We start from the raw sequence: 246,467 nt of genomic DNA, 5'->3' as shown, positions 1-246,467 counted from the left end.
AATTAGACAAAACACATTAATATGCGAATTTCTTTTGTAAGGGACATGTAACAGCTTATAGAACTTGAAAAAATAAATTCGGTTTAAATTGGAAAATATTTTCTGGTTTCACAAGGCAATTAAAAATTTTACTTAAGAAAAGTATACTAAAACATTCTTTTTATAACAAAATAGCCTAACTTATCCGTCTCCCTGACGTCACCCAAGTTTTTTAATACTAAAACAAATATAAAGCAAAGTACAAAATTAGGTAGGTATATAAATATTACAAAAAAATATGGTAAAAGCATTCTATTCGAAGATGTCTTCCGATTTAGCATTAAAGTGAGGCATAGTTTTTCTGAAATCAATTCGAGTTTTTATAAATCCATCCCTCGAATACGCTCCATAAACTGCTAGAGAAGCTTGTGTCACAAGCTTGACACATCGTTCTACACATTGTTTGTTGCAGTGATATTTCTCAATCTCAATGATAAAAGGGTCTAAGTTAGGATTCTTAATAAAATCTCGCAGATTGACACTCGAAAATCTAGAGAATATAGGTGGTTCTGTAAGGTGATATTCTCGTTAGTTAATTAACTCAACGAAGTCGTTTGAATCAAAATTTATATGGGAGAAAGTTTGAAGACCCTCACGTTTTTTGATATGGTCACTGGCAAACTTCTTTTGATGTCCAAGGGGTAGATCATTTGAATGTCGCAGACATACAAACCACTGAAGCGGTTTTTTAAGATGTTCTAACAGCCGTATTACATCACCCTTAACGCGAGTATTTACGACTGTTTCGTCACATGCAATAGCTGGAAGTGATACTTTCTGATATACCAGACAGCGGATACCCATAGCCGAAATATTTGCACCCTGGCTCATGCACAAGTGTTATGTGTTTTCCACGATCGATTGACCATAAAACTTAGTATTGTTTTTTACTTGAGCTAAAGTTTTGTCTTTGCGTCGGTAACTTTCTTCTTTTACCGTTCTTCTCTCTGATTATATTTGTTTTTATTTTCCCTATCAATCGAGCTTATCACCATTTTTCGGGGACCTCTTTGATTTAATAGAAATTCGCTCTCATCCAGAGGCACTTTTTGAGATTTGCTACAACGACAATTAATCAGAGTGTCACATTTGCATGCCGCAAGATCGAAACGTGTAGTTTTACACTATTGTTCTTAAAGCATTGAATTTTTTTTGTAAAATTCACTGTTTTGCCTGTTCTTAAAAACTGGTTTCATAAGTTTCATATATTTGTCATGATGTGTTTTTAAAAGCTGAATAATTCTTGTATGTTAAATTATTGGAATTACAACCTTTTTCCATATTTCCTACAATTTAATTGCAACCTGTTCGGGAATACCAGAAAATTCTGGCTCTTTCTTGCTGAGTTTTTATCCTCTTGCAACCACAAAACTTCATCGCTTGTTTGTATTTACCCAGCAAACAGACCGACGTGTTAATTACGTGAATTTCTGGTACATTTGTCACCAATATACGTAAATTGCTTACGTGAATTTCACGTGAAAATTTGGTTGGAATGTCACATTGAAAATACGTCTTTAAATTACGTGAATAACTCGTCTTCAATAGACGTGTTATTCACCTTAAATACCAATAAAATGTTTCGGGAAATTCACGTTGCAAATACGTGTTGATCAACATATCTTTCGGTTCACGTAAATAATTCGACCTTAATTAACTTACTAATCATGTAATTATTATCCTCATATGACATAAATAAAACAAGCCTATAAAGTATTAACAATGTATTTATTTAGTAGAATTTAGAGACTTTAAAACATTTGTCTTGTATAATTATTATACAAGATAATGAACCAAAAATGCTACCGACCTAAAGACGCATTAAAAAATTTGCCAACACAAAACACAACACAGGTCACTTTTTATTTTGACGACACTTCAACCCTCGAGCAGTGAGGTAAACGTTAATACGAAAGGCATTATTATAAATAAACCCGCCTAAAATAAAACGAGGGAAATAAAGCTCTTCACGTTTCACTTTCACTTTTTGTTGTGAGGAGAAATGTGAGAAGCTGATATTAGAGAATTAGAGGTTATGCTCATCGATTATAAAAATCGATTATTTTTAAATTACAGTTAAACTATTCTACTTACTTTAAATTAGTATTACATATTTTCTTTTTGTTTTTAAATTTCTTCTGCTATTACCTAATTGGTCTTACTAAAAATCTATTTCAATACCAGAATAATATAAAAAAATAATCCTATCGAAACGTATCTATTATTCGATAAATCGATTAATTTAGTTTTCGAACCAACTATGTTAATCACGTATCGTGGTCACGTGATAGTATTTAAAGGAGGAGAAAGGCTTGGTAGTACGTCATCACCGCGCGCGATTTGAAAATTAGACTCGACATCATTTTAGCTGTGATATTTTTAAAGAAAAAAAAATAGCAAAAATAGCTTCAAATCAAGGTTGGATTGAAATAGTTATGCTAAATGATTTTAAAAGCGAAATCATAAACTTTTTGTTTAAATATTGTATTATTTACATTACTTTACGTGGAATACATCTAATTTTTCGACGTCCATAAAATACAGGGAGTAAAATTCAAGCGATACGTATTTAACCAACACCGTTGTAAAATTTTGTTTTCAAAAATATTTCTCAAAATTTAACCAAAGGAAGTTATTTCTGTTTCGTGATTATTACGTGAAATAAACGTACCTTTGCGATGTAACCGACATTCACACCTATGATAAAAAACATGTACAATATTCGTCATTATGATTTTATATTATTCTAATGTCAAACATGTATAAAGGAATCAAAAATATATTGGTGAATGATTTGGCACTGAAATACGTTTTTTTCCCGTCATAAATCTCCGAGTTACGTATTCGTTGAAATTTGCCGTAAATTTAACGTAATTATCACGTAACTGGGCTCAAACCTGTTTGCTGGGTAGGTAAAACATTTTTAAGGCATATTTTGTGGTTGTCCAAAAATGGGGCGGTCCACAGCACATCTTCATTTTATTCCCCACGGTCCTGGTTTATCTATTTTAAAAATCTCTAATTTACAAACAACAATAATAACAAAGTATGGCATCGCACCAAACATAAGTGAAAATTACACGCACGAACTCACGAAGCGGGACATTTCAAAGATGTTGGGGAGACTGAAAAAACAAATAAAACTTTAAATATTGTTTAAATTTGTAATTGACAACATTTTAAGTATTCTTTAATTGATTTTAGATCGAGTTAGCACATATCTTATTCCAAATAATATAAATTGAAATTTCCTTAAAAATCAGATATTTAATAAAATTCAAGGTCGTTGAGGGGACAGAAAATTCGCTTAGAAAAAAATTAAAAATACTAATATGCTGAAAAAGAACACTAGCAACTTTTTCACGATATTACATATATAACATTTCCAACTTTTATTTTCTCGATGCACCCTAGTGTGGAGGCCTGGACGCTGACAGAGACGCTCACGAAAAAACTAGAAGCATTCGGAATATGGGTGTACCGACGTATTCTTCGTATATCCTGGACCGAACATGTCACCAACATAGAGGTAATCCACAGAATAGGAAAAGAGAAAGAAATCGTGAGCACAATTAAACAAAAAAAAAAAACAAATATCTAGGCCACGTATTGAGATACGATAAGTACCGTCTACTGCAATTGATTCTCCAGGAGAAAATAGACAGTAAGCGGGGACCAGGTATAAGAAGACACTCGTGGCTCTAAAATCTGCCGAAGTGGTTTGGGCTCACATCAGTCGAACTATTCAGAAGTGCTATAAGCAAGATCAGAATTGCCATGTTAATATCAAATATTCGCAACGGACAGGTCAGTTGAAGAAGAAGAAACAACTAAAAACAATAGCATCAACGCTAAATTGCACATTGTATTCGTGGATCTTAAAAGGCTTATGGTAGTATCCCACTCAACAACCTGTAGGAAGCAATGGAATATCACGAAATAGATAACACATTCATAAATGCCGTAAAATCATTTTTAGATAATGAATATAGAATAAAAGTCTGACAAAACTACTCAGAATCGTTTAAAGTCGATAAAGGACTTCGACAAGGATGTTGCCTATCACCAGCCTTATTTAAACTTCATTTATATAAAACACTAAAAACTGAAACAAGAAATGTGGACAGTTGTGGACAATTAATTACATCCATTGCATTATATTTACCGATGATCAAACGATTTTAGCAGAAGGCAAAGACCAAAGAAGAATTTGGAAGCTGGAGTTTAAACCTAAAGCTGAACCTAAACCCAAAGCTAAACCTGAAGCTGGGGCTGAACCTCGTCGAACCATGCATCGAGCACATTGTGATGGAATGTTCCCTGACGGAATATCCTGGTAGCATGATCGACTTCTTCCATACCACAAATGCTGCACTAGATTGGATTAGTGGTCTCCACATAAAACTATTATATACAGGGTGTTTGGTAAAGAATGGGCCATAGCTTAACCTCAGGTTCCTGAGCTTAAAGTAGGTCGATTTAAACTAACTTATCTTAGTACGAAAGCTGATAATAACCGTAATACAGGGTATCAAATTTAAACTGTTATTTTATTTATTCTTGAATATTTCCTGACAGGCACGGGTTGACAACACAAAATTTGCTAAGCGGGTGTTTTTTGGGATGAGAAATCTAAATTCGCCACCAAAAATGATGTATTACCCAGAGGGCAGCACATACGTCTTTCAGCGCTCATTTAATACGTTAATTTTTTTTTATCCCCCACACTTTACATGCTTTTTGAATCAAAATTTTTATTCTCTTAATATTTTTACTTACAAAATGTATAGGTACTACATTCATCTTGCTAAACTCAACTGTTTTCGAGATAAACGCATTTTAAATCTACAATATAATTTTTTGCATAATATCATGCACCCCAAAAATAAACTTGAAACCATAATAATTGTGCCAGTTCTGATACATGTTTATGTCATTGCATGATTTTTATGATTTTAAGTTATTTTTCGGGTGTAACTACAATGATATTATGCAAAAAATGTATGTTACCTCGCAGATTTAAAATGTGTTTATCTCGAAATCGGTTGAGTTTAGCGAGATGAATGTAGTATACCTTTATTAAGTAAAAATATTAAGAGAATAAAAGTTTTGATTGAGAGTAGAGTGGGTAATAAAAAAAATTGAACCTATTAAATGAGCGCTAAAAGGCGTATGTGGCGCCTTCTGGAGAATACATAATTTTTGGTGGCGAATTTAGATTTCTCGTCCCAAAAAAACCCCGATTACCAAATTTTGTGTTATTATCCCATGCCAGTTACGAAATATTCAAGAATAAATAAAATAAAAGTTTAATTTAATACCCTGTATTTCGGTTATTATCAACTTTCGTACCAAGGTAAGTTAGCTTAAATCGACCTATTTTAACCTCAGAAATCTAAGGTTAAGCTGTGGCCCATTCTTTACCAAACACCCTGTATAATTATGTTTTTATTAACGTTTATTAACAAAATACAAAAAATATTGACAATGGCATCCGATTTGGACGTCGAAACGTTAATAAAATCATTTTTTTAGTCAAATTGTGGCGTATTTCCCATCAAAACTAGTTAATTACAAAAATGCCACAAGAAAATAGCTTCAGAACAATATAATAATTATGAGTACCTACACTCGTTTTTGTCTCTGCGGCATAATTTTACATATTCAACATATTATATATGTTTTTTTATACATTTATCTTTGTAATACGTTATAATAATGTATAATTACAGGGTGTAACAAAAATACAGGTCATAAATTAAATCACATATTCTGGGACCAAAAATAGTTCGAATGAACCTAACTTACCTTAGTACAAATATGCACATAAAAAAAGTTATAGCCCTTTGAAGTTACAAAATGAAAATCGATTTTTTCGAATATATCGAAAACTATTAGAGATTTTTTATTGAAAATGAATATGTGGCATTCTTATGGCAGGAGCATCTTAAAGAAAAATTATAGTGAAATTTGTGCTCCCCATAAAAATTTTATGGGGGTTTTGTTCCCTTAAACCCCCCCAAACTTTTCTGTACGTTCCAATTAAATTATTATTGTGATACCATTAGTTAAATTCAACATTTTTAAAACTTTTTTGACTCTTAGTATTTTTTCGATAAGGCAGTTTTTATCGAGTTGCGGCTTCTTTGTTAATATGTTTACATAAAAATTTTATGGGGGTTTTGTTCCTTTAAACCCCCCAAATGTTTGTGTACGCTCCAATTTAAACTATTACTGCGATACCATTAGTTAAACAAAATGTTTTTAAAACTTTTTGGCTCTTTGTATTTCTTCGAGAAGGCAAGTTTTATCGAGATATGGCTTCTTTTTTAATACGGTTCAAAATATACCTAAAAATGTAAATCATACATAAATTTTCATATTATTACCAAGTCTTCATAATCGTACTTAACCATAATATATACAAATATGTGGTGGATTTGAAAAATATTCAAAATATCTCGATAAAAACTAACTTTTCGAAAAAGTACTAGGAGCCAAAAAAGTTTTAAAAATATTGTGTTTAAGTAATGGTACTACAATAATAATTTAATTGGAACATACACAAAAGTTTGGGAGAAATTTTTATAGGGTGTCCAAATTTCACTATAATTTTTTTTAAGATGCTACTGTCATAAGAATGCCATATGTCCATTTTCAATAAAAAATCTTTAATAGTTTTCGCTATATTGGAAAAAAACGATTTTCATTTTGTAACTTCAAAGGGTTGTAACTTTTTTTATATGCACATTTGTACTAAGGTAAGGTAGGTTCAATCAAACTATTTTTGGTCCCAGAATATGTGATTAAATTTATGACCTGTATTTTCGTTACACCCTGTATATTACTCACGTACGCCATATGCTAAATAAATAAATAAATTTACAACATTTTACATTTTAAAAAGTGCCGTAATTACCGTACTATTGGCCGGATGGCTGTTAACGACCAAACGTACAAGTCCCTTCCAAGCCAAACAAGAAGACCAGAATGAGAGGCAAGAAGCCGGTCGTTAAACTTCAAAAACTATTTTTAAAAGTTTAAAAAGAAAAAAGTTTGAAGCAAAGGTCACTAGATTTAAATCAACTTAACAGTGAATCACAATTCACAATGGTCGTTACGATTGTTTGGATGCATAATTGTGAGTAAAGAAGTCTATTATTAGATCGACGTGTTTTTATTATTGGCTTTTTTAGGGATAAGCTTGATACTGGCAGTTGTTAGTCTTTTTATAGTCATACTTTTTCTTTTTTTCTGCACTTGGTAAGTATTTACGCATGTGAACATTTGTCAACAATGTCTAGAATATTATCTTTATAATATACACCTAGTTTTTGGCAATATGTAGGATGTACGTATCTATAATGGTAATTTCTAGTACATTTATCCATTTAAATGAATAAAAATATACCGTAATACACTATAAATACTTATTCGAAGTTAATTTGTAATTTAAATAAAACACTGATATAAATATCAATCTGGCATAAAATTTACTGACATAGGCGTAACGTGAAGAAGGGAAGAAATAAAATCTGATAATAATGGTCTCATGGCAGATAAGAGGGTATATAGTCCAAGAAATGAAGCATTTTGGCTTGCAATTTTGTCGTCCAGCATGGATTTACTTGAAATTTTCACAGAATGTAGGAAATAGTCCAAGGATCATTTTCTATATCATGCTGCTGTACGCTAAAACCTTGGGGGTAGTTTCCACCCCATCTCGGGGGTGGGAATTTTTTATTACATTTTAACCATGTAAATCGATGTAAAAAGTAATTTTAAAAAAAAAATGTTTTTTACATTTTCTTCGTAAAACTAATATTTTTCGAGTTATTTGTGGTTGAAAGTAACAGTTTTTCGACGGAAAAATCGACTTTTTTAGAGGGTTTTTTGAGAATAACTCAAAAAATGTGCATTTAATCAAAAAAACTGTAGACATCAAAATTGTATTTTTTAGTAACACAAACGAAACTGTTTTTCCATAATATTTTTACGACCAACAAAAATCGAGATACGGCAAGTTAAAGGTTAGCTTTTTTCGTCAAATGCATAATTTGAAATAATAAAAGCCAAATAACGGGAAAACTTTGCATTTTTCTAAGAAAACTTACATGATGTTTTTTCAAGCATACAATAAGATCTTCCAAAAAAAGATAATAAAAAGTTTCTAGCATAAAAATTGAGCAACTTATGATCAAAAAAAGTCGGTACCTGTTTTTCTCTACGAAAAAAACAGTGAAAACAACCCCCTAACTACCCTTGTAACTAAAAATTGGTCTTCGCGTTTCTGTAATTCCTTTAATATTTATATTATCAATACACCCAAGAAGTTTGACCTATTTAAAAGGCCTAATTTTAGAAAAATTGGAGTTTAAAGAAAAATTGATTTTCTGCAATTTTGCATTTATTATCAGTTTCTTCAAAATATCTCCGAAAATACTGGAGATACGAAAAAAATGATAAACTACTAAATTGTAGCTTTTTTAATATCTAAAATTTCCTTAAGCATAGATTTTCATTACAGTAAACAGTTAGCGAGATAGAGCTGTTTAAAACATCTATTTACGAGCAAACATCCCCTTATTCGAGCCCTTTAAACCCACCTCAATTAAAAATTCAGGGATCTTACGGAATTTAGTTTACACAGTCTTATTACTCTTCAAAAATCCTACAAAACTATTATTGAAAAAACTTTTTATCGTCACAAGTAAAGGAGCTATGTTTATAAAACTAATTTTTTTTTTCGAAAAATTCGAATAGTCCCCTTATAGGGCATTTTTCATGTACCTATATAATACCACAGAGCCGGTTCGTATACTGCATGACTAAAAAACTATTTGTATGTGTATTTTTATATATTTGTAAATTCGTATTTTTGTGTAAATAAATGTTTTTTTGTAATTCTTTAATTCTACTTTTTTCTGTATAGATCTATTAAATTGTCTACTTATAAAAATTGCAATGTTATTAAGGGTGGTTTTTAAGGGTTGATATATTATGATATTATATCCTAAAGCACAAAACAATCATTATTTAACCAGTCAAAATCAAATTTTACCTATATTAAATTTTACAATGTTTTTATATAATTTTTGACAATAAGGGTAGTTTACACCCCTAAAAATAATCAACGCCTTTGAGCGTGATATAGAATATGAAGTACAGGGTAATATGATCCTAACCCCAAATTTTTATGTAAATTGATGCAAGCCAAAATTATTCTTTTAGGATAAGTAAACTTTTCATATATAGCTCCAACAAGGGTGGTTTTAAGGGTTGAAATATTGTGATATTATATCTTAAAACACAAAACAATGATTATGTAACTAATAAGAAGCAAATTTTGACCATATTAAAGTTTAAAATGTTATTTTATAATTTTTTACAATTAGGGGTGGTTTTCACCCTTAAAAAATCAAAAGCGTACAACGGCTCAATATAGAAAATGAACTAGAGGGTGAAATGAGTCTAATTCCAAATTTTTGTACAAATCGATGCTGGACGAAAAAATTGCGAGGTTTTGCCATTTTTCCAGCTTCATTTCCTCGACTAATAGGTACTTAAATGGTAAAAATATAGTCCGGAAATAAGGTTTTTCTCGTGACACTGACCTGGCTAGACAAACCACAGTTGTTTTGAGTAGTATGAACCGATGGACCCATATGGACCTTTATAACAACAACATACAGTGTGACAAAGCCAAAAGGAATACATTCATTGTTTTGTGAATGAGCAATTTTGGAAAAAAACCCGAAATAGGTCGATTTTTATTTTCAAATTACGATTTTTTTGGCATATGATACTAATGACGTCATCCATCTGGTCGTGATGACGTAATCCATGATGGATTACGTCAGGGTTATGACGTAATCCATGATGGATTACGTCAGGGTTAATTTGTAAGGTTATGAAATTAACATTAACATAATTATGTATACAGGCTGTCCAAATTTTTTTTAATTAAATTAATTGACACAAAAAGAAGAATGACGTAATTTATTTAATTTAAAATACATTTTGCTGTTGTCAATAAACAGCAAAATTGTTTATTTGACGAATAAACATTACTTTTCGCTTAAATTCAATGTTCAGTCTGCCACCAAATGCCTCTTGGTAGTGTGAACATTTAATTTAACCGAAAAGCTGTGTTTATTTATCAAATAAACATTTTTTCTGTTTTCTCACAGAAGTAAAATGCATTTTGAATAAAATAAATTACATATATTCTTCTTTTTGTGTCAGTTAATTTAATTCGAAAAAGATTTTTTGGACACTCTGTATAAATAATTATCTTAATGTTGATATTACTGAATAGGGCATTGAATAACCTTTCAAATGAACTAGCACACGACCCCTATTCTCACTTAAAAAAATCGTCGATTACGTCATCACGTCCAGATGGATGACGTCATTAGTATGATATATATGCCAAAAAATCGTATTTATTTCTAAAATCGCTCTTTCACAAAATAATAAATTTATTCGATTTGGGTTTGCTACACTGTATAATATGTTTCTTGCAGTCGATTTTTTGGACTTAATTAGTTATTAACAAATTAAGGCCAACGGTAAATTTTTGCTTTTTTGTTATCATCAAAAAGTGAAACATTTAAAACAAATTTGATAGTATTATATAAGCAACTAGAGAGTGCGCTAAAAGCAACATTTGTTGCTTAGAAAAGTGCAAAATACACTTTTCTAAGAAATTAACGCACCCCCTTAAAAATAGGTCATTTTTGATGTCTAGAATTTCCTAAACCTGTTTTCCGATTTAAGTGATTTTTGAAGTTATACCTCTTTAACGATCGAGAGTGAAATTTTATAATGCCGGGCGCATGCGCACACAGACAGTATGTAGTTCGTTGCTAATCTTTCAAGATATATGTATGTATCAGCGCTGTCAGCGCAAATAAGTGATTTTATATCATATAAAAGGATATTATAGTGTTCTTAGTAAATGTATTATTTATTATACTTTTTGTGTCTTTGGATTTGTCTTCCTCGGGAATAAGATATTTTATAATAATAGTAAGTATATTTAAAGTATTTTTGTATACTTCACTTGGTATATTAAATTTGTCAGTATATATGAGAAATCTTGTAACCTGTCAAAGCAAAAGGGATATAGCTCAGTGGTAGAGCGTGTGACCGGAGATCGAAAGAGGTCCCGGGTTCAAATCCCGGACGATTCATATTCTTTTTTTTTTATATATTTGGTATCGTTTTAATAAAACAAGAATGTGTGTGTACTTTGTACGCACGTAAGAAGTTATACTTCTATTATATGATTATATGATTATAAACGAAATTAATATACTTTTTATTTATATTTTATTTAAATATTAAACTAATTTATACTTACTACTTCTCAAACATTTTTATTAAAACAGTGCCAAAAATTAAAATAATAAAAGAATAAAACACACAAAAACACATTAAAAATGCCACAAATGATTTCTGATCATTAATTGTCGGAAAAATGTTTAACTAAATACGTATTTTCTGAAAATAAAATTATATAATAAATATACTTACAATCATAAAATGTATAAAAAAATAAAAGTTTCTATTGGGATTCGAACCAACTTACCACGCGGCTGGTATTTGCGTCGTATTGGGGTTCACTCGCATTAAAAGCTTCGCCACAGAGACAGTTTGTCATTATGTGCGAAGATCGACTAACTAAACGGATTAAACTTTTGACATTTTTAACTTATGTAAATCAAATTATTTTGATTTTGAATTGAAATGATTTAGAATTGAAAAAATACAACAAAACATAGAGTAAGAACACAATATATTAGGTGAATATTGATAGAAATTTTGATGGTAATCAAATTATGTAAATAAAAGTATTACATACTACTTATGTATTTTGGTAGGTTCAAATAGTAGGTATCGGAGCCCGTATAACGACTAATAAATTTCGCAATCACTTGCATCGTGCAAAGTGGCTATGTTCAAATATCATAACAAAATTTGATCAACTATTTATAAAACACTTACCAGTGTAAGATTCTTTAGCTTTGAATAAGCGAGATCTGCGGCACTCATACTAGTCACAGTTTGATGGGCTTTCACATTGGCATGCAACAATCATCTCTTCTATGTAAATAAGTCCAAAAATATAATATGAAAACTATTTAAAAAGGCAGTATAACCATTAACTAACTGTTTGTTTGTTGTTTCTCTTCCTACAAATTTTAAAACGCAACAACCATACATTATAACCAAACCACAGTCCCACAGCTGTGCCACAGCTGCCATATTGGATAATTTTTGTCATGTCATTTGAACATCCAATCAGAACAAAGTTATAATGCGCATGCGCCCGGTCGCTAGGTTTTACCATATAAAAATTCACCGTCATTACGCCCGTAAAGAAGTATAACTTCAAAAATTTTAAAAGTGGTAGGTAAAGAAAGTTAGTTTAATATTTAAATAAAATACAAATAACCTGTTAAGTATAAGTATAACTTCTTACGTGCGTAGAAAGTACACACATATTCTTTTTTTAAACATGAATGACTTATTCTTTAACAATATCGCTAATAATATTGTTGCTAGACAGGTAAATTGTCATTGTATACCGGGTGTACCAAACAAACTGATTTTTTCTCGAAGTTCGCGCGACCCTGTGTTTTCTAACATTCTGTTTTTTAATTTATTCGCTTATATGGGGTAATAAAAAGGTTAGGTACTTTAACAACTAGCCTTGTTTTTGGTCAATACAGGGGTGTTTTTAAACAAGAATAGGAAACTTTAAGGGGTAATTCTGCATGGAAAAGTAATGACAGTTTGCTTTATAAACGTATGTCCGCAAATGCTTCGTATCCAAAGTAGGGGGTGTTGAAATTTTTCTTACAAACTGACGATTTATTTATTGCTCTAAAACCGGTTAAGCAAGAATTTGGTGGGTTTTAAGAGGTAGCTATTGCTCATTTTTTGATATACAATAAGGAATTTAACATTCACCATTGGCGCGCATACGGGTAATATGAACCTTACGTGCGCCAATGGTGAACAAGAAATTCTTAATTCTATGTCAAAAAATGCACAATACACAATGCACAACTTCCTAAAACCCACCAAATTTCATTCGCATATCACAACCGGTTTTAGAGCAATAAATAAATCGTCAGTTTTATTTGCGGACATATGTTTATAAAGCAAACTGTCATTATTTTTTCATGCAGAATTGCCCCTTAAAGTTTGCTATACTTATTTAAAACACTCTGTATTGATGAAAAACAAGGCTAGTTGTTAAAGTACCTAACTTTTTTATTATCCAACATACGCGAATGAATCAAAAAACAGAATTTTAAGAAAACATGAGGCTAAAGTTAGGTTTTATTTTCAGTATTTTCAAATGCTACAATATTTCACAGGGTGACGCGAACTTTGAGAAAAAATCAGAGTTTGATTGGTATACCCGGTATACAATGACATATTAAAAAATCTCTTGAATTGGACAACAGGTTTAGGAATTTCGAGACATCAAAAATGACCCATTTTTAAGGTGGTGCGTAATTGTTTTGGAGAAGTGTAATTAAGAAATTTCGGGTTTCGGTAAAAATAAACTTCATATTACATGGAATGCTAGGTCTTATGGTGCTTATTAAAGTATTCTCAAAATTTTAAAGCAATCGGTAATATACTATTAAACGTTCTTTTTTTTATTTATTCTAGCGATTTTTTTGCAACAATATAAGTCATAAAATAATGAAGTTGCAGTAATTCTACGGGTAGCTTACGAACGAAAGAAGAAGGTTTATTCTATCAATATTATTAAAAAGGATAATAAGAACAATTTTAAAAATAGGGAAAATCATTTTGCAAAAACATGTCGATTTTTTGCTTACAATCTTTTAGAATAACATTTTTAACCATTGCCTGCAGGAAATTTTTTTCATATTAATTTGGAATGCTTGAAAAATTGTCTAGAACAATAATTTTGGACGAAGTTTGTCCTAGTTCTTATATTCTTTTTACATTCCATTAATCTATTTTTCTTTCTATACAGGGTGATTCATTAAGAATGTCCAATCTCTGAGTTGTAGATTCTATACGTCAAAATATTAAGATTTAACCCAAAACACTTTAATAGAATAGAATAGAATAGAATAGAAATATGCTTTATTGTCATGAAAAATTGTACAATTTTATCGACAAAGCTTATAAAAAGTCAAGACAACAAAACAATAACAATCCAATTTACTAAAATTACATAAATCGTCAATATATTTACAATAATAACAATAATAATGAAGTTAAACAGAAGTAGTCAATTGCAAAATTTAAGTAAATTGCAAATGCATAGTCTACCTAGTAATTAATAAGTTTAAAAGTTAAGCTGCTGCATATGACACCCAAATATAGACAAAAACATGATAATAAAAATACTACTTGTGCAAAGGGTACTGTAATTTCTTAGTTATTGATTAAGAAAATCTTCTACTGAATAATATGGTCTTTCAGATAGGTAGGCTTTTGTCAGTTTACTGAATTTGGGGAAAGATGCTGCAGATTTAAGTTGTAGAGGGAGATGGTTGTAAAGTTTTTTTGCGGAATATAATATAGATTTCTTTACTAACTCAGAGGACGGGGTCGGCATATAGACGTCAAACGTAGAATTTCTCGTGAAGTAGTCATGATTAGGTCTTGGTGGAAAGACATGTAGATGTTTACGAATTAACCAGTTTCTAAAATATACAAAGATGGAAGGGTTAAAATTCTGTGATCTTTGAAGTAACTTCTGCAATGTGTTGTTCTTCTGAGGCCAAACAGATATCTAATTGCTCTTTTTTGTAATTTGAAAATAACATCGAATTGGGCAGCTGTACCAGAACCCCAAAAAGGAAGACCATAACGAAGATGTGACTCGAACAAAGAAAAATATGTTATTTTAGAAGATGCTAAATTGAGTTCATTCGAAACAGATCTTATAGCATAGCAAGCTGAGGATAGTTTCTTCCTTAACAAATCGATATGGTGGGACCATTTAAGGTTGCTGTCTAAAAAAATACCAAGAAATTTCACAGAATCAACGGTACTGATCTGGCTGTTATTAAGAGGTAAGGGTTGAAGGACTCCTTTCTAAGACAATGCTACTGTTTTATCTACGTTAAACGAGAGTAAATTAGAGTCAGACCAGGTTTTTATTGTAAGTAGATCAGAAGTTATAGTAGCATGAAGAGTTGCAATATTTGAGTTGCTCCAAGTGATACTGGTATCATCAGCAAAAAGAAAGATTTTTCCATCGATTTTTAAACTAGTGATGTCATTAATAAAGATAAGGAAAAGTAGAGGACCCAATACTGAACCTTGAGGTACCCCACATACAATGTTTTTGAGACTAGAGTCTGTATCACTTGCTCTAACCAGTTGTTTCCTATCATCCAAGTAAGGTTGGAACCAATCTAAAGAAATACCTCGAATTCCGTAGAAATGTAGTTTTCTTATCAAAATGTTATGATTTACACAATCAAAAGCTTTGGCGTAGTCACAAAAAACGGTGGCAGTGTGAAGATTATTGTTCAGTGCTTGATAAACCTCATGTAGTACAGAAAAGATGGCATCTGTGGTGCATTTATTATTTAAAAAGCCGAACTGATTTTGTGATAAAATGTTGTTTTCAACTAGAAAGGACATAAGTCGGGCTTTTATGAGTCTCTCAATAATTTTGGAGAGTACCGGTAGTAGTGCAATAGGTCTATAATTGCAGGTATTAGATATTTCACCACCCTTATGAAGAGGAATAATGATGGCTGTCTTCAGGCACTCTGGAAATTTACCTTTCTCAAAGGAATCATTAATTAGTGAGATGAGGACTTCTAACACATTTTCTGGGAGATTAGAAAAAAATTTTATCGATAGACCATAAGTACTACAGGAGGATTTGCTTTTGATACTATTGATTGTTTGGATCAGTTCAGATTTATCGACTGGTTTTATAAAGAATGAATTAGAGACCTTTCTTGAATTAGGGAGATAAGCAATGGGATCTTGTTGTGGTAAAATAGTTAATGTAATATTTTTACTCACATTAACAAAGTATTCATTTAGATTTTCAGGGTCTGGAAGGGAAATTGTTTTAGCAGTGTGGGTTTTATTTCGAAGATCGTTTATTATGGACCAAGTTTCTTTTGCAACACTTTTTGAGCTTCCCAAACGGTTATGGTAGTAGTCTTTTTTAGCTGATTTTATAAGTTTAAGATAGGTTGCCCTGTACTTGGTGATATATTCAGTGATAGAAACGTTGGTAGTAAATTTCCTGATATAGAGAAGAGAATAAAATGTGCTTCGTTACTGAGTTACAGGGTGTTTTATTTTAAAATAATTTAATGACTATTTTTACCCAGTGCTTTAAAACTATTTGACGTATCGTTATAAATTATGATAAACAAACGTTTCTGGCTACTATCAGAGACGTAGGACAGGGGAGAGTGAATGGTTTACCCTTCCCAAATTCTACGCCACTGGCGTAATTGCTATTTTAGCACAATCTTTCGATTTTACAATACTTTATAGGTAAATAATATACTCTTTATTCGTAACGATAAACCCATTAGTTTTCAAGATATTTCAAGTTGAAAATGAAACGGCACAGCATTTTGATTAATGTATTGCCCTCTTTCATTTTTAACTTCAAATATCTCGATAACTAATGATTTTATCGTTACGAATAAAGAGTATGTTTTTTACATAGAAAGTATTGGAGAATCTACAAATTATGCTAAAATAGCAATTCCATCAGTGGCGTAGAGTTTGGGAAGGGTCAACCATTCAGCTTCCCCTGTACGCCTCTGATAGTAGGCAGAAACGTTTATTTAACATAAATTAGTAAGGCGTATATAGTACCTACACTTTTTGACAAGTATGATAAGGATATTTCAAATGCTTTTAAAGTACTTAGTACACTTTTTTTAAAATTTTTAAATCTAACATCCCTATTACATAAATATTAAGTATTTGTATCCATAGACAAGGCGGAAACGGCGGGTTCGTTGGGAAAAATATTCCCATGAGATATTTTTGCATAATCACATTCGTGAGACATCCCAGAATAAGGTTCAAGAAGTCGCCCACGAGAAAAGTGGGCCAATTTTTTTTTAACAATTTTTTTTTAATCAAATTGCAAAAATCAATATTTTGGCCCGCACTAATTTTTTTTTAGGTTTTTTGGACCATTCTGGACAAAAAAGGTCTCTTATAATTTTTCCCTAAAGTTGATCTTTTTTGAGTTAGAAGCAAGTTAAAATTTGAAAAACGCGAAAATGGCCATTTTTAAGACTTAATAACTCGGTCAAAAATTATTATCTTGAAAGTCAGAAAGTGACTAAGTCAAAGTTTAAAGTCGCCGTTACATGATCCTGAAGAAATCTGTGTCATTAATTTACTACTTAAGCTGTTATTTTTAATTAATAAAAATGAGTGTTTGTATCGTATTGACGCTGCTGTAAATGTGAGTGCGAGTAAGATGCACAATTGGACTGCTGGAATAGCTTCTCTCTCGCACTCAGCATTTAAAGCCCCGCACAGGTGCATGGCGCTTATTATTATTACTTAAAAATAACAGCTTAGTAATAAAATAATGACAAAAATTTCTTCAGGATCTTGTAGGGGGGGCTTCAAACTTTGATTTAGTCATATATTGACTTTCATAATAATAACTTTTAACCGAGTTATTAAGCCTTGAAAATCGCCATTTTTCGTTTTTTTCAATTTTAAATTGCTTATAAGTCGAAAACGATCAACTTAAGAGAAAAATTATAAGAGACCTTTTTTGTCCAGAATGATCCAAAAAATTAAAGAAAAAATTGTTTGGACCAAAAATATTGATTCTTGCAATTTGATTAAAAAAAATTGTTAAAAAAAAATTGGCCCACTTTTCACTTGGGCGACTTCTTGAACCTTATTCTGGGATGTCTCACGAATGTGATTATGCAAAAAAATCTCATGGGGAATATTTTTCCCTTCGAACCCGCCGTTTTCGCCTTGTCTACCAGTACTTTAAAAGCATTTGAGATGTCCGTATCATACTTGGCAGAAAGTTTAGGTATTGTACACCCTACTAAAGTATGATAAACCTTTCCGGCTACTACCAGAGGCGTACAACAGGGGAAAGTGAATGGTTGACCCTTCCCAAATTCTACGCCGCTGGCGGAATCACTATGTTAGTGCAATTTTTCGATTCTGTAATACTTTCTATGTAAATAATATACTCTTCATTCGTACCGATAAAATTATTATATTATATGTACAAATATTATTATATTATATGTACCGATATACAAAAAACTAAATATTATATTTCCGAAATATTCAGAATCATCTAAAATAAATAACACTTTATTGAAATCCATATTGAGTGAATACACTAATAAAACCAGAATCTACACAGACGGCTCTAAACTTAACGATGGAAAGGTAGGGTCTGCAGTGTACATTCCTTCCAAAAACAAGTCATTTAAAATAAAACTTCATTCGCATTGCTCTATTTACACCGCAGAAGCAGTAGCTATTGGGAAAGCTCTGGATTGGCTGGAGCACGAGGGTATACAAGATGGAGTGATTATTTCGGACTCTAAGTCAGTTCTTAGCGGACTTAATAATATTGAATTAAATCGTAAGACCTGTGAGCTGATATGTGAAATTAAACATAAAATTAGAAACAAAAAAGAATGTGTGTGTACTTTGTACGCACGTAAGAAGTTATACTTCTATTATATGATTTAAACGAAATTAATATACTTTTAATTTATATTTTGTTTAAATATTAAACTAATTTATACTTACTACTTCTCAAACATTTTTATTAGAACAGTGCCAAAAATTAAAATAATAAAAGAATAAAACACACACAAACACATTAAACAAGCCACAAATGATGTCTGAACATTAATTGTCGAAATTTTTTTTAACTAAATACGTATTTTCTGAAAATACAATTATATAATAAATATACTTACAATCATAAAATGTATTAAAAAACACAAAAAAGAAAGTTTCTATTGGGACTCGAACCAGCGCTGATAAGCGCGGTTGGTATTGGAATTCATTCGCCTTCAACGCTTAGCCACGGACACTATGTGTCATTATTTACGAAGATCGACTAACTAAACGGATTAAACTTGTGATATTTTGATATTTTGAAAATTGATCAAATTATTTTAATTTTGAATTGAAATGATTTAGAATTGAAAAAATACAACAAAACATAGAGTAAGAAAACAATATATTAGGTGAATATTGATAGAAATTTTGATGGTAATCAAATTATATAAATAAAAGTATTACATACTATGTATTTTGGCAGATCAAATAGGTAGGTTTATACCCATGATACATTAACAATTATTACGTACCTGTTGCTTTTAAAAACTATTTAAAAGTCACTACAATATTATAAACTTTTTTGTTTCTGTCCTCACAACAATAAAACTAATATATTATACATTTGTTTACCTTTACCTTTAGCTTTACCTCCAAACCACAGCTGTCCTACAGCTGCCATATCGGATAATTTTTGACATGTCATTTGAACATCCAATCAGAACAAAGTTATAATGCGCATGCGCCGGGCTGATAGGTTTTAACATATATAAAAATTCACCCTCTATCGCCGGTAAAGAAGTATAACTTCAAAAATGTAACATTTATTTGGGCAAAAAGTCACAGAGGGATAAAAGGTAATGAAATAGTAGACGAGCTTGCTAAGAATTCCACGCATTCTGGTATACAAGAATATATTTTCACTGTTACGGATCTAACCAAATTTCATAATGAAAAAATAAACTATAACTGGAAAGACAGATGGAAAGTATTGGCGAATACTTCAAATAATCATTATTATAAGATTCATCCTGTGTTACCATCCTTAACAGAATTACCACATATATTTCAATATAACATAACTAAACGATCAGCTGCAACTATCGTTAGACTAAAAACTAGTCACGGTGCTGTTCCAGCTCACCTGGCTAGATTCAACATTATCGAATCAGGAAAGTGCTCATGCGATAATATTTCCCAGTGTGATATTAATCACATCCTCTTTGGATGTTTTAAGAATAAAACGCTTTCAGATATATTTTCTGAAAACCTTGTAAAAAGTAAGGTGCAACTTCCAGCAAACATAACCCATCTGCTGTCACTCAATCAGAAATCAATATTTGAACTCGTATGCAATCCAATCATTTATACGCTTCCGGATATATAATTTAGATTTGTAACAGTCAAGTTTCAGTTCGTAATATACCATAATTAATAACTTATAATAAGATTATATTAATATGCAAAAATCTGTGGCAAATGGACTAGTTTCCATGCCAAACATCACCATCATCATCATCATCATCATCGATAAAATTATTAGTTTTCGAGATATTTGAAGTTAAAAATGAAGGGGCACAATACAAAATAGCTGTGCAATTTCATTTTTAACTTCAAATATCTCGAAAACTAATGACTTTAACGTTACGAATGAAGAGTATATTATTTACATAGAAAGTATTGGAGAATAGAAATATTGCACTAAAATAGCAATTCCGCTAGTGGCGTAGAATTTGGGAAGGGTAAACCATTCACTATTCTCTGTCGTACGCCTCTCGTAGTAGCCAAAAACGTTTGTTTATCATTATTTAGTAGGATGTATAGTACTTATATTTTCTGCCAAGTATAACAAGGATACGTCACATAGTTTTAAAGCACTGGGTAAAAATAGTTATTAAATTTTTAAATAAAACACCCTGTAACTCGGTAAGGAGCCACATTTTATTTAAGTGATTTGGGTTAAATATTAGTATTTTGAGATGTAGAATCCACAACTCAGAGATTGGACATTATTAATAAATCACCCTCACCCTGTATAAAATATTATGAATGTGTAAAATATAATTTTGATTTAACTTTAAGCCTCGAAAAAAAGAAGGAGCCCACCCACTTCTACATAATAGACGAAAAGGGCATTAGAAGGGACAATGTTAAAAATGAACTCGTTGGTGCTTCCCCGTGTAATCTAAATTTATTCCGAAGGTTTTCGCTGACTTCTGAACCAGAACATATATTCACTTCTAAGAATTTACCCTTTTACTCGATAAATAATGAAACGGGACACAGCTCAAAAGATTTGGTTGATTCCATGGAAACTACTAAAAGGTACCGTTGTATGTTTATAGTTATATTTTTTTAATACATCGCACATCCCGTTCAAAAGTGTATTGACTCAAAAAAATTCATTTTTGTGTTTATGTCACCAACAAAATACGTGATATTACCTCATCTTTTTGCGCAGAAAATTGTAATATCGCAACCTTAAAAACATTTAAGTAAATGGAGCGAAACGATTTAAAGTTGAGTCCGCGAGTCTTTACCCGTGCGTCATGATCTAAAGCATATAGTCTGGGCTGATTATCGGAGAATAGGCCGTTTTTGGGAAAAGTTATTTACCAGCAATTTTATTGCTGGAATCGAATCTTATTATTGTATGTATTAATAATATAGGTATGCAAAGTCCGCAGATAGTGTGCTACTTTTTTTATAAACAAAATGGCGCTTGAAAATCGTGTTTTTTTCAATTCTTGCTCTATAACTCCAAAGATTTTAACTTTACACCAAAAACACTCAAATAAAAATTCACCGCAATTAAATTCTGCATAGAGACGTTTTTTCTGATTTACTTCGACGAAAGCTTTCCCCGGAAAAAGCGGGTTTTTCCAACAAAATCTTTAATTTTCAACTAAACTTTTAGATAAGTAATTGTTAATCAATAATTAAATAACTTGGTAGTGTAAAAGCCCTTTTCGTATACATTATAATTCCAGAATCCGATGGAAATTGAATAAACAGTTTAGCAACAATTGAATAGAAATTTACGGTCACTATAATAACGACAATAATTATGGTGCATAAGAATAACTATGATTTTTTCATAAAAAGACACTATACCTATCTAATGTACTTTACAGAATTGAAATTGGACTATTTAAGCGGCCTCAGGAATATTTTAGAATTATAAAGAATTTTTTGGCTTATAAACAAATAGAATATCTCGGGAAATATTAAACTAAATTAAATTGTAAAAACGGTATTCGAAAAACAGCGGCAGGATGCTTCTTTTAAAAGAAAAAACGTTTAATTATGATGAGTATTTCCTGAGATACAACCGGTCAAAGTTGACCGGAGTTTACGGCAAAGATATAAACAATAGGATTATAATTTTTAAACCGTTACCTTTTTATTTTTGTCCTCTTTCTCCACACCAATTTTCATATCCTTAAAATACTCATAACATATATTATTATAATAAAAACTATCGATAATACGTGTGAAAATTGCCAAAAATAGCAAAATTCCAATCAAAAATTAGGTTGGAGAAAATGTAACCCTCAAAGTTCAAAATCGGTATACGTTAAAAAAAATGCATTTTCTCGGCTTCCCATGGAGCAATTTCCTTCATTCTTTTTTTGTTCCCAAGTAACTCGAGTAGTGCCATCGAACTAACGCATTATTAAATGTCAAACTTGCTTTTGTTTTGTTATAATAAATTAATTTATTTATTATAACACAAAATTTTAATTTGTTTAAATAAAAATTGTTTAAATAATTATACAGCTTTCAAATGAGAATATTTATGTTTTAACTTTAAAAGGTACACTTGTAGTAAATTTATCTAAAAAAAAGTGTACAACTGGAAAAAATATGTAGTTTTCTGTTCTTTTAAATAAATTAATCTATTATAACAAAACAAAAGCATTGACATTTAATAATAAGTTAGTTCGATGGCTCTACTCGAGTTATTAGGGAACAAAAAAAAGAATGAAGGAAATTGCTTCATGGGAAGCCGAGAAAATGCATTTTTTTAACGTATACCGATTTTGATCTTTGAGGGTTACATTTTCTCCAACCTAATTTTTGATTGGAATTTTGCTATTTTTGGCAATTTTCACACGTATTATCGATAGTTTTTATTATAATAATATATGTTATGAGTATTTTAACGATATGAAAATTGGTGTGGCGAAAGAGGACAAAAATAAAAATGTGATGCTTTGAAAATTATGATCCTATTGTTTATATCAGAACCATATTTGCTTATTTGTTTATTGAACATTACTATAACGCAGTTAGTCATTTCAAATTTAAGAATTCAATTCAAATGAATAAAAGTAAATTTTATTAAATTTAGTATGAGAAAATAATAATTTATTTAAATAATTTTTTTGGCAAAACAAAGAGATATCAGAATTAAAGTTTGATTTATTAAGTAAGAAATTGTTGCAACAAAGTTAAAATTTAGTAATTTTTTAAATCATATGTACACGGCTTATTTGGTAAATGAATAATATATTCCATTTATGATATTGCATGTTTTTAATTTCCCTGCTCCAACCTGGAAGAAGTAAGCAACTAGAAATACTAGAAGCCACAAATCATAGGTATTGTATCAAATACAAAATTGGCCCTGAGAATAAACTTTATTGGAATAGTTAATTTGAATTTAGTTTTGTTTTACATAGGCAGTGATTAAAGTAATTGATTAATTAATTAAATTAAGAATTTGCTAATCAATCTAAATAAAGAGATAAAGTAGAGCATAACAGTATATTAACTAAAATAAAAAATATATTAGAAAAAAATCAAAGGAAATATTTTGTTTTCGTTCTCCAATAAAATTTTTATACATATTTTGAGTTGCTAAGGTTTAGAACGAGATGTGCGACATATGCCTAGGATTTATGTTACTTTTTACATCATGTTTCTATTAAAAAATGTTGATCATTAACTTTTTTTAGTTTCGATAATTTGGTACTACAGTTTGATGGTAGCGATTTACCCCTTACGTATAGAGATGAACTAAGGTCCTGTGTAAGTGTAGAGTCATTGAACAGTTTTTATTCTGTAAGTACTATTATATTGAATTAAATTTAATCACATTATCACTTAATTTTTTTTCATCTGCTTTGGACTTGTCTAGTACCTACACAAAATCAGTAGTAGTTCACTACAAGACTTTGTGTCTTCTTCAACCAACGTTTATTGACTGTCTTCTACAACGACCATTTGTCGATTGTGTTTATCTTGTGTTTTTACGTGACTGGAGAAAAAGAAAATGGGCTGTTGTCTGACGTAAGAAGATGTTGGATTTTCTCGTGTATTGTACCGCTATCGTACCGTAGAAACTACTAAGCTATTCTAAATAAATGGGGCGGTGTACTTCTCTGAAATGGGCGGCTGGGTATATACTGTGTTAAACCTCTTCTTCTTCTTAAGGTTCCGAGACCGCTTGTCGTTCTTTGGCTCTCATGTTGCCCAGCATATTAACAATCATTGTCTTATTTACAGCCGCACGAAATAGTTCAGTGCTAGTTTTCCCAAACCATTGGCGCAGGTTTTTAAGTCAAGAAGTTGTACGGCGGCCCACACTTCTTTTCCCCCTTATTTTTTGCATGACAAGGTGAAGTGACAAGTCATATTTTTCTGGGCGACGCATTATATGACCAAATTATTCCAATTTACGCCTTTTAACCGTATTCACTACTTCTCAACCTTTATTCAAACGTTGCAAAACCTTTTCGTTTCGTTTTTAAAAGCGATTCTGTCAGGGTCCATGCTTCAACTCCGTAAAGTAGTACTGGGAATTTATAACATCGAACCATTCTTATGCGAAGATCCAAATTGAGATCATGACTGCACAAGATTTTCTTAAATTTCATAAAAGTAATTTTTATGAATTTTTTAAAAATAATTATTTCAAAATTGGGTTAAACTGTAAGGATAAAAATAATCTTTTGAATAAATAAATATGTAATGACTGTTTTTGTGAGAATTTCGAACATTCGTTAATGATCAAAACTAATATCCTATAATAATTTTTAGGCACATCCATCTACAATTACAAGGGGTACGTCAAGGGAAAGTTTTTGTAGCTTAATATCAGAATAAAGTGTTCAATGGCAGCTTCTGAATCATTACAAAGACTGATTATATTAGAAATGTAAGATGAAATATTATATTTTGTACTATTTATGAATTTTTATTGTATCTACAAGTATTTGTTTATATTGATTAAAATAAAGTATATTATTTATAAACAATATAAAAATTTATATTAGTTAAAATAAAGTATCTTTTATTTAATGCTAATGTTAAAATCAAACTAATTTGATTAAATTCATATAAATAATAAACAACTGTCAAAAGTTTATGGTGTAAACGTTCAGTTGGTGTATATTCCCACATGACAGATACGCGATGCTGGTGAAATGGGAAAGCACTTTGATTTTCGATCGGCGGGATCGACGGGTAGCGGGTTCGAATCCCAATGCAAGTTACTATTTTTTTATACATTTTATGATTGTAAGTATATTATTATATATATTTTTTCAGAAAATACGTATTTAGTTAAAATTTTTGGCAACAATTATTGTTCAGAAATCATTTCTTTGTGGCATTTTTCAATGTGTTTCATTCTTTTATTTTCTTTTCTTTTTTGTATTGTTTTAATAAAATTTTTTGGAAAGTAGTAAGTATTAAAATTAGTTTAATATTTAAATAAAATATAAATAAACTGTTTAAAGTATATTGATTTCGTTGAAATCATATAATAGAAGTATAACTTCTTACGTGCTACAAAGTACACACACATTCTTTTTTTTTTCTTCTTTAATTGGACCCTGTGGGATGGGAATTCCCCTTATCTCCCGCAAGTACCGCCACTGCACGAAACTATCAATAATTAAAAGTTGCAGTCACATTTTAGGGTTAAGATACAAACAAAAGAGGAAAATATAAAAGCTTTATTCAAATAAAATATTTATAGTATACAAATAAAAATAATCACAAAAGTTTAGACTGCATTTGTATCGCAGTCAGGTCCAATATTCTCTTTGTTGACCTTTAGGCGACTGTGTCATTTCTGTCATTTTCTCTTTAGAAATCAAATTATATTTCCTCATATATTCCAAACTAGCCAAAGAAAACTCAGGTCTTGGTTCTAAGATTCCACCACACGGTTCATTTCTTAGTCGATCTGATGGTAAGTACTTATTTAAAAGTTGTTTCCCGGTAAGACTCATATCAGAAGGACTTCGGTTACTCATACTTTCTAAATCACATTCATCGTCAATCGTTACTCCTAAACTCTTTAAATGTTTCAGAGTTGCTTCTTTCACTTTGTTCAAGGTCTTGTTTCGAATCTTTTCCCCTTCTGGTGCTTTTTGCCTACAATCGTTCTTTTGTATACAGGGTGAGTCATGAGCAACTGTACATACTCCTACCTCGTATAGAGGCTCCTATGAGGAATAACAAATGACCATTAAAAGTGTCTGCTCCCATTGTTTAATAATATACAGGGCGAGTTTCGCATTTTGACAGAAATTGGTATTCGTCATAATTTTTGAACGGTCAGATCGATGTGTCTCTTATTTTGGCCAATCGTTACACTATTACCACCTAATCAACTAATTTATTCAAACTAGAAAAAAATCAGGTCCAGCTTTAAAAAAATTAGTTCGTTTGGGTCTTAGAAAAAATTTCACCCTGTATATGCTTTTTGAAAAGTCTAATATGAATTTTACAAATTAGACAAATAGGCAATTAAAATGGCATATTTATTTTTTTCCGCACACGATTACTTAATTTTTTATAAAAAAATCAAATTTCACTATGAATTAAAAGTTTGGTAAAGTGAACCATAGATTAAAAAAAAAATAACTTTTATTACAAAAATTAATTTTTTTTGCAAAAATAAGTAATTTATGTTACCATCCGCCAATCAACTGATTTATTCAAACTAGAGAAAAATCAGGTCCGGATTTAAAAAATTAGTTCGTTTTGGTCTTAGAAAAAATTTCACCCTGTATACGCTTTTTGAAAACTCTAATATGAATTTTACAAATGAGACAAATAGGTAATTAAAATGGCATATTTATTTTTTTCCCCACACGATTACTTAATTTTTTTATTAAAAAATCAAATTTGTCAAAATCGGAATTTTAACCTAAAAATGAAAAAAAAAAATGAACTCACGGTTTAACTCGCTACAACTCTGTTCCATTTTAATATTTTTTTTCTGAAATTTTTACAGCACATACCTCTTACCATTGTGAAGACTATGGAAATTGTTGTAGACTTTCAGTCTTCTTCTTGTAAAAGTTGCAAACTTGTAAATCGCAAAAATTAGGTGGAAAAATTAAAAATTTATCAATTTGATCACGTCTATGTTAAACTATAGAGTCGAAAAGAAGTGTTATGCGAAGTTTTAGACCTAGACGTGTTATAGAAAAAAAAAAAAAAAAAAAAAAATTGTAAAACTTTTAATTTTAAGAAAAACGTTGGTTTTGTAAATTAATTTTTGTAAAAAAAGTTAATTTTTAAATCTATGCAAAAACTTTGCCAAACTTTTTATGCATAGTCAAATTTGATTTTTTAATAAAAAAATAAGTAATCGTGTGGGGAAAAAATAAATATGCTATTTTAATTGCCTATTTGTCTTATTTGTACAATTCATATTAGAGTTTTCAAAAAACGTATACAAGGTGAAATTTTTTCTAAGACCCAAACAAACTAATTTTTTAAATCCGGGCCAGATTTTTTTCTAGTTTGAATAACTCAGTTGATTGGATGATAACATAAATTAAATATTTGTTCAAAAAAAATTAATTTTTGTAATAAAAGTTATTTTTTTTTAAATCTATGGTTCACTTTACCAAACTTTTAATTATTCATAGTCAAATTTGATTTTTTTTTATAAAAAATTAAGTAATCGTGTGGGGAAAAAATAAATATGCCATTTTAATTGCCTATTTGTCTAATTTGTAAAAATCATATTAGAGTTTTCAAAAAGCGTATACAGGGTGAAATTTTTTCTAAGACTAAAACGAAATAATTTTTTAAATCCGGGCCTGATTTTTTTCTTGTTTGAATAAATCAGTTGATTGGTGGTAACATAAATTAAATATTTGTTAAAAAAAATGAATTTTGGTAATAAAAGTTAATTTTGTTAAATCTATGGTTCACTTTACCAAACTTTTAATTCATAATCAAATTTGATTTTTTTATAAAAAATTAAGCAATCGTGTGCGGAAAAAAATAAATATGTTATTTTAATTGCCTATTTGTCTAATTTGTAAAATTCATATTAGAGTTTTCAAAAAGCTTATACAGGGTGAAATTTTTTCTAAGACCCAAACGAACTAATTTTTTTAAAGCCGGACCTGATTTTTTTCTAGTTTGAATAAATCAGTTGATTAGGTGGCAATAGTGTAACGATTGACCAAAATAAGAGACACATCGATCTGACCGTTCAAAAATTATGACGAATACAAATTTCTGTCAAAATGCGAAACTCGCCCTGTATATTATTAAACAATGGGAGCAGACACTTTTTAATGGTCATTTGTTATTCCCCATAGGGGCCTCTATACGAGGTAGGAGTATGTACAGTTCCTCATGACTCACCCTGTATGAGCTCTTTTTAAAATATTGTTTACTTGTCCAATTAGATTATTATAAAGCGTTGTACCCATTTCTGTGGACGATGATTCATCATCAGAGCTTTCGTAATCGTCCATGTTGATGTTGATGCTCGGCAATGGACTCGATTCAACAGAGGTTAACAGAGAACTTGAATAGAGTCAACATTCATTTCACTTATTCCCCGTTAGAGGGCGTTCTAACCATACTACGGTATAGTTTTATTTTGTACCGAGAACTACCGGACGTTTTGGTGTAAATTTGTCTTCTTGCATAGCCTCCTTGACAACAGGTAGACCTAGAAATAACTCTATCGGGGGATGACAGGAGACAGATTTAAATCAAAACGAAACCGTATATTTTCTATTTTTACTAATGCCATACTCTGTATTAGAATACAAAGACTCGTTTCATACAGGTTCTCTGAATCGCATATTGGAATATTTTCCTAGGGGTGGCTTTTGATATTGTCATATCTGGGTTAACAGAGAACTTGAATCGAGTCGACATTCATTTCATTTCTATTGTTCTATTCTTTGTGTTTGAATAAAGTTATTTTAAAACAGAGTAATAATACCTACTATTATCTAATGTATTTTTTTGTATCGAAAAACAATTATTTTGAATAGTTTCTTGACAGTAACATGACAGGGATTAGTCCATAAGCATAGCAATTAGGTACCTATTCATGTGTCTAGTACGGTGGCTCTTACTGTATAAGTCAGTTATGGAAAAGATAAAGGCAGTTTTTGTTTATATTCGATTCAGAGTTGGACCACCATCTCCATATAGCTATTTCAGCATCCTCATGCCTCCTCAGTGAAGCTATGAAGTCAGTTATGATTTACACGGCCGAAACAAGACCAGATACATACAAAACACAAAGACATCTGGAAACCAACGAAATGAAGATCTTAAGAAGGATTGCTGGAAAAGGACTACAGGATAGGGTAAGAAGTGAGGAAAACAGACGCATATGTGGGGTAGACAATATAAATACGTGGGTAAAGAACAGAAAAGAAGAGTAGAATCAACAAATAAGCAGAATGTCTGAATCAAGGATAGTAAGAATAGCCAGAGACAAGTCACCGTTAGGCAGAAGTATAGGACGCCCAAGGAAAATATGGAATGACAATTAGGGACAGAATGAAAAGGACCGTTGAAGAAAAACAGGCAGTACTGCCTATATAAAAGAAAAAGGACATTTGTTTTCTCTAATTTTGGACCCTGTTGGATGGGAAATTCCCTCAATCTCCCCGTAGTTTAGTCACTGCACGAAACTATCAATAATTAAAAGTCTCCATCACCTTTTAGAGTTAAGATACAAATAATAGAGGAAAATATAAAAGCTTTATTCAAATAAAATATTTATAGTGTACAAATAAAAATAATCACAAAAGTTTAGACTGCATTTGTATCGCAGTCAGGTCCAATATTCTCTTTGTTGACCTTTAGGCGACTGTGTCATTTCTGGCATTTTCTCTTTAGAAATCAAATTATATTTCCTCATATATTCCAAACTAGCCAAAGAAAACTCAGGTCTTGGTTCTAGGATTGCACCACACGGTTCATTTCTCACTCGATCTGATGGTAAGTACTTATTTAAAAGTTGTTTTCCAGTAAGACTCATATCAGAAGGACTTCGGTTACTCATACTTTCTAAATCACATTCATCGTCAATCGTTACTCCTAAACTCTTTAAATGTTTCAGAGTTGCTTCTTTCACTTTGTTCAAGGTCTTGTTTCGAATCTTTTCCCCTTCTGGTGCTTTTTGCCTAAAATCGTTCGTTTGTATATGAGCTCTTTTTAAGATATTGTTTACTTGTCCCATTAGATTATTATAAAGCGTTGTACCCATTTCTGTGGACGATGATTCGTCATCAGAACTTTCGTAATCGTCCATGTTGATGTTGATGCTCGGCAGTGGACTGGGGCATTCTTCTCTCACCATTAGCGGTTCCTGGAAATGTATTGATTGGAGTAGATCGTTGTCGTTTTTCGTAGATAAGTCTGATTCTGTTAACTCCTAAAAATAATTTAATCAATCAATAAAAACTTGCCTAAACATGTCCAATACCAGTATTATGTCTGTCAGTAATTCCCAGGCCCAATAGACGGAGAGGCAGCGCTGAAAAATCTCTTTGAATTTACTAAAGCTTGATTTTTCACAGTTGTTTACTGTGAGTGTGTAGAGAAACATACTGCGGTCGGTCAAGCGAAACGTAGAACAGGGGTTACTGAGAGGGTATCAAAGTTGCTTTCCTACGAAGGTAATTAAATCCATTTAGTAAGGCTGAAAATCAGTACACACATTCTAAATTAAATATAAATAAAAGTTATTATAGTCGGTCCGCTGTATGAAGGGACAGAGCCGGTCGGTCGGCCCCAATAATCGATTGAGGAAATGAAGCATTTTGACTCACAATTTTTTCGTCCAGCATGGATTTACTTGAAATTTTCACAGAAGGTAGGGAATAGTCCAAGGATCATTTTCTATATCATGCCGCTATCATACGCTAAAACCTTGGGGGTGGTTGCCACCCCATCTCGGGGGTGGGAATTTTTTATTACATTTTAATCATGTAATTAGATGGAAAAAGTGATTCTAAGAAAAAATGTTTTTTACATTTTCTTCGTAAGTAAAAGTAATATTTTTCGAGTTATTCGCGCTTGAAAATAACAGTTTTTCGACGAAAAAATCGACTTTTTAAAGGGTTTTTTGAGAATACCTCGAAAAAAATGCATTTAATCAAAAAAACTGATATCAAAAATAAAACTGAAAAATATATGATAAAACTGAAAGATATCAAAATTTTATCTTTTAGTAACACAAACCAAATTATTTTCCAATAATATCTCCCAAGACCAATACAAACCGAGATGCGGCATGTTGAAGGTTAGTTTTTTTCGTCAAATGCATAACTTAAAATATTCAAAGCCAAATAATGGGAAAAATTTGCATTTTTCGAGGAAAACTTAAATAATCTTTTTTCAAATATACAATTCGACTTTCAAAAAAAAATAATAAAAAGTTTCTAGCATGAAAATTAAGCGACTTATAATCAAAAAAATGTCGGTACCTGCTTTTCTCTACGAAAAAATCAGTGAAAACAACCCCTAACGACCTTTCTAATTCAAAACTGGTCTTCACCTTTCTGTAGTTCCTTTTATATTTATATTATCAATACACTCAAGGAGTTTGACCTATTTAAAATGCCTAATTTTGGAAAAATTGGAGTTTAAAGAAAAATTGATTTTTTGCAATTTGGTATTTTTCACCTTTTACTTCAAAATATCTCCGAAAATACTGAAGATACGAAAAAAATTATAAACTACTAAATTGTAGCTTTTTTAATGACTAAAATTACCTTGTGCATAGATTTTCATTACAGTGAATAGTTAGCCATATATAGCTGTTTAAAACCTCTATTTACCAGCAAACACCCCCTTATTCGAGCCCTTTAAACCCGCCCCAATTAAAAACTAAGGGATCTTACGGAATTTAATTTACACAGTCTTATAGCTCTTTAAAAATCCTACAAAATCATTTTTGAAGAAACTTTTTATCGCCAAAAATATATAGAATATTTTCGAGGTATTCTCAAAAAACCCTCTAGAAAAGTCGATTTTTTCGTCGAAAAACTGTTATTTTCAAGCGCGAATAACTGGAAAAATATTAGTTTTACGAAGAAAATGTAAATAACATTTTTTTCTTAGAATCACTTTTTCCATCGAATTACATGGTTAAAATGTAATAAAAAATTCCCACCCCCGAGATGGGGTGGCAACCACACCCAAGGTTTTATATGATAGCGGCATGATATAGAAAATGATCTTTGGAGTATTCCCTACCTTCTGTGAAAATTTCAAGTAAATCCATGCTGGACAAAAAAATTGCGAGCCAAAATGCTTCATTTCCTCAATCAACTATTGGGGCCGACCGACCGGCTCTGTCCCGTCATACAGCTGACCGACTATAATAACTTTTAGTTATATTTAATTTAGAATGTGTGTACTGATTTTCAGCCTTAGTAAATGGATTTAATTACCTTCGTAGGAAAGCAACTTTGATACCCTCTCAGTAACCCCTGTTCTACGTTTCGCTTGACCGACCGCAGTATGTTTCTCTACACACTCACAGTAAACAACTGTGAAAAATCAAGCTTTAGTAAATTCAAAGAGATTTTTCAGCGCTGCCTCTTGGACTATAACTGTAAAACAAGATTTTTCGCAAAAGATATTCTTTATTAAAAAAAAAAATAATCTCCTCAGCAGCGATATAATCATTCTCCATAAAACGATTCATCTTGGCTTTCAAAATCGGCTTCAGTTTCGGCGATTACTTCTTCATGGAAGCGATATCCCTTGCTGCAGAGCATTTTTTATATAGGAAAAAAGGGGTAATCACTGGGAGCCAGATCTGGACTATATGGTGTGTGCAGTAGCAATTTAAAGACCAAATTGTGCATTTTTGCCATCGTTTCATCGACTTATGACACGGTGCATTGTCTTGGTGAACAAACAATTTTGTTTTCACCAAATAAGGTCTTCTCTTTGCGATTTCGGTTTTCAAACGCTCCAATAAACCAATACAGTAGTCGCTGTTGATTGTTTCTCCATGTTTAAAATAGTCAATGAAAATAATTCTTTAAGGCCCGGTACTTTATGTCTCGATTAACAGCCGGTTAGCTAACCGGGGTTTAATCGGGACCTCTTTAGGGTCTCTTGCGTTGTAATAAATGCAATTACAAGTATTATAATTATAAATAAGTATAATAATAATTATAATTGCATTTATTACAACGCAAGAGACCCTAAAGAGGTCCCGATTAAACCCCGGTTAACTAACCGGCTGTTAATGGAGACATAAAGTACCGGGCCTAAGTGTCCCAAAACAGAGATGTCATTCAGGTGCTGTCCACTCAGATGACTGCCGATTTTATTTCGAAATGAAGTGTTGGTTTCAAATTTTGTCCATTGTGACATGCCAACGCAGAAACTCTGACTTAATCCGATTAAACATGTCCAAAAAGTGCCGAGATTCATCAATTCGTTGTTGTTTTTGCTCTGGTGTGAGAACATGCAGCACTCATTTGGAAAACAGCTTTCTCATAGCGAAATGTTCATGTATAATAGTAAAAACACTACCCCTTGATCTAAGACTCAATTATACAACGCGTATGTTTCGTAAGCTGAGCTTAAGGCACATCTTAAGCTTAAGATCTGTTGGTGCAACCAGGCATAATATGACCTTTTTTATTTGCTTCAGAAATACAGAAATTTAAAAATAAAACATTAATAAAACATAACCTTAAAAATAAAAAACTGGAGAAAAAAAAGCACGAAGCAGATCAGAATGGAGAAGAATCCTGGAACAAGCCAAGACCCAGAAAGGGTTGTCGAGCCAGTGATGACGATGATGAATAAAACATAAGAACTAGAGAAAGTATGGAATGAAAAGAAACAGTAAAAGGCCAAATTATTAATTATAGTTATAAGCGAAAAAGAAATGGAAAAGTCTACAGAAAGGAGGGAATTAATAGATCCATTATAAAAATAGAAGAGGAAAGTGGCTTGATACTTATATTTATTCATTTATGTAACCAAAAGAACTCTAAAAAGCTAATAAGTAGTACAATTTCTCATCTAGATTGAAATCTAGATGAAATAAAAAGAATTCCTACCTGAATTTTTGGCTCATTATTAATAAAGTTCTGCTTTGGTTGACCCCGTATAGGCATGTCAAAACTTGTAGTCAAATTAATAGAGAATTTTGAAGTTCCCCATTTCCTCTGGTTATCTTGATACATGCTAGCCTGTTGTGTTATTGTATTTTCTTGTCTGAAGTGATTCTTCTGGGGTGTCGATATATGACCATATTTCTGAGAATCAGCAATTTTTTTATCTTGATCGGAAGACGCCTCTATGGGTTTTGAATAGTTCCTGTCTCTTGCTAATAGCATGGCTACCTGTAATTCGAATTGACTTTAATTAGTGTAGGTACTAAAAATTCATCAAATTTAATAAATTGGGAGTCAAATTTTTTGAAATGGAAGATATATAGAACAGAATAAGGAACAATAGCAGAAGGAACAAACTATTAACAACATCGGATATGCAGATGACACAGAGATCATGGCTGAAAGTATCGAAGATCTTCAATTCTTTATGGATTGAGTCACTAGAGAATGCTCCAATAACAGACTTAGCATAAATGCATCAAAGATTTGACATGTTGGCTCTATGCTACTAATTATCAATAATGAGCTGATTACAAAAATTAACCATTTTAAATATCTAGGATGTTGGATAAACAAGACACTAAATCCTGATGAAGAAATTAAAACTCATATAGAAATTGCAAGAGGAGCATTTATAAAACTTAGATCTGTACTGAGAATCAAGTTCCTAAACTGATATGTGTATACCCTATTCCACGAACATACGCCTGTTTTGGATTACTTCGACAACGAATATTATACTGTGCAAAATAAGAAGAATGAAAGTAAATTGCAAATTACATTGTTGTTTATTGGAATAATTATTAGCACCATTTACTTTCGTACTTCTTATGTTGCACAGTAAAATATTCATTGTCGAAATAATCCAACACAGGCGTATGTTCGTGGAATGGCCCATATCCTGTATTTGGATGTGAAACCTGGATCATGAAGGTTAATAAGATAAACAAATTAGAAGACTTCCAGATGTGGTCATATAGCAGGGGCTTAGGGTCACACAAACGTTTTTAAAACATTTTTAATATTTTCCGTATTTTTGTGAACAAACATATCAAACTTCAACGGATTTAAGATTAACATGAACGTATACAGGGTGCGCCAAACCTCTGGTCTTCTTTGATTACGGCTAAACTATGAGATATACAAAAAAATGTTTATAACAAAACTAATGTGTATCAAAGAGGTCTATAATTTAAAATTATTTTCAATTATACAGGGTGAGTCAGAACGGCGGTATGAACCAAAGTTGTATTTTTTTAAATGGAACACCCTGTATATTAAATCATTTTTGAATATATTATTTAAAAATATGAAAAATTTGTATAAGGTCTTATTGGCCTAAAGTTAATAATTTTCGAAATATTTACATTTTTATTGAGAAAAATGGTAATATTTATAGGGTTGTGGATTATGTTTCCAAGGAAATAAAAATTTAGGTCATAGGTCAAAGTTTTTAAAATATAGTGTTATTTTTAAATAAATTAATATTTTTTACTTTTAGCCATAAAATATACAGTGTGATCACTATTTGCAAATACAAAATTTTCTCATTTTTTTTAAATGGGAGACCCTGTATATTAGTTTTGCGTTTTGTAGTAAATATTACAACAATTCTTTTAGTATAAGGTTGTATGTACCTAGCATCTTTCGTTTTGTAGATATTTTAAAAAAACTATAGATTTTACGTGTTTGCGGATTTTTTATTAAAAAATTTTTTTGCAAAAAAAATAATTATAATCTGGTTTTAGAAACATACACTAAAATATAAAATATGAAAATAAAAACGTAATTAAAGATTAAAATAAATCGTATGCTAGTACAATTCAATTGAATTTGATAACTTTAAATTATTTTACAAAAAATATTTTACCATATTAACGAATGCATAAATTGGTTACTAAATTAAATAAACAACCAAATTTTAAATCAACCGTAGTAATTTTTCTACTACAGCAACTTTCCTGTACCAAATTAATTGTTAGTTAAATTGTATTTAGTTAAAATTTTTAATTTACCTTTTAAATTTACTTACATACATCTTGAGAATATAAAAATTATTATAAAGTATGCTTTGAAACAAATGAATGTTAAATGTATCATCCAAATTATTATTTATTAATATAGATAGTATTTACTGGTGTCACAAAAACTGGTAATACTTTTGTAGTTGAAATGTTTGTAACAATTTTTTATATTTTAAATTTTAATTTTTTAACCGAAAAATTTTTGGATATGACATTTGTTTTGGGCGAAACCATTAGAAATTATTACCAGCTTTTGTGACACGAGTAGGTACATAGATACTATTTACTTCTTAATATACTTCCATAACGTTCATTTGTTTCAAAGCATACTTTATACGTTCTTAAGATGTAGGTAAATTAAAAAGTTATTAACTGATCTTACTCGTAAATACAATATAACTAACAATTAATTTGGTACAGGAAAGTTGCTGCGGTAGAAGAATTACTACGATTGATTTAAAATTTGGTTGTTTATTTAATTTAGTAACTAATTTATGTATTCATTAATAAGGTAAAATATTTTTTGTAAAATAATTTAAAGTTATTAAATTCAATTGAATTGTACTAGCATACGATTTATTTTAATCTTTAATTACGTTTTTATTTTCATATTTTATATTTTAGTGTATGTTTCTAAAACCAGATTATAATTATTTTTTTGCAAAAAAATTTTTAAATAAAAAATCCGCAAAAACGTAACATCTATAGTTTTTTTAAAATATCTACAAAACGAAACATGCTAGATACATACAACCTTATACCAAAAGAAAGGTTGTAATATTTACTACCAAACGCAAAACTAATATACAGGGTGTCCCATTTAAAAAAAATAAGAAAATTTTGTATTTGCAAATAGTGATCACACTGTACCTATATTTTATGGCTAAAAGTAAAAAATATTAAATTATTTAAAAATAACACTATATTTTAAAAACTTTGACCTATCACCTAAATTTTTGTTTCCTTGGAAACATAATCCACAACCCTATAAATATTACCATTTTTCTCAATAAAAATGTAAATATTTTGAAAATGATTAACTTTAGGCCTATAAGACCTTATACAAATTTTTCATATTTTTAAATAATATATTCAAAAATGATTTAATATACAGGGTGTTCCATTTAAAAAAATACAACTTTGGTTCATACCGTCGTTCTGACTCACCCTGTATAATTAAAAATAATTTTAAATTATAGACCTCTTTGATACACATTAGTTTTGTTATAAACATTTTTTTGTATATCTCATAGTTTAGCCGTAATCAAAGAACACCAGAGGTTTGGCGCACCCTGTATACACCTACTTTAGTTCTGATTTGCACATGCATATCAATATATAACGTTCAACCCCCAATATGTCTATACACAAAAATAAAGAAAATAAAACAAAATGTAGTTATGTTTGTGTGATCCTAAACCCCCGATAGTAGAATGCTCAAAATACACTCCTGGCCAAAAAAATGGGACACCTTAAAAATAAGTCATTTTTGATTTCAAGAATCTCCTAAACCTGTTGTCCGATTTTAGTGATTTTTTAATATGTTATAGGCTTATTCTCTGAGAATATCGATGTAGTAATAGTGTTGCTGAACAGGTAAATGTCATTATATACCGGGTGTAACCCGGTAAACCACAGTATAAACATACTGTGTTTTTTCCTGAATGTTCGTAACACTCTGTGGAATATTCTAGCATTTAAAAAATATTGAAATTAAAGCTTAACTATAGCCTTAGCCTTTCTTAACATTCTTCTTTTTGACTCATTCACTTATGTTGGATAATGAAAAAGTTAGGTACTTTGACAACTAGCCATGTTCTTCATCAATACAGGGTGTTTCTAAATAAGTGCAACAAACTTTAAGGGTCAATTCTGCAGGAAAAAATAATGACAGTTTGCTTTATAAACATATGTCTGCAAATGCTTCGTTTCCGAGATACGGGATGTTGACTTTTTTCTTACAAACTGACGATTTATTTATTGCTCTAAAACCGGTTAAGATATGCAAATGAAATTTGGAAGGTTTTAAGAGGTAGGTATTTCACATTTCTTGACATACTAATAAAAATTTTATATTCACCATTGGCGTGCATACAGGTAATATGACCGGGTAATATGACCCGTATGCACGGCAATGGTAAATATAAAATACATAATTGTTTGTCAAAAAATGTGAAATAACTACCTCTTAAAACCTTCCAAATTTCATTTGCATATCTTAACCGGTTTTAGAGCAATAAATAAATCGTAAGTGTGTAAGAAAAAATTCAACATCTTGTATTTCGGAAACGAAGCATTTGCAGACATATGTTTATAAATCAAACGGTCATTATTTTTTCATACAGAAGTACCCCTTAACGTTTGTCGCACTTATTTAGAAACACCCTGTATTGATGAAGAACCTGGTTGGAAGAAAGGCTAAGGCTACAATTTAGTTTTAATTTCAATATTTTTTAAATGCTAGAATATTCCACAGGGTGTTACGAACTTTCAGGAAAAAACACAGTATTATTGTTACACCCGGTATACAATGACATTTACCTGTTCAGTAACACTATTACTACATCGATATTCTCAGAGAATAAGGCTATAACATATTAAAAAATCACTAAATCACTAAATCGGACAACAGGTTTAGGAGATTCGAGAAATTAAAATGACCCATTTTTTTGACCAGGAGTGTATCATGGGTTCAATGCATTTTAAACCTAGAAGTTTTAAACAGAGTAGGTCAAGTTGAAGATGACGAAAAAGAGAAAACTTGAATACCTGGGGTATACAGGGTGTCCCGAAAAGATTGGTAATAAATTATACCACACATTCTGGGGTCAAAAATAGTTCCCTTGAAGTTGAACCTAACTTACCTTAGTAAAAATGTGCTCATAAAAAAAGTTACAGCCCTTTGAAGTTACAAAATGAAAATCGATTAACAAAATCTTAAACAATACATCTTAAAACAAAATTATAGTAAAATTTGACCACCCCACAAAATTTTATGGGGTTTTGTTCCCTTAAACCCCCCCAAACTGTTGTGTACCTTCCAATTAATTCATTATTGTGGTACCATTAGTTAAACACAATGTTTTTATAACTTTTTTGCCTCTTAGTATTTTTTCGATAAGCCAGTTTTTATCGAGATGCGGCTTCTTTTTTAATATATTTACATAAAATTTTTATGGAGGTTTTGTTCCTTTAAACCCCCCAAATGTTTGTGTACGTTCCAATTAAACTATTACTGCGGTACCATTAGTTAAACACAGTGTTTTTAAAACTTTTTTGCCTCTTATGTCCGTATTTATAGTCGAGTCTCAAGACCTCGTCAGGTCTCGAGACTGACCTTGAATAAAATTTGGGTTTAGTTTACACACAATTCAAGGTCGGCCTTGAGACTCGACGAGGTCTTGAGACTCGACTATAAATACAGGTATTAGTCTTTTTTGATAAGTCACCTTTTATCGAGATGTGGCTTCTTTTTCAAAATATACCTAAAAATTTAATTTATAAATAAATTTTCAGATTATTAATAGGTGTCTATAATCATACTTATACTTAACCATATACAAAAATGTGGTGGATTCGACAAATATTCAAAATATCTTGATAAACACTGGCTTATCAAAAAACTACTAGTGGGCAAAAAAGTTTTAAAAACACTGTGTTTAACTAATGGTGCCACAATAATAATGTAATTGGAGCATACACAAAAGTTCGGTTTAAGGGAACAAAACTCCCATAAAATTTTTTCACACAAATTTCACTTTAATTTTTTTTTTAAGATGTTGCTGCCATGAAAATTCCACATGTTCATTTTCAATTAAAAATCTCTAAGAGTTTTCGATAAATGAAAAAAAAATCGATTTTCATTTTGTAACTTCAAAGGGCTGTAACTTTTTTTGTGTGCACTATTGTATATAGGTAAGTGAAGTTCAATCAACCTATTTTTGACCCCAGAATCTGTGGTATAATTTATGACGAATCTTTTCTGGACACCCTGGATAATGAGAGGTAGAGGATACTGGATACAGTAGTTAATATTAAATGAAAAGATCAAGGGAAAGAGAGGAATTGGCAGGAAGAAATATTCATGGCTCTGAAACCTTCATCAGTGGATTAATTGTTATAGTGCATTCATATAGCAAATTCCCAACTATAAACAAACGCATGTGTTATTGTTCACCCTTTCATTCGTCAAGAGGCTATTAAATGTAATTTATTGCCCTAAACGAGGCAGATTCTCATTTGCAGGTCCAAACTTGTCAGTCCACAAATTCAAATTGTATGTAAGGTGTTGGTTTATAAGATAATATTATTTTGTGTTATATGTATTTTACAGTAGTTATTGATGAGTTATTATAATAGTGGTCGTGTTTTATAGTTTTTTTATAAGTTTTATAGTGTGTAGTCTGTTTAATGAACTTTTAATATACATAAACAAAGTATTTATTGTTCAAAAGTGCAAATAGCTTGTGGTAATACATTTATAAAGGGAAGAAAACCCAAAATTTTAATTGATTGATGTTTCAAAAAAGAATGTGTGTGTATTTTGTACGCACGTAAGAAGATATTCTTCTATTATATAGGTAATTTCAACGAAGTAAATATACTTAACAGGTTATTTGTATTTTATTTAACCTTTAACTACCCGCGCATCAAGTTATAACATAACTACACGTGTGGCATACTTTGTACGCCACAAGAAAATACACTTAAAAACAGCGGATTTGTTTAATTTTTTTTGAAAAAATACACTTAGTTGTTTGTTATAAACCTTATTCGGCATCAGTGAATACTTGGGAGTTCCTTTTCAGTAAACCAATTGGGATTTATAACTGGAATCATGGAATAACTGGATTCGATGATAAATAAAATTACTAATAAAAAATTTTTTTAAATGTGATTTTTTACAGGAGAAAAAGTATTGTTTACAAAGAAAAATATATTTTTTGCCATAATGACTAAAAAACAATTATTAAAATATGTACTTATATTACGACTTATAGTAATGTAATATAATCCTGGGGTATATTTTCCACCACCGGAAACAACAAATAATAAAATGTAAATTACGATCTTTCCAGAACGCCGATTATAACGAAACTAAAACCAAATTGTAAAGCACATTCCAGTGATAGGTTAGAAAAATAAGCAAGGTCAAAAATTAAATTTTTAAATATATTTCCAGTAGAATTCTTATATCTGGCGTACAAAGTACGCCAGCGCATGTAGTTAAAGGTTAAAAATTAAACTAACTTTCTTATCTACCACTTTCAAAAAATTTTTATTAAAACAACCAAAAATAAAAAAAAAATGAATCCCCAGGATTCGAACCTGCGTCATTCCAATCTCGGAGCTAACACCCTAGCAACTACACCAGCGAGGTCCTTCTAATTGACATGTAAGTTTCGCATATAATTACACAACACCGCGACAAATAGTGTAAATGTTTTATTATTTTACTACAGAGAAACACAAATCCAAAAACACAAGAATTATAATAAATGATACATTTACTAAAAACACTAATATATTCTTTTAATGACTTATTTGCACAGATACAGAAACACCTATCTTGAAAGATTAGCAAGGAACTACATACTGTCTGTGTGTGCAGGCGCACAGATTTATGTACAACTTTACCCTCAATCGAATTGCGCCTAAAGAAGAATATCTTCAAAAAGTTTTATTTCCTTTTCTGGACATGAAAAAGTATACAGAATGCAGTTTCATAATAGCCCATTCACTCACATACACCTCAGTTCAGTACGACCCTATTTAGCTTCCATGTGCGTTTGTTTACAGTTGGGAATCTGTAAAATGAATACAGTTTACATGCAGCACAAGATCAAGAACAGTATCAGCAAATTGTTATGCCTAACATTTGGGCACAGTACTCAAAAAAGAAGAAAAACAAAATATTTTCATAAACTATGACTACACCCGTCAATTAAAACTTTGGGGCACAAATTTACCTGTTTTTGCAATATAAGCAGCTGTTCATTTTGCTGTGCAATAATTTTTAAAAGATCCGAGTTATTAAGTTCTCCATTTCGCCGATTCTCCAAAGCTTTGGAATCTGACACATCTTCACAATTTGTTTGGGTCTCCATATCACACTTTTGGCTCAAAGGGGGTACATGAGAAGGTTGATATGGTAGTAATGTTTGAACCAGTGTATTATAACCACTTGTGTACTGTTTAGTTTGGGGTTGAACACTTGGTTGATACGTTTGGCACTTCTGTTGAAAACCTGTATCAAAAACTTTGTCGTATTTCTCTTGAAGTCTACTATCACTATTATTATTTGAAATCTGTCCAACATTCTGCTGATATGAAGGGGGGCTATTTTGCTTTTGGGTAGCGATATTTTTTTTGTAATTAAAAATATCAGTTACAGAATCATTGTGTATTTTTCTTTTAGAGGCAATTTTATTCTGTAGCTCCAAATATTGTTGGTATGATTTTGGTATTACATTTTCTTTATTTTCTGAAGTCTTATCTTGTGTGTTGGTATCACTATTCTGTTTAACTGTCTCTGTGCCTTGTACATTTGTACGTTGTACATTTTCAGACTGCTTCTCTTTGAGATCCTTATTGGAAGGGACTGTATCACCAATATTAATGTCGTTAATATTATTAGCTACTTGTGGAATGTCAATAATACTTAATAAATCTAATTTTCTATCAGGAATGTTTGCCATGTACATTTGTTCAAAATTATTTGGATTCGTACCGACCTCCCTATTTTGTTTCCTTATTGCACTAAAATTTTGATAGCTGCAACCAGCCTCTACACTACAAAAGTCCACATTTTTCGATAAGTATTTTTGGGATTCACCATGTGTTTGCTGAGATACAGGGCTTTCAAATCGTACTTGCTTTTTGGCAAATTCTGCCTGCAAATGTTTGTAACCAAAAGGAATAAGACTCTGTTGATACCGTATAGGCATATTAACTGGATTCTCCATTCCTCTTTGTTTCATTTTCCAAATGTTTTCTTGAGAAGAAAAATTGTCTACAGTCGTTCTGGTGTTGCTAATCATGGAAACTTCAGGAACAGTGGGTGAATAAATATATTTGCCAACTGGATTCTGGAACTGGGTTGGTTCTGGAACTGTTACTACAGGTTCAAGGATGGACTCCATTGTTTTAACAACATAAATTATAAACGACAAAAATAAAAAAGAATTGTAAACAAAATTCAAATTTTTAACAGAAGTCAAATAACAGCAATAAATCATCTTTGCTTTTTAACTCAAGTGTCTTATAAATACGGTTTCCAGCCACTAGTTGAACTTCTGTCTAAATCTTGATCCACTACTTTGTGACGTGTAACTTGGGTTGCCTATATGAATTTGAATCGGCGAAATCACATAGAATAATTTTTGTCAATAAATTAACTGTAATTGGAAGGTTTCTCTCCTATTAAAAATGTATTTTTGGCAAATTACGGTCATAAACAAGAAGATATATTTAAGACATTCTTGCAAGAAGATCATGTCGATTTGAAAAGCTGCAGGGGAGAGTCCTACGACAATGCGTCAGTTATGAGTGGAAAACACAATGGTGTTCAGCTAAAATTTAGATAACACAATATCTTGGCGTTGTAGATCCCCTTTTTGTAATTATGTATTCCAAACTTTGGACTTTAGAGTAAGTATTTAAATACAAATACCTACCCTATAATTATAAATAAGTACTTGGTATTTAAATGCTCTAAAGCAGGGGTTCTTAATCTGTGGTACATGTACCACTGGTGGTACGTTTCTTTACTTCGGGTGGTACACAAAGTACAAAAACAAAAGCACAGCCAAAATCCAGCATATTAAAAATTATAAAAATTACCCAAAAGCTTGGGTACATTTTTAGCATAGGCGTAACCTGGGGTGGTTTTGGGGGTTATAACCCCCCCTTTTGGATGTACTTTGAGCTCTATACGCTTAACACTATTATTATTCCATACCCCCCAGAGACCTTCAAGTATATGTAACCCCCCTTAGGATCATCCTGGTTACACCTCTGATTTTTAGTATTTAAATAGGTACTTGGTATTTTAATACGTTTCAACATCAGTATTTGTATTTATGATACTTTCCAAAACTTACTAAAATTTGTGATTTTTATATCTAATTGTTTTAAGTCAAGCATAGCCACAGTCATAGCTACCTACGGTACCTACAGGTCACTCTTTATGGTAATAAATTTTCAGTTTAATTTTTAAATACATCTACAAAAAAAGTACTACATATTTGATTCATTCATGCCTTACAACTTACAATGTGAATTTTTAAAGTGGTTAAAGTCAATGGGTTAAATCAGCAAAACTTTATTATTTATGCCCATTTCGCCGATTCAAGTTCATATAGGCAACCCATATTACACACCACAAAATAGTGGGTCAAGATTTAGAAAGTACTATTTGAGTTGTAAAAAAGAAGAATTCACAATACATAACCTAAATTTATAGAATTTAGAATTAAATTAAATCATTAATCACAAAAAATGAATATTTTTAAAAGGGGCACTATCGAACTTATACAACATGTCAAGATTTACAATTTATTTCAGTCGACTCAAGTGTATAGACCAGTAACTTCGTACAAAAGTGCGCTCTCACTGGAACATTTATATCCAAACAGTACCTTGAAAATAACAACCCCTCAAGTGAGTACATAAATATACAAATAATTAGTCAAATTCATTGGCTCTAAAAAAAACCCATAGTGAGTCTTGGCCTGATCTAGAATCAGCTGCCATTCCTTCCTAGCCTTTGCCTTGGTTTTCCAATTTCGTACTCTTAACACTCAAGTCGTCTTCCACCTGATACTTACCTTGCTCTGAGCTTGCCTCTTCTCACTCCATCCAGTCTTTGGTTGTAAATGTGTTTAGATGGCTCCATCTCATTCATTCTCTCTCTAAGTGGCCAAGACACCGCAGCCTGTTTATTTTGATGGACCTACAAATATTAGGCTCACTATAAAGGCGGTAAAGCTCAAACTTATAGCATCTAAGCCATTTTCTTAGGATTTCACCTTTGAAACAGCCTAAACGTTCTTCATCACTTTTTGTAATTGTCCACATTTCTGATGTGTCAGTGAGTATGGGCTTGATTAGAGTTCTGTATATCAATATTTTTATTCTTTTTGTGACTGTGTTTGATGTCAAAAGTTTCTTTAATCCAAAGTATGCTCTATAGGGCTTTTCATTCACAGTCATTTGTTTGCGAGCCTCTGTCATGTGTCACATAATATTAATATATCTACGTCATACGTTATTGGCATATACCAATGATACAAACCAAAGACGTATGGTGTAGATATATTAATATTATGTGACACATGACTGAAGCTCGAAACAAATGACAATCGATGAAAAGCCCTATTGGCTAGATATATTATGTGAAAAGCTTAGTGTGAAAACCTAGTATCTCATTTTTTTTTCGAAAATGACATTTTGGTGGTTTTAGTTTGAAAACCACCAGGAATCGAGAATAGGTTTTTGAGAACTTGTCGGTTGAGATTACATATGCATCAATTTTCTTATCAGAGAATAAATAATCATTTAAAGTTGTTGTCTATTGAAAAAACTTTAATTATTAATGATCTTTTATTTCTTCATAAAATCTTGGAGGGTAATATAACTTGCCCGGATTTGTTGGAGCTAATCAACTTTAAACTAAACACTATAAATATTAGAGATAAACCATTATTCTCAATTAGTTTTCATTATACCAACTACGGATATAATAGTCCTATACCTAGATTTCATAGACTGGGTAATGAAATTAATAAAACTACAGATCTGCTGGGAGTTAGTCAAACCAGGTTTAAGAACCAACTGAGGGAGTATTTAATGTAATATGTTATTGTGATATATTTATTTGTTAGGAACCAACTGAGGGAGTATTTATGTAATTTTTGTATTTTATATATTTTATGTAGGTAATATGTTATTGTGATATATTTACTTGTTAGTAGGTTAGTGTTAAAAATGTCTATATATCTTTATATTGTAAAAAGGAGATTTTCCGTTAAATAAATAAAATAAAATAAAAAAGAATGTGTGTGTACTTTGTACGCACGTAAGAAGTTATACTTCTATTATATGATTATAAACGAAATTAATATACTTTTTATTTATGTTTTATTTAAATATTAAATTAATTTATACTTACTACTTCTCAAACATTTTTATTAAAACAGTGCCAAAAATTAAAATAATAAAAAAATAAAACACACACAAACACACTAAAAATGCCACAAATGATTTCTGAACATTAATTGTCGGAAAATTTTTTAACTAAATACGTATTTTCTGAAAATAAAATTATATAATAAATATACTTACAATCATAAAATGTATAAAAAAAAAAATAAAAAAATAAAAGTTTCTATTGGGATTCGAACCAACTTACCACGCCGCTGGTATTTGCGTTGTATTGGGATTCTCTCGCATTAAAACTGCGCCACAGAGACAGCTTGTCATTATGTGCGAAGATCATCTAACTAAACAGATTAACCTTTTGACATTTTTAACTTATGTAAATTAAATTATTTTGATTTTGAATTGAAATGATTTAGAATTGAAAAAATACAACAAAACATAGAGTAAGAAGACAATATATTATGTAAATATAAATATAAATTATGTAAATAAAAGTATTACATACTACTTATGTATTTTGGTAGGTTCAAGGTAGGTATCGGAGCCCGTATAACGACTAATAAATTTCGCAATCACTTGCGTCGTGCAAAGTGGCTATGTTCAAATATCATAACAAAATTTGATCAACTATTTATAAAACACTTACCAGTGAAAGATTATTTAGCTTTGAATAAGCGAGATCTGCGGCACTCATACTAGGCACAGTTTGATGAGCTTTCACATTGGCATGAAACAATCATCTCTTCTATGTAAATAAGTCCAAAAATATAATATGAAAACTATTTAAAAAGGCAGTATAACCATTAACTAACTTTTTGTTTGTTGTTTCTCTTCCTACAAATTTTAAAACGCAACAAGCATACATTATAACCAAACGCAGTCCCACAGCTGTGCCACAGCTGCCATATTGGATAATTTTTGTCATGTCATTTGAACATCCAATCAGAACAAAGTTATAATGCGCATGCGCCCGGTCGCTAGGTTTTCCCATATAAAATTTCACCGTCATTACGCCCGTAAAGAAGTATAACTTCAAAAAAATAAAACCTTGTATCTCACGACTTACAACTGTTAGAAAAAATCCAAATACACCAGACTATTTTCTACAGCCGAAAAAAGAAACCACGTATATCAATTGCTCTCTTGATTTAGTGTAAATACCACGTATATTATAACCAAGAATTTGGTACTTAATTTGGAGTGTTTTTTTGAGATTAATTATTTATATGGGAAATAAGCCACAATTAAAATGAAAAAAATAATTTTATTAACGTTTCGACGCCCAAATCGGGTGCCGTTGTCAAAATACAAAATATTACTAAAATAAACTAAAGTGTTGTTGCTAAGCAAAAAAATTCTTCTAATAATTTATTTAATCTCACTCATTTATATTGGCAATTCAGACATATATTATACATTTTAAAGTAGAAGACTTTAAAATGATATTGCCAATATTTATGAGTTGCGTTCCTGGGACGACTTACTGAAAGATAGTTCATTCGATTACATGAAATTAACCCCAACTCAAGAATATCCGTCATAAAAAATTATAGCATGTGATATGTCTTTAAAAAGACAACCAAATGCAACGACAGTAAAATTCTCGCGTTAGAGACTTCATAGTAAATCACAAGGGAAAACCAGGAAAAACCCTGTGATACTATCCCGACATCGTAAGTATTTGGTCTTACATTAATTTACTCTCAAAAAATAATACCAAATTCTGACTTGTAACATGTTTAAATTATAAATAATATTAATAATACTAGATATATAAGTAATACTAAATATAAAATATGTACTAGCTCGATATTATTGACTTACTAATCTTGGTATTTTCTTTCTATTGACTTCCTCTTTCAGTATGGGTAACCACATCCTACTGCATTCTACCGAGGAATTTGGAACGCAATATAATATAAAAAAATACCAGGAACGCAACTCATAAATATTGGCAATATCATTTTAAAGTCTTCTACTTTAAAATGTATAATATATGTCTGAATTGCCAATATAAATGAGTGAGATTAAATAAATTATTAGAAGAATTTTTTTGCTTAGCAACAACACTTTAGTTTATTTTAGTAATATTTTGTATTTTGACAACGGCACCCGATTTGGGCGTCGAAACGTTAATAAAATTATTTTTTTCATTTTAATTGTGGCTTATTTCCCATATAAATAATTAATCATAAAAATGCCACAAGGAAATAGCTTCAGTTTTTTTGAGAGATTTGACTTAGAGAAATGTTTTTTGTGAACAACAAATCCGGCATATAGAAACATTTTATGAACCTTAAATCAAAAGATTTGTACCGTATCAACCTTGTATTTGGAGGTGTGCAATAAGCTATGAAAAATGAAAACCTCGTAAATAATCATAAACACAACCTCATTTCAGATGAAAAACACGTACATATATAAAGATATACGAGGTTATCATAGTTACTTGGGCAAAGGTTCTATATACTGCAAGGATATTTACGTGTTTTTTAACATTTAACACTTTCAGCTCTGGGCCAATATCGGATATTAGACTCAATGTGCTCAAATTAAAAATATGTAACGGTAGTTTTTGTTTTTAGGTTATATTATGTAGAATATCAGTTTTTGCCTCTCCTGTAAAATTGTAATTTAATGAGATAAGAGGTTTTCACACTAAGCCATCGTTATGTCTGTTAATTTGTGTAGTTACTGTATTACTTTGGTTGTTTTATGATCCTAGATATATGTTCCAACCATTAGATCTTCAGGTTTCGCTACTCGATTATTGACACCTTCATGTACTTAGTTCTGTTAATATTAGCGTGTAGCCCCATTCTTTTTCCTGTTGCTTCCAATGCTGTAAACAATTGGACCAGGTCCATCTTTCTTCTTGCTATGACTATGCTTGACAAATAATTGATACTCTCAGATATTTTATTCCAAAGTGTTTTTTAGCCTCCAAGCAGTACAAATGAATTTACTGGATATATTCCTATGGAAGAATTAGATATTACTTATAGTAGAAGCAGTGGTCCCGGGGGACAAAATGTAAACAAAGTAAATACTAAAGTGGACATACGATTTCATTTGCAGTCCGCTAAATGGTTGAATGAGAAAACTAAACAAAAAATTGCTGAAAAGGTAAAGTAAGGCTGTTTTCTTGTGTAATACCAACTAATATAGACGCATATAGAAGCCTCTTTCTAATGAGAAAAATTGTCACATCAGCTATCTATGTGACATTGATGTAAACTATTGTTAGGCTTGGTGGAAAGTGGGAAAGGAATATGAATGGAGCGATTTAACTCCAGGCCTAATAACATTTCAATGCCATTGATTTGCAGTTTTTTTCCAATAATATCTTTATTTTTAATATATTAAATCGTTAAATTTATAGATTTAAATCTGAAAAAGGTATGAAACCTTCAATTTGTGGATGAGGGATGTTGTGGTCGAGGTGGAGATGGAGAACGCTAAATAGAAGTTGTGTATCACAGTGATACACTCAAATGCTTTGCTGAAAAGTTACTGTAAAGAATCCTTCTATATGAGTTTATATTCGTTGGTAATACTAAAGGTAAAATATTTCAATTATATCGTGTGAAACAAAAAGGCAAAGTAATTTTTGTTTTAAAATTACAAGAGATAACCAATATGTATTCATTTCAGTTTAGTACCCAATTAACCAAAGAAGGATACCTAATCTTCAGATCAGATATTACAAGATCTCAACAGTTAAATTTAGCTGATTGTTTGGAAAAAATTAGGAAGGCTGTTAGAGGGGCATTGATGGTTCCAGCAGAGCCTAGTGTAGAGAGTCAAGAGAGGGCTAGACGAAGATTAGAACGAGCAGCCAAAGAAAGGCTAATGGTTAAGAGAGAAAAGTCCCAAGTGAAACATTATAGAAATGATTCTAATATTGTAGTTTAGTGAATAAAGTATTTTACAGATACTTCTTCTTTTTCTTTCAGTATCCTGTCCAATTATTGAATGTTGGCGATCATATTACCAATAATAACTTTGTTAGGGCAGGTCAAAACGGATTAGAAGATATATCTTGATATTTCAGAGCCAAGATGTTCTTTTCAAACTAGGCCTCTTCTTCTGAAAATCTTGCCCTGTATTATAAGGTGTAGAAGGTAATACCTCTCTGGGTGGCCCATTACAAGGCCGAATTATTGTAACTTTAATTTCTTATTCAATAAATCCAACTTATCGACAATATTAGTCAGTAGATCCACATCTCAAAGGCCCCCAAATTTTTAATTAGTATCTCTATAAGGGTTCAGTTCGTGATACCATACATACAGCAATGTGGAAAATATGTAGCAGCATATTAATCTGATTTTAAAAATTAATATAATTAATGAAAATTTTTAAATCCTATTAAAATTTCATTTTGGTTTTCTTCTTTTCCATATACATATATACACCGTTTTTAGGCGTCAACGCCCTTCCGGTGGGGATCTATTGATGAGTATCACCGAGTTGCAAGCCCTTGCCGTAGGTAGCGTTCTTCCATAGGCCAATCAGACAGCAGCTTTCTCCAGACCAACCCTAGATTCTTTAAAATATTAGACTATGACGTTGGTCTTTATTTTTCTATTCACCTGCCAGGGCTCGAACCTTGATCGCATATATATTCTAGATTTGTCGGTCGAGCGCCTCAGACCGCTAGGCTATCTGACATTCTTCTTTTCTGATTTTGGATTAAAATCACCCATTAATATTACATACCTTGCTTTGTTTGCCATCATTGCTTCATTACTTTCTTCATACAATTTCCAGATCTTTGTCACCTGATGATGGGGCATAGGTCTGAATAATTTTACACGTTTAAAATTGGTTAATTTGGATGTCTATCGATTCTTTTTGACATAGCTGTGTGATCCTGGATATCACTTCTTATTAATAAATAAGCCTACGTCACCTACTGCTTGATTTTCATTTCGTTTGTAGATAAGTTGGTGGCCGCTTTTTACGTGACATATTGCTCTCCGTTTAGTAGTACACTACTTGCAAAATTGTTCTTTTAAAATCAGGTTCAAATCAATTTAGCTTCAGCTCATTGTTAACACTTTTACAAAAATCGTAGTAAAATAAATACAGCCTTTTCACTACTTCCCGCGAGAGGACCCTGCAGAAACCTTATGGGAAATGGCTCTGCCAAATGCTCTGAAACTTTGGGTTCTGGTAGTCCTTGATGTGTAGAACAAAAGACTCGATGGGCGCGTAGCTCCAAAAAATCATGGTTTTAAGATATAAGCCGCTGAAGTTATAGGTATATTGAGGACGTTTGAGTTGAAATAAATTCATTTCTCGAGAATGGACGACTCTGGAGATAAATGACGAATCAGGTCGATTTTTATTTCTAAATTATAATTTTTTGTCATATATATCATACTAGTGACGTCATCCATCTGGGCGTGATGACGTAATCGATGATTTTTTTAAACAAGAGTAGGGGTCGTGTGATAACTCATTTGAAAGGTTATACAATTTTCTATTCACTAATATAAACATTAACATAATTATTTATACAGGGTGCCCAAAAATTTTTTTTAATTAAATTGATTGAGACAAAAAGAAGAATGTATATAATTTATTTAATTCGAAATACATTTTACTGCTGTCAGAAAACAGAAAAAATGTTAATTTGAAAACTAAACATTGATTTTCGCTTAAATTAAATGTTCAAACTGCTAAGAGGCAGGTGGGCGGTAGCTTTAATATTGAATTTAAGCGAAAACAATCATTATTTGTCGAATAAACATTTTTTCCTGTTTTCAGACAACAGTAAAATGTATTTCAAATTAAATAAATTATTTACATTCTTCTTTTTGTCTTAATTAATTTAATTCAAAAAATTTTTTTGGGCACCCTGTATAAATAATTGTTAATGTTTATATTAGTGAATAGAGAATTGAATAACCTTTCAAATGAGCTATCACACGACCCCTGTTCTTATTTAAAAAAAAACATCGATTGCGTCATCACGCCCAGATGGATGACGTCACTAGTATGATATATATGTCAAAAAATTATAATTTAAAAATAAAAACCGACCTGATTCGTAATTTATCTCCAGAATCGCCCATTCTCGAGAAAATGAATTTATTCCAACTCAAATGTCCTCACTGTACCTGTAACTTCAGAGGCATATATCAGAGTCTTTTGTTCTGCACATCAAGGACTACCAGAACCCAAAGTTTCATAGCATTTGACAGAGAGCCATTTCCCATAAGGTTTCTGTGGGGTCCTTTGTCCTTTAAAAGTCCAAATCAATTCATTTTCAGCGCATTGTTGCCACTTTTAAAAAATCACAGAAAAATAAATAAACACCTCATTTTCCCTTAATATTTATTTGAAAGCATTACGATTATAACATCAATAAACTTATCTAAAATAATATCTACAACTTTATTTTTATATCATACTACACGAAAAGATAGATAAAGAACTTAGTGATTTTTCGGTTTATGTTTCTGTAGGAAGTTATATAACATGGGAAATTACATAATAATGTTACTCATATGATACAATCACATAAATAATTACAGACCTTTTTGGTATATATTATATTATTGTGGCGAATTGCGTAAAAAGGAAGAGATAATATTGTTTAAAATGAAGGTTCATCTATTTATTTAATTGCAGTTCTGTTTTTTTAGAAACCACACAAGAACAATCTAGTGATTTTACTTTCGAGAAAGAAACAACGAATAATTAAAATATTATTCCAATATAACAGTAAAACATCTACACACAATGGTTTGATATTGAATCTGGTTTAAAGAAACTTTCATTTAAGGCAAATATGAGCTATGTGGAGGCTACAAGTGGTGAATACCTCAATTAAGCAATCAAAAAGAAGAATAAAAGACTACAAGAGTGGCATAATCTGCTCAATAATGTATTTTGGAAATGTAATATTGAGATATAAAATGTAATATTACATTAAGAAATATATGAGAGCATATTATGCAGTGTAAACTACTGATTTGGTGAAAAATTTTTAGTGTCAATAAATTCAAGACTAATGCGGGTCACTCTAGTGCCAATGAAGCTCGATCAGGACAGCTTTGTACAATACAAAATATCGATGCCATCACTGAAGTGGTACTCTGAACATCAAACCGTTGTGTATACATTTTTCGGCATCTTTCTCAAAAACGCTTAATACGAATTATAAATTACTGTCCTATTAATCTCTATCTCTATCCCTTTTTTTGTCGCTTGAACTTGAATGGCGTGAGCGGGATCTGCGGCTGCGATCGCGGTCACGGCTTCTAGACCTGCAAAATAAAAAGAGAATGTTAGAAATTGCCTAAATAACGAATATATAGAATGACGTCCATGTCTTTACTGTCAGTTGTCGTTATTAATAAATATGAAGGTATGTTATGGCGAGACCGCCACTGTGTGTGTTTTTATTTCAATATTTAGACTACATCGGAGATGATACAACACCCACGCTTATAATTTCGCGGTGTCAGCGAAATGTTCATGGACTATGAAAGGTTTTAAGAAATAGTTTGTATTCATATTCATTAATCATTAATTTAGTATCGTTTTGTACTCTAAGCTGTTAACATATCAATAAAACTTGTGCATTTCCTTCAGAGTTTCGTTAGTTAATTCACCAACGAACACACATCATTTTATACAGAAATAAAGTGGCATGCATTGTAAATGCAAAAGGGTACCTGTCGTTCAGATTTATCCCGCCATTACCCTCACCCTGCCCCACAAAACGTCATTTTTTCGTATTTTCTTTCGGTGGTTTGCATCATTTTCAAAAAATTCACACTCATAGTTGAAGCTTTTACAAAACTTGTCTATTTTTTATAAACCCTTAGGTTAAGTCTATCTATCCTAAAAATGCATTTTTTCGAAAAAAGCTTATAACTTGTTTTGATGATGGCTGCAGGTCTATTATATCAAAAACTTTATATCTGATTTTTTGAGGACTTTCCCCATTTTATAGACTTAAAAATCAAGTTTTTTTATAGGCTATAACATACAATAAGCATCAAAATTAATGCACCACCTTAAAAATGCTACATTTTTGATGTCTCGTATTTCCTAAACCTGTTGTCCGATTTTAGTGATTTTTTTAATATGTTATAGCTTTATTCTTCAAGAATATCGCTGTAACAATATTGTTACTAAACAGATAAGTATCATTGTATACCGGGTGTATCAATGATAGTGTGTTTTTTCCTCAACGTTTGGAACACCCTGTGGAATATTCTAGCGTATATAAAATATTGAAATTAAAACTTAACTGTAGCCTTAGGCTTTTTTAACATTTTGCTTTTTGATTCATTCGCTTATGTGGGATAATAAAAAACTTAGGTACTTTTAACAACTAGCAACGTTCTTCATCAATACAGGGTGTTTCTACATAAGTGCGACAAACTTTAAGGGGTAATTCTGCATAAAAAAATAATGACTGTTTGCTTTATAAACATATGTCCGCAAATGCTTCGTTTCCGAGATACGGGATGTTGAATTTTTTCTTACATACTGACGATTTATTTATTGCTCTATAACCGGTTGAGATATGCAAATGAAATTTAGTAGGGTTTAAGAGGTAGTTATTGCGCATATTTGACATACAATTAATAATTTTATATTCACGATTGGCGTGCATACAGGTCATATTACCCATATGCACGCCAATGATGAATATAAAATTCTTAATTGTACACCAAAAATGCGCAATAACTACCTCTTAAAACATACCAAATTTCATTTGCATATCTCAACCGGTTATAGAGCAATAAATAAATCGTCAGTTTGTAAGAAAAAATTCAACATCCCGTAAAATTCTATAAAACAGCCATAAAACCTGAATGTACGGAACTGAATGTTGGGCAGTGAAAAAGAAAGAGGAACAACGAATGCATGTGGCGGAAATGAGAAAGCTTAGATGGATGAGTGGAGTGACAAAAAAGGAATTAAAAATGAGTATATTAGATGAAGTCTAGGTGTGGCGCCAATTGATGCCAAAATGAGAGAGCATAGGTTAAGATGGTTTGGTCATGTTCAACGTCGACACGTTAATCACCCAATACAAAGAATAGCTGAAGTGCAGATTCCTGGAAGGAGTAGGAGAGGAAGACCAAAGAAGACCTGGGGGAGACGATAAGGCAGGACATGTTGGTAAAGGGGATTAATATTGATATGACCCAAGATAGAATTGTGTGTGTGGAGAAATGTAATTAGGGGAGCCGACCCCGCATAGGGATAAGGCAAAGAGAATGATGATGATAGAAATAGTTATTGAAGAATATCCAAAATCCAAGAAATGATGTGGGGCTTGATTGACTTGTTAACTATGAGTGAATTTATCAAACCAATTGTTTCATGTTTGGGCACTAATGAAGTAAATAAGTTGCTATACATATAAAAGCATCGTAATGTCGAGATTTATAGTAATGAGTTGAAGTTTATCAACCAATTGCAATTGACATAAGAATTTAATACTGAGAATTCTGGAGTGAAATTTATTAAGGTTTTTAAAGCGTTAAGAATTACAGTGGAACCTCGATTATCCGTTTCTCCATTAACCGTCACCTCTGTTAACCGTCAGGGTACATACAGAAGTTGTATTGACTACATAAGAAACATTTTAATGCAAAAAAAATAAAAAAAAGTTAATAATTTGATTTGTGATGAGGACACAAACAGCTATCCATTGCTGACAGATAAAGAAATCGTTGAAATGGCAACAAAGGGGAACTAAACAGATTCAGATGATGACATAGACTTGGAATTTGACTGTAGCTATGTTGATGATTTGCGTAAATAATCTAGAGAAGCTGAATCGCATATGCAATAATTCATCGAGTGGTATTCTCAACAAGAAGAAGCCAATAAAGTAGATTGCATGATCTTATGCCGTTTAAGAAATTCAGCCGTCGCAAAATGTGAAGCAACAGTAAAACAAACAAAGATTTCAGAATATTTTAAATTGATTCGATTGTACGAACACAATTCCCTCTTATATTGTCAAACAAACCATACAAATGAAATTTGAGAGTTGTACTATGAATTTTTAATTTTTTTTAATGTTCATAGAATAGACACACTAGTATTATTACAACAAACTATAGAAAGAATTTGATACCTCCAAAAATTGCTATTTATTTATTTTTTACTACTTTCAGTTCACTATTCACCAAAAATTCATGAAAAAACTTACCTTGACCTGTATCGACTGCTTCTGCTTTTATCCTTATCTTTGCGCTCTCTGTCTTTGCGATCCTTCGACCTAGACCGATGTCTTTTAGATCTTCTGTCCAATTCTCTACCACCAACGTAATGTTCTCTGTATCGTCGATCGTAGCGGTCGTCTCTCTCTTCGCGATCTCGGTCCCTGCCAGATTTTTTCTTTTCTTCTTTACGTTTTTCTGAATTTTTCTAAACAAAAAACAATACTTTTCTAGAATACTCCGCTACTAGAACAAGTATAGTCGGTTCGTTAAACTCAGACACAACTGGCTGGTGATTTTAGTAGGTATTTTTTTTGTTTTTGGCCAATTTTACAAAATTATTAACTATTTAGTAATTTTTAGCTATTTAGTAATTATTTTTTGCCAATTTTACCAAATTGGCAAAATCACTAGCCAGTTTTGTCAGAGTTTAGCGAACGGACTATAGTAATATTCTTTTGAATGTAAAGCTTGTCACGCACGGGGAGCTAAACTATAATATACAGGGTGCGCCAAACCTCTGGTTTTCTTTGATTACGGCTAAACTGTGAGATATACAAACTAATGTGTATCAAAGATGCCTATAATTTAAAATTATTTTCGATTATACAGGGTAAGGGACCGTTTAAGTATTACGTAACGACGGTATGAACCAAAGTTGTATTTTTAAATGGAACACCTTATATATTAAATCATTTTTGACTATATTATTTAAAAATACGAAAAAATTGTATAACATCTTATAGGCATAAAGTTAATAATTTTCGAAATATTTACATTTTTATTGAGAAAAATGGTAATATTATAGGGTTGTGGATTATGTTTTCAAGATAATAAAAATTTAAGTGATAGGTTAAAGTTTTTATAATATAGTGTTATTTTTAAATAATTTAATATCTTTTACTTTTAGCCATAAAATATACAGTGTGATCACTATTTGCAAATACAAAATTTTCTCATTTTTTTGTAAATGGTACACCCTGTATATTAGTTTTGCATTTTGTAGTAAATATGAGTACTCTTTCTTTTGGTATAAGGTTGTATGTACCTAGCATGTTTCGTTTTGTAGATATTTAAAAAAACTATAGATTTTACGTTTTTGAGGATTTTTTTTTTAAAATTTTTTGCAAAAAAATATAATTATAATCTGGTTTTAGAAACATACATTAAAATATCAAATATGAAAAAATAGGGCCGGCGTAGCGCAGGTGGTAGTGTGCTTGCCTCGCATGCCGGTGGTCCGGAGTTCAAATCCTACCGCCGCCCGGCAAGAACAACTAGACATTTTTAAATGTCTATAGGCCCCAGGTCGACTCAGCCTGAATAAAATGAGTACCTTGGGTAAAACCAGGGGTAATAATAGGCGGTTGAAGCGTAGCACTGGCCCTGTTACCTTCCTTGTATACCGTAGGCCCTAGATATAGCAGACTACCCTGCTATACTCCCAAAGCCGCGTGCGGTATAAAACGGGAGACTATTATTATTATTATAAATCGTATGCTTGCACAATTCAATTGAATTTAATGACTTTAAATTATTTTACAAAAAATATTTTACCATACTAATGAATGCATAAATTAGTTACTAAATTAAATAAACTACCAAATTTTAAATCTACCTTAGTAAATTTTCTACCACAGCAACTTTCCTGTACCAAATTATTTGTTAGTTATATTGTATTTACGAGTAAGATTAGTTAAACTTTTAATTTACCTTTTAAATTTACTTACATCTTGAGAACATCATAATTATAAAGTATGCTTTAAAAAAAATGAATGTTAAATGTATCAGCCAAATTATTTATTAATATAAATAGTATTTACTGGTGTCACACAAGCTGGTAATACTTTTGTAGTTGAAATTTTTGTAACAATTTTTTATATTTTAAATTTTAATTTTTCAACCGAACAATAGGTGGATATGACATTTGTGTTGGGCGAAACCATTAGAAATTATTAACAGCTTTTGTGACACGAGTAGGTACATAGATACTACTTACTTTTTAATATACTTCTATGACGTTCGTTTGTTTCTAAGCATACTTTATACGTTCACAAGATGTAGGTAAATTAAAAAGTTATTAACTGATCTTACTCGTAAATACAATATAACTAACAATTAATTTGGTACAGGAAATTTGCTGTGATAGAAAAAATACTAGGGTAGATTTAAAATTTGGTTGATTATTTAATTTAGTAACTAATTTATGCATTCATTAGTATGGTAAAATATTTTTTGTAAAATAATTTAAAGTTATTAAATTTAATTGAATTGTACTACCATACGATTGATTTTAATCTTTAATTACGTTTTTATTTTCATATTTGATATTTTACTGTATGTTTCTAAAACCAAATTATAATTATTTTTTTGCAAAAACATTTATAATAAAAAATCCGCAAAAACGTAAACTCTATAGTTTATTTTAAATATCTACAAAACGAAACATGCTAGGTACATACAACCTTATACCAAAAGAAAGGTTGTAATATTTACTACAAAATGCAAAATTAATATACAGGGTGTCCCATTAAAAAAAAATGAGAAAATTTTGTATTTGCAAATAGTGATCACACTGTATATTTTATGGCTAAAAGTAAAAGATATTAAATTATTTAAAAATAACACTATATTATAAAAACTTTGACCTATCACTTAAATTTTTATTACCTTGAAACCATAATCCACAACCCAATAAATATTACCATTTTTCTCAATAAAAATGTAAATATTTCGAAAATTATTAACTTTAGGCCTATAAGACCATATATAAATTTTTCATATTTTTAAATAGTATATTCAAAAATGATTTAATATATAGGGTGTTCATTAAAAAAAGACAACTTTGGTTCATACCGTCGTTCTGACTCACCCTGTATAATAGAAAATAATTTTAAATTATAGACGTCTTTGATACACATTAGCTTTGTTATAAACATTTTTGAAGTTATACTTCTTTACCGGCGATAGAGGGTGATTTTTTTATATGTTAAAACCTATCAGCCCGGCGCATGCGCATTATAACTTTGTTCTGATTGGATGTTCAAATGACATGTCAAAAATTATCCGATATGGCAGCTGTGGTTTGGAGGTAAAGGTAAAGGTAAACAAATGTATAATATATTAGTTTTATTGTTGTGAGGACAGAAACAAAAAAGTTTATAATATTGTAGTGACTTTTAAATAGTTTTTAAAAGCAACAGGTACGTAATAATTGTTAATGTATCATGGGTATAAACCTACCTATTTGATCTGCCAAAATACATAGTATGTAATACTTTTATTTATATAATTTGATTACCATCAAAATTTCTATCAATATTCACCTAATACATTGTTTTTTTACTCTATGTTTTGTTGTATTTTTTCAATTCTAAATCATTTCAATTCAAAATTAAAATAATTTGATCAATTTTCAAAATATCACAAGTTTAATCCGTTTAGTTAGTCGATCTTCGTAAATAATGACACATAGTGTCCGTGGCTAAGCGGAGAAGGCGAATGAATTCCAATACCAACCGCTCTTATCAGCGCTGGTTCGAGTCCCAATAGAAACTTTCTTTTTTGTTTTTTTTAAATACATTTTATGATTGTAAGTATATTTATTATATAATTGAATTTTCAGAAAATACGTATTTAGTTAAAAAATTTTTCGACAATTAATGTTCAGACATCATTTGTGGCTTGTTTAATGTGTTTGTGTGTGTTTTATTCTTTTATTATTTTAATTTTTGGCACTGTTCTAATAAAAATGTTTGAGAAGTAGTAAGTATAAATTAATTTAATATTTAAACAAAATATAAATAAAAAGTATATTAATTTCGTTTAAATCATATAATAGAAGTATAACTTCTTACGTGCGTACAAAGTACACACACATTCTTTTTTTTGTATATCTCATAGTTTAGCCGTAATCAAAGAAAACCAGAGGTTTGACGCACCTTGTATACAGGGTGTTTCAAAAAAAGGTAACCCCGTCTCTAGGGTAGGTAAAAAATTGAAAAATAATTGGGGTTTGCTTAGTAAAAAATTTTTGTAACGCCATCGGTTTTCAAGATACAGGGCGTTGAAGAAAAAAATTTTTACGCATTTTTGAAAATTGAAAAATTGAAACAAGGTTTAAAAACTCTATTTATTGTTGATTTATCGTCATAACAATCAATAAATGTCAGATTTCCATGGCACACTTGGAGAAAATAGAGGTATACCTATTAGAACTTTATCATTACTACCAGCATCAATTATTACTTCATAATTTTCAAATCAAAATATTCCGAAAACGGTACACAGTATCGAGTTTTACCAAGAGTACCTTTTTCGTGTAAAATTGAATGATGTTTAAGTTTACTTGAAATTTTGATTAATAATTATACTCTTAAAAAAGTTATATTGACTAATACTTAGTACGATCCGTGTAACTAGCGCCCTCTATGAGAATCAGATATAAAAACAAATTCATGGAATGTATCAGCTACCAAAACATATTCGTATAAAATTTCATTACAATGTTGGCAGTAGTTTCGGCAAAATCGTAAAAAATGCGTAAATTTTTTTTTCTTTAACGCCCTGTATCTTGAAAACGGATGGCGTTACAAACATTTTTTACTAAGCAAACCCCAATTATTTTTCAGTTTTTTACCTACCCTAGAGACGGGGTTACCTTTTTTTGAAACACCCTGTATTATACATTTATTCGCGCAGCATGCCCCGAAAGTATCCTGAACTTACCCAGGATACCCAGCATATTTTCATTCTGAAAGTACCCTTAAAAATAGGCGATTCTGAACGGCGTGTAACATATTTATAATAACTGTTTTTAAATAACTTACCTCTAAATCTGCCAGTTTTTCTCTGATTTTGATGAACCCTAGATGAAGTTTACCTCCGAAATGATCCGCTAACCGTCGGTCATTATCGTGAATACCGAGGTAGGCTGAACACACTTCACATACTCGCAATTTTTGTTGTTGGTAGCTGCTGGCCGGCATCGAGTTGCGGTACTCCTGTTCGGCGTCTAGCTTCTTTTTCCTTAGTTCTTCCACCTTAACAAAAACAAAATAAGATAACAATTATACATTTAAAGAAGTATACGTTGTAATAATGATATGATGCCTGCAGCCAGCGTTTGGCAGGTCAACCGCAGAGGATCGAACGAGTTTTCATATTGGCGCAGCCCCTCTACGTACCACCACTCCACCGGAGTGTATTTAAGACGAGCTAGGAGAATCATGAAGCAGTTCCTCTTTGCGTACTGAACCAAGAAGAACTCAAATGGCAGATATGCAATGGATTGAATTGGAACCTGCCGAGGTGGGCGCGCTTTGTAGCGAGGAGATGTTCCACCGGAACCGAAACCGCAGTGAGCGGCAGCCACCACCTCCGTCTGGACTTAGCTGACGGAGAACCGTGTCATGGGTCGATGTTTGATTGAGGGCTATAGGGCTTTTCATCGATTGTCATTTGTTTCGAGCTTCTGTCAGATATTGTATAATCTGTGTATAATATTTCTATACACGGATTATACGACATATGACAGAAGCTCGAAACAAATGACTGTGAATGAAAAGCCCTATTATAAGTCTGAGTGTGTAGATATATTGATTTTGTGTAGCGTGATTGCTATTGTATACAGGGTGAGGCAAATAAAGGGCCTATTAGAAATATCTCGAGAACTAAATGCAACAGAATCATGAAAATTGGAATAAAGGGGTTTTGAAGGATGATCTATTAAATGAAAATATTTTCATCTCTTTGCAACTTCCGGTTACTTCCGGTTATACCGGAAGTTGCTTATAACTTCGTTTTTTTAATGGGACACCCTGTATATTTTTACATTTTTGGATTCTCTTCGATGTCTTCTTTCTTAAAATATGAGGTTTTGTAATATTATACAGGGTGTTTTAAAAGATAATTACGTTTTTTTTATTAATTTCGTAGCAAAATTAACACCCTGTAGAATTGTAGTAGTTTGGCATCTAAAACTCTACTTACGTTCAAATGATTTTTAATATACTCTACTATTGTTAATAATCATTAGTATAGCTAAATTTTTAATTTTAGTATACAGGGTTGGTCGAAACTCGGAATGAGTATTTTCTGAGTTTTCTTAAATGGAACACCCTGTATTTTAGTATTGTAATGAAATGATATTTTATGGTACTCTTTTATTTCTTAAGCATTCCCTATACCTAACTGCTTTAATTTGTGCTTAATTGTTAATCGCACCAACAATCTTAACTACGTAGGTATTTTGATAGCTAAACCATTATTGGTAATTTTAAGGACCAGTCTGGATTAATATGTATTTATTTCTGAAAAATTATTTGGGATTGAGTATTTTCACGGCCAACCTAATAAAATTTTACGTATTTTTTGTTGCAATTAATGTTTAGCTTGAATCACCAATAACTCACAAATTAAAGCAGTTAGGTATAGGGAATGCTTAAGAAATAAAAAAGTACTATAAAATATCATTTCACTAATACAAAAATACAGGGTGTTCCATTTAAGAAAACTCAGAAAATACTCATTCCGAGTTTCGACCAACCCTGTATACTAAAATTAAAAATTTAGCTATACTAATGATTCTTAACAATAGTAGAGTATATTAAAAATCATTTGAACGTAAGTAGAGTTTTAGATGTCAAACTACTATAATTCTACAGGGTGTGAATATTGCTACGAAATTAATAAAAAAACGTAATTATCTTTTAAAATACCCTGTATAATATTACAAAACCTCATATTTTAAGAAGGAAGACATCGAAGAGAATCCAAAAATGTAAAAATATACAGGGTGTCCCATTTAAAAAAACGAAGTTATAAGCAACTTCCGGTATAACCGGAAGTTGCAAAGAGATGAAAATATTTTCATTTAATAGATCATCCTTCAAAACCCCTTTATTCCAATTTTCATGATTCTGTTGCCTTTAGTTCTTGAGATATTGCTAATAGGCCAGTTATCTGCCTCACCCTATATACTGTGTTGTGTATTGCTGTGTGATTGATACAAATGGAACGTATGTGGAGATCTCAAACTAATAGCTATATAGCTTGGTTTGCAGGCTGAGTATACAAAGTTTTGCTGCTTTTTTTGTGAATGGCATAGCCGAGATCATAAAAACCATTATTAAAAAAACATGCCCTGAGGGAAAATGCCTTGAACCTGAAAAAAAAATGTTCAAAACACCCCCTAAGTTGATCCTAGAAAAATATACCTGCCACCACTTCATATTAAGTTAGGCATGACGGAAAACTTTGTAAAAGCTATGAACAGCTTTGACTGCTGACTAAGTGATGCTAAAATTAAAGAAGGCATCTTTGTAGGTCCACAAATAAGAGACTTAATGAGAGATAATGATTTTAAAACCAGTCTGGATGACTTAGAAAAAAAGATCATGGACCTGTTTCAAGAATTGTGGTTACAAACTTTTTAGGAAACCATAAAGCTGACAACTACAAGGATTACATTAAAAATTTACTCAAAGCCTATTGTAACTTAGGCTGCAATATGTCTCTTAAAATCCATTTTCTTGAAACATCGGTGTGCAAACCGAATGTCTTTTCCGAAGAGTATTCAATAAAGTAATAATTGCACAGAAGAAGACATGAAAATAGTACTCACCTCTCCCATAAGCTTCATGCTCTCATCGACAAATCCTTCTTCTCCCAACTGTTCGGCTTTAGCTAATTTTTGACCAATTTGCTCTGCTAGTTCGTGAACGCTGTTAGCCTTGACGGCCACCTCGGCTGACAGTTCTTCTTGGGTTTCCGCCAAACGTTGCTTAGCTGACTCGGTACGTCTGTCGCAATCGCCTATGAACGCTTGCAAATGTTCCATTGCCTATAATATAAAGTATTGTAACAATTGAATTTGTATCAACCCGAGTGTATGACGAATCAGGGATGCTGAAATGACGCCCTAACACTCTATTGATAGATATTAAAACACGGGAGGTTTTACGAATTAGGCTCCTACGCCATATTGACAACTGACAATTAATAGAGCTAGTCTATGGTGTACGAGCACAATGTGTCAATCTTTCGTATTTGAATTGGTAATCAACACAGCGTTATGACATTTCGGGCTCCCATGACCTCATCAGACATCATTCAGCTGGATATAGGTCTCCCTCAGTCTTTTCCCTGGCTCTCGGCCATATCCCAGGAACCGTTTATAGTACAGCTTTGAGAAAAAATATTTATAACAAAAGTTGCCTCGGGAAAAGACTGGAAATTATTTTTATAATAGTAGGCCCACCGCTAGAGGGAGTAATTGAATATCAAAAATTAAAAAATCAAAATTTTACAAAATGTACCTAATGAAAGAGCACTGGAAATCCAATCATCGTATTCTTCATAAAATTCTGCGCATATTTGATATCACAAGTTTAAGTCTACCTTTACAAATAAGAGGTGGGGGTGAGTGGGAACCTTCTTATGAAAAAATGGCTGTAAGTTCGGTTCTGCTAAATCGAATTTTGCATACTTGGTCTTGTTGAAAACAGCTCTTTTTCGTCAATGTAAAACTCTTATTTTCGAAATATTTCGAAAATTTTCGTAATAAGTAATATGCCAGCTAGTAGGAGTTATTTAATTATTTTTAGAAATCTAGTTTTCTTTGGAGAATATTAAATACAAGTATGCATTTTTAATCCTGTATTACAAAATTAGACTAAATTAACAACATAATACCGAAAACCGCATGTTGATACCTTTTTTCTATCTCGAGTTATCTTAAGAAACGTGTAAATTTTAAACAACTGTTAATGTCACCGGTAAACGATGTTAAGGAAAAGTAGTGAGTAGTGTGCTATGGAAAAAACAAAGAAACATTTTCCAGATATAAACGTATATAATTAATTAAAACAACAATAAGACAAACAACACTATAAAATATAACAAAGAAATAAAAGCAACTACTTAGTGACGACTTAAATGTTCAAATTGTTGCTCATCATTTTCGATACAAGAGTAGATTGTACAGCAGTCTCAATTTCTGCTTTCGGAATGTTTTGAATGGCGTTCCGTATTCTTTAGATTCTATATCATGTTTTCTCGCGTTGTGGGCCTAGCGGCTAAAACAAGGTCTTTAATCCGTCCCCATAAATAAAAGTCTAAAACAGTTAAATCTGTTGCTATTCAATCTACTCTTGAAAGAGTAAATGCTTGCATCTAAAATGATGGGCAACAATTTGAACATTTAGGCAGTCACTAAGACTAACTAAGTAGTTGCTTTTATTTCTTTGTTATATTTTATAGTGTTGTTTGTCTTATTGTTGTTTTAATTAATTATATACGTTTACACCTGGAAAATGTTTATTTGTTTTTTCCATAGCACACTACTTTTCCTTAACCTCGTTTACCGGTGACAGTAACAGTTATGTTTAAAATTTACACGTTTCTTAAGATATCTCGAGATAGAAAAAAGGTATCGACATGCAGTTTTCGGTATTATGTTGCTAATTTGGTCTAATTTTGTAATATAGGATTAAAAATGCATACTTGTATTTAATATTTTCCAAAGAAAACTAGATTTCTGAAAATAATTAAATAACGCCTCCAGCTTGCATATTACTTATTAGGCTATTTCGAAAATAAGACTCTTACATTGACGAAAAAGAGCTGTTTTCAACAAGACCAAGTATGCAAAATTCAATTTAGCAGAGCCGGACTTACAGCCATTTTTTCATAAGAAGGTTTCCACCCACATTCACCTTTTATTTGCAAAGGTAGACTTAAACTTGTGAAATCAAATATGTCCAGAATTTTATGAAGAATACGATGATCGGATTTCCAGTGCCCTTTCATTAGGTAAATTTTGTAAAATTTTGATTTTTTAATTTTTGATATTAAATTACGCCCTCTAGCGGTGGACTTATAATTATGAAAATAATTTCCAGGCTTTTCCCGAGGCAACTTTTGTTATAAATATTTTTTTCTCAAAGTTGTACTATAAACGGTTCCTGAGCTATGGCCGAGAGTCATTCTTATTGGGACACCCGGTACATATATAAATTATCATCCTCATCAGAAGCTGGGGCCGGATACTCAGAAGACATTCTTTGAGTTCATGATAATTCATGCTTGTACAATAGAAAATCACGAACCTCAGTGAAGAGGAAACATCTGTCGAGAGAGAAAAGAGACAAAGATATAAGAATCGGCAATAAATACTAGAATTAAATATGACCACAAAAGGCTTATGCAGAGATGCTCTATATCTCCGAAGCTGCTCAAGATATCCATAGAGGAAATATCACTTTGCAAGAGGGAAATGAAATTTGAACACCAATCTGAGACGACTTCTTATACACACTAAATTTTGCATATGACCAAATGGTAATCTATCCTATATGCTCATAAACTAGAAGAGGAATACACAAAGGACTGGAAATAAACCTAGAAAAGACCGAATACTTAACAACAGAACAAGAACCAGTGAGAAACTTGGAAATTGACGAAGATAGGGACATTAAAAGCACTGAAAAATTCAAATAGTTGGGATTAGAAGCAAGATCAAATAAGCACAGACAAGAACATGGAACATGTATCAAACAAATGAACGGGGTATTATGGGATAGAGAGATTACCAGACATAAAAAGAATAGAATAATAATACCTTGGTACATATTGTAATAACTTACAGATCAGCGAATTGGGTATAATAAACAAACAAAACAGCTCTAAAATAACAGCTACCATAATCCAGTTCATGATGAGCTGTAAAGTAGCAAGACTGGATCGTATAAGAAATAAGTAGATAAAAAAGAACAGCAGTAGAACAAGACATATTAAGTTATATCAAAGAAAACGTTTAATTTGGTATGGACATGTGAGAAGAGCAGGTAGTAAAAGGTAGATATCAAAGATTTCGTATTGGAGACAAATAGGAAAGAGAAAAAGAGGCAGACTTCGAAGATCATGGAGGGACGAAGTGGACGAGACCAAGGAAAGACGAGAAAAACTAAGATTCAGAGAGGCTAGCTATAAAAATAAATAATACCCGATCAACTTTGTATCTTTACCAGATGCACCGCAAATGTCTCTACCAATTTAAACTAATCCATTCCTATTCCAAAACATAAGAGAGGAAGTTAACTTTGATGGTTACCGCATCACCTTTGATAGTATCACCTGACACGCAGTATACGAAATGCTATAAACAAGTAGTTCCATACCACGGTTAATCAACACGGAAACCAATTTATGATTACAATGAAAGAAGGCATATATAAGTGTTCATAGATAAATTATTAAAATAGATTTCAAAATAGTTATTTATGAAACAGTTCGTGAAGTAAGTAAAAAGTACTTCACGCACAGTTTCATACAATATTTTATCTACGATAAACAAATAAAAAAAGCTGTAACTCTTCGTCACTGGAATTCATTTCTAATCTACAATTTTTAGAACTTTGACATTTAAAAATTCTAACTACTTTCAAAATAAAAAAAAAAGAAAGTAAAAAAAGTGTTTAGCACAAATTAAAATATATATTAAAAAAAAAACAGTAAAATAATTTAAAAAAAAAACAAAATAAAAAAAAGCAATACAATGTACAGCTGGTTCCTAAAAAAACTGATACGACTCTTAGTAAGATTTGATCATTTTGAGCAGTGTATGATTGGTCTGACATTATATTATATTTATTATGACAGACAAATAATAAAACAAACAAACAAACAGCCATTTTTTGAGGTTGAAGTTATCTGACAAATTTTAAGATTTGGCAGTGACAGTGACAGTATGTAAATAATAAGTATTTATCCTTCAAAATATAATAAATTAAATATAATTAAACTCATATTCATTATATCACACCTCATCAAAAGCTTTTTACAAGAACATAGTCAGCGATTTTGATATGGCTTGGAGCCAGACTACATCAAGATCGCCTATAAATCGTGCTGGTAATTGCCTTGCAGCGAGACCAAAAACAAAAAGAAGAAGAAAGTACACTGCTCAATTTTCTACAAAATACGCTACAAGAGTCGTATCAGATTTTTTTGGAACCAGCTGTACCTATGTATCTAAAAATAATATTGTATGTATTTATGTTATGAAATAAGAAATTTATGATTATGAATCTCCAATCAATCACAAACAAGTCTGGCAAAGCCATTTAAAAAAAAAAACTACTTTCAAACCATAAAACTGTCAAAACTTTTGTTGTAATTCATTGCTCATATTGTCATCACCATGACAACGCGAAAGTTAAGGATTGTCACCATGACAACGCGAAAGTTAAGGATTGCCACCATGACAACTCGAAAGTTACAAACAATGCGAAAAAGTAAATCCCATTTAAAATACATTGTTACTTCACGCACTGCTATCTATAATGACAGTTTTCACAAACTAAAAACTTATACATATTATGACATAGAGTAGATAAATATATTTAAATACGGTTTGCGGTAAAATGTGCGTGTGTGTGTTGTGTTTTATTGGCACTGGTTTTCACAACCAACTGGCCCGTCAATTTCATAATTGTTTTTTAGACTATAACTTATCACTAACTCAGGGGAGTAATAATGTGTAGTGTGTGTGTGTGTGTGTTGAGTAAGTGTCTTGTTACTTTGCAAAGTCGACGTCATTGTCTTTGCACAGAGACGCTAATTGTATCCGAACGTCTGCGGTCTCTCCGGTGAATACCGATCCCACAAGGACAGAAACTATTTTCATTTATTAATTTATAATAAACGAAAAATTTCTGACCCTGGTGAGATTCGAACTCACGACCTTTTCGGATTTTTCGATCCGATTTTTCGAAAATAAACAGTACTGAAATGCGTATGCCTCAAATTTGTATGTGACATGCGCTGATACGTAATGAGTGGTTTACAAACGTCGTTAAAACGTTTGTGAATGTCGTGATAATGTTAGGTGCGTCAGAAGGGTTCTCAGTTTTGCAGAAAAAAATTTATCGTGGAGTGCTATCTTCGGTTATACGGAAAAGGTCACAACGAAAAACAAAAGTTTCAGCAGGACGGGGCAACCTGTCACACGGCCGGGCAGTCTCTGCAAATACTGGGCGATGATTTTGGGATATATTCACGCATCAGACTATCGCATCGCCACCTGATGCGTACAGATGGGAAATGCTGAAAGGGGCAGACCGATCCACCAACTGACATTTGGGAATTGTGGACTAGAATTAAAGACTTTTTCGTACCAGAGGGCGTTTTTAACATCAGTTTTATCGGAAACGTCGTCGTGAATAATGTTTGCCAGGTATATCATGTAGGTATACTAAATATACAGATTCTTCAGATAATTTAACCCAATTCACTTAGTCCGAAAATGCTTCCTAAGGGAGCTAGAGCTCTTTGAAGATGGCGTCTTATAATTAGTTTTTCTTAAATACCTCCAGAACGCTTCTATTTAAAAAAACAAAAATTGGTACGCGTATTTATCTTCAAGATTTAAATGTAATCCATCCACTGCAAATTTCTAGTACCGATCATAGGCGTCCGTTTTGGGTAGGGCAACGGTTATTTTATCGCATAACTTTTTTATCTTTAACTTTTGTGCATTTCTGACACTGGATTATTAAATTGTGAAGTATTCTAGTACTAAAAGGTACTCTTGTTTTAAATCGGTAGGAGACACCGTTTTCTAGAAAAATCGATTTGAAAATTTTTCGCTTTTTGAATTATAAAAAAATAAAAAAAAAACTGTTTAGAAAGACGAAAACTGGTACATTTATTTATATTCCAAAAATAAATCGATTTCATTAATTGCGAATTTCTAGTACAGGTCATAGGCGTCCGTTTTGGGTAGGTCAACAGTTATTTTATAGCATAACTTTTTTGTCTTGAATTTTTGAGCATTTTTTGACACTAGATTATTAAATTATGAGGTATTCGAGTACTAAAAGTTACTTTTACTTTATGTTGGTAAAATACTTCGTTTTTTGTTGAAAAGGTCTTTCAATTTTTTTTTCAAATTCCAAAAACGAAAAACTTTCAAATCGATTTTTCTAGAAAACGGTGTGTCCTACCGACTTAAAGCAAGATTACCTTTTAGTACTAGAATACCTTACAATTTAATAATCCGGTGTCAAAAATGCATAAAAGGACAAAAAAGTTATGCGATAAAATACCCGTTGCTCTACCCAAAACGGACACCTATGACCGGTACTAGAAATTTGCAATTGATGGAATCGATTCATCTCTGAAAAGTAAATATGCATACCCATTTTCGATTTTCTAAATAGAAGCGTTCTGGAGGTATTTAAGAAAAACTAATTTCATGACGCCATCTTCAAAGAGCATCTTGGCAAGCATTTTCGGACTAGGTGAATTGGGTTAAATTATTGTCTTAAAATTATCTGTAGAATCTCCTGTCTTCGTTTGTCGGTAGAGTTTCTGGACACCCTGTATAATCATAAACATTTTAATATTCAAATAAAATAAAAATTCCATTTTTCCACTTTGCCCATTTTAATATTCAATTAAGTACTGTTTATTTTGTCGCACACTGTATTGTTTGAAAACTACGAATATGACTATTTTTGTACAACAATACTGTTGGTATTTCAACACATTACCTACATATACTTCCTTCAAATATAAATTTATGGGTTTCCTCGATTTTTTATGCTTTTTGCTGCATTATTTACGTGGGTGTTTGCGTCGTATATTAATAGATTAATACTGATAAAACAGACCCCTTGGTACTTTAATTTAAAAATAAAAAAATGTAAAACCATTATTCGATATGGTAAATAGTCCTTGGTAGTCCTTGAAATTTTAAAGTACATATATTACTAATACAGCGTGAGATCACCTAGATATAAAAATTCTACATTGTTATGTTTTTACTTGCACTACAATTTCGATTTAATTTAGTTGTATTGGTAAACACTTCATTTAATTTTTTAAGTTCTTATGTGCTAGAGTCCTTTTCATGAGCATTTTTCAGTGCGTCACAGTTTTTCGATTTATTTCTAACGCATTAAATTGTATGTGACAGAAAAAAGGCACGTCCGTGATTACATTTCGTCGGTGACATTTATAACATTTATTCTAGTTATTCTAGTTGTCGATAGATGGCGCTATCATCGAAGAAAAAATTATTTACGAATTATATAATATATCTACGAATATAATTTGTACAATTTATAAGACTACAAATCAAAGAAAATACCATTTTATAAAAGCAATAAACACAAATGATTTGTTTTTATGCCAAATTGCAAATAAAATGCGACAACTGTCAGATTTAACTAAAATGTCATGTTACAATAAATGTCATAAATGTGTATTATCACGGACTTACGTCTTTTTCTATTATTTGTGACGCACTGAAAAATGCTCATGAAAAGGACTCTATACACATACACGATAATGAGTTTTACAAAAATATAGTACAGGCACTCATCGACAAAAAAAAAACAGTGCACATGACGCGTATTGTCTAAAATTTACTTAATGGTACATTTGGAAAAACAATATTTCAGTAATTTATTTAGGTATCTATAATCGATTTGAAAATGCCTGGCAGCATAGTTTTTAAGGCAGAAGATTACAACAGTGTTTAAACAAGACTGGTTTTCTTCTTAGCCTTCTATCATTTATCTTTGGACATAGGTCTCTGCCAACTCCTTTAGGCCTTGTTCCCGCGCACCAAAAAAAGTTAATTAATAGCAAGCTGAAAATTTGTTAATAGCTTAACGGTGCCTAGTCGGACAAACTTTGATGTACGAGAACACTGGAACAGGGTAAATTTTAATTGCGGAATAGTGGAATGTGATTTTAGTTGCGGAACTTGACAAGTTTATGTTTGTGAAAACTAGCAGGTTGTTTTTAAGTTTATTCAATGTCAAACTTTATAATAATATATGAGCAAAATTTTGTACGACAAATATGTTGGGCATTTTAATAAGTCCGACACGTAGAACATGTAAAATGACAGGAATTGTGTTGGTGGTGAATAGCAGTCTGATTTTTGCATGAGAGTTTAATGAAAGGGTTACAAATCAATTGGAAGTTCTGTCCGACAAAATACATGGGACCTTTTCGTAGCCTGACGTTTGAAACCTGTGACCTGTTCCACAATTAAAACTTCCCCTGTTCCAGTGGTCCCGTACATCAAAGTTTGTCCGACTAAACACCGTTAAGCTATTAACAAATTTTCAGCTCGCTATTAATTAACTTTTTTTTGGTACGCGGGATCCAGGCCTACTTTCATTGATACCTATCCTGAGCAACCTACGTCGAATTTTTTCCGGCGTATTTTTTGATGTCATCTACCCGTCTCATTGTTGTTTAGCAGTATGGCCTGCGAAGCTTCTGAGCTTGGCAATTTTTGTTACGATATCCTCGATTCTTGTTTTAGATCTTAACCAGTTTTTCCACATCCTGCCCATGCTAGTATTCCTCTTCTAGTAATTTCCGCACTTTGGTTCTCTTTGTCAAGTTTCAGGATTTGCCCTAGGTAGATATATTCCTGGACTTGTTCTATCTGATTACTATTTATAGTTATACAGTGTGGGCCAAAGAAAACAGTCCACCTCGATATTGGGCAGCATTTATTAGATTTTAAGGAAATGACGAAACATGTCGATTTTTGTCGAGAAACATCTGCCATTTGTCAGCCCCCTCACTTCCACTTCCCCCACCCCTTATTTTTAAATAGGGAATAGGAGTCGTGTGCTAGCTCATTTGAAAGGTTATTCAATTCTCTATTCAGTAATATAAACATTAACGTAATTATTTATACAGGGCGTCCAAGAAAAAATATTTTAATTTAATTAATTGAAACAAAAAGAAGAATCTATGTAATTTATTTAATTCAAAATACATTCCACTGCTGTCACAAAACAGAAAAAAATGTTTTTTGATAAATAAATTTTGCTTTTAGCTTAATTTCAATGTTCAAGCTGCCACACATCTCCTTCTTGGTAGATTGAATATTGAATTTAAGCAACAAACAATGTATATTTATCAAATAAACATTTTTTTATGATTTCTGACAGCAGTGGAATGTATTTTGAGTTAAATAAATTACATACATTCTTCTTTTTGTGTCAATTTAATTCAAAATAATTTTTCTTGGACACTGTATAAATAATTATGTCAATGTTAATATTACTGAATAGAGAATTGAATCCCCTTTCAAATTAGCTATCACACGACCCCTATTCCCTATATAAAAATAAGGGCTTGGGGAAATGGAAGGGAGGGGGTTGACAAATGACAGATGTATTTACCGCAAAAATGTGTCCCCCTTAGATCAAAAACCGACCTCATTTCCGTAAAATCTAATAAATACTGCAACTATCGAGGTGGACTCTTTTCTTTGGCCCACACTACGTGGGGGGTGGTCGTCTGTGTTTGTCATATTCATTTTTAGGTCGAAATATTGGGATCTGTCTGCGAGTTTCTCTATCATAGTTTATAAATCCTCGAATGCCATTTGTTGATCAATATGTACTTTTGAAGACGTCTTCTTAGTCTATTAAACAGCTTTGGAGATATTAAGTCGCCTTATCAAACTCATCTCTTATAGTTGTCTGTATCTCCCATCTATTGTACAACATTCCATTAACAGTTTGATCTATGGCTCACATCACAATGTTGCCAAATGCCTTTTCATAATCTACAAAGGCAAGAAGTACCGTCTCCACAAGGTATGACCTATTTGATTTATATCCAAATTTATATTATATCTGTCCAAGTTAATCGACATAATATTCTCATAGTATTAGTAATAAATATAACATATTATAAAAAAATACTTACATCTAAATCATAGAAGTAGTCCTTGGATTGCTGGGCCTTGTCAAAATCTGCTCGCAGCGCCAAATCGTGTATTTTTGGGCATTCACCCAGATCCATTCGCTGTTGAAAATCGTTATTAGAACGTGTTCTTAACAAATCATGTAAATAAGGTGAAATTAAAAAAAGTACTATCCAATTTTAATGAAGGGGTAAATAAAAAAAGACATACTCAGAAAAACTTTTTTGCAATGAACATTTTCTACATTTTCCTATGGCGAAAATGCACCCTTTTGCTCAGTTTAGTGACAATATTAAAGCGATTTTTTGCTCATAAAGACCTTATCTGTGAAGAATATATAATCAGTATGAAACTCCAACTAATAGCGAACATATACAATAATGCAATCATGACCGTCCGACTACACAAAGATACCAAATCTATGAAAATCAAAAGAGGAATTAGACAGGGAGACACGTTATCTCTCAAACTCTTTACGGCAGTACTTGAACATGCTTTCAAACAATTGGGAGTGGGACGCCAAAGGAATAAATGTCGACGACAAAAGGCTCTCCCACCTCTACGATTCGCCGACGACATAGTTCTTATGATTCAGTCAATTTTTTACTCCTAGTGGGAAAGTTTTGGGGTAGTTCTGATTTCTTTCATTATATATGGATTTTGGGCTGCTGAATCCGAATATGAGGTTTGCGGACAAAATTTCTTACCGGAACATTGAAAAAATCGCGAGAAAATCGAAAAATTTCAGCTTTTTTTCGCTTAGAAGAGAAGAAAGTAAATTTACACAGTTCATATTTTAATTCGAGTGGTAGTACATACTTCTAATGCCTTTTGTAATGTCGACCCGATCTGGTAAGATATCAATTCAAAAACAATGGTAATTTTTGGAAAATAGTGCATTGGAGTGACATAAAAGATAAACAAGTTTAAAGAAGCATATTGTAAAAAACGTTAAAAATAACATGAGTGATTGAGATGGTTTGCAACTTGATAACTGGAAATCAAACAATGGAGTCGATTGAGCTACTTTAGACGTACATAGTTGGGCAGGTCCGGGTCTTTAAAGGGCTCTAGCTCTAGATTAATAATGTCATGACCCGATATAGACATTAACATTACAACAGAACAAACCTTTTCTGAGTATGTCTAATACATTTACCAAAATTTTGTTTGAAACTTTTGTTTTTGATCTGTTGATAACGTTATCAAAATCCTGAATCGAAAAAACATTTTTTCTAGACAAGATGTCTAGGCAACATTAACTGTAAATACATGTGCATCTTTTAAAAGATAACGCATATACTCACAATCAACGTATCGAATGAAGTTGAATGAAAATAATTAGTAAAAAAATAAATATATAATATGACACTTACAATTAGGGTTAATTCCACTGAAAAAATGGACTCGAATAATCCAAAGCTGAATCGAGTGTGATTTTCTTTAAAAAATGACAAATAAGTGACTACTGAAGAATGGGAAATGTAAACATTACAAACGCACTAATCTATTCAAATAGAAACATTGCGCCGAATCTTCGCTACGCGCAAACGCATCACTAGGTTTACGTCAATTAAGTTTGTTAGATGTTCACTTCAGTTTTCGATAAATACTGTTGTGTTATATACCCCTAATTGCGGCCCTGTGCTTTGTCGAAGTAATTGTCGATTTAAATATTAGCCCAATAAATGACCGTTTTGGAGTATAATTTTCAGGGGCAACCGCGAATTGCATAAAAATTTGGATTTAGGTTCTACTTACCCTCCACTTCAAAGTTGAATTTGTGCCGTTGGTTGCTTTTACTTGGGGGGTGCCAGTCGCCCCTTCTCAGGGGGTAAAAAACGCGTGTTTAAAATAGGTCATGAAATGGATAAACTGACAGATTATAAGCAACTTTTGTTCTATAAAGTTTATGTATAAAAAAACTTGTATTTTGCTAAAAAAACTAAAAAATGTATTTTGTGACGTCAGCAAAATATAATTCTATTTGGCGTGCTTGGGTTCAGTTGAGGTCAAATGTCGTCAGATGACGCTTGAAAGTTGGCTACTGTCTAACGCATATGGATGTTGATTATTACCGGTGCCATCTATATGCCAGGCTGGTGACTTACTGAGTGATGCCCTAATATCTATACAATTTGCCTCACTTTATCTAACATCAGATTACACCCAAAAACTCAATTGCCGTAAACCGTGATCCTCGTTTCAAGTCTTCCATTCATTTTACATCGGCTTGATAGAATACAAATTAAAATCATCAACAAATAAACGATAGGTATATATTTTATATTAATACTCACTAAAAACAAGCCTTGTTTGGAGGATTTTTGAGTTCGATTTATAATACATACTCACTAAACGTCCGGTGCTCAAAGAATTTGTTCGTTTTGTATGTAGTACAACACATGCAGATCTTGTAATCAGGCCTCCCATTTAATGAATGAATGAAACAATGAATTTGAATACGACAATGTATACAACAAAAACGATACGTTATTGCTTAAGTAAGAGTTACGGTGCAACAAGGTAATTATAGTGGAACCCCGATAACCCGGAAGTACGGCTAACCCGGACCGATTTTCAGCAGACAAACATTTCAACAATAAAAATGTACTATCCGTTGCAAGATAATTCGGATGGAATTCCCCAGATTATTTTGTGCTTGATATCGGCCCAGTCTCTTAATCTGGGGAATTCCATCCGAATTATCTTGCAAAGGATAGTATGTAATAATAATATTTGAGAGATAATGTGTATTTGTGTAATTTGAACTATGTATACGATAGTAAAAATGACTCATGGCACACGGCGGCGACAGGGAGACAGTCATTGTCTCGGATTTATCGGAAACAACAGGCACCTGTTATTCCTTTATTTATTTCAAACTGTCTTAGCATTGTTTAAAAAAGACTAAAAGACTATTTAAAAAATTATTTTTTAAACAATGGTCTTAGTTTTCACTGTTCATAACATCGTTCCGATTGTGACTGTATTGTGTGTAGTAGTCTTGTATTGTTTGCTTAGGTTTGTGATGTGATTGCGTGTTTTTAATAATTTAGATGTGTACTGTGCATATATATTTCATTGTATTTCAATTATAACGGAGTTTAACTGTAAGTATACCGTATTATATTAATTTTTACCATATTCTCCGGCTAACCCGAATCGGCCGCGGTACCGATTAATCCGAGTTCTCGAGGCTCCACTGTACTTGAAAGCAGTAACGTCGCTTTTAGATCGTCATATATAACGTTTTTTCTACAATTACCTAATAAAGTAAAACTATATTTAAATCAACTTTATTGTCACTATTTATAATAAATGTTAGGCTTAAGTATGTCTCTAAATTTGTAATACATGGTTAGACTATCACTTCTAATTATTTTAAAACTGAATTTTTGAATGAATCACCTACAACTCACTTCATTCCTAGGTCAAATTCGGTCGCAAGTGGAGGTAGAGCTCTTTCATCTACAAGAAATTAAGATAAGGACCGCCAAATGAGTATGTAAAACACACATATAGAATGGTCCAACCAAGCAACATATTTAGGAGTGCTAATGAATAAAATAATGACATAGACATCACTTGGCAACAGCGTTATCACTTATCACTAAGAGCAAGTCATTAAGGGGTCATATACGTTTCTCGGCTTCAAAAATCGATTTTATTTTTTTTTGCTTATTTTAAAAGGTACATCTCTTAGAAACATTTTAAGACCAGAACGAGTTCGATATTCGAATTATTGACGAAGTTACAGCTGCTTTAAACGGAACTAGTCGGGTCGCTCCGCAGGTCTTGCAAAACTTTAAACACGTTTTTCTCGAAATAGCATTTTTCATAACGGTGGGCATGATAACTGCTTAACCGTTCGTCCGATTAACTTCATTTTTGGCATACATATTCTAAATTAGATTCACTATCGTGCGACGAGAGCTTTTTTGATTAAATTTAACCATTTTCGAATAGCAATAAAAAAATAGACAATTTTTTTGGTGAAAATTACGACTTTTTTTTAAATTTCGACCATTTCCGTAATTAATTTTTTTTTCTTAAATTCCTCTCGTCACACGAGAACTATGACTCTAAAAAAATATAACAAATAAACAATTTTTGTTTCAAATAAATATTACGAGCTGAATCATGCCCACCGTTTGACCTGAAAAAAAAAAACACGTTCTACGCCACTGGAAACGGCCGCCATGTTTTTAATTATTTTTTAACTTTTAACATATGTTTTATGCTCCGCTAAGATTTCTTATTCTTGTTGTTTCTAATAGTTGATTTTTATAAAAATTCCTAGGTGGTCATAATAATATGGCCATGGTCTGTAAGTGCTGGATTCCATAACATGACCACCTGGTAATGGTACTACAATCGAATATCCTCACAAATCATGTAACTCAGGAACCAAAGGTCCAAACATAGAGAGACCATGGGTTCTACCAATATGCGAATGCTTCGACAAAAAATAACTTTAACCAGTGCCGGATTAACCATTAGGCAAAGTAGGCAGTTGCTAGGGGCCTCGGCCCCAAAGGGGGCCTCGCGGGGCGAAACGAAAAAATGTTGAAAGATTCAAATATCGCACAATACCATAAAAGTTATGGTGGACGTATAAAGCTACATTACAATGCATACTTTTGTCCACATAGAATGTATATGCTGTGGGAATACATCGCTAATGAATACCCTTTGGTAGAAGGACCAGTACTACAGATGGAAACAAGAAAACAAGATTCGAAAGTGAGCAAAAAACATAAGAAAAATCAGGAGAAAGAAAAGATCCTTGATCAAAATCCAAAACAGAAGCAAAACTTATTTAAACTCAGTTTCACACGGAAATCCATGGCTAGTCAAGCTGCAACCAATGAAAATGCACGTGATGGAATATAAATAACTCAGGGAAACATAGCTTCCCTAACTGAAGAAGATGAAAAAACATGTAACGACAGTTATATTTCAGTTCAAGAAGTTAAAGAACCAAAAACCGAAACTAAGTTAAAAATTGAAGATAAATTGGGTCCTAAATTCGGAAAACGACATTACGGAATACAGTAACTAAAGAAGTAAGGACATTTTGGATTGGGAAAGGTCTTAAGAATGCAAAAACCTTGATGGAAGTGTTTCAGCGTCAAAAGAAATTTTTAAGGCATTACAAGATATTTATGCAATCTATGGTTTTTCGAAAACAAATCAGTGGAACAAACATTAAAAAAGATTGGCTGACGTATTTTCCCTCAAATGGAATATCGTATTTTGGGTACAACTTTTGTTCAGTCTGTGTACAACTTTTTTTCATCCTCTACCCACGAGGAAGGCCAAGAAAGACGTGTATACAAGAAGTAAGAACGAGAACTGCAATGATAGAAGATATTGGCAACAAAGCATCGGACAACGTCGAAGGACGTTTTGAACCCGAATTTATACAGAGAGAGTCTGTAAAGTGGAATAAATTCAATATCTCAAATACTAATTGTTTTTTTGGAAAATGCTCAGACCCGTCGATTAGTATTTCAAATTGTCCTTTTTGACATTCAATAAAAATGTATACAGGGTGTCCCAATTTAGAGATATGACGTCATCGTCGATTTTCTTAAATGGCAACACTGTCATTTTGATAGCTAATTTGATAGGGTTTGTAAAGTTATACATAACTGCAAAATATCAAATTTTTATTCTCTACCATTTACAAGATAATAGAAAATAACAAAGTTATATCTGTAATTTGGAATATATTCAATAATTAAAATACTAACTGTTTTTTTGAAAAATGCTCAGACCCGTCGATTAGTATATCAAATTGTCATTTTTGACATATAATAATAATGTATACAGGGTGTCCCAATTTAGAGATATGACGTCATCGTTGATTTTCTTAAATGGCAACACTGTCATTTTGATAGCTATTTTGATAGGGTGTGTAAAGTTATACACAACTGCAAAATTTCAAATTTGTATTCTCTACCGAAATTCTCTATTTGTAACGAAATTGGAGGTGAAAAACTTCAGTAATTGCACTATAGGTTGTCCAATAACATCCACAGTAAATAAATATTTAAACTGTAGTTATCAGAAATCAAAAAGTGTTTTTATTGAATATATTATGGTTCTGACATATCATCAGATCATGTTGTTCTGTTGTTGGTAAATTCAGTTTTAGAATTAAGAAGCTAAACGAAAAAGAATAGTAACACAAAAAATGCAATATGAGAAGACTAAAATGTAACTTCGTCAAAAATTAATAAAATTTATTTCAAAATACTTTTTAAAGGTTATAATCGTATTTTTAAAAAGGGGCGCTTCAAATCTTTTTGAGCGTGGAGCAAAAGCAAAGTTAAAAGCAAAAATGTCTGATATAGTCGATAATTTGTTATTTTTTAATAATAAATTTGCAATATCTCGGCTTGTAATGGACCGATTTTATTTTTCCGGACTTCTAATGGACCGAAATTTGTTTGGTTTGTTTTTAAGAGGCTACAGTAGCGTGTCAATAAAACGGAAAACGCGTTCCAAGATTGCGGCTTTCATTTTGAATATTTTGTCGAGATATATGGCACACATATTCGCAATATAGTAAAGAATGGCGGTACAGAGCCCGCAATTTGAGAAATATGTTAGTACGTGGAAATTACTCTATAACTAAATACAATATTAAAAAAACGAGCCTGTACCGCCATTAAGAAGAACAAAAAATACACTTTCTTCAAATAAACTTTTTTATCCCATGCCTAGGTTTTGTGTCACATTGGAACAACTAAAATTTTTTATTTCTAACAAGAAACCGAACATATTATAACTACATATTAACTGATTAGGTTACATAGAGAAATAGTCACTGCCATATTGACAAATCTGCGTCAGATTTCTGAGTGTAATATTAGCACGATTCTCTTATCTGTTCTGTTATCTGTATCGATATCTGTTCAGTGCAGTACTGTATTATTTTAAGAATTCGTCAGTGTTGATCCATAAGGAAGTATGTAGTGTTTATTTTATTTATAATTCATTTATTACATTTTTGTGTAATAGAACTAAGTTGTTGGACTAGTTGAAAAAAGAGATTATTGTTAATTGTGAGTTTTATTTATAGGTAAGTATATTTTACGTAATAATATTTCGAATTCTAATACGAGTATACAAAGTTTTAGGATTTTTTATTCTAGAAATATCATCAATAGTTTAAAATTTAAATTTTAAAATTAACTAAAAAACCAAAACACACGCTTTTAACAGTCGGGATACTACTCTCAGGGGCCACTGATATCCACGGCCATGAAAGGTAGTCATACGTGTATATCAACAATGAGCGACGTGGCCCCTGGTAAAACATCTGTGTCTCTCTTATATGAGAGACGGGGCACGCAATGTGTTGATAAAATTTTCACCTATTTTGGTTTATTTTTATAACTATTTATATAAATATATACTTATAATAAAATTGTTTTCTATTACTTCCATTTAGCGCGACTATGAGTATTATGTCAAAATATTAATCCTAGATAATGTCATATATTGCCACTGTTGCCAAAGTTTCGCAGAACTTTCGAGAAAGGGTATGATACTAACTCCCGAAGTTATATTGATGACGCGCTACTGTAGGCTCTTAAAAGAAACAATTTACTTATTAAACGTATAATTGAACTCAAGTTTTCATGATTTTTATTAACAATAAATTTAGGGAATAATAAATTCATCAATAAGGCAATACAACGGATCAAAGGAAGTTGGTGCAGTATTTTCTTTAATAAAATAGTCACGATTCATTGAATTCTCATTTACTGGTATTAAATGACATGGTGTCTCGAGATCTTCTTCTTCTGCGATACAAATCTCCCTTGTGTGTTCCTCCTCGCTGCACACCTGTTGTACGTTTATGTGCTTTATTTGGTTGAGAACTTCGTTAAGGCAACTGCAGTAAAATGGATTTCCAGCCAAAGTTATTTTTGTTAAGTTGGTTAAGAGTCTGAAAGGACCTTGCTTGCTGGTATCTAATCCCATAATCCAGTTGTGATCCATCGCCAGATATTTCAAATTCGGATAAAAATTTGCTGGAAGCATCGTTACAGGAATATTGATCAACTTGTTGTAAGATAGAATGATCGTATGCAAATTAGGATTGTCCTTGAATGTGTTTTGCTCTATATATCCTATCTCGTTGTAGGCAAAATTGATTACTCTTAATTTTTTTCTTAATTTGAACCATCCTACTTTAAGTTGTGTAAATTTATTATGCGCATACCACAAGCTTCTAATACGGTCAGTATAACTCTGATAAACGTTTATAAACGAGCTGTTAATTCTATTATTACTAAGGTTTATGTGTAGTACGGATCCTATTACGCCAAAAAAAGCCAAATCCTTGGTGTTATATATCCGGTTATTTCCAAAATCGAGTAACCTTACAAATGGACATAGTACAAACATGTTGTTATCAAAGTCAACAATTTTATTCCTTGCCAATATAACCTCTCTTAATTTAGGCAACTCCATAAATGCATTGGGCTGTACGTATGTAATACCAGTATCAGTCAATTCAATGTGCTCCAAATTATTCATTTTATAAAATGACCTAGGTACTATCGTTTTCAAAATAGTGCGGCTGATTCTAATCCTTTTCCAGTTATGCATTTCGTTGTAAGTGTCTGGTTGTAAATTAGATCGCATATCTTTGAATGTTCCAAAGATATAAAGATTTGAAGCGTTTCTAAAAGCAGTTGGATGGACATGATAAGAACTAATAATATAAATCATATTCTTGCACGAGATAGTTTCATTATGTAGACCAGTTATGTTACAATAAAAATAAAGCGATTTTTCCGGCGTGTAGGGCACGTCTCCTCTGCAGACAATTATTGAAACGACCACCACTATTGTTGTTGTTAACCACATTACTGTTTGCACTCTATCGTACATCTGGCTTGAAATTTCGCACATTATTAAAAAAGACAAATTACAATAGCACATAAAAATTCTTTGTTATGATAGTTTTTAATTAGAAACCAATTTATGTCTACTGTTGTTAAAAAATTAATATACAGAATGGTATAGCAAAAATTCTATTTTATTTTCTACAGTATGAAGGCACTTATAATATATAATTAAATTTCCTTCTACCCTATTGGTGTCGGGATTACAATAATAATTTAGATATTGAAGATTTTCACGTTGAACATCCATTGATTCTCATGAAGATTGGTGAGTAGCTAGATGATACCTCAAGAAACAAAAGTAATCTAGTGCCAATTTGCGCTTTCTGCATTTTAGGGGTGAAATCCACCCCGGCTTTAAAATTATTTTTTATATTTCTAAAAGTGCAGCCACCGAAGGTTTTCACCTCCGATTTCGTTGAACCTCTATTGATTCTCATGGAAATTGGTGAGTAGTTAGAGGATACCTCAAGAAACAAAAATGATACGGTGCCAACTTGCGCTTTTTGCATTTTAGGAATAAAATCCACCTTTTTTAAATGGTAAAAATGTAGGCATTCTCGCGTAAGTAATCTAAACTTACGTGCATAGAAATCGGCCCACCTAAAAATTTGGTCATTTTTGAAGTCTCGTATTTCCTAAACCTGTTGGCCGATTTAAGTGATTTTTTTACTATGTTATAGCCTTATTCTTCAACAATATCGCTGTAATAATATTATTGTTAAACAGGTAAGTGTTATTTTATACCGGGTGTAACAATGATAGTGTGTTTTTCCTCAAAGTTCGGAACACCCTGTGGAATATTCTAGCATATACAGGGTGTTTCATTAATAATTGTCCATATAGTAACTGGAGAAACCTTAGCACAAAATACGAAGATTTAACCTAAAACATTTAAATAAAATGTGGTTCCTTACTGAGTTACAGGGTGTTTTATCTGAAAATTAAAAAACTATTTTTGTTCAGAATTTTAAAACTATTCGACGTATCCTTTTCATACTTGGCAGGAAGTATAGGTACTGCACAAGCTACTAAAATATGTTAAAGAAACGTTTCTGGATGTTACCAGAGGCGTACGACGGGGGAAAATGAATAGTTGGCCATTTCCAAATTCTACGCCACTGGTGGAATTGCTATTTTAGTTCAATTTTTGGATTCTCCAATACTTTCTATGAAAATAATATAGCCTTCATTCGTAACGACAAAGTCATTAATTTTCGAGATATTTGAAGTTAAAAATGAAAAGAACACGGTTATTTTGATTAATGTATTGTGTCGCTTCATTTTTAATTTCAAATATCTCGAAAACTAATCATTTTATCGTTACGAATGAAGAGTATATTATTTACATAAAAAGTATTGGAAAATCAAAAAATTACACTAAAATAGCAATTTCGCCAGTGGCGTAGAATTTGGGAAGGGTCAACCAGCCACTATCCCCTCTCGTACGCCTCTGGTGGTAGCTAGAAACGTTTATTTATCTTAATTTAGTAGGGTGTACACTACCTACACTTTCTGCTAAGTATGATAAGGTTATGCCAAATAGTTTTAAAGTACTGGTAGACAAGGCGAAAACGGCGGGTACGAAGGGAAAAATATTCCCATGAGATTTTTTTGCATAATCACATTCGTGAGACATCCCAGAATAAGGTTCAAGAAGTCGCCCAAGTGAAAAGTGGGCCAATTTTTTTTTAACAATTTTTTTTTAATCAAATTGCAAGAATCAATATTTTTAGCCCGAACAATTTTTTCTTTAATTTTTTGGACCATTCTGGACAAAAAAAGTCTCATAATTTTTCTCTAAAGTTGATCGTTTTCGACTTATAAGCAATTTAAAATTGAAAAAAAAAACGAAAAATGGCGATTTTCAAGGCTTAATAACTCTGTTAAAAGTTATTATTATGAAAGTCAACATATGACTAAATCAAAGTTTGAAGCCCCCCCTACAAGATCCTGAAGAAATTTTTGTCATTATTTTATTACTAAGCTGCTATTTTTAAGTAATAATAATAAGCGCCATGCACGTGTGCGGGGCTGTAAATACTGAGTGCGAGAGAGAAGCTATTCCAGCAGTCCAATTGTGCATCTTACTCGCACTCACATTTACAGCAGCGTCAATATGTTGCAACCACTCATTGTTATTAATTAAAAATAACAGCTTAGTAGTAATTTAATGACACAGATTTCTTCAGGATCATGTAACGGCGACTTTAAACTTTGATTTAGTCACTTTCTGACTTTCAAAATAATAATTTTTGACCGAGTTATTAAGCCTTAAAAATTGCCATTTTCGCGTTTTTCAAATTTTAACTTGCTTATAACTCGAAAAAGATCAACTTTACAGAAAAATTATAAGAGACCTTTTTTGTCCAGAATGGTCCAAAACACCTAAAAAAAATTAATACGGGCCAAAATATTGATTTTTGCAATTTGATTAAAAAAAATTGTTAAAAAAAATTGGCCCACTTTTCTCGTGGGCGACTTCTGGAACCTTATTCTGGGATGTCTCACGAATGTGATTATGCAAAAATATCTCATGGGAATATTTTTCCCAACGAACCCGCCGTTTCCGCCTTGTCTATGGGTACAAATAATTTTAATCATATGAATCATATCGTAAATTAATCAAAATAACTGTACCGTTTCATATTTAACTTTAAATATCTCGAAAACTAATGACTTTATCGTTACCAATGGAGACTATATTATGTACGTAGAAAGTATGGAATAATCTAAAAATGGCTCTAAAACAGTAATTCTTCCAGTGGCGTAGAATTTGAGAAGGGTCAACCATTCACAATCCCCTGTCGTACGCCTCTGGTAGTAGCTATAAAGGTTTGTTTATCATAATTTCGTAGGGTGTATAGTAGTCGCACTTTCTGCTAAGTATGAAAAGGATACGTCGAATAGTTTTAAAATGCTGAGCAAAAATAGTTTTTAAATTTTTAGATAAAACACCCTGTAACTCAGTAAAGAACCACATTTTATTTAAGCGTTTTAGGTTAAATCTTCGTATTTTGTGCTAAGGTTTCTGCAGTTACTATATGGACAATTATTAATGAAACACCCTGTATAAAATATTGAAATTAAAACTCAACTGTAGCCTTAGGCTTTCTTAACAATTTGGTTTTTGATTCATTCGGTTATGTTGGATAATAAAAAAGTTAGGTATTTTAACAACTAGCAACGTTCTTAATCAATACAGGGTGTTTCTAAATAAGTGCGACAAACTTTAAGGGGTAATTCTGCATGAAAAAATAATGACCGTTAGGGTTATAATCATATGTTCGCATACGCTTCGTTTCAGAAACACGGAATGTTGAATTTCTTCGTACAATCTGACTATTTATTTATTGCTCTGAAACCGCATGAGACATACGAATGAAATTGGGTAGGTTTTAAGAGGTAATTATTGCGCATTTTTTGGCATACAGTTAAGATTTTTATATTCACCATTGGCGTGCATACGGATAATATGACCCGTATGCACGCCAATGGTGAATATAAAATTTTTAATTGTATGTCAAATATGCGCAATAACTACCTCTTAAAACCCACCAAATTTCATTTGCATATCTCAACCGGTTTTAGAGCAGTAAATAAATCGTCAGTTTGTAAAAAAATTCAACATCCCGTATCTCGAAAACGAAGCATTTGCAGACATATGTTTATAAATGAAACGGACATTATTTTTCATGCAGAATTTTCCCGTAAAATTTGTCGCACTTATTTTGAAACACCCTGTATTGATGAAGAACGTTGCTAGTTGTTAAAATACCTAACTTTTTTTATTATCCAACATAAGCGAATGAATCAAAAAGCAAAATGTTAAGAAAGCCTAAGGCTACAGTTGAGTTTTAGTTACAATATTTTATATACGCTAGAATATTCCACGTCGTGTTCCGAACTTTGAGGAAAAAACACACTATCATTGTTACACCCGGTATAAAATAACGCTTACCTGTTTAGCAATAATATTATTACAGCGATATTGTTGAAGAATAAGACTATAACATATTAAAAAATCACTTAAATCGGCCAACAAGTTTAGGAAATACGAGACTTCAAAAATGACCAAATTTTTAGGTGGGCCGATTTCTATGCACGTAAGTTTAGTTTAATCAAATAAAATACATGTTTTTAACGCATAATTTAACGCTGTTTTAATTAATTTTCAACGCTTTTAGCAACCTCCGCTTAAATCAAAAATCATAAAAAAATATTGCTGACTAAATATTTTATTATTAACCTAATAGAATTTCACGTAATTGTTGTTGCAATTAATGTTGAACAGAAATCACCAATAATTCACAAATAAAAAAAATTGGTTAGGTAGGTATGTGGAATGCGTAGGAAATAATAAAGTACCATAAAATAGCATTTCATTACAATGCTAAAATAAAGACATTTGAGAAAACTCAAGAAATATTCATTCAGTTTCGATCAATCCTGTATACTAAAATTAAACATTTAGCTATATTAATAACTTTTAACAATAGTAGACTATATTAAATGTGCTCTTGGTATAAGGATCCGAAACATGCGAGAATAAAGGAACACCAAAAAAGGAAAATAGAAGCTACCGAGATGGGCGCCCTAGAAAAACAAGTAGAACATCGAGATTGGACCGGGTTAGAAATGAGGAAGTAAAGCGAAGAATGAATTTACAGGAAACGGTCGTAAAATGCACTGAGAAGAAACAATTAACGTGGTACGGACATGTTCAGAGAATGGGAAACAACTGTAGATACCTACAGACAACAGGAAAAGAGGAAAGGCCAAGAAAGACGTGTATACAAGAAGTAAGACGAAAACTGCAATGATAGAAGATATTGGCAACAAGGCATCGGACAACGTCTACGGACGTTTTGAACCCGAATTTATATACAGTGCTAGTCAAAAGTCCGTACCCCCCCTCGTAACTTTTGACCGGTTATACTTATAATAGTGAAATTTGGATGAAGGAAATGAACGGACGTAGGCTTCTTAACTAGTCATGACAGGTGACGTAAAAGTGACAGATGACTTTACAGCGCCACTGTGACAGATAATTTTAAATGGTACCCCATGGTAAGCGATACCTCGTTTGATAGGTATTGAAAATACCCATTCAGCTATACTAATTCTGTTTGAGTTTAAGCTCATTTGGATGAATAAATGAAATAATAAAAAATTGTAGTTTCGCATTTAATTAATAAAAATTCAAACCTCCGCCTATGGTTACTTGTCAAAAAGGTTGACGATGACGTAAAAACTACTAGAGAGCTGAAAAATGTCAACTTTTTTGACAAAATAACCATGGGGGGACATTTGAATTTTTAATAATTAAATGCGAAATTACAAAGTTATATTTATTTCATTTATTCACCAAAATCAAAATTAACTTAAACCCAAAAAAATTAGTACGATTGAATAGATATTTTCAATACCTTTCAAATGAGGTGTCACTTGCCATAAGGTCCCATTTAAAATTATCAGTCACAGTGGCGCTGTAAAGCCATCTGTCACTATTACGTCACCTGTCATGACTAGTTAAAAAGCGTACGTCCGTTTATTTCCTCCCTCCAAATTTCACTATTATATGTATAACCGTTCAAAAGATACGAGGGGGGGTACGGACTTTTGACTAGCACTGTATAAGACTATATTAAAAATCATTTGAATATAAATAGATTTTTTGGTGTCAAATCGCTACAATTATATTGGGTGTGAATTTTCCTATGAAATTAATGAAAAAACGTAATTATCTTTTAAACTACTTTGTATAGCACTACAAAACCTTATATTTTAAGAAAAAACATCAAGGAGACTCCAAAAATGAACAAATATAAAGGTGTTCCATTAAAAAAAGATAAGTTTGTTTCACCCTTTCAATACGAGTGGCCCTGTATATAAGGAAATATTTTCAAAATTCAGATCCTATCTACGCCCCAATCTTAATTAATAATTTTCTTGTATATCTTATGACAAACGTGTAATACCCTGTATACATACAAAACCTATGCTAAAATGTTTTTTTTTTAAATGCTATTGGTGTTTTAACAATAACTCCGTTAATTTTTATGATATTAGGTTTATCTGACAACCAATTCAAAGGGAATTGTAGGAGCTATAACATCGTATTAAATGTACTCTTCTAAATCCCTTACTTTATAAAGACGTTACTTTTTATCATACAAAAATAAAAAACAGAAAAAGCTTTACTAAAAAGAAAACTAAAATTTCATTATGTATCATTTCTCACGTGTATCAAATATTTTTGGAGTTATTATCAAAAGAAAATGAAATTTACGAAAATTTGAAAAATTCTGATTATTTTAAATTATACCTTTTTTTTCAAAAATATTCATTATAAATTGGTCAAAATTTTTGAGGTCATTACTTCAATTAAAGTAAAGACATTTTTATGGGTATGTATTAGTGTAAATTTTAATTTTTGTGAAAATGACGTACGTATGTTTTATTTTTCACTTTTTCCTAAAAAATTCGAAAGGATTCTTTTATTTTCATCATAACTTGCTTAATTTTGATGATATCGACTTCTATAGCTTTTTTGATATGAATTTCTGAGTACTTTAAAACAACTTTGGTATATATTATATTTCATAAAATGCATCGTTTTCCTATAATTTAAGCTTGAATACTTAGGTTTGAGTAATCGCCGAAAAACAATGTACATTCAATTACCTATAACTCACTACGAATTAATATTAAAAGGTTTTTCAAATAAGAAATTTATTCGACTTTTTATTAGCTTCATTTTTGGTAAAGAACTTTTACCAAAAAACTTACTATTTTTTAGTTATTTATGAAGAACTGCTTGAAAACATACACTTTTTTCACGAAAAAGCAAAATCTTTGATCTGTAATAACTAAAAAACTATTGATTTATTTGAATAACTTTATATAACAAATTTTACATAGAATTGGTCCCTCTATCGATTTCTGGGGATATTTTTAATAAAATAATTTCCACCTCCGAGACTGGGTAGCTTCCACCACCAGGGAAAAAGCGCAAGTTGGCACCATGTCACTTTTGTTTCTTGAGGTATCTTCTAAATACTGACCAATTTTCATAAAAATCGATGGAGGTTCAACGAAATTGGAGGTGAAAAACTTTAGTAATTGCACTATAGGTTGTCCAATAACATCCACAGTAAATAAATATTTAAACTGTAGTTATCAGAAATCACAAAGTGTTTTTATTGAATATATTATGGTTCTGACATATCGTAGATCATGTTGTTCTGTTGTTGGTAAATTCAGTTTTAGAATTAAGAAGCTAAACGAAAAAGAATAGTAACACAAAAAATGCAATATGAGAAGACTAGAATGTAACTTCGTCATTAATTAATAAAATTTATTTCAAAATACTTTTTAAAGGTTTTAATCGTATCTTTGCATTGCTAAAAATTTAGTTTTTATTTGTTAAACAAAGCCATAAACACATAGTGTTTCCCGTGCCCAATGCATGCGTTTTAACGTACGTAATCTACGTAGAAATTATAGTATGCGAGCCTACTCATTCGACTTCAAATGAGAAATGCATTGAAAACATCATTCAATCACTATGTGTTTATAGCTTTGTTTAACAATCAAAAAATTATTTTTAGCAATGAAAGTAATCAAAACCGATAGAATTTGACATGAACTTTCAAATGCGGTAAGAAGAATTGCTATTTTATTTTTCAATCAAAAGTTATTCGGGTTCAAAAATTGCAATTTTTCGATTTTTTGAAAGTTCAACCGCGTTTATGTCGAAAACTATGCATCCTACGAAAAAACTTGTAAAAACATTTTTTGCTTAGAATGACCTAAAAAATACAAAACAATGTTTTGTTTTGCGAAAAATCGCTGTTATGTGATTCCTCAAGTTCTTTGTTTATAACAATCTTATCGACATCCGGATCGACTGTTACCCAAAAAATTCGTGTTCTGCTGGTCAAAATACATAAAAAAAACTTGGGTAAGTCCATCTGAATTAAGGAGGCCGTTGTAGCCCCACTGGCGACAGGACTATATCTTTAAAAAGAGGCGCTTCAAATCTTTTTGAGCTTGGAGCAAAAGCAAAGTGAAAAGCAAAAATGTCTGATATGGTCGATAATTTGATATTTTTTAATAATAAATTTGCAATATCTCGGCTTGCAATGGACCGATTTTAATTTTTCCGGACTTCTAATGGACCGAAATTTGTTAGGTTGTTTTTAAGAGGCTACAGTAGCTCGTCAATAAAACGGAAAACGCGTTCCAAGATTGCGGCTTTCATTTTGAATATTTTGTCGAGATATTTGGCACACATATTCGTAATAATATAGTAAAGAATGGCGGTACAGAGACCGCAACTTGAGAAAAATGTTAGTACGTGGAAATTACTCTATAACTAAGTACAATATTAAAAAACGAGCCTGTACCGCCATTAAAAAGAACAAAAAACACATTTTCTTCAAATAAACTTTTTTATCCCATGCCTAGATTTTGTGTCACTACTAAAATTTTTTTATTTCTAACAAGAAACCGAACATAGAACTATTAACTGATTGGGCAACATAGAGAAATAGTCACTGCCATTTTGACAAATCTGCGTTAATTTCTGAGTGTAATATTAGCACGATTCTCTTATCTGTTCTGTTATCTGTATCGATATCTGTTCAGTGCAGTAGTGTATTATTTTAAGAATTCGTCAGTGTTGATCCATAAGGAAGTAGTGTTTATTTTATTTATAATTCATTTATTACATTTTTGTGTAATAGAACTAAGTTGTTGGACTAGTTGAAAAAATAGATTATTGTTAATTGTGAGTTTTACTTATAGGTAAGTATATTTTACGTAATAATATTTCGAATTCTAATGCGAGTATACAAAGTTTTAGGATTTTTTATTCTAGAAATATCATCAATAGTTTAAAATTTAAATTTTAAAATTAACTAAAAAACCAAAACACACGCTTTTAACAGTCGGGATACTAGTCTCAGGGCCCACTGATATCCACGGCCATGAAAGGTAGTCATACGTGTATATCAACAATGAGCGACGTGGCCCCTGGTAAAACATCTGTGTCTCTCTTATAATATGAGAGACGGGGCACGCAATGTGTTAATAAAATTATCACCTATTTTGGTTTATTTTTATAAATATTTTGAACTCAAGTTTACATGATTTTTATTAACAATAAATTTAGGGAATAATAAATTCATCAATAAGGCAATACAACGGATCAAAGGAAGTTGGTGCGGTATTTTCTTTAATAAAATAGTCACGATTCCTTGAATTTTCATTTGCTGGGATTAAATGACATGGAGTCTCGAGATCTTCTTCTTCTGCGATACAAATCTCCCTTGTGTGTTCCTCCTCGCTGCACACCTGTTGTACGTTTAAGTGCTTTATTTGGTTGAGAACTTCGTTAAGGCAACTGCAGTAAAATGGATTTCCAGCCAAAGTTATTTTTGTTAAGTTGGTTAAGAGTCTAAAAGGACCTTTCTTGCTGGTATCTAATCCCATAATCCAGTTGTGATCCATCGCCAGATATTTCAAATTCGGATAAAAAGCTGCCGGAAGCATTGTTACAGGAATATTGATCAACTTGTTGTAAGATAGAATGATCGTATGCAAATGAGGATTGTCCTTGAATGTGTTTTGCTCTATATATCCTATCTCGTTGTAGGCAAAATTGATTACTCTTAAATTTTTTCTTAATTTGAACCATCCTACTCTAAGTTCTGTAAATTTATTATGCGCATACCACAAGCTTCTAATACGGTCAGTATAACTCTGATAAACGTTTATAAACGAGCTGTTAATTCTATTATTACTAAGGTTTATGTGTAGTATGGATCCTATTACGCCAAAAAAAGCCAAATCCTTGGTGTTATATATCCGGTTATTTTCAAAATCGATTAACGTCACAAATGGACATAGCGTAAACATGTCGTTATCAAAGTCAACAATTTTATTTCTAGCCAATATAACCTCTCTTAATTTAGGCAACTCCATGAATGCATTGGGCTGTACGTACGTAATACTAGTATCAGTCAAAGCAATGTGCTCCAAATTATTCATCTTATAAAATGACCTAGGTACTATCGTTGTCAAAATAGTGTGGCTGATTCTAATCCTTTTCCAGTTATGCATTTCGCTGTAAGTGTCTGGTCTTAAAATAGATTGCAAATGTTTGAGTGTTCCAAAGATATAAAGATTTGAAGCGTTTCTAAAAGCAGTTGGATGGACATGATAAGAACTAATAATATCAACCATATTCTTGCACGTGATAGTTTCATTATGAAGACCAGTTATGTTACAATAAAAATAAAGCGAATTGTGCGACGTGTAGGGCACGTCTCCTCTGCAGACAATTATTGAAACGACCACCACTATTGTTGTTGTTAACCACATTGCTGTTTGCACTCTATCGTACACCTGGCTTGAAATTTCGCACATTATTAAAAAAAAAACAAATTACAATAGAACATAAAAACTATCTTGGATGATATGTTTTTAATTAGAAACCAATTTATGTCTACTGTTGTTAAAAAATGAATATACAGAATGATATAGCAAAAATTCTATTTTATTTTCTACAGTATGAAGGCACTTATAATATAATTAAATTTCCTTCTACCCTATTGGTGTCGGGATTACAATAATAATTTAGATATTGAAGATTTTCACCTCTGATTTCGTTGAACATCCATTGATTCTCATGGAGATTGGTGAGTAGCTAGAGGATACCTCAAGAAACAAAAGTAATCTAGTGCAAATTTGCGCTTTCTGCATTTTAGGGGTGAAATCCACCCCGGCTTTAAAATTATTTTTTACATTTCTGAAAGTGCAGTCACCGAAGGTTTTCACCTCCGATTTCGTTGAACCTCATGGAATTGATTCTCATGGAAATTGGTGAGTAGTTAGAGGATACATCAAGAAACAAAAATGATACGGTGCCAACTTGCGCTTTTTGCATTTTAGGAATAAAATCCACCTTTTTTAAATGGTAAAAATGTAGGCATTCTCGCGTAAGTAATCTATTTTAATCAAATAAAATAAATATTTTTAACGCATAATTACGCGGTTTTAATTAATTTTCAACGCTTTTAGAAACCTCCGCTTAAATCAAAAATCATAAAAAAATATTGCTGATTAAATATTTTATTATTAACCTAATAAAATTTCACGTAATTGTTGTTGCAATTAATGGTGGGCAGGAATCACCAATAACTCACAAATAAAAATAATTGGTTAGGTAGGTATGTGGAATGCGTAGGAAATAATAAAGTACCATAAAATATAATTTCATTACAATGCTAAAATCAAAGTGCCCCATTTGAGAAAACTCAAGAAATATTCATTCAGTTTCGATCAATCCTGTATACTAAAATTAAACATTTAGCTATATTAATAATTTTTAACAATAGCAGACTATATTAAATGTGCTCTTGGTATACGGATCCGAAACATGGAGAATAAAGGAACACCAAAAAAGAAAAATAGAAGCTACCGAGATGGACGCCCTAGAAAAACAAGTAGAACATCGAGATTGGACCGGGTTAGAAATGAGAAAGTAAAGCGAAGAATGAATTTACAGGAAACGGTCGTAGAATGCATTGAGAAGAAACAATTAACGTGGTGCGGACATGTTCAGAGAATGGGAAACAACTGTAGATACCTACAGACAACAGGAAAAGAGGAAGGCAAAGAAAGACGTGTATACAAAAAGTAAGACGAAAACTGCAATGATAGAAGATATTAGCAACAAGGTATTGGACAACGTCGAAGGAAGTTTTGAACCCGAATTTATATAAGACTATATTAAAAATCATTTGAACATAAATACATTATTTGGTGTCAAATCGCTACAATTATATACTGAAAGAGGAAGGCAATAGAAAGAAAATACCACGATTAGTAAGTCAATAACATATCGAGTTAGTACAAATTTTATATTTTAGTATTACTTATTGTATATCTATGTATTATTAATATTATTTATAATATTAATATAATTTAAACATATTAAAGTCAGAATTTGGTATTAGTTTTTTGAAAGTAAATTAAATGTAAGACCAAATATTTACGATGTCGGGATAGTATCACGAGGCTTTTTTTCCTGGTTTTCCCTCGTGATTTACTATGGAATCTCTAACGCGAGAATTTTACTGTCATCGTTGTATTTGGTTGTCTTTATAAAGACAGATCACATGCATACTTTTTTGTGAAGGATATTCTTGAGTTGGGATTGATTTCATGTAATCGAATGAACTATCTTTTAGTAAAGTCGTCCCAGGAACGCAACTCATAAATATTGGCGATATAATTTTAAAGTCTTCTACTTTAAAATGTATAATATACGTCTGAATTGCCAATATAAATGAGTCAGGATAAATAAATTATTAGAAGAATTGTTTTACTTAGCAACAACATTTTTGTTTATTTTAGTAGTATTTTGTATTTTGACAACGAAACCCGATTTGGGCTTCGAAACGTTAATAAAATCATTTTTTTGGTAAAATTGTGGCTTATTTTCCATTAAAAGTAATTAATTATACCGGGTGGTGAATCGGAAAACGGGCCATAGGAAACTCAATGTAAAATTTTAAACTGTTGAATTCCTGCTTCCCTAATTATGCTACATCAAAAGTCGTGAGAAGTTATTTGTAGAGGATTGAAATGTGTATTAAAAACAGAAGTTACAATTGTTCTACGATTTAAACACATTCCAAAATTTTGAAAAATATAATGTATTTACCGTAGTAGGTATGTGTGGGCATGTTAAGCCACACGTTACTATTTAACTGACAGTGAGCACACTATTGACTGAAGAAAATATCTTTATTATTCATACTTTCTCCTTAACTGAGGATATCTGATCAACTTTATTGTGTTTTAAACAATAAATGATAAAATAAATAAAGAAATTGACAGTTCAAATTGTTAATATAATAAATTCATTGTCACCGAATGCAATCTTATACACATTATTGCACTGTGTGTGGCGTAACTTTGGCGTATTTCTCTGAAAATTGTATTATATTTTTACAAAATTTTGAATAATTATTGTTCATAGAACAATATTAACAGTTGTTTTCAATACAGATTTCAATTCTCTACAAATAGTTTCTTATGACTTTTGATGTCAAATAATTAGGGAAGCAGGAATTCAACAGTTTAGAATTTTACATTGAGTTTCCTATGGCCCGTGTTCCAATTCACCACCCGGTATAGGGTGTGAATATTCCTGTAAAATTAATGAAAAAACATAATTATCTGTTAAACTACTTTGTATAGCACTACAAAACCTTATATTTTAAGAAAAAAAAAACATCAAGGAGACTCAAAAAATGAACAAATATAAAGGTGTTCCATTAAAAAAAGATAAGTTTGTTTCACCCTTTCAATACGGGTGGCCCTGTATAAAAGGAAATATTTTTAAAATGCTGATCCTATTTACGCCCCAATTTTAATTATTCATTTTTTTTTGTATATCTTACGACAAACTTATAATTAGACTTCCCGCACACTGTATACATAGAAAACCTACGCTACAACATTTTTTTTCAAAAAAATGCTATTGGTTTTTTAACAATAACTACGTTAATTTTTATGATATTAGGTTTATCTGACAACCAATTCAAAGGGAATTGTAAGAGCTATAACATCGTATTAAATGTACTCTTCTAAATCCCTTACTTTTTAAAAGACAAAGGGTAAAAGGGCCCCTCTTACATGGTTCTCGCAGTAAAATTTAGGCTTTAAACGTTTCTATCTCGGTTACTTTTTATCATACAGAAATAAAAAACAGAAAAAGCTTTGCTAAAAAGAAAACTAAAATTTCATTATGTATCATTTCTTACGTGTATCAAATATTTTTAGAGTTATTATCAAAAGAAAATGAAATTTACGAAAATTTGAAAAATTCGTACTTTTTTAAATTGTACTTTTTTTTTCAAAAATATTCATTATAAATCGGTCAAAATTTTTGAGGTCACTTCAATTAAAATAAATACAAATAAAAATAATAAATGATGGTTTTGCTTGTTTTCGATTCAGAGGGTTGCACACCAGCTAGACAGGCACTGTTTCTACCCTTTCAGGCGTCATCAGTAGCTTTCGAAAGTGTGCCCACCTCTGAGGTGGGCACGAATCGAAAACAAGCAAAACCATCATTTATTATTTTTATTTCCTTTACTCGGATTTGAGTACTGAAAGTTCCTCTGCTGCCCGTTTTTCCTAGACGAATGAAAGCGAAATGTGATCGTTTCCCTTTCGTTTTCTATATTCGTCGTCTGCTGTCTTATTAATTGAAAAAGTCGCAGATTAAGGATGTACCAGTAAGAACTTTCAAACACGAAAAATCTCAGTTTTAAAATACTATCTACCATTTTAATTTATTAAATTGGTGGATTCTGCATCTGAGATTCTTCAATTTTTTAAAATAAATACATTTTTATGGGTATGTATTACTATAAATTTTAATTTTTGTGAAAATGACGTATGTTTTATTTTTCACTTTTTCCTAAAAAATTCGAAAGGATTCTTTTATTTTCATCATAACTTGCTTAATTTTGATGATATCGACTTCTTCTATAGCTTTTTTGATATGAATTTCTGAGTACTTTAAAACAACTTTGGTATATATTATATTTCATAAAATGCATCGTTTTCCTGTAATTTAAGCTTGAATACTTAGGTTTGAGTACTCGCCGAAAAACAATGTACATTCAATTACCTATAACTCACTACGAATTAATATTAAAAGGTTTTTCAAATAAGACATTTATTCGACTTTTTATTAGCTTCATTTTTGGTAAAGAACTTTTACCAAAAAACTTACTATTTTCGAGTTATTTATGAAGAACTGCTTGAAAACATGCACTTTATTCACGAAAAATCAAAATCTTTGATCTGTAATAACTAAAAAACTATTGATTTATTTGAATAACTTTATTAACAAATTTTACATACAATTGGTCCCTCTATCGATTTCTGGGGATATTTTTAATAAAATAATTTCCACCCCCAAGACGGGGCAGCATCCACCACCAAGGAAAAAGCGCAAGTTGGCACCATGTCACCTTTGTTTCTTGAGGTATCTTCTAAATACTGACCAATTTTCATAAAAATCGATTGAGGTTCAACGAAATTGGAGGTGAAAAACTTCAGTAATTGCACTATAGGTTGTCCAATAACATCCACAGTAAATAAATATTTAAACTGTAGTTATAAGAAATCAAAAAGTGTTTTTATTGAATATATTATGGTTCTGACATATCGTCAGATCATGTTGTTCTGATGTTGGTAAATTTAGTTTTAGAATTAAGAAGCTAAACAAAAAAGAATAGTAACACAAAAAATGCAATATGAGAAGACTAAAATGTAACTGAATTTATTTCAAAATACTTTTTAAAGGTTATAATCGTATCTTTAAAAAGAGGCGCTTCAAATCTTTTTGAGCGTGGAGCAAAAGCAAAGTTAAAAGCAAATATGTCTGATATGGTCGATAATTTGATATTTTTTAATAATAAATTTGCAAAATCTCGGCTTCTAATGGACTGATTCTAGCTTTTCTGGACTTCTAATGGACCGAAATTTGTTTGGTTTGTTTTTAAGAGGCTACAGTAGCGTGTCAATAAAACGGAAAACGCGTTCCAAGATTGCGGCTTTCATTATGAATATTTTGTCGAGATATTTGGCACACATATTCGTAATATAGTAAAGAATGGCGGTACAGAGCCCAATTTGAGAAATATGTTAGTATGTGGAAATTACTCTATAACTAAATACAATATTAAAAAAACGAGCCTATACCGCCATTAAGAAGAAAAAAAAACACACTTTCTTCAAATAAACTTTTTTATCCCATGTGTTAGTTTACTAATAGCAGGTATTGAACGAAACAAGTAATAAAATCAAAACAAGCAATAAAAATACTAATTACAACCCATGCTAATGCCTTCGAATAGCGAATAGCTAATAAATATGGAAAGAAAGTGGACTTTTCTCAATAGGCGCAATACAATGTACACATATTCAAATTAATCTGATTGGTAAACATTTCAAAAAACGAAACAAAGGAAATATACAGGGTGTAACAAAAATACAGGTCATAAATGTAGTCACATATTCTGGGACCAAAAATAGTTCGATTAAACCTAACTTACCTTAGTACAAATGTGCACACAAAAAAAGTTACAGCCCTTTGAAGTTACAAAATGAAAATCGATTTTTTCCAATATATCGAAAACTATTATGAGATCTTTTATTGAAAATAGACATGTGGCATTCTTATGGTAGTAGTATCTGAAAAAAAAATTATAGTGAAATTTGGACACCCCATAAAAATTTTATGGGGGTTTTGTTCCTTTAAACCCCCCCAAACTTTTGTGTACGTTCCAATTTAATTATTATTATAGTACCATTAGTTAAACACAATATTTCAAAAAATTTTTGGCCGCTTAGTACTTTTTCGAAAAGTCAGTTTTTATCGAGATATTTTGAATACTTGTCAAATCCACCACATATATGAATATGGCTAAGTACGATTATGGAGACTTGGTAATAACATGAAAATTTATTTATGATTTACATTTTTAGGTATATTTTGAACCATATTAAAAAAGAAGTAATATCTCGATAAAAAGTGCCTTCTCGAAAAAATACAAAGAGGCAAAAAAGTTTTAAAAACACTGTGTTTAACTAATGGTACCGCAGTAAAAGCTTAATTGGAACATACACAAACATTTGGGGGGTTTAAAGGAACAAAACCCCCATAAAATTTTTATGTAAACATATTAAAAAAGCAGCCGCAACTCGATAAAAATTGCCTTATCGAAAAAATACTAAGAGGCAAAAAGTTTTAAAAATATTGAATTTAACTAATGGTACCACAATAATAATTTAATTGGAACGTACACAAAAGTTTGGGGGGTTTAAGGGAACACAACCCCCATAAAATTTTTATGGGGTGCACAAATCTCACTATAATTCTTTTTTAAGATGTTCCTGCCATAAGAATGCCACATGTTCATTTTCAATAAAAAATCTCTAATAGGTTTCGATATATTCGAAAAAATCGATTTTCATTTTGTAACTTCAAAGGGCTGTAACTTTTTTTTATGTGTATATTTGTACTAAGGTAAATTAGGTTCATTCGAACTATTTTTGGTCTCAAAATATGTGATTTAATTTATGACCTGTGTTTTTGTTACACCCTGTATAGGTAACAACAAAATACAAGGTAAAAATACAAGGTACTTACAATCAGGATATCATCGACGAAGTCGACACTTTTTCGCGTCTGTCTGGAGACACAACGATCGAAAAAACAAACGAACGAATTCGCTAACTATTACACGTCTGTACGCATTCGAGTGTTGGATGCATCTCATTCTGTTTTTCTTATGCCATAGGGGAAGAAATTCGGGTTCAAGTGTGGTACCCGCTCCACCGACCTCACATTTCCGAGATATCGATATGAGGAACACAGGGGTAGCGGAAAAAGGGATATGATTTCGAACTATTTAAACAACCAAATCAATTTTATGGAATTTCCAACACCATGCCTAGATTTTGTGCCACATTGGGAACTACTACAACTGATTTTAGTAGGATTTTTTATTCTAGAAATTTCATCAATAGTTTAAAATTTTAAATTTTAAAATTCAATAAAAAACCAAAATACACGCTTTTAACAGATTGCGTGCCACGCACTAATCGGGATACAAGTCTTAGGGGCCACTGATATCCACGGCCATGAAAGGTAGTCATGAAAGGTAGTCATACGTGTATATCAACAATGAGCGACGTGGCCCCTGGTAAAACATATGTGTCTCTCTTATATGACAGACGGGGCACGCAATGTGTTAATAAAATTTTCACCTATTTTAGTTTATTTTTATAAATATTTATATACTTATAATAAAAAATGTAATATAATAAAGAATGGCGGTACAGAGCCCAATTTGAAAAATATGTTAATATGTGGAAATTACTTTGTAATTAAATACAATATTAAACACACACCACACACACACACACACACACACACACACACACACACACACACACACACACACACACACACACACACACACACACACACACACACACACACACACACACACACACACACACACACACACACACACACACACACACACACACACACACACACACACACACACACACACACACACACACACACACACACACACACACACACACACACACACACACACACACACACACACACACACACACACACACACACACACACACACACACACACACACACACACACACACACACACACACACACACACACACACACACACACACACACACACACACACACACACACACACACACACACACACACACACACACACACACACACACACACACACACACACACACACACACACACACACACACACACACACACACACACACACACACACACACACACACACACACACACACACACACACACACACACACACACACACACACACACACACACACACACACACACACACACACACACACACACACACACACACACACACACACACACACACACACACACACACACACACACACACACACACACACACACACACACACACACACACACACACACACACACACACACACACACACACACACACACACACACACACACACACACACACACACACACACACACACACACACACACACACACACACACACACACACACACACACACACACACACACACACACACACACACACACACACACACACACACACACACACACACACACACACACACACACACACACACACACACACACACACACACACACACACACACACACACACACACACACACACACACACACACACACACACACACACACACACACACACACACACACACACACACACACACACACACACACACACACACACACACACACACACACACACACACACACACACACACACACACACACACACACACACACACACACACACACACACACACACACACACACACACACACACACACACACACACACACACACACACACACACACACACACACACACACACACACACACACACACACACACACACACACACACACACACACACACACACACACACACACACACACACACACACACACACACACACACACACACACACACACACACACACACACACACACACACACACACACACACACACACACACACACACACACACACACACACACACACACACACACACACACACACACACACACACACACACACACACACACACACACACACACACACACACACACACACACACACACACACACACACACACACACACACACACACACACACACACACACACACACACACACACACACACACACACACACACACACACACACACACACACACACACACACACACACACACACACACACACACACACACACACACACACACACACACACACACACACACACACACACACACACACACACACACACACACACACACACACACACACACACACACACACACACACACACACACACACACACACACACACACACACACACACACACACACACACACACACACACACACACACACACACACACACACACACACACACACACACACACACACACACACACACACACACACACACACACACACACACACACACACACACACACACACACACACACACACACACACACGAACAAAAGAATACACTTTCTTCAAATAAACTTTTTTATCCGATGCCTAGCTTTTGTGTCATTTTGGAACTACTAAAATTTTTTATTTCATTAGTAGTTCCAAATTGACACAAAATCTAGGCATCGCAAAAAAAAGTTTATTTGAAGAAAGTGTATTTTTTTGTTCTTCTTAATGGCGGTACAGGCCCGTTTTTTTAATATTGTATTTAATTACAGAGTAATTTCCACATATTAATATATTTTTCAAATTGGGCTCTGTACCGCCATTCTTTATTATATGACGAATAATTGTGCCAAATATTTTGAAAAAGTATTCAAAATTACAGCCGCAATCTTGGAACGCGTTTTCGCTACCTGTTGATCGCTACTGTTTCCTCTTAAACGTATAATTGAACTCAAGTTTACATGATTTTTATTAACAATAAATTTAGGGAATAATAAATTCATCATCAGTAAGGCAATACAACGGATCAAAGGAAGTTGGTGCGGTATTCTCTTTAATGAAATAGTCACGATTCCTTGCATTCTCGTTTGCTGGAATTAAATGACATGGTGTCTCGAGATCTTCTTCTTCTGCGATACAAATCTCCCTTGTGTGTTCCTCCTCACTGCACACCTGTTGTACGTTTAAGTGCTTTATTTGGTTGAGAACTTCGTTAAAGCAACTACAGTAAAATGGATTTCCAGCCAAAGTTATTTTTGTTAAGTTGGTTAAGAGTCTAAAGGGGCCTTGCTTGCTGGTATCTAATCCCATAATCCAGTTGTGATCCATCGCCAGGTATTTCAAATTCGGATAAAAATCTGCCGGAAGCATCGTTACAGGAATATTGATCAACTTGTAAGATAAAATGATCGTATGCAAATGAGGATTGTCCTTGAATGTGTTTTGCTCTATTCCTATCTCGTTGTAGGCAAAATTGATTACTCCTAATTTTTTTCTTAATTTGAACCATCCTGCTCTAAGTTCTGTAAATTTATTATGCGCATACCACAAGCTTCTAATACGGTCAGGATAACTCTGATAAACGTTTATAAACGAGCTGTTAATTATATTAACGTTATTAAGGTTTATGTTTAGTATGGATCCTATTACGCCAAAAAAAGCCAAATTCTTGGTGTTATATATCCGGTTATTTCCAAAATCGACTAACCTCACAAATGGACATTGTAAAAATATGTTATTATTAAAGTCAACAATTTCATTCCTAGCCAATATGACCTCCTTTAATTTAGGCAACTCCATAAATGCATTGGGCTGTACGTATGTAATACCAGTATCAGTCAATTCAATGTGCTCCAAATTATTCATTTTATCAAATGCCCTAGGCACTATCTTGTATATAATCCCATATAATCTTTAGATTTTCCACATCTGTACCCTATTTACACCTTCAAATACCTTTTGAAAGTCGATAAAACTCACATATATATCTTTATTCCATTCATTTGTATGTTCCAAGATAATTCTAAGGGTGCAAAATGTAATCAATGGTAGAACTTTTGGCACGGAAGCCTGCTTGGTTGCTTCTTAATTTTTTATATAGTTCTGGCTTCAATCTTTTCAATATGCAATATTAAAATTTTATTGTAAAGAGCGTCTAATACACAATCAACATGGATTTTCTCAGAATAAATCAACGGTAACAAATTTAGTACTCTTTGAACAAGAAATATTAAACGCGTTGGAGAATAAAAGTCAGATGGATACTATTTATACTGACTTCTCCAAGGCATTTGACAGAGTGGATCATAACATCTTATTAGGAAAATTAAATGCCTCTGGCTTTAGTCATCAATCCTTACAATGGTGCAATAGCTTTTTAAGAGACGTCACACAGCAGGTGAGAATAGGTTGTTTTAATTCAAATATAATTCATGTAACATCAGGAGTACTCCAAGGAGCTCACTGTTCGCCTTTGTTATTTAATATATTTGTGAACGATCAGAGTGTTTTAGAAATTGCGATTTCCTGATGTTTGCAGATGATTTGAAATTATTTAAATCCGTAGATTCAAATGTTGATGTAACATTAATTCAAGAGATCGGTTGAGTATTTGGTGTGAGAATAATATTTTGCAATTTAGTGGAGTCACTGAAGGTGGATATGAGCTATTACCTCCGACATCGTTGAACGTCCATCGATTTGCATGAAAATTGGTGAGTGGTTAGAGGATATCTCAAGGAACAAAGGTGACATGGTGCCAACTTGCGCTTTTACCCTGGGGATGGGTGCCACCTCTTCTCGGGGGTGAAAATTATTTTATTAAAAATAACCCCATAATTCGATAGAGGGACAAATTTCAAGTAAAATTTGTTATATAAAGTATAAAGAACAAAGATTTTAATTTTTCTTGAGAAAAATGCATGTTTTTAACCAATTTTTCATCAATAACTCAAAAAGTGTAAGTTTTACAAAAAAGTTTTTAGTATCAAAATTGAAGCTAATAAAAAATGAAATAAACCTCTTACTACAAAAACCTTTTAATGTTAACTAAAAGTGAGTTATAGGTAATTGAATGTATATTTTTTTCGGCGAGTAAAAAAAGTATTCAAGCTGAAATAACGGGAAACTGATACATTTTATAACATAAACTTATTAAACATTTGTCAAAGTACTTAAAAATATCTATTAAATGCGCACCCGAACATGTTGATAGCGTTAAAATTTATGCTCCAAAATTTTTTCAAAATTTATCTTTTAAAATTTTTTTTAAAAAAATGTATTTTTTTTAACTCCGTTCGTGTTTACGATATCAGGCTCTTCTAAAAACTGTTTGAAAGTTAATTCCAAGTGATATTTAAGCACGTTGAACCTAATCTTTTAAACTCCTTACTTTTTTAAAAATAAAAGGTTAAATGACCCCGGTTGCATGGTTCCCACAGCAAAATTTAAGATTTAAACGTTTCTATCTCGGTTATTTTTTACCCTATAGAAATAGTAAAACAGGTAAAATATTTGGCACAGAAAAAACTAAAATTGGGTTATTTATAATTTTTTACGTATATTGAGTATTTTTGGAGTTATTATCAAAAGAATATGAGAATTACAATAATTTTAAAAATTATGATTTTTTTAATTTATATATTTTTTTCAAAAATATACATTCTAAACCGGTCAAAATTTCCGAAAACATTACTTATACTAATATAAAGAAGGTTTTGTAAGGATTACTTTTCATTATAACTTGCTTAATTTTGACGCTATCACCTTGTTCCGAAGCTCATTTGATAGGTATTCCGAAGTACTTTAGCAAATGTTCAGCAGGAATATTTTATACATTGCATCTTTTTCCCGTTATTTAAGCTTGAATACTTAGATTTGAGTACTCGTCGAAAAAAATACACATTCAATTGCCAATAACTCACTTTGAACTAACATTAGTTTAGTTCTTTATGTAAGGAATGTATTCAATATTTTATTATCTTCCAATTTCAGTAAGAATAACTTTTTTGTAAAAGCTTATAGTTTTTGATTTATACGTGAAAAATCGATTTAAAACTTGCATTTTTTAAAGAAAAAATAAAATCTTTGGTCTTTAATAACTCAAAAAGTGTTGATTTATTTTAATAACTTGATGTAACAAATTTGGCTCATAATTTGTCCCTCCAAGTTGGCATCATGTCACCTTTGTTCCTTGAGGTATCCTCTAATTACTCACCCATTTTCATGAAAATCGATGGAGGTTCAACGAAATCGGAGGTGAAAACCTTCAGTGACTGCACTATTTAAATGTTGCTAAATGCTGCTATATAAGCTTTTTTAGAGGTAATAAAAATGTGATAATTCTTACACAATTAATAGTCCAGAGAAATAAGGTTTTTCTCGTGACACATCCCCCTCCAGGCCGAAACCAAATTTTTTGAGTAGTATGGACATCTATATTATTAACCTATATGTTTCCTGCAGCCGATTTTGATGATATACATAGTTATAAACAAATGAAGATCGAAAAACGGTAAATTATCGCTTTTTTCGTCTATTACCAAAAAGTTAAGCACTTTAAACAAATTTGAGAGTAAGAAACTCATAAATCGTATAAAAAACTTCAATATGGCATTCGCTGAATATGTCCATCCTTATTGGTTGCTTAGAAAATTGCAAAATAAATCATAAATTTTGAGTTTTTATAAATATTCATAACTTAGGTAAAAATTAACTTAGAATCTTCCTATTACACGGAATGCCGAGACTTCTTGTACTTAAATTATATTTTAAATTTCAAAGCAATTGGTCAAATAGTTTAAAAGTTATTTAATTTGTTTTTCCCAAATTCATTTTTTTTGCAACACTATAAGTCAGAAAATTATGAGGTTACAATAATACTTCGGACAGTGTATGAAAGAAGAACATTTATACTATTACCTTAATTAAAAATAAATGACAAAAAATAATTTTAAACATTGTAAAATTATTTTGCAAAAACATGTCGATTTTTTGCTTACTTATAAACAATTAGAATAACTTTTTAACCGTTACCCGTAGAAAAATTGTTTTTCATATTTAGAAAGACTGAATTTTTATACACATTTAGAAAGAAAAACAACTGTTCTAGGACATTTAGGGACAAAGTTAGCCCCCCCATTTTTTTAATTCACATGTTTTTGCCAAATTATTTTGCAATATTTATAATTATTTTTTGTCATTTTTTTTAAATTAAATTAATACTGTAAATTTTCTTCTTTCGTAAACTATCCAAAATATTACTGTAACTTCATCAGTTTCTGACTTACAGTGTTGCAAAAAAAATTAATTTTGGATAAATAAATTAAATAACTTTTAAACTATTTGACCAATTGCTTTGAAATTTAGGATATAATTTAAGCACCATAAGTCTAAGCATTCCGTGTAATAAGAAGGTTCTAAGTTAATTTTTACATAAGTTATGAATATTTATAAAAACTCAAAATTTATGATTTATTTGGCAATTTTCTAAGTAACCAATAAGGACAGACATATTCAGCGAACGCCATATTCAAGTTTTTTATACGATTTATGAGTTTATTACTCTCAAGTTTGTTTAAAATGCTTAACTTTTTGGTAATAGACGAAAAAAGCGAAAAGTTACCGTTTTTTGATCTTCATTTGTTTATAACTATGTATATCATCAAAATCGGCTGCAGGAAACATATAGGTTATTATTATAGATGACCATATTACTCAAAAAATTTGGTTTCAGCCTGGAGGGGGATGTGTCACCAACACGATATTTTTTTTCCTTATTTCTCTGAACTATAATGAAAATGAATTGTCTTATGTTAAAACAATAAAAGACTTAGGAGTCACATTTGATGGGCAGTTGCGTTTTGTGCAACACATAAATAATGTAACAGTAAATGCATTAAAATCTTTGATCTTTATCATTCGCAACTGTCTGAGATTATCTGTATGGGCTTTACGAACGGTATATTATGCTTTGGTTGTATACAGGGTGTTTCATTAATAATTGTCCATATAGTAACTGGAGAAACCTTAGCACAAAATACGAAGATTTGACCTAAAACACTTAAATAAAATGTGGTTCCTTACTGAGTTACAGGGTGTTTTATCTAAAAATTTAAAGACTGTTTTTGCTCAGCAATTTAAAACTATGCGACGTACCCTTTTCATGCTTGGCAGGAAGTATAGGTACTGTACAAACTGCTAAATTATGTTAAAGAAACGTTTCTGTCTATTACCAGAGGCGTACGACGGGGGAAAGTGAATGGTTGACCCTTTCCGAATTCTGCGCCACTGGCGGAATTGCTATTTTAGTTCAATTTTTGGATTCTCCAATACTTTCTATGAAAATAATATACTCTTCATTCGTAACGATAAAGTCATTAGTTTTCGAGATCTTTGAAGTTAAAAATGAAACGACACGCTTATTTTGATTAATGTAGTGTGTCGCTTCATTTTTAATTTCAAATATCTCGAAAACTAATGAATTTATCGTTACGAATGAAGAGTATATTATTTACATAAAAAGTATTGAAAAATTAAAAAATAAAAATCATACTAAAATAGCAATTTCGTCAGTGGCGTAAAATTCGGGAAGAGTCGGGAAGGGTCAACCAGCCACTATCCCCTGTCGTACGCCTCTGGTAGTAGCTAGAAACGTTTGTTTATCTTAATTTAGTAGGGTGTACAGTACCTACACTTTCTGCCAAGAATGATAATGATACGCCAAATAGTTTTAAAGTACTGGGTACAAATAATTTTTAAATTTTAATCATATGAATCATATCATAAATTAATCAAAATAACTGTGTCGTTTCATATTTAACTTCAAATATCTCGAAAACTAATGACTTTATCGTTACCAATGAGGAATATGTTATTTACGTAGAAAGTATTGGTGAATCTAAAAATGGCACTAAAATAGTAATTCCTCCAGTGGCGTAGAATTTGAGAAGGGCCAACCATTCACTATCCCCTGTCGTACGCCTCTGGTAGCAGATAGAAACGTTTGTTTATCATAATTTAGTAGGGTGTATAGTAGTCGCACTTTCTGCCAAGTATGAAAAGGATACGTCGAATAGTTTTAAAATGCTGAGAAAAAATAGTTTTTAAATTTTTAGATAAAACACCCTGTAACTCAGTAAGGAACCACATTTTATTTAAGTGTTTTATGTTAAATCTTCGTATTTTGTGTTAAGGTTTCTCCAGTTACTATATGGACAATTATTAATGAAACACTCTGTATAAAGTGGAATATGCATAATCTATTGTATGGTCTCCACAATATCAAGCTCATTCTACTACGTTGGAGAGATTGCAAAATAAATTTTTGAGATATTGTGCATACAAATTAAACATCGCATTACTAATCATGATTATACCTATATTTTAAAAACGCTCAACATGAATTTATTAAAAACTCGACGAGATAACTCTGATTTGGTATTTGTGTTTAAATTAATAAATGGTTTAATTTGTTGTTATGAACTTCTCCAAACTATTAATGGTAGGGGATTTTTGCAGTTACTCGAGCGCGTCAGATTAGCATATGGGGGAAACCTGGTACCCTGCCGATGTACCTCTACCATATATTGGCTCTTAACACAGGGGAGTTCGTTAAGGGGGCCCGAAAAAAAAATCTATCCTTAAAAAAACTCGAAATTGTCAGATTAAGATAAGGTAAGTTAAGTACATGCAAAAGAGTGTATATTTCAAAAATCTGACGATTTGAGCCGGGCGTAAGGAAATGGGTGAGTCCCAAAGTTTCACAAGAAAAAAGCGAATATTTCGCGAAATGAATGACAGATCGAAAAACTAAAAAATATGTGCCCAATATTTTTTAAAAATCTATCGAATGATACCAAACACGACTTCCTACGGAGAGGGGTGGGGGTAAATTTAATATTTTAAATACGAATCCCGCGATATTTCGCGAAATGAACATCAGATCGAAAAACTGTAAAATACACTTATTCAATATTTTTGAAAAATCTATCGAATGGTACTAAAGACGACCCCCCATGGATGTGGGGTGGGGGTTACTTTAAAATCTTAAATAGGAGCCCTCATTTTTTATTGCAGATTTGGATTCCTTACGGAAAAATAAGTAACTTTTATTCGAAACATTTTTTCGAATTATCGATAGATGGCGTTATAATCGGAAAAAACGATTGTTGGAAATGGAAAATTAAATTAAAAAATGGCAAGCGCCCACTAAAATGGAAAACTTTACTTAATTTTTTTGGTTTTAGGACCTACTCTTCACAACCCAATAGGTCCCCAAAGCGCTCGAGTGACTGCACATTTAGCATACTTTGCTCCCCTACCATAATTTATATGTTCCCTCCAGAAGTCTCGGACATGTTGATTTGTTTTATTTACCTTTTCATCGAACAAACTATGGTATGCATTCGCCAATTGAGCGAACACTAAAAATTATAAACGAGAATAACTTGGAAATATTTGGTGTCTCCTTGGCTGCTTTTAAGAATCGGATTAAAAGAGCTTGACAGGTATTTTTTTGTTTATTTTAACTGATTTGTGTAATAGATGTAATATGTAATGGATAACTATTAATATTTCGGTTTTGTTTAATGTGTAATTAAGACTTTAATTTTACTCTAGTTTATAAGAAATTACAGAGATTGATTTATACTGTATGTTTTGTAATGGGGGTAATCCTGTATACAGGGTGTAACAAAAATACAGGTCATAAATTAAATCACATATTCTCAGACCAAAAATAGTTCGAATGAACCTAATTTACCTTAGTACAAATATGCACATAAAAAAGTTACAGCCCTTTGAAGTTACAAAATGAAAATCGATTTTTTCGAATATATCGAAAACTATTAGAGATTTTTTATTGACAATAGACATGTGGCATTCTTATGGCAGAAACATCTTAAAAATGAATTATAGTGAGATTTGTGCACCCCATAAAAATTTTATGGGGGTTTTGTTCCCTTAAACCCCCCAAACTTTTGTGTACGTTTCAATTAAATTATTATTGTGGTACCATTAGTTAAATTCAATATTTCTAAAACTTTTTTGCCTCTTAGTATTTTTTCGGTAAGGCAGTTTTTATTGAGTTGCGGCTTCTTTTTTAATAGGTTTACATAAACATTTTATGGGGGTTTTACCATTAGTTAAACACAGTGTTTTAAAACTTTTTTGCCTCTTTGTATTTTTTCGAGAAGGCACTTTTTATCGAGATATTACTTCTTTTTTAATATGGTTCAAAATATACCTAAAAATGTAAATCATAAATAAATTTTCATATTATTACCAAGTCTCCATAATCGTACTTAGCCATATACAAATATGTGGTGGATTTGAGAAATATTCAAAATATCTCGATAAAAACTGACTTTTCGAAAAAGTACTAAGAGACAAAAAAGTTTTTTAAATATTGTGTTTAACTAATGGTACTACAATAATAATTAAATTGGAACGTACACAAAAGTTTGGGGGGTTTAAAGGAACAAAACCCCCATACAATTTTTATGGGGTGCCATGTCTATTTTCAATAAAATATCTCTAATAGTTTTCGATATATTGGAAAAAATCGATTTTCATTTTGTAACTTCAAAGGGCTGTAACTTTTTTTATGTGCACATTTGTACTAAGGTAAGTTAGGTTCAGTCGAACTATTTTTGGTCCCAGAATATGTAGTTAAATTTATGACCTGTATTTTTGTTACACCCTGTATATATATATATATATATATATAGATAAATAAGATTTTGCTCAGCACTTTGGATGTGGCGCTTAGTAGTGTTATTGCACGCCAATTATTGCTTCATCTACTCAGGTCTCCTTTTTTAGTTATTTTTATAATCAACAGTTAATTTTTTTTGAGCGTTGAGAAAAGCAAAGTTTAAAGCAAAAAATGTCTGATATATAGGCTATTGATTATATTCAAAATAAGACAGCTAAAAGGAACTACAACGTTAGTAACGGGGTTTTATTATTTCATATGATCAATGGACATCTATATATGAAAAAACCGCGGAGTGCTACCATTTAAAGGGGTGCGTTTTTGAGAAATGAGTGAATTAGTCCCTGGGCATAGGTTACATTAGGGTGAGTTCTATGCACTTTTGGTACAAATATATCTACATAAAAATTGTTCTTGGTTAAATTTACTATCTAAATATCACTTTTTAAAGTCAATGATACTATTTTTTATAAAAATATGTTCAAAAGAAAAAGCACAAGGAAACCCAAACGAAAGAAATTTTGTTTTTTGTCCCATAACTTTTGTCCACGAGGATATAGGTATAGACATTGCTTTACAGAAAGAAAACCTACATATTTTTTCTTTAAAATTTTGTTTAGTAGAGGTAATTAGGAGTTATAGTTTTCGAAATATGATTTTTCAAAGTTCGTCACTCACAGCAATTATGGGCAATTTTTCTTGTTATTTCGCAAATATTGTTCTGTAACTTTTTTCTACGTTACTTTAGGTATATGCAATGGTACACGTAATAGGAATAGAAATTAATTATCTTTAAAATGGTCTACTGCATAACGTTGTACGACTTTTTTTTAAAGAGATTATGGTTTTTCAAGGTTTTATACTTTTAACGATTTTTTATAATTTAATATAAAAATAAAATAATATTAGTATATAATACATATATTATATAATATTATATTATATATTCTATAATACCTAATATAAAAAAAATATTATTTTTTACATTTTTTACAATTATTTTTGAAATTTCTCATTACTTTTTTTCTCCTAGATTTAGGTATATATATTATATAATAAAAAAAGCTTTTTTGTTTACTTTAAAATGGTGTATTACAAAAAATTCTAGGTTTATTTTTGAATAAGATATTATTTTTCAAAATGTAATAAGTACTTGCAACGATTTTTGATTTTAGGATTATTTTTTAAATTTCTCATTATAACTTTTTTTTTCTTGTACATGAATATACTATATATTGCTCAATAAAGATGGCTTACTTTCTGTCCTTTAAAATGGTGTATCATCTATATTTAAATAATGGAAACCGAGTGATTCTTTGACACCCTTTGCAGAATATTGAACAACTAATTCCTCTCTTCCTACAACCGCAGTTTTTTGTACATCCTTTGGTACATTAACATGATATTATTTCAAACAAAGCTTGTGGTGCAGGAGCTTTGACAGAAAATATTGGAATTAATCCATATTTTGAAGTTTGCCCGGCCGAGTCAAGTGGATCGAAAGTATTACCTATAAAAAAATAAGATTCAATCATAACACACAATCACATAAAAAAGTTATAATGAGAAATTTAAAAAATAATCCTAAAATCAAAAATCGTTGCAAGTACTTATTACATTTTTAAAAAGCATACCTTATTCAAAAATAATCCTAGAATTTTTTATAATACACCAATTTAAAGTAAACAGAATAAGCTTTCTTTTTTATTATATAATAAATACCTAAATGTAGAAAAAAAAAGTTATAATGGGAAATTAAAAAAAAGTAAATAAAAACCCGTTAAAAGTATAAAATCTTGAAAAAGATAACCTCTTTAAAAGAAGTCGTACAACATTATACAGTAGAACATTTTAAAGGTAATTGATTTCTATTCCTCTTACATGTATCATTGCATATGCCTAAAGTTACGTAGAAAAAAGTTACAGAACAATATTTGCGAAATAACAAAGAAAATTGCCCAAAATTACTGTGAGTGGCGATCTTTGAAAAATCATATTTCGAAAATTGTAAATCCTAATGACCTCTACCAAACAACATTTTAAAGAGAAAATATGTATGTTTTTTTCTGTGAAGCAATGTCTATACCTATATCCCCGTGGACAAGAGTTATGGGACAAAAAACAAAATTTCTTTCTTTTGGGTTTCCTTGTGCTTTTTCTTTTGAACATATTTTTGTAAAAAATAGTATCATTGACTTTAAAAAGTTATATATAGATAGGAAATTTAACCAGGAACAATTTTTATGTAGATACGTTTGTACCAAAAGTGCATAGAACTCACCCTAATGTAACCTGTGCCCAGGGACTAATTCACCCATTTCTCAAAAACGCACCCCTTTAAATGGTAGCACTCCGCGGTTTTTTCATATATAGAGATTCACTGACCATACGAAATAATAAAACCCCGTTAACGTTGTAGTTCCTTTCTATAGTACATAATCAATAGCCTAATAGTCGATTTGTTATTTTTTAATAATAAATTTGCAGTTTCTCGGCTTCTAATGGATTTTAATTTTTCAAAGTTTGTTTGGTTGGTTTTTTTAAAGAAACAACTTACAAAATATTAAACGTATAATTGAACTCAAGTTTACATGATAAATTTAGGGAATAATAAATTCCTCAATAACGCAATACAACGGATCAAAGGAAGTTGGTGCCTTATTTTCTTTAATGAAATAATCACGATTCCTTCTATGCTCATTTATTGGAATTATTAAAGAACACGGTGGCTTGAAATTTTCTTCTTCTGCGATACAAATCTCCCTTGTGTGTTCCTCCTCGCTGCACACCTGTTTTACGTTTAAGTGCTTTATTTGGTTGAGAACATTGTTAAGACAACTGCAGTAAAATGGATTTCCAGCCAAAGTTATTTTTGTTAAGTTGGTTAAGAGTTTTAAAGGACTTATGTTGTTATAAGTATCGAATCCCATAATCCAATTATGATCCATTGCCAGATATTTCAAATTCGGATAAAATTTTGCCGGAAGCATCTGTACAGGAAAAAAGAACAACTTGTTGTAAGATAGAATGATCGTATGCAAATGAGGATTGTCCTTGAATGTGTGTAGCTCTATATATCCTATTTCGTTGTAAGCAAAATTGATTACCCTTAAATTTCTTCTTAATTTGAACATTCCTGGTCTAAGTTCTCCAAATTTATTATGCGCATACCACAAGCTTCTAATACGGTCATTATAACCCTGATAAGCGTTTATAAACGTGCTCTTAATTATATTATTACTAAGGTTTATGTGTAGTATTGATCGTATTACGCCCATAATAGCCAAATCCTTGGTGTAATATATCCGGTTATTTCCAAAATCGAGTAACCTCACAGATGGACATTGTAAAAACATGTTCTTATCGAAGTCAACAAGTTTATTCCTTGCCAATATAACCTCTCTTAATTTAGGCAACTCCGTGAATGCATAGGTCTCTACATATGTAATACCAGTATCAGTCAATTCAATATGCTCCAAATTATTCATTTTATAAAATGACCTACGTGCTAACGGTGTCAAAATAGTGTGGCTGATTCTAATCCTTTTCCAGTTATGCATTTCGTTGTAACTGTCTGGATTTAAAACAGATCGCGAATCTTTGAGTGTTCCAAGGATATAAAGATTTGAAGCGTATCTAAAAGCAGATGGATGGACATAATAAAAACTAATAATATGAATCATATTCTTGCACGTGATAGTTTCATTATGTAGACCAGTTATGTTACAATAAAAATAAAGCGATTTATCCCGCGAGTAGGGCACGTCTCCTCTACAGACAATTATTGAAACGACCACCACTATTGTTGTTGTTAACCACATTGCTGTTTGCACTCTATCGTACATCTGGCTTGAAATTTCGCACATTATTAAAAAAAAAACAAATTACAATAGAACATAAAAATTATCTTGGTTATGATAGTTTTTAATTGGAAGCCAATTTACGACTACTGTTATTAGAAAATGAATATTTATACAGAATGGTATAGCAAAAATTCTATGTGGAAGGCACTTATGGAATAAAATTATTTCTGTACTTGTAACCCGGTCTATATAGACATTTGAAATAACAAAAATTGCCGGAGAGCCAAATTTTGGTGGAGAGCTAGTAGTCCAGAGAAATAAGGTTTTTGTTGGGACACTTGAGCAGCCAGGTTGCAAATGGATTTTTTGGGTACTATATACCTAACACATTATAACTACAAAAATGCCCGTCACAGTTCGGACGAGAAACTTAGTTATTAACAAATAAGGGTCAAAAATGGCAGTTTTTTCGTTTAAATCGCTACAGGTAAAAATAGGGTAATTATATATCTTATTTATAATGTTGTTCTTTTTGTAGATGAGCCAAGGTTTAAAATGACACTTTTTGAATTTTGGTCCGATAATTTTTTGTTTCGGAAAGTGTAAAATAAAACTAAAATTTCAAAAATAAAAAATGTGCTATAACTTTTGCGAAAATGGCCTTAAGACTTTCATATTGCTCGAAAAGTTGAGTCAAACATTCCATATAATGCACAAAAAAATTTAAGACGATTCGTCAATTAGTTTAAATTTTATTCAATTTGTTTATCGCAAAGAGTTTTTTTTTCGCAATGTTATTGTTCAGAAAATAATAATGACATAGCAATTCTGTGGAAACCACATGAAAGAATAATAGTAATATTTTTAAAGTATTGAAAAAAAAAAATCATTAAAAATTCGTTTTTATCACTCCGAAAAAAGTTTAGAAATATAGAGTCATTTTTGGCTTCTAAACAATTTGAATAACCTTGTTAATATTGACTATTAGCCTAATAAAATAAAAAAAAGTCAAAATGTAAATTCGTACAGGTTAAAACAAATTTTATATCAAAGTTTAGGTGGGTACAAAAGATATTTTCAAGAAAGTATCCAAATCATACAAGGGGATCATTGTTTAAAAAATTAAAAAGGGGTCATTTTTGCAAAAAATAAACTTTTTTAACTGCTGAGGTAATTCACTTATTAATGAAGGTCTATGGGATTTTTTTCTGCAAAGTTGAAGGGTAAATCTTTCACATAAGTCTTACTAAATTAAATTTGACCCCCTATTTATTTAAATAATTGTACATAAAACTTTAATAACAAATTTGTAAAAAATTATTTTTAGCGTTTTAAATAAGCACTATAAAATATCTTTTTTACAGACTAAGTTGCGCTATGTTATCAGTATTAAGCAAAAAAAAATTGGTACAAAAATATTTAATATTTTTTGAGATATTGAATTTGTTTATTAAATGTTACTATATTTTAAATTGCAAAAACGCGGTTGTTGCCAAAGAAATATTCACCTGCTTAAGATGTCATTATTTTTATTTTTAGTGTGTATTTGGATTCCGAGCAGTAAAGACGTACCATATCGCTCTCGAGATCCAAGTTCCAAGTTTTTGTGCCGGTCTCGGCTATCGGCCGGGACTAGTTTATGGTAATTAGTGAAATAATAATTAAAAAACGATTTGAGTGATTAATTCTAAATTACTATTTATGTGATTAATTTTTAACTCAGTGGTGTACTATATTAAGGAAATGTACCACCAAAATCAAGTGCCAAATGGGGGGTTGTATAATGTGCCCCAAATATATACACAGCCTCAACAACCTCCAGTAATATCGCCCCCATTTTATGGATTCCCAAGCAGCCAACAGACAACAAACCAATATATCCCGCCTACTCCATTCCCAAACAATAATCACCAATATAACCAAAACCTCCCTGCACCTCAAATGGATCAACCAAATACATCAAATGCTTCCCAATACATCCTCAGTGGAGAGGAACTTGTCATGGAAAACTCAAGCGATGAAGACGACGAAACCATAGAAAATGTCCATGATTGGCAAACAGTCAAAAAAATTACAAAAAAAAGAAAAGCAAACCCCAAAGATGATAACACAACAACAATGCAAGTGAGTACAAACAACAGATTTGAACCATTAGAAAACCTAACTGATAATAATAACACACCAGTAACACCTAAACCTCCACCTATATTTATCTATGGGGTAAATGATATCAAAAAGATGACTGAAAACCTATCGACAGTCATTAAAGCAGAAGACTACCAGTCGAAAGCTCTCCCAAATGACACAATAAAAATAAACACAAAAACTATTGAGTCATACAGAAAACTTATAAAGCATTTAAATAGTAGCAAAATAGTTCACCACACATACCAAGCAAAACAAGATAGAGCTTATAGGGTAGTTATAAGAAATTTACACCACTCGATGCCAGTTGAAGAAATAAAAAGTGAACTAGCTAAATCAGGGCATACTGTCCGTAATATCATTAACGTATTACACAGAGTCAATAAATCACCACTATCAATGTTCTATGTGGACCTAGAACCGAAAGAAAACAACAAACACATCTATACACTGGATTCTATCGGCAATATGAAAGTCAGCTTTGAACCTCCTCACAGAAAGAAAAATATAACACAGTGTCAGCGCTGTCAACGTTATGGACACACAAAAGCGTATTGTACAAGACCTTACGCATGCGTGAAATGTGGAGGAAGTCATCCAACGCCAGAATGTACAAAACCCAGAAATACACCAGCAAAATGTGCCCTGTGTAACGGAGAACACACTGCAAACTATAAAGGCTGCGTAATTTACAAGGACTTGCAAAATGTAAGAAATAATAGACAACGCGGAAATCAGTCAACCCATAATAATCAGAACCCACATCAAAATGTTAACCCAGCACCAACTTCACAGTATCAGAGTCAACAATCACAGTACCAACAACAGAATGGAACCCAATCCTATGCCCAAGCAGTAAGAGCAGGAAATCAAGTAGCTGACATAGGGTCTCAGATGAACTTATTCTTAAACGAATTTAAAGCAATGTTCACCCAACTAATGAATCAAAACAGCATGATCCTTACCACGCTAACAACATTAATTAATAAAATTCATTAGATCTGTTCGAATAGCCGAATGGAACGCAAATGGTTTAGCAAACCATAAAGCAGAAGTAATCCAATTCCTAGAGAACAACATAATAGACATCCTCTTTGTATCCGAAACGCATTTCACAGAAAGAAGCGTAATTAAAATACCTCAATACTCAGTCTACCACACTAGTCACCCAGATGGAACAGCCCATGGAGGATCTGCAATAATTATAAGGAACAATATACAACATCATCAAATGCCGGAACATAAAACAGATAAGCTACAAGCAACAATACTTAATATAAATGCCAGGCCTTGGAACTTCGAAATTGCTGCAATATATAGCCCTCCTAGACATAGAATCACAACTGAAGAATACGAAGAACTATTCAACAAGCTAGGTAACAAATTCATTGTTGGAGGTGATTGGAATGCTAAGCATACGAATTGGGGTTCACGACTCATTACACCAAAAGGCAGAAGCCTACTAGATGCCATCAACAACACAAACTGCACCTACTTATCGACGGGACAACCAACGTACTGGCCGTCCGATACAAATAGACTACCAGATCTACTCGACTTCTTTATCCTAAAAGGAATTGCAGCAAACTACACAAACATAGAAGCAAGTTGGGATCTCTCGTCTGACCACACACCAATCATAGCAACAATCAGCACCCACATAATCAAACGACCTGAAATACCCAAGTTGACTTCCCCTAAAACTAATTGGTGTGAATTCAAGTACCAGCTTGACACGAATATAAATCTTGGAATCAGACTCAAAGAAAAAGATGACATAGATAAGGCTATAAACCACTTCACCTGTCAAATTCAGCAAGCTGCATATCGAGCTACACCATCAACTCCAAAGCAAGAAAACAAAAATACCACTTCGAATTATATTAGACAACTAATAGTCGAAAAACGAAGAGCAAGAGGTAGATGGCAAAGAAGCCGCAACATTAATGACAAACACGAATATAATCGATTAACCAGACAATTAAAAACAGCGCTAAATGAAGCACGCAATGCCACATTTGAACACTACATTAGTACCTTGTCTAAAGAAGATCACTCAATATGGAAGGCAACAAAACACTTAAAGAGACCTACAGAACACAACTCGCCAATTAAGAAAGATGATGGTACTTGGGGAAGATCAGACGAGGAAAAAGCTTCAGCATTTGCAGAATACTTAGCTGGTATTTTTAAAGAACACCAAGTAGAGAATAATGATGATGGAAACTTAATAAGAGACTTCCTGGATAGTGCTTGCCCTATGACGCTTCCAATAACACCATTCAATACATCAGAAGTTAAACTAGAAATAGAAAAATGCAATAACCACAAAGCACCTGGATTTGACCTAATAACAGGATTAATACTGAAACATCTTCCGAGAAGAGCATTGGTCATGCTAACTACAATATACAATAGTGCACTCAGACTGACATATTTCCCAATCACATAGAAATTTGCGCAAATAATAATGATTCACAAACCGGGTAAACCTCCAAATAAAACATCATCCTATCGGCCAATCAGCTTGTTGCCGATATTGTCTAAGATCTTCGAAAGACTACTACTTGGTAGACTGAAGAATGACATTAACCTAGATGTAGAAATACCCACACACCAGTTTGGTTTTAGAGAGAGACACTCCACAACACAACAGACTCATAGAATTATAACAAAAATCCTTACTGCTATTGAGGAAAAAAAATATTGCACAGCGGCATTCTTAGATGTAGAAAAGGCATTTGATAGAGTATGGCATACTGGACTTTTACACAAACTCAAATGTATTCTTCCAACCCCCTACTACCTAATCATGAAATCCTACATTGAAGATGGTTACTTCCAAGTAAAATATAACACAGCAACTTCCACATATTTTCCCATTAAATCAGGTGTACCACAGGGTAGTGTCCTGGGCCCTCTCCTTTACCTATTATTTACCGCAGATATCCCAACCACTGAAACAACCCAAATCTCAACTTTCGCTGATGACACCACCATAATCGCTGTCAATGAGGACCCTATTATCGCGTCTGCACAACTGCAAAACCACCTTGACCAATTGGGAACATGGCTCAACAAATGGAAGGTGAAAGTAAATGAAACGAAGTCAACCCAAGTTACATTTACAAACCGAAGAGATGTATGCCCAACAATAACACTAAATGATACACAATTACCAGTCAGCACACAAGTCAAATATTTGGGACTAACCCTTGACAAAAGATTAACATGGAAGCCGCACATCCAAGCCAAGAAAACCCAGATCAACATCAAAATACGACAAATGAGCTGGCTTATTGGTCGAAAATCAAAACTCAATATTGAAAATAAACTGCTCCTGTATAAAACTATGATAAAACCAATTTGGACCTATGGTGTTCAACTCTGGGGATGCTCAAAGCCATCAAATATCAAGATAATACAAAGAGTCCAATCAAAAATATTGAGGATGATATTCAACGCACCCTGGTATGTAAGCAATAAAACCCTACACGAGGACTCAGCTACACCCTTGGTAGAGGAAGAAATTCCAAGGATCACAAAGAGCTACCTTGATGGACTGAGAAGTCATCCAAATGATGAAGCAAGACTGCTGAACACTCCTCCCGAATTCGCAAGACGACTGAAGAAACTATGGCCAACAGATTTAATAAATTAAATATATGCATATTGTGATCAAATGTAAAAAAGTATAATAGGAGGGTTGCCACAGGGCAGCTTCTCCCTCATGTATTTAACATTCAAACTATTTGCTTATAGCTTCGATGAAGCAGATTGTAAATGAAAATATGTAATAAAAAAAAAAAAATTATTTTTATGTATATTTTCGATAAATGTATTGATTAATTCAAATTTCAATTAAACTCCCCCTAAAATGGCATTTTAAAATTATTCAAATTTGTTTATAATTTGTTTTTTTAATAACGTCGCGGGGATTAAGTATTTTGAAATGTCGTTTCGATAATTAAGTTCCTGGGAATTTTTTACTAATTAACAAAATTTTTTTGTCATTTTTTCTTCTTCTTTTTTTTCTTGGAGTTACATTACTACGGGCCCTTTTAGGGTTAAATTTTATTAAGAATATCGAATCTCTGAGTTATAGATTCTAGACCTAAAAATATTAAGATTTAACTAAAATCTCTTAAATAAAATGTGGCTACTTACTCAGTTACAGGGTGTTTTATTTAAAAATTATTGTTACCAAGTACTTTAAAACTATTTTACGTATCCATATCATACTTGGCAGAAAGTGTGGCTATTATACACCCTACTAAATTGTGATTAATAAACGTTTCTAGCTAATGCCAGAGGCGTACGACAGGGGATAGTGAATGATTGACCCTTCCCAAATTCTACGCCACTGAGTGAATTACTATTTTAGCGAATTTTTTCGATTCTCCAATACTTTGTATGTAAATAACTTTATTGGTATTGATAAAGCCATTAGTTTGAGAGATACTGGAAGTTTAAAATGAATGAATGAATGAATCAAAATAACTATGTCGTTTCATTTTTAACGTCCAATATCTCGAAAACTAATGACTTAATCGTTACCAGTAAAAAGTATATTATTTACATAGAAAGTATTGGAGAATCGAAAAATTTCGCTAAAATAGTAATTCCCTCAGTGGCGTAGAATTTGGGAAGGGCCAACCATTAACTATCCCCTGTCGTACGCCTCTGGTAGTAGCTAGAAACTTTTATTTATCACAATTTAGTAGAATGTATAGTACATACACTTTCTGTCAAGTATGATAAGGATACGTCAAATAGTTTGAAAGTAATTGGTAAAAATAATTTTTAAATTTTTAAATAAAACACCCTGTAACTCAGTAAGTAGCCACATTTTATTTAAGTGATTTTAGACCAATCTTAATATTTTTATGTCTAGAATCTACAACTTAGAGATTCGACATTCTTAATGAAACTTAACCCTAAAAGGGCCCGTAATAATATAACTCCAAGAAAAAAAAAAGAAGAGGAAAAAAAGACAAAAAAATTTGTTAATTAGTGAAAAATTCCCAGGAAACCAATTATCGAAACGGCATTTCAAAATATTTAATCCCCGCGACGTTATTACAAAAACAAATTATAAACAAATTTGAATAATTTTCAACCATTTTAGGGGGAAGTTTAATTGAAATTTGAATTTATCAATACATTTATCAAAAATATACATAAAAATAAAAATAATAAGATTTAATACAGGTGAATATTTCTTTGGCAACAACCGCGTTTTTGCAATAGAAAATAGAGTAACATTTAATAAACAAATTCAATATCTCAAAAAATATTAAATATTTTTGGACCATTTTTTTTTGCTTAATACTGATAACATAGTGCAACTTAGTCTGTAAAATAAGATATTTTATAGTGCTTATTTAAAACGCTAAAAATAATTTTTTGCAAATTTGTTTTTAAAGTTTTATATACAATTATTTAAATAAATAGGGGGTCAAATTTAATTTAGTAAGACTTATGTGAAAGACTTACACTTCAACTTTGCAGAAAAAAATCCCATAGACCTTCATTGGTAATTGAATGACCTCAGCAGTTAAAAAGTAATTTTTTTGCAAAAATGACCCCTTTTTAATTATTTAAACAATGATCCCCTTGTATGATTTGGATACTTTCTTGAAAATATCTTTTGTACCCACCTAAACTTTGATATAAAATTTGTTTCAACCTGTACGAATTTACATTTTGATTTACATGTAGTGTAATTTTATTTTACTAGACTATATAGAGTAAATCTACTTTAGGATTTCCAAAGTGGTATTTTTATACGAATTTTCCGAAAAAACTTTTTACCTAGGTTAATTAGGTTCAAAGTTAGCCACTTTTATTATTTAATTCGCAGTTACTTCTATATACATCAAATTCTCCTGTAACCGTGTTAGTTACCATACTACTCCGAAACGGCTTGGCCGATTTTTATAAAATTTTACACGTTTATCTTGTAGGACGTTGAAGAGGTTTTAATTTATTTTTTATACCCATAAGTTATAAGGGGGTTGCCCCCTGACATTTTTTTTATTTTTTTGGACAAAATTATCTACCTTAATTTTATATGATGTAGAATTAAAAAATACATACAACCCTTAATTTTCACTCTTCTATCACCAACCCCTATTTGTTAATAGCCTTCTATATATTTACACCTATAAAATTATCCTGTCACAGTGTTAGTTTCCATACTCCTCCGAGACAGCTTGACCGATTTTTAATAAATTATATATTTATGTATATTCGGTAGGTCTTAGAATCGGTCGTATTCTATTTTTCATATCCCTGAGTGATAAGGGGAGTTCTCCCTAACATTTTGTAATGTTAGGTAGGGTTGTGTGTACATAACGTACTCTATAAGACTACGAGTACATACAAATTAAAAAAATTATGATCAAAATCCATCAACAAGTTCCAGCGATATTAATCGCAGCATATGTTTGCAGAATCAGTTTTATTTTTCGAGTACACGTATTTTAGTAATTCCCCTCCACCGACCACAAATTAATTCCGTTCGGACGCCATTTTTAAAGATTTGTTAACCACTCTGTTGAGGTTCAAAGCTTACTCAAACTTTTATACCTAACCTATATATCTTCAACTTCAAGATGGCTCTAGTTAGGTTGCTTAATTGTTATAAACAAAGTAGCCGTCAATTAAATAAAAAAAGTGGCTAACTTTGACCGTAATTAACCTAGGCGAAAAATTTTTCTTTTAAAATTCGTATAAAAATACCAGTTTTTCAAATTCCATTGTAGTTTTAGCCTACAGTCAATATTAACAAAGTTATTCAAATTGTTTATAAACCAAAAATGACTCTATTTAAGTAAAATGTTTTCCGAGTGATAAAAATGACTTTAATGATTTTTTTAAATGCCTTGAAAATATGACTATTCTTCTTTCATGTTGTTTTCACAGAATTACTGTATCATTATTATTTTATGAACAATAACATTGAGAAAAAAAGCTCTTTGGGATAAACAAATTGAATAAAATTTAAACTAATTAACGCATCGTCTTAAAATTTTTCGTGCATTGTATGGACTGTTTGACTCAACTTTTCGTGCAATATGAAAGTACTAAATTTATTTTCACAAAAGTTATAGCAAATTTTTTATTTTTGAAATTTTAATTTTATTTTGCAATATCCGAAGCAACAAATAATCGGACCCAAATTCAAAAAACGCTATTTTAAACCTTGACTCATCTACTAAAAGAAAAATATTATAAATAAGACATTTAATCACCCTATTTTTACCTGTAGCGATTTAAACGAAAAACTCTCATTTTTGACCCTTATTTGTTAATAACTAAATTTCTCGTCCGAACTGTGACGGGCATTTTTGTATTTATAATGTATTAGGTATATAGTAGGTACCCAAAAAACCCATTTGCAACCTGGCTGCTCAAGTGTCCCGAGCATGGTATATTTTTGCCTTATTTCCCTGGTGTATAGGGTATACCATAACAAATAAAGTTTTAAAAGTCCCCATCGATCCCATGTGTGCAACAAAAGTTATTCGGGGTCAAAGGTCAAAATTTGAGATTTTTTGGATTTTTTTTCGAAAACGTTAAGTTTTATCAAAAAAGAACCTAAACCAAAGTTGTAGATCTAAAAATTGTCTACAAAAATAGTCCTTACTATTTTTTTTGACCGTTTGACCAATAACCGTTTTGACAATTTTAGGATAATTTAAGGAAACAATACCGATCAAGTTCTAGATATTACTATTACCTTATTATTATATCTATTATAAAATAGAAAATGAGATATCAAAAGCAATAGAAATACGCAGAGGAGTAAGACCAAATACTTAGGAACTTTAATAAACGAAACTGGAGACCAAAACAATGAAATAAAAAGACGTATCGAAATTGCCAGGGCCACCTTCATAATGATGAGAAAATTCTTCTGCAACAGAGATATTAAGCATCCCTCTACGATTAAGAATGCTAATAGACCAAGAGGCAGCGCTGAAAAATCTATTTGAATTTACTAAAGCTAGATTTTTCACAGTTGATTACTGTGAGTGTGTAGAGAAACATGCTGCGGTCGGTCAAGCGAAACGTAGAACAGGGGTTACTGAGAGGGTATCAAAGTTGCTTTCCTACGAAGGTAATTATTTCCATTTACTAAGGTTGAAAATCAGTACACACATTCTAAATTAAATATAAATAAAAGTTATTATAGTCGGTCAGCTGTATGCTGGGACAGAGCCGGTCGGTCAGCCCCAATATTCGATTGAGGAAATGAAGCATTTTGGCTCGCAATTTTGTCGTCCAGCATGGATTTACTTGAAATTTTTACAGAAAGTGGGGAATAGTCCAAGGATCATTTTATATATCATGCCGCTATCATACGCTAAAACCTTGGGGGTGGTTGCCACCCCATCTCGGGGGTGGGAATTTTTTATTACATTTTAACCATGTAATTCGATGGAAACAGTGATTCTAAGAAAAAAATGTTTTTTACATTTTCTTCGTAAAACTAATATTTTTCGAGTTATTCGCGCTTGAAAATAACAATTTTTCGACGAAAAAATCGACCTTTTTCGAGGATTTTTTGAAAATACCTCGAAAAATATGCATTTAGTCAAAAAAATGTAGATATCAAAATTGTATCTTTTAGTAACACAAACCAAATTCTTTTCCTATAATATCTTTAAGACCAATACAAACCGAGATACGGCATGTTAAAGGTTAGCTTTTTTCGTCAAATGCATAATTTGAAATATTCAAAGCCAAATAATGGACAAAAATTTGCATTTTTCGAGCAAAACTTAAATAATCTTTTTTCAAGTATACCTACAATTAAATCTTTCAAAAAAAAAATACTAAAAAGTTTCTAGCATGAAAATTAAGCGACTTACAAAAAAATGTCGGTACCTGTTTTTCTCTACGAAAAAATCAGTGAAAACAACCCCCTAACTACCTTCCTAATTCAAAATTGGTCTTCACCTTTCTGTAGTTCCTCTTATATTTATATTATCAATACACTCAAGGAGTTTGACCTATTTAAAATGCCTAATTTTGGAAAAATTGGAGTTTAAAGAAAAATTGATTTTTTGCAATTTGGTATTTTTCAGCTTTTACTTCAAAATACCTCCGAAAATACTGAAGATATGAAAAAAAAATTATAAACTACTAAACTGTAACTTTTTTAATGACTAAAATTACCCTGTGCATAGATTTTCATTACAGTGAATAGTTAGCTAGATATAGCTGTTTAAAACCTCTATTTACCAGCAAACACCCCCTTATTCGAGCCTTTAAACCCGCCCCAATTAAAAACTAAGGCATCTTACGGAATTTAATTTGCACAGTCTTATAGCTCTTTAAAAATCCTACAAAATCATTTTTGAGGGGTCTCATTACTGAGAAGGTATCAAAGTTGCTTTCCTACGAAGGTAATTAAATCCATTTACTAAGGCTGAAAATCAGTACACAGTGAGATATAATATTTTTCCAAAATTAGGCATTAAATAGGTCAAACTGCTTGAGTGTATCGATAATATAAATATAAAAGGAACTACAGAAAGGTGAAGACCAATTTTGAATTAGGAAGGTACTTAGGGGGCTGTTTTCACTGATGTTTTCGTAGAGAAAAGCTGGTACCGACATTTTTTTGATTATAACTCGCTTAATTTTCAAGCTAGAAACTTTTTATTCTTTTTTTTTAAAGGTCTAATTGTATACTTGAAAAAATATTATTAAACATTTCCTCGAAAAATGCAAATTTTTCCCATTATTTGGCTTTGAATATTTCAAATTAAGCATTTGACGAAAAAAGCTAACCTTTAACAAGCCGTATCTCGGTTTGTATTGGTCTTAGGATATTATTGGAAAACAATTTGGTTTGTGTTACTAGAAGATACAATTTTGATATCTACAGTTTTTTTGATTAAATGCACATTTTTCGATGTATTCTCTAAAAACCCTCTATAAAAAGTCGATTTTTTCGTCGAAAAACTGTTATTGTCAAGCGCGAATAACTCGAAAAATATTAGTTTTACGAAGAAAATGTAAAAAACATTTTTTTCTTATAATCACCTTTCGCATCGAATTACATGGTTAAAATGTAATAAAAAATTCCCACCCCCCGAGATGGGGTGGTAACCACCCCCAAGGTTTTAGCGTATGATAGCGGCATGATATAGAAAATGATCCTTGAACTATTCCCTACCTTCTGTGAAAATTTCAAGTAAATCCATGCAGGACGAAAAAATTGCGAGCCAAAATGCTTCATTTCCTCAATCGACTATTAGGGCCGACCGACCGGCTCTGTCCCGTCATACAGCTGACCGACTATAATAACTTTTATTTATATTTAATTTAGAATGTGTGTACTGATTTTCAGCCTTAGTAAATGGTTTTAATTACCTTCGTAGGAAAGCAACTTTGATACCCTCTCAGTAACCCCTGTTCTACGTTTCGCTTGACCGACCGCAGTATGTTTCTCTACACACTCACAGTAATCAACTGTGAAAAATCTAGCTTTAGTAAATTCAAATAGATTTTTCAGCGCTGCCTCTCCGTCTATAAGAAGCTACGTATTTAACACACTATTATACGGTGTAGAGGCCTGGACTCTCAAACAGAACAACATAAAAAATATTGGAAGTTTCGAGATGTGGTGCTACCGTGGAATGCTGAAGATAAGTTGGGTTGAAAGAATCACAAATCTTGAAGTAATACGAAGGATAGGAAGAGACCCAGAAATTTTGTTAACGATAAAACGAAGAAAACTCGAGTATTTGGGTCACCTGATGAGAGGTCATAAATACGCATTACTTCAAAATACAATGCAAGGAAAAATAGAAGGAAAACGGAATCCAGGCAGTAGAAGAATGTCGTGGATGCGGAATTGGAGAGAGTGGTTTGGCTGCACCACTAATGAACTTTTTAGGTCAGCTGTAAACAAAGTCAAGATAGCCTTGATGATTTCCAATCTCCGATAGGAGTGGCACAAGAAGAAGAATTATTATTGATATTGCTATTGATTATTAGGTTAACTATTGTTTTGATTTCTTTAGATATTTTAATCAGATTCATATTCTTGAAAGTCTACTCCAAGTCAAGTCTTCTTTGATTTCATCTCCTTCCTCTTCCTCTTGCTGGATGTTCAAAAATTTTTCAAATGTGACTGAGTCATTGGTCTCTTCACTAAAATCACAAGAGTCTTCCTCTGTTGTACTAAACTTGACATTTGAGCAAGACTGACCTTGGCAGTTGGTACACGCTGGAGAACACAGCAACCCAACTTTTTTACATCCACATTTTTCACTACGTTTTTTTGTAATTGCAAAAAATGGTGTTAAGGAGTTTTTCTGGAGCAGGTGGAAGTAAGATTTTAATCGGTTCCAGAGTATTATCTATTAATTTCCAACCCCAGTCTTCTGGATTCAGTTCATTGCCTAGCCATGTTTGAACTTGATAATATACTCGATACAAATGATGAAAAGCAAATGCGGATGTTGGAGGAAGACATGATAGTTGTACTTGTTTCTTGTTTCGCGTATTTTTTACAAAAAATAAGTATCGGTATTTATCAAGACAACTAACTTTTTTTGGAGCTCCATAAACCGCAAGAAGAAAGCGAATTCCTTCCGTAATTATTGTTTGCGGTGTGGAATCAAGTTCTATAAATACTTTATAGACCAAGAAGGATCTGTTTTTAGGTGGCATTCGGATTTTTGCGGATAAAGTTAGGTGACACCTTCAGTAATAATAATTGACTTATGCTCCTTCTCAAATATGCCCGGAACATTAATAAAAAATTTAAAAATTTATAAATTTTAAAACATTTCGTTTTTTTCTCTACTTTTTTTGCTAACAACTTTAAGGGCCGGTTGTTCGTACGCTAATCAACATTGATCACTATCAAATACTTAATTACTGTCACAACTGTCAATGTCAACTTTGGTTGGGTTGCCGAAAACATAATTATTGATGACAACTATGAAATTAGTTAATCAATTATGTTAATAATTGTTATGTTAATTGACTAACTAATCTCATAATTATAATTAACTATGTTTTCAGCAACCCAACCAAAGTTGACATTGACAGTTGTGACAGTAATTAAATATCTGATAGTGATTAATGTTGATTAGCGTTCGAACAACTGGCCCTTAAACGATTCATTTTGGAACAAAGTCGTAAAGAAATAAAACAAAGATAATTAAATTTTCTATCAGATGGGATTGGTTAAAATGTCTTAATTTATCACTCTTGCTGCAAAATAAAAATAAATATAAAATAAGGGGGCAAAACAAGCCTGTCCTTATTCAATGTTTTTCCATCACTTAGGTTGTACTTGGAACCTTCCTATTTCGCTTAGAAAATTTTTGTAATGTGCTAAAACCGTCCACCAGATTGCATTAAAATTGACTTACTAGATTTTGCATAATAATTTTGCAATCTAAACTTTTTTTAAAAATTAAAATTTTTTAAAATCTTGCACAACCAAAACTAGAACATACAAAGACTTGTCAATTTTTTTACATATAAAGAAACACTCCACCTATCTAATGCACTTTACAGGATTGAAATCGGATTATTTAAGCAGCCTCAGCAATGTTTTAAATTTATACACAATTTTTTGGCTTATAAACAAATTAGTGATGTGGCCAGGAGGGGGTGCTACGGATCCTTTATTTATATGGACTTACCCAAGTTCTTTTATGTATTTTGACCCGTAGAACACGAATTTTTTGGGTAACAGTTGATCTGGATGTCGATAAGATTGTTATAAACAAAGAACTTGAGAAATTACATAACATCGATTTTTCGCAAAATAAAACATGTTTTTGCATTTTTTGGGTAATTCTAAGCAAAAAATGTTTTTACAAGTTTTTTCGTAGGATGAATAGTCTTCGAGATAAACGCGGTGGAACTTTAAAAAAATCGAAAAATTGTCATTTTTGAACGCCAATTACTTTTGATTAAAAAATAAAATAGCAATTCTGCTGACAGCATTTGAAAGTTTAAGTCAAATTATACCGGTTTTAATTATTTCCATTGCTAAAAATTAATTTTTTTATTAATAAACAAAGCTATTTGTTTATAAGCCAAAAAATTCTTTATAATTTTAAAACATTGCTGAGGCCCCTTAAATAATCCGATTTTAATTCTGTAAAGTGTATTAGATAGGTAGAGCATCTCTCTATCAGTGGCGGCTTGTCCTATGAGGCAGGTGAGGCAGTGCCTCACCAGTATATCAATCGATTATTTACCTTATTTCTTTATACCATCATCAATTCTTTAAATACAATTTACAATTTAACTTTTTGAAATTTGCGAAATAACTTTTATGAGAAAAAAATTAAAATACGGCCCTGATCTTTGTCGTCCACATGCGAGTATCTTAAATTGTTAGTAGACCAGGGCGCATCTGTAAAAATATTAGTACATTTGGACGTTGAGAGGTGACTCAAATTTTTTTGGAGAAATTGCTTGAATATAAATCAAATAATAATATTTGAGTTATCCTCCCTCTCAAAAAGGTCCGGAACATTGTTTAAATAATCAAAATGTCAAAAAATTAAGGAAAAATTCGATTTTTTTCTTCGTTTTTTGATTACAACTTTAAAAGTATTCATTTCCGAGAAAAGTTGTACTGGCATAGAAGTTGCGTAATTAAGTTTCCTACAATATAAAATTGGTTAATAATTTTAAAAATAGTCACCCTAGTTGCAAAATAGCAATAATTGCGAAAAAAAACCATACAAAAACAAGTATTCGCATTTTACGTTTTTCAACCATTTATGCTACACTTAGGACCTTCATATTTTACCCAGAAAAATTTTATGATACAGTAAAACAATATTGTAAACTTCATTAAGATCGGTTAAATAAATATTGCAAAATAAATTTTGCAATCCAGCTTTCGTAAAAAAAATTCATTTTTTCAAAATGTTACAGGACTGAAAATAAAGCAGATAGCAAGTTAAAATTTTTTTTGCATATAGAAGTGTACTGTACCTGTCATTTGCAATTTCGCAAAATTAAAATCGCTTAACACCACGGCGTCAGGAATTTTTTTAAATAAACATTAATTATTGGTGCTACGCGCAGGACAGCGGATAGGTTGCTCCGATTGGGCATTCCAATGACCTTTGATAATGATTGATAAATTTTAATTTTTATGACATTTCGATATAAATAAATAAATTTGTTTATTGCAAAATAAAAACACATACTCTATCCTTTGAAATAACACTTTTATTAGCAAAAACTTTCTTTGTTCATATATTTTAATTTAAATAATAAAAGTTTATTATTTTTAAACATATGCAATTGTTTAAACAATATTTCACAAACAATAATAAAATTAGTTTGATTTTTCTGGAATTAAAAAATTAAAATACAACAAAATATAGAGTAAGAAAATAATATATTAGATAAAGATTGGAACAAATTTTGGTGGAAATCAACCTGTGTGAATCGAACACCGCTGTCCTGCGCGTAGCAACAAAAATTATTGTTTATTTCAAAAATTCTCTGACGCCGTGGTAATTAATCGATTTTAATTTTGATAATTGCAAATGAAAGGTACAGTACACTTCTATAAGCAAAAAAAATTCAACTTGCTATCTGCTTTATTTTCAGTCTTGTAACATTTTGAATAAATGAATTTTTTTTGCGAAAGCTGTATTGCAAAATTTATTTTGCAAAATCTATTGAACCGATCTTAATGAAATTTACAGTATTATTTTACTGTATCATAAAGTTTTTCTGGGTGAAATATGAAGGTCCTAAGTGTAGCATAAATGGTTGAAAAACGTAAAATGCGAATACTTGTTTTTGTATGTTTTTTTCGCAATTATTGCTATTTTGCAACTAGGGTGACTATTTTTTAAATTTTTAACCAATTTTATATTATAGTAAATTGAATTACGCAACTTTTATGTCAGTATAACTTTTCTCGGAAATGAATACTGTTAAAGTTATAATCAAAAAACGAAGAAAAAAATCGAATTTTTCCTTCATTTTTGGACATTTTGATTATTTAAACAATGTTCCGGACCTTTTTGATTTATTTTCAAGCAATTTCTGCAAAAAAATTTGTGTCACCTCTCAACGTCCATCTCAAAACAGATCCGCCCTGGACTATAGGTGAAGCCGGGTGAAGCAAGCCTCATAGATCCCTTGCCTCGCATATTACGTTTCGTAAAAGGGACGGAGCTCGGAACCGTCAATTCAGACACTGCAGCGCGCTGATTCAGATATCCTTTGAAGCATGCCTCTAGTAGTTTTAGATACAATATAAGCGTATAGGGTCGAACTGCACCGATCTGTTTAATGGATAAAAATTATTGGATATATTATGTAATTTAGTATGTTAATAATTATAAAAAGCAAGAGGCGCCCAATTTAATTTTCTTCTGACTACTCGTATAATTAATAATTAAAAAATTACTTTTAAGTAATTTTAATAAAGAACCTTCCTCATTAACAATTTAAAAAAGACATTTTAGAGTAGAACATGGAAAATTTTTTACCGCACCGAGAGAACAATTTCTTTTCTCCTAAAACACCGATTTCTTTGGGCAATATTTCTTAAAAGTTAACATATCCTATTAACTTAAACATACCGTTTCACATATAAAGAAACGAGTTTTTTAAACACAACTCAATAATTTCTTACAGATAATTTCTTCAATACTAAGAAATGCATTAATGGTTACATTTTATTTTCTTATCCTAAAGTTTTTATTTCTTAAATTGAAAACTACAAATATTTTGCAGTATAAGAAATATAATGTTAAGTTAATCCATATTTATATTTGTGAACAAGAAATTTTCTTGCAATCAAATAAATATTTTAAACCACAAGAAATAATTCTTCAGAAATACCCTCTGTAGTAACTGTGGTTATAAAATAAAAACTTTGTCATTAATGCCGAAATGTTACTTGCAAAGAGATTTTCTTCCACAAAAGAATTGCGCAGATTAACTATTTATGATTTAGTCGTCAGTGTTTGTCAAGATGGCGTGATATGTTCATGATCATATAGATGGATGTTGGATTTATTGGTGTACTTTAAAAATTAACGGATATTTTGAAGGTACGTACATAATATAGGTATTAAATAAAAGTAAATTGAGTAATTTAAGATGTAATAATAATATTCTTGCGTATCCGAATGGTTAAAAAAGAAACATAATAGTATCTTTATATGCTTTTTAGGTATAATGATGGACGACTCTGAAATAAAGGAGCTTATTATTCTAACTGGGAAATATGCCACAATTTAAAGCTAGGACAGAATGATATAATATAGCTTCAGAACAATATTAAGAAAGGAGTTTTTAACCAACTGCGGGGCCTTCCAGAAATGGTAAAACTTCATACATGTAAGTACCTTTTTAAAAATGTGTATACTTATGTATCAACTATAATAGTTTTCTTGAATGCATCGTCTTCTATAAAAATATACAATACAACGCTATATCAAACATGGCGGGTGCAACGCTGAGGATTTTTCTGTTAATTTATTTGAGATAAAGAAATCAGTTAGTCTAAAAGAAATATATGTTTATGGTTAAGAAATTTTATTGCCGAAAACCGTGAATTAGTTAATATGTATTAAATGACTCTTTTAGATTATAAAAATTAAGAAAATTACATACTATTACGTCTGCTTCAATGTTTTACATTGGTTGTATTTTCCCTCTTGTTTTAGCTAAACAATGTTTATTGTGTGACTTAATATTATACAGATAAATAATATAATTAATATTTCATAAACAAAAAGAAAAAAGTAAACAAAGATGTGTAGGTTAAATAATGCCATGTTTGAACTAAATATGATTGATTATTATTAGTATTAATAGTTCTTATGTGGGGCCGTGCATTTGTTTTTTTTTTGTATTTCCTAAATTTGTCAAAATAAATATCTATATCTTTATAAAAAATTTTTATTAAAGTAAGTTTATTTACTCTTTCTACATAACGATTTTGTTTTAGTGAATTTCTGATATACAAAGTGCTATTAACAAAAGAAGGAAAATTTGAGGAAGTTGGATTTGCCTCCCCATCCTTTTATTGTTGTGTAGAAGCCAGTGGATTAAGAGTGGAGAAAATATTTGTATGTAATAATAACGTTTTATATCTTGTTTTATTAATAAATAATGATTTTACCTTAACACAATGATTTATTTCGCCGTATGTAATATCACTTTATTTTCAAGAAATATTAACTTAACTCTAAATATACGTTTATCTCTACGAAATATATTTCTTAACATTAAATAAATTAATTATTAATAGTAAAATAATAATATTCCTTACTAAGAAATATTATTGCTCAGAAAGAATAGTTTTGTAATGTGTAGAAAATATATTTTTATGACTAATAAAATTAATTAACATCAAGTGTAATTTCTTTCTGATAAATGGGTTTGAAGTTTGCCAGAAAGTGATAGTTCAATCATGTTTAAGATATATTTCTTTGGCTATAGTAAAATTTATTTGAAATATTTTAGAAAATTATATCTTACATACAAAGATATATTTCTTAGGCAATATGCCAAGTCGATCTCTCTTAAATATTAATAAAGTTTCTTTATGTCAAGATTTTTTTTCTCTCGGTGCGGGACCTGATAGAAGAAGGTTTGAACTTGAATTTAGGTACTTGATGATTACAAAAATAATATTTTTTACTCTTTATTTTAAGCCTTGAAAATGGCCATCTTTCGTTCTTTATTCAGTTTTTAATTGTTTATACATAACTTGAAAACGATTAACTTAGAAAAAAATTGAAGAGCTATTTACAAAAACAACATATGTACGTGTATTCTTAGGATTTCTGTAATTTTTTAGTGTAAAAATACAATTTCTATGAAAGAATTGGGAATTTTAATGATAGTATTTATAGATATTATATCTATAATATTTATAAATAATATCATTAATATGTATTTCCAAATTATTTTAGAGAAATTAGGTTTTTACACAAACAAATTACAGAAATTTTAAAAATACAGTTACTCATGTTGTTTTTGTAAATAGGTCTTCAATTACGAAAGTCCTTTTTTGTTTCGAATGATCCAAAAAATCTAAAATAATATCTGCCCGGGCCAATTTTTTTTATTTATTTCATTTTAAGTCATTTTTTACTAATTATTAATTACTTATATCAGAACAAAATTAGATAGGGCACCACTTGTTTTTTATAAATATTAACCAAATTACATATCCAACAACGAGCTTTATCAACTTTATAAGGAAACGCCCCTGTCAGACTTCATTAGAATACAAAGATTGCAGTTGGCCGGACATGTGATAAGAATGGGAGATGATAGGCACCCAAAACGAGCACTGAATGCTAGAATGCAAGGAAAGAGACCGGTTGGGAAACCACGAAAGCGCTGGGAGACACAGTAAACAGCGACGCACAAGCCCTTTTAGGAGTCCGTGTATGGAGAAGAGTAGCCACAGACAAGCAAGGGTGGAGGCAAAAAATAAAGGAGGCCAAGGCTCAATTTGGGCTGTAGTGCCGTAGAAGAAGAAGAAGAAGAAATTAAATATCCAATAATTTTTATTCATTAAGCAGATCGGTGCAGTTCGACCTTATATCGAATCCTATTCTATATCGTTTTTTCACGAAGGAGTGAGACTGTTTTCACCATAATGATTTAAAATTTTATAATTGAGTAATATGGCAAAAATATCAATTGAAAAATCATTTATAAAATCACAGGATGGGAACGCTTTTATAGACGAGTTAATAGCTCATTTTGCAGAACAGAAGTCTCGCAAAGTTTCATTAATTTATAAAAAAATTTAAGAACTCAGTTTTCCATTTAGAATTTATATTTTATGAAGTTTTTGACTAAAATAACTTTAAAATAGGACGTGGTTGAATGCTCTAATATATGAATTTTACGAAATAAAAGGCAGGTATCGAGCATTGAGTTTTACTTAATCTTGCCTTGCCCAAGTATACTTTCGCTCCTAGAGCATTTTCAGGGGCATTTCGTCAAAAAAGGAAGGTATCCTCGAATGTCATTAATTATCTGAAGTCATGGCAACTTAAATTAACATATATCTAACAAATACTGCACTGTAACGTACAAATAGATACATTTATCTGTTTGTACCTCCATCTTCAAAATGTAGAAGTACCAAAATTTCGGGCACTCAAATTTATCTGTTTGTCCTTCGTGTAGTGTACGTTAAGTATTTGTTAGATATATGTTAATTTACCTTCCTTTTTTGACGAAATGCTCCTGAAGATGCTCTAGGAGCGAAAGTATACTTTCGAAGATTAAATAAAACTCAGTGCTCAATATCTGCCTTTTATTTCGTAAAAAATAACTTTATTTTATTTATTTTCATTTTATTATTATAATTTTTAATAATTAATTTTCTTTTAAGCACGCTTTTTATAAAAAAAAACTTGAAATAAACACCAAAAAAAAAACAAAATGTAACCCTAAGGGCCGGTTGTTCGAAAGCTAATCAACAATGATCATTATCAAATATTTAATTACTGTAACGAACTGTCAATGTCAACTTTGTTTGGGTTGCTGAAAACATAATATGAAATTACTTAATCAATTATGTTAATAATTGTTATGTTAATTGATTAACTAATCTCATAATTTTAATCAATTATGTTTTCAGCAACTAAATAAAAGTTGACATTGACAGTTTTGGTGGCAGTAATTAAATATTTGATAGTGATCATTGTTGATTAGCGTTCGAACAACCGGCCCTTAGTTTATTTAACATAAAAATCAATCTTATAATATAACAGTAATTTGTTTCTTGCTTGTTTGTATTGCCCTATGTTCAATAGATACATTTACAATATGATTGGTTCTAAAATGAAATTATCACTTGTTTGTAGGTCTATATTGTTTGCGTACAATAATTTCATTTTGGCAATTGATTAAACAAAATCAGTTGTTGTCAGTTGTTCTCATGTATTTTCTAACGTAAATTTTGCTTAATATGGCTGTTCAACGCTGATGAGAGCCAGGAAGGACGAAACATCTGATGCGTACTGTTTTGATATGTGGTATTAGTAATTATTTTTAGCTAAAAAACAGCAACTATGAGTATGAACCTAGCACAGACTTAACCAGGAAACAATTTGTCTCTCTCTAAATACCAGCCTGGCACGTAAAATGGTATCCGGCTTTCGTTGCTATTCTTTTGCCAATAAAATAGTTATTTAATATCATTTGCAAGCGTTAAAATAAATACGGCAATGTTCTGTAGACGGCCTCATGTTATGACGTTACAAAATCGACCTTCGGATCATTAAAGAGAAGCTAATAATAATAATATTCCTCAAGTGTAGTGTGCCTCACCATCTTGTACTATCACGAGCCGCCCCTGCTCTCTATGTGTAAAAAAAATTAGCCAACTTCTAAATGTCTACTTTTTGTTCAGAAAGATTTTAAAAAATATTAACTTTTTTAAAAACATTTAGATTGCAAATTTATTATGCAAAATCTATTAGGTCGATTTTAATGAAATTTGGTAGAGCGTTTAAGTAAGTTATAGGAATTTTCTAAGCGAATTACTAAGGTTCTAAGTGCCACCAAAGTGGTTAAGAAACATTGAATAACAACAGGCGTATCTTGCCCACTTATTTTGTATTTATTGCTATATTGCAGAAAAGGTAATACCTTAAGACATTTTTGACCAGTCGTATATCATACAAAATTCAATTATCTTTATTTTATTTCTCTACGACTTTGTTCCAAAACGAATCGTTTTAAAGTTATAAGCAAAGAAAGCAGAAGAAAATCGATGTTTTTCGAAATTTTTAAATATTTTAATTTTTTTATTAATGTTCCGGGCATATTTGAGAAGGAGCATGAGTCAATTATTATTACTGAAGGTGTCACCTAACTTTATCTGCAAAAATCCGAATGCCACCTCTCACATCCAAAAATAGACGTTTTTTACAGATTAGTCCTGGTCTATTACAGAAGTCAGTCAAATCTCTTTTTTTTTCGAATAATTTAAGTACATACTGACGTTTTGCCCCTTCTGTACATTGCTGACGTAGTGTCGCAGCCGGTTATCGCATGTAAAAATAAAATGTACTTTTGGCATTTGGGATAAGCCGATAAACTTTTCGAAGAATACATTTATTTCTGTTCGCTGTTGAGTCCTTCCAGGTTTCAGAAAATAAATAACTTTATCTACTGGAGTCCTTGCAGTAAGCAGTACTGACAAATCAACATCTTCACCAACTACAATAAATTGTTGTATTTGTTGCCTTAAATTTTTCAATTTTTGTCTCAATTACAAAGGACATCTGCGTCATTTTTAGCTTGTTTCACCAATACATCAATCTACATCAATCCCTCCAATACATCAATCAACGGTTTCACTTCAATATTCGCAGCTGTAATTTGTCAGTTAACATGGAAATGAAACGAGATTTATTATTAATGATAGCGAAAAATTGTTGTTGATTCGCTGGAACTGTTATATTTTCATCAAAGATAATCTCGGAACCCGATGATGTTTTTGTAGTTCGACGACGTTGTTTTTCAGCTCTAATATTCTTTGTCGAGTCACTGTAGCCGTCAAATACCACTGTCACTGTAAGCCCGTAATGTCTGCTAAATGGTAGACGCTTGTAATAAGTACTTATATTCACTTAAACTGAACCTTTAAAGGCGTGATACACACGCGAGTAAGTACGCGAACTTATGGCTCGCGACCTTTTTCGCGCGTGACCGCAAGTACGCGTACTTTAAGTCCGCCGAGTAAGTACGCCGTCGATCCAACAAGTTTGAAATCTTACTCGTAACCCGTACGTATATCCCTGCCACGAGCCACGAGCCTCGAGCCATCATGTTATTGCGTTTAAAGTTACACTTATATTTTCACTAATTAAGCAAATTGCCTAGAAAAAATTCAATCGTTTATTGTTGAAAGGAGACATATAAGTTTTGAGAAAACCGTAAAACACTATTTTAAGCTATACTAAATTATTTTGATTATTTGTTTTTGAGTAAACCTAATTATTTATAGGCTGTTTTATCCTCCTGATGAAAATATTACCGTCTTATCTATGATATTTTGTTTGTTTATGCCTACCTTGTATTAAATTAAAATAGATCAAAAACAAGTGCTATACTTCACATCATGATTTTGACAGCTTACCACACTTATAAAAAATCAAATTATTCTTCTATTTAACAAAACCTGATCAAAAAAATAATCAAACTCTAATAAAAAACATAAGATTTCAGCAAAATTAGGTACACAGAAAATAAAAAATTTAGCCACGAGGACAGTTTCTAAATTTTTTGCTACCGACGGCGACCGCGATCTTTAAAACCGCGTACTTTAAGTCTGCCGACGGCGAGCCGAGTAAGTCTGCGATCTTTAAACCCGCGTACTTAAAGATTGCGTGTGTATCACGCGCTTTAGCACTAAAAGAAACAGATAATATGAACAAGACCTACGACAATACTGTAGCCATTGTTTACAATAGACAATATGTTATTTTTTACGCAATGGTATAGCCAAATGTTTTTCAAGGCCACGTGGATAGAGGAAATTCAGTTTGGGACTGATTATCTTTTGAAGAAATATTTTCAGAATAGTATAATATATTATATAAAAGAGACACAAATAGGCATTAATACTTGTCTTAAGTGCCACATTATGTATATAGGTGGCTCATATGTGCATATAATGTATAAAGTAACTTTTGAAATCGCGACATCTCAGGAATGGTAACTCTTAGGAAAAAAAGTTGTAAGGACTATTTGTGTAGAGAATGACTATTTGTATAGAGATCTACAACTTTGGTTTGATATTTTTTTTTTATAAAACTTACCGTTTTCGAGAAAAATCCAAAAATCTCAAATTTTGACCTTTGACCCCGAATAACTTTTGTTGCACACATGGGATCGATGGGGACTTTTAAAACTTTATTTGTTATGGTAAACTCCAGCTCTCTAGCGCCTAAAGAAGTATAACTTCAAAAATAAATCATACCATATTCTTGAGTTGGGGTTGATTTCATGTAATCGAATATACTCTCTTTCAGTAAAGTCATCCCAGGAACGCAACTCATCAATATTGGCAATATCATTTTAAAGTCTTCTACTTTAAAATGTATAATATAAGTCTGAATTGCCGATATAAATGAGTCAGATTAAATTACATTAGAAGAATATTTTTACTAAGCAACAACATTTTTGTTTAATTTATTAATATTTTGTATTTTGGCAACGACATCCGATGTGGACGTCTAAACGTTAATAAAATAATTTTTTTAGTTAAATTGTGGCTTATTTCTAAGGCAAATATCATTTATTGCGTTAAAAAAATACAGGGTGTTCCATTTAAGAAAACTGAGAAAATACTCATTCCGAGTTCGACCAACCCTGTATACTAAAATTAAACATTTAGTTATACTAATAATTTTTAACATTTGAACATAAATAAAGTTTTGATGTCAAACTATTACAATTCTACAGGGTGTGAATGTTGCTACGAAATTAATAATGAAACGTAATTATCTATTAACCTACCCTGTATATGTAAAACATTACAAAACCTCATATTTTAAGAGAGAAGACATCGAAGAGAATCCAAAAATGTAAAAATATACAGGGTGTCCCATTAAAAAAAACAAGTTGCAAGCAACTTCCGGTATAACCGGAAGTAACAAATAGATGAAAATATTTTCATTAAATAGATCACTCTTCAAAACCCCTTCATTCCAATTTTCATGATTCTGATGCCTTTTGCACCATGTATCTCTCTTCTATACTACTCTTCCTGTATCTATACATAATATATTGTTATTTGTCATACAATAGTTATTTTCAAAATATATAGTGACTAAATAGTTAACATTCTTTAGATAAGACAAAATACCGAAGTCATGCTGTTTGATTGCAGTCCGTTATCTACTAAAAGCACTCTATTATAAATACCCCAATTATAAAGGCTGTAACAAAAAAGTAGGTCATAAACTAAATCACATATTCTATGTGCACATAAAAAAAGTTACAGCCCTTTGAAGTTACAAAATGAAAATCGAATTTTTCCAATATGTCTATCGTTTGAAATTTTATATTGAAAACGGACATGTGACATTTTTAGGGCAGGAACATCTTTAAATAAAAATAACAGTGAAATTTGTGCAGCCCATAAAATTTTTATGGGGCTTTTGTTCCCTTAAACCCCCATCCGAATGTATGCGTACGTTCCAATTAAATTATTATTGTGGTACCATAATAGCCCATGAATACAGGGTGAGGCTATTATTACGGCCTATTAAAAATATCTCGGAGAACTAAAGGCAACAGAATCATGAAAATTGGAATGAAGGGGGGTTTTGAAGAGTGATCTATTTAATGAAAATATTTTCATCTATTTGTTACTTCCGGTTATACCGGAAGATGCTTATAACTTCGTTTTTTTAAATGGGACACCCTGTATATTTTTACATTTTTGGATTCTCTTCGATGTCTTCTTTCTTAAAATATGAGGTTTTGTAATGGTATACAGGGTAGCTTAAAATATATGTAATTACGTTTTTTTTTCTCTTATTAAAAGGAGAACTAAAGGCAACAGAATCATGAAAATTGGAATGAAGGGGTTTTGAAGAGTGATCTATTTAATGAAAATATTTTCATCTATTTGCTACTTCCGGTTATACCGGAAGATGCTTATAACTTCGTTTTTTTAAATGGGACACCCTGTATATTTTTACATTTTTGGATTCTCTTCGATGTCTTCTTTCTTAAAATATGAGGTTTTGTAATGGTATACAGGGTAGCTTAAAAGATATGTAATTACGTTTTTTTTTTCTCTTAATTTCGTAGCAATATTCACACCCTATAGAATTGTAGTAGTTTGACTACTGATTAAAAATTATTAGTATACGCTGTGAGCTCGTACGTAGAGGGGATATTTACAAATTCGGGAGCGCCAGTAGTGGCAAGTCTATAAACGTTTACCGGAAATTTGACATAAATGTCAAAGTGATTAATTTAAAATTAAAATTAAAAACATTAATTATAAAAAATATTAGTTGGTCAAAGCTGTGTTATATATTTTTACCTTAAATATACAGTAGAACCCCGCAAATCCGAACTAATTGGGGGGACAGCCTGTTCGGATTCCGAAAAGTTCGGATTATCCGAAAGTTAGCCTTAACTACTAGTTCAAAGCTTTCATTGTGATTTTGAGTAGCCAAACGTTCTCGCAAGAGTGTGGACAATATTTTTGGACTCAAGTTGACTACGAGAGAACCAAAGTAAGTTTGTGTTTAACCTTTATAAACACTTTATAAACCTATATATTAAAGTATAATATTTATTTTTAAGAAATTTTAAATGTCAAAAACCTAGTAATCCTACATTGTCCAATTTTCTGGCTTTACTCTGTATAATAAACATGTTTTTAAGTTTTTGTCTTGAATTTTTAAATTTTTTTCACTTTCCGTTGGTTCGGATTTGCCGAAAGTTCGGATTTGCGGGGTTCGGATTTACGGGGTTCTACTGTACTTACGTTTTAAATACTGAATTTAAGTTTTTTTAATGTTCCGCAATATGTAATATCTACACGATAATTGTGAAAGTATACGAAGTAAGAAATTCATATTTTATCAACAGAACGTCAAAATGATTAGCAAAATCTTATAAAATCGATTACAATTTAATTAATTTTTTGCGTTGTAAATGTTAAGCGATAACAATTAAATAATAAATTTAAAAATTACCGGTGAAAGTTGAATTAGTAATCCGCTAGGAGCGCCACCAGCGAAGCTCAGAGCGTATACGTTGTGAGCTTCGCTGGTGTCGCTCCTAGCGGACTACTATTCAACTTTCACCGGTAATTTTTAAATTTATTATTTAATTGTTATCGCTTAATATTTACAACGCAAAAAGTAATTAAATTGTAATGGATTTTTTTAAGATTTTGCTAATCATTTTGACGTTCTATTGACAAAATATGAATTTCTTACTTCGGATACTTTCACAATCATCGTGTAGATGGCGCTAAGATTAATGGATTAATAGATTAATAGAACATTAAAAAAACTTAAATTCAGTATTTAAAACGTAAGCATATTTAAGGTAGAAATATATACCACAACTTTGACCAACTAATATTTTTTATAATTAATGTTTTTAATTTTTTAATCACTTTGACATTTATGTCAAATTTCCGGTAAAGGTTTACAGACTTGTCACTACTGGCGTTCGCGAATTTGTAAATATCCCCTCTACGTACGAGCTCACAGCGGATAGCTAAATGTTGAATTTTAGTATACAGGGTTGGTCGAAATGCAGAATGAGTATTTTCTGAATTTTCTTAAATGGAACACCCTGTATTTTAAATGGGATTTTAAATGGGGAATCAGAATTAATGCCAGAAGTAACACCATACGAAGTTCAAAAGACACTTTCAGAAATGAAAAATAATAAATCTCCTGGCGATAACGGAGTAGTGATCGAGGCAATCAAACAAGGTGGAAATAAAATTATCCAGGTTTTGGCCAAACTTTTCACCGAATGCATTTACCAAGGAAAAACCCCTTCTCAATGGAACAATGCAGTCATTGTTTTATTGCACAAGAAAGGTGACATAACAGATCTAAAAAACTACCGTCCTATCAGTCTGCTATCACACATATAAAAACTTTTCACAAAAATTATCAAAAATGACTGGAGGTTAAGTTAGACTTCTATCAGCCTAGAGAACAAGCTGGGTTTAGATTCGGATATAGCACTAACGACCACTTACTGGTAATGAAAAACTTGATAGAGAAGTCGGCGGAATACAACAAACCATTGGCACTGATATTCGTGGACTACGAGAAAGCATTCGATACCATAAACCAGCAGAAAATGTTAAAAGCATTGACAGAATGCCGAATAGACCATCGCTACACTAACATGATAAAATATATCTACCACAATGCAACGGCTAGCGTAAGACTCATGATCAACAAACTAATAAATTATGTATGCAGCGAGGAGTACGGCAAGGAGACACCATCTCACCAAAGCTGTTCACAACCCTTTTAGAACACACTTTTAAGAAGGCAGATCTGAACGAATATGGTATCAATATAAATGGTGAGAGGCTTAAGTCATTTGAGATTTTCAGATGACATCGTCCTTATAGCCGATCGTATGGATGATGCAATAATAATGTTGAAAAAGTTATATCACGCTTCCTTAGAGGTCGGACTAAAGATTAATATCAACAAGACGCAAATAATGACTAATCTGGTGCTAAATCGTAATATTGTTGATGGAATCGATATTGAGCAGAGTGCATCTTATAAGTACTTGGGACATGAAATTCGGTTGGGAAGAGATAACCAGACGTGCGAGCTCCCACGTCGCATAGGATTAGCCTGGGCAGCGTTTGGTAAACTAAGCTATGTATTTAAATCGGCCTTACCCATATGCCTGAAAAGGAAAATCTTTGACCAGTGTGTGTTTCCTGTACTCACTTATGGAGCGGAAACATTAACACTCACAAAAAAGGTAGTGAACAAGATTCGCATAGCCCAGAGGGCTATGGAGCGCCAGATGTTGGGTGTCTCCCTGAGGGACCGAATCCCAAACGAAGAAATACGTCTTAGAACAAAAACAACGGACGCCGTCGAAAGAATCGCGTCGCTTAAGTGGAATTGGGCAGGACACGTCGCCAGATTGTCAGACAACCGATGGACAAAACGTATTGTCGAGTGGAGGCCAAGAGAAGAAGCACTACGGAGCCGAGGACGACCACCAACCAGATGGGCTGAAAGGCCCATAAATTTTTTTCGATATATTTGATATAGTGTTAGATATATTGGAAAAATCGATTTTCATTTTGTAACTTCAAAGGGCTGTAACTTTTTTTTATGTGCACATTTCTACTAAGGTAAGTTAGGTTCAATCGAACTATTTGTGGTCCCAGAATGTGGTTTAATGTATGACCTACCCTTTTGTTACACCATGTATTTCTATACTAACAACTAAAATAAGTATTTAAAGTAATACATTAAGTGAGTACAAAACAAGATGATGAGTTAGTTGTGGTGTTCCAGAATATGGGAGACCTGAAATCCCTAATACAAAATCAATACTTTTCAATGTTTAATTTTACTTACCAATGTCAAGAATCTGCTTCAATATCAATTCTCACTCTACATTTTTTTAAATTATTGTTACTATACCTTCGATACCGCAACAAAGAATAAAGAATTTATAAGAAACTAAAAGGAATACCAAATTATTTATTTAACTGTTTTGTCTTAAATTTCATTTTTAACATCAGGTCGAACCTATCCAACAAAAAACAAGGACTTGAGAAGAGTATACTTACATTGACAAGAAAATGGAGAGGTGGCCAATAAATGTAACTTGATCTACTAACTCAGAATATCCTGGACAGTGATGCAGACCAACAAAGCTATGTTATGAAGATGTTAAATAGTCTAAATTCTACTTGGTTAGTTATTAGAAACCATTAAAATAAAAAATATTCATACCTTATGTTCTTTCAAAGACTGGTACAGAATCCCTCAGCTTACCATGAAAGGTAAATTGGGTTCCACAGAGGAATTGGAAGGTTTAAGCATATTCCTGCACATCACATTCACAATGGGATAGGAATACGCCGTGCAGAACAATTTCAACTATTTCAATTAGCTGAAGACCCTGAACAATTCATCAATATAAATGCCAATGGCAAGGGGACCTAACAGGATACCTACCTCATATATTTTTTAAATTTTTGTTAAGAATACAATTTTATTTTGAATAAAATATTTTATTTCAGTTAGGTTTCTGTTTCTAATTATATTGCCAAATGTAGAAATAAATGTTATTTTACTTTAAGAGTTTGTTATTAAAAAAGTTAATATAGAAGAATGCATGAGAAGAACAATAAGGAATAAAGCAAAAAATATTCGTTAGAAATAAACCAAGTAAGGAAAAGATAAAAAATTGTAATAAGAGTTTCCGATGAGTCTGTGAAGATTATTACCCAAGATAGAAAATGAAGAAAAGTAATTAGGGAAGCAGATATTTATAGGGAAAGCTAATGACGGCTATGATTTTAAATGACAGCTCACTGTAGGAAAATCAAAATGCTAAGGAAAAACGGAAAAAAGTTGTTGAAAAGAACAAGCTGATAGCATTTTTATCAGAAATTCTACAAATTATTATACAGCGTGAGTGGGGAGGAATGCGCCAAACTTTAAGACTGTATAATATACGTAAAAATAATCAAAAATAACTCATATGTTGTTATTTGATTTTCATTTGTTTCCGAGATACGGGGTGTTAACATTTTTATTACAAACTGACGATTTATTTATTGCTCTAAAACCGGTTGAGGTGTGCAAATGAAATTTGGTGGGTTTTAAGACATAGATATTGCGCATGTTGTGACATACAATTAAGAATTTTATATTCACCATTGGCGCGCGTACGGATACTAGTCTGAAATTTTTTAAAGATAAAAATGGTACGCCACTGATATATTTCAAATTAAAAATCTTTTTTGAATTCCTCGTTCAATTTGTGACAAAAAATATATCTTCCTTTTTTTCATGTGACGCTTAGTTTTCATGCAAAAAATAAAACATCTTAACGCTTACAAAGTTTTCGACGAAGTTTCTATATGAATGTGTAGAAAGTTATTTTGAATACTTTGTAAGCGTTAAGATATTTTTTTTGCATGAAAACGAAGCGTCATATGAACAAACATGAAGATAGATGGTTTGTCAGAAATGGGACAGGGAATTCAAAAATAATTTTTAATTTTAAATATCTCAGTGACATACTATTTTTTTTTCTTTAAAAAATTTCAGACCATTATCCGTATGCGCGCCAATGGTGAATATAAAATTCTTAATTGTGTCAAAATATGCGCAATAACTATGTCTTAAAACCCACCAAATTTCATTTGCACACCTCAACCGGTTTTAGAGCAATAGATTAATCATCGGTTTGTAAGAAAAATTTTAACACCTCATATCATCATTCTCTTTGCCTTATCCCTATGCGGGGTCGGCTTCCCTAATTGCATTTCTCCACACAATTCTATCTTGGGTCATATCAATGTTAATACCCTTTACCAACATGTCCTGCCTTATCGCCTCCCCCCAGGTCTTCTTTGGTCTTCCTCTCCTACTCCTTCCAGGAATCTGCACTTCAGCTATTCTTCATATTGGGTGATTAACGTCTCGACGTTGAACATGACCAAACCATCTTAACCTATGCTCTCTCATTTTGGCATCAATTGGTGCCACACCTAGACTTCCCCTAATATACTCATTTCTAATTTTATCCTTCTTTGTCACTCCACTCATCCATCTAAGCATTCTCATTTCCGCCACATGCATTCGTTGTTCCTCTTTCTTTTTCACTGCCCAACATTCAGTTCCGTACATCATAGCCGGTCTTATGGCTGTTTTATAGAATTTTCCCTTCAGCTTCATTGGAATTTTTCTGTCACACAACACACCACTCGCTTCTTTCCACTTCATCCATCCAGCCCTAATTCTACTGCATGCATCTCCATCTATTTCTCCATTACTCTGTAATACCGATCCTAGGTACTTAAAACTATTGCTTTTCACAATCATTTCACCATCCAAAGATACCATTTTATTTGTAGTAGCTCCATCTTTAAATGAACATTCCAAATACTCTGTTTTTGTCCTACTAAGTTTTAAACCTTTTTCCTCCAGAGCTTGTCTCCACTGTTCCAGTTTTTGTTCTAAGTCTCTTTCACTATTTCCTACTAACACGACATCATCAGCATACATTAAGCACCATGGAATGTTACCCTGTAGTTTCGCTGTTATCTGGTCCAAAACTAATGAGAATAAATACGGACTAAGCACAGAGCCTTGGTGCAATCCTACTTTCACATGAAATTTATCAGTCTCTCCCACACCTGTCCTAACACTAGTTGTTACTCCCTCATACATATCCCTCACAATCTTTACATATTCACCAGGGACTCCTTTCTTATTGAGTGCCCACCACAGAATCTCTCGAGGGACTCTATCATATGCTTTCTCACCTCATATCTCAGATTTTAACACCTCATATCTCAGAAACAAATGAAAATCAAATAACAACATATGAGTTATTTTTGATTATTTTTACGTATATTATATACTATACAGTGATGAGCGTGCTAATAACCGGCAAAATAGCGCAAAAGATGGAAAACATATTAAATTGTGAGATAAAAAGAAATAAAACTAGTAGAGTTGTTAAATTTAGCGATAGTAACATATCAATTGACATTATATTGATTGTTTCCCACCTTTAGACGTATCAGAGGAGTATGCCAACTAAAACTGTCACTGTGACAGTGGCATTTCTCAAATTCGTTCGATACGTCTAAAGGTGGAAAACAATCAATATAATGTCAATCTATAAGTTACTATCGCTAAATTTAACACCTCCACTAGGTTCATCTCTTTTTATCTCACAACTTAATATGCTTTCCATCTTTTGCGTTATTTTGCCGGTTATTAGTGCGCTCATCACTGTATAGCCTTAAAGTTTGACGCATTCCTCCCCACTCACCCTGTATACTAGCAATGTATCAAAAGCTTCTAATAATAATAAAAATAGATCTGTAAGAGTCTAGAACTTGGAAAAACACTTATAGCTTCCATAAATGTCTCAAATATTAATGTCAAATTGTATTCATAAAAAATAATAGACGTATTATTGTTGATATAATAGATGTTTTGTCATTACAAGATGTAAGCAACAAAGTATTCCTTTTAATTTCTTATGTTGTGAGACTCATAAACTAAACCCTCAGAAAATAATATTTGGTGAGATTTCGTCTATATATATATCAACATGTATGTATACCTATTAAATTTAAATTTTATACGTACGTCATAGTACTTACATACAAAACCAAACACCTATTCCTCATCTTATTATAGATAATTGAAGTTTCTGAAAACACAGTGCGTATTAGTCACCGGCAACAATAAAATTGTGAAATAAAAACGGTCAAGTTTGTATAATTATTCAGTGTGCATTATATGTAATTCTATAGGGAAATGATGTAAGGCACTTACTGTGGAAGATAAAATCTCGTGGGGACAGCAACTGAGCAAAAATGATTTGCACACTCTGGTATCATTGAACTTAACATGGAATTTGTTACTTTCACCTGAAAAATAAAAGGACCATATAGTTAAACAAAAACCAAAAAAATGTTGGATCTATTGACCAATTAACCCATTAACGCCGACCGTACTCATTTGAGGACGCCTATAAAAATAAACTTACTGTTGAATTTAAAAATGTTTTGGGCTGTTTGTCACATTTTCTCTTATCAAGATAAATAGTGTAGTGTTACCCAAAACCGGTCTTGGTCTTGTTCTTGCATTCTCGCAAGACCAAGACCAAGATCGCCTAATTTTAGCAAGACTAACCCTGCGAGACTCTTGCGTCTTGCAGTTAGAATTGAATCAAAATTAAAGAATCAAGCTCAGAACCATACACGACAAACAAAGGAGTACCACAGGGATCCGTGCTAGGACCCTCGTTTGCTGACGATACCTCGTTAATAGTCTCTGCACGAACACTCGAGGAATTAAAAATGACAATGAAGACTGTTGTTGACTGCTTTAGATGCTGGTGTAATACCAACAGACTAATATTAAACATTGACAAGACAGAAATTATTTATTTTCATTCATACAACTCATCTACCAATGACTATACCTTAACCATCCATGATAGAAACAATATGTTATCTTCCACTCACTCCACAAAGTTTTTGGGTGTGTTCATTGATTGTAATCTGAAATGGTCTGAGCAAGTGAATTCAGTGAACATGAAATTGAATAAAGCTTTTTATGCTATATCTAGAATTAAAAACACACTACCCATATCTGCATTAATAAACGTTTATTATAGCCTTGCTTACAGCCACATGTGCTATAATGTAATTCTATGGGGGAACTCAGTAGATAGTGCCAAAGTGTTCATTACCCAAAAAAAATTATCCGTAAAATTTTTAATTTGGATTATCAACAATCTTGTAAAGCAATTTTTATTAAACATCAAATTTTAACTTTCTACTGCCTATATATCTATAAATGTTTACTCTATGTAAAAGAGGAAATAAATACATTTCCAGTAAATGCAGACAATCACTATTATAATACAAGAAGTGCTGAATCTTTACGAGTTCCTAAACACAGAACATCCAAATTTCAAAATAGCTTCAGATATATGGGTCTGACCTTATACAACCATTTGCCAAAAGCTGTGAAAGAAATACCACTCTCCACTAAATTAAAAAAAAATGTTAAAGATTTACTCATAAGAAAAGCATATTATTCGATAAATGAATATCTGAAGGACAAACTGCAGTAGCTTCATATTTTACTTGTAAGAATGTTATTTTATATATTTTATGTTTTGTCAATTATGTTACACAGTGAATATTGTTGAAATTGAAATTCTTTATTGAAATAGAAATCCTACTAACAATATTTAAATATGAATTTGCTTAATTAAGTGTAACATACAATATACAATACATGCAATATTATACAACACATACAGATTTATTAAAAATTATTTTTTTTTATCTAGGTAAAATATATGTCTTTAGTAATTTTTTAAAAATTTGAACTGTCAGTGCATTCTTAACACTGGGGGGAAGATGGTTAAATTCATTCATACATTTGTAAAAGAGGGATGTCATTGTGCTATGTTTATTAGTTTTTTAAATATCAAAATCTTCAATATTTCTCATGGTATATGAATGAACTTGACCCCTCAATGTAACATATTCATTAAAATATGCAGGCAGCATTCCTTTTTTTAATTTAAAAATGAAAACCATAGTAAGGTAGTAAAGCCTTTGTTGAACTGAAAACCAACCTAAAGTAGAGTACATCATCTCAATTGGCGTGTAGCGATTGCATCGAAGAATTGTTCTTATACCTCTGTTATACAAAATTTGCAATGATTGAATTGATCCTTTATCACCTAAATATAAAGCACTTGAACAGTAGTCAAAATGGGGCTGAATTATACTTCTAAATACAGTGATCCTTGAAAATAATGATAGATCTTTGCTAATTCTATTAAAGAAAAATAATTTTTTAGATATTTTCTTGCAAATATATTGAAAATGAGGTTTCAGAGAGAGTGTGTTATCCAGTATAAATCCAAGATATTTAATTTCATTGACCCATTTGATGCATTCATTATTAACTTTTAGTTTCAAATTTTCCATACTTATATTATTTAATTTATATCGGCTAGAGACTATCATTGACTTTGTTTTACTCGCATTAAGTTTTAACTTGTTAGCATCCAAAAATACCTCAATTCTTTTTAACAAACACTGCATCCTTCTAACAACCTCCACAATATCATCACCACTGCATACAATTAATGTGTCATCTGCAAAAAGACTAATAAATTCCAGACCCTCAACATAATTTACATCATTGATGAAAATAATAAATAATAATGCTCCAAGTACACTGCCTTGTGGTACACCAAAACAATTAGGTAGTTCTGTTGATTTACTTTGGCCTAACTGCACATAATGAGTTCTTTTTGTGAGATATTCGTTAAACCATTTTATAACACTTTGTTTAAAACCGTAGTACCTCAATTTTTTAATTAACAAATCTATGTCTATAGTTTCAAAAGCTCTTCTAAAGTCTAAGAATACAGCTACTACAAATTTATTGTTATCAATAAGTAGTTTCCACTTCGAGATGGTAAGTTGTATTGCTGTTTCACATGAGTGACCCTTTCGAAACCCATACTGATTGCCGAGAAAAAGATTATTTTTATTAAAGTATTCAATTATTTGGTTGTAAACGGCTTTTTCAAGTACCTTCTCTATACAAGGCAGTATATTGATTGGTCGATATGCAGATACTTCTGATTTCACTTGGGTTTTTGGGACCGGTGTAATAGAGCTAATTTTTAAGTTTTTAGGAAAGCTTCCACTCTTTAATGAAGAATTAACAAAATTAAGAACAGCATAGCCAGTTGTCTCAAAAGTTGTCTTTAAAAATTGTGAATTGAGTACATTATCTAAATGTTTGCAGGTTTTTAAAGAAAATATTATTTGTTTTAGTTCACATATTGTTAAGGGCTGAAATTCACTCATGTAGCATTCAACTTCAGGTAAACTATTATCAGACCATTCATGAGAGTTGGTAAAGCTAGATACTATCTCCTCAATACCCTTTGTAAAATAAGTATTAAACAAACATGCAGCCTCCCTTTCATTCTTTGCATTCACTCTACTTTCATCCATTCCAAAGTTAATTTGTTTATAATTTATATATTGGTCTTTATTTTTTATTAATTTCTTTAAGCATTTCCACATTTCCTTTGAATCATTTTTATTGTTATCAATCATACTTTCATAATATTTAACTTTTTTTTGCTTTAGCAAATTTACAACTACATTTCTCTTCATCTTATATTCGTTCCATAAATTTATACTATTACCACCATTACTATAGTTTACATAATTTTTATATACCCTATCACGCTCGAATGCCTTTGCCCTAACATCATTATCATACCAAGGAACATTTTCATTCTTACAGGTTATTTGTCTTATAGGATACTTATTTTCTATCACAGCTTTACATTTATCATATAAATCACTATACAGGGTGTCCCGAAAAGATTGGTCATAAATTATACCACAGATTCTGGGGTCAAAAATAGGTTGATTGAACCTCACTTACCTATATACAATAGTGCACACAAAAAAAGTTACAGCCCTTTGAAGTTACATAATGAAACTCGATTTTTGTTTCATATATCGAAAACTCTCAAAGATTTTTTATTGAAAATTGACATGTGGCACTTATACGGCAGCAACATCTTAAAAAAAAATTAAGTAAAATTTGTGCACCCCATACAAATTTTATGGGGGTTTTGTTCCCTTAAACCCCCCCAAACTTTTGTGTACGTTCCAATTAAATTATTATTGTGGCACCATTAGTTAAACACATTATTTTTAAAACTTTTTGCCTCTTAGTACTTTTTCGATAAGCCAGTGTTTATCGAGATATTTTGAATAATTGTCGAATCCACCACATATTTGTATATGGTTAAGTACGGTTATAGAGACCTGTTAATAATCTGAAAATTTATTTATAATTTACATTTTTAGGTATATTTTGAAAAAGAAGCTACATCTCGATAAAAGGTGACTTATGAACAAAAGACTAAGAGACAAAAGTTTTAAAAACACTGTGTTTAACTAATGGTACCACAATAATAGTTCAATTGGAACGTACACAAACATTAGGGGGGTTTAAAGGAACAAAACCCCAATAAAATTTTTACGTAAATATATTGAAAAAGAAGCCGTATCTCAATAAAAACTGGCTTATCGAAAAAATACTAAGAGGCAAAAAAGTTTTAAAAACGTTGTGTTTAACTAATGGTACCACAATAATGAATTAATTGGAACGTACACGAAAGTTTGGGGGGGTTTAAGGGAACAAAATCCCCTAAATTTTTTATGGGGTGGACAAATTTCACTATAATTTTGTTATAAGATGTTCCTGACATAAAAATTATACATGTCCATTTTCAATAAAAAATCTCTAATAGTTTTCGATATATTGAAAAAAATCGATTTTCATTTTGTAACTTCAAAGGGCTGTAACTTTTTTTGTGAGCACATTTGTACTAAGGTAAGTTAGGTTCAATCGAACTATTTTAGACCCCAGAATGTGTGGTATAATTTATGACCATTCTTTTCGGGACACCCTGTATATCACATTAAGATCAGTAGAGTCGTAATTCCAATCACAGTTTATAATCTCAATATTTAATTCATAAAATGCCTGATCACTTAAACACCTAGTTAAAATTTTTTTCTTATTACTATTTACACTATCAATATTCTCTAGCCTAATACCTATAATTAAGTGATCAGTGATCTTTGGTGTATAAAATACTTTATATTCTAACTTATTAGTGTTTGTAAGGACAAGATCAATAAGAGTACTCGACTTTTCACAAATTCTTGTACTTTCCTTGATCACCTGCTCTACCCCCAGTGATTGTATAAGAGTTATTAGTTTTTTACAGTAAAATTCATCTTTATTAAAATAATTTATGTTAAAATCTCCTACCAATATACATTTTTTATTTATGGTCATATTTTCTTCAATAATATCCTCCAACTTACTTAAGAAAGCTGCCAAACTACCATTAGGTGACCTATATAGACAACCGATCGACAAACTTATGCTATTAATTTTCACATGTATAAAAGCACACCAACAATTACTATCTTCAGAATAAATACATCCATTTTCATAAATTGTATCATTTCTTATAAACATTATCACTCCTCCTGTATAGCGGTTAGGGGGCATCACATCGAACACAGGAATAGCCAGGTACATTGATCTCATCATCATCCATATCCACAGTAGTTCGCGTTTCTGATAGAGCTAGGATATATGGTTGTTTACTAAGTATTTGAGCAGTTATTTCATCTTTGTGGGCAATCAAGCTTTGAGCATTGAGGTAGATAATATGACATTGATCTATTGTATCCAGTTTCTCCCTCGATTCCTCACGAAAAAATTTCTACGATTTCCAAAACTACCATTGTTGTTAATTGAAATTGAAACTCTGGATAATTTAAATAATATAAATTACTTTGATTACTGTGATCGAGATTTAAACATAATTTACCTTAACATAAGAAGCTTGCCTAAAAACTTTGACAACCTGATCTCATACCTTCAGTATCTTAATAAAAGTTTCGACGTTATTGCATTGTCAGAGACAAATAAAGTTGTAAACAAAATACAAAATCTTAACATACCAGGATATCAGCTGTGTTACAATGAAAGTGTAATAAACAAATGTGACGGCTTTATTTTTTATGTCAAATGTGAACTCTTAAAATCATTGGAAGTGATTGAAATTGAAAATTGTAAATTTCTTAGAATAGTTTTAAGTAAAAATGGGTATTCAGTGGGTATTACTGGTTATTATAGATGTCATAATGTAGATCAATTTAATCTAATTAGTGGCCTTGAACTAATCCACACTCGTTATAGTAAAAAATGCCAGATTGAGGTCTTCTGTGGTGACACAAATGTAGATATTTCCCCAACAAAAAATGTTAATAATCCCAGGTCTAAAGAGCTTATTTGTAGGTATCTAAATGTATTTTCTGTGGAAGGGTATAAGAGTAAAATTAATTGTTCTACAAGAATTGATGGTAACTCGAGATCCTGTTTAGATCACTTTTTTGTGCGGTCAGTAAATAAGTGCAATGCTGTAGTCTTAAGAGGTAGTCACTCGGACCACTATCCCATACTCTTGAATATAACTCTAAATAATGAATTTAATAATAATAACAAAAAAGGAAGATATGGTAAAGTGTTAGATAAAAATAGATTGCTAACATTATTTCAAACTGAGAGTTGGGATGATGTTATGAGGGAGCAGGATCCGAATCTTGCCACCAATAGTTTAATAAGGATAATTACACAGTTTATTAATATAGCAACACAGGTAAAATATATTAAATGCAAAAATAGAGTGAAACAACCCTGGGTTACGCAGGGGCTGTTGAACTCTATTCGGCAACGAGACAATCTAAATAAACTTTGTGCTAAAAACCCATTTAATGAAAATTTCAAAAAAGAATATATAGTATATAGAAATATTTTAAGCAAAACTTTATGTAGGGCAAAAGAAAACTATTTTAAAAATCTATTTGATAAAAACTGTAAGAATGCTAAGGAAATCTGGAAAACTATAAAATATGCCACAAATGAAAACTGCAATAGACCTAGTATTTCTAATATAGTAAGTAAGGATGGGAGTTTGATTGAGGATGACAGGAAAATAGCAGAAAAATTCAATAGCTACTTTAATTATGTGGGAGAGACGTTAGCCTCAAAAATAAAAAAACCACCAGATCACATTGTAAATTCTTTAATAGAGCAAGGAAATATAAATAATAGCCTGTTTTTAAAACCTTTTTCGAGTGGTGAAATGGAAAAAATTATAAACACATTAAAAAACAGTGATTCAAACATAGGTAATGGTATCTCAAATAATATAATTAAGTACTACAGTAAATTTCTCATTAAACCTTTATTATACTTAGTAAATCTTATCTTTGAGCAAGGCATCTTTCCGGACGCACTGAAAGAAACAATAATTGTCCCTATTCACAAAAGTGGTCCAAAAGATATAGTTAGCAATTATTATCCAATTGCCCTCACAAACAACATAAGTAAAATCATAGAAAAATGCATTAAGTTAAGATTATGTAATTACCTGGAGAAGCATAGTTTATTATCATCAAACCAATATGGCTTTAAAGAAAACTATGGCACAGAAGATGCCTTAATTAAACTTTCAGATCAAATTATTAATAGTTTCAACAATAAAAAGAAATGTATGGTCATTTTTATTGATCTGGCCAAGGCCTTCGACACTGTGTCACACCGTATATTGCTGGAGCGACTTAAGAAAAAGGGAATAAGAGGTCTTCCTTATAATTTATTCAAATCTTATTTGGAAAATCGCTCCCAGAAGGTCAAAATAAATGAAACTTTAAGTGAATCAGCTCCAGTAACTTACGGTGTGCCACAGGGGACGGTTTTGGGTCCAGTGCTTTTTGTGTTATACATGGACTTTTTATTTTCAGTTCTCAAAGAGGCTAATATTACATGCTATGCAGATGACACAGCCATTGTTGTTTGTGAGAGCACTTGGGAAAAAACTCTTACCATAGCAGAGGAAATCATGGCAAAAATTAAAAGTTGGTTTGATGTCAGTCTGCTTTCAATGAATATCGAGAAGTCCCACTTTATGTGCTTCACAATGAATGAAGCCACGTCACCAGAAATTTTAGCTCTTAAAGTACATAAATACACATGTAAGGATCACAAAAAATGTGATTGTCAAACTATTAAAGTTGTTGATAAAATTAAATACTTAGGAGTATTTTTTGACAAACACATGAAGTGGGAACCTCACATTGAATATATTTGTGGTAAATTAAAAAAAATTATGTACAAATTTTACATTTTAAGAAAATGTTTAACAAAGGATACTATCATAAATATATATAAAGCCCTAGTCGAATCTATCCTAACATATGGAATATGTACCTGGGGTGCAGGTTATTCTAACGTTCTATCCCCCTTAATAATAACACAAAAAACAATTTTAAAAATCATTTTATTTAAAAAGAAATGTTTTTCTTCAGAAGATTTGTTTATAGAAGCAAATGTAATGCAGATTTTTCAACTTTATATTAAAACCATTGTCAGACTCTATTGTAATAATAAGTTACCAAAACCCAGCTCAAACCATCAATTTCTAACTAGATTTACTACTAATAATATGTTAACGACTACTACACCAATATATTACACGGCTGTTCAAAAAAGCTTACTCTTCACAGCTCCAAAAATATTTAACTCTTTACCTCAAGAATTTAAAAATAAAAAATTTATTAAGATAAAGAAATCGCTTTCTAGCTGGATAAAAAATATAAAAATAAATAACATATTCTAGTAATAATGTAAAACTTTATAGAACATAGACATAGTCTTTTGTAAATCTTTATTAGGTTAAGTGAATTTTCTCTTGTTTTCTTAATAATCAGTTACCTCCATTAGATTAATTTTATTGATTATAATAAATAGAATAAGTACACACACAAACAATATGTTCATCGTGTACTTAGCATCTAAGTTTTTGCATGTAAACTGATTTTTTCTTGAAATAAAATTATTTTTTATTTTTTATTATTTTATTTATCTCATCAGGTCCTGTGGACTTTTTTGGTTTTAATTTTTTAATTCTATTTAATATATCAGAATCTACAACTCTAGGAAACTTAAAAAGCCCCCAGCTTTCTTTATTTGAACTATAATCAGTGTCATCAGTTTCTGCATATACAGACTGAAAAAACTGTGCAAAAGCGTTAGCTATATTCTGAGAACCCTCGTAGCTCTCGGTGCCAAATACCATCTTCATTGGTACCCCACTAAGACCTGCTTTTCCTTTTAAAAATCCCCAAAAACTACTGGGATCATTTGTTAGGTTCTTTTCTATATTTTGTTTATATAATTTGTAATCATTTTTTGTTTGAAATTTTATATTTTTTCTGAGTGTTAAATACATACTCAACTAAATACATACTCTAAAAGTTAAATACATACTCTAAATATACCAATTTACATAGAAGTGGTTTTACTTCTTGTTAGAGTTTTTTAACTATATGGTATACAGCCAACCTAGGGAACTTCCCTTTTAGAGTACATACTCAACTCTTCTGCATTTGCCTTACCTTTTTTAACTAAACAATGCAGACGATTTTTTAACCTAATATTTTTAACCAGATCAATGGAGAACCAAGACGGGAATTTTGCCACTGATTTATTCATTTTAACCTCAAATTTTGGTACTGATACATCCATAAAATCATACATCTTTGCATAGAAAAGACCCAAAGACCTGTCCACATCATCACATGTCAGTAGGTCAGACCAATCACATTGCTCAAGTAGCTTATATAACATCAAAAAATCACCTTTTGAGTAATCATATTTATAGCTTTTCATACAATGCTTTTCAGACTCTGATTTATCTATAATGATAGTGAAAGTAAGAGCAGGATGATATTTGTCTTCAGCAATCAGTGGACTATCCGACCTAATAACATCTGATACTGTAAGGTTTGACAATATGAGATCCAACAATCTATTCATATGATTATATACTCCATTACATTGCTGCAAGTTGCCCATATTCAGAAACTGATGCAAAAGAATGTTTTTATCACAGTCCCAATTATTATTTTCAAAACTTGGCAAGTTAAAATCCCCTATTATTAACATATTTGAATTTTGATTTAAGATAACATCTTCAAAGAGATTTAAAAATGTTTCATACTTATCTATACAACAGTTAGGTGTAAAATAAACAACAGACATATAAAATATGGTTCTTCTAAAATCTATCTTGACAATAATACATTCAATATCACAGCTTACTTCAATTATTTCATAAGGTATTTCTTTTTTGAGTGCCATCAGTACACCTCCGCCTCGATTCAAATCACGATCTCTTCTTACCACATTATATCTATCATCAAACAGCTCATTGTCATAAAATTCTGCATTCAACCAAGTCTCTGATAGTGCAATAATATCATAGTCTTCAGATAATATGCTTGTGTATAATGTATCAGTTTTTGTCCTTAGACCACGAACATTTTGATAATAAATACGCAGTTCCTTCAGTAGATTATAATTCTTTAATATGAGATTAGTACCTATACCTGAGGATCCTCCGGTGCTGTCGGCACCCTCTTCTTTGCTAAAAACCGTGATACAATTGCCCCATTGGGCCATATCTGTTTTCGCCATGCTTTTTTGAAATTCTCTTGATTAATAGTCACTTTCATTGATGCATAAATCTCTGGTCGTTTGGACTCATGTTTCTCGCAATTTACTTCGGGAAAATCATTTATAAGCATTTGCTTCAAATCTTCAGGTCTCGTATTAGGTGCCAATCGAGACACATGAAGTGATACATACTTAGGAATTACTTGGATACCAGTATCAACTTCATTTCTTCCAATAACGAATCTGCGGTTCCTTTGTTTATTTCTGGGTTTAACTGTTTCCCAGCCAACATTATCGTCGTTGGTTGATCCAAGCGCTTGTATTTCACGCATGACATTATTTTGGTGTGTCTGCAGAAGTGCCATCGTTACTGCTGTAGGGTCGATCTTATTATTATTAGGATTTCTTGTTTATTTTTGTTTTAAATTCGCTGCTGTCGCAGCCATCTTCTTGTCATTCGTGTTTGAAGTTGACGGTTGAGATGTCATTTTGGTCAAACCTCCGTTTGCAGAAGATGAAAAATTACCATCAGTTTGACAATTAAATCTGTTCTGTGCTTGTGGTAGAGACGTATTGGTGGTTGCTTGCTGCAAGGTATTCTCCTTTTGACCTTGACTACTTTGTGTACCTGTACTTACTATTGATTTGCTTGGATTTTTTGTACCATTTTTTCCATTGGACAATACTTTGAGATCTTCTATTTTTTCTTCATAGCTTTTAATGAGCGCTTTTTGAACACTATTGGAATATTCCTTTTCGTCTAATAGCTGCTCCTTGAGCATAATTTCTTTTTTAAGAAACTGCATCTCTAAATCAGAATCATTCGTCTTGAAGTCTGTATTATTCAGGAATGAGGAGCACTTCACTTTACAGCCATCACATAACCAGAATAAATTGGTACTTTCCATTAAAACTTTTTGCCATGCATCTTTTAAAGACACACACATTAAATGAAACACATTTTTACATAATTTGCACACAACTGACTTAGAATTTACTATAAAGTTGTCGGAGCAAACTCGACACACGTTCGCATCGTCGGACATCTTGATACTCTGATATCATCTTAAAGAAAAAATTACACAAAAAATATAAGTCAACTGGTTCTTTGAATGACTGAAAATGTTTTAGCTAGTTTTAAAAAAAATTTTCAACACTGTCATTTTTTCAAATTTTAATATTTTTCAAAAATCCTTCTTGATGGTATAGGAAATAACTTATATTTCAATAATCACTTTGAAATTTTATGTTTCAGGATCTCTATTAGCCTCAATCACTGCAGCAGTGGAGCTATGTTTTTATTTTCACCGTGCCAGTATATGGCGCATAAATTGTTTAATTTTGAATATTTTTTTATAAAAATTGTTTTACTTATGCTTCCTGTTACAGTTAATGCTCATGCAAATTTTTAAAACAATTGGTACAGTACTTTTTATTTTAGAAATTCCCAAAAAAGTATATGAATCTCATACTTTTACACTAGGATAGCCCCTTAAACCATGATCTGTTCAGTAAATTATAGTGGCCAAATATATCGCACCCTCAGTGCAAGACTGCAGTAAGTCAAAATAAGTAAGTTTCGAGATAAAGACGATTTTCTTTATTTTCGTGCTAATATCGGTGAAATAAGACATAAATTTTAAGAAAAATTAACATTTAATTATGATTTTGCATGCTTTTCAGCCTATATTACACTAACCAAAAATAGAAATTTAAATAAAATAATATTAACGCAAAAAAAAATTATGAATTTCAAAGTTACAACACTTTTGCACGGAAAAAATTGTTAATAACTACACATTTAGTATTAGAATTTCGAAGTTACAACAGTTTTGCACGGAAAAAATTGTAAAAAGCGTAGACACATTTACTTTTACAGTAAAACCTGTGTTACCGGCCACCTGCCAACAACGGCCACATGTACTAACGGCCAGTTTAAAAATTACCCAAACCAATTATGTACAGTAAAACCTGTGTTAACGGCCACCTGTCAAAACCGGCCACCTTCAAAGTTCCCCAAACCAAAATTTTTGGACTACAAAACCTGGTATTAGCGGCCACCTTTTAATATCGGCAAATAATTCTGTCATTTTTAGTGACCGTTATTGACAGGTTTTACTGTATATCTAGACTACAAAAACTGGCATTACCGGCCACCTTTCTATATCGGCCAATAGTTCTTTCATTTTTAGTGGCCGTTGATGACAGGTTTTACCGTAGTTGTTTTCCTCTTCTTGTACATCATCTTGTGCCAAAATATTTTTATAAAAACTATGGTGGGCTTCTGGTATCATACCCGAATGGCATAAGTATACCAAATCTTTTTTTTTTGCCATTTGAATTTTTGGCTGTTCTTTGGCAAGTTTTCTGAGAATACTTAGATATTTTTGATAACTGTTTTTCCTTTTAAAATCTTATGGAAAATAAATATAATACAGTAAAACCTGTGTTAACGGCCACCTGTCAAAACCGGCCACCTGAACTAGCCGGCTAGCTTCAAAGTTCCCCAAACCAAAATTTTTGGACTACAAAACCTGGTATTAGCGGCCACCTTTTTATATCGGCCAATAGTTCTGTTATTTTTAGTGACCGTTATTGACAGGTTTTACTGTATTACACAAAGGACATAAAATTTACATGAATAAATTGGTCTCGAAAATCTTTGTTTATTGTCTCAGCCGTTAATGGATTACGTAGACGCTCTGTATATTAAAATTAAACACCACAGATAATATAGATATTAAAATAACAAATATCTTACTTTTTTCACTGCTTGTTATCGAATCCGTTGCAATGTTCCATGCAAAACTGTTGTAACTCTGTTACATTAGAGTTACAACAGTTTTGCACGGAACTTATGTTCAAAAACGCAAAATAGTTAAACTGTTGTTGTTGAAATATTTATCCCATTAAGCATTTGAAAGTTACTAAAGTTTTACAGGGGATAGATATGCATGTTTACAATCGAATTTCATGATTACTTCATTTTCATAAAATTTCGAGTTACTGCAGTCTTGCACTGAGGGTGACATATATTGGATATTAATTTCCCAATGGCCCTGACATGGCTCACTCATATGAAAATACAATGTAACTTTATTTTGCCTGTCTGCTAGAGAGCTAACTGGGGGAAACAGCTGAATAATATTTTCAACAGAGTGGCAGTGATAGATATAGGACTCAGGAGACATAGACATTATTATTATACAAGAGACTAGGAGGGATATACCTATTGTGAGATTAAAATTATGCTTGAAAATCCAATTTTTATGAGTTGAAGAAAGGCTACGAAAGATGTCCTAAACACTAAGCCAATCAATATAGAATATTAATATAATATACACCACAATAAAACAGTCAGGGACAGGGTACCTAGTCTACTGGTTATAGTTATGCTATATGTATGCTCAATCTGTTCAAAATATTTATTATAACATCAATGATAGTTTCACTAAAGATTGCAAAGTGTAGAAGTAACTAAAGTGGTTAAAATATGTGTACTAATCATGCTAAAATAATGATTAAAGTTATAATCTACTAAAATTCTTGAATTCAAAGTTTGCACTGCCTTACAAAATGCCACATTTTATTAAGTATTGTAATGTAAAGAAGTTCAAAAATTTGGTATCTGCGTAGGAATTACATTACAGTTTCTAACTCAAGCGGAAATAGATTACTGTGCACCCATAATATAATCCGCTTTCCCTTTAACATTCGCCTTCCGTTGTGTCCAATTTCCATAATAGAATAGACTATCAACTAAAGTTATGTATTGATTGACACTTACCATTTCTTCCTGTTCCCATAAGCTGATCTAACATAGCCCTCATCTGATCGTGGGCTGTCATTTTGTATTTTTTTGCCTTATTTCAACTCAACACTAGAAAATATCAAAAAAATATATATTTAACAACAATATGTAACTAGGACAAGCTACCACATTCCACCATTACAAAATGGCGTGTGGTTTTGAAGTTTTTTATACGCACAAGCCAAATGCACACAGGGTTGCCAGGTCAGTTTTGATGTCGTCAGTAGTTTTGCTTTCAAAAAATCAGTAGCCATCAGTAGATTTTTTTAAGCCATTTATAATAAAAAAAGCTATAAAACCTGTGTTAACGGCCACCTGTTAAAATCGGCCATTTCTACTAACGGCCAGTTTTTAAATAACGGCCAGTTTAAAACTCTCCAAACTAATTATATTATGTAGATTCCCTTATATTTATGTACTGGTATCTATGGTCACCTCTATATTACGGACGCGGCCAAGTAACAAAGTAATCTCATAATTTTAAAGTCTTCATAGAAATTTACATAGATAGGTACTATTTATTTATTTATTTGGTCTTTTATCTAATATATAGTGAGCGCGTAAAGGCCGCGTCTCACCATCAAATAATTTGATCAAACAGTTTGAGCAAACTCCGGACTCCGGAAGTACGTCAAAGTGACGTCACAATTGCAGTTTTTTTTAAATTCTAAAAATCTGTGCTCTCACTATCAGTCTAGTTTTTTGTATTGAGTTGTCTAACTTGTCTGTACTTTATTTAAAATTAAAATTTTTCATTATTATTCACAATGAACACTCAGGATGTGACGTCACTAACTGTCACTTTCAGTTTGCTCAAACCAGTTTGATCAAATTATTTGATGGTGGGACGCGGCCTTGAAAGTTGAAATAAAATAATTTTTTTGTGAATGGGTGACTTTGAAGAAAAATCCCGAAATGGGTCATTTTTAATTTATAGATTATGCTTTTTTGGCGTATATAGCGATGATTTTTTTAAATAAGAATAGGATCGTGTGCTCGCTTATTTAAAAGGTTGTTCAATTCTCTATTCAGTGTAATAAACATTTATTGCTTCAAACATTAAAATAATTTTGTATAAAGGGTACAAAAAAATTATTGAATTAAATTAATTGACATAAAAAGGAGAATGTAGGTATGTAATTTACTTAATTCAAAATACATTACTGTTGCCAGAAAACATCAAAAAATATTTATTTGCTAAATAAATATTGTTTTTCGCTTAAATTCAATGTTAAAGCTTCCACCCACCTACCTCTTAGAAGTTTGAACATTTAATTTAAGCGAAAATAATGTTTATTTATCAAATAAACATTTTTTCTCTTTTCTCAAAGCAGTAAAATGTATTTTGAATTAAATTTCATACATTCTTCTTTTAATTTGTGTCAATAAATGTATTTATTTTTTTGGACACCCTGTATAAATAATTGTAGGTATTAATGTTTATATTCATTAGTAGAATGGCAGAGGATAGGATAGTACAATACTTACAATAGCATGAGATAAGTCACCAAATTGACGAAGAAGTATTGGCAGACCAAGAAAAAGATGGTGCGATAACTTAAATAATTTAGGAGGCTAATATTGAAGAAGAAACAGGCTTTAAAGCCTACATCCAAGAAGGAAGAAGATGTTTATATTACTGAATAGATAATTGAATAACCTTTCAAATAAGCTATTGTTTATTTTTTAAGCAAGAGGAGTGATTCAAATTTACCCCGTAATGTTTGTTTCTAATTGGTCCAACCGCAGGCCAGTTTACTCCACTGTTATTAAATTTTCACACTTACGACATTTATGAAATTTTGGCACTTCTGTCATTTTATAGGTTAATTAAGTATATCGACGATTTTTGATGTTTTCTGCATTATTCCTTTAATTTTTAGATTTTTAGTTTACTTTTATATAAAAACAGTTGTTTTAGAACTCTTCAGAGATGTATTGAAAAATAAAATAATAAAATAAATCATATTAAGACCATAATAAATTTTATTTCTAAAAATCTTCTTTCTATATTTTCCAGTTTGTTAAATTTTGTAAAATATATTTTTATTATTTTGATTTTTTAATTTTAATCAACCTATACTAGGTACACCACTGGCAACGCCACTTTGACGCAAAAGGTGCATTTTAAACGAGGTAAAAATTTTAAAAAATCGGCCAGCCTGTAAACTATTCACTGACCCTAAAAACTGTACCTCTATTCATCAAATAGTCATAAATCTTATCCAAGGCGTCACAATACCCGATAGTCGATAGTTTGGTTGTATCAGTGGAAACACATGGCACATATGTCATATGTCTATTGAAAACAAAGCAATTATCTCTCAACCCAAGAGTCCCTATGTTTTCTTTGTAGCCACTTGACATCCTTATTAAGTACCATGAAAATTCTAAACATCCATAATAGGTACCGACTACCGACTATTTATAGAAATTTAGGTTAAAGTGAAACGAAAGAAGATTAACACGTTGTTGGACGTTGAATTTTGAATTTTTTTAGATTTTTCAGTTGAAGTTTCAGTAGATCGGTAAATTGGAGTTCAAATCAGTAGGTTTTATACAGTTTTCAGTAGGTCAGTAGATTAAAGTTCAAATCAGTAGGTCTACTGAAAAATCGGTAGACCTGGTAACCTTGAATGCACAGACACAGACTGAGGAGACAGGTTAATTAATATTTAAGCATGCGCAATGTCAAAAAAAAAAAGAAATATTTTAAGAAATAAGTTATTTATTAATGAATATTTTGTTCATAAGAATAATTTCTATTGTAATTTTTTTTAAATAACTTACCTACAATTTATCTAAATTACAGTTTCATTTTTTTGGAATCTAAAAAAAAAATAAACTTAATTTTGGTATAAATAATAAATTTGGCAACAGCGGAATGTCATTTACTTTCATTTTACAGAATCCTTTACATCTGTCAAAAGTGTCAACGTGTCATTCGATCTAGGGAATTTTTTGCCGTCATGTTGTATACTCACGTGTAGCTTTCCGCAGCAAAAAGATAGGTGGTTAGGCATTATTTTCTAAAAACCACATGGATGAATTGTTGGCAAATTCAGCCCTAGAGGCTGAAAAATTTAAGCCAACCGTAGTAAATAAGCTTATTGATCTAAATTATGACTTAGGAAGCCTTTTAGCACAAGACACAAATGAATTTGATACAAATTTATTAAGGTGGGTACAAATACAGCATTGTTTAGTGTGGTGTGTGAGACAAAAATATTTTCTATTTTAGGAGGCAGAAGGAAGATTATTTGCTTAATTTAGCTAGAGATAACACCCAATTACTATTAAATCAAATATGGGACTTAACTACAGAACGCCTAGAAGAAGCTATTGTAGTGAAATTACCACTTCAAATAACTTTATTACCTAGGATGAAACCACTACCTAAGCCCAAACCTTTAACAAAGTGGGAACAGTTTGCCAAAACGAAAGGTATACAGAAAAAGAAAAAATCCAAGTTATCATGGGACCAGCAACTCAAAAAGTGGGTACCCTTATATGGATTTAAGCGAACACAAGCTGAAAAAGAAAAAGATTGGGTTCTGGAAGTTCCCGCCAATGCTGATCCAATGGAGGATCAATTCCAAAAGAAAGCACAAGCTAAAGGTGAGAGGGTGGCCAAAAATGAGTTGCAGAGGTTGAGAAATATTGCAAAAACTAGAAAAATTAAAGTCCCTCGAGTTGGTGTCACAAATCCTGAAGTGTCTACAGCTAAAGATGTAAGTATTTTACTAATTTACAAATCTATAACAGAATTCCTTTAGATAACAGTTTTTTATAACCTAATATTTAATATTATGTAGGTTTATATGTACAATAGAACCCCGATTATCCGTGCTCCTCGGGACCGGATGTTGGCACGGATAATTGAAAAGCACGGATAATCCGAACATTTATTTCTTATTGTAATACATATGTATGTATATCCATACATATAGCCCTACCATAAAAAGACAACAGAAAAAATAAATCTTTCATTATTAGTCTGCCTCTCCGCGTATAGAGTTTCCGTCAAGTGATTTACAATGACGCTATTTTGGTAAAACCTCAAAAATGCAATTTAAGTAATAGAAAATCATAGCACGGATAATCCACAGCCCGGATAATCCACACATGGATAATCGGGGTTCTACTGTACATATATTTTTAACACCTTATGCCAGCGTTTCCCAACCGGTGGGTCGCGACCCACTAGTGGGTCGCGCGCGGATTTTAGGTGGGTCGTGGCGTGGCTCTTACAGTATCCGAATAATGTACTTTATATATCATCATAGGTGAGGGATGGGTCGCAAATATGAAAAAACATGGGAAGGTGGGTCGCCAGACATAAAAGGTTGGGAACCACTGCCTTATGACATATTATATGCCTCATAAAGCACCCAATATGTGTTAGTAAATTATTTTATCTGTATTGTATGACTAAAAAAGTGTCAAATCAGTATTATCCTCTAAAAACAATATTGATAAACAAGCAGTAACTTGACAAAAAATGACTCATTAGCTAGATTTTATTAGTGGGTGTAGTAAAATGCCTTTTACAGAATTAGGCTTCTAAAAGATCAACCTCTTCAACTAAAGGATCAAACTTACTTCTTAATAATAGTTTCGCTAGTTGTTTCTTCATTGATAAGTAAACAAACGTTCATGGGGTGTACAATTGGTTGCTGTACACTTTAAACTTCATAGAGTGCAGAGCATCTGGTAGAACAGTTTCCCATTTAGTGATGTCGAAATTTATGGTTTTCAATGCTAGATTCACTGCTTTCCATATAACTCCATTATATCTTTTGACTTAACCATTTCCTTCAGTGTTATATGGTGTTGTTCTACTTGAAGATATTTCTTTAGACTGTAGATAATTAATAAATTCTTGTGAGTAAAGCTAGTTACCTTGTCAGACCTCTTGTCCAATCTGTGCAGAAGTTAAACCCAGATTTTACAAGAAAGATGATCAACATTTTTAATCAAATCAACAGCTCTGTTCGAAAGATTGAACATTGACTTTACGGGTCCAATACCCAGTTCTTCTAAAAATTCCTATATGCTTACAATCATTGGTGAATTTTCAAGATTTCCATGTGCTACAAGAGCTTAAACATTCAAAATCGATTTTCTCAAAATGTACATGTACAGACATGATGAAAATAATAAAATACTAGCTCACGAAAAGAATGTCAAAAAGAGATGGAGATAGTACTTTGACAGCTTATTAAATGAAGAATTTGACAGACAGCCTGTGGAGTCAACTGAGTCAGTAGCAGCAATGGTCACCAAAATAACAAACGAGGAAGTGGCTCAAGCGCTTCAAAAAATAAAGAAAGGAAAAGCTGTAGGACCAGATGATATTCCTGGGGAAGTATGGAAAGCATTGGGAGAGACAGGAACAAGGTGGCTAGCAGGTTTATTTAATAGAATTATGGAAGTTAAACAAAAGCCAGACGAATGGAGAAGCAGTATACTAGTACCTGTCTGCAAAAACAAGGAGATATACAGCAGTGTACAAACTACAGGGCTATAAACTGCTTAGCCACACCATGAAAATATGGGAGAGAGTAATAATTGATAGACGGATACGTGAAGAGACCGACATATCCAAGAATCAATTTGGCTTTATGCAGGACAGATCAACAACAGATGCAATTTTCATAAGGCAGTTGATGGAAAAATTTATTTATTTATTTACGGGTTTCCCCAATTTAAAAAAAATATACATATATAAACAATAAGTAGAAGTAAAAGTAGTATTAGTAAAGTCCAGTAAAACAGTAAAAAAACTAAAAATAAAATTAAATGAATTAAATGAAAGTGTGACAGCATAAAACTGTAGTAAGTTGATGTGATCTTGATTATTGATATGAGATAATATTCTTATTTGTCATTTAATTTAATCAATGCATTAATAATAATTTAATTAATTAACCAGATCACATATCAATATGTTTTCAATCTCAGGGCGAATTATAAAATTAATTACTTACTTACGTGGCTTCTCAGTATTTCTCAATGGTTCCTAATCGGGATAGGCAAGAAAAGAGTAAAATAATACACACATATGGGTTACAATTATAATCAAAATATTGTTTATTTTATTTAAATGGCAATCACTGCTTAATATTTGCTATATCTTATTATTCCTAAACATAACATTTACACATGGGAATCTTATTTCCTTTTGGTTTCCATGATTAATTATTTATATAAGAAATAAAATAAGATTAAATAAATTATTAGAAGAATTTTTTTGCTTAGCAACAACACTTTAGTTTATTTTAGTAATATTTTGTATTTTGACAACGGCACCCGATTTGGGCGTCGAAACGTTAATAAAATTATTTTTTTCATTTTAATTGTGGCTTATTTCCCATATAAATAATTAATCATAAAAATGCCACAAGGAAATAGCTTCAGAACAACATTTTGGTTTCCAATTGAAAGTTTTTATTAACATTTAACTATTAGGATTTATTAGAAACAATTCTATTTAAGTTTGATGAAGCTTTTCTGATATTATTGATTATGTTCTTCAATTTTAAATGTGATATTTAATACGAAAAACCCATACATTCATGTCCAAACAAATGAGACTGACCTTTTTCTGGTGAACTGAGAATGTCTTCACACAAGACCCGTTTCCTGCTATCCTTGGCTGCGATCAAAACCTCGTCCTGGCTTCCAGTAATGTTCTCCTTTGAAAACTAGCTCGTATAGCTCCCGTTCCTGCTTCTGTCGTGATGCCGTGTTTCTACCTTTTTCGAAACTTCAATCAGCTACCGGGACACTCTTGGCTCAAGGAGGTTCTTTACTCTCGACCTGGCCTACCTCTCGTTCCACGATAGATACTCCACACTCACGGAACTACACCGGCTTTCTCACTCTCCGTACACTACCGTCTACTACTGGACTTCACTTCTCGACAGCTCAAAACATTCTGATCTATCTTTTCATTCATTCCCCTACTTTCTAAATATCCCTTCCAGATTCACAAATCAAACTTCCACCACCAACTCTCATTCGCAGTCTTCCTCAAAACCAATTTTTAATCTTTCTAAATATGCTTAATGGATTTCAAAGAAAATAGTTAATTCCCATTCTAAAATTACTTTCTACTATTTACAAAATTTAATGACCTATTATCTACTTCAACTGAGTCTTATTTAGCATAGGCTAATGATCGAACCTTCCGCGAACAACGATAATGACCTATTGTCTATTTCAACTGAGTCTTATTTAGCATAGGCTAATGATCGAACCTTCCGCGAACAACGATAATGGTACGCGCCATTCACTTTGTTTATTCTCGGCGCATTGTCCCGAGTTTCGTAAGCTTATTCTAATCACTTCTTAAAATTAAATATAACAATTTGTTGTATACAGGTTGTTCTAAATTTATATGCCCGTGGTTGAGAAAATTGAAAATATTTTATATTAAATTGACTTCTGCTTATAATTATCAAAATTTAATTTTCAGATCAAATAGAAATATAACAAATCCCCGCCTTGTATTCGATAAAATTTATCTGCATTTTTAAATAAATTTTCTCGAGGCAAAACCAACTCCCTGTATATTTCCTTACTTTAATCTACGTCTTATATCCTAACTTACTATCTACTTCATGTAATTCTGTCTTTTATTCGTGATATTTGTATACATCGTGAATATTATAAATTCCTCGGATCTTTTCCGAGTTCCTGTGCCTAAACTCATAACTATTTATCCCATTTTCATTATTTACGATGTACGGGCCTTCGAAAACAGGCATCAACTTTGCGCAAATGCCCCCAGGAAGATTTGATACTCGTAATGCCCTCACGAGTACTTTTTCACCCTTTTGGAAAGTCACTGGTCTTCTTTTTCTATTTTGTTCCTGTCTTTGGATATATTTTTCGTTGCTTCGCCGTAATCTTCTCTGTACGGTTTCAATCACCTGTTGATATTCTTTTGGCTCTTGGTCTTCCCATGGCCTTATCGGCAGTACACCCTTCATGATGTATTCTGGGGTCCTTTTTGTTACTGTGCTCGGAATTGTATTTAGATACCTTTCTATTTCCGCCATTTTCCTGTCCCAGTGGCGATGTTGACCATCTGTTGCAATGCGAAGAAATTTCGTCACTTCCTGTATGAATCGTTCCGAAGGATTACTCTGTGGATGCCTGATGCTGACAAAATTTGTCTCTATTCCTCGTTCTCGAAGTTGTCCCTTGAAACGATCATTTCGGAAATACGTTGCATTGTCCAGTAGAATCTTTTTTGGTGTTCCTACTATGGCTATAAAATTGTCGATTTTTCTTAATATTTCTTCCCCCTTTGTGGTGCGGCAACTATATAATTTTACGTATTTTGAAAACACATCCACCATTACCAGAATATGTTTGTTCCTTTTAGTGGTCATAATTAGATCGCTTAACATATCTATTGCTACAATGTCTAGTTTGTTTCGGGCTTCAGTATTTTTGGCAACATTTTCGTTTTTGAAATTCCGACTCTTATATTTTTGACATACATCGCACTTCTGGGTAATTTCCTTTGCAATGCGGTAATCCTGTCGGCTGATGTAATTTTCCCTAAAAACGAGCCAAACTTTTCTGCTACCGATATGCCCATTGTCCTCATGTAATTTCTTTATTATCTTTTCGGCCAATGTCTGTGTCACTAAATATAGTTCCTTTCCGTCTATTCTCTTAAAATATATGTTATTTTCTACTTCCGCTCTTCTTTTCTCTCTTTCCTCTAGGTCTTCTTGGTTTGTCCTTATCTCATTTAACGAATATATCCCTTCTTCTTGTATTAATCTATTTAGTCCCACCTGTAGAGTAATTGTTTCCTTTTTTCCGGTGTCCTCATCCCGTGTTAGAGCGTCGGCTATTATGTTGTCTTTTCCTTTTATATATCGGAACTCAAAATCATACTCCTGTAATAATAGAATTCCTCTATGTATTCTATTATTTACTAATCTATTCTTCATGATATGTACTAAAGCTGCATGGTCTGTTTCGATTGTGAATTTTGCTCCCAATAAGTAAAACCTCAATTTGTTTACGCAATATAGTACACTGGCAAACTCCAATTCTGTAACACTATATTTTCTCTCATGTGTTTTAGTCACTCGAGATATAAAACATATCGGCACTTCTTGGTCGTTTTGTATTTGAGACAGAACTCATGCTGCAAATTTTTGTATGGACGCATCAGTTCGGAGTATAAAAGGTAAATTGTAAATGGGGTGGTATATTTTCGTTCCTTTTGCGAATTCTCGTTTTAATGTTTCGAAAGCTTCCTCCTGTTCTTCTTTCCAATTCCATTTTATTCCTTTTTTAAGCAATTTTATCAGAGGGATTTCCTTTTGGCTCAAATCGGGAATCAGCTTTTTAAAATAATTAATCGTGCCAAGAAAACCTCTCAATGTTTTCAAATTCGTTGGTCTTGGGTATTCATCTATGAGCTTGACTCTGTCTTCGGCTAATCTTACTGTTTTGGTGTCCAATTGAAAACCCAAATAAATGACTTCTTTTTGAAAAAATTGACATTTTTCAATGTTTAATTTCAATCCCGCTGTGTCCAATTCTTCCAGAATTATTGCTATGTGTTCCAGATGACTCTGAGTATCTTGTGAAAAAATTAATAAATCATCGATATAATGAACTATGAAATCTTCATGGCGATTCAAAATGGTATGTAGAGCTCGGACGAGTGCAGCACAAGCACTCTGCAATCCAAATGGCACTACCTTAAACCGGTAGACAATACCATCAATAGAAAAAGCGGTGTAGTTTCTACACTTTTCAGCTAACGGTATCAACCAAAAACTGTGTTTTAAGTCAATTTTCGAAAATATGTGTGACCCGGTGATTCTTCCAAAAATGGCCTCGATGTGATTCATATTGTGATACAGTGTGCTGGTTGATATTCCTGGCATCTAAACATAATCTCAATTCTCCATTGCTTTTCTTTACTATCACAATCGGGTTAACATACGGTGAATCACATCTTTCGATGATTTGATCTTCCAATATTTTATTTATTTCTTCTTTCACCTCTTGTCGATACTTGTATGGAATCGGGTAAGTCTTTGATCGAAAATTTCCCAAGTTTTTCACCTCAAATGAATGTTCGTACTTTTTAGCCACTCTGTTTTCCTCATTGATCAAATTTTCGTAGTTTCTTAACATCAACCGCAATTCTTTTTCTTTCCCTTCTCCACATATCAATTTTCTGTCTTTTTTCTCAGATTCTTCACACATGTTTACCGTGCATTCTGCATCCTCGTTTGCATATACCTCCTCTTCAAATACCACTGTTTCAATCATATTCTTTTCACTTTCATTTTTTAGCTTTATTTCTTCTTCTCCTGAGCTCGTCTCTTCTTTTGAGGAATCCCAGGTTTCCTTTGTTTCTGATACTCTCAAATTTTCTTCTTCTGGGCTCAACTCTTCTTTTGAGGAGCCACAGGTTTCATTTTCTTTTATCTTTTTCTGACCTTTTCTCCTTTTTTTTCTTTGTCCTTGCTTCGCTGCCAAATTCATTTCCACTGTTTGTTCTTTACCTGATTCGTCCGTATTTTGTTTCTCATGTTCCTTGTCCTGTTCTTTTTCTTTTTCTTCTGTTAGTTTCATCGTATTATTTTTAAAATCTATCACTACATGTCATGTGACATGTTTGGCATTATTACACATTGTAGTGCATACATATTCTTACCCAGTCGTACCATTACTCGTATGCCTTCATTTATAGTTGCCAATGTCCGTTTGTTTGCGCCCACTAAATTTACCCTAGGTATTTTGTAAATTAAATTTGTTAAGTTAACTTCTTCTATTAGTTTTCTGTTGACCAATGTTATTTCAGATCCAGTGTCTATCATAATTTTAATTGGTTTCTCGTTGATAAATCCATCCACAAATTTTAAATTAACTCCATTTTTCTTTTCGTTGTTTCCTGCCAATTTAATAAACTCCTTGGGGTGACAAAAGATTCCTGTTTGATTTTTGGTTTTTAGTGAGCGCCGTCGTGAAAAGACGCCGGTTGCTCATCGTTGTTTATATTTTCGTCATAATGTCTCTCTCCGTCATATTCATCTGTCTGGGTATTATTTACTTCTCTTCTATTTTCTCTTGGTCTGTCGGATCTGTTTCGGTTTTCTCGATATCCCTGTTCATTTTGTCTACCATTATTTCTGTTTTCTTGATTTGAGCGTGTGGTGTTTCTATTCTGGTATTCTCGATTTCTATCCTCATTCCATTGCCTATTTCTTTGTTCATAATTTCCTCTTCCGTTGTCTCTATTTTCGTTTTCCCTTCTGGGATTAAAATCTCGTCTTGTATAGTCCCTCCTATTTTGATTTCTATCTCTGTAATCTTGTGTTTCTCGGGGCCTGTAATCTTCTCGCGACCTTCTTGATTTTCTTTCTCTTAGACGTGATTCTCTTATTTGTAGGAATTGGCATAAACTATCTATGTCTTTGTAGTTTTGCAATGTGATATGGTCTTCCAGCGTTTCTTCGAAATGTCTTGCAATCAGTTCGACTAATTGTTCCGATGAGTAATTATATTGTAAATGTTTTGCATTATTGTAAATTTGTAACGCATAGGTATGTCCTTTGTGATACACCCATCCTATCATTGTATTTCCCATTTTGCAATTCCTTGTTAATTTCCAATTGTTGGACCTTTCCCCAGAAATAATTCAAAAATTTTTGTTCAAATTGTTGCCAATTGCCGAATTCTTCTTCTTTGCTATCGAACCATAGGCTTGCTTCATATTTGAGATGGTTTCTGATAGTTTCTTTTGCTGTTTCGAAATTTCCGATGTGCTGTATTTTCTTTTTCAGGCTATTTATGAACGGCACTGGGTGTAATCTTCTTACATCCCCGCCAAACCTTATCTTCACGTCATCTGTGCTGTGTATAACCATTTCTCTTCTTTCTCCGACATTCTGTTGCGTCCTGTTTTCGGTGACTTGTTTTTCTATTTCTGTGATTCTTTTTTCCACTTCTTCTCTGTCTACTTGAATAGCATTTTCCAACTTATTTTCCAAATTTTCTAGTTCCTTTTTCTGGCCATTCGTTAACTCCTCCATTTTGTTTTGAATTTTCATTTCTTGTTCTTTCATGTGGTCCTTCATTCTAATTTCTTGTTCTTGCATGTGATCTTTAATTTTCATTTCTTGCTGTTCTATCTCGTTTTTCATTCTTGTCAAACATCCTTTTATTTCCTTTTCATACTTTTCTATGCGTTCCTCTATTTTCTTATTGTTCTCTTCTATTGCTTGTTTTGTTTCCTGTTGATTGTCATCCATTTTTTTCTCCACTTTATCCATTTTCTTTGATGTTTCTTCCTGATTTTTATCCATTGTTTGTTTTGTTTCTCTTTGATTGTCATCCAGTTTTTGTTGTGTTTCATCCATTTTCTGTTCCATTCTTTGTGACTGGAGTTGCATCATTTGTAATATTTTATCTATTCCTGATAATTCTTGCTGTTCTGATGCCATGATTGTCTTGTCTAAAATATCTTCTTGGTCTGAATTATTCTCTTGATTTGAATGTTCTTTTTGTTTTTTGTTGTCTTTGCTTTGGCTTCTTGTCACAGACATTTGTTTTCAAGAAGTACTGTCCCCGCCAAATATGAAATTTTACTAGTATGTTACCAAGACGACTTTTTCTCACCCAAATATTATAAATTGTCAATAAATATATCAAATGTAAATATCGTAAAAATAAAATATTAAATCAGTTATGTAAAATTTGTACCTAAAGAGATCTAAAATTTTATGTTATCAAATGTAAGTATCTCACTTTTTACCACAGGCATATAAATTTTCAAATACCGGCTTTACTCTTTCTATCCTTCAAATTTGCCACTAGAAATACTTTACAATGCTTTCCACGTTGGACGACAGTTGATGTGATCTTGATTATTGATATGAGATAATATTCTTATTTGTCATTTAATTTAATCAATGCATTAATAATAATTTAATTAATTAACCAGATCACATATCAATATGTTTTCAATCTCAGGGCGAATTATAAAATTAATTACTTACTTACGTGGCTTCTCAGTATTTCTCAATGGTTCCTAATCGGGATAGGCAAGAAAAGAGTAAAATAATACACACATATGGGTTACAATTATAATCAAAATATTGTTTATTTTATTTAAATGGCAATCACTGCTTAATATTTGCTATATCTTATTATTCCTAAACATAACATTTACACATGGGAATCTTATTTCCTTTTGGTTTCCAATTGAAAGTTTTTATTAACATTTAACTATTAGGATTTATTAGCAACAATTCTATTTAAGTTTGATGAAGCTTTTCTGATATTACTGATTATGTTCTTCAATTTTAAATGTGGTATTTAATACGAAAAACCCATACATTCATGTCCAAACAAATGAGACTGACCTTTTTCTGGTGAACTGAGAATGTCTTCACACAAGACCCGTTTCCTGCTATCCTTGGCTGCGATCAAAACCTCGTCCTGGCTTCCAGTAATGTTCTCCTTTGAAAACTAGCTCGTATAGCTCCCGTTCCTGCTTCTGTCGTGATGCCGTGTTTCTACCTTTTTCGAAACTTCAATCAGCTACCGGGACACTCTTGGCTCAAGGAGGTTTTTTACTCTCGACCTGGCCTACCTCTCGTTCCACGATAGATACTCCACACTCACGGAACTACACCGGCTTTCTCACTCTCCGTACACTACCGTCTACTACTGGACTTCACTTCTTGACAGCTCAAAACATTCTGATCTATCTTTTCATTCATTCCCCTACTTTCTAAATATCCCTTCCAGATTCACAAATCAAACTTCCACCACCAACTCTCATTCGCAGTCTTCCTCAAAACCAATTTTTAATCTTTCTAAATATGCTTAATGGATTTCAAAGAAAATAGTTAATTCCCATTCTAAAATTACTTTCTACTATTTACAAAATTTAATGACCTATTATCTACTTCAACTGAGTCTTATTTAGCATAGGCTAATGATCGAACCTTCCGCGAACAACGATAATGACCTATTGTCTATTTCAACTGAGTCTTATTTAGCATAGGCTAATGATCGAACCTTCCGCGAACAACGATAATGGTACGCGCCATTCACTTTGTTTATTCTCGGCGCATTGTCCCGAGTTTCGTAAGCTTATTCTAATCACTTCTTAAAATTAAATATAACAATTTGTTGTATACAGGTTGTTCTAAATTTATATGCCCGTGGTTGAGAAAATTGAAAATATTTTATATTAAATTGACTTCTGCTTATAATAATCAAAATTTAATTTTCAGATCAAATAGAAATATAACAGTACATTACAATAAAACTAAATTTAACATACACACAATCCACGTTATGCAGTGACAATACATAATAATATAATATAAACTGACATTAATCAACTAACTACAGACAATAAAAAAATTAACACATTACATAATACAAAAGCATTATCCATGGCAAAAATTAACAAATCCACTGAAAATATAATATTAAATATTAAACATAAGTGCTGACCGGAAAAATTGATTTTAGTTGGTTTTTAAATACTCGACTGGAAGAAGAGAATAAATCGATGTCCAAATCATTCAGGCGACTTAAAGTTCTATCTATTGGTGAGTTAAGACCATAGTTAGTTGAATGATGAGGTACATGGAACAAGTTATTATTTCTCAGATTATGGTTTGGAATATTAAAGTTTATTAATTTTAATAAATCAGGACAATTGATTTCACTATTTAATAGTTTATAAATAAAAGCTAGATCATTTATAATTCTACGGTCTTTTAAGGAGTGCAAATTGAGATCACTACGGATGATGGTATAGTTGTGGTTTAGTTCAATAACATATCCCAATCTGTATGCTGCAAATCTTAAAAACTTATTTTGAACTCTCTCGAGACAAACAACATGAACATTATAAAATGGTGACCAGACAATAGAGGAGAATTCTAATATAGATATAAGAAATGATGAGTAAACAGCCTTTATTGTATTAAGGGAAAGATCAGCACAACTGCGAAGTATATAACCCAGTACTTTTGAAGCCTTTGCTGTCACATAGTTAATGTGATCCACAAACGTTAAGTTTTCATCGAATATTACTCCTAAATCCTTTACTGCTCTAACATAAGAGAGCGCTTTACTGACGATGACATATGATGATTGATATTTTTTTGCAACTTTGTGGAAGCTAATGAAATGACATTTATTAATGTTTAAAAAGAGTCTGTTTTTGTTACACCACTCAACTAAATTATTGAGATCGTTTTGAAGGAGACTACAATCTTCATGATCTTTGATAGATCTGTAAATCTTCAAATCATCAGCAAATAGCAAGTACTTAGAGTGATTAAAACATTCACCTATGTCGTTAATAAACAGATTGAACAGAAGGGGCGAGCAATGAGCACCTTGTGGAACTCCAGATTTTATTTGTATTGCATCTGACATAAATGAACCCAGTTTGACTTTTTGTGTGCGACCTATTAAATAGCTATCAAACCACTTTAAAAGCTGATCGCTGAAACCATATGCCTTAAGTTTATGTAGCAGTAAGTAGTGGTCAATCCTATCAAAGGCTTTTGAAAAGTCTGTGTATACACAATCTACCTGACATTTTCTTTCCAGATCTCTGATAATAGATGTTTCATAAGATAATAAGTTTGTAGTTGTGGATTTCTTGTGCATAAAGCCATGTTGATAATTATTTATTAATTGTTGACAAGTAAAACTAATATGGTTATAAATCAACTTATCAAGTAGTTTAGGAATGGTCGATTGTTTAGATATACCTCTGAAATTTTCTATATTTTCTCTTTCGCCAGATTTAAAAATTGGAATTAAATGGCTAGTTTTCCATTTATCAGGAAGAATGCCTAATTTCAATGATAAGTTATATAGAACAAACAATGGTTGAGTTAGACTGTAAGCACAGTTTTTCAAGAAAAAATCGGGAAGACCATCCGGTCCAGCTGTTACATTATTAGAAAGTTTTGACAAACCATCAAAAATAACTTCCGCTGTCAAAGAATCACACTTTATAGATGAATAATTATTAAATGTGTCATGATAACTTACATCCAGGGAAGAAACATAAACTTCAGAGAAGTAAACAGCAAAAAGTTCACTTATCTGATCACCATTCACAGCTTTTTTATCAGCTAGATACATATTATTAGGAACATCATATAGATTATTTTTTCGGCTAAAAAATCTCCAAAATGACCTGGGATCGGTATTAAAATTATTTTCAAGGTCTTTTTTGTAATTCACAAAACATTCTTTAGATAAAATATTACATTGACTACGTAACTTTGAAAATTCTATGTAATAACAGCGATTGCCAGTATTCTTGTAATTTTTGTGAGCTATTTTCTTTTGGATGATTAAATTTCTCAACTCAGCATTGAACCACTTTGGGAAAGTTGATACCTTACTTTTCTTTTTGGGCACAAAAAGATTTAATGCCATACTCATAATATGATAGAAATTGTGTACTGCAGTATTTATGTCATTTAAATTTAAATACTTGTGCCAATTGATAGGTCCCAAATAATTCTGTAAGCTAATATAATCAGCGTTTCTGAAATCATAGTAAAATTCTTGGCACAGTAAATTATTTGTAATGCCCGATATAGGTAAATCAAAGGAGTATGGTTTGTGATGGCTAGATTCAGAAAAAATAGGATCTATTGCAGATGAAACTAGAATACTATCCACATTCGAAAATAGTAGATATAAAAACTTATTATTAGAGTTAGGAATAGTAATATGCTGTTTAAAATCAAGAAAAGCATAACATTGTGCTACACTAGAAATGTTTTCATTCATCTGAGATGGTGATATATTATTTAAATCGGAAGTTATATTAGGCAAGTTAAAATCACCAAAAATATAAAAGTTGCATTTATTATACTGAATTCTCAAATCTTCAATCGTTTCAACATGTGATAGATAACAATTATTTGGACTGTTAGGAGGAATACACACGCCACCAATGATAAAATTAAAATTTGAAACAGAACAAGATATAAATAACTGCTCCACTGAATTGTTTATGAGGCTCATTCTAAAAGCTTTTATTTTTCTATGAATAAGTATCAAAATCCCTCCACCTCTACTTTTAGTACTTGAAAGATTAGATCTATCACATCTGAATATCTGATAATTAACCAAATAAAGTTCCTTATCTAGGAAATCATCGTTCAACCAACTTTCAATAATGACAAATATATCAAAGCAAGAACAATTAACTGCTGCAGAGAAATCAGATAATTTTGTCCTTAAACCTCCTACATTGTGACAGTAGATTTTCAGTGTATTGGAAACTTGTGGAATGATCATTTCGAGTTTTTTTGCTGATTATATTTGGTTATTTTAGGCTCACCATTAATATACCTTATAACTAGATCTTTCTCACCTTTAGATTTCCTTTCTGCCAATTCAGTTTTTAACTTATTTAAGATGTTTTGTTGAAGACACGTGAGGTCAGCACTTATGAAAATATGTCTATCACGGCTTACATTATATTTATTTTTTAACACATCAAATACATCCTGGGGTCTTGAGAGCTCCACCTTTACAGAACGATATCCATTTTTATTTTTCTTGCCAACTCTGGTTATCTTAACAATACTTATTTCATCACTGGAGGCTTCACTTATGATTGAACGCACAGTTGTAGTGTCATTTGGGGATTCTGGCAAATTAAAGATCATAATGTTCCTAGCTCTAGCATTACGCTCTTGAATTTCGTTAATTATAGATTCATCATTCGAAATTGACGGTGTAGTAGTTAATTGTGGTATAGAAGTGTTTTTGGCTTCAATACTTTCCTGAAGATGTTTCACCTCTAGGCGTAACTCGCCCACGATTTTGTATAATTTAGGTACAGCTGCCATGCCCTCCAAACATTGCTGACAGAAATACTTCAGTTGACGACTGTTCTTTAGGTCCATGACTCTCAGTTCCGAAGCCGAGAGTTCCGTGCATTTTCGATGTAAACTCCTTTCACAGCTATCACAACTCAGTGCATCCTTGGAGTCACTGATGTCTTTGTCACATTCTAAACAATTCATTGCCATAATTAAATGTATGAAATCATTGTATTGCAAAGAACGTCGGTCGTAACAGTAGCCACTTCCAAAAGATAAAATTAAAAGTAATAAATAAGTACTTAAAGGTTAATGATATTTACTGAATTTTTCTTGATCATTAACCAGTTTGTTTATAAGAACCACTTTTTGTAACTGTTATGGTTTGGGAAATAATAATATCACTTATTTCAATTATTTCACTTATGATGCCAACCTACTGAAAACAAATTGCATTATATTGTAGGTCTCAATCCCAGCAATATTTTGATATTAAAATCACTAATTAAAACGAAAAATTTCCACACAAAAACTTAGTTTTAACAAGAACACATTTTAGTCTAAGAGCTAGAGGCGAGAAATCATCGTCATAAGTAATATGGAGTTTGGCATGTGAAATGTGTCTATTGTATGTTGATAATTATGACCCCTTTCAGGCTGACACCTCAGTGGATACAGGGAGTAGCAATAAGGGATGAAAGGGGAAAGTTAACGCAGTCATTAAAGGTTTTCACCTCCTTTTTTGTTAAACCTCCATCGATTTACATGAAAATTGGTGAGTAGTTAGAGCATACCTCAAGAAATAAAACTGATATGATGCCAACGTGCGCTTTTACCCTGGGGGTGGATGCCACCCCTTCTCAGAGGTGAAAACTATTTTATTAAAAATAACCCCACTTATCGATAGAGGGACAAATTTTAAGCAAAATTTATTACCTCTAATTATTAAAATAAATCAATACTTTTTGAGTTATTAAAGATCAAAGATTTGAATTTTTCGTGAAATAAATGAATGGTGTAAAGCGGTTTTTCGTAAATAATTCAAAAAGTGTAAGTTTTATCAAAATAGTTATGATTACCAAAATTGAAGATAATAAAAAATAAAAGAGATTTCTTATTCGAAAAACCTTCGAGAATTAATAAAAAGTGAGTTATAGGTGATGGAATGTATATTTTTTTCGGCTAGTACCCAAATCTATGTATTCAAGCTCAAATAACGGGAAAACGATGCATTTTATAAAATATATTTACTGAACACTTGTCAAAGTACTTAGAAATATGTATCAAATGAGCTTCCGGAAAAGTTGATACCATTAAACATTATGCTACAAACATTTTTCAAAGTTTAGGCTCCAAGAATTTGGAGCTGGAGCTTAATTATTATATTATTTTTTATATAAGTTTTTAAAATTGTTTTAAGACATTTATATAAAATATAGCAAAAATGTATTTGAATATTATGTCAAATGTGCCCATTATTGGACACCCTCAGTTTCTGTACATATTCAGTTAATACAGGGGCGGTTCTAGACCAAAAAAAGTGGGGGGCATGGGAACACAACCGGTGAATAAACAAGATAACGTGCCTTTTTAAAGAAAATTTTAGTACAAAAGTACTGTAAAAACTGAAGGGGGGCAGCTGCCCCCCTGCTCCTGGCTAGAACCACCACTAAGTTTATATCGATAGAAAAAATTCAACTAAATATCGAAATAATATAAAAAATAATATTTTAGTAACATACATATTATTTCAAAAATATATTACTTCATATAAACTGTAAAAGAATTGAAATACCAAATAAATAAATATTACTTATTAATTTTAATGTAAGTAATGTTAAATGGCGGGTTACAAATTTTTGGTGCTGTCTACCCAATGATTTATGTATTATGTATATTATATTGTATAATATACAGTGTGTCTACTTAAGTTTGACACATATATTACGGGACACTTTTTTATTTTTAATTTTACGAAATAAAGTTATAATTCATAAAAAGTTCCGCATCGTCTAAAACCTACGATTCAATCATCAGATAGCAAATTTTATCTATATTATAGGAGGTGTTTTAAAAAATATGAATTTCGCTCAAGATTAAAGTACCTTTTTTCACACTGTTGTAAATTATTGTTACTACGAAAAATTGTTTGGAATTAAAAACTGTGTTCTAATATGCAATAGTTGTTATTATTATAATTAAATAATTAATAATTATTATAATAATGTAACTATTATCTACATTCTTCTAATAAAAAGAAAATATTTAATTTTTTTCTCAAATTAGAGATACCTACCAATCATCATTTTCATTTATAACTCTTTTATTATTAATTTTACGAACAAAAAAAAAATATTCTTCATAAAAAGATCTGCACGGTCTAAAATCCAAGATGCAATCATAAACATAAGATTATATAAAATTGTATGATTTTAGTCGATGTGTAAAAAATATGAATTTAAATAGTAGGATATAATTGCACATTAAACATAATTTTTAATTCTAAACAACTTTTCATAATAGCAATTTTCCATATTAGGAATTTAAATACATACAAAACAAAGTTTTCGTTATAATAATGCTCGCATTTTAACTTGTTATATTTAAATTGTAATAAAACGAACTTGATAATAAATTATAATCCTAACTTCATTCCCAAAATGCCTTTAAAAATTATTCTGTTAACAAATTTCAAAATAAATATATAAATAGCGTATGTTTTAATTTTCACTTTTTCCTAAAAACTCGAAAGTATTTTCATCATCACTTGCTTAGCTTTGATGTTATAAACTTCATCTGGAGCTCACTTGATAGGTATTCTTGAGTACTTTGACAAGTGTTCAGTAAATATATTTTATAAAATGCACCGTTTTCCCGTTATTTGAGCTTGAATACTTAGATTTGGGTACTAGCCGAAAAAAATATACATTCCATCACCTATAACTCACTTTTTATTAATTCTCAAAGGTTTTTCGAATAAGAAATCTCTTTTATTTTTTATTATCTTCAATTTTGGTAATCATAACTATTTTGATAAAACTTACAGTTTTTGAATTATTCACGAAACACCGCTTTACATCATGCATTTATTTCACGAAAAATTCAAATCTTTGATCTTTAATAACTCAAAAAGTATTGATTTATTTTAATAATTAGAAGTAACAAATTTTGCTTAAAATTTGTCCCTCTATCGATTAGTGGGGTTATTTTTAATAAAATAGTTTTCACCCCTGAGAAGGGGTGGCATCCACCTCCAGGGTAAAAGCGCACGTTGGCACCATATCAGTTTTGTTTCTTGAGTTATGCTCTAACTACTCACCAATTTTCATGCAAATCGATGGAGGTTTAACAAAATAGAAGGTGAAAACATTTAATGACTGCACCAACTTTCCCCTTTCATCCCTTATTCCTACTTCCTGTATCCACTGAGGTGTCAGCCTGAAAGGGGTCATAGTTATCAATATACAATAGACACATTTCACATGCCAAACTCCATATTACTTATGACGATGATTTCTCGCCTGTAGCTCTCCGTCTATTTATACAAACTACTTATTGTCGCTGTCACAATTTTTGAAAAATACAGGAGTAAAGAAACAAACGCTCATATGGTATTCATTGATCTTGAGAAAGCATATGATAGAGTTCCTCGAGAGATTCTGTGGTGGGCACTCAATAAGAAAGGAGTCCCTGGTGAATATGTAAAGATTGTGAGGGATATGTATGAGGGAGTAACGACAAGTGTTAGGACAGGTGTGGGAGAGACTGATAAATTTCATGTGAAAGTAGGATTGCACCAAGGCTCTGTGCTTAGTCCGTATTTATTCTCATTAGTTTTGGACCAGATAACAGCGAAACTGCAGGGTAACATTCCATGGTGCTTAATGTATGCTGATGATGTAGTGTTAGTAGGAAATAGTGAAAGAGACTTAGAACAAAAACTGGATCAGTGGACATGAGCTCTGGAGGAAAAAGGTTTAAAACTTAGTAGGACAAAGACAGAGTATTTGGAATGTTCATTTAAAGATGGAGTTACTACAAATAAAATGGTATCTTTGGATGGTGAACTGATTGTAAAAAGCAATAGTTTTAAGTACCTGGGATCGGTATTACAGAGTATGGAGATGCATGCAGTCGAATTAGGGCTGGATGGATGCAGTGGAAGGAAGCGAGTGGTGTGTTGTGTGACAGAAAAGTTCCAATGAAGCTAAAAGGAAAATTCTATAAACAGCCATAATACCGGCTATGATGTACGGAACTGAATGTTGGGCAGTGAAAAAGAAAGAGGACAACAAATGCATGTGGCGGAGATGAGAATGTTTAGATGGATGACTGGAGTGACAAGAAAGGATAAAATTAAAAATGAGTATATTAGGGGAAGTCTAGGTATGGCACCAATTGATGCCAAAATGAGAGAGCATAGGTTGAGATGGTTTGGTCATGTTCAATGTCGAGATGTTAATCATCCAATATGAAGACTAGCTGAAGTGCAGATTCCTGGAAGGAGTAGAAGAGGAAGACCAAAGAAGACGTGGGGGAGACGATTAGGCAGGACTTGTTGGTAAAGGGGATTAATATTGTTATGACCCAGGATAGAATTGTGTGGAGAAATGCAATTAGGGAAGCCGACCCCACATAGGGATAAGGCAAAGAGAATGATGATGTACATGTACGGACATACAATAAGTGTGCTTTAAGCCATCTCTATAAATTTTTTCAAATTTAGAATAGCAACAAGGGGAAAATTACGTGCATTCCTTATTGTTTGACTTTTCCTATGGTGTCTTTCAATCCTAGATTATTTATTTATGTATGTTTAATCTCATTGTCATCTTTTTTGTTCCAGTTACAAGCCGCAGTGACTATAGCAAAAGCATCAACAGCAAGTTTAGGTAAGTTTCAGAGGGAATTACCTAAGGAAAAAGAAGCAAGAGGAATATCAGCAATCACACCTGGAGTATCGAGAAAAAGGAAACTGGCACCAGTATCTGGTGACACAGAAAGGAAGGAAACATTAGCCATAGTTGATTCGATTTTGAACAAAAGGCCTAAATTAGACATAGAAAAAGCTGTATCAAGACATGTTAATAATGAAGTTGGAGGGTAAGTGAGATTTACAAAACTTTCTCGTTTTCTCTATATAGTCGAACCCACTTATTAGAATACCGGTTATAGGAATATCCTGCTTTAAGTAATAGACATTTGAGGCCTTGAAACGTTTCTACCAGCCACCAATGATCGTTTATAGGAATACTTTTGCCTGGCACTAAGGCTATTCCAATAAGCAGGTTTGACTGTATATCCAATATTTTTGGTACTTGATAGTTTTGTTCTCTCTTAGACTGTATGATGATTGGTTAAAGCATCTTTTTTGTCTCTTTTTTGTTTATGTTTAAAAATGTTTGAAAGAAAGAACAATTAATGTAAGAGTACTCTTCTTCATCTTCTTAAATCAGGCAAGGCTCATCAGACTCTGGCACTTGATTCTAAGGCCTTTGTACCATACCTTGTTTTTTCCTTAAACCCATTCACTGCCTATCGAAGAGGATGTAACTTGGCTAGGAGCCATTCTGTTGAACGGCACCTGACTGAAGTAGCCATATCACTCGCTGACACGTGAATAGCACCTAACTGAAGTAAACATATCACACGCTGGCATGTGATCGGCAGTGAATGGGTTAAACTCTAAAGTTCTGTGGCCTTAACGAATGTCAACAGTGCTCTTATTGGTAGTTTTAGGATCTCTTCTGGTTGAAATCTCGAATTGACAAGTGAATTCCTGAAACTGAAATGTCCAATCATCATTTCAGTGCTTCTTTTGATTTCTCATTTATTGAAATTCATCAATTTGTTTGGGACTTTTTTATCAATATTCTTTATTATTTTTTTTAGTCTGGATTTGGCCTCGAGTGGTCCTCCATTTCTTTTGATGATTCCTTCTCAGCCATTTCTGAACCTTGTTTTTCGTAGCATCTTTCGTACTAGCTAGTAATGCCACAGAAAGGTTCTTAGCCTTGAAAGGTTTCTCTGGAGCCTTGTTTTGAAACCACATCTGCTTGTTCGTTCCCATGCACCCCCTCATGATCCGGCACCCATATTAAAACCATCTTATTGTTTTTTACCAGGTTGATGCAGTGTAAGAGTGCTGTCAAAACTTTGCCTAACAGTTTTTAAAGATAAACACTCACATTTCTCACTGCTTCTCTAACACTTCTGCTCTCTTATTCGCTGATGATCTTAAATGTTATCAAATCAATAATAATCAAGATGATGCAATATCATTGCAATCAGATTTAGATAATTTAGCCAACTGGTGTCTTGATAATGGGATGGATTTGAATGTCAACAAGTGTCACATTATCCGGTTTTGTCGGAATCATCATTTATCAGTATTTAATTATACCATAAATGATCAATTATTGGATACGGTAGACTCAATTAAAGATTTAGGTGTTGTTCTTGATTCCTCTCTGAGCTTTAACCATCACATCAACAATATTACTCAAAGATCCATGAAAATGCTTGGCTTTGTTAAAAGGACAACTCGTGATTTCACGAACGTGTTCGCTATTAAAATGCTCTATTGTTCTTTAGTCAGGACGCACCTTGACTACTGTTCTCCAGTTTGGTCCCCACATTATTTACACCTCAAGAACAAACTTGATAGTGTTCAACATAATTTTCTTAGATATATTGGGTTCAAAAAACACATCAATTATAATTATACAGATATGGAACGATTTTTGAATATCTCTTCTCTGGATGTCCGTAGGAAGCGTAAAGATCTTACAGTATTGTTTAATATTATCAATGGCATATATTACTGCCCTGAACTCCTTGCTAAAATATTGTTGTTTGTTCCACCACGATCAACAAGACAAATTCAAACCTTTCATATTTCTTTTCATAGATATAATTACTCATATTTTACTTTTGTTCCTAGAACACTAAGACTTGCTGACTCCCTAGGTGACCTTTTACTTTTTGGTAACTCTGTTGATGTTTTTAAGAACCATTTAACCAAATTAAATATTTAGCAATGTCATAACCTTGTTATTTGTTAGTAATTAATGTTTTGTAATTATTTTACTTTGTCATGTCTTTTTAAATGTTTTGTACTCTCTCATTTTATTCTTATATATTCAACACTGTAATTATCAATATCTTATTAATGTATTACCGAATTGGGCTTGCCCGTATAAATAAATAAATAAATAAATTTGTCTGCTTTATTTTTCAGAAGTTCCAATCAAGGAAGATCGGAGAGCAGAAAAAAAAGTAATTCTTCTGCAAAAAACAAGAAACCTAAAGGCAAGGGGGGACAGAGGAAAGGTGGTAAAAGTGGAGGTGGTAGGAAGAGACGCTGATAGTCTTTGTTATTGTTAATGCTGTGTATATAGTTTAGGTAAGTTTACGTGGTTGGGTATATTAAAAGTATTAAGTACATAATATGAATATGTATATTATATTAGCACATATTCTAGGTTGTTCTGTAAAAGACATAAGTCAATTTAGTTAACTTTTCAGGAAAAGCAAAAGAAGAATCGGCATATTTACTATCAATTTTATCCACGGCCAAATAATTTTATTTATTTTATATTACCATATTGACTTGTTTTATTGATAACAAAGTAAAGATATAGTCCTTTATAGTTTTTTTCGACACAAACAATATTTTGACCATTTTTGACTTACTTACTGAGCACCCTAGCATTGTTGTCCACATAAAGCATTTTTTCCTTTACTTACTGAGCACCCTAGCATTGTTGTCCACATAAAGCATTTTTTTCCTGCGGATCCGTTCAAAATGCTTTACTTTTTACTGGTAGATGAAAGTTCTTAGAATTTGCATTTGCAGAAGATGCATTTTCACTATTAAATTGTTGATAATTCACAGTTCACAAAATAATGAAAGGAGTCTTCCTACATGTTTTAGCAGACACGTTAGGTAATATCAGGGTAATAAGATCTGCTGTGCTTATGAACACATTCAGTTGGATGATTGCAGACCCAATCTCTTGCCTGCAAAATAGTATATGTGAAAAAACTGAGTTTTGAGATAAATGACTTTTTGCTCTTTTAGTGTGCCGTTTTGTCATTTATAATGTTAGACAAGTGAAATTTGGAATATAAAAAAAGTATGTTATTATAATAATTGTTACAACAGCAAGTTTTTCAAGCAGTTTTTAGTTTTTTCAAATGTGCTTCTAAAGTGACATATACTGTTTTACCATTTTTCCAGTATACCCAAAGAGTATATAAAAGACTTTATACATATTATATACCGTCAGGGGAAATAAAAATTCCCATTGGTCATACTATGGTAAAAGAGTATATGAAATGTTATACTACTTTACCATTGGAATTGGGACACCGTTTTTATGAAATATGTTACCGTATAACAGCATATACCACATATATCCTGTTTTACCAGTAGAGTTTCAATAAATAGATGATAACACAATACCAGGGATAAGCAGTGTATGACGATGTATGTATACTATTCTGCCTTTGTAGAGTTTGTCGAATATACTGTTTTACCATAGCAGAGACGCAAGTACACGTACTCATATCCTGTTTTACCAGTGTCACATTTTGAAAACTAAATGAGATAGAAATAAACTAAAAATTGCATAAGAAAGAGCGAAAAAAATAACCCAGTTTCAGCGGCAAATTCAAAAATCGATTTTTTCACATATACTGTTTTACCTTTGCAGGCAAGATCTGCTCAATCTTCATTACTATCCTTATAACACTTAGTGTCTTGGGTTTGACAAAAGATTCTGTAATGAATCTTATGCACAGACAACCGGCCCTCCTGGATAATGCCCTGCCGCAATGTTGTCAAAAAGTGGTACAGGAGTCTATCTTATATCTTCTACTATAAGACTATCTATTTTCGCATTAGTGGGAGTGAGTCAGTTGTACGTTCAATTAGAGTACATTCCAATATGATAAAGTTCTTAGAATGGTGCATTTTTAACCTTAAATTGTTGATAATGTAAAAGGTTCTCTGAACTCATTGAAGGAGAGATAAAGGTTTTGATTATCAAGCAGGGTTGGCAAAAACCAAGATTTTTTTAAAAAACCAAAAAAAACAGATTTTTTGGTTTAAACCAGGTTTATTTGATACAAAATATTATAAGTCTAAATACTTTAAAAATGAACAAACTATTTAATAACATAATAGTAATAAACAATGAAAAAATTATTAAGACAACTTTTATTTTTATTTACACACAAAAAATTAATATAACAAAAACATCTTTAAACATAATAATATTCAAATAATTAAGTTTGAAAATACAAAAATATAATTTATTTATCTTTAGTTTCTTCATTTGCGGCAGATGTATTAAAAACTCTAAATAAAAACACCAGTTTGGTTTTTTTCTTAATAAAACTACTTCGTTTAAACTAGTTTGTTTTCTTAAAAAAGAATGTGTGTGTGTACTTTGTACGCATGTAAGAAGTTATACTTCTATTATATGATTTCAACGCAATAAATATACTTTCAACAGGTTATTTGTATTTTATTTCAAGATTAAACTAATTTTTACTTATTAGTTTCCAAAAATTTTTATTAAAGCAATACCAAAAATAAAAAAAATAGAAAACACGGATTCGAATTGGGGACCTCTCGATCTCCGGTCACAAGCTGTACCACTGACCTATACTCCCTTTGCTTTGACAGGTTACAAGATTTCTCATACATACTGACAAATTTAATAGACCAAGTGAAGTATAAAAAAATACTTTTAATATACTTACTATTATTATAAAATATCTTATTCACGAGGAGGACAAATCCAAAGACACGAACATTATAATAAATATATTTACTAAAAACACTAATAATATATTCTTTTCACGCACACCTTATTTACTCTATATAAAGATGTAGCGACTAATAACCATACTGTCGGTGTGCGCATGCGCCAGGGAATGTAAAAATTCACCCTCGTGCCTAAAGAAGTATAACTTCAAAAAACCAGTTGGTTTAAACCAACTTTTCAAGCATGTTGGTTTAAACCTGCCAACCCTGTTATCAAGGTCCATAAAACTCAAGAAGCTTGTCAAATACTTGGTCAGATCAAGTCCTCAATAGGGTACTGTTTTCTTTTAGTTGGCTGGGCTATTATTGGCATTCACAGCTTTCAATTTTGGTGACTATAATAATCATTCAAAAGAATATTATACAGTTTGTCAAACCCAGAAGCTAGTTTAAAAATATTAAAATCGTCATGTGGCGTTATGGCGATTGTAAGATTTTCAAACTTGTTCCTATGTTTGATAAAGTGTAAGTCTGAATTATTTCATTCGCTGTGCCAACACAGTTTTGAAAACAAATTATTTTTACAATTTTTCAAAAAGGAAACACTTCACTCAAAGAACTAAATAAAAATATTTGTTTTCGTAAATATATTAATGAATATAAAAAATAAAGAATGAAGAAATTTAAGGATGGTCCCAACCAAGTTGGGGATCTGACGCAACTGCCATATAGATTAGGGCTCCTTGTCCTGGCAAAGGTTTAACAGCAATGTAAGTGCGATTGTCTTGGGACCATTTGCTGGTAAATGTCAGTTCTTGTTTTTCATCATCTTCCTGGAAAGGATAACAATATTATGAGTTTGTGAAGATTGTGGGAAACATGTATGAGGGAGTAAGAACTAGTGTTAGGACAGGTGTGGGAGAGACTGTAAAATTTAATTTGCGACAGAGCTCAATGCTTAGTTTTTATTTATTCTCATTAGTGTTGGATCAGTTGACAAAGAAACTACAGGGTAACATACCTTTGTGCTTAATGTATACTGATGATGTAGTGTTAGTAGGAAATACTGAAAGAGAATTAGAACAAAAACTGGAACAGTGGAAACAAGCTCTTGAGGAAAAATATTTAAACCTTCATCATCATCATCTTTGGTTCAACAAAAATGTCCAACCCCCTAATCATCGGAGGATTATTTCTTGGGCTATTGTTTGCCATGATCCTGCTTCCCAATGGATTTGGTTATCACGATCTCCCACAGAGTTGCTCAAGATAGAAACTTATGGAAAAATGTAATTAGAAATCATGATATAGTATACTCTGTTTTTAAACCAGGAGTAATTTAAATTTGGCGCTCCGTAATGCTAATTTGTAATTGGTCCAATCGCAAGCAAGTTTACTCCACTGTTATAAAATTTTGACACTAGACATTTGTCAAATTTTGACACTATTGGCATTTTATAGGTTAATTAAGTGATATCGGCGATTTTTGTTTTCCGTTATTCCTTTAATTTTTAGATTTTTAGTATTCGTAAACTTTTATATAAAAAAAATCAGTTGCTTTTAGTACTCTTTAGTGACTTATTAGTATAATATAATATTTCGTCGGTGATGTGACAATACCTCAGAGAGATTTCAAACTTTTTAGGGTCACTGCCTGTTTTCATATGATATTTTTTGACTTGTTTTGTAGTCAATTCAACTACCTATTTACTACAAAGCAAGTACAAACTCGCATATGAAAACAGGAAGTGACCCTAAAAAAAGAATGTGTGTGTACTTTTGTACGCACGTAAGAAGTTATACTTCTATTATATGATTATATGATTATAAACGAAATTAATATACTTTTTATTTATATTTTATTTAAATATTAAAATAATTTATACTTACTACTTCTCAAACATTTTTATTAAAACAGTGCCAAAAATTAAAATAATAAAAGAATAAAACACACACAAACACATTAAAAATGCCACAAATGATTTCTGAACATTAATTGTCGGAAATTTTTTTAACTAAATATAGTCCGTTCTTTAACGGTAAAATATTGCAAAACCTCTAAATTTTAAAGAACCGCTTGGATTGACATGAAATTTGGCATACACATAGCTAATAAGTCAAAGAAAAAAAGTGATATTGTGCCGATATGTGCTTTTGCCCTGGGGGTGATTTTCACCCCCTCTTGGGGGTGAAAAAATTTTCGTCCAAAAAAGTCAGGAAATGGATAAACTGGCTAATTTTAAGTAACTTTTGTTCTATAGAGTTTTTTCACTAAGTCAATACTTTTCGAGTTATTTGGCAGTGAATATGTTCATTTTTTCAACAAAATAACCACGCTTTTGGACGGTTTTTCGCAAATAACTCAAATAGTAAGTATTTTGTCAGAAAAACGTTCTTAGCAAAAATATAGCCTGTAAAAAAATGGTGTATATATCATGTCTCTACACCTAGTAGAAGCAGAGTTATAGCTAATGAAAAATAGGTTCATATTCGTTAAATTCCAAATGGAATCCTTTAACGTGAAATAACCAAAAATGAAGCATATTTCGGGGAAAACTTATTACAACTTATTTAAAGTGTTTAAAACAAGCTTCATTTTTGTTTTATAAAAAAATTTCTAGCATCAAAATTAAACAAGTTACGCTCAAAATAAAGTTAGTCCCTTTTGGTTTTGGTAAAAAAATCGAGAAAATCACCTCCTAATTAGTATCTTAAATGAACTTATTCGTTACGACTTCACAAGTTTCTTGACTCGTGTATATATTGTTTATATGATCTGTAAGTTTCATCGGTTCAAAGTCCTTATTATTAAAAGGGCTGTAGTTAAAAGTGGTTGAACGAATCACTGATCACGAATGTATGCAAATTTAGAAACACCAAATCTTAACCAATTTTTGTCTAACAGAAAAACAAAAAAATACATGATATTCAAAAAATCAAATCTGACTTTTTTGTTTTCGAGATCTTTGGTATCTCTAACAATTTTTAAGTTATTTTGAAAAAAAGCATATTTTTCAAAATTTAAATTTTTAAAAATTTTACTTTGAAACCAAATTTTTTCAAAAATAAGCACTTTGAATCGATGAAACTTACATATCATATAAACACAACATAAGTAAAATAATTTGTGGAGCGGTAACGATTAATTTCATTTAAGTTGCTAATTAGGGGGTGGTTTTCCCGATTTTTTTTTTTTGCAAAACAAAAGGGACCAACTTTATTTTGAGCGTAACTTGCTTAAATTTAATGCTAGAAACTTTTTGTAAAAACAGAAATAAAGCTTTTTTTAAACACTTTAAAAAAGTTATAATGGGTTTTCCCCAAAAGTGCTTAATTTTTTGGATATTTCACGTCGAAATATTCTATTTGAAATTTGGTGAATATGAATCTATTTTTCATTGGCTATAACTCTCGTTCTACAAGATCCAGAGACCTAACGCGTACACCATTTTTTTTTACTTTTGTATAGGCTATATTTTTGCTAAGAACGTTTTTTTCGACAAAATACTTACTTTTTGAGTTATTTGCGAAAAACCGTCTAAAAATGTGGTTATTTTGTTGAAAAATTAACATATTCACAAGCAAATAACTCGAAAAGTGTTGACTTGGCGAAAAAGCTCTATAGAACAAAAGTTACTTAAACTTAGTCAGTTTACTTATTTCCAGACTTATTTTGGACATATATTTTTTCACCCCCAAAAGGGGGTGAAAGTCACCCCCAGGGCAAAAGCACACATCGGCACAATATCACTTTTTTCTTTGACATGTAAGCTATACGTATGCCAAATTTCATGTCAATCCAAGCGGTTCTTTAAAATTTAGAGCGAAAACCATGAATGAATGGACTAATACGTATTTTCTGAAAATAAAATTATATAATAAATATACTTGGGATTCGAACCAACTTACCAGCGCTCCCGTTATTGGCGTTGTATTGGGGTTCACTCGCATTAAACGCTTCGCCACGGAGACAGTGTGTCATTATGTGCGAAGATCGACAATATTGATAGAAATTTTGATGGTAATCAAATTATGTAAATAAAAGTATTACATACTATGTATCAATATAACGACTAATAAATTTCGCAATCACTTGCATCGTGCTATGTTCAAATATCATAACAAAATTTGATCAACTATTTTTAAAACACTTACCAGTGTGAGATTCTTTAGCTTTGAATAAGCGAGATCGTAGATCGTCCCGGTTGATTGTTGTTATCCACAGTTCTCTACGCTTTCAAGCTAATAGGTTATTTATCAGTAATTTTGCGGCACTCATACTAGTCACAGTTTGATGGGCTTTCACATTGGCATGCAACAATCATCTCTTCTATGTTAATAAGTCCAAAAATATAATATGAAAACTATTTAAAAAGGCAGTATAACCATTAACTAACTTTTTGTTTGTTGTTTCTCTTCCTACAAATTTTAAAACGCAACAACCAAACCACAGTCCCACAGCTGCCATATTGGATAATTTTTGTCATGTCATTTGAACATCCAATCAGAACAAAGTTGTAATGCGACTGCGCCGGGATCAAAGGTTTTAATCCCATTAAAATTCACCCTCATATCGCGCGTAAAGAAGTATAACTTCAAAAAGTTTGAAGTCTCTGTTACAAAAGTCATGAAAAAGCAGATAGGAATTATTGTCACATCACCGACGATTTGTGGATTACCATCGAAGGCTACTCACATAACGTCATCAGAAACCAAATTGACTACCTTCTCATCTGCAAACGATACCGAAATTCCATAAAATCAGTAAAATCATACCCTGGAGCTGATGTGAGATCAGATCACTACCCAGTTGTAGGAAGGTTTAGAATTAATCTAAAGAAGCCTGTTGTTAAAACTAAAGTAGAGACGATACAAGTATCTCGTTTGAGAGATCCATCAACAAAAGTGCAAGTCACACTAAAAATTAAAGAAGAGCTCACCAAAATAGAAATTATTCCTACTGAAGATGCGAACAGGAAATGGCATATGTTAAAAGATGCTCTTATCCGCACATGTGAGACAACACTAACACCTAAACTAATTAAGAATAAAAATGAATGGATGACCGAGGAGATTCTAAATCTCATGGAAGCAAGGCGAAACCAAAGACAAAAACATGTATAATATTATACACACAAATAAGGAAAAAGATCAGAGAGGCAAAGGAAAGATGGTATACAGAGATTGAACAGTTGGTAAACATGATAACTTAAACCTTCATAAGGAAATTAGAGAAATAACAGGTACTAATATTAAGAAAAAATCAAACATACTGCTGGATAAAAACGGCAAAATAATCATAGACGTCAGTGAAAGGCTTAAAAGATGGCAGGAATATATTCAAGAGCTATTTAAAGACGAACGGACTGAGATAGTACTAGAGCAGGAAAAGTTCGACAACGGCCCAGACATAACAGAAGATGAGGTATTAGAGGCGATAAAGCGAACAAAGAACAACAAGGCAACAGGTCCTGACCAAATACCTGTAGGCATAATACGGTTAATAGAAGAACAGCAAATTGGAATATTGGTCGACTTATTTAATACAATATACAGTACAGGAATCATTCCCATAGATTGGCTGCTGTCAACGTTCATAACACTGCTAAAAAAACCAAATGCAAAAGAATGCCAAGACCACCGGATAATATTTTTAAAAATTATGCACCGAAGAATATATAACAAACTTGAGCAGGACAAAAGCGACACGCAATTTGGATTTAGAAATGCAATGGGAACGAGGGAAGCCCTGTTCGCTGTAAATGTACTTGTGCAAAGGTGCATGGATGTTAATCAGCCAGTATATATGTGTTTCTTGGATTACAACAAAGCCTTCGATAAGGTCATACATAACCGCCTTATTGAATTACTTGAAAAGAAAAACTTAGATATGAGGGACATCAGGATCATTAGTGCTATCTATTATAATCAGATCGCTGTGGTAAAAGAGAACAACGCCTTTTCAAATGAAATACAGATTGAGAGGGGCATCAGACAGGGCTGTGTCCTGTCTCCTACCTTGTTCAATTTGTATTCAGAGGAAATAATCCAGGAAGCACTAGAAGACCTAACGACGGGAATAAAAGTAAATGGGAGACCAATCAATAATATACGGTTTGCCGACGACACTATTTTATTAGCCGAATGTCTTGAGGATTTACAACAAATGGTTGACAGAGTGGTAGAAGTCAGCCAAGAAAACGGACTGTCCCTAAACACAAAAAAGACACAATTTATGGTAATCACAAAAGCTCAACAGCGCCAAGAAAGCATAACAATACATGGAAACAAATTAAAAAGGTTGAAAAATATAAATATTTGGGTACAATAATTAATGAAACTAATGAGTACACAGAAGAGATTAAAGCAAGAATAGGACAGGCAAGAAATGCTTTCAACAAACTGAAAAAAGTACTCTGTAGCAGGGACATTACAATTTCTTTAAAGATAAGACTTCTGAGATGCTACGTGTTCTCCGTATTATTTTATGGGTTGGAGGCTTGGACATTAAAGAAGGATGTTTCGGACAGATTAGAAGCCTTCGAGTTATGGGCCTACAGAAGAATATTAAGAATAAGTTGGGTGGATAGAGTCACGAATATCGAGGTGTTGAGAAAAATGGGAAAAGATAAAGAGGTTTTAAATACAATTCAAGTCAGAAAACTGCAATATCTGGGACATGTTATGAGGGGCGAGCGTTATAACTTGTTACAATTAATAATACAAGGAAGAATACAGGGTAGAAGGAGTCGCGGAAGAAGACGCATCTCCTGGTTAAACAATTTGAGAGCTTGGTTTAATTGCACTTCTGCTGATCTCTTTAGAGCAGCGGTATCGAAATTGCGAATTTCCGTGATGGTTGTCAATCTTCTTAGAGGAGATGGCACATGAAGAAGATCGAAGGCTGACATGATCGACAAAAAAAAAAAAGATGTACAGTAGAACCCCGATTATCCGGGTGCGGATTATCAGTGCTTTGATTTTCTATTACTCAAATTGCATTTTTAAGATTTTATCAAGATAGCGTCATCGTAAATCGCTCAATAGACCAGGGGGCATCTGTAAAAATATTAGTACATTTGGACGTTGAGAGGTGACTCAAATTTTTTTGCAGAAATTGCTTGAAAATAAATCAAATAATAATATTTGAGTTATCCTCCCTCTCAAAAAGGTCCGGAACATTGTTTAAATAATTAAAATGTCAAAAAATTAAGGAAAAATTAGAATTTTTTCTTGGTTTTTTGATTATAACTTTAAAAGTATTCATTTCCGAGAAAAGTTGTGCTAACATAAAAGTTGCGTAATTAAATTTACTACAATATAGAATTAACTAAAAATTTAAAAAATAGTCACCCTTGTTGCAAAATAGCAATAATTGTAAAAAAAACATACAAAAACAAGTATTCGCATTTTACGTTTTTCAACCATTTATGCTACACTTCGGACCTTCATATTTCACCCTAAAAAACTTTATGATACAATAAAACAATACTGTAAATTTCATTAAGATCGGTTTAATAGATTTTGCAAAATAAATTTTGCAATCCAGCTTTCGTAAAAAAAATTCATTTTTTCAAAATGTTACAGGACTGAAAATAAAGCAGATAGCAAGTTGAAATTTTTTTTTGCGTATAGAAGTGTACTGTACCTTTCATTTGCAATTTTGCAAAATTAAAGTCGATTAACACCACGGCGTCAGGAATTTTTTTAAATAAACATTAATTATTAGTGCTACGCGCAGGACAGCGGATAGTTTGCTCTGATTGAGCATTCCAATGACCTTTGATAATGATTGATACATTTTAATTTTTATTACATTTCGATATATATAAATAAATTTGTTTATTGCAAAATAAAAACACATACTCTATCCTTTGAAATAACACTTTTATTAGCAAAAACTTTCTTTGTTCATATATTTTAACTTAAATAATAAAATTTTATTATTTTTAAACATATGCAATTGTTTAAACAATATTTTATCCTTTGAAATAACACTTTTATTAGCAAAAACTTTCTTTGTTCATATATTTTAACTTAAATAATAAAAGTTTATTATTTTTAAACATATGCAATTGTTTAAACAATATTTCACAAACAATTATAAAATTAGTTTGATTTTTGTGGAATTAAAATATTAAAATACAACAAAATATAGAGTAAGAAAATAATATATTAGATAAAGATTGGAAGAAATTTTTGTTGGAAATCAACTTGTGTGAATCGAACACCGCTGTCCTGCGCGTAGCACCAAAAATTATTGTTTATTTAAAAAATTTTCTGACGCCGTGAGTAAAAGGGCAGCAACAGTTCGAGCGCACAAAAATAAAATTTCCCCAGATCTACTGAAAAACTGGACGTTTCACAACATCTGGCAACAGCGCCTCCCATAAGAGCCTGTGTGTTAGAGTGAGATAGAAAATCAATTTTTCCCCAGATTCTGGGGAAATTTTAAAAAAATTTTAAGGTCCATTCTGCTCATTTTTGACGCTTTTTATGGTGGAGGCCGACGACTTGTCGGATCGTATCATTGGAAAGGGGAAGAAAAATGGGGATGAACATAGTATGTGTTGTATGCATCGGAGCAGGCCAGAAAGGCATTACGTCATATCTTTGTTTCTATTGGTCGGAGCGGGGTGTTAGGTGGCTCGTTGGAAAGGGGAGGGGATATTAAATATTCTCGCATGAAAAACAAACGCAAAAACATTGCCAAAACGGCACTATATCGTATCATCGTTTCTACTATATCGATCATCGTGTATGAGGTCTTGGTGGAAAGCGGAAGGCTGAAGGAATATGTTAACATGAAAATCAAATGCAAAGACATTGCCAAAACGGCACTATATCATATCTTCGTTTCTATTGGTCCAATTCGTGTGAATATGGTCTCGTTGGGAAAAAGAGGGGATATTGAATATGTTAACATAAAAACAAAGATGTCAGCAATGACAAAACAGCACTATATCATATCTTCGTTGCTATTGATTTTAGCGCAACAGACATCGAAGGGAAGGAGAAACATGGCAACACTGCCAAAACGGTGATATATTTGTTGCTATTGGAGATATTGTGACCTGTCAACTTAATGGGGATTCCACGTTTATTACAGTTCTTCGCCTAATCATGCCACCTGTTGGCTGCAACATGTAACTATGCCCAAGCCCTCTAGAAGAACGTATACCATTCTTACAGTATGACCAAACCATCAAACATCCGATCACAGTTGATAATCTCGTCATACAAATCGCCACCTGTCGGCTGCAACACGTAACTATGCCCAAGCCATCTAGAAGAACGTATACCATACTTACAGTATGACCAGCAAACATCCTCGATCTCCCTCCTATCATACATTCCTACAATGAACATATACCATTCTTACGCTGTGGCCAAACCAGCAAACATCTCACGTACAAGTCTTTTCTACGGAAAGTTGGGTAGTATCATGAAAATCACCAAACAAAAAAATGGTATTGCGATTCGCATACTGTATTTTATCTACGGCAAGGAGGGTAATACTATGTAGGTTGGCATTGTACTTCCGGTCTCAGGTAAAAAAAATGGAAATATATGTTTAGAAAAATCACATAACAATATAGCATAACACAAACAACTGTTTGATATGCTGATATGATGTATATGTTGTCATAGAAAAGCCATTTTTACATAGTGTAATAAGCAGTGTTGTTAAAATAAAAATACATATATACACTATATTTTATCTATGACAATAAATTAATTTAGAGTGTATAGCTACATAGACTGTCGGAAAAAAATGTTAGCAGGTCAGTTAAGTATTGGTTAAATGTAATAAATATGTGTAAACGTTAATAAAGTAATGATAATAAGTTAGTGAATGTATGTAAAGCGATGTATAAAAATGATTACAAGCATGCGATGAAAGGAACGTAACCAATTCGGTTCGAACATAAATTTGTTGAAACAACAAAAATATGTTCTTAACAGCAGTCACCAACGTGAAGGTACGGTTATACGACTACCAGGAGAGGTTATGTTAGTATAGGACAAACAGTTAGTATGAATGATTTCTTTTACAGTCATTATGTAAGCATGCAATGAAAGGAACGTAACCAATTCGGTTCGAACATAAATTTGTTGAAACAACAAAATATGTTCTTAACAGCAGTCACCAACGTGAAGGTACGGTTAAATGCCCACCAGGAGAGGTTATGTTAGTATAGGAAAAACAGTTAGTATGAATGAATTATTTTACATTATATGATAACATATTTATTAATTACAATATACTTTACTTACTTACTAAGATTTGCTCAATATTTAACTTGGTTTAGTAGACATCTTTTTTATTGATCTGATGGACATCTTTTGTTTATTCTTATTAATGTTAAAACATCGATACTTTGGTGCTCATTCATTAGTTACTATGTTCTATAGTATTCAGAATGAATTATCGAGGGTAAATTTGTTCGATAACTCTAGGTTATCTAATTTTAAAACTAGGGATTTTCCGACTCCTGTTTTGTGACAGGCTATCGAAGACTTAAAACTAAATCGAGTAAAGAAGACCATTAAGTTATCGATTGTCTTAACTTGAAGGCTACATGAGCAACAGCTCTAGAATTAACCAGAACGGCTCATTATTTTGCCATTTATTTTGGTCCATATCAGATATCTTTTTAGTGGTCATAACTAAACATCTTTTTTTATATGTGCTAATCTTAATAATTTTACTTAATTTAGAGATAATACATGCAAAACTAAGATCTAGTAGAATTATCATATTATATAAAAACGATGAATGTGAGAAAGGTTTAGAAAAGGAATATAATAAAAGAGTCTGCTTCAAATATATTTAGCATTATGTTAGCTGTAATAATAAAGTTTTATAAATGACTATATACAATCAACTAAATATGCTAATCTTAATTATATAAAAATGATGTGTGATATTAAAGGGTGATATGAGAAATATAATAAAAAAATTGTCTGGTTCAGATGTATCATTATTGTAGTTGTAATAAATAAAGTTTAAAAAATGACTATATTCAATTAGCATCAATCTTAAAGTCAATCAGATCATCAAGGATAAATGTTAAAATATGCCTGGCTTATTGTAATCTTGCTTTGTGGTATATCTAATCAATATCTATCTCAAGATTTTCAATTAAATAGTGCCCCCACGGAAGTGTATCATAAGACTCTGGAAGGTGATATCTTTTATCATCATGTGGGCTGAGCGCAATCTTGCTTTGAGTTATAGAATAAACTTGGTGTTTATCAGAGCGTATAAGATTTTGCGAGGCGATCTTTGTTGTAGAAGTATCTAAACACTCTACGTAGTCCTCAAAAGTAATTTTACTATTTACCACAGACTTCTTTACCCCCTTCGCCTTCTTCGTTACACCATAATTTCGTATAATATTATCAATTTCGTCATCCTCATATTCCTGATCTATCAACTTCATTCTCAGTTGTTTTATATCATTATCTGTGATAGCTACTTTTGTAGTGTATAATTTCGATCGAAGACCTATGTAGTCGGTCATAATGCGGCCATTATTCTCATCCTTCATCATACCCAACACCTTCTTGTTAACCTGGGGGATGCCATAAATATTATCTTTAGGATAGTCAGACGTGTCAAAGTGCTGATGGCAGTCTGTTTTCATAGCCTCATAGGGATCTTTTTCCCGAATCTCTACGATCACACTATCAGTATCTGTATAGCAAGTCGTAAAGTTCTCACCAAACCTTCTACCTAAATACCCAAAGTGAAAATCGTAGATCATAGTTTTTGCCAAATCCAGTATACTCATGCCCACATATATTGGTTTATCTAGCCATATTACCGCTCTATGCATCTCGACAGCTACCAAGTTTTCATTAAAAATAGTAGCATTCTTAAACAGGGGACTGCTTATTCTGGCATCAGCTCCGTAACGACCCTCCCATTCAGTAAGCAATTTAATATCAACGCGCTTGCGCACATTCTCCATGGTCTTGCCGAACACAGCGTTGTTCATGAGCTTAAAAAGATTTTTCTCAAATTCATTTTTCGCTGCCTTCCGGAGATTGGTATTCAAGTCAATGTAGCTCTTTAGCCAAGGAGACTGCTTAAATTTCAGGACTCGGTGAATCTTTTTCAATATCAATCCGTGAGCTAGCGCTTGTTTTAAGGTCCTGTAATGAATCACATATCTCTCTTTATCATGAAGTGTAGCCATTAATTTGGTTTGCTCTCGCGGACGTTTTGGAGAAAGCATAGTTTTAGGGTTCAATGATTGGGGGCAAAACGGAAGATCTTTATGACGATCATGGATATGTTGGGGGTACTCCAGATCAACCTCGAGAAAGTACCCTTCAGAAGAATCGTCAGGTATGGACAGAACATCGATGTTGGCATCGACCCACTCAAACCCTCCATACGGAAGGAATTGCGACATCGCCCAGCCGTATTGATTATTGACATCGAAATACATTAGATAGGAGTCGGGCTTCGATGGATCGTAAGATTCCATATACTTGTTATTAGCGTGGACGCGGCGTTTCGAGCATACTTGACTCAAACCACCACGAATACCACGCTCCACAAACAAAAACATATCTGGATCTGTTAAAAGCTCTAGTTCCTGTTTTGTATGCTTAAGCATTGCATCCCACGTGAAGCCGGGAAGAGTAAAGTAATGAGCTGGGTCAAGATTATATGTTTTGAGACAACTGGATCGAAATTGCTCAAACACGTCTGCAAGAAGAAGAATGTCCGTTTTCATATATAAATCGATATAATCACCGAGAGTGGAGCAGGAGAATGAAGACCACACGTCTTGAGCTCTACGATAATGTCGACGTGGACATGGTTTATCCTCAAGTTTATTGTAAAATGCTTCCTGTGGTGGTAGACATGTTTCATTGAATTTTTGGAATGAATCGATATAATCATATGGCATGATGCCTTTCTTAGTTAGAAGATTGAAATTCTCCTCAGACAGTGATAAAAATTGAGAGCGGAGATTAGGATATTCTGTCAAATACGAAGAGAGCTTATCGAGAGAAGAAGCCATAAATCTAAAACTGTCGATAAAACGGAATTTAATTCGAGCATCATCGATATGTTTCGTAAATGATATATATTTTTCCTTCGTAATAGGAAGAAGATCTACGGGGCCTTTGATGTGTGTGGCAATATCATTAACAATGAAGTGGGCGTCATAACCGCTAAGGTTGTGAAATATTACTGGAATGGTGTGGGTGTCTTGATAATTAATGTTACACCCTTCGTGACTCGCACCTCGATAATTGTGTTCAGGAATCATGTGATCATGGTCTCGGACTTTCTTATCACTGGGGGAAAAGCGCTGCTCGCAGATATGGCAATGAGTGGCTACATGAAAATCACTTTCCTCCTGAGATGTCATATTTATATCATATGGGCACATAAACACTGTAGTTACATTCTCAGCAAGCTGATTAAGTTCATCTGCAAACCATTTCATGCAGTCCTTTCCTCGATAAGAGTTATAAAAAGAGAGAGTATCATCATATGAACATTTGAAGAAATACCCAACTGCTACAGGAATATGTTCTTGATGTTTCTTAGGATCTCCCGTACGTTTCAATGCACTTTCGAGATCTGCATATACGGCAAAGGGGGCTTTAATCTTATTCTTATAATTCTTAAATCTAAGCATTTTTCTACTCTCCTCAGGCATTTTAATGGCTGTTTCATTAATTCTCACACAATCTTCAGTGTGAGCTTCAAGCTGTTTTAATGATGAAAACGGCTGTAAGCACCTATTACAGATAAGATCTGATCGACCTTTGCAGCATGTTTTATGAATATTTAACTTTTTTTGCGATCGAAAGTAATGTAGGCAGGCGTCACAGAAATATTTTGTTCCATCTTCTCTGCTTAACTGCTTGGAAAGGAGGCGGGATAGATTTTTTATCCATACATAGTGGTATCTAATCGGACCTTGCTCGTCATATTTATCTTGAATCAAAAGCAGATTAACATGTTTATCCTTAGTGTTCTTTGTTAGTAAGGTTGGGAGGGTGACATAGTTATTCTTCTCCTTTTTCAAAATATATACGTTAATGGATATATTGTTTTGCTTTTCAAAGTTGGGAATTTGTTTGATGGTCATTGGAAACTGAATACCTTTTAATTTCAATACATCAGAATAGTGCGGATATTTGGATACTCTTTGAGGATCTTTGGTAGCAGGATATAATGCCGATATGACAGCCCATGCAAAGCATGCCTCGTCATCGTTCTTGACATTTACGCATGCTTCTTTTCTTTTAATCTGAGGAGGAAGTTCAACGAAGGAGGATCCGAGTTGTGGTGTAAATTTGTTGATGTTGACCCCCAGGTTAACAACAGCTTTTAGTGCCCAGCCACTATCACGCTCTTGGAATTCCTCCAATTTTGCAGTGATAGGTTCCATTACTTTCTCTTCAAACCATTCATCAAGATTGGTGTCTCGATATATGGCTGAGTTTGAAGTAGTAAAATATTTTGTATCGTTAAGCACTTTTTCTCCCTGAACGATTTCAAACTCTCCTCCGAATGCCGTGTTAACTTTCACTGCAGCGTCATTTTTTAGAGCATTTTGGATTCTCCGTTTAAATATGGCCTTACAATCATTAAGAAAACTGCCAGGGTCCTTGTGTTTAAGGTTTGAGATGACTCCCGTTCTAATTCTAGAGTTGAATGCTGATAAAGAGTCATCCCATTGTACCCTCTTGTAAGCAGTCTCCGGTCGAGTGTTAAGCCCCGCCCCCTTCTTCTGTTCAGCCTTCAGTTGCTTTCTCATTGTTATAATTTGCCTCATCTGGGCTTCCAAATGCTGCTTCTCCCCCATAGTCTTAGCATATCTCATCGAATCTCTTAATTTTTTAGATGCCTTATTACATTCAATCAGCCCTTTCTTAACATTATCTTCCTGATAATTATTTCTGACTAAGCCTAAGATGGATGTAATTACCTGTATAAGTTTAGTCAACATGTTAAATTAAAAATAAAAGATTCAAAATTTTCAAAAAATTGTCAATTTAGAACTAAAACTCGAAAATATTTATGAAATTAAAATTTTCAAAAAATCAGAATAAAAAATTTTCAAAAATATTAAAAATTTTCAAAATTCAAAAAATTTAAAATTTAAAAAAAATTGAAATTAAACCTCACCAGTGCACATATCTGAACGCTAGGAATATCTGAAACAGAATAAATAAAATACCTTAATGCAGAGTATAAGACACACAATGGTCGGACGGAAAACTGAATGGTATTATGTTATGCTCAAATGGCCCCTGCAAAGTGTAGATTTGTGCTTGTTTTTTCATAAGAAACAATGTAAAAGTGCTGCATTTAACATATTTGTCAAACTTGGTTACATTTTTCTATTCATGTACAATAAGTATAAATAGCAAATTTTAGATGAAAACATTTCAAACATATTGATTACCCCACCACTTTCAACACTAACACACTCGATAATTCTAAATAATACCAAGTTTTCATTCATCAAATAAAAATTGTTTAACAACTTAGCAAACCACAAATAACTGTTTGATATGCTGATATGATGTATATGTTAACATAGAAATAGCATTTAAAATAGTGTAATAAGCACTATTGCTGAAATAAAAAAATACTTACTTTATTTTATCTACGACCATAAATTAATTTAGAACATATCGCCGCATAGATAGATAATGCCAATGTAATTTTTCTGTGTACAAAATAAATATTTTTTAGAGTTATGGGTTTTTTATTTAAACGCCTTATTTATTGATCAAGTCTTATATTACATGATGATTCAAATTTTCTCTTAACAATTTTAAATATAATCTTTATAATTAAAATAAACACTGAAGCTAATATTATACAAGTCATTGCAAAAACATTATCTATTTCACTTTTCATGCTTTCTTTGTTCATCGTTGTTGACGCCGGCGTCGATAACATCATTAATAGTAATTGGATGAATTCGCCTTGTTGGAGTTTCCCTAAATAAGTAATCCACAGCACTTGAATATTCTTGTCGCAGCTGCTGGCTAAATTCCTTAGGTGTCCAGTCTATGCTGCTTCCCAGTGATAGGTTCTCTATTTGTTTTATAACCTTATTTTTATCCTCATAAAATAAAACCTGACTTCTTAACTGTGTCAGTTTTTCTCCAAATTCTGCTAGTTTACGTCTATACTCATTCAAAGACATGATGTTACTACCTCACGTCGCGCTGTGAAAATAAGGCCTTGCGACTGAGCTCCCCGTGACAATAAGGCCTACGCGACATTTCACGAACCCACGTGACGTTTTGATGTGGCGTTTTTACGTGCTTTGACGTGACGTTTTACGTGACGTGCTTTGACGTGACGTTTTTACGTGGCGTGCTTTGACGTGACGTTTTTACGTGCTTTGACGTGACGTTTTACGTGACGTGCTTTGACGTGACGTTTTACGTGACGTGCTTTGACGTAACGTTTTACGTGACGTGCTTTGACGTGACGTTTTCACGTGACATTTCACAAGCCTACGTGACGTTTTGATGCTACGTTTTTACGTGACGCGTTGACGTGCTGTGTTCCTTTTCTTTGCAAGTCAGGTCGAGTGGTCTACGGCGTCGGCTTTAAGCACCGATGGGGTGCGAGGGTTCGAATCCCTCACCTGACACATTTTTATAGATGACCAGACACGTCACATTCTGTTAGGTACTGTCAGGTACGGACAAGAAGATTACGTGACGTGCTTTGACGTGACGTTTTCACGTGACATTTCACAAGCCTACGTGACGTTTTGATGTGACGTTTTACGTGACGCGTTGACGTGCTGTGTTCCTTTTAAGTTCTTTTAATAAAAAATTGCATTATGTTGTTGTTTTATTTAAATTCCAAAATTACCAGCCGCGCGCTTCATATCTACGAGATCCGCGAAAAACTTAAGGTACCGACCGCGCCTCTGGTTCGCGCAAAGCGAAAAATTAAGGTACCGATCGCACATCTGGTATCGCGCACCGCTGCGCCGCCTGTGTTCCTTTTAAGTTCTTTTAAAAAATTGCATTATGTTGTTGTTTTATTTAAATTCCAAAATTACCGCGCGCTTCGTATCTACGAGATCCGCGAAAAAGGTACCGACCGCGCATCTGCTTCGCGTTCCGCGAAAAATTAAGGTACCGATCGCACATCTGGTATCGCGCACCGATCGATCAGCGCTAGAACGCCGTCACATCGGAACGCGCCCCATCGGACGTCGTCACATCGGAAAGCGCCCTTTTGACACTATGCCGCCATGGATTTAAACGTACGACGGCTCGTTGGAATGGGCGGGAGATAACGAATACAAAAAAACATGGCGGCATAGTGTCAAAAGGGCGCTTTCCGATGTGACGACGTCCGATGGGGCGCGTTCCGATGTGACGGCGTTCTAGCGCTGATCGATCGGTGCGCGATACCAGATGTGCGATCGGTACCTTAATTTTTCGCGGAACGCGAAGCAGATGCGCGGTCGGTACCTTTTTCGCGGATCTCGTAGATACGAAGCGCGCGGTAATTTTGGAATTTAAATAAAACAACAACATAATGCAATTTTTTAAAAGAACTTAAAAGGAACACAGGCGGCGCAGCGGTGCGCGATACCAGATGTGCGATCGGTACCTTAATTTTTCGCTTTGCGCGAACCAGAGGCGCGGTCGGTACCTTAAGTTTTTCGCGGATCTCGTAGATATGAAGCGCGCGGCTGGTAATTTTGGAATTTAAATAAAACAACAACATAATGCAATTTTTTATTAAAAGAACTTAAAAGGAACACAGCACGTCAACGCGTCACGTAAAACGTCACATCAAAACGTCACGTAGGCTTGTGAAATGTCACGTGAAAACGTCACGTCAAAGCACGTCACGTAATCTTCTTGTCCGTACCTGACAGTACCTAACAGAATGTGACGTGTCTGGTCATCTATAAAAATGTGTCAGGTGAGGGATTCGAACCCTCGCACCCCATCGGTGCTTAAAGCCGACGCCGTAGACCACTCGACCTGACTTGCAAAGAAAAGGAACACAGCACGTCAACGCGTCACGTAAAAACGTAGCATCAAAACGTCACGTAGGCTTGTGAAATGTCACGTGAAAACGTCACGTCAAAGCACGTCACGTAAAACGTCACGTCAAAGCACGTCACGTAAAACGTCACGTCAAAGCACGTCACGTAAAACGTCACGTCAAAGCACGTAAAAACGTCACGTCAAAGCACGCCACGTAAAAACGTCACGTCAAAGCACGTCACGTAAAACGTCACGTCAAAGCACGTAAAAACGCCACATCAAAACGTCACGTGGGTTCGTGAAATGTCGCGTAGGCCTTATTGTCACGGGGAGCTCAGGCGCAAGGCCTTATTTTCACAGCGCGACGTGAGGTAGTAACATCATGTCTTTGAATGAGTATAGACGTAAACTAGCAGAATTTGGAGAAAAACTGACACAGTTAAGAAGTCAAGTTTTATTTTATGAGGATAAAAATAAGGTTATAAAACAAATAGAGAACCTATCACTGGGAAGCAGCATAGACTGGACACCTAAGGAATTTAGCCAGCAGCTGCGACAAGAATATTCAAGTGCTGTGGATTACTTATTTAGGGAAACTCCAACAAGGCGAATTCATCCAATTACTATTAATGATGTTATCGACGCCGGCGTCAACAACGATGAACAAAGAAAGCATGAAAAGTGAAATAGATAATGTTTTTGCAATGACTTGTATAATATTAGCTTCAGTGTTTATTTTAATTATAAAGATTATATTTAAAATTGTTAAGAGAAAATTTGAATCATCATGTAATATAAGACTTGATCAATAAATAAGGCGTTTAAATAAAAAACCCATAACTCTAAAAAATATTTATTTTGTACACAGAAAAATTACATTGGCATTATCTATCTATGCGGCGATATGTTCTAAATTAATTTATGGTCGTAGATAAAATAAAGTAAGTATTTTTTTATTTCAGCAATAGTGCTTATTACACTATTTTAAATGCTATTTCTATGTTAACATATACATCATATCAGCATATCAAACAGTTATTTGTGGTTTGCTAAGTTGTTAAACAATTTTTATTTGATGAATGAAAACTTGGTATTATTTAGAATTATCGAGTGTGTTAGTGTTGAAAGTGGTGGGGTAATCAATATGTTTGAAATGTTTTCATCTAAAATTTGCTATTTATACTTATTGTACATGAATAGAAAAATGTAACCAAGTTTGACAAATATGTTAAATGCAGCACTTTTACATTGTTTCTTATGAAAAAACAAGCACAAATCTACACTTTGCAGGGGCCATTTGAGCATAACATAATACCATTCAGTTTTCCGTCCGACCATTGTGTGTCTTATACTCTGCATTAAGGTATTTTATTTATTCTGTTTCAGATATTCCTAGCGTTCAGATATGTGCACTGGTGAGGTTTAATTTCAATTTTTTTTAAATTTTAAATTTTTTGAATTTTGAAAATTTTTAATATTTTTGAAAATTTTTTATTCTGATTTTTTGAAAATTTTAATTTCATAAATATTTTCGAGTTTTAGTTCTAAATTGACAATTTTTTGAAAATTTTGAATCTTTTATTTTTAATTTAACATGTTGACTAAACTTATACAGGTAATTACATCCATCTTAGGCTTAGTCAGAAATAATTATCAGGAAGATAATGTTAAGAAAGGGCTGATTGAATGTAATAAGGCATCTAAAAAATTAAGAGATTCGATGAGATATGCTAAGACTATGGGGGAGAAGCAGCATTTGGAAGCCCAGATGAGGCAAATTATAACAATGAGAAAGCAACTGAAGGCTGAACAGAAGAAGGGGGCGGGGCTTAACACTCGACCGGAGACTGCTTACAAGAGGGTACAATGGGATGACTCTTTATCAGCATTCAACTCTAGAATTAGAACGGGAGTCATCTCAAACCTTAAACACAAGGACCCTGGCAGTTTTCTTAATGATTGTAAGGCCATATTTAAACGGAGAATCCAAAATGCTCTAAAAAATGACGCTGCAGTGAAAGTTAACACGGCATTCGGAGGAGAGTTTGAAATCGTTCAGGGAGAAAAAGTGCTTAACGATACAAAATATTTTACTACTTCAAACTCAGCCATATATCGAGACACCAATCTTGATGAATGGTTTGAAGAGAAAGTAATGGAACCTATCACTGCAAAATTGGAGGAATTCCAAGAGCGTGATAGTGGCTGGGCACTAAAAGCTGTTGTTAACCTGGGGGTCAACATCAACAAATTTACACCACAACTCGGATCCTCCTTCGTTGAACTTCCTCCTCAGATTAAAAGAAAAGAAGCATGCGTAAATGTCAAGAACGATGACGAGGCATGCTTTGCATGGGCTGTCATATCGGCATTATATCCTGCTACCAAAGATCCTCAAAGAGTATCCAAATATCCGCACTATTCTGATGTATTGAAATTAAAAGGTATTCAGTTTCCAATGACCATCAAACAAATTCCCAACTTTGAAAAGCAAAACAATATATCCATTAACGTATATATTTTGAAAAAGGAGAAGAATAACTATGTCACCCTCCCAACCTTACTAACAAAGAACACTAAGGATAAACATGTTAATCTGCTTTTGATTCAAGATAAATATGACGAGCAAGGTCCGATTAGATACCACTATGTATGGATAAAAAATCTATCCCGCCTCCTTTCCAAGCAGTTAAGCAGAGAAGATGGAACAAAATATTTCTGTGACGCCTGCCTACATTACTTTCGATCGCAAAAAAAGTTAAATATTCATAAAACATGCTGCAAAGGTCGATCAGATCTTATCTGTAATAGGTGCTTACAGCCGTTTTCATCATTAAAACAGCTTGAAGCTCACACTGAAGATTGTGTGAGAATTAATGAAACAGCCATTAAAATGCCTGAGGAGAGTAGAAAAATGCTTAGATTTAAGAATTATAAGAATAAGATTAAAGCCCCCTTTGCCGTATATGCAGATCTCGAAAGTGCATTGAAACGTACGGGAGATCCTAAGAAACATCAAGAACATATTCCTGTAGCAGTTGGGTATTTCTTCAAATGTTCATATGATGATACTCTCTCTTTTTATAACTCTTATCGAGGAAAGGACTGCATGAAATGGTTTGCAGATGAACTTAATCAGCTTGCTGAGAATGTAACTACAGTGTTTATGTGCCCATATGATATAAATATGACATCTCAGGAGGAAAGTGATTTTCATGTAGCCACTCATTGCCATATCTGCGAGCAGCGCTTTTCCCCCAGTGATAAGAAAGTCCGAGACCATGATCACATGATTCCTGAACACAATTATCGAGGTGCGAGTCACGAAGGGTGTAACATTAATTATCAAGACACCCACACCATTCCAGTAATATTTCACAACCTTAGCGGTTATGACGCCCACTTCATTGTTAATGATATTGCCACACACATCAAAGGCCCCGTAGATCTTCTTCCTATTACGAAGGAAAAATATATATCATTTACGAAACATATCGATGATGCTCGAATTAAATTCCGTTTTATCGACAGTTTTAGATTTATGGCTTCTTCTCTCGATAAGCTCTCTTCGTATTTGACAGAATATCCTAATCTCCGCTCTCAATTTTTATCACTGTCTGAGGAGAATTTCAATCTTCTAACTAAGAAAGGCATCATGCCATATGATTATATCGATTCATTCCAAAAATTCAATGAAACATGTCTACCACCACAGGAAGCATTTTACAATAAACTTGAGGATAAACCATGTCCACGTCGACATTATCGTAGAGCTCAAGACGTGTGGTCTTCATTCTCCTGCTCCACTCTCGGTGATTATATCGATTTATATATGAAAACGGACATTCTTCTTCTTGCAGACGTGTTTGAGCAATTTCGATCCAGTTGTCTCAAAACATATAATCTTGACCCAGCTCATTACTTTACTCTTCCCGGCTTCACGTGGGATGCAATGCTTAAGCATACAAAACAGGAACTAGAGCTTTTAACAGATCCAGATATGTTTTTGTTTGTGGAGCGTGGTATTCGTGGTGGTTTGAGTCAAGTATGCTCGAAACGCCGCGTCCACGCTAATAACAAGTATATGGAATCTTACGATCCATCGAAGCCCGACTCCTATCTAATGTATTTCGATGTCAATAATCAATACGGCTGGGCGATGTCGCAATTCCTTCCGTATGGAGGGTTTGAGTGGGTCGATGCCAACATCGATGTTCTGTCCATACCTGACGATTCTTCTGAAGGGTACTTTCTCGAGGTTGATCTGGAGTACCCCCAACATATCCATGATCGTCATAAAGATCTTCCGTTTTGCCCCCAATCATTGAACCCTAAAACTATGCTTTCTCCAAAACGTCCGCGAGAGCAAACCAAATTAATGGCTACACTTCATGATAAAGAGAGATATGTGATTCATTACAGGACCTTAAAACAAGCGCTAGCTCACGGATTGATATTGAAAAAGATTCACCGAGTCCTGAAATTTAAGCAGTCTCCTTGGCTAAAGAGCTACATTGACTTGAATACCAATCTCCGGAAGGCAGCGAAAAATGAATTTGAGAAAAATCTTTTTAAGCTCATGAACAACGCTGTGTTCGGCAAGACCATGGAGAATGTGCGCAAGCGCGTTGATATTAAATTGCTTACTGAATGGGAGGGTCGTTACGGAGCTGATGCCAGAATAAGCAGTCCCCTGTTTAAGAATGCTACTATTTTTAATGAAAACTTGGTAGCTGTCGAGATGCATAGAGCGGTAATATGGCTAGATAAACCAATATATGTGGGCATGAGTATACTGGATTTGGCAAAAACTATGATCTACGATTTTCACTTTGGGTATTTAGGTAGAAGGTTTGGTGAGAACTTTACGACTTGCTATACAGATACTGATAGTGTGATCGTAGAGATTCGGGAAAAAGATCCCTATGAGGCTATGAAAACAGACTGCCATCAGCACTTTGACACGTCTGACTATCCTAAAGATAATATTTATGGCATCCCCCAGGTTAACAAGAAGGTGTTGGGTATGATGAAGGATGAGAATAATGGCCGCATTATGACCGACTACATAGGTCTTCGATCGAAATTATACACTACAAAAGTAGCTATCACAGATAATGATATAAAACAACTGAGAATGAAGTTGATAGATCAGGAATATGAGGATGACGAAATTGATAATATTATACGAAATTATGGTGTAACGAAGAAGGCGAAGGGGGTAAAGAAGTCTGTGGTAAATAGTAAAATTACTTTTGAGGACTACGTAGAGTGTTTAGATACTTCTACAACAAAGATCGCCTCGCAAAATCTTATACGCTCTGATAAACACCAAGTTTATTCTATAACTCAAAGCAAGATTGCGCTCAGCCCACATGATGATAAAAGATATCACCTTCCAGAGTCTTATGATACACTTCCGTGGGGGCACTATTTAATTGAAAATCTTGAGATAGATATTGATTAGATATACCACAAAGCAAGATTACAATAAGCCAGGCATATTTTAACATTTATCCTTGATGATCTGATTGACTTTAAGATTGATGCTAATTGAATATAGTCATTTTTTAAACTTTATTTATTACAACTACAATAATGATACATCTGAACCAGACAATTTTTTTATTATATTTCTCATATCACCCTTTAATATCACACATCATTTTTATATAATTAAGATTAGCATATTTAGTTGATTGTATATAGTCATTTATAAAACTTTATTATTACAGCTAACATAATGCTAAATATATTTGAAGCAGACTCTTTTATTATATTCCTTTTCTAAACCTTTCTCACATTCATCGTTTTTATATAATATGATAATTCTACTAGATCTTAGTTTTGCATGTATTATCTCTAAATTAAGTAAAATTATTAAGATTAGCACATATAAAAAAAGATGTTTAGTTATGACCACTAAAAAGATATCTGATATGGACCAAAATAAATGGCAAAATAATGAGCCGTTCTGGTTAATTCTAGAGCTGTTGCTCATGTAGCCTTCAAGTTAAGACAATCGATAACTTAATGGTCTTCTTTACTCGATTTAGTTTTAAGTCTTCGATAGCCTGTCACAAAACAGGAGTCGGAAAATCCCTAGTTTTAAAATTAGATAACCTAGAGTTATCGAACAAATTTACCCTCGATAATTCATTCTGAATACTATAGAACATAGTAACTAATGAATGAGCACCAAAGTATCGATGTTTTAACATTAATAAGAATAAACAAAAGATGTCCATCAGATCAATAAAAAAGATGTCTACTAAACCAAGTTAAATATTGAGCAAATCTTAGTAAGTAAGTAAAGTATATTGTAATTAATAAATATGTTATCATATAATGTAAAATAATTCATTCATACTAACTGTTTTTCCTATACTAACATAACCTCTCCTGGTGGGCATTTAACCGTACCTTCACGTTGGTGACTGCTGTTAAGAACATATTTTGTTGTTTCAACAAATTTATGTTCGAACCGAATTGGTTACGTTCCTTTCATTGCATGCTTACATAATGACTGTAAAAGAAATCATTCATACTAACTGTTTGTCCTATACTAACATAACCTCTCCTGGTAGTCGTATAACCGTACCTTCACGTTGGTGACTGCTGTTAAGAACATATTTTTGTTGTTTCAACAAATTTATGTTCGAACCGAATTGGTTACGTTCCTTTCATCGCATGCTTGTAATCATTTTTATACATCGCTTTACATACATTCACTAACTTATTATCATTACTTTATTAACGTTTACACATATTTATTACATTTAACCAATACTTAACTGACCTGCTAACATTTTTTTCCGACAGTCTATGTAGCTATACACTCTAAATTAATTTATTGTCATAGATAAAATATAGTGTATATATGTATTTTTATTTTAACAACACTGCTTATTACACTATGTAAAAATGGCTTTTCTATGACAACATATACATCATATCAGCATATCAAACAGTTGTTTGTGTTATGCTATATTGTTATGTGATTTTTCTAAACATATATTTCCATTTTTTTACCTGAGACCGGAAGTACAATGCCAACCTACATAGTATTACCCTCCTTGCCGTAGATAAAATACAGTATGCGAATCGCAATACCATTTTTTTGTTTGGTGATTTTCATGATACTACCCAACTTTCCGTAGAAAAGACTTGTACGTGAGATGTTTGCTGGTTTGGCCACAGCGTAAGAATGGTATATGTTCATTGTAGGAATGTATGATAGGAGGGAGATCGAGGATGTTTGCTGGTCATACTGTAAGTATGGTATACGTTCTTCTAGATGGCTTGGGCATAGTTACGTGTTGCAGCCGACAGGTGGCGATTTGTATGACGAGATTATCAACTGTGATCGGATGTTTGATGGTTTGGTCATACTGTAAGAATGGTATACGTTCTTCTAGAGGGCTTGGGCATAGTTACATGTTGCAGCCAACAGGTGGCATGATTAGGCGAAGAACTGTAATAAACGTGGAATCCCCATTAAGTTGACAGGTCACAATATCTCCAATAGCAACAAATATATCACCGTTTTGGCAGTGTTGCCATGTTTCTCCTTCCCTTCGATGTCTGTTGCGCTAAAATCAATAGCAACGAAGATATGATATAGTGCTGTTTTGTCATTGCTGACATCTTTGTTTTTATGTTAACATATTCAATATCCCCTCTTTTTCCCAACGAGACCATATTCACACGAATTGGACCAATAGAAACGAAGATATGATATAGTGCCGTTTTGGCAATGTCTTTGCATTTGATTTTCATGTTAACATATTCCTTCAGCCTTCCGCTTTCCACCAAGACCTCATACACGATGATCGATATAGTAGAAACGATGATACGATATAGTGCCGTTTTGGCAATGTTTTTGCGTTTGTTTTTCATGCGAGAATATTTAATATCCCCTCCCCTTTCCAACGAGCCACCTAACACCCCGCTCCGACCAATAGAAACAAAGATATGACGTAATGCCTTTCTGGCCTGCTCCGATGCATACAACACATACTATGTTCATCCCCATTTTTCTTCCCCTTTCCAATGATACGATCCGACAAGTCGTCGGCCTCCACCATAAAAAGCGTCAAAAATGAGCAGAATGGACCTTAAAATTTTTTTAAAATTTCCCCAGAATCTGGGGAAAAATTGATTTTCTATCTCACTCTAACACACAGGCTCTTATGGGAGGCGCTGTTGCCAGATGTTGTGAAACGTCCAGTTTTTCAGTAGATCTGGGGAAATTTTATTTTTGTGCGCTCGAACTGTTGCTGCCCTTTTACTGCCGTGGTAATTAATCGATTTTAATTTTGAAAATTGCAAATAAAAGGTACAGTACACTTCTATAAGCAAAAAAAAATTCAACTTGCTATCTGCTTTATTTTCAGTCCTGTAACGTTTTGAAAAAATGAATTTTTTGTGCGAAAGCTGGATTGCAAAATTTATTTTGGAAAATCTATTAAACGATCTTAATGAAATTTACAGTATTATTTTACTGTATCATAAAGTTTTTCCGAATGAAATATGAAGGTCCTAAGTGTAGCATAAATGGTTGAAAAACGTAAAATGCGAATACTTGTTTTTGTATGGTTTTTTCGCAATTATTGCTATTTTGCAACTAGGGTAACTATTTTTTAAATTTTTAACCAATTCTATATTGTAGGAAATTTAATTGCGCAACTTTTATGTTAGTACAACTTTTCTCGGAAATGAACACTTTTAAAGTTATAATCAAAAAACGAAGAAAAAAATCGAATTTTCCGGACCTTTTTGAGAGGGAGGATAACTCAAATATTATTATTTGATTTATTTTCAAGCAATTTCTGCAAAAAAATTTGAGTCACCTCTCAACGTCCATCTCAAAACAGATGCACCCTGGACTACAATGGAAACTCTAAATGCCGAAAGAGATGATGCTCATAATGAAAGATTTATTGTTTCTGTTATCTTTTTATGATAGGTACATACAGAGTGAGTTTTATGTATGGAAACACTCAATTATCTCAAATACGGCTTACACGATTTTTATAGGTTTTGGTAGGTACGGGTTTTCTAATGCGGCCGATATTATAGTGCTAATTACATTGTTGTCATATTTTCCGTTTTTCTGGAAATTTAATGAACTTTCTTATTTCAAATGGAACACCCTGTATATTTTTTATGTTTTGAATTCCCTAAGAAATACTGATAATTTTTCATGTTATATTCCCTATACCTAAATACCATAATTTCGGAGTTATTGCTACATTTATTTAAAAAAAAAATTAATAAAAATCAATTTTTGACCCGGGTAAACACTATTTTAGGTTGTTTGGATCATGGGAACAAAAAAGATCTTTTATAATTTTTCTCTAAAATTAATCGTTTCCGGGTTATAAACAATTTAAAACTGAAAAAAATCGAATATTGACGATTTTCAAGGTTCAAGAACACAAATAAACAATTTTATTTTTGAAACTGCGATGTACCCAAATTCAACCTCAAGCCTTATTTTATCAGATACCGATAAGTAATTTAAGATTGTTTCATTTTAAAACATTGTAATTTTAAATGTTAATGCAGCCCGATCGCCCGTCCTCTCATATGCACTTCATTAAAAATTAAAAATCAATGTTTTAGAATAAAAAGACCTTAGAACAAAAAATCTTATGGCAAGCTATTAGAAGAAGAGTTGGGCTTGAATTTAGGTACTTTATAATTTTAAAAATTATATTTTTTACTTTTGTTTTTGAACCTTAAAAATCGTCATTATTCGATTTTTTTCAGTTTTAAATTGTTGATTACTCGAAAACGATTAACTTCAGAGAAAAATTACAAAAGACCTTTTTTGTTCCCAATGATCCAAAGAACCTAAAATAATATCCACCTGGGCCGAGAAAATTGATTTTTATAATTTGTTTAAATAAAATTTTTTTTTTAAATAAATGTAGCAATAAGTCCGAAATTGGCATTTAGGTATAGGGAATATAACATGAAAAATAATCAGCATTTCTTAAGGACTTCAAAACGCAAAAAATATATAGGGTGTTCCATTTGAAATAAGAAAGTTCATTAGATTTGCAGAAAAACAGAAGATCTGACAACAATGTAATTAGCACTATAATATCGAACGCATTAGAAAACCCCTACTTACCAAAATCTATAAAAATCGTGCAAGCCGTTTTCGAGATAATTGAGTGTTTCCATACATAAAACTCACTCTGTATGTATGTGTATATGACTTATATTCTTTATAAAATGATGTGTGTTGGTTTGAGAATTAAGTAAGGAAACTACTGAAGGAAATGCATAAGTTTATTGAGAAGTTAACAGCTTAGGATACAATACGATACTGAATTCTAAATTAATGAATATAAAATTTCTAAAAACCTTTTATAGTCCTGGCACATATCATTGACACCTCGAAATTATCAGCGTGGATGTTTCTCATCTCCGATGTAGACTAGATATTGGAATAAAAACGCACACAGTGGCGTGCTCGCCATAACATACGTACATAATATGTATTATACAGAGAGAGTCTGTAATTTGGAATAAATTCAATATCTCAAACACTAATTGTTTTTTTGAAAAATGCTCAGACCAGTCGATTAGTATTTCAAATTGTCCTTTTTGACATGCAATAATAATGTATATAGGGTGTCCCAATTTAGAGATATGACGTCATCGTTGATTTCCTTAAATGGCAACACTGTCATTTTGATAGCTATTTTGATAGGGAGTGTAAAGTTATACACAACAGCAAAATATGAAATTTTTATTCTCTACCATTAATTTACAAGATAATAGAAAATAACAAAGTTATGTCTGTAATGTGGAATAAATTCAATAATTAAAATACTAATTACTTTTTTGAAAAATGCTTAGACCCGTCGATTAGTATTTGAAATTGTCATTTTTGACATACAATAATAATGTATACAGGGTGTCCCAATTTATAGATATGACGTCATCGTTGATTTTCTTAAATAGCAACACTGTCATTTTCATAGCTATTTTGATAGGGTGTGTAAAGTTATACACAACTGCAAAATTTCAAATTTTTATTCCCTACCATTCACAAGATAATAAAAAATAACGTTATGAAAAACAAGTAATCAAAGAATAATTGAATTTAATTATTTCAAATAATCAAATGCTCATACCGTTGCCCATTGACAATTTGACAATAATTGTGGGCAACATTATAAGTATTTGCTTAATTGAAATAATTAAATTCAATTATTATTTGATTACTTGTTTATCATAACTTTGTTATTTTTTATTATCTTGTAAATGGTAGGGAATAAAAATTTGAAATTTTGCTGTTGTGTATAACTTTACACACCCTATCAAAATAGCTATCAAAATGACAGTGTTGCCATTTAAGAAAATCAACGATGACGTTATATCTCTAAATTGGGACACCCTGTATACATTATTATTGTATGTCAAAAAGGACAATTTGAAATATTAATCGGCGGGTCTGAGCATTTTTCAAAAAAAAAATAATTAGTATTTGAGATATTGAATTTATTCCAAATTACACCCTCTCTGTATACAGGGTGTAACGAAAATACAGGTCATAACTTAAATCACATATTTTGAGACCAAAAATAGTTCGAATGAACCTAATTTACCTTAGTACAAATATGCACATAAAAAAAGTTACAGCTCTTTGAAGTTACAAAATGAAAATCGATTTTTTCGAATATATCGAAAACTATTAGATTTTTTATTGAAAATGGACATATGGCATTATTATGGCAGGAACATCTTAAAAAAGAATTATAATGCAATTTGTGCACCACATAAAAATTTTATGGGGGTTTTGTTCTCTTAAACCCCCCCAAACTTTTGTGTACGTTCCAATTAAATTATTATTGTGGTACCATTAGTTAAATTCAATATTTTTAAAACTTTTTTTGCCTCTTAGTATTTTTTCGATAAGGCAGTTTTTATCGAGTTGCGGCTTCTTTTTTAATATGTTTACATAAAAATTGTATGGGGGTTTTGTGTCTTTAAACCCCCCAAATGTTTGTGTATGTTCCAATTAAGCTTTTACTGCGGTACCATTAGTTAAACACAGTGTTTTTAAAACTTTTTTGCCTCCTTTTATTTTTTCAAGAAGGCACTTTTTATCGAGATATTACTTCTTTTTTAATATGGTTCAAAATATACCTAAAAATGTAAATCATAAATAAATTTTCATATTATTACCAAGTCTCCATAACCGTACTTAGCCATATACAAATATGTGGTGGATTTGACAAATATTCAAAATATCTCGATAAAAACTGACTTTACGAAAAAGTACTAAGAGGCAAAAAAGTTTTTAAAACAATGTGTTTAACTAATGGTACTACAATAATAATTAAATTGGAACGTACACAAAAGTTTGGGGGGGGGGGGGTTTAAAGGAACAAAAACCCCATAAAATTTTTATGGGGTGTCCAAATTTCACTATAATTTTTTCTTAAGATACTACTACCATAAGAATGCCACATGTCTATTTTCAATAAAAGATTTTTAATAGTTTTCGATATATTGGAAAAAATCGATTTTCATTTTGTACTTCAAAGAGCTGTAACTTTTTTTATGTGCACATTTGTACTAAGGTAAGTTAGGTTCAATCGAACTATTTTTGGTTCCAGAATATGTGATTACATTTATGACCTGTATTTTTGTTACACCCTGTATAAGAAATACATGTTCGGATTATCCGTGCTTTTCAATTGTCCGTGCCACCTCCGGTCCCGAGGAGCACGGATAATCGGGGTTCTACTGTATTTGGTGATTTTTCTAGTGACTTTCTGGGGTGTGAATCTGTCTTTTTAGTTTACTCCTCCTGGTTTAAAAACAAAGCATAGTATATGTTTTGCGAATCTTAAGCATTATTTTAAGTCATATATCCGAAAAAAAAATAAAATAAAAAATATGCAATTTTCCTATTCAAAAGACTAATTACTTTTTTTTGACATTACAATTATTGTATTTTTTGCAGATTAAGAACACTTACCGGATCAACAGTTGGGAATTCGGCCTCTTTTTCAGCGGCTCGATGTATTATACGAAGCATATATTTAAAGAAGGCATTTCGGTTTTTTTTGACCACAGGATCGTCAGACTTTAAATTACACAATTTTTGGATCCACTTTTTGCAAATATGTCTGTCTAAAAACAATTACTAATGTTTACAAAGCCTGACATATCAGTGGAAAGCATAGACATCTTTATTAAAGATGATGAGGAACGTAAGTCCTGGCTATAGATTGTATTAGCGATTTTTTTTTGTATATAGTTCTTCTAAACTCCATAGTGAGTCCAAGCCCAAACACAGTAGATGAATCATAAAACAATCTTCGTTTTACAACAATAAAACATCGTTTTTGTTTTGATCCATTTTGTAAATAAAACAGGATATATACTCTGGGCTAATTAGCAAAATACAAGGAAAAGTTATTTACCAGCAATTTTATTGCTGGAATCGAATCTTATGATTCTATTTAATAATATAGGTATGCAAAGTCCGCACATATTGTGCTACTTTTTTTATAAACAAAATGGCGCCCGAAAATCGTATTTTTTTTCAGTTTTTGCTCTATAACTCCAAAGATTTTAACTTTACACCAAAAACACCCAAATAAAAATTCACCGTAATTAAATTCTGCATAGAGACGTGTTTTTCCCGATTTACTTCGACGAAAATTTTCCCCGTAAAATGCGGGTTTTTCCAACAAAATTTTTAATTTTCAACTAAAATTTTAGATAAGTAATTGTTTATCAATAATTAAATAGCTTGGTAATATAAAAGCTCTTTTTGTACAGATTACAATTACAGAAGCCGATTTAAATTGAATGAACAATTTAGCAACAATTGAATTGTTAATTAAAAATTTACGGTCGCTATAATATCCACAATAATTATGATACATAAGAATAACTATGATTTTTGTATAAAAAGACACTGTACCTATCTAATGTACTTTACAGAATTGAAATTGGACTATTTAAGCGGCCTCAGGAATATTTTAAAATTATAAACAATTTTTTAGCTTATAAACAAATAGAATATCTCGGGAAATATTAAATTAAATTAAATCATGAAAACGGTATTGAAAAAAAGAGGCAGGACGCTTCTTTTAAAAGAAAAAACGTTTAATTGTGATTAGTGGTTCCTGAGATACAACCGGTCAAAGTCGACCGGTATTTACGGCAAAGATATAAACAATAGGATTATAATTTTCGAACCATCACCTTTTTATTTCAGTCCTCTTTCTCCACACCCATTTTCATATCTTTAAAATACTTACAATAGCCAAAAATAGCAAAATTCCAATCAAAAATTAGGTTGGAGAAAATGTAATCTCAAAGTTCAAAATCGGTATACGTTAAAAAAATGTATTTTCTCGGCTTCCCATGGAACAATTTTCTTCATTCTTTTGATGTTCCCAAGTAACTCGAGTAGAGCCATCGAACTAACTCATTATTAAATGTCAAAGTTGCTTTTGTTTTGTTATAAGAAATTAATTTATTTATTATAACAAAATTTTAACTTGTTTAAATAAAGATTGCTTAAATAATTATACAGCTTTCATTTGAGAATATTTGAGTTTTTAACTTTAAAAGATACACTTGTAGTAAGTTTATCTAAAAAAGTCTAGAACTGAAAAAAATATGTAGTTTTCTTTTCTTATAAATAAATTAATCTATTATACCAAAACAAAAGCAAGTTTGACATTTAATAATTAGTTAGTTAGATGGCTCTACTCGAGTTACTTGAGAACAAAAAAAGAATGAAGAAAATTGCTCCATGGGAAGCCGAGAAAATGCATTTTTTTTTAACCTATACCGGTTTTGAACTTGGAGATTACATTTTCTCCAACTTAATTTTTGATTGTAATTTTGTTATTTTTGGCAATTTTCACTCGTAATATCGATAGTTTTTATTATATGTAATAATATATGAAAGGCACAAGGGAAAAACCCCCTTAGTCAATTTTTTCAAGAAGTGGGCTGATGACGCTATCCAGTGGCTTCAAACGAATAGTTTTTAAACATTTTATTAGCTTCTGTACAAAACACCGTCTATCTACTAAAATCCACGTTAGAAAATATGCGGCACTGGGGAAAAACCCCGTCAGTCAATGCATTTGTATGGAAGGACCCCGTGAGTCAAATGATATTGTAGTAATCCGTTACCGGAGTTGGTTTAGCCTCCAGAATTGAAAAAACTTAAATGGTTGTTTTCTCGAAATTTACTTTTTTTGACTGACGGGTTTTTTCCCTGTGCCCTTCATATGTTATGAGTATTTTAAAAATATGAAAATTTGTGTAGTGAGAGAGGACCGAAATAAAAAGGTGATGGTTTGAAAATTACGATCCTGTTGCCTATATCTTTTCCGTAAATACCGGTCAACTTTGACTGACTGTATCTCAGGAACCACTCATCACAATTAAACGTTTTCTTTTAAAAGAAGCGTCCTGCCGCTTTTTTTCCAATACCGTTTTCATAATTTAATTTAATATTTCCCGAGGTATTCTATTTGTTTATAAGCCAAAAAATTGTTTATAATTTTAAAATATTCGTGAGGCCGCTTAAATAGTCCAATTTCAATTCTGTAAAGTACATTAGATAGTTCCAGTGTCTTTTTAAACAAAAATCATAGTTATTCTTATGTATCATAATTATTGTGAATATTATAGCGACCTTACATTTTTAATTAACAATTCAATTGTTGCTAAACTGTTCATTCAATTTAAATCGGCTTCTTGAATTATAATCTATACAAAAAGAGCTTTTACATTACCAAGTTATTTAATTATTGATAAACAATTACGTATCTAAAATTTTAGTTGAAAATTAAATATTTTGTTGGAAAAGTCATCATTTTCCGGGGAAAATTTTCGTCGAACTCAATCGGGAGAAACACGTCTCTATGCAGAATTTAATTACGGTGAATTTTTATTTGGGTGTTTTTGGTGTAAAGTTAAAATCTTTGGAGTTATAGAGCAAAAATTGAAAAAAATACGATTTTCGGGCACAAAATAGGATTTTGTTTATAAAAAAAGTAGCACATTATCTGCGAACTTTGCATTACTATATTATTATTACATAGAATCATAAGATTCGATTCCAGCAGTCAAATTGCTGGTAAATAACTTTTTCCAATAATGTCCTATTCTCCGATAATCTGCACTAGTGATGTAACGAATATTCGCATTCGCATTCGCGAATATTCGCATATTTTTGCATATTCGCGTCACATTCGCATTCGCGAAGTTTGTGCGAATGTTTTGCGAATATGAATATCAGAAAGAAAAATAATTAGAAGATAATATTAGGTTAATAAAATCAAAATCTATTCACTTCTCATCTTTTTTTTTATTAAGAAAAGGTAACTCAACCTCGTGTAATCACGTTATCAGTGTTGAAGTTATTTTATTATTTGGTATTATTTAATAAAGCTTAAGAGAAAACGGAATGCTCAGAAGTCGATACAACAACGAGCTTTATCAACTTTATAAGGAAACGCCTCTGTCAGACTGCATTAGAATACAAAGATTGCAATGGACCGGATATGTGATAAGAATGGGAGAGGATAGGCTACCAAAAAGAGCACTGAACGCTAGAATGCAGGGAAAGAGACTGGTTGGAAAGCCAAGAAAGCGCTGGGAAGATACAGTAAACAGCGACGCACAAGCCCTTTTAGGAGTCCGTGTATGGAGAAGAGCAGCCACAGACAAACAAGGGTGGAGGCAAAAAATAAAGGAGGCAAAGGCTCAATTTGGGCTGTGGTGCCGTAGAAGAAAAAGAATAAAGCTTAATCTTCTTATTATAAATTTAGAAAACATTACAAAAATAGAAATAAATTTAAAAAACTGAATATTCGCATTCGCATCCGCATTCGCGAATGTCAGTAGCAGATATTCGCATTCGTATTCGCGAATGTTCAAAAAATGATATTCGTTACATCACTAATCTGCACAGACTAAAACTTCATAAGGGAAGATTCATTTTGGGACAGCATATTAGCCCAATAAATGACCGTTTTGGAGTGTAATTTCCAGGGGCAACTCTGATTTGCATGAGAATTTGGATTTAGGTTCTACTTACCCTCCACTTCAAAGTTGAATTTGTGCCGTTAGTTGCTTTTACTGGGGGAGGGGGGTGACATTTACCCCTTCTCGCGGGGTAAATAACGCGCGTTTAAAATAAGGCCGGAAATGGATAAGTTGACTTATTTTAAGTACGTTTTGTTCTATAAAGTTTTTTACGTTAGTCAATACTTTTCGAGTTATTCGCGATTTAAAATGTTAATTTTTCGACAAAAAAACTACGTTTTCAGACTGTTTTTCCCAAATAACTCAAAAAGTAAATATTTTATCGAAAAAAATATTTTTAGCAAAAGTGTAGCCTATAAAAAAACGAAAAAAATGGTGTACCAGTAAAGTCTACAAATTGAGTAGAAGCAAAGTTGTAGCTCATGAAAAATACGTTCTTATTCGTCTAATTCCAAATCGAATAATTCAACGTGAAATCATCGAAGAAAGGAGCGTTTTTCGGGAAAACCTTATTAACATTTTTAAAGTATCGAAAAAAAGCTTATTATTTGTTTTTACAAATGTTGACAACATCAAAAATAAACGAGTTACACTGAAAAAAATAGTTGGCCCCTTTTTTTTGATAAAAAATCCTGAAAACCTCCCTCTATTTAGCACTCTAAATGAAATTAATCGTTTTTCTTTACCATCTATTTTAACTGTATGTGTATTGTTTATATGATCTGTAAGTTTGATTGGTTTGAAGTGATTATTTTTGAAAACATTTGGTTTTACAGTAAAAAAAATTTTCTAAAAATTTTTGAAAAATTTCATTTTTTCAAAATAACTTAAAAAGTATTAGGGATAAGAAAAATCTTAAACAGTAAAAAAATGTAGGTTTTGCTATTATAAATATGCTAGTTTCATTTTGTTTCTCCGTAAGACAAAAATTGGTTAAGATATGGCTGTTCAAAATTTGCATACACTCGTGATTAGTGACCCATTCAAGCTTTCTCAATTATAACCCTTTCAAAAATAAACACTTTAAACCGGTGAAACTGACAGATCATATAAAAAATAGATAGGTAAGTAAATTGTTTGTAAAGCGGTAGCGATTAATTTCATTTGGGGAGCTAAACACGGCGAGATTTTCATGATTTTTTACAAAAAAAAGAGGGCCAACTTTAGTTTGAGCGTAACTTGCTTATTTTTAATGCTAAAACTTTTGTTAACAATTAAAACAAAGCTTTTTATAAACACTTTAAAAAAGTTTAAATGGGGTTTTCCCGAAAAGTGCTTAATTTTTCGGTGATTTCACCTTGAAATATTCGATTTGGAATTAGACGAATAAGAACGTATTTTTCATGAACTACAACTTTGTTTTTATTTGATTGATAGACTTTACTGATACACCATTTTTTTGGGTTTTTTATAAGCTACACTTTCGCTAAGAATATTTTTTTCGATAAAATATTTACTTTTTGAGTTATTTGCGAAAAACCGTCTGAAAACGTAGTTTTTTTGTCGAAAAATCAACATTTTCATTTGCAAATAACTCGAAAAGTATTGACTTAAGTAAAAAACTCTATAGAACAAAAGTTGCTTAAAATCAGCCAATTTATCCATTTCCGGTCTTATCTTGAACGTATGTTTTTTCACCCCCGAGAAGAGGTGACTTTCACCCCCCAAGTAAAAGCAACCAACGCACTCTTTCAACTTTGATATGGAAGGTCAGTAGAACCTAAATCCAAATTTTCATGCAATTCGGAGTTGCCCCTGAAAATTACAGGGTATCGCCGAATTTCCCGTTCATTTACTGGGCTATATGTCGTGAGAATCACATCAGCGAAAACCAAATATAGGATTCAATGACTATTAGAAGGACTATAATATAAATTTCTTGTTTTTGTCATTAGGATTGCTACTTACAAACATCACAAAAAAGTCTACGTTTATTTTAATTTATTTAAAGTAAGTTCTTGTAGATATTTGTGATGATAATCATTTTTGGAAATAAACTTAAGAAACATATTTTTTACAAATTTAGCAATCTAATTTATTGAATGTAATTAAAGCTTCAGAAATATTAAATATTTTGTTTAATAGTGTATCTCGAGGCTTGATTTATTCCTATGTCGCCGCGTCTATGGTCAGGACCCAAACAATTATAAGAGTTAATTTGAATTCATTTTGACAGTTAACAAAAAAATTTCAAAATTTTTCGTCAAATGTAGATTTAATTTTCAAACGACTGATCTGTTTACCTTCTTTAAAAAATGTATACGAAATAAATTTTTGAAATAAATGAAAATATAATTGGAAATAAATGGAAAAATAATTGTCGAAAAAATGTAAATATACGAAATAAATTGTCTGAACCATTTCAAATGCCTGTTGTAAAAATCGTCATATGTAATGTACAGTTTATAAAATTAGAATAAGAAATGTTAATTTTTAAAAAATGCAGTTGTTAAAACCTTAAAATGAAATAAATGTAATAAACCAATACACGTATAGTTTTCTTTTCTACCCATTCTTTACGAATATACTTCTTCTCTAAGCGAGCAAAAGAGGACTGGATGGAACAAAGATGTCGTGAAATGGAAGAACTACAAAGAAAACATGACGAGTTTAATATACATAAAAAGCTTAAAGAAATTACCTACACTCAGAGAAAAAGAACTCCTCACTTTATGAGAAACTCCAAAGGTAACATAATTCTCGACTTGGATGAAAAAAAGGAAGAATGGACTAACTATATAAAAGAGCTCTTCCTGGATACGAGGCCACCACAAAGTATACGAATACTGGTCCTAGTATTTTAAAAGCGGAAGTAGAGAAAGCCATCAAACAGAGCAAAAATGGGAAATCTCCAGGCCCTGACCAAATACCATCAGACTGGCTCAAACTTCTGGATGACGATAATGTCTCACAATTAACAAACATTTATAACCATATATACGAGACTAGAATGATGCCACAGATATGGTTGGAGTCCACATTTATTCCACTCCCAAAAAAACCTAATACATCATCATGTAAAGACTTTAGACTAATTAGTCTCATGAGCCACTCTCTCAAGCTACTTCTTAAGATAATTCTTAATAGAATCAAGCAGAAATGTGAAGAGACAATGGGAAACAAACAATTCGGTTTCAGAGAAGGATTGGGAACAAGGGAAGCTTTGTTCTCAATGTTAACATTACTTCAACGATCATGGGAAGTACAGAAACCAATTTACGTCTGCTTTATAGATTTTGAGAAGGCGTTTGATAGAGTTCAACATGATAGGTTGTTTGAATATCTAGAAATGATTGGAATAGATGATAAAGATCTGAGACTTTTACAATATCTATAATGGAATCAAGAAGCTTCTATTCTGGTAGACGGCAAAGAAACAGACAAAATTTGCATTCAAAGAGGTGTCAGACAGGGTTGTGTGTTATCCCCAACTTTGTTTAACGTATACTCAGAAATAATTTTTAATGAAGCCTTGGAAGGACAATGTGGAGTTCGAATCGGGGGAGAAACTATTAACAACATCAGATATGCAGACGACACCGCGATCATGGCTGAAAATATCGAAGATCTTCAATTCCTTATTGATCGAGTCACTAGAGAATGCTCCAGTAACGGACAACATAAATGCAACAAAGACAAAGTTGCTTGTGGTTAGTAAACAAGACGTCGGCCCTATGCAACTAATTGTCAGTGATGAATCAATAACAAAAGTTAACCATTTTAAATACCTAGGATGTTGGATAAACGAGACACTAAATCCGGATGAAGAAATTAAAACTCGTATAGAAATTGCAAGAGGAGCATTTATGAGACTTAGATCTATTCTGAGCAACTCTCAGCTGAATTTACAACTAAGAATCAAGTTCCTAAAATGTTATGTGTATCCTGTATTACTATATGGATGTGAAACCTGGATCATGAAGGTTAACATGATGAACAAATTAGAAGCCTTTGAGATGTGGTCGTATCGTAGAATGTTCAGAATATCTTGGGTTCAACGCATTTCAAACAGAGAAGTCTTAAACAGAGTAGGTCAAGGCGAAGGTGACTTAATGAAGATGATAAAAAAGAGAAAACTTGAATATCTGGGGCATATAATGAGAGGTAGCAGATACAGGATGCTGCAGTTAATACTCAATGGAAAGATCGACGTAAAAAGAGGAATTGGTCGAAAGAAATATTCATGGCTCCGAAACCTTCGTCAATGGACTGGCTTATCAGCAGATCAATTGTTACATGCCGCACAAGATCGAGAACGATATCGGCAAATTGTTGTGGAAGCTACCCACGCCTAAAAATTTGGGTACGGTACTTAAAGAAGAAGAAGAATACTTCTTCTTAGGGTGCCTGTCCGTTCGGAACGTTGGCGATCATTCTGGCTATGATGATTATGTTGGTTGCTATACGGAATAGCTGTGTTGAGGTATTTCTTCTCTCAGTTTAGCAAGCCAGGATATTATTCGTCCTGGTGCCCTTTTTTCTTCAATTTTACCGTGCAAAATGCATTGGAGTAGCTCGTATCTGCCTTGAATTCTCATTATATGACCGAAGTAGGTACTGCAGCTTGGCAAGAAGAGAAAATACCCGACGACTAGAAGAAAAGTATAGTATGCCCGATCTATAAAAAAGGAGACAAACTCCAGTGCAAAAACTACCGTGGAATCTATCTACTATGTACAGCATATAAAGCTATCACGTATATTATAAACCAGCGGCTCCAACCATTAGCAGAAAATATTATTGGAGAGTATCAGACGGGCTTCCGACGGGGAAGATCGACACTGGATCAAATATTTATAGTCAAACAGATCTTGAGCAAAGCATGGGAACACGATGTTGATGTTCACAGCGTGTTTGTAGACTTCAAACAGGCATACGACTCGGTCAAAAGGAACAAGCTATACTATACAGGGTGAGGCAGATAAAGGGCCTATTAGAAATATCTCGAGAACTAAAGGTAAGAGAATCAAGAAAATTGGAATACGCAGGGGTTTTGAATTATGAACTATTTAATGAAAATATTTTGGTCTCTTTGTTACTTCCGGTTATACCGGAAGTTGATTATAACTTCGTTTTTTTAAATGGGACACCCTGTATATTTTTACATTTTTAGATTCTGCTCGATGTCTTCTTTCTTAAAATATGAGATTTTGTATTATTATGGGTAGTTTAAACGATAATTAAGGTTTTTTATAAATTTTGTAGCAAACTTCACACCCTGTAGAATTGTACTGATTTGATATGAAAAACTCCATTTATGTTCAAGTGATTTTTAATATAGTCTATTATTATCAAAAATTAATAATATAGCGAAATGTTTAATTTTAGTATACAGGGTTGGTTGAAACTCGGAATGAGTATTTTCTGAGTTTTCTTAAATAGAACACCCTATATTTTTTAGGTCTGGATCCCGCGTATGGAAAAAATGTTGATTAATAGCAAGCTGAAAATTTGTTAATAGCTTAAGGGTGTCTAGTGGGAAAAACTTTGATATATGGGAACACTGGAACAGGAGAAGTTTTAATTGTGGAACAGGTTAAAAATTTGGAACGGTCAGACCACGAAAACGGCACATGTATTTTGTCCGACAGAACAGACTTAAACTCTCCGAACAGAGATTAAACTCTCATGCAAAAATCAGACTGCTATTTATCACCAAATGGGCGTTTTAATGGGTGGAACATGTAGAATATGTCACATGACAGGAATTATGACATGTGATAAATAGCAGTCTGATTTTTGCATGAGAGTTTAATCTCTGTGCGAAGAGTTTAAGTCTATTCTGTCGGACAAAATAAATGTGCCGTTTTCGTGGTCTGCCCGTTCCAAATTTTTAACCTGTTCCACAATTGAAACTGCCCCTGTTCCAGTGTTCTCATATATCAAAATATGATATTTTATAGTACTTTTTTATTTATTAAGCATTACCTGTACCTAACTGCTTTAATTTGTAAGTTATTCGTAGTTCTTTTAAGCCAAACATTAATTGCAACAACAATTACGTGAAATTTTATTAAGTTTGCCGTGAAAATATTTAATCATAAATAATTTTTCGAAAATAAACACGTATTAATCTCGACTGACCCTTAATTTATTAATACTGGTTGATATATCAAAATACCTACGTAGTTAAAATTGTTGGTGTGTTTAATATTAATAAATACACGCAATATTCTATCTAGTTGGCTATGACTTTGACACTAAATATGCTTAAACTAAAATAAGCTTTGCTTAAACATTCTACTATTTTTGAAGTTCCAGTTGCTTTGCTACCATTACTAATATGAATTTTTCTAATGAGGAACTGATTCAGATGTTTTTTTGTCCTAAGATAGTAGAACAGATAAAAATGTGCTACTAGCAATAAGAATTTATCATCAGCAATTCCATGATAGATGACAACCAAAAAGAGAAACTTTTCAAAATTTACTGGAGCAGTTTCAACGAACTGGACATGTAGATTACGAGAAATCTGATCGAACAAAAACTATTGTAAATGATTAAAATAAATTCAATGTTAGTGTCACTGAAAATCTGCATATTAGTATGAACGTTCTCGTAATCTAAGTGTCTATGGTTTGTTTTTAATGATATAAGGATCATTCTAGATTAACATATATTTATTTTCAAAAAATTATTTATGATTGAATATTTTCATGGCAATCCTAATAAAATTTCACGTATTTTTGTTACAATTAATGTTTGGCTTAAATAACTACGAATAACTTACAAATTAAAGCAGTTAGGTATATGGAATGCTTAAGAAATAAAAAAGAACTATAAAATATTATTTCATTGCAATACTAAAATATAGGGTGTTCCATTTAAGAAAACTTAGAAAGTGATCATTCCGAGTTTCGACCCACCCTGTATACTAAAATTAAACATTTCGCTATATTAATAATTTTAATAATAACAGACTATATTAAAAATCACTTGAACATAAACGGAGTTTTTCATATTAAATCAGTACAATTCTACAGGGTGTGAAGTTTGGTACAAAATTTATAAAAAACCTTAATTATCTTTTAAACTGCCCTGTATAATATTACAAAACCACATATTTTACGAAAGAAGACAGCGAGCAGAATCCAAAAATGTACAAATATACAGGGTGTCCCATTTAAAAAAACGAAGTTACAACCAACTTCCGGTATAACCGGAAGTAGCAAAGAGTCCAAAATATTTTCATTAAATCGTTCATACCTCAAAACCCCTGTATTCCAATTTTCATGATTCTCTTACCTTTAGTTCTCGAGATATTTCTAATAGGCCCTTTATCTGCCTCACCCTATATATTGGCTGAATTGGCAATACCACACAAGCTAATAAGACTCATTAAAGCCACAATGGATGAAACTCGGGCATGTGTACGAATAACAAACCACCGGACAGACTTTTTAAAATTTTTGCAGGGACTAAAGCAAGAAGATGGGCTGGCCCCAACATTGTTTAACCTGTCACTGGAGTATGCGGTTAGGCAAATGCAAACTGGACGAAGAAACCTACTGACCAACCGAACGGTTCAACTGGCCGCTTATGCTGATGATATTAATATTATGAGTAGAATATCAACAGGAGCACAGGAAACATACGCAGGTCTAAAAATGCTAAATGCAGGTCTAAATACATAAAAATGGTAGGTCTGGAAATTAATACAGAAAAAACAAAAATAATGACTCGGACGAGAAGGATTATAGTCCCACAAAACATTATGCATGAAGATGACATTGAAACGGTTGGAAAGTTTACATACCTGGGAGTAGAAATATATGCCGACGGATCAGAAGATACGGAAGAGAATCACGTAGACAAACAAAGCTTATTTTGCCCTCTCCCATATAATTCGGTCTAAAAGTGTCCACCGAAATACAAAGATGAGAATCTATAAAACTTTAATTCGACCAATAACACGCTATGGCAGTGAAGTTTGGGTCCTGAAAGAAACATCCAAAAACAAACTCGACACATTCGAAAGGAAAATACTGAGGAGAATACTAGGACCTGTGAGGGAAAACGGAATATTCAGAAGTCGATACAACAACGAACTTTATCAACTTTACAAGGAAGCACCCCTGTCAGACTTCATTAGAATACAAAGATTGCAATGGGCCGAATATGTGATAAGAATGGGAGAGGATAGGCTACCAAAAAGAGCACTGAATGCTAGAATGCAGGTAAAGAGACCGGTTGGAAAGCCAAGAAAGCGCTGGGAAGACACAGTAAATAGCGACGCACAAGCCCTTTTAGGAGTCCGTGTATGGAGAAGTGCAGCCACAGACAAGCAAGGGTGGAGGCAAAAAATAAAGGAGGCCAAGGCTCAATTTGGACTGTAGTGCCGTAGAAGAAGAAGATGGACACGTGGTTCGTAGAGGTGACGAAAATTTAGACAGATTGTTTCTGGAAAGGTTCCGGGGAGAAGACCAAGAGGACGGTCATCAATCAGATGGTCCAACCAAAGTCACCAATGGAGAAAATTTGTTAGGAGTATTGAAGGAAATTACGATCCTTAGTAATGGGAGAAAGAGAAGAGCCTTGGGTAAACCAAAGAGAGGTCAAAGAGTCAAGATCGGGGAGGGAAGTGGACCGAGAGAGATTATTCTGGGCTCAGCCTATCTTCCTTCGGACGATCCAGCAGTGACCAACCGGTCAGGTGGAGTAACCACTGCAGGAAAACAGGGATGTACCAACGCACACCATAGGACCTGGTGAAGACTGAACGCCAACAAAAGGAATGAGTCATTAATGCAATTTTCTATCACAAATAATTTAGACATATTAAATGCAGGCAACAACTAACTTTCAGAACTAAAAGTAAAATGGAATTAATATACATTACATGGCCAGAATACTATATTTACAGGTATTAGAGAAGCCAAGTGAGAGACACATAGAAAAAAAAAAGAATGTGTGTGTACTTTGTACGCACGTAAGAAGTTATACTTCTATTATATGATTATAAACGAAATTAATATACTTTTTGTTTATATTTTATTTAAATATTAAACTAATTTATACTTACTACTTCTCAAACATTTTTATTAAAACAGTGCCAAAAATTAAAATAATAAAAGAGTAAAACACACACAAACACATTAAAAATGGCACAAATGATTTCTGAACATTAATTATGGGAAAATTTTTTAACTAAATACGTATTTTCTGAAAATAAAATTATATAATAAATATACTTGCACTCATAAAATGTATAAAAAAATAAAAGTTTCTATTGGGATTCGAACCAACTTATCAGCGCGGTTGGTATTGACGTTGTATTGGGGTTCACTCGCATTAAACGCTTCGCCACGGAGACAATGTGTCATTATGTGCGAAGATCGACTAACTAAACGGATTAAACTTTTGGCGTTTTTGAATTATGTAAATCAAATTATTTTGATTTTGAATTGAAATGATTTAGAATTGAAAAAATACAACAAAACATAGAGTAAGAAAATAATATATTAGGTGAATATTGATAGAAATTTTGATGGTAATCAAATTATGCAAATAAAAGTATTACATACTATGTATTTTGGTAGGTTCAAATAAGTAGGTACCTATGATACATTTACAATTATTACGTACCTGTTGCTTTAAAAAGTGTTTAAAAGTCACTACAATTATAAACTTTTTTGTTTCTGTCCTCACAACAATAATACTAATATATTATACATTTGTTTACCTTCATATTGAACAATTATTTATTATTGACAGATCATTTCAACACCCAATCAGAGCCCGTATAACGACTCATACCATACTGTCGGTGTGCGCATGCGCGCAGATCAATATAAATTCACCCTCAATCTCAATCGCGCCTAAAGAAGTATAACTTCAAAAACTCGATCGCATCCAAGTCGAAGACGTCTTACACTTACTGTATAGAAGAAATATACCAATCAATATTATACAAACCATCGAAAACATCTACTTCCATAATGGAATACAGGCAAAGATAAATGGAAAACTAACACAGTTTATACCAGTACAAAGCGGAGTCAGACAAGGTGACTCGTTAAGCCCACTGCTCTTTAATATAATAACGGACGAAATAATAGAAGCAGTACGTAAAGGTCATGGTTACAGAATGGGGAACAAAGAAATCCAAATATTATGTTATGCAGACGACGCCGCATTAATCGCCGAGACAGAAGACGATCTCCAAAGATTAACACACTTCTTCAATACAACAGCCAAGAAATATAATATGATAATATCAGCAGAAAAAAATCAAATGTATGACATCTAAATACCCACTACGATGTAAAATCGAAATTGATGGGAAAATAAAGCAGGAAGCAAGATTTAGATATCTAGGAATAGATATAGGGGAGAGTTGGACAAAACCGGGTACCACTCCAAAAACCGTCTGTATCTTTTTCTATGTGAGAGTAGCAAATGTATGCTGCAGATTGAAATATTCTTAAATGACTTAAGTTTAATATGCCAATGTCAATTTTTAAAAATATTCTTAGAATTTTAATTTTTTTTTATTTTCATGAAAATATTGCAAAATACCCGGTTTTGTCCAACCGGTATGATAAAACCGGGTAGTAACCTAATTACCATGTAAAAAGACTAATGGGCAGAAAATAAAATATTTATTAAAAGTATGTGAACAAAAATCGAAAATCTATGAACAGAAGTCACAAATAAAAACTTCATCTACATCATCATAGGCACTACTGGCGTCATAAGCCCATTTGGTGCAAGACACACATTTTATCCAGCCTTCCTTTGCATTATAATTTGAAAATAGTTAATTGTAATATAGACACGTATCGTCATTATTATCTTCTTCCTTCAAACTCTCCAAAATGTTCTTTTTGGTGCAGCCTTTTTTACCATGTTATTTCTTTTTTTTTGTCCAGTTCATTTAGTTTTAATTTTTTTACGACCGGAGATTTTTTTATTTTTCCTACTAGCTCTCTTACTCTTACTAGCTTCTTCAACAGAAGAAGCCACATGTTGTAGTTAACTAAAAGCAAAAAAACCATTGCAGAAACTGGAAGTAACAACAGGTCTGATAAAATCGGGTACCCGGATTTGTCGATTTCCGGACTACCCGGTTTTGTCAAACTCGTAAACAAGACATTAAATGTTATTTAAATTTTTAAGTTATGAAATAATATTCAAAATTTTTGGCCAAATTAAAGGTAATATACTAGGTTACATGTATTAAATTTTGAAATGGCCATTAGTTATTCATTAGAGGAGAAAACAGCTAGAAACTTACCTTAAAAATCGAGTTTCCTGCATCAAAAAACAGGTGTGGTCTTACTGCTCCGGCACAGATTACTCAAATGAGGTAGAAATGAATACACACGACTGTTGGTGGTAAAGGGACACTAATTTTAACGTTGTCTAAATAGCAGCAGCCAGTTAGAAGAATTAAGGGGTACCCGGTTTTGTCCAACTCTCCCCTAACCAGTTACGGAGATATTGAAGACGAAGTATGGTAACAAAGCTTAAAAGCAAGTAAATTGGCGGTGTCTCTTAATGACACAATCTGGAAGAACAAACACCTAAGACAAGGCACAAAGGCAAGAATCTATTGGGACCGTGCAAGTTCGGAAAAGCGACATCTATTTCTACGCTCTGAACTTTTATTCGCACTTTAATTATATTGGCCAATCATATGGTCCTGGTTACTGGATAATTGTCAAGGCCATAGTCCAAAAAAAAATAATAAGAAGAAAAAATAAGATTTAGGTTGTGTTATTCAAACGTAAACAACTGTATGTAGTAAATAAAATTAGTTATTAAAATGCAGTACTGCAAGCAAAATACAATTAATTAAATTTACCTTTATATAATAATTGCATATCATATCAATATTGTGAAGCAATATATAATTTTTCTTCTTAAATGACAATAGGTATGAAATGTACGTCAATTTGACAATTTCAGTTGACAATATGAATTATTTAAGAAAGTTGCAATATTTCTCCACTATTCGCGCACGATCGTTTCGCGTATCCCTTCCAAGTACTTGCACACCGCGAATAAAGCAGCAATTAGACCTATATTGACATACATGGCGGAGAAAAGACCTGACACATCTAAAACGAGACGACTACTAGAAACAACAGAGATGAAAATACTTCAATGAATATCAGGGAAAAGTCTGTTGGATAGAGAGAGAATGTGCGATGTAGAAGACATAAATGGATGGGTGACAAAACGGAAACAGGAGTGGAACGAACACATTAGTAAAATGGCAGATGGTAGAATAGTACGAATAGCACGAGATAAGTCACCAAATAGACGAAGAAGTATTGGCAGACCAAGAAAAAGATGGTGCGATAATTTAAACATTTTATGAGGCTAGTATTCAAGAAGAAACAGGCTTTAAAGCCTACATACAAGAAGTAAGAAGAAGAAGAAGGTATTAGAGAAGCCAAGAGAGACACATGGAAGAACACTGTGAGGAGATTGAAAGCACTTACGCTTTTTCTAGACTACGAAGGAGAAGAAAACACAACCAAATAACTCAGTCTAAATGATAAGAGCTGCGCTAACCGGCCAGTCAACACAGCAATCTTAAACTTTTAGCCAAGAAACGAGGAAGCAAGAAGATCTAGCGAGACTAGAACACATAAGAAACAACGACATCAGACAACAAATGGGAATAATCCCAAAATCTCCAAAAAAAGTATTAGAATGGACCCCCTCAGAAAACCAGCAACCTCATGGATAAAGGGCATCTCCAAGGCGATGTTGGAAAGAAATTAAAGAGATGAAGACTGCCACAATAGAAATGAGTGGCGATTAGAAACGGAAAGGCGTATGACCGGTTTAATATATCTATTAATTTTAAGATCAGATATGAGACAGTAAAAGGATACGTAAATATCTTCATATTCGGACATAACATATTCAAACATTGATCAGACGAGAGGCAGTGGCGGCTCGTACCACTTTAAGAAGGTAGTGTCACAACTCGGGCAGCCGCCAAAATTTTTAGTGACGGATTCACGATATTGTCAAAAAAAGGTATACTGACAACAAAAGCTAAAAAAAATATGCGCGGATACTTTTATCTTATGTACATATCTTAAGTTTATTGATCTGAGGTGCCAAGCAATTGTCCAACATTGATCAAAACAGTTCCGTAAATTAATTAATAATAAAAACCTCTTAACCTACCACCAGCATTTACTGCTGATAGTGCTTGAAAATTGTTATTACGATTTAGTCTCTATTTACCAATTTATAAAAATAATACTATTTCATTATTCACACACATGCACAAATTTTTGTAATGTAACTTTTAAAGTTTACGATATATGAAGTTCATTCTTCTATTTTTTGGTTGCAAAGTTTTCAATGACTTTATAATTAAAATTATCAATACAATTTACAAAATGCTTTTCTGCAGATAGCATTCCTAAAGCACTAGTCGATGTAAACATCGAAAAACAGCGTTCTGCTTCAGATGTTGATATAGGAATGGTAACTAAATAGTCCTGTCGCCAGGGGGGGTACAACGGCCTCGTTAATTCAGATGGACTTACCCAAGTTTTTTTTATGTATTTTGACCCGTAGAACACGAATTTTTTGGGTAACAGTTGATCCGGATGTCGATAAGATTGTTATAGACCAAGAACTTGAGGAATCAAATAACAGCGATTTTTGGCAAAACAAAACAATATTTTGTATTTTTTGGGTCATTTTAAGCAAAAAATATTTCTACAAGTTTTTTAGTAGGATGCACAGTTTTCGAGATAAACGCGGTTGAACTTTCAAAAAATCGAAAAACTGCAATTTTTAAACCCGAATAACTTTTGATTAAAAAATAAAATAGCAATTCTGCTTAGCGCCTTTGAAAGTTCAAGTCAAATTATGTCGGTTTTGATTATTTGCATTGCTAAAAATTTATTGTGTTATTGTTAAACAAAGCTACAAACAACTAGTGCGTGAGTGATGTTTCTATGATTTCTCATTTAAAATCGAACGAGTAGGTAGAATAGGTACTAGTGCAATCAAGACTATTTCTACGTTACATGCGTTAAAACGCATGTAAAAGCACGGGAAACCCTACGTGTTTATAGCTTTGTTAAACAATAAAAAAATAAATTTTTACCAATGGAAATAATCAAAACCGATATAATTTGACTTAAACTTTTAAATGCGGTAAGCAGACTTGCTATTTTATTTTTTAATCAAAAGTTATTCGGGTTCAAAAATTGCAATTTTTCGATTTTTTTAAAGTTCAACCGCGTTTATCTCGAAAACTGTGCATCCTACGAAAAAACTTGTAGAAATATTTTTTACTTAAAATGGCCCAAAAAATACAAAATAGTGTTTTGTTTTGCCAAAAATCGCTGTTATTTGATTCCTCAAGTTCTTGGTCTATAACAATCTTATCGACATCCGGATCAACTGTTACCCAAAAAATTCGTGTTCTACGGGTCAAAATACATAAAAAAAACTTGAGTAAGTCCATCTGAATTAACGAGGCCGTTGTACCCCCCCTGGCGACAGGACTATAAAATACTTAAAAGTTTAATAGTTTCTTCAAATGTGCTTTTTGAACCTTCCCTCTACAATAAAACCGATAGCGAAACAGCCCCAGAGGTAGTACTTAATTCGTCTCGCTAATACAGTACCTACTTCTAATTCAGTTTTAAACCGAGTTTTGCTTAAAAATTAAAATTGTCTCCAGTCTCCATGGTTCATTAAGAAATGATTCGGAGAACTGATGCTTATAAGCAGAAAACTTCTCCGACATAAATAAATTAGAAGCAACTAAATGTCCGGAGAAGGTAGACCTTTGAAAGATCTGGTACTTTGAATAATATGAACCTTTAAGTCGTTGTCTAATTCGGCGCTAAAATTGACCAGCTCCTTAAATATGCCTCTATTTTCTGAATTTTCTTTTTCGTCGTGACCTCTTAAAGCTAACTCGAAAGCTCCACAACACCTTATAACATTTGTAGTTTTTTTTCTAGCGAAAAACCACCAAAAAAAATTTTAAAATACTAATCTTTATTGTCAATTAATAAATTAAACTTAAGAAATAATCAAAATATTATCAAAATACCCACGATCATGATGCACCAAAAGTTTAATTATAAATACAAAAACTTTTTAACAGAAAATATACATAATAAAAGCGACAAACCAGCACGTAAAGAAACTCAAAATAAATAGACCTGGCTTCATACCCTCGTGCCTGGCACAGAGATTCTAATGTTAAGGTATACTAATAGTCCAATATAGCTCTTTCTCTGTCACTTACATATAATGCTCGTAAAATCTTTCTCTCTTTACTCGTGCCAGTACTGACTTCGGCGCGAAGGAGATTCTCCTGTCGAATACTCTCCGCTGTCGGCAGGGATTGTATTGCGCCCATAGTTGCCATATTTTATATAATTTATGAAGATCAAAAGAAATACACACAAAAAAATTAATAGGAATTAAAAAGTTTTGAAGATAAAAAATATGTTTATGGATAGTTAGCAAGGTAGTGCCATGGCTCTATGGCACTACCTCACGGGCCGCCACTGACGAGAGGGATCTTTTTCAAGAAACCAAGAACTCGACAGGATATATAAAAATATGCTATATTTAGAAGTATATTTAGAATATACCTTTTTTTAATCCCATTGCCTCCACTAACGGTTTCGCCAGCTGCAAATTATTGAAAAATTCTTCATCGTAGATATCAGTTTGCGCTTTATTAATTGCCTCCGACATGTTTCTACTGGAATTTAGGTCTATAGGTATGACAATTTGTCAAAAATCGATATTAACGACATGTAATAATCATCAAAATAGATTGGATGTCTAGGCCATTTGGCATCGATTTGCATAGGCGTATCAAATAATTTGAATAAGAAAAACATTAAATACATTTATTATCCTAAAATTTATTATTTCACTGCATTATGGATTTCGCAACAAATATTAGTACTGGATCCGAATCTAGGTCGGCCTTCACCCATCGGCTTTTCGGATAAAACAATTATGATGATACTCTAAAATGTTGATGAGTGGCGAATAATAGTACATTATATACCGCGGGACTGAAGTAGTACATTTAATCCTGAAGGTAAAGTTTATGGCCCGACCGCAGGGAGGGCCATAATTTACCTGAAGGATTAAATGTACTTCAGTCGCAAGGTATATACGATACTTTTCGTACTTCCGGTATGATTTTATTAATTATTTCAATAATTTCAATCAGTTTTTTCTCTCTTCAACTCATTTAATAAACTGTCTTTAAAATAAGTTACCATAGTAACATTGCGTTGTGACAGTTATAATTTAGAAACATTGTCATTACTAGTGTCATTGTAAAGAAACATTGTTATTGATAATTATTGGTATCATGAGTGAAGAAGGTGTATCTGATATTGATAAAAGAGCAGCCGAAGTAGGTGAAGAATTGTTACCACCGAAATCTAGAAAACTATACGAGCAGCAGTACGATGCTTTTAAAAAGTGGTGCCGCTTAAAAAATGTGAGACAACCTACTGAAAATGCGCTGTTAGTCTACTTCGATGATAAATCAAAAGCGGTTTGTGCCTCAACTCTCTGGGCACATTACTCAATGCTGAAATCGGTTATTAACATTAGAGAAGATATTGATATAAGTAAATTTCCAAAATTATTAGCTTTTTTGAAGAGAAGAAATGAGGGATTTAAGCCAAAGAAGTCAAGAATTCTCACGTCTGAGCAGGTAGATCAGTTCTTACGGGAGGCTCCGGATGATAAATATTTAATGCTTAAGGTAAATTTGGAAATTTGTTTATATTCAGAAATTTTAAGAAATCAATTTTTTTGTAGGTTGCACTTATTTTGGGCGTTGCGGGAGCTTGTCGTGGAAAAAAGTTGGTTGATTTAGAAATCGACGATGTGAGAGATTTGGGCGATTCCTTCCTAATTGCGATTAGAAACACCAAAAATAAAATTGACCGAAATTTTGTGATCAAAAATTCAGAAAACAGTGCCATCAGTTTTGTGGCGATATTTCGGAAATATGTGGCATTGCGAAAGACAGGGACAACTCATTCAAAATTTTTTGTTCAATACATCAACAAAGAATGTACTACGCGAGTAGTAGGAAAAAACATGTTTGGTACAATTCCACGGCAAATAGCAGCTTTCTTGAAATTAGAAAATGCGACGTCTTATACGGGACATTGTTTTAGACGCACATCTGCGTCTTTGTTAGCTGATTCGGGAGCAACAATAGACGTGCTGAAGAGACATGGAGGATGGAAATCCTCCAACGTGGCCGAGGGATATATTGAATCGTCTATTAAAAATAAACAAAAAATTTCAGATAAAATATTTGGTCAAGTCGCCGATTCGTCCACTATAGTTATGCCACAGTCCTCATTCTCGCTTCCTGTTTCCGCAGGATCTTCGAAACAAACACCAGTTCAATATGAAAAGGACCTATCTGTTACTCGTCAGTTACCTGCTGCATTAACCCAGGAAAGACTGGTCAATATGACGAACTGTCACAATATTAATTTGAATATTAACGTTAATTACCATTCTAATTAATTATATTTTTCAATAAAATATCCCTTAAATTCGTTTGTTTGTGATTTAATCGTTCCGGGAGTTTCGTCAATATTTAATCCCGGAGGGATTAAATGTGACACTTTAGTACCTGTCACAAGGGAGTGAAGTTGTCACTTTAGGCCCGGAAGTACGAAAACAGTTTTACAATCTTTAAAAGACTTTTGACAGTTTAAATTTTGGTGGGAACGCTATACTTAACTTTTAAAATTTTGGCGAAGGCGCCGGGCCAAGTAGGTATATAAATTATTATAGAGCTCGGGAAATATGCAAAATGCATATTAAGTGCATATTTGCATATTTTGGATAAATGTTATAAGTGCATATGCATTTATTAAAATTGCATATTTTCAGACTTTTTTTTACCTCAAACAGAAAAGTTAACCACTAAGAGAACTAAACCACTCTCTGGTGACATTCTTAATCTCTGCCTTTTGCAATTTATAAGGCAAGGAGACGACGCGACGAATAAAGGATACAAAGGGGACTCTACAATATGCAGTCACATTTTGTTAGTGAAAAAAGTTTGTTATTGTTAAGTGATGTTGAGCCATATATGACTAATGGTGGACAACATTTACAAAAATATTTTTTTTTTCAAATTTGTTAGGTACTTGTTTAGCACACGCTTTAAATAGAATAGCAGAAACTGTAAGGACAGGCTTCTCCAATGGCCAATACCCTTGTATCAAATATAAAAAAAATATTTTGAAAGCTCTTATGCGTGTAGGTACAGGTATAGGTCTAAAGATCACTTACCGAATGTGACTTACCTGAACCTGTGATAACTAGATTGAGAACATGGTTTAATTCTGTAAATTTCATAACCGATAATTTTGAGAGAATTAGAGACGACATTTGTACTTCAGATGTAGATATCTCAGGTGCTATAAAAAATGTGTGGATGTATTGGATAAAAAAGGTGAGAAATTTTAAAAAGAATTCATCTGTACTCATTAGATATCTTTTAAAAAACACCCTTTAATTATCTACGCTAATTTCTTTCGGTTATTTAAATGTCATCATAAACAATTCCAACCTTCTTTCGTTACATAAACATTATTGACCTAGATCGTGAGGTGTAAGTATACATACAGCCACTATAAACACTTTTCAGGGTCGACGCTGACTTTGCACTTTTCAATATTTATACAACCAAAACATATAAGGGATTCCTCATTACACATTCCACATTCGTCATTCTATTATTAGATGTAAGATTATTCACATTAAAAGAGAGTGTCATCTACACTCCGCGGGGACGACGTTACGTAGGTTGTTACCAGCTTGTACTTATGCGAGTATAATAAAACAACTTCAACAGTGAAACGACTAGTAATCATTCCACCCCTCGGATAAGGGTTAACCACCCTTACCGGGAGAAGATAGCCCTAGTAATCCTGGACCATCATACCTAGGCTGTCTGACCGTCGGTCTATCCGACCGCGAATATCTCATCCGTCCTTATACCAGCTATAATGACAAATGAAGTGTCAAATAAAAACTTATAATCCAAGGATGGTACTAAAGGTGAGAAATTTTCCTTAAGCTGTCTGTCCGTCGGTCTCTCCGACCGCGAATATAACTCCTCCGTCTTTATACCAGGTAGAATGACAAATGAGGTGTCAAAGGAAAGCTTATAATCCAAGGATGGTACTAAAGGTGAGAAATTTGATCTGGGCTCTGTCCGTCTGTCTGTACGACCGCGAATATAACTCTTACGTCATTGTACCAGGTAGAATGGCAAATGAGGTGTCAAACGAAAGCTTATAATCCAAGGATGCTACTATAGGTGAGAAATTTGAT

General features: G+C 32.2%; 7 protein-coding genes across 9 annotated transcripts; 3 read left to right on the top strand and 4 right to left on the bottom strand.

The window, feature by feature from the left end:
- The first annotated feature begins 6,982 nt into the window (after positions 1–6,982).
- LOC114341935 (uncharacterized) lies at positions 6,983–25,167 on the top strand. Of its 2 annotated transcripts, none has more exons than XM_028292751.2 (5): positions 6,983–7,180; positions 7,236–7,302; positions 20,959–21,201; positions 23,838–23,910; positions 24,922–25,167. In XM_028292751.2, exons 1-5 carry the CDS (start codon positions 7,150–7,152, stop codon positions 24,985–24,987), a joined length of 480 nt encoding a protein of 159 aa, XP_028148552.1. In that variant the 5' UTR covers positions 6,983–7,149; the 3' UTR covers positions 24,988–25,167. The 2 variants fall into 2 exon arrangements, with proteins under 2 accessions (XP_028148552.1, XP_028148547.1); XM_028292746.2 differs by having other exon boundaries at positions 6,990–7,180; positions 23,838–23,943.
- Positions 25,168–29,849: 4,682 nt separating this feature from the next.
- LOC114341841 (uncharacterized) lies at positions 29,850–43,547 on the bottom strand. The gene is made up of 3 exons (XM_028292652.2): positions 42,253–43,547; positions 34,203–34,487; positions 29,850–30,544 (listed from the first exon to the last, which is right to left on the bottom strand). The coding sequence occupies exons 1-3, from the start codon at positions 43,519–43,521 to the stop codon at positions 29,942–29,944; spliced, it is 2,157 nt and encodes a 718-aa protein (XP_028148453.1). The 5' UTR covers positions 43,522–43,547; the 3' UTR covers positions 29,850–29,941.
- A 1,153-nt stretch (positions 43,548–44,700) lies between these two features.
- On the top strand, positions 44,701–50,381 carry LOC114341927 (peptidyl-tRNA hydrolase ICT1, mitochondrial). The gene is made up of 3 exons (XM_050657448.1): positions 44,701–44,944; positions 49,385–49,570; positions 50,099–50,381. Exons 1-3 carry the CDS (start codon positions 44,783–44,785, stop codon positions 50,357–50,359), a joined length of 609 nt encoding a protein of 202 aa, XP_050513405.1. The 5' UTR covers positions 44,701–44,782; the 3' UTR covers positions 50,360–50,381.
- Positions 50,382–52,775: 2,394 nt separating this feature from the next.
- Positions 52,776–164,588, bottom strand: LOC114341895 (putative RNA-binding protein Luc7-like 2). 2 transcript variants are annotated; one of them, XM_050657446.1, is made up of 7 exons: positions 164,370–164,588; positions 150,251–150,345; positions 74,401–74,499; positions 64,274–64,492; positions 61,479–61,691; positions 56,640–56,857; positions 52,776–53,724 (listed from the first exon to the last, which is right to left on the bottom strand). In XM_050657446.1, exons 1-7 carry the CDS (start codon positions 164,428–164,430, stop codon positions 53,634–53,636), a joined length of 996 nt encoding a protein of 331 aa, XP_050513403.1. In that variant the 5' UTR covers positions 164,431–164,588; the 3' UTR covers positions 52,776–53,633. The 2 variants fall into 2 exon arrangements, with proteins under 2 accessions (XP_050513403.1, XP_050513404.1); XM_050657447.1 differs by lacking the exon at positions 164,370–164,588 and adding an exon at positions 150,076–150,125.
- On the bottom strand, positions 82,018–93,777 carry LOC126889301 (toll-like receptor 7). The gene is made up of 2 exons (XM_050657445.1): positions 93,295–93,777; positions 82,018–82,867 (listed from the first exon to the last, which is right to left on the bottom strand). The coding sequence occupies exons 1-2, from the start codon at positions 93,760–93,762 to the stop codon at positions 82,076–82,078; spliced, it is 1,260 nt and encodes a 419-aa protein (XP_050513402.1). The 5' UTR covers positions 93,763–93,777; the 3' UTR covers positions 82,018–82,075.
- Positions 164,589–167,332: 2,744 nt separating the features above from the next.
- Positions 167,333–229,610, top strand: LOC114341884 (ribosome biogenesis regulatory protein homolog). Its single transcript, XM_028292696.2, has 5 exons — positions 167,333–167,573; positions 167,635–168,124; positions 187,119–187,375; positions 189,513–189,677; positions 223,063–229,610. Exons 1-4 carry the CDS (start codon positions 167,434–167,436, stop codon positions 189,637–189,639), a joined length of 1,014 nt encoding a protein of 337 aa, XP_028148497.1. The 5' UTR covers positions 167,333–167,433; the 3' UTR covers positions 189,640–189,677; positions 223,063–229,610.
- Positions 192,668–242,877, bottom strand: LOC114341959 (uncharacterized). The gene is made up of 3 exons (XM_028292770.2): positions 242,720–242,877; positions 223,078–223,232; positions 192,668–192,880 (listed from the first exon to the last, which is right to left on the bottom strand). Exons 1-3 carry the CDS (start codon positions 242,823–242,825, stop codon positions 192,731–192,733), a joined length of 411 nt encoding a protein of 136 aa, XP_028148571.1. The 5' UTR covers positions 242,826–242,877; the 3' UTR covers positions 192,668–192,730.
- Between the last annotated feature and the right edge of the window lie 3,590 nt (positions 242,878–246,467).

This window comes from Diabrotica virgifera, chromosome 8, assembly GCF_917563875.1.
Source record: "Diabrotica virgifera virgifera chromosome 8, PGI_DIABVI_V3a".
NCBI lineage: Eukaryota > Metazoa > Arthropoda > Insecta > Coleoptera > Chrysomelidae > Diabrotica > Diabrotica virgifera.
The sequence above is the reverse complement of the archived record's forward strand: the minus strand, read 5'-3'. Positions and strand labels throughout refer to the sequence as shown.

Coding starts and splice junctions, on each gene's coding strand:
- LOC114341935 (XM_028292746.2), top strand. CDS start 7,150: ATGGTCGTTACGATTGTTTGGATGCATAATT. Junction 21,202..23,837: donor TCCATGGAAACTACTAAAAG/GTACCGTTGTAT, acceptor AACTTTTTTTAG/TTTCGATAATTTGGTACTAC. Junction 23,944..24,921: donor CATTGAACAGTTTTTATTCT/GTAAGTACTATT, acceptor AATAATTTTTAG/GCACATCCATCTACAATTAC.
- LOC114341841 (XM_028292652.2), bottom strand. CDS start 43,521: ATGATTTATTGCTGTTATTTGACTTCTGTTAAAAATTTGAATTTTGTT. Junction 34,488..42,252: donor TGCTTATATTGCAAAAACAG/GTAAATTTGTGC, acceptor TTCGAATTACAG/GTAGCCATGCTATTAGCAAG. Junction 30,545..34,202: donor ATAATGAGCCAAAAATTCAG/GTAGGAATTCTT, acceptor AATTATTTTTAG/GAGTTAACAGAATCAGACTT.
- LOC114341927 (XM_050657448.1), top strand. CDS start 44,783: ATGAATATTTTTAAAAGGGGCACTATCGAACTTATACAACATGTCAAG. Junction 44,945..49,384: donor TGAAAATAACAACCCCTCAA/GTGAGTACATAA, acceptor AGTGTTTTTTAG/CCTCCAAGCAGTACAAATGA. Junction 49,571..50,098: donor AACAAAAAATTGCTGAAAAG/GTAAAGTAAGGC, acceptor TATTCATTTCAG/TTTAGTACCCAATTAACCAA.
- LOC126889301 (XM_050657445.1), bottom strand. CDS start 93,762: ATGTGCGAAATTTCAAGCCAGGTGTACGATAGAGTGCAAACAGCAATG. Junction 82,868..93,294: donor AGTTGCCTAAATTAAGAGAG/GTTATATTGGCT, acceptor AAATTAAGAGAG/GTTATATTGGCAAGGAATAA.
- LOC114341895 (XM_050657446.1), bottom strand. CDS start 164,430: ATGACAGCCCACGATCAGATGAGGGCTATGTTAGATCAGCTTATGGGA. Junction 64,493..74,400: donor ACTACTTCTATGATTTAGAT/GTAAGTATTTTT, acceptor TTTATATTATAG/GCAATGGAACATTTGCAAGC. Junction 53,725..56,639: donor AGCAGTCGATACAGGTCAAG/GTAAGTTTTTTC, acceptor TTTATTTTGCAG/GTCTAGAAGCCGTGACCGCG.
- LOC114341884 (XM_028292696.2), top strand. CDS start 167,434: ATGGATGAATTGTTGGCAAATTCAGCCCTAGAGGCTGAAAAATTTAAG. Junction 167,574..167,634: donor TTTGATACAAATTTATTAAG/GTGGGTACAAAT, acceptor TTTCTATTTTAG/GAGGCAGAAGGAAGATTATT. Junction 187,376..189,512: donor GTTAATAATGAAGTTGGAGG/GTAAGTGAGATT, acceptor TTTATTTTTCAG/AAGTTCCAATCAAGGAAGAT.
- LOC114341959 (XM_028292770.2), bottom strand. CDS start 242,825: ATGTCGGAGGCAATTAATAAAGCGCAAACTGATATCTACGATGAAGAA. Junction 223,233..242,719: donor GGCAATGGGATTAAAAAAAG/GTATATTCTAAA, acceptor AATTGTTTTTAG/ACAGACATATTTGCAAAAAG. Junction 192,881..223,077: donor AATTCCCAACTGTTGATCCG/GTAAGTGTTCTT, acceptor TATCCTTTCCAG/GAAGATGATGAAAAACAAGA.